We start from the raw sequence: 242611 nt of genomic DNA, 5'->3' as shown, positions 1-242611 counted from the left end.
AGGATCCAGGAGGAAGCCCTGATCCTATACACGTCTGCAGAGTCCAATCAACGTCAGCAAGAACAAAAGTAGGGCGGCACCGTCTGAGACGGACACATGTATTTCTAGCATGAGTTTTCGGGGATACAACCCATCCCTTCAGACGTGTAAAGCGCAAATGAGTCGGAATTATTTCCGTAGTTATTTTTTGGGGGGGGGGGGAGAGTTACACAGGCTTGCAGTCTAAAGCGGGCTTTGAGCATTTCCTTCAGCCGTCGGAAGGAAACCCCCACCTCACCCCCAACACGCGGAACATCTGGCTCCCGCAGAGGCGACCTTCACACGTTCTAGTGGCTTCCTGGCATCGCGTCTGAAGAATGTGTAGAGCCTGAACTTAGCACGGGTTTCCCGCAAGGAAAGGACGGGCCAGCGTGCTGAGAGAATCGGGACCTCTCTTCCCCCCCCCCGCCCAATATTTGCCCCAGACCCTTATAAGAAAAAGAAAAATACAAAGAAAAACGAGCGAGACTCCCACCGGGGCCTCTGGATCCGCGCCGACCGAGCTGAAGCCAGCCCCGGATTCGGGGCATCTTCTTTCCTTTCCCTGCCGCGGGGCTCCTAACGAGCCTAAGGTGGGAGCGCGGGGTTGGGCCGCCATGGGAGCTAATGATCTTAATTATGTTGGAAGGAAGAGGAGAAAGGAAGGGGGCACGCACTTGGCCGGTGCCTGTCCATGTTGTTCTTAATTTTTGTTTTATTAAAAAGAAAGAAAGGGAGAAAAAAAGAAGGGCTCACTGTATTCCCCTCTTGTTCCCGCTGCCCCCTCGCCTGACCTATATACACCCAGCCCCCACCCCATGGGGAGGTCGGAGAGCCTTGATCGTGTGTGTGTGTGTGTGTGTGTGTGTGTGCTTGCCCCCCCCCCCGGGGGGAGGGATGCCCGTTGGGTGGGGTGTGTCTCTGCGGCTCCGCCGCCACCCCAAACAGTGGCATGACCCCGGGGCACTTGCGCATTCCCATGCGTTGACCTGCAGGCGACCTGCAGCCCGGACCGTGACATCTGCGTGAACCCTGCCAGCTCCTTCGCCAAGTTCACTGTCCATCAAATAACGAGATACGGTGGCCTGAGCACTGTTAATTACCACAGGAAAAACCTTTATTATCTCCGCAGCCATCTATTATACAGTCGTCGTCAATTCCCCGGGGGTGAGCGCGGGAGGGCTGCTGGGGGGGGGGGAGAGAGAGATGGAGGAGGAGGAGGCCGCGCGGTGGATGGAGAGAAGCGGGGGAACTTCGCCAATGGTCAAAGAGTGAAAAGGATAATTAAAGACATCTTGGAAGGAGGTCAAGAAATTAACAGCCTAATACGAACGGACGGTGATTATTACACGTTAACGGTTATTACACTTCGCTTGCAAATGTTCGTGGCTTGTAAAGCGGGGGGGGGGGGTGAGGAGAGAGATCAAGGCGAGCGCGGGGGGGGCGTCTTTACATCGGGGAAGGGCTCCGGCCTCTAATTGTATGTACTCGGGATGAATCCAATGCTCCACGAGTCTTAGAACCCCGTATATACACATAACATACAATATAAGTTTAAGCCACGGGGTTCAAGGACTCGTGGCGTGTTCGCTTCATCCGGAGTACATACATTTTGAGATGTATATATAAATTGTCATGGGTGGGGTTCAGACCACATGTGTGAGATCAGGGAAAGTGCATGAGTCAAACCATCTTCAAGAACGCGATTGAACGTCCTTAAGTTTCAAAGCGGGTCCCCCGGGCGCCCAAAGGCCTCGGAGGCGCCGTTCACACGCGACGCTTCCGGGATTCGAAGGCCTCCCCTTTTGCAAGGACTTTCGAGGGCAGACGTGTGGTCGTCTTCGGTCGCGCCTGGGCTGGATCTGCGCCTGGTTATTTCCCCCTTCTCCTTTTAACTCTCCTTTAGACCTCGGGCAGAGTCGGCAGCGTCGCTGGCCGGGCGTTCGCAGGAGCTGGTGTGAAAAAAAAAAAAAAGCAAACTCTTCTCCTCCGATTTAATCAGTTCACCCGTTTCCACGGGGACCATCGGGCTGGATGAAGGGGTTCGCTCTCATTCGGCGCGTTCAGCTCCTGCCGGAAAGGCTCAATTCTCGTGACTCCTGGTGAAATCCCCTCCTCGTCCTGGAGTGGAAACCAAGTCCCATTGTGCCTTGCGTGACAGCCAGCCCTGGCTCCCCCCCACACACACACACACACACACACAGTTCGGTGGGATTCGCTTCCAAGTAAACCCTCTTGTAATCGGGGCAGTGAATCCAATAATTATTAATCCGGAATAAAAGGCCTGATTTGCGAGGGGGGGGCACCAATTAAGGCTGAAAGGGCGAGTCCCTTTCCTAGAATGTCAGGAGGAGAATAAAACCAGCGACAGGGGTGCCCTTCCAGATGCCTTCCACGGGCCCCCAGCCGGCTCGCGTGTCCTGGCCCGATCCGCACCCGCGTTCATAGTTACGGGGATGGAACAGATCGACGAGAAAGGACGCAGCTACTGGGAGGCGGGGGAATTAAAGCACAGGACAGGTCGGCGAAACCAAGAGGCCTGGGAGTTGGTGCCTTGTTGGTTTTGCTTTGCTTCTTCCATCAAAAACCCGCTGATTAAAGGGGAACCTCACGACCGTTAGCATTTTCGACGGATCATATAGGGAGCTCTGCTAATTAAAGTTAGTCATTGACATTTGACTGTTTTCTTTTTCTCAGTTTACCACAAAGATTCACCTTTAAAGGCAAGGTCAGGAGGGCAGGGGCTTCTGGTTCACTAGAGGGTCAGCCTGCCAGCAGTATTTAACTCAGCGTCATCCTGCAAACCTTCGCCAGCTTTGACGAAGAAAGAAAGAAAGAAAGAAAGAAAGAAAGAAAGAAAGAAAGAAAGAAAGAAAGAAAGAAAGAAAGAAAGAAAGAAAGACTACCTTGAGTAGGAGCAGCAACCCCTAAGTAGCTTAGCCTGCCCTTCTAGATGGACGCCCACTACATCCAGGTAAGCAGGCAGAGACAACGATTTCCAGCCAGGCTCAAGAACACGTCTTGAAGTCTCATGGAAAGACCGAACCAAGGGATTAGAAAAGAAACCGGTTAAAGACGCTTTACAGTATTCGGAAAAGTTTCTTCTCTCCTGACCTGCTCTTCGGGGATGAGGCCGTCACGTGTGCAAGAGAGAACAGGAACTTCCGGTAGTGTTGAACAGATGATCCTCCTCTGCTGGGTGGCTCCCCACCGAAAAGACGACAAGCCCCATTGACCCTATTTCCATCTTCTTGCTCTGTTCCTCGTTTATGGTGCAGGCGGGGCCTGGAGAAGAGTTTTGCTCTTGTTTATGTTTTGGTGGGCTGCAGTTCTCTTTTAATTGATCTTTTAAAAAGTTAATCAGCTTTTTTTTTAAAAAAAGATATGCAGCTAACCAGTCATGTTGGCCCCTTTGTTTCTAAAAAGAGTTTTGTTAAATCTGTACATGGCAGGTTCTGGTTTGGAAGAAATGTTCATCTTCATGTCGCACACGGGAGTGGATGTTTCATGTAACACATTGTCTCACAGGTGTATCTTTTAAAAATAAAATATACTTCTTACCCCAGTAATAGTTGTCGTTTTTATTTCTCCCCTGGGAATTGCAACCACTATTGGTCAATCAATTTAATAGTAGAGAAATTTTGTTTGAGAAGGATTTTTTTAAAGAAGGTAAACATTTCAGAAAAATTGTCATGGGTGGGGTTCAGCATTCTAATTCTTCCCTTGTCCTGAAGTGCCTGAGAGATGCAGAGTAGCTTATCTTTCATTGTACAGCTAGTGGAGTGACAGCCGACGGCCTCCTTTCAGCCACCCCCCCCTCCCCAGCTTCCCACACAAGCTTAGGGAAAGAGTTCATAAGATAATTCCTTCCACAGGGCTTTTTCTCTTCAGGAACTGAGGGCAGCCTAGGAAGCTGCAGAGCACAGAGAAAGAATATGTGTGATAGAAAGGGAGGGAGAAGGAGGAGCAGTTTCCTGAAATGTTATGGTACAAAATGTAACTCAGTGAAATCCCAAATGGCCCTGAAAGGGAAGAAAATGGAAGCTTTTTTCTTCAAGAAATCAAACTTGTGGAAAACTAATTCCCCCACCCCCGAGACACATTACGAGATTTCCTTTTTCTTACTCTCCTGAGCCATTTTGCACAATAGTTCCTGGATTTTTCTCCCATTATTTTGGTACCTGCCTCCCTGCTGCCGCCACCACCATGGCCAAGAATTATAATTGCAGCAGAAGGCAAATGCTCTTATTGCCATGTGCCATGGCAGTGCAAAAACCTAAAATTGTTTGGAGAAGAACTGTGCCACCCCCCCTGTCCAATAGTGAGCATCAACTCTTAAATTGTCATTGGAGAATGCCATCTTTTCTGGAGACATTTGGTGAAATTGTTCGCCCTATCCCGCTCTCAAAACGGGATGGAAAATTTCAAATGGACATCTGTACACAGCTGTGGCTTGCTGGACGGCTCAGTGAGATGGAACACTGGTAGGGAACTGTGTCTCCCAGGAGAAGAACCAACCCCTATAGAGGTTTGAGGAAGCTGGACAGAACCCTGGAAGGGATTTGCCATTAGCTGGAATCAACTTCAGCGCATGTAATTTTACTAAGGGTATAGCCTAGCAGAGCAGAGCACTTTCCTGAGCTCGAGATAGGGTACATGGCTCTTCTCCTCACTTTATCCTTAGATAACAATCCTGTTAGGTAGGTCCAGCTGAGAGATAAACTGGCCCAAGATCTCCAGCATTAGCTTCATGGCTGAATGGGGTACTTGACCCTGTATGTCCTCAGACCCAGTCCAATGCTCTCACCACTATGATAAATTTGTTAGTAGCCGAAAATGTATGTGACAGATCTGTTATTTATTTATTTATTTATTTATTTATTTATTTATTTATTTATTTATTTATTTATTCATTCATTCATTCATTCATTCATTCATTCATTCATTCATTCATTCATTCATTCATTCATTCATTCATTTATTTAACTTATATGCCACCCACACTACCCAAAGGTCTCTGGGCCTTGAGTATTCTTGACATTTGTTCATGGTGGGACAGTAGGGGGAATAGCATTGCTGTTAAAGAGCTGCCAAATGGACAATCAAGAAAGTCTATTTAAGTTGTCCCTGTCAGTAATGAGGATTGCAACAAAGCCACCTCATAACCTCCTTCACATTTGCAGCTATAACTGGCTGGTGTGAAAGGATTGTCACCAGATGGAAAAAGCTGATGCATTTAAACTTTGATAGCAATATAGGATGGCAGAGAGTGAGTGCAGATGAGTACCTACTAAGCAGTCAGTCTCTGCAGACAAAACTATGTATTGTCTAAAGATCTTTAAAAATGTATATGTAACCTCATGGTGTTGTTATTTTCCTGTAATTAAATACTGTTCCTTAGATCTTATCAGCTTGCTGAAAAATAAGCTTAAATGGCATGTGCAATCTCGTTATGAATGGGTGGTTTCAGTTAACAAAGGATGGACAACTGTGGCCCTCCAGATGTTACTGGACTGCAACACTCATTAGCTTTTTCCAGTAAAGTCTGTGGTGAGGGATAATGGGAGTTGTGGTCCAAAAACAGGGCTGAGCAGCTTTGTACCTTTTGCCCAGTCTTGAACCAACAATTTGAAGAAAGCTGCTGAATTTAGGTTAAGGATCACACAAGATCATGCTGAGATCCACAGCACACTTGCCCCTGCAGAACGTGGGAGATACACACATATATATTCATCTCCACAACATGGAGATCTTGTCAAAATCTTACCATTCATTTCTGATTTTTTAAAAACAGGAACAGAGCCCACCTTGTCCAGAAATATTCCAGTTGACAACAAAAGAAGTCCATTCTAGGATGTCGAAGCCCTTTTTTGGCTTCAAAATTCTCTGATGCATCTGATAATTTGTTGTGGCTGTAGTAATGAATAACAGTATAAATAGTGTTTTTCTACCTCCTTTGTGAAAACAAATCATCTTAATGAAGAAAATCTTGCACATTCTGAGGTTGCCTGAGGTGCAATCCTGTGTATGTTTTCTGAAAAGTAAAGTCCACATGTTCAGTAGGGGCTACCCACAAGGTCTGCATATGTTTTGTTGTTGTTGTTGTTGTTGTTGTTGTTGTTGTTGTTGTTGTTGTTGTTGTTGTTGTTGTTGTTGTTGTTGTTTTAAAACACAGTTCGTTTGTTGAAATGGGGGTGACTAGGTAAGAATATTAGTCTGACTCCTTGTCTGGTTTTAATCTGACTATAATTTTGGCCTGTGTCTAGGACTTTGCCAAATCCAAATGAAATGTGTCTGACAACAGTGCAATAGGCCATCCAAGAACAGTGGGCAACTGTGGCTTTCCAGATGTTTTTGCCCTATTATGTTTGCTAAGGCTGGTGGGAGTTGCAGCTCAAAAAGATCTGGTTTGTCAAGCCTCATTCTGAAATATTTTGAGGAAGACATTCATTAGAGCAAATTTATGTTTGCTATTGTGTTCTATGGTCAGGTGCTTTGATTTTCTCATTATCAATATCATTCTCATCACTAAAAATGCAATGTTTCTTTTATAAGCAAAGTCAGATGCTTAGTTTGTAACATCTAAGCTAAGTCTCCATCATTACTGGTAATTTTTAGTAGAGAATAAATTACAGAATAATTTTTATAAGAGTGAATGATTCCGTCAGCCTTCATCATTACTTCTAAAGATGGATAACAATTCACTTATAGTTGCAATGATAGATACATTTAGAAGCTGAACAGTTAATTAAATTGATATTTAAGGTCATACTCTTTTGGTAGTGCTCAGAACTGCATATGAACTGGTTATCTAAGGATTCTACCACAAGTCCAGTCTCTTAGTATAGAATGCAACTGTACTACCCTGTTTCCCTGAAAAGAAGACCTAACCTGAAAATAAGCCCTAGTATGATTTTTCAGGATGGTCGCAATATAAGCCCTACCCCCAAAATAAGCCCTAGTTAAGTGAAACCCCACCCCCACCATTGTGCAGCATTGTGCAGCAACCAGAAGATGACATAACTGTAAAATGGAACATCCCCGGAAAATAAACCCTAATGTGTTTTTGGAGCAAAAATTAATATAAGACCTGGTCTTATTTTTGGGAAAACACGGTATACAAATTTGATATAAATGTTATTTATCAAAAGCTGTATATACTATACAACTCTGCTGGTTTAAGTGCCATGATTCCATACTGTGGAATTCTATGATTTGTAGGGATTTGGGGGCAGCAGGGCATAGCTTGGTGATCTGACTACACATCAAGAGGTTTGGGAGTTTTATTCCCCATTCTGCCTCTGTTTGGGGCGGGGTGAAGATAGACAGCCTGTGTAGCCTTGGGCAAGCTGCATATCCCCATACCTGCCCCAGAAAAAGGGACTGATAATCCAGTTCTGAGTACTCTGTACCTAGGAAAGAGTTGCCATAACTCAGAATCAAATTGACAGCTTATTTTTGTTGTTGCTGCTGTTGTTAGGGAAACTTGGACTTCTCGTGGCTATTCAAAGTCAGAACAACCATGACGCTGTCCGATTTCCAATGGGGAGTTGTAATTCCGCGGCATGCACTGGAACGGTCAAGCAGACAGGTTTAGTGTCTTATTCAAATACAGATTCCAAGGCCCCAATAGGATGGAGCCATAGCACCTAGTGTGATCTCTAGCTACTAGTACAGTGGTGTGGGTAAGCAAGGACTGAAAACCTGTGGTCCTCAGCCTAACTAACACGCAAGTTTTGATGTGTGAGAGAGTGCTATGTAATTCTGCAATGTGACAAAGCCCACCCTCCATCAGCTGTGGCCTCATTTCCTCTGGGTCAGAGTTCATCATAGGAAGAAGGTTCCGACAACATATCTGACAAACATATCCAATAAATAAAAACAAGACCGAACTGCTATCTGGCAATATTTATTCCTGAAGGAGATTGTGTGCTTACTGAATCTAGTATAGAATGAATTTCATCACAGTAGGGTGACCTGGGATGTCCATAGCTTCAGTATGGTCACTACAGTATGGTTTTTAACATGCAACCTCACTATACAAATTCTGAAGGATCTTGACTAGAGACAAAGTGTCATATACATCCTAAGGAAGGGCAGAATTACAAGCACACCTTTGAAGTGCTGCATCTAAGGCAGCCTCCTCCAATTTAGCACTATCCAGATGGAATAGACTACAGATCCCATCAAGCCTCACTAGATACTCACTAGATACGTGGCTATTGTGTGCTGCCTGGGAATAATGGGGAACAAATACCACCCCACCTCGAGGGCACCAGGATGGGAAAGATTAGTTCTTTCATGGGGTGGTAAAGCTGTGGCTGGACAGCAGCACTCACATCTGCAGGCAGGGGGAGCTCATAGGATTAACATTTCCTTCAAAGTGCCTTTCACAAAAGAAACCATCGTGCCAAGAATAAGATGTCAGAATATGTCAACTTCCTATGTGTAAGGAATCGTTGTTGCTGCTTGGAGGAGCATTTAATTATGGAAGCCCGGGCACCTGAAGTGGTACCGTCCAGTTATGGCTTCACCACCTGCATAAGAACTAGGTTTGGATCAGAACTATTTCTCTTGCTGTGGCTGAGAGGCGGAAATGCCCACGACAGTTGATCATACAGCTCTATAACTCCCTCCTGCATTTTTCTTTTTGAAAACATGTTCCCTGAGTTTCTAAACCCACAGTCTGACATTCTTCTCATCAAATAATCCTGTATGGTATAGAAGCTGTCTACCTAGAGAAGGCAAACCTGTCAGCAGCTTTAAGCAGCTTTATAGCTATATTATCAGAAACACAAATGGCTATTGCAAAACGGTAGGTTCCAGCAGGTACTAAAAGGTGTTCGTTTGATCCTAGACACTAGAGCAGCATCTTAAATATCTGGGAAGCCCTAAGGGAGCGAGAGATTGTTCATTTGTACTGATCCACTCCTACAATAACCCTGTCTACTCCACTCAGAATTCCCAGTCTTAGCATTCAACAGCAATAGCCTCTAGTCCTGCCATTGCAAGTCCCATTAACCCCACACATCATGGGCAATGGTAAGGTTTTATAGGAGCTATAGCCCAAAACATAAGAAAAGCCCAAGTTCTATGGCCTTTATACAAGCAAATGAAGTGGATGCTTTAGCCCCAAAGATTTCCTGAGGATTCCAGAGACACTGCTACAATATAAGACAGAAAGTGAAACATGTGACCATCCAGATATTGAGGGGGCTGAAACTCCCACAGCCTTAACATGCTGAATAGCGAGGGATTCAGGCAACTGCGACCAGGCATATCTGGAGAGCCACATGTTCAACAGTCCTAAAATACGAGAATATCATGAAGCAGAATGGTGGCTCATTAGAAACATATTTTGCTTAGACTCAAAAGTATGTACTGATCAACTAAAGCTGGGATTCATTAGTCCACTCCATCTTCATTATTAGGAATCCTAGCACTGCTCTTTTACTCTTCAATAGACGGTTTCCCATTCCCTAATCGCCAACCCTTGCCAACATGGCCAATGCTCAGAAATGCTGTGGACAGTCAGTCAAAACATGTGGAGGGCACCTGGCTGAGGAAGGCTACCTTTTCTTCTTGTAACTTGATGTGAGCTACAAAAGGGGCCCTGGAGTAGGCCAGTGATAAAGCAGTTTGAGTAGAAGCTTGGCTGTCACTTGCATATGTTAAAACAACAACGTGTCTTGTGGCACCTTAAAGACATAAGCCACTACCCTTTTGGTACTCAACCACACCCAGAGCAACAATCTTGGAAAGAGAAGTGGCTTTTTGATGAAGTGCTGGGTGTGTGCCTGGTCATGTTCTCCAAAGAACTACTTGCAGGGTTATAGCTCCATGCTTGGTCACCACCGACAGGTTACCAGTCTAACTCATTTGATGATGGTGTAAACTATCACAGACTACAATTGACTTGTGATGCATTCCTATTGGTGTAAAGTAAAAAGGAGCCCTAAGCTTCTGCCATAATAAAGTGTATAAACATCCAAAGCACCACAAGACTCTTTGTTGCAATACCCCAACACGGCTTCCTGTCTGGAAATGAAATGTACCAAAGCACCATGGCAGATTGTTTCCTATAGATGGAAGTGGCATATCCCCTTGTATCCCTTGAAAAACAATGCTTTTCAATAGACTTTATTCCCACAGTCAGCTGCAAGGCATGAAGCAGTAAAAATAAAATAATGCCCATACATGTGTGAACCAGATTGGAAACATTCTGCCCTCATTCCTCTTGACCAGTCAGTGTCCAAAACCCATCAGCAAGTTGCATATTTAAACTGTGCAATGTTTGACATTCTAGCCATGGTTTTGTCTTGTCTGCAAAAGGTTCCTGATTCAAATCCCACCAACTCTGGACAACTCTGGAAAAGCCTGGAGAGCTGCCTATCAGAGAGTATAGGTACGACTGAGAAAGACATTTCTGCCTTGAGAGGAGTCCCTTTCTTACATGCCAGCAAAATCCAGCAGGTGAATGAATCGGTGACTGTGTGAATCACATCTTCTCTATTGTATGCTGTGCTGTTACTGGCAGTTTTGGATTGACATCGGGACATACACAACCACTGGCTAGCGTTTACACTTGAGGAGAAAGTAACTTATGCATTCCTTTCTGGATCATCGAATCAAGCTTTACAGAAAGCCCTGGATTCAATTGTCCAAATATGCATATGGTGAAGTAAACCCTGAGACAGCATCCATTTCTGACCTTCATGCCACACTCATGCTCATGCAGGGATGGGCACCCTTCCTCTCCATACCAGCTTCCACAATTTGTGCCCTACCTGTCACATATCCACTCTGCAGGGCCACTGGCTTCCTGATGTGCTTTCCAGGCAGGAATAGGACCTCTGGCCACAATCGTCTGCTTATACCTCCTGGAGTAAACCCATCCGCAGACATCTCACCTGTGAACTGCCACCAGTTGGGGAGTCATTGTAGTCACTTCCTGCTACACACCAGTCGCATGACTTGACAAACAATAATTTTTTTTTTCTTAACTTGGGACACTTCACAGCTGACAGATTGACAATGACATCGTTTTCATACTGGATTCTAGCCCATCTAACTATTGATGTGATGATAGAGGGGCCACCTTGAATATAAGCTGTGGGGATGCTCAAAAGAGCTTCACAGGTTGGGTCTCTGGTATTCACTCTCAGATATCCACGGAGCACCCTCTGTCAGTGCTTAATTTCTTCTTACCAGACACCATTGTTTTTTGGATCCCATCCAGGCCATTCCATTTTGCACAATGACTCCTTTTAACCAGGTTACATAGCAACATCCCACATATAAACATGCACACACATGCACGCAAATGCCAGCAAAAAGTGCAACTAAGGATTATTGTTTTTGGGGGGGGAGGGAGCTGTAATTAATACTGCAGATGCACATCTTTGCCCAAGAATGGATAGTGGAAGACTCATTAGGGACCACAGACAGGGACTTCCTCCTATTCCTCCAGCTGTACCTTCAAGCCAATGAACAGGAAGAAAGGGGCTTCTGCACATTGAAGTACTAGAGCTAGAAGGAACTCATATTTTGTCCCTGTTCTACAAAACTGGAAGATGCTGCAGAGATGCTGGAGATGCTTCTAACTGTTGGACATGCTTCTCAAGTGTCAGTCTTGCTTGTCCAGCCGCTCTCTCTCCCAGCTCTCAGGGGATAGAAATAGAGCTGGAGGCCATCAACAGGGTGCACAATAGGCACTGTTTGCATCTTAGGGAAATGAGCAGTGGCCAGCTCCCAGCGGGCTGTGCTGACCAGTTCAATGGCAAGCATCTTAAGGATGGTCTGCGCCAGTTCCTTACCAATGCAATTCCGGACTCCCCCACCAAAGGGGATGTAGTGAAACCGGAGAGGGTTTGCAGCTTTGGGTTCCTCTCGTTCGTCCTGGGATACCCAAAACCTTTCAGGATCAAAGGTGTCTGGGGGACTCTGGTAGATGTTGGCAGTCTCGTGTGTGTCCCGAATGCTATACATCACACTCCAGCCCTTGGGAATCTGATAGCCCTAGAGGAGAAAGAGAGAAGACAGAATCAGCACCAGAGACAGCAGCCTGCAGAGGGCAACCTGCTCAGTGAGAAAGCGAGGGGAAAGCAACTTTTAGAACACCCAGGACAGATCTAGCCATAAGGGGAGGAAAAGCCTCATAGCTCACACTGGCTAGCTTCAAAGACATTGGCAGATCCCTAGGGTGATCTGAAATTATTAAGTGCCTATGGGGCAGAAATGTACAGTTTCAGCAATTTGTGAATCACAAGCTATAGCAAAATTTGTACTGCACAAGAACCATCTCCATGTTAGTAATCCAACAGAAACTCACATGCAACAAATATTTTATATTGGGATTGTTAGAACAGTACATCTAACTCTAAAGGCTGGATGATTTCTGGTAAATCAGCAAGGACTTCTAGATTCCAAGGGTAGGTTTCTGTGGGGAAGGATGTGAACCCGGATCAGTCCTGATGAGACTCAGGACAAGTTCTTAGGCTGAGAAATCTTTAATTCTAACTGTATGGTTTTATGGCTGGTGAATCATGCAGTTCTAGTGAAGCAAACCAATTAACAAAGTGGGAGTCCCAAAGCCTGAATTCTCTCACCCCAAGCTTTACGGAATATCTGTAATACATTGACCCCAACTTACAGCTCTAACTTTGACTGAGGACATGGTTGTTGTGCTCATATGGAAGCTGACCACGGACATTGTGATCTGGGAGCTAAGCCTCAAATCCATTAGGCTATAAGCCTAGGCACATGGGAGAAAGAACCACTGACTTCCTCCTGAGCAAATATACATAAGATTACATTGCTATCACCTCCAATAGATATTTGGGAGCAGAATCATTCTTATACAGCTTGACAACTGCTGTTATTAGAAAAGCAGAACTCAAAAGAAATCGCACATGATATACAAGCCTGAAAAGATTTTTGTGTGAAGTGGGAACAGGTGGCACCAGACTAATGCCCTACCCAGTATAAGGTGCAGCTCAGTGTGTTGATATTCTAGGCTGAATAAGACTCCTGAATTGTTTCATTATATTATTATTATTCAAAAACACAAGACACAGTTTTTGACTAGCATTTTATAACAGATACGCATTTTAACTACAAATCCAAGTATCAGTAGTAGTAGTAGTAGTAGTAGTAGTAGTAGTAGTAGTAGTAGTAGCAGCAGCAGCAGCAGTAGCAGCAGCATAGCTTGCATTGCACAAGCCTGATGATACCATTAGCTGCATTTTTGTTTTAGATCTCAGATCCCTTGGGATCCCTTTCATCATGGTGGCAGCAGCAATATTCAGACTTAGCCACCCTATCCTATGGCCCCCAGTGACTTCCCTATGATGAAAGCGATCCCAAGGGGACCTCAGGACCTTCCAGGGAAAATTTTAATTTCCAAAAATCTCCAGCAGCTGATGACATCATCTGTTTTGCACAGTTTAATTATGCTGCTGGATTTCAGCCACCGAATCAGACTCTTAAGCCATCTAACCCAGTGGTCCCCAGCCTTGGGCCTCCAGATGTTCTTGGACTTCAACTTCCAGAAATCCTGACCAGCAGAGATGGTGGTGGAGGCTTCTGGGAGTTGTAGTCCAAGAACATTTAGAGGCCCAAGGTTGGGAACCACTGATCTAACCCACTGTAGTCAACACTGACTGGTAGCTTCAGCTCTCCAAGATTTAAGGCAGAATTCTTTCTTATCCTAAATGGAGATGCTAAGAACTGAAGTTGGGAGTCTCTGTATCCAGAATGTGTGTGTTACCACTGTGCAGCTACATCCCTCTCCCATATGCATAAAGGTCTCCTGCAATGGGTGTCCCACTGTTTGCATTGTTGCCTATTCCCAGGTAAATGTGTGTAGGAGCTCAGCATGAAGAGCCCATTCCGAGTCACACAACTAATTTTTGAATGAATCTAAAGAGCAATTTAGTGGTTCTGTGAGCCATTGTCCGAGAAGGAACTGCCTAGAAAAATGAGAGCATGTGTGGTCATCAGTGCCATGCAGAAGCAGTTCCTTCCACTGACCTGTTAAATTTCCTTCTGACATCTGCTATTACACAGCCACACAGCTGCCCTGGGGTCATTCTCCACTAATAAGAACATGGCCCCATACACACAACCCTCTACTGCAGATGCTGCAGTTAAGCTTCCTGGCATGGCAGAGATCTTGCCGTCAGATCCAACTAATGTCAGAGTCATTTCACATGCATATTGCAAGCTTTCCTCAAACTTCAACTGAAGCCATTCTCAGTTCTCCATCTTGGAAAAGATTTCCTCTATGATTTCCTCTACACACCCTACCTGGATGAATGGTCTTTTTTCATCACTGCTGCTATTCACACAAATCATCTCAACCAGCCAACCGCTACTGGGAATTCCTGTTTGCATACACACCTGCCCATACTTCTCCCCACCCTACACACCTTTCAGTGGTTGCCCATTCATGACCCATTTCTTTCTTGCACCTAAAACCCTAGAGCCATAGAGACCATAACCTGCCCCTGGGAGCCTCACTGAAATACTTTCTGGTGACACCACCAAATGTTTTTGAGGACTGCTCCATAGTTGTTTGAAGCAGGACGGTGTGGTGACATGCAGTTGTTTGGAGGAAGGTGTTTAGCGATGGCATTTCCCAATACGCAACACTCAGCAACCATTTTTTGTATTTAGATGCATGTTGAAAGCTGACCTACTTTTGCAAGTGTCACCTCTGTGTCATCCAAATTGTTCTCAATCATACTGTATTTCAATTTTACGTATTATGTTATAAGTTTATTCCTGGGACTGCATGTTTATTTGTGCTTAGAAAGCTTCAGATCTAAGCAGTTTATAAAAATTCATACATACAATAAACAAAAAGTACCTCACTTGCTTTCCTCTCTGCTTCTGTCATACATTGCCAGCCCTATGGAGGAGAGACTCTCAGTCTCACTGTGCATGCAGGTACGTTTGGACACAGTTCCCATGACCAAAAATGGCAAAAGTAACCTAGTGAAATCCTATTGAACCCAGTCAGATAGATTCCACCCACATCCCCTAAAGAAGAGCCACCCAGCAAATCCCACAACTCACATCCAGCTCAAACGTTTGCAAAGCTGTCCTGTAGCCTCCAGACACCGGGGGCAGCAAACGCAGGACTTCCTTGACAACACAATCCAAGTAGCGCAGGCGGACCACCTTCTCCAGGGTCAAGTAGGGCTGGCAGTAGCATTCAGGTCCCTCTAGGCTGCTGGGAAGCTGGTCTGATTCTTTCTGCCTGGGAACTGAGCAAGGGCTGTTTGTAGTCCCACGGAAGGTCTCCTGGGTTCCTTGACCCACAGAATACAAGTGAGGACCATTCTCTTCCCCTTTGGTTTCTTTCTCTTGTTCTGCTTCCACCCTTGATGGAATAGGCAGCTTGAGATCCTTAGTGTTGTCCTCTTTTCCCGGGACAATGAGCATCGCTTGGCAAGGCTGGTTTGTTGGAGAGCCCTCTGTGGCAAAGCAATGGCATTGCTTGGTAAGATCATGGGATGCCAACTCCTGCTGGAGCTTTGTTATCACCAAGGGGTGTTGCAGGAGCAGAAGGATCATGGAAGTACTAGCGCTGGCAGTGGTGAAGAAAGCTGCAAATATCAGTTCAATTGACGACTCCTGAAAGATAAGTCATCATGAGATGAACAGGTGGGAGCAACATTTCCAAAAATGTTGATAGCAGGTTGAAATGGTGGAGTAGCACAATCCAGCTTAATTATTAAGGGGTTCCAAGAAGTCCACACATTCCTTGTACATGAAATGAAGGTGTCTTCCCAATTTCACAGTTTCCCTTTTAAAAATACACTAAAATAGTACCAAATGGGGAGAAACGTATTGAGAGGCCAAGACCTTTGAACCACCCTCAGGCAGCTCAGGCAAGGGGATTCTGAGAGATGTAGTCCCAAAGTTTAATTGTTCCAAGCTTGGACAAGAGAAGAATACCATGCTCAGGGGTTTGTAGGGGTTTATAAAATAAAAGAGGAGAAGCCCCAAATAGCCCCCAAAGACTGAGCTGTGGCCCCAAGTGGTTGAGTTGAAGGAATCATGCTGGAAGAAGGCAGGGAAGACACATTACACCAGTGGTTCTTATCCTTTGTTACTCGGATGCTTTTGAACTGCAACTCCCAGAAACCCCAGTCAGGACAGCTGGTGGTGAAGGCTTCTGGGAGTTGCAGTCCAAAACTCCTGAGTAACCCACGGTTAAGAACTAGTGCATTACACAGAAGCCCTGGATACTGCAACCTTTCGTTGCAAAACTGCTGTACCTTCCTTACAGTGGAGCTGAAATGGTGTAGGAGCAGACCAACACAGAAAGAAGAAGAAAACACAATGAATGGTTAATCATTGGATTGAGAAAACTAGGAGAAATGGCTTGCTCTCAGTCAACAAGAATACCAAGTCAACAGAGAAACACTTTGGATCTTATATTTCCAAAGCCAGGCAGCATTCAGGAGCTTTAACTCCAGAACATCCAGAACAACCTCTTTGCCTCGGCCTGCTGGACAAGGGTCTCTTTAAAATGGGAGAGGCCGTGATGCACCGCCTGCCTTGAGGCTGAATGCTCAAATATCAGGGTTTCCCATTTATTGAGGTCCATTCCTAAGGCCTTCAGATCCCGCTTGCAGATGTCCTTGTATCGCAGCTGTGGTCTCCCTCTGGGGCTATTTCCCTACACTAATTCTCCATACAGGAGATCTTTTGGAATCCGACCATCAGCCATTCTCACGACATGCCCAAGTCAACATAGACGTTGCTGTTTCAGTTTCTGAGAACTGCCTTTCCAAAATAATTTTATTTTTTGACTGGTTTGGGCAGCTGTTCAATGACACATGAAAGCCCCGCCAAGCACCTCATGTGGTTCTGCTTATCATCTGAACCCTGAAAACGTTTCCTTCTGACTATCCAAATGGATTTCAAAATATGAGCGATGGCCTCATCGCTCCATCACCAACTCCATTCTTTGCTTTCAAGAGCAGTCTCCTTGATGCGGGCTTGGATGACTAGATTTGAGAAAAGCTCCTCAGACATTAACGATCCTGACTGTGAACAGAATAGGCTGCAGGCATGAGAGGATCTGGTTCTCATGTGCATAATAACTTGCCTCAGTGTTGACTGGGGCCTGTACCCTCCTCTCTACACCCCTCCCTCAGGAATCATTTATTCATTCCTGCGGCTTGTAAACTCAGAACAGCTTTCTTACCCATAGCTTTTTATTACCTATCTCTTTAGAAAGCCACCTTTAAAATGGCTTTTCCCAACCAGGTGCTTCAATCACTAAAATCCTAAACTCCACTATTTCTCTCAGTGGAATTCAGTCAGTCCCCCCCGCCCCCCCCACACATACTGTATAACATGATATTTTCAGCATCCAGATGTGACTAATTCATTCAGTCTTCAAATTCTTTCTGGAGACTGGCTTTTGAATGCAGGCATTAAAGCCACAACATCTAGTCTTGGTTTTTTGTTGTTTTGGGGAATCTTTTAAAATACACACCCACTGTTTCCTCCCCCCCCCTTTTTGTTTTTTTGTTTGTTTACATCACCTTGTTTGATGAAAAATTCTGGATAACTTTGAAGGTTGCACACTGTTTTGTAACATCTTGGTTGGCCCTAATAAAGGTATAGCCTAGACCTCTAAAGTTACTCACTTGAGTTCTTCCGAGGAATCCTCAGATTTGGTTGCAATTAAAATAAAATAGGGGGAAAAGGAACTCAGATGGGATTCTAATCTGATGGATTTGAGTTTTAAAAGGGAATTTGTGTTACTGCAAAGCAATTTCTAGCAGCACAAACTGGCTATTGCAAACTAAAATGCCAGCAGAAGAATTGGAAAAGCAGAATATTATAAATACTAGGAAGCAAATAGTCATGTGGAATGACTGAACATCACAGAGCACATGCTGTGAAATTAAAGACGATGTGAATCCCTGTGAAAATGATTCCACTATGAATTTAACTTCAAACTGGTGCTACAGTTGAAGAAAACAGAAAAATCTAGAAGCCTGGAATAATATATTAATATATATTCACATAAAAATGACCTCTACACATGATCAGAGGTACCTACTCTTCTTATTTGCTTATTTGTGTTTACAGCTATTGGGACTGAACCTGTTCAGCTAATAATAACAAGGTTATTATAACCATCCTTCTGGTAGGAGACAATGATGATCGAGCTTCTGATGAGGTGAGGGATGATTACCCGACCTCTTATAGGTGGCCCCACCACACATAAATCTGTCACCACCCCAGCAGCTTAAAAGAACATTACCTTCAATTCCTGCATGGTGAATTCTTTGCCGTATTCCTTGGCGCTGTTGATGATGAAATCCAAGGCATCATTTTGAGCCTCAGGATCCTTCCGTTGCAATTTTTCCATGATAGCTTTCTCCATGTAGTCGTGTAAAAGATTGCGGGCCTTGATTCCCTGTACATATAGAGATACCAGATTGCTCAGGAAAAGAATGCTTCCAGATGCGCATGCGCACAAGGGCTCGCAGGGATGCAGGGGACTAGCACCTTGAAAAGTGAGGATTGCCTCCAGGTTGCCCCCGAGGCAAGACGTTGATTGCTTTGAACCTGAGCAATATCAGTCACTGTGTTTCTCCTAGTAGGTGCGCCCACTACCTAGAGCAGGTTCCCCGTGGATTTTTCTGATCAGTAGAAGTGGGAGCAGGGTAAGGAGAGTCCATCTCTCGGGCCATCTTATCCCGGGAATGGGAACTCCACAGACTACAAAGTGCCCCGTCACTAAACCACCAGATGAGGGGAAAGGATGGGGATGGAGGGTATTTTCCAAACTCTGGCCTCCCCACCCCCCCCCACCCTGCAACCCGGCTGCTTTCTGGTGGCTCTCGGACTAGGTCCTAGGTGCCGGTGTTCATTTTTAGTGCCTGGCTCATCCTCCTTCCTTTCTGGTCTGGGGTTGCGGAGGTCTTTGAACTTCTCTCTTTCATTAGGTGGGAAGGGCCTAAATATTCCAACAAAATGGGACAAATCCTGGATTTCTGCCCTCTTAAGAAGGAAGTGCCAACCTAACTTTTCAGAGAGGATAGACAGAAGCCTTTCCTCCACCACCACCACCACCCCTTTTTTTTAAACAAGCTCTTTCACCGTTTGCCATGATCTCCTCTGAACGGTGTATCCCTCTGCTTGGGGAATCCAGATAACTGGGGAAAGCCAGTTTAGAAGACCGTGAAAAAAAACGGGGAGAGCACACGTCCAGAATGCCCTCCCTGCGGTACTGAAACAGCCTTCTTTGGTTTGAAGGACTTCCCGATGAATCCTGACACTAAAGGCAATCCGGGCTAACCAGATGGAATGATCCTCCCCACCAGCGGCATCCCTTTTTGGGGCCACCGTTGCATTTGGCGAGAGCTAGCGTGAGAAGAAACGATCTCCGCAGTTGCCAGAATTGCTGGTTTGCGCGCTATCCTAAGGCATCTGGAGGCGGAGGGCTTCATGACCGACAAGGACGGATGGAGGGGGGGCGCAGACACGGCACCCGGGCAAGGAAGGAGCCCCCCCCCGTACCTTGCGCAACCCGCTGAAGGGGATGTTGAGCGGCAGAGAGAAGAGGTTCTCCACCAGCTGCTCGAAGGTGCGCGAGAGCTCCTTGAACTCCGCCTCGTCCAGCCGGAGCCCCAGCAGGATGCGAGCCGCGATGCGGAAGGTCAGGGTCTTGGCCGAAGGGTAGACCGCGATGGGCCCGGGCTCCTGGCACCAAGCCCGCAGCTCCCGGGCCATGACTTTCTGGATCCCCGGCAGGTAGGTCTCCAAGGCGGCCCGGCTGAAGACGCGAGCCAAGATCTGCGGCAGCAGAGGGGGAGACAGGAGAGTCAGAGCCCGCGGGGTGGCCACCGTCCCTGAGCAAGGCTTTCAGAGGTGAGTGCCCCCACCCCAGCTATGGCCCAGCCCGATTGAGCAGCCTCCCAGTGCTCTCTGTTCTCCTTGCCAGGAACTAAGGAATGGCTCAAGTCCAGAATACTGTACTAAGAGAACTTTGGCCAGACTATCCTATTTGAGGGCGCAGGTGGGAAGCAGCATCCCTGGGTGCTGGCCCGTGAACCCAGGGTGGGAAAACGTCTCTGGACAAGCATCTCCCTCTGCCTCCCAAGAGAGGTCTTCATCTTCTTCTTTGAATCCACACCCCCTCAGCCCAAATGGTACAGTCCCGGAGCCTAGGAGCGTCCTGCCTTCCGTGCTCGATACAACCCCCGGCGCAAACTTTGCGCTTTATAGGTTGCTGCCAGCCTCGAAGCTTGCGCAAACCTGTGCCAACCTCTCCGTCTCTCACTCTCTCTCTCTTCCAGAGGCCGCTGGCGGATGAGACCCTGATCCTGGAAGGCTTCCCCACTTTCCCACTGCTGGGAGGAGAGAGGCCGCCCTCCGGCAGTACCCTTACCTTCCTACGCTGCCGGTGGGTCTCGGCGCTGGCGTTGAGCAGCGTGTGCGAGCCCAGCAGGATCTGGGTGCTGAGGGGCCACTGCGCACTCACGAGGCTGTGCTCGCCCAGCAGCAGCTTGCGCACGTTCTCTGCGCCGCTCACCCGGATCACCGGCTTTCCCAGCAGGTGGGTCTTGAACACCGTCCCGTATTTCTGGCGCCGGGAACTGTGAAAGCTGGAACCCTGTGGGTCGGGACAGGTGGGGGGCGGGGGAGACAAAATGAGAGAGGAAAGAGGGGTCAAGGGGGGGGGAAATAAGGCATTGGCCAACTACCCCTCACTCTCCTGCTTAGCCCAAGCAAATGGAAAGGGCCTCTGAGCAAGCGCAGAGTGCCGTGTCCCGTGGCCGCAGCGGCTTCTTTTGAACGCCAAGTCCTTTCATTGTCCTTGACCCACAAACCAAACGAGGCGGTTTCCCAAGAAGGTTCAGAATCCAGGTTTGCAATCTGGGTTACAAACCCCGAACTTTTTGTCAAAAACATGCCAAGGCGCCTCCGGACAAGGATTCGGGAGTGAGGGAAAGGACGTGTCTTGCAAACCGGCGCTTTCCCCCTGCCCTTGGGAGTCTCGCACGTCGGAATTAACTACAACCTCTTGCATACATTTCCCGCGAGAAGACCTTCCGTAGGATCGCGGGCTGTGAAGCAGAGCAATCCAGAGACAGGCTGCATTGTTGTTGCTTTACCCTGAAGAAGAAACTCGGCACACCTCCAGGAGGGGCTTCAGGGCAGCCGGTAATCCCCACAGTAGCAGGGGCTCCGATGCGAGTCCTGGACTAGAAGCAAGAGCTAGGGGGACCTCTGGGCATGGCCAAAGTGTCCCTTCCTCAAGCATCTCCGCGGGCTTCCTCCCTCCCTTCTTCCCGCCGGCCTGCGATCCCACCACGGGGCTCACCTGGACCAGCCAGTGCAGCGTCTCGCCGAAGAAGGGCCACCCCATGGAGCCTTTGGGCAGGGGCAGGGCGCTGCCGCGATCCCGGCTCAGGTTCCAGCGCAGCGCCCACAGGTGCCAGGCCGAGGCGAGCAGGAGCCCCAAGGTCAGGAGAGTGGCCAGCGCAGCCTCCAGCCAGGTCAGCGCATCGGCGACCTCGGCCCCCGGCGGCAGCAGCAACATCTCTACCTCCTGGCTGGGCAGCATCTCCTGTCTTTGGAGTCACCGAACGGCTTGGGCTATGACAAGGAAAGGGGAAGGAGGCGGGCATAGGGGGGGGGGGGGAGAGAGAGAGAGAGAGAGAGAGGAGGAAGATCTCAGTCAAGGCTGATAGCCACCAAAGCTCCGCTTGCGCGCAATGGCATCCTATCCCGGATAGAGATTCTGGGGCTGAAAGTGACAGATCGCAACCCATTTGCCCGCTTCAAAGGGTAGAGCTCCTCTCCCATAGGCTTCAGGAAGCCGGGGAAAGGTTGCGAACGAGGAGGTGCGCGCTTCATCTCTGGGTATCCCCAAACGCTCTCCGCTGCACCTCTTGCGCTTCCATAAAGGCGAGATCCTGCGGCTTCCGAAAGATCCTAGCTCTTTCCTGGAGGGGAGAAAGGCGACGATCTCAGGCACGCGCCAGGGGAGGGAGGGCGCCTTCGGAATGTGTGTGTGGGGAGGGGAGAGTCAAGGTGCCTAGGATCGGATCTTTGACACGCGCGCAGCCCCATCCTTGGAGAGGGTGAGCTGGGAAGCAAAGCCATCGGAAATTCAAAGGGATCCCCAACGAGACTTGAGCTGCTTCTCCCTCTCAGCCTGCCTCCCTCCTTTCCCGGCCCAGCTGTCAAAAGAAGGCATCCAGAGCCAGTGGCCCGGGCCGGTCCCTACCCCGGGGTGCCATCGGGCGAGTGGGACCCGCGGGCTTCCTTGCTCTGAGCCCTCTTCTTTGCCCCCAATCCACCTCCCTTTGGAAACGACGCTCTCTCCCTAGAAGACCGATTTATATAGATATTGGCGATCCACCTTCGCAGGGTGACGTCTGTGCTGCATATTTAAGGGCAGGAGCCAAGCGGCTGCGATTGGCGCCCGGCAGGGTCCGCGTGCGAGGAATGTGGGGGAGTCGCAAGAGGAGGTGGTAGTGGGGGGGAAGAGTGCGGCCGGGACAGACCCTTTCTGGATGGCGGTGGGTGTGCTTATCACCCAGGTAACCGAGGACTGGGCGCCTCCCCTGCCACCTTCCCTGTTCATGAAACCGCGGGTGCTGGAGGCGCTTCAAAGGCACCCTTGTGTCCGGGATATACTCTTCTGGACCAGTAGATTTGCTGTCCCTTCCTTCCCCCCCCCCCGCCAGTGCCCAGGAACGCCCGGTTTTGGCCTTGGGGCGTCCAGGTGGGCTACAGCACTCGGTCCTGAAACTCGCTAGCTAAGCTGGTTTGGGGCGATCCTTCTCTGTTTCAGCCGAACCGACCTCACGGGGTCGTGGGGAGGAGTTTCTTTCAGAAGGCCGAGAAGCCAAAGAACCCCCACCTTGTCAGCCGCCTTCCAGGGTCGGAACTCACGTTGCAACACTCCTGCCACAAAGAGCAGCTGCCAGAGGAGACCGGCTTCAAAGCGTTTCCCCAAAGATGGGAAGTCACCCACCTTCCATGCGTAGATCTCTTCACCTGAAATAACCCATCTCTCCTTTACTTCCATGCCCACCACACGTGAGCTATTCTTCCAGTGGCGTTAGGGGCTGGGCCTCCAGGTAGCTGTCTGGAAACGGCCTTAAACCGAGATGGCAAAAAAAAAAAAAAGGGGGGGGAGATGAGACCTAGAGATTTCATAATCTTGCGCATTGTGTTGTTTGCTCTCGGGTTTGCAGGCTAGAAGATGGTCGCCCTGAGCTGGACTTTGGTAACCCGAGCGTCGCAGCCCTACCGCTCGCTCTGTTTCCGAAAATCTCTGCTCGCTATCTCCTCCTGCAAAGGGAAGGGGCACAGGCGCCTCGTGGAACAAGTGGGAACAGGCGATCGCTTCTGGTCTCCTTCTAGCTCTTCCAAACACACCTCGTGACCGGCAGGTACACCGATTTACGCAAAAGACACTAACACCTGCCGACGAAAGGAGGATCATGGACTCAGGATGAATTCCGGGGAAGTATTTGATCGGTTTTGTCATAGTGAACTGCTGGGTAGCTCCTCAGGCAAAACTATATCTATATATAGTTTTGCCTGAGGAGCACATAAAAAGAAAGAAAGATGACAATAGCATTGTGGCACCTTAAAGACTAACTGCTATATTTTAAGGTGAGACTTCGTGGACAAGTCCACTTCTTCAGACTGGATAACTCAGTGATCCATAGGGTCCCTTCCAGCTCTGTAGTTCTAAAATAGTAATTACATAGTAGATATATAGTTATTAACTATATATTATTATATAGAGATATATCTATATAATATATTATATATAATATTATAATTGTCCTTGTTCTTGTGATTAACTAGTCCACAACCCATGGATCGATTTAAACTAGCATGCTTGTGCTATATCGACTGTTTAAGGAAGTCCAAATGTTTGAAGAGAGAAAACAAAGGGTCCGCGAGGTTAGTGTCCATTTGGAGCGAAATCCTGGATTATTCCAAGTGACTTCCTTCCTTCCTTCCTTCCTTCCTTCCTTCCTTCCTTCCTTCCTTCCTTCCTTCCTTCCTTCCTTCCTTCCTTCCTTCCTTCCTTCCTTCCTTCCTTCCTTCCTTCCTTCCTTCCTTCCTTCCTTCCGCAAAGATTCGGTTCAAACCTAGTAGCTCGGGGAATTTATTTCTCCACCATCCTGAAAATTTCTCGAAGGAAGGAAAATGTTAAAAAGACAGATCTGCAGCCAACTGATTAGACCACTGCCAAGGAAGGTATCCATAGGATTATACAAATGACAGCGGAAAGCCGCCTTAGAAACAGGCAAGAATCCTACTCTGAAGGAGCTGAGCTCAGAACTACAATCCCTGTGGGTCGCCGAAAACATAACCTGTTTCTCCCTCCGTGATCGGTGCAAGGAAAGGCCCCTGACCAAATGCTGCAGCGGTGAGTTCAGGATGCCAGCCAGCCAGCCAACCAAGGGGGACTTCCTTCAGGATATTCCATTTGATTCCTCCTCTCTTATTGCACTTTAGAGTTTAGGTTCCCCAGCACTCACTTAACAGGGCATCCTGTCCTCATTAATCCATGGCCAGCCTCCATCGGGCTCTTGCTGAGGAAAGGACCCTTTGCCTCATCTTTGAATAAACGTTGGCAAATGATTATCTATCTATCTATCTATCTATCTATCTATCTATCTATCTATCTATCTATCTATCTATCTATCTATCTATCTATCTATCTATCTATCTATCTATCTATCTATCTATCTATCTATCTATCTATCTATCTATCTATCTATCTATCTATCTATCTATCTATCTATCTATGATAAATTCCTTCTTGGCTGATCGCCCTCTGAAAAAACTATACATATATAATACTTTTCATTCCCTTTCTATTAAGTTAAAACGCGCCTCCCTTTTCTTTCTTGGACACCCACCCACCCATCCCCGTTTGCACTGGAGGACGGATTTTTCCAACAAGCCAGAACAACTTTAAATGTCGGCTCGCTTAGCCCAGTTGAGAAAGCCCTTCATTTGATGACAGATTGATTCTCCCGTTAAAGGATTGAGGAGGAGCAACAACAACATCGCCGGAAGGAAGCCGACTTTTCTGTTCCCCGAATCTGCCTCTGTTGCTCTCTGACACCCGATCCCAAAGGCCGCCGAGCTCTGGACCGAGCGGGGCAGCCCCTTCGCTTTCTACCTGGGAGGCAGGGCCAGCATCTCCTTGGGTGCTGCTGCGATGGCCCAAGAGAGGTTTCCTGCACGTCAGGATGGGGGCGCCTCGGCCTGGCTTGAGAAAGGCCTCTCTGCCTTCCCTTTTAGGCCAGGGCTTCCTAGGTCAGAGGGAAAGAGCAACCCGGCCACTGCCTCCTCCGCCCGGTCTCGCTCTCTCTCCCCTCCCCCATCCCTGGGCAGTTCGCCTGCCTTTTCCTAAAGCCAAAGCGAGAGGGTCCCCCATGCCCGCCTTGGCGCACTGCGAAGGCACCGGGGCCCCCCAAATGCGTCTCCAAGTGCGCAAAGGCGCAGTCCACTGAGGTCAATGGCAAACGGCCCGGGCAGGAGAGAGAAGCCAATTGGCAAAGGCCGGCAAGGCTTCTGCTGGCGGAGGGCAGCTGGGCCAGGGCGAAGGCATGCCAGGGGGAGAGAAGCTCACAGCTGGCATCGGGTTCCGCGGGGCTGCTGGGGGGGGGAGGAGGAAGGACATCCAAGGGGCTGGATCTGGGGCCGGAGGTTTTCAAGCTCCTTTGTCCTCGTTTGACCCCTCAGGTCCGTGTCCTTAGAAGACGAGCCCACGGGTGCTTTTCGGTAGCCATTGTTGCAGGAACCTCCATCGATGCTAAACTTGGTGTTCAATCCCAGCCTATTGGGCTCGGTCACCACTGAACCTTTTTTTTTTTTTTTTTTTTTTTTGCCTAGGCCCCTTCCTTCGTTCTTCCACACCGGCAACTTGTACCTACTTTTCCCCCCGGTGTGGAAGGACATACCGGGCTGTGGACGGGGTGGGGGTGGGGGTGGAGGAAGGTGGTCAGGAGAGGCCTCCGAGATCCATCGGCGGAGATCAAACCCTCCGCGGGAAAGGAGGACGTCGTCCGCTTGGCCCTGGCCCTGCCCTTTGGGGGCCATCGGTCTCCGGCCTGCAAACCCGAAGCGACAGCTCTCTGTCTTCGGCTCCAATTGATCCGGCCGACAGCTGCCCTCATCCCCTTCCTTAAAATCCCTCCGTTCCTCCCCAGACAATGAACGACCTGAATGCAGCTTTTAATCTTGTCCCTCTAATGAGAACGTGTTGGGGGCTGGGGGCAGACACGAGATGGCCGGGGGGTGCGCCGACTTTCCGGTCCCAATCTCCGGGCCGCCTGGCTGGGAAACCGCCTCGCCTGTTGGGACCTTTTCAGAAAGCGGCGGGAGCCTTGGGAGGCCGGCTGGGAAAGGACCCAGACCCGCCCCACTGAACCGGGAGCAGCACCTTTCCCGTCGCAAGCAGTCGCCGAGGCCAGCGAACCGAGCGGGTCCCTGGCCCACGGAGGAGGATCCGGGCAAAGGGGGCTGGATGGCGGGGGGCGACCAGAAAGCAAGCCCCGAACGATTAAACCGTGCCCGGCCGCTCACGAACACATAAAAGTCACACTGAAGGGTAAGGTTTATATTACTGTATTCTCGACCGTCAAATAACTTAATACATGGAACCAAAGGAAACAGGAAAGGGAAGGGGGAAAGGTACATTCTTTACGCGAGTCCCGTCCTGAAATTTGGTTTGTTTTTATAATACATTCGTTCGTGTTTCGATCACGGAAGCTTCAGTGCAGAAGTTGAAATATAAAGAAGGGGCAGAGAATTTAATCCTATTAACACCCATATCGACACACAGCCGTACACACAAAGGGGGCATCGCCTTTCCCTTAAGTTGCGGGAGGGTAGCGTGGGGGCGGAGAAGGGGGAGGTAATAATCTCCTTTTAAAAAAAAAAGTCAAGTTGTCCAAACATCCCCAAGGCCGGAGTTTGATCCAGGTAGTGTTCAAGGATACTACAAAAAGCTTCTCCCCCCCTTCCTACCCATTTCCCAACTACAAAAAAGAACATCTGGTATAAAAACCGCGTTGGATTTGTTAAGGCTACTAATATACAGATAATACAGGAGAATACAGAGAGAGGGACACTGGAAACTGGGAAAGTCGGGAGTGATTGGGGAGAAAGCGTTCACAGAAAGGGGGGGTGGCGGCAGTCTTTCGCAAGTCATTTGGAAATGGAAGAGGATAGGGGAAATCATGATACATCATCGCCTGATGATCGCAAAGAATGTATTTACAAACCAACGGTTACATGTACAAATTGGCAATTTGCCTTTGTAAATACACAGTCCCGCTTCTCTACTAATTGTTTACAAGGCATCCCTGTTTCACTGTTCGTTTCCTTTCGTTTCGTTCTCAGCGCATCATCAGAAAAGCAGAGGATTTTTCCGTGTTTCTCTAGGCCAGTCCGTCCTAGAAGATGCGTTCCGTTTCCCGTTCAACCGAGTATCCTAACCGGGGCCCTGGCGGCTCGCAGAGTCGGGCGGTGGCCGCCGCCAGAAACGTCCGGCGTTTAAGAGTGCTGGGACATCTCGCTCACCAGGCTTCGGAGCTGCCTCACCACCGTTTCGATCAGTTTCTGCTTATCGCGGTCGTTCTTCCTGAACTGTGCAAATATGTTGTTCTTTTTATTAACGTCTTTCATTCTGAAACAAAAAAAGGGGGGGGAGGCAAAAGAGTTAAAGAACATAATGAGAATAATACGGTTTACTGTTGTTATTATAGGGGCAAGCAATTCAGCGTGAAAAAATTTTTAAGGCCTGGGTACAGGGAGATGCAAAGCAGCTGCCCATTAAGGTTCTGGAAGGGCGCTGGTTCTTAGCTACCAGGTAAGAGGCAAAAGCTTTGCATTTATTAGCAAAAGGGTCTAGAAAATAAACTGTAGGCTATAAATAACAGGCTAGGAACTATTAATAACGGATCATTAAAGTTCAGGTTACTGTGGCTCGAGTTTTCCTACGAGCCACTTGAAAAAAATAGAAACGGTGATCATACTTGTCACTCTTGTTTTTCCACTGACAGTGAACGTTTCAGTAAAGAAGCCTGCTATTTCTAAATCACATAGGCTTGAAAGCAGGACCCAAAGAAATCAAAGTAATTTATTTTCAAACCGTATGCATTTCTGGTCAATTAAAATGTGAGTCGTTGGTCAGAAATAAAAGAGAAATATAAATAGTCAGCTGTGTTTCTTCTACGGAGAAGAGCCCCACGCTAGACTCCAAACAACGCTGAAATTCCAAGAGCGAAGAAAAAAGCAATATTCAGAATATTGGCAAGAAAAGATACAAACATACGTACCCCCGGTGGACTCTGCAGAACATTCGTGGGTGGCAAAAAGAAAAAGAAAACGGACAGATTGTTAGAGGCTACACCTGCAGGCATCGCCAGAAGTCATACAATGGTTACATCAATGGGCCTCTAAGGGAATGATGCCTATTTTATTCCTCTTTGCATCTATCTCCTCTTTACACCGGAACAAATGTGTTTACTTTGCTGATGTGAACGTCCTTATAGCCAGAGCCTCCTAAATCAATCCTACATTATGTTTTTCGGGGAAATAAATCTAAGCCAGTTCAATGGGATTTAGCAATAGGATCGTAGAGGGGCACGCAGAGAAGTAAACCCCATTGATTTCAGCGGGGCCTATTCCCAGAGATTAAAAAAAAAGAGTACTGTACACCTCTATCGTTTAAGGCTGGCTGTATAGGATTGGATTATTAATTCCTTTCTATTTTTTTAAAAGGTATCTGGTCTCGGACTTTAGAGGGCCATCGCTTTTCAAAGGAGAGTCTCCAAAACGCAGGCCTTCGTGACCCTATTTGATCAGATGGAAGTTTGAAAACCACGAGTAAGGAGTCTAGCCGAAGCGCTCCAACTCGGTGGGGAAAGAAAAAGAAAACGAGGAGGAGAGAATTCCGCACTAACCTTCGACATGAAAGAACTATAAAGAAAATAGCAGAAAAATTTGTCGCCTTGGCGTGCTTAGTCTTAAGAATATGAAATCTAAAGATACGGAAAAACAACGCCATAATAAATTGGTCAAAGAAATTTAAATCTGCTTCCGTTTCTAAAAAAAATCGCGCAGATTCCTTCGGGGTTCCCATGAAAGCCTCTTTCCATGCGTGACGCCCGAATAGAAGGAATGAATCCTCAACCCCCAATTTTAAGGAGGTGGCGATGGAGCCCGCCGAGGCTTTTCGCTCTGGGCAAGGAAGGGGCGAGTAGGGTGTCCAATCTCTCCGAAACCCACGTCCCCTTCGGTCAGGCCGCCCTTCCCTTTCTTTCCTCGGCTAAAAGCAGGGCTGGCGGCGGGGGGGGGGAGAACCCTCCCTGCGAACAGCCGAGGCAGCCAAGACAGGGGAATTCTTACTTCTCTGGAGGGTTTGTGCGTGGATGTCAGATGGTGAGACTCACTTCTCCAAGAGGGCCAGGGCCGTACTCGGATTGACGCGCAGGTACTTGGAGCTCGGTTGCCCGTAGTCGGCCAGGTAAGTCGACCAATCCCACACCATGAAGAGGTCCAGGAGCTGCAGGAAAGGCGAGAGAACCAGGGCAAGGTGTGAGGCGGCCAATCGGCCCAACCCCCCCCTCCCATCCCCAAATTGGCGATCTCGACGCAGCCAGGCTTCGCCCTGTGTTTTTAAACTTCCCTTTCCCCTTAGGAAGTCAGTTCTTGATCCGGGGAATTTGAGAGGAAACACGGGAGCAGGAATGTGTCGGCATTTATGGATTGGGAGGAGAAGGAGGGCCGGCAAAAGAGCAGCGCCGGACGCTGGATTTCAGCGCGCAAAAGCAGCGTCCAAGATGTAAGCCTTGCGGGGACCTCCTTCCCGATAGCATTGTTCCGTTTTGTGCGAAGGGCGCGTGTTAACCACCGAACCAGGAACACATCCTGACCCAAACCTCCTCCTCATTTCACGATCCTGAAGATTCGAGCGAACACCCAAGAAAACGGAAGCAATTGACATATCGTGCGCCACTGCCCATCCACCCGCACCATTTCAAGAAGATTCAAACTTTCCGGTAAATTTTATTTTGCTAATACTGTAATAATTTTTTAAAAATCGGATAGATATTTAAAGTCCACATTACTCGGGACACATTCTTTCATGTGGTTCGCTATGAAGAAGGATAGTTATGGGTTCATTCCAAAAACTCAACCCCGACCCCCACCCCACAAAAATATTTGCAGAAAGAAACGGAAGGGCCGGAGGGATAGAAGACAATAAGACGAGGAACTGCCTTGCACCCCAGCCGCCGACTGCGATTCTGCTCCCCCAGCTCAGCTCAAACTGCATTCAAACCCCAGCCTTTCCGCGGCTTTCCTCTCTTCCCCAGCCGGAGCTGCTGTCAAATCTGCGCGTAATCTTTTAAAAGCCCGTGTGACTCTTGCAGGAAAGCGGCGGGCCCCGTCTCCAATTTGAAGCCCTAATCCTCGCTAAGCCAGTTAAAACCCGACTTCCGATCCGCGCTCGCATTGTTTCAAAACTGCCAAGCCTTTAACTCGCTACTTGGGCGCGGATCGGATTCCCTCTCTCCTGGCGGCTGCTTAAGAGCCCGTTGTTTTGACTTCTTTGAAAGCCAAGAAAAGATGGGGAACCGGCGGGGGGTGCGAGGGGGGAGGGAGCAGGCTCAACAGAGTGCTTCTCTCTCACACACATTTATTCATCTATTAATTAACAGGGCTCAATTTGTGATTTCCTGTCTGCCTTAAGTCGACACGGTGACGATGCTTGGATTTTTATTGTTTCTAAAGGCGCTGGGAGAGAGTGCGAGAGAGAGAAAGGGATTCCCCCTTCGCCGCCTCCGGGACTTCTTGACACGTTCAGTGAGATTTAAAGAGCTCCGGTCTCGTTACCTCACGCCGAGCGGGCAAGTCGATTTCCCACGGCCCTCCCAAGTGGCCACCCTTTAAACCGAAGAAGCCGGAGAACGCTGGAACGCAGCGCGACGTGACCGCCGAAGCCTCGGCTGGGCGCACGGAAGGGAGAGAGGCGGTCTTACCCGGTTCTCGGTCCCGAGATGTGGGCTGAAAATCCCGCTCCCGCTTCCGCCACAACAGCAGCTTCCCCTCGGCCCAAGGGGGCTGGGGATCCCCTTCTGAAAGCCACCCTACACGCCACAGCTCCACCCGGCCCCGGGGCTTCGTGCATGTCCTCCAAAGTAGGGAAGTCAACGAGGAAAGCCGCTAGTGAAAGCCTGGACAGCTAAAGGCGACCCATCGCAGGGGCTGAAGAGAGCTTCCCTACACTCAGAGTTTGCAAAAGTAGCCTCATGGACTACAGCTCCCAGGGACTAACAGCCGCTGGGGGATTCTGGGAGTCAAATCCAAGAAGGAACTTTGCCCAGCTCCAGTATGGGGTTTCAGGGCAGGCGAAGGCTGAATACCGCTTTTTCTAAGGCCTGTATCCCAAGAAGCTTGTAGACTTCCTTCAGGTCCTCTCACACAGAAGCCCAGGGTCTGTCACTTATTAAAACAGGCAAAGATGGCCTTTTCACAGACTATTTACAGAAGTAACTCCATTTGTTTCTTAGACCATTTGGAGTAGCTATTAGAGAGCACAGGAGGGAAAAATCCCAACATAAAGTCTCCTTCTATCACTGCCATGCATGCATGATTGTTAACAGTGGAAGAGAAGCCAAATGTAGGTTCTCATCCCCTCTGTTTTTTGTACATCACAGACAGGTTGAAAGAAGAATTTGTTTTAAGTGTCACAGGAGAAGACACTTTCCACTCCTACATTTCTTCCATATTTAATTCAAATGAAAAATGTACACTTTTCGAAGCTGCATGCCACTGAAAGAGGGGGCCCATAAGTGAAATAATCCTAAAAATTAAAAAAACAATTCCCTTTTTATATAAATATTGAAACACACCATCACCAGGGCCAAGGAAAGCAAGAAAACAATCTGTTCAAACATCACTGTTGGGGGGGGGGGGAATGCCAAACAGGCTGGACAGAGAGAAGTCTTAATCAAATGGATTTAACAGCACCCCAGTCTTGCTTCCCAACCTGCCCTGCATCCCAACCATTAAGAGGGCTGCCAGAAGTGGCAGAGAAAAGAAGGATTCCCCACTCCTTTTTTAACAGAAGGGGATACACACACATGCAAATACATTTAATTAAGGACTAATCTGGACACCTTGCAGTTTGGTGGTAGATAAAGACAATGAAGGAGAATGGATAAACCTGGAAGCTACAACTGGACAGTAACATTACATGCTCTGAAATTCTACTGCAGCATCAAATTTTAGTTTGAGCGCTACATACATGAGATCATTCTGAACTCTCTGATTCTGGTTCCATCCTCATAATTATTAGCATGCACAAATAATCAACTCCAGTTCCACAGATTTCAGGGACCAAACTGGGAGTCTCAATGTTCCCCCTAATTTTCATCCCCATTTTGCGCACTGGGGGCAGGGGTTCTTCCCAAACTGGGAAGTAAACAAGCGTTGACACTGGCTGCTGCTGCATGGCACCAATGGAGCTCTGCGTGTGTGCACCTTAGAGGAAACGGACCCAACCCCAAGTGTTTCCTGCAGAAATCCTTGCACTGGGCAACCCCACTGCAGTTCCTCAGACACAGAGCTTAAGTCCTCTCCCCAAGGGTGGGAACTCTGAGGTTCAAAGGAGCCTCTTTTTAACTAATTATTATTGTATCTATAAGGTGGCTACTCTTCCACTGATTATAGATTGATTTCTACCACACCCTTAAATACAACATACTTCATATGAACAAGAAGTAATAGTTATTTTAATCTACAGGAGGAGGTAGATTAAATTATATTGTAACTAATGCAATCTTACTTTAAGTGGATTGTACCCATTCCTATAAAAAACTGATATATTTCTGTGCACGACCCTAGAGAAGAGCATGTACATGTACAGAATATTCTTTCTATTCAGCAGGGCCATAAAAGTAGCACAAGAACAGTTATTTCTTCAGGAATATGCATTCCTGGGCCTATCTAGATGGGTCTGAAGAGTCAGTCCATCATCCTATATTCACATTAACAGAAATAACTTATTTTGGAATTATTTGTTTAAAATATTTTTTACTCCTTAAAACCCAAGGTGGCTTACATAATTAAAAGACAATCTTTAAAAGCTAGAAACAGTAAGTATACAAATATTAAAAATTAATGGATCAAGGTTTTCTGCTGGTTTGTTTCGAGAAAGCCACAGAAACTGTCCTATAAAGTAAAAGGAAAACACAAGAAAAAATGGACAAAATGACCTGAAGGCACCATAGGACAAGTGGTAATGAAATGCTCTTGACGAAACTGCTGGTGCTGATCAGCAAAATTTCACCTTAACTAAGAAAGTAAGATCAGCTGCAAACATTTTGTTTATGATATATCATCTGATTCAAAAATAAAATCCAGTTATAATTAGTGGCACTTCTCTGAATATATCTGAGAAGTTACTTAAGACAATAACTTCCATCTCTTTCACTAGTACCAATATTTGGCTAATAGAAACAATATGATAAACTTTCAGTCATAAGGTTGGTGCTTCATACTTTTCCAGCACTTTTTTTGTGTTGCACTATGTAACTAAGCTACCTGGCAAGTTTCACACACATTTTGATATAAATATAAAATAGATTAAAGCTCTTTGTAAGACTTCATAAAGTAATGGGGGTGCGGACAAGATGTGAATAGCTCTTACCTCAATCAGTCAGGTTTCTTGCAGCCCACCACTAAAAGCTGTAATATAGGTCATTTAGCACCACATCTATTTCATTAGTGTTAACTTTTAGTAGTCACAGACAATATCTATAATCTGCTGTTTTTCGACAGGCCTTTTTCTACACATGTATGAAATTCAAACAGGGTATGCTGCTTAAACTACACACATTGCTTACAGACAACTCATTTAGCCTCTAGTATAAACAGCAGATATAAATCTCTCTATAAGCCTAAAGCAGATGCTAAGCTGCAAAATTATACAGATACGAGTCCAGTAGCTCTATAACCTTTATTTAGACGCATACTCATTTGAAAATCAGTAAAATCAATGTAAAAGTTAACCCAGTATCAACCCTTGCACATTACACAAAGTCAACTTTTCTGTTCTTGACACAGAATAGCTCTTTCTCTTAGGTCTGAAAAAGTGGACTTATTCACATTTTTAAAAAAAGTCTTTAAGGTGTCTTTTTTCACTTTTTATTTTTATTTTGTTTTTACTTGCACAGACTAACATGGCTACCCTTTCTACAACTATTCTTGACATGTCTTTCAAACATTGTGGACCACTCAGAAATATAAAATGTATATATTTTGTAACACAAATTAGTTAATATTGTGGATTCCTACATTCTTCAACTTTCAACAAAAATAAATTCTACTACAGATCTTTCCCCACCTATCTCATATCAATGTTGCAGTAGCAAGGCTCAGAATTATTTGTCAGACTTTTAACTAAGCCCTGAAATGTCCTGAGTTCCTTTCATGAGAACTTCAGCATTAGAACAACACCCAGAAAGTGTCAAAGGTATACCATTTGGCAATGAATGCAACTGGCTGCTTATTCTGGGCGCTCACTTTCCCACGTCCACCTTATGAAGTGTTTCCTGGTATTTTTCGTCAGTAGCCAAATTAATGAGAACATCTCACTCAAGTCAGGTACTCTTGAAAAATCATGTTCACACTGATTCTCAGATTTATAGTGAGCTTTACATATAGTGAGCTTTGCATATAAAACTGCACTACTTAAGCTATTTCTAATAGTTTCATGTTGACTATTTGAAGATTATGTTATGCATGCTTATTCAGAAGTAAATATACTCGATGGGGAAAATGTAAAACATAAGAACTACACAGAACAGCTATGAGGGTGGAAGGAGAGATTCTGCACCCAGAGAAGCAGTATACAGCAGCCTGTATACATTATGCAAACTGCCATTTATTTGCTTATTCCACCTAATGTATTATGTTTGTGTTAGTCATGCGAAAGAGCAAGGAGCCATCCATCCACTGCATTGAAGCTTTGCCCCTGGCCACTGAGGCTGCTTCTGACACACTTTCAAGACCATTTCTGCAGCTGCACAAGATTAGAAACTTGCTCTATAATGGGAGGGAAGATGAAATCCACAAGATCTCTAATTCTGCAACCAGTGTTAAAATCCCTCATTTGTACAAAACAATAGAGTACACCACAGAGCACATGCCTTCAGAGCAGATTTTGAAAGTAGCTCATGAAATGCAACTCCTAGTTGCTGCATTCTAAATTGTTATATACATTATATAGGAATGGGAAGGGCCTTCACTGCGATCAGATGCATGCCATACCAACTCCAGTTTGCCTGAGAAGTGCAAAGCACACACAAGGTGGCAAAGAACAAAGCATTATCTCCAGCCTTTCCCCTAGTTCTGGAGGCAGCTGCGGAATGGCTATCCAAGAGTCTCATTAATTCAAAAAGTTTCTTTTGCTGAAAGCCACAGAAGGCAGCTTTACATACTGCAAAGCAACCAACGCATAGAAGCAAATTACATAAGCTGTCCAATTAGAAACTCCCTCTCCCCTCCTGAGGGCAGGTTCAGGGGTTACATTGGGACAATTCTCTGATGAAGATGGAGCAGATAGAACAGTGAGTGGTGAAGCAGTCCGACTGCTGCGCTGTGCTATTATACTTATGCTTTGTCTCACTCACAGCTGCAGTTATGAGCTTGGCACACTGCAACACATAATGGAGTCTGACAGCCTTATACTGTATGCTGTGGGTGGGCAAGAGATGCCTGGGGTGCAAGGTTTTTAGAGTTGTGTCCTGATCATTCATATCACCTGCATATGATTTGGCACTTTGCAGATGTGTCTTTTAATGCAAGCAGTCTGCTGGTGAGGGAGGGCTAGCAAGCAAGTAGGGGCTGAGTGCCCTTTCAAGGAACAGCACATCATAGGAATCATGTGAGTTCTCCATGGGGTGATACGAAGCCCCTTTCCAATAGTTCAGTTTATACAAACAGGTTGCAGCACAATGCAAGAAGCAGTGGATCTATTGTCCTTTAGAGCTACTCCTCAAAGACAGAGATTTGATTTACTTAATTAACATAACTATTCTCAAGCTTTCTCCTGGTGTTTTTATAAGGCATCTGGTCCTTTCAATGACTTCTCCCTGTGAGAAACTGTTGTAGAAGAAGATACTCTGAATTGCTTTTCCAGTATGCATATTTTTAAATCACACTCTCTGAAATGTGGGTCAACACCTGGCAATGCTACTAGCCTTCTAGACTTTATATTCCTGACATCTGATTAATTAATAGCAAATACATTTAATAATAAATATAACAGTAGTTTTAATTAAAATGAGACACTGAAAGATCTATGCATCCAAAGTAGATATGAGAGTTTGGCTGGGAAGCCATTTAGGATTTTAAAGACTTATAATAATTTTATAATTATCTTAGAACTGCAGAGCTGGACAGGACTATATGGATCATCCAGTCCTACCCTTGTTAAGGAGGTACAATTTGGAATCAAATTCTCAACCCCTAGCTCTGCAGACAGGTGCCTAAACCACTGAACTGTCCGGTAGTTCTAATTTACAATCAGGCTAATGTAACACTCTTTAGAAAATAAATTATTTCAATTTCTTTATTATTTAGATCGAGCAGGATCTAGTCAACAAGTGGATCTTTCTGTTGTTATAGCCATGTAAACACCAACACTATGTGATACAGAGATTTAGCAGGATCTAAATGTTCTTCTAAATGTCCTTCTCATCTCATTGCTTACCTTTGCTGAAATTTGAAACACCAAGAAAGTATTTTTGTTTCATTTAATTTATTAATCAGCAAGGCAAGGGACATTTGATGCACTTAATACCAACTACGTGAATGAATATCCTGAATAAACAGGATATATATATAAGCAAGTTATGATTTAAATTTATTTAAATTCAAGATTGCAAAATAAGACATACATATACTGTATCTGAATGGTGTCTGTTTTTACATATGCAGATTAAAGAACTTCTGCATGTTATTTATTTTCTAGACTTCTTCTAAGAAGTCTAGAAAATAAATGCCATCTACTTTTGATAGAGTTCTTTTCCTGGCAATTCTATTAAAACTAGTAACAACTGATGCTCTCAAAACCAATAATTCCCCTTTATAATCAGTCTCTTACTTAAGGGATAAGATAAACATCTCAAGAAACAGGTGTGGGTTTTTTAAATGAAAAAATGGCAAGAATGTATATGCTCTTAGATTTTCTCCCATTTGACAAAATGCAGGTAAGACAATACATTGCAATATAATAAACAACAGAAGGAAAAGGTGGACTGGAAACCAATCAAATATGTTATGTATGAGAATGCAGGACACACATACACACTCTTACACACACAGTATCCCATATTGGGTGCAGGTACTATATATATGCTATTTAGAGATTCATAATGTACATAATCATGCAGTTATTACAACATATATGATGTAATGGCTACAATCTTTTCTGATTTGACTCATACCATTATGACTCAAAAGGCAGGAAAAATAACATAGTACATATTTTTACTTTCAGTGAGACAGAAGAGGGACATAATCCTAGGAGTCTAAAATCCTGTAATTAAACATGAAGGCAGAACAGGAAATGAATTTGAGGGCAAGTCCAATCATAAAGCAGTTACACCTGCCAAAGAAACATACATCAGCTTACATCAGTTTATGTGGCTGAGAAAGTTTTGACACTTTGTTTAACTGATTTCAAAAATGTACCACACAGGTCTAGTTGGCTCTAAGTGTGAAGCAAGTAAGGTTTTATTTCTTTAGTCTGGCTTTTTTTAATAATAAAAAATATACTATAGGTTCAGAAGCAGCATGGCAATGGAAAATATTTGATGTTACAATTAAGCAAACAGCAGGGAGAAAAATGCCCCTCCCACCTCAGCCTCCACTTTACATACATTAAACTCAAGGATTAGATCCACAGAAAGTCAGTGGTGCTTTAAGCTTTCTCCCAACAATTTCCTCTTGATTGAGCCTATAGTGGGCAGCTGGATAAGCATTAACAATTTTTCAAATGGTGAAATAATGCCGTTTTTATATCATTTCAGCCAAATTCAAGATCTTCACAATATCACTGATGACATTTCAAGCAAGGCAAGTGCAGTTTTAAGACAATTCATATTCTTCATTGTTAGAGATTAAATAACTACATGCTGGAATGCTGTAGTTCAGTCCTGCATTTAGAATGTGATTGGATTAAATGACCTCTAAAATAAACTTCTGACTGACAAAGCAAATGACTAGGAAAAAATAGAGAAAATGTGATATGGGGACAAGTCATATTCCAGAATAGGAAATATACAGAATTCATTTATTTGTTACATTGCTAGCCTAAGAGTATTGAAGATGGCTAAAAATCCTAATTTTAAAAAACATGACCATATATGCATATATTTATATTTCTAAATAACAATTGTGTGCTGTCAAGTCAATTCTGATTTATGGAGGGCCTTTTCAGTGTTTTCTAGGTAGAGACTACTCAGAAGTGGTTTACCTTTCTCTGCAACTTGCCCAAGGCTACACAGGCTGATTTTTCTGGGACACACAAAGGGGAACTGAATTTCCAACTTCTAGCTTTGCAGTCAGAGATCTAACTCACTGAGATATCCAGCTAGCCATCTATATTTTTAAGGGATGCTAAAAGGAAAATACATTTTCATTCAGGCATATTAATTAGAGCATTCATCTCTCTCTCTCTCTCTCTCACACACACACACACACACACACACACACACAAATATTCTTTCAAGCCCCTGGGAACAAAGCTGATCATGATGTGGCATCATTTCACTGCATTCAGTCCCAACACTGCCGTTGGGCTGCTGAAGAGCACCAGCCTGTCATTTCAAGCTTAGATTCACAGACCTTCTTTTTTTTAATTATTGTTAAGCATAAGATTATTTTTGCCTTGAACTTCTTAGAATTTATCTGCAGCAAGACTGTGAGGTGTTTTATGCTTTACACCACCCTTCCAAAATACATTGGACAAAATCCAATTGGAGAAAAACTGTACACAGAAGAGTGATCACACAGCCATTTCCCCCCTTTCTGCAAGTTCTTCTTTGTGTAACTGATTTCATAAGGTACGTGAGCTCAGATGTAGGAAGAAGATGTGGGGGGATGCATATCTAATTGCTCTTATGCCATCACTTAAATGAACAAGATTCTGACCATGAACATTGCTGGTGTGTGTCAGAGTGGAAATTTTGAGGTAAGAGGGTGAAATCCTGTAACTGGCTCTACTGTTGCAAGGGACACGACACACTGGTGGATCTAAGACAGAGGTGGACAAATCTGGAAAATCCAGGAACAATTTTGTCCCCTCCAGATTCGCTGGGGGCTCTACAGTAAATGTGTTTGGGGGGACCACACTAAATTGGTTGTGGCCCAAAGTCTACTTCTTTTTGAAAACTGGGTCTTTTTTGGAATTTAAAGCTATGGGGGCAAATAACCTTTTTTTCTTTTTTCCCCGTTTTTGCGCACTAGGGAAACCACTTTTTGCCAGGAGAAGGGGGAGGGGAGAGAGAAAGTAAATAGAATTCCACTACAAGTGTAATGTGTATTTATGTATTATGTGCCATCACTTCCAATTTATGACAATCCTAACAGGAGTTTTCACAGTTTGTGAGATTCTTTTTATCACTGTTATCCTGCAGTGAGTTTCCATGGCTGACTGGGGATTTGAACCCAGCATTTTCCTTAGTCCTAGTCCAAGACTCTATCCATTACATCAGTGCTTCTCATTTTTGGGTCCACAGATGTTCTTGGATTACAGCTCCCAGAAATCCTGGCTATTGCAGCATGAAGGCTTCTGAGAGTTTTAGTCAAAGAACAGCTGAGTACCAAGGTTGAGAACCACTGAATTACACCACAAATGATTTATATAACTTGCTTTATTGCTGTTTTATAGTTTATAATTTTTAATATAAGCTGCCCTGAGTTCCATAGTAAAAGCAAATAATAGTGCCATGTGCAATTACATTTAAATATTTTTGTTTTCCTATGATAAATCTTCAAGAAAAAAAAGCAGATAACCTTTCACTGAATGTGAGTCTTATTATTTTCCTGGATATATTAATAGACTGCAAAAACCGTATCTCTTTTCCAAAGAGTTCTGATCATAATCCTGTCCAATAATCTCAATTTTTTCTCTCTTTGACAGCATTTTAATTTAATTTCCTATTACTGTAACTTTCTAATTCTGATACTAAATCCTGTTCAGCTGGGAACAAAAGAAACAATGTTGAGTGTAATGTGGAATGCACAATATTGACTTCAATTCTTCTTTAAAAAATTCTCTGACAATTTTGTAGGTTAATTGTCTTTTTATTTAAAAAAATAAAATCTTAACAAATTGCTCCCAGTACATTAGTTGAAATTAACCGTACTTACTGCCCAGGAATGAGTTAATTCCCTGCCATTCAAAGCCTCAAAGAACTGATGCTGAACCCTGCAGCCAAAGCAGTATCAAAAGAACAAAATAATATGTGGGAAGACATTTGTGTGAGGAATTCCTGTAGGTGATCCCAAGTTACATGCCCTACTCTCAGAACCGGACTCACATCTCAAAATATATTACTCAGCAATTTGACTGCCAAATAAAAAGGACACTTGCTGCTCACTTTGACAAGCTTTGTCCTTCAAGACTTTTCCTTCTTGACGGTAGATTCATTTCAATTCAGTTTGAGAGGTTTATATAGCTTACGAGTGTTGAAATATAAATGAGGCTGAAAACCCAAAATCCATATTAAGGTGATGACTTTATTATGTGTAAGCAATACCAAGTAAGCGTTCTAATAGTTCTGCTCTTTAAGGTCCACTCACACTCTATGCATAGAAACCATGCAAAATCCCACATTGATTCTCTCTTAGGCAGGAAAACTTCCTCAAGACAAATCAAAGAAAATCCAAGCCAGAAAGGGCTTTTAAAACTCTAAAACAATCAAAATAGCCAGAGAACTGCATCTGCAGATTAACAGACACAGCAGAAATATATGAGCAAATTAGAAGCATGTGAGATATTTGTATTTCACTTTTTTATGAACTGAAGTTCAAATCTTGAAAAAAACATTATGGTTCCTACAAAGCTGAATATTGTTTACTTCCTGCAACTAAAGATTGTAGCCCCACGCTACATGGTTTTATTATTAACCTATAATCAATTAGATATTCCTAGAGTTGATTGCCTTTTGTCAAATACAATTTGGATGATAAACATGTCAGAACACTTGCTACTTAGTCTGTTTCAACAGGTAAAGGCTGCCTTTCTACAGCCTCTGGGCATAATTAACAGGAGGGGGGGGAAGGCTGTTATAAAAACACACAGAAGCTGATTCACTGAGGCAGGAGTTCACAGCATGCAACCTGCCAAGGCCTATTTCGTGGCCTGCCATGCTTGCCTGAGCACTTATTGAGTTCCAGCCTACTGTGACAGGGCAACGGTGGTAAGCTCTGAAGAACGCTGAACGGCGGACGTTTGAATGTGGGTTTCCACATGAACTTCAGAAAGGGACAGGGCTAGGCCTATAATCATCACGATTACTTGAAACAGTGGATAATATTGGCAAGTCAGAAGCAAGGCATGCATGTAGTTAAGCAAACCGTTGTCAAGCAACAGGGAATTTGAGTATCTGGCACTTCTGCCACAAACATAGATACTTTTACACCCACTGATTCCATGTTGATTAATTTGAAATAACTCCCAGTGACTTCAAAATTGAAAAGAGTAGATAAAAAGAGCTGAAGTTGTGCAGGAAATTCATTATCATCTTAGTTGCCTTGTTTATAGTTTAACCTTATATATGCCTACTCATAAGTAAACCTCATTCTGGATGTATTCCCAAGTATGTACAGATAACACTGGAATCAAATTGTACTGAGGGATAACTAATTACCTAATTACCGAACAAGTAATCTTGAGTTCAACTGCTTACTACTGATCATCACTGCAATCCAAAATGTACTTATTTGGAAAGAAGTTCTATGAAATAACTGAGGTTTACTTTCATTTGTAACTTAAGAAAAACATGCTGTTCTCTTTGGAAGATAACTGGGATTCACCAGAATTGAGGAGATTTTGGCCCCTGACTAACAAAGCCTGTAAAGTTTAGCCCTGCACTATAGGGAGTGAGAAAAGAAATCCCCACCTGACCTCTGGATAACCCAAACAGGAGATTAGCCCATTTCCAAGCAAAGTAAGTTGTCACACTGTTAGGCCAATTGCTTCTATTGACATTTTGCATAAACATCTTACACAGGGTGATCAGAAAGGACTGTTATGCCATTAACGTTTTCCTTCTTCTTTCCTTCTTTTCTTTCTTTCTTTCTTCCCTTTTTTTTAATACCTAAGCTTTCCAGAATAAAAGCCTTTCTGAATTAGCGATAACAAAAGGGTCAAAAGGTCACAAACATTCTTTTAAGTAGGTACAAATCCAGAAAGTTTAAATTCATTGGAAAGTGCAAATTAGAACTTTTTTTAGCGCAAAACTCTGCACATAGCCTAGACTGCTGAAAGAACCCATCAATTCAGCTTACTCTAATTTCAATGACATGAATACTTGTGTCAAAAACTTTAGGTTACCGTAGACTGCATTTTTATTATTTACTTTAAAATATTCAAAGCCATTCACATCCTTAGTTCTTCAAAAAAGCTGAAGTTGCTTAACTTGATGAACAGATAAATTGTCACCATTCCAAAGTTCATGAAACATTAACATATACATACAATTGGGTAATGTGGAACATAAAATTTCTTCTTGAAAATAAGTATAGCTAAGAGATCATATAAAAAGAACAACCACCTATTATTTACACAGTATGCATAGCATGCTGTGTACTACACACAAAATATTTTATAATCTTGTTAGATTTATTTTGGCTTTGATCAGAGATGGAAACAATCTCTTTTTAATAGTATGAAAGCCTCCTGCTGCGAACTGCAGATTGCAGCTAATTGCTAATTTCTTTGAAATTCAGATATAATGGATTGTGACCTTTTTAATTAAAAAAACCAGAAAGGCTGGCCTACGCTTCCAACCAAAGTAACCCATGCTAAATATACCGCATTAGAAGTACAGTATGTTTTCCATGGGACTCCATTTCTTTATATGTAGGAAGTAACATTTTTGAGAACAATTATGGAGCACATGCCTATTTTGAATAAGATATTCTCTTCTTTTCAAATTAAAAAAAAATATGAGCAGGAAACCAAAGATAAATCTGTCTCAAAGACTGCACAACTTAACAATATAACCTGGTTTTACTCATAGCCTATCTACTTAATGGACCATGGAAGTTTATTATGGTTTATAATGTCATGCTTATAAGGCTTAATGGTTGTATAGTGGATAACATTAAATTGCTTAAAATGTTTTTACTAATTATATTATTAATTGTATCCTCTGAGATTGTCTGATATTAAGAAATATTTAATTAATTAACCAAATATCACGCATGGTGCTCCTGATCCTAATCAAGATTATCAATAACATACTTTGGCACTTAAGCAGAAAGAACTGTTAGCATAGGATTTGGAACTGAAGAAAATGATTTGGTGCATATTTAGAAGAAAAATTCTTCTCTTAGGTCTAAAAAAGGACATCTCAAGGTTTTAACATCTTATGATAACACTGTATCTATATTACGAAAACCCACTTATATATTCAAATACGAAACTGCACTATAATAGGGAAGTTGTTCTATTTGGGTGACAAATGCTATACAGGGTAACACTTTCTTGCTTTTCTATACATAGCACCTACTTTTTATTCTGTATGTATTTCTTTGTTTCTTTTGAATAATTTACACACAGGAAAATCCCTCATCACATTGTACCTAACCTCCAGAGCTGACCAAGTTAATACAATCTTGGTTTCTTCTATCACTGCCACTCTCTCCTTTTTTTTTTTTTTTTTGGTTGAGCAGGGGTTTGCTGAGACTTAGTCCACCATTTTTACCCAAGACTCAATACTAGCTAAAAGTTCTTTAACAGTAAACAAAACAAAACAAAACAAAAAAGAAGTGACAGGGTAGTGCAGGCATGGGAGCTGGCTTATCTCACAGGCATTGGCAGGTCCCCTGCTGCTTGCCTATATTCCCACCAAAATTTAGACATTCTCACTGCCAAGAGACACACCAATCAGGAAAAGGGTATCACATGTTACTGCACAGCGAGTATTAGAAAACTGAATTTTCTTAGAAAAGAATCCTTCCTTGCAAAATGACATCTTAATAACCACATAAGAAATGGCCATTACTATGCTAAAAATAATTTGAAATTAGCTCATTATAAATAACTAACCATCCCGAGTGGAGTGAACAGAGATTTTGACTTTCAATAAAGTTGCAATGTTTTTCATTTTCTGGGAATAAACATAGTGACACTTATTTTTGAGAAATAGGACCGTGTTTCTCAGTTTCAAAGCTTCTCCTGATTTAAGGTAATATATAAATCCAACAAACTGTAGGCATGCATAAAACAGATTGCAATATAAGTTATTGAATATGGAATACAATACAGTAGAGAAAATTCTATTCTTTTTGGAGAGGACAGGCAATAAAGACCTAAACTGAACTGTTAAATACTGCTTTTTTAACAAGCTGTATTCCAAGCTGGGAATAACAAGGGGTAGATTGCATAGATAGTGTAGCCACAGATAAAGTACAAACAACAAGATATTAATTGTATTAAGATATCTGTTTCAAACTGACATCCACACATGGAAATATCAGCTGCCTTTATAATGTGGTATAATCTTTCACAAATTTTTAGCACTGAAAAGGCCAAACACTATTTGAGTTCCTACTAATCCTTTGCAACCTAAATTGCTCCAAAGGACAGAATGCTTTAGTTGAATTTCGATCATGAGGTAAATTCTGAGAAATGTAAATTTTTGCTATGTTCATGGAGTAAACCAAGATGTTTTGATAATGACTTAAGACTTCAAAATAAATTCACATCTATATGCAAAGGGAAAACTGCATATTGTTAGGGTTCATAAACACAAGATTCTTCACGAGAATTACTAAGAAGTATTTGGATGTTATGATTTTTGCTAAGCCTGTTTTGCAAACTGCCCATTTTATTTTATTTTTTTAACTAAAGAAACATAACTAAGTAGTAGGAACTTAAAATTTCTTTCTGAAGAAAGGTCGTAGAATAGAGACAGGGTGCCAATATTAAATAAGGCAGGCAACACTACTTATGCTATAGTAATTGTGAATACAGACACAAAGAAATGCCATTTAATTGTCCCCTTGCTTGCCATTGTTAAAGAATAAGCTGAAGCAGTTGCAAAAGAACTGTCTTTCTGAGTTTACAGCTTGAAAAGGAGCTGTCTGGCAGACACACAGTTTGCAAAGGGCAAGGGTTCTGGCCAAGTTGTTCCTGTGTAGCCCGTTAGCTGGCCCTGTACACAAAGTCCTTTGAGACAAAGTAACAAACAACGTTAGAGGTAGGCACTGGGTGGATTAGACGTAATACATCATGCGTTTTTTAGGTCATCCCTCTTTTCTAAAACTTGCAAGGCACTGTTCAACCAGCCTTTCAGCTATGGCTTCAGCCAAAATGTTCCAACAATCTCAAAAACTGTTTAGTGTGTAAAGAAAAATATGGCAAGTGTTTTGTAAGTGCTGCAAGTATTCACAAAGGCATGCCAGTTTTGTTTCTGTTCAATACAATCTATATCTCTGTGGTCAAACTGAGAAACATCGAATTTCCAGAAAGGGGCTTTAAATGGTTCAATTAAATAGCTTTTAAAAATGATAATGGCATGATCCTATACACTTCTGTCCAGAAATAAACTCACTGAGTTCAGTGGGATTTATGGCCAAATAATACTGTCGTTTTAAATATCTGTGGTTTACACTCCAGTCTTAGTCTGAAATATAGAGTTTGCACTCCTATACATTCTTATCTACTACTACGCCCCATTATACTGAATGAGGTTTAAAAAAATATTGTCTTTCCCCTTATATTCTTTAATTGTTTTGTAAGCTAACTTGAGCATAAGAATGGCACTCATTATACAAAGGTGAGACTGGAAGTATGTGCTTGACTGGAGAAAGATAATTGTTGTCAAAATGAGAAATGTATTTATTTTTAAAAATCTTGTTCACATTCAATCAGCCTATTAATATAAAGAAGGTAGCAAATAGTAATTAATAGAAATAAGAAGGTACCAAACAGTAATTTCACTATTTCTACTGAACAAAATGAGTATCCATGGCTCTCACCACTGTGTTGCACTACATGATGGGCCAAGCTACTGAAACCAGATTCTATGACAAGCTGTAGTAGTCCCAACAAATGCATTGCACATAAAAGGGTGGAACAACACTGCTACATTTGGCTTTCATATTTGAGGATTTCAAAGGTATCCATGGTTATGAACCTTACTAACAAGGAAAAGAGGGCTCCTATGAGGAAAATCTCAGTCCTCCTCATGGATTTCTGTTTGCCAACTAGTATCAGTTTTTTCCCCATCAAAATTATGCTCAATGGTTTCTCTCACATACATTATACAGTATACATATCTGGCAACAGATATTAGTAAATAGTATGACCATAATAATTCTCCCAAGTTGCAATCTCCTAAAATATGTAACAAGCATTTTAGTTTTGTACTGGTACTGCTCAGTTTAGTTTTACCCATATTTTAAAGACATAAATTAATCTGTGAGTTCTCAATGACATTTTCCCAACTAAGCCACAGGTTCGTTAAAAATTTTTTTTGCCTGTTTTTGACTTGTCACTGTGCCAAAAATAGAAATATTTGGCCCTCTTGACAGAGAGAATTTAATCATTCATGCATGCTGTGATTTACGGGAGAAAAATCCACCCATCCCTTATGACCTATATTTATTTTAACAGCTACTTTGAAATATCATCCATTCCTGGCAAGTAATCCTTAGGTAGATTCTTGTGTTCCTTAACACCATATTATTCTAACCCTCTACTGATGGACTATATCCATTATCACTTGGAAGCAGTGTTAATCCCTTAGTAATTAACACCTTCATTAAAGTAATTTGAGCTCAAAAGAAGTTTAAGGTATTTTATTGGCTTAGTTAATTAGGCTTACTGGGAATACACTTTTACATCATTTGAATTTCCAGCTTTTTTTCTACTGAGTGTTTCTGGTTAGGCACAATGTTTTTCCCTGCTATACCTAAAAGTGGGCCTAACTAAATAAAACAGATTCCATGATCTGTAAATGCAGAACACCTCCAAAGTAAATACTTAAGATTTGGATTGCTCTCTTTCTAGAAAAAGGACCAATAAAATGAAAGTTGTCTTGAACTGTAAAATCCATTGAACCAAACTTTATGTCATGGATATAAAAAAACTTTTCATTTCGCACTTTAAAGAAGAAATATCTTATACACTATCATACAGAAAATTACTACTCAGATTGCACAAAAGGCCTACCAAATACAAGGATTATATAATGGAGAGAAAGTGAAGAAGATATACAAATAAAATAAACCAGAAGCTTCTTCAAGAGGCTCAGAACAAAAAAAAAAATGATTACACAACACATTGATGTAAGTTCTACTGTAACTGACAACTGATGGAGAAATACTTAGTATGTTTCCATGCTTGTTAATATTTCTGTTCAAGATCAGAATGAAGCAATAGAATGCACTATAAAAATAAAGTAGCATTCCCACCTCTGATAAACAGTAGGAGTCAGTACTGTATTTTACAAAGAGAGTACAACTACTACTCACTTCAGCTATCCTATACAAAAGAGTATACATAACTCAGCTGGTAAACAAATGAGTAACTTATGGATAACAGATTCTTGATGAAATTAATGCAGCTTTTTAAAAGTTGCAAGAACAGGTATTGCTGTTCTTGCATTTGTGTAATTTTAAGGACCACACAACCTTTTCCTAATTTTTTTCTAAACTATGTAAAATACCATTAATGGCTGGCTGCTCATAGCACCACTTACAGGTCAACGTGGACTCTTGACATCAGCCAGGTGAGACTGCAAACTGAAGAAAACATATGCTTACATTCACCAGATAAAACTATTAATTTGACTTCTAAAAGGGTCAGCATAAGGAGTCAGAAATGACTTGATAGCACATGATTACCTGGTAAGTTTTTTTTTTTTTTTTTATTATTATTTTTACATATCCATACATAACCATTTCTCTTATCTTTACATAGTCATCATTTCTCCTATTTATTTCTACCCCCTTATCCCACCCCCCCAAAGGAAAAAAAAAAAAAAAAAAACAGAAAAAGACCATTTAATTTAAAATTAAATGATTACCTGGTAAGTAAACCAAATGTTGATCCCAACCCTGTAAGGGAGGCTGCTATGTTTCTATGTTATGTGGTTGTTGTGGGTTTTTTGGGCTCTTTGGCCGTGTTCTGAAGGTTGTTCTTCCTAACGTTTCACCAGTCTCTGTGGCCGGCATCTTCAGAGGACAGCACCTTCAGAGGGCAGAGTGCTGTCCTCTGAAGATGCCGGCCACAGAGACTGGTGAAATGTTAGGAAGAACAACCTTCAGAACACGGCCAAAGAGCTCGAAAAACCCATAACAACCATTAGATCCCGGCCGTGAAAGTGTTCGCGAATACATTTCTATGTTACCTTTCCCCAGCCTCACAATCAAGAAGGAGCTTTGTTTCAAAAGCAGGCTGTGTGTGTGTGTGTGTGTGTGTGTGTGTGCGCGCGCGTGCGTGTGTGCGTGCGTGCGTGTGCGCGTGCATGGGGGTTAGATGCAGAGTAACTGGCTGGGTAGAAAATTCCAACCATGCTACCAGGGCTTGAGACTATATCCCCGAGGGGCTGTTTGCCACAAGCATTTGAACTCACTTCTCAGAAGCAGATCTAACATAGGTATCTGTCATGAATTTTTGCACTATCCATAAAATACTGGTGCATAGTCTGAAGAAGTGGATTTTACCCATGAAAGCTTGCTGTTTGTTTGATATTTTTAAAAGTGGTCCAATAAATAAACGTATTGTCTACTCTTGTGGATGCTTGGTGACAATAACCAGATGTCTCAGGAAAAGCAGTAGTGAGAAGTGTAGGTTGGTGAAAGCATAAGGTTAGCTCTCACAGCATGTTACCATAGTAAGACTAAAGGATGCCTGGATGCAAGGTTAGCTCTGATGAGTCAGACCAAAGGCCTGCTTCAGCACTTTATTTTTCATAGTGGCCAAACACATAGTGGTCTATGGGAAGCCCACATACAGCACATGACAGAAATAACCCTCTGTCATAGCAATGATAACTCTGATCATATGCCCATGATAAAATAGCCATGGATAACTTTATGTCTTCAATCCCTCTTTGAAGCCACCAAAAACAATACCTATTATCATACTTTAAAAAACCATTCTGTTGTAGAGTGCTGGAACTCAGGAGACCTAGTTTCCAACCCGCAGTTGGCCATGAAAACTCATTGGTGTGTGTGTGCCATTGATAAAATTACTCCTTAAATATTTCACATAACTTGAAACTCCATTAGAGTTTACAATAAATTGGATGGAACTTGATGTAACATAACAGAGTGTATCTTGTGGTGCCAGAATCTACAACCTAACTTTACATTACATGAAACATTTCTTTTTATATGTCCTGAATCTTGTACTGTTCAGCTTCATACATGATATTGGGCTTTTCCCCCCTGTAAAACCAAAAATTATTCATTTTCTCTGCATTAAACATCATTTTAAAAATATGTCACATCATTTCTCCCTTTCTCACTGTTTTTCTAAACTCCCAAATATTGTAAAATTGCTCTGCAGGGGAATTGCTCCAGCTCCCTAGTAATTTTGTTTTCTCTTTCCATCCTTTTTTTCCAACTCTAAACACATTTTTGCAATATCCAGAACTGTACAAAATATTCCATGTATAGTTCCCATAAGTTCTGCGTCAAGGTATTGGCAGTTTTAATTTCAACCCCTTTCTAGTAATCCTTGACACTCAATCTGCTTTATTGCATAATTGCTGTTTCCTATGCTGAAAATCTCACTGAGCAATCCACTATAACCCTGAGACTCCTTCAACACGCATTACTTTTCACTTAATTTCATTCAAGCATAATTGCCAATGTATTGTTCAGCACCTAGTGTACAGCATTTTACATTTTCCTTTTGTTGTTACCACCTCAAATATTTTGCATTGTTCACAACCTTGGCCACTATAAGTACTGTAACTAAGTAGCAAAAAGTAACATGGAACCTGCCTACATAAACAGCATGCAGACTGCCAAGTGTATTATGCTGTGTATTTACATACATTTACAGCTTTTACAAGCAACTTCCTGTGCATTGGTGCCTTCCCCACTAAGCCTGAAACAGCACTTCAAAAAGTCATAATATTCCCAAAGCCATGAAGTTTGATGGCTAGCTACTCTATGTGCCACATTTATTATTTGTGGCAGCAATGTACGTGGCCCTGTTCCTACTAATCTTGAACATTATCATGAAATCACACAGTGGGAGTAAGCTGTTGTTGAGATAACTGGGTTCCATTAGTAAGCACGTGATTGGCAGGATGATAAAGTCTTTTCCCTCACAGGTCAGCTACTTTTTAAAAAGAGGGCAATCCTGCTGATCCATCTTTTAGCTACCGTCTCTCACTGAGTCCCAATTCTCTTGCCTTTTAGCTTTGATACGGTTCAAGCTTTCCCCCTTGTATCAGCCCCTACCTGTCATCAGCTCTTCTGCACTGAACAGCAAATATCAGGAGTTTGACCTCGGGGCACAGTCCGGGTGGGCAGGTAAAACCTGACCACTGGACTCACTTCCTTATCTTTCATATCCTGCAATTCATGAAACAGTATCAGATTCAAACTAAAAAACAGAAGCATGACCTCTTATGAGAACTTTCTGAAAAAAGGCTCTGTTGCCTTTCTAAGTATTCTTGAAAAGAACTGTCATCTGCCCTATTGAGAAAGAAATGGATCATAAGTAAAGAAGGAGGGAAGGTGTTAAATCCCTAATAAAAGCTAAATATTACTTTCTGTAAGGATTTGAGTCACTGCAATTAATTCCTAACTAGACAATGAAGAAAAGGGGCCTAATTGCTATAATAAATTATGCATCCATACATTAAATTAAATGTATGCAAATATTTACTGACCGAATATCCAGATAGCAATGTATTTTTTAATACATGCAACGGATACTGAAAACTCTGAACAGATATGTAAAACACTGAAGAGTATTATGTCATGCTTAAGACAGAAACAGTGCCTTCAGTTTCCCCATATGGGAAATGATTGTGATCTTCCATGTAAGTAGTTTTGAAAATGTAAAATAACTGAGAACTTAGCTATGTATTTTCTACAGCAGGCAACAGAGCTTCAAGTGTATCTCAAGGGAAGAAAACTATGAATTTTCTCCTTGTTCCTTGCCACCCTAGGATTGCAGGATAAATATGATCAAGCATAACTTTTATTTTTTTAAAAAAGGTTTAGGAGAGATTTTAATACTTTACTTTTATTGCTGTTGCATTTTAGCTCTAGTTTAAAGAGATATTGAAAGTTACAGCATACATCACTCAGCAAGAATTAAAGAATTCAATGTCATAGAGTCAGTATCAGAGATATTAGTATATTCAAACTGTAACAGCATTTGACTAATACCATTGATTGTAAAAACACAAAAGCATAAAATTCATTTGACTGTCTTGCTGGACCAAGTTATGTTTACACTGGCATAACCTGGATCAGGCATCAGAAATATTTAATTTAAAATAAAGGAAAGCTTCGGTTCCGAAACTCTCCAGGGCTCCCTTTTGCTCTGGGGAAGCCTTTGGGAGCCTTGGGATGAGACAGGTGAACCTTTAATATATTAAAAAAATACTTCTGTATCATGACCAGCAGTCCCTATCCTGATGGCAGTGATTCAATTATGATTTTGACTATTAAAGGCTCCTCTCCTGTGTCCCAAGGTTTCTAAAGGCAAAATTTACTAACTAAAGATGTCTCTGCATACCTGCGCAATTTAAGGATACAGAAACTCCTGTGGCATTTATTGGCAATCTTGTTTCATTGCCATGGTGATAGGTATAGGATTACTGAACTGACTACTAACATATACAGTACAAGTTTCAAGGAATTGCAGTGAGTGAAGTAAGCATATCTACAACTGGGGAACCCCAAATCACCACTGCAACAGCATGATACTGCTGAGTTCTACACTTAGAAAAGCAACATCGTGCTCCCAGCCTCAATCCTTGACATCTTGTGGTGGGGCTAAGAAAGAATCCTGCCTAAAACCGTGAAGATATGTTGTTAATTAGTGGCAATTTCTGACATAGGTGGATCAATGGTCTGAATTGGCAGAAGGCTGTTTGTTTAGCTTTGGAAATCTTGGATTACAGCAGATTGAGATTTAATGAGGGAGACATACATCTGTTTGCTTTATGAAAGTAATAATCAGTTATTAAAAAATGAACCTGTGAAACTGAATGAGCAAAAGAATGTCAAGACTATGTTTATATTAAGTGCCTTGAAAAATTGCTTTCCATTCTAAACAAATTAAATAAAAGTGTGCAACATGGAGAATAAGACAGTATTTTCCTTCCAATCCTAATTAATTTCTCCAGCAGCAACTGACTTAACACTTTATTAGGATCTAGAACACAAACTCAAAATGTGTCTTTAAAGAAGGTATAACTGAATGTGTAAAAAAAGCAGATAAATAAGCAATATATCCAAAATAAAAAATAGCATAAATGTGGATCAATTTATTTCTGAGATGTATGTTATCTATTTGCAAAGGAAGACCTTGGGATATCACAAAGCAGGTCCTGAAATACACAATATTTCTAGCTTTATTGCCACAAAGTTTAATTCAAACCTGTTTCTTGGCAGCAGAATATGTTCTAAAATCCAAATGCTAGCTCATCTACAGTAGACCCACTGAATCAACTCTTGAAGAGCAAATCAGCACTTACATAAATCCCATTGATTCAATGTGTCAGCTCTAGCTGGGATTACCAAATGGATTCAGGCCTGCTATTTAACTGAACAGCAAAGTCAGCCAGCCATTGTAGAAGAAACAAAAACAGCAGCTACAAACTTTAGACAATACAGTGGTCCCCTGCTTTACGATTACCTCGTTAAATGACGAAATCGATTCACGACAATGTTTTTGTGATCGCAATAGCGATGTTTCAAAGGGCGATTTTCGTTTGACGATGATCGGTTCCCTGCTTCGGGAACCTATTCTTCGCATTACGACGATCTAAAAACAGTTGATTGTCGGGTTTCAAAATGGCCACCCGCTGTGCAAAATGACTCCCCACTGTTTTTAGGACGGATTTTTCACTAAACAGGGATCGGAAAATGGCCACCCTATGGAGGATCTTTGCTGGACGCTGAGGTATTTTACCCATTGGAACGCATTGAACTGGTTTTCAATGCGTTTCAATGGTTTTTTTTCCTCACTTGACGACGATTTTGCTCTACAGCGATTTCGCTGGAACGGATTATCCTCGTCAAGCGAGGCACCACTGTATGTAGAGAAAATCTACAGATAATACTATCTCTAATGAGACTAAAGCACAAATATAGAAATAATAATTTCAGATGGAAACCATACGAGAGTACAGTGTAGCCAACATACTTCTCTACAGTCATAATATTGTGGATAATGATAACAGCTGTCTTATACTTTGCCAAAGAAACATCAATATAACAGAGAATAGGATGAATATCGCATGCTGAAAATCTAGCTGTACAGTAGTTCTATTCCAAGGACACTGTAGATAATTTGGGGCTCTGCTCTGCGACCAGAGCTTTTCCTAGCCTTCTGTTCTGTTGCAGCACCTTGCTTCCCTCCCACTGCAGCCCCATGGAGGACTGTAGACCTTCTCGAGAAGCATGTGATGCAATTGTAGGAGGAGTCAACAAGTCTGCACATGCACACATCAGTGCCTTCTGTTAGCACAGAGGACTGTTTAGACATTAGGCTATGAATAAAAAAATTGTAATAATAAAACCATGATAATTAATAATTAAATAACATCTTACTTGTCTGAGGTCAATGAATGCTAACTGTAAGGTTTCTCCATGGAATCCAGGCACAGGCTCAGAACTGGCAAATACTGCAAAGTAAGAAAACAATTAAAAGGTGGAGTTAATTTTAATCCAAAGTCCCACATCAATTTATTTTCATTATAATATCGAATAACATTAATAAAAAAAACTAGAAAGGAGCATGAGACTTACAGTCAGAAGTAGAAAGGTCAAAGCAATAGTGTTAGAGTGGGGTTTAAAATGTTATCCATGCCTTTGATAAGTTTTTGGCAATGGCATTTGAAACTTTCAAACAGATTCTAACAGAAAAAGGCTGAAATGTGCTAAAACGCCCACTATATATTTATTAAAACACAGCTCTCTAAAATACTAGAACCTTAGTCATCAATACTTTCAACCATACTATTAACGTAAATTGCACAATAACATTTTATTCTTGGGACAGTTACATCCAGTTGATTTTTCTTCTCTACATAAATAATACAGATTCCAAAAGTAAATCATACAGTAGCTAAATTATTAACATTCAGGTTATATTATAGACCATCAGAACAATGAATGTCTTAGGGAAACAAGATACAACATGACAATGTTTGTGTATATGTCATAGCTCTAAATAATGCCATCTGCAGATTTCCAACACTTTACAGTACATCCACAAGATACATACCAAGTATTAGGATTTCGATATTACACTATCAACGATAATACATTTGACAGAAAGTATTGAGACCTGGCAACAAGCATTGGCTTTATTTAATCAATACAGATTTTTTATTGATAGGTCTCTTTTCCCAATCACACTTCTTCACCTAAATATTCTGACTGGGTATGATCTATTCCAGAATGCAAGACCTCATTATGGCACAACCAAACAATATTTAACCTTCTCCTCTAATCTGCATATTTGTTCAGTGTACTGGGCCATTTCTTGGACAAATTAGATACTCATCAAACACTGAAGCTGAAAAAAGTAACAAAATCATGACAGTTACTTTACATGAGCCTATGGGTTTGTAAGCAGCTAATAAGAGACTGGTTCTTTTCCTCTGAACATAAAAAATGCATGGAGCATATTTTTAGATGAGTGAGTTTCAAACATAGTTTTCCACACAACATAAATAAATGGGTTTCACAAAAGACAGCTCCAAAGTCCGATGGTGCACAGTTTGATTCCAAAGGAAAACACTACATTATGATTTTTAGGATTTGCATAAGCAAATAGATGAAAAACTGTATTATGCCACTAGAACTAGTCTTTTCAGTAATGGAATGTGCTTTGTGGATGGTCTTTCCAAAGAAGCTTTATACTTTCAGTGAATACTTTCCAGGTTGCCTTGCTTACTAAGAAACCCCAACACACCTGCCATTCAAATCAGATAAATTGTAAAGGACATTATGTTCTGCATCCAGTTTCATAATCAGGTCACATGGCATACCAGTAATTGGCCAAGTCTGCTGGCCTTATTATCAACTTTAGAGATTTGATAGTACATTGCAAAATACATGGATAACCCGCCTTGGGATGTATATCACTGTAAGAGGTTAGTAACAAAGAGACCTTCAGATAAACTTCCAAACTATTTCATGTCTTTATAATAAGGAACTCCCAAGATCTTCTGGAAGAATTTTAAAATCTGTCCTACACATAGTACAATATATTAGACTGCCAAATATATCCATACTAAAACCCAAAATCTGGTATCCTGTTTCCTGAGTGTCTATTAATTAGGTCTCTTTCTTCCAGTCACTTTGATGGGCATTTGACTAGAATATAATGATGGAATTAAAAGGAAGCCAGAATATTGAAGATGAATTCAAGGTTAAGAAAAGTTTCAACCATATATGATAATGCTCAAGTAGAGTCCTACACCATCTTAAAATCTAGCAATTTATTATTGTTATTTTGCCATCAAATCGCTCCTGACCTATGGCGACCTTATGGATGTGTATTCTCCAAAATGTCCTGCAATTTATCATAACATGAGCTTTTGCTACATCCTAGTACATTGGGTACAATTTTTTTTGCAATTGATCCTATCATGTATAGTACAAAGATTTCACAGTACCAACAGTATATGGTACTGTTATAGCCAATAATTCAAAACTGTCAATGAACATAAAAGCCATAGCACAGTGACAGGGACATAAATTATATCCTACACACTGTTTTCTAGAAGGTGACCTTGATAGAATTTATGAAACAAATGTCAAAATCATACCAGATTCAGAAGGCCTCAAGACAGGTTGTGGATCAGACATGATCAAAATCCACAAGTTAGTTCTAATATTAAGCGACAAAACTTCCCATCTTCCTTCCTCCTTATCACTTTATTTATAAAACCATCCTAAATATATATTCATAAAAACAGCTGCTAAAGATCTACACACACCACTTTTAAGGTTGAACCTCAGTTTGGGTTTACCTTTTTATTAAATGTGAGCCAATGTTATGGTCACAGTGTACCCTTCTATTTTACTTTTTCTGTTTTTTTGAATAGCATAAATGATAGGCCCAAAATTATATTCTTGTATAATAAAATTATAATTAAATGATTGGAAGAAGCTCAGAACCATTATTTAATCCAGAGCTTAGGTCAAGATAACCTACAGATAAAAGTCTCCAACTGTGGCCCATCCTATTAGTTACTTTACAAGTTTACTTTATGACTTTCCTGTTGCCTCAGCAGGCAATTCTGTCAAAGCCCTGGTTGATGGGGAAATGGCCAAGGCTGTTGACACAATCACACCTAAGCATCCCCTCCCATGAAATAGAGTGAAACTGCCCCCCCCCGGTTTACTGGGGGGCTAGTAGTGATGAAATTAGTGGGACAGACACTGGAGCAACAATGGCAAAAGACTCAGAATAAATCTGACTGAACATGGGCTAGAGACCACTGGAAGGCCTATTCGGTGGCAGTGGTAGCACAAGAGTTGCCCAACACAGCTTGTACGAGGGGTCAAGGGCCGATTATATGACAGTCCCCAGAAAGAGAACGCAGACCACACTGTAGCTTGCTGTGAAGAATCTGAACAGCACTTTGTAGTCAAAATCATTTGGATCTACTCTGACTTAGATGCTGTTGTTAATACAGGTCCTGTGGAAGTAACAATAGCCCCTGCTTGTCTTGAGCTAAGGATAAGTTTCAGTTTTTACAGCCTGATGATACAGACAGGACCCTTAGAGATGTGAAGGCTACCATTTGTCTGCTGCACCCTTGTCCTTCCTGGCTTTTAATAGCTGCCAGGGAAGGACTGGCCAAGGGGATCTGAGAAGTAGTGAATGCCTCCTTGTAGCAGTGTAGGATCCCAGCATGCTTAAAGGAGGCACTAGTAAGACCATTGTTTTTTTTAAAAGTCCTTGGACCCCACAGTATTGGATAATTATACCAGCCAGTCTCTAATATGCATTCTTTGGCAAGGTGTGGAATGGGTTGTGGCTTTTCAGCTCCAGGGGTTAATGAATAAGATAAATTACCTACCTTATTTCCCCAGACCTAACCAGCAGCAGCTTTTGATACTATCAACCATGGCATCCTTCTGGGTTGTGTCTCTGGAATGGGACTTGGAGGCACTGTTTTACAGTGACTCCAGTCTTTCTTGGAAAGAAGAACCTAGAGGGTGGTGCTAAGGGGCTCCTGTTTGACACTCTGGCCTGTGGTATCCCTCTGTGGTGCCACTCTGGGGCTACTGTTTGACACAATTGGCCTGTGGTGTGCTTCAGGTTTCTGTTTTGTCCCCTGTGCCAGGGATGGTGAACCTATGGCACACGTGCCACAGCTGGCATACAGAACCCTCTCTGTGGGCACACGAGCCATAAGTCACCATAGAGAAATACTTACCCGTCCTTCGATCCCAGATTTTGGCACTCCCCTCTGTTGGTGCAGTGGTCCAGCAGAGGGGTGCAATGGCGACCATTACCAGTCTAGCCCAATGGGGGATTGGAGGACCAGTAAGTATTTCTTTGTTAATACCGCCCATAGGAAAAAACACAAGCATTTAACTCTTGCAGTGCAGGATCAGTTGCTTTCTCTAAACTAAAACCACACCATTCAGGTTTTAATTGCAGTATTGGCACTTCAAAATAAATAAGTTGATTTTGTTTTGCAGTTTGGGCACTCAAGCTCAAAAAAGTTCATCACTGCCCTATGCTATTTAACATGTACATGAAACCACTGGGGAAGGCTGTCCAGAGTTTTGGAGTTTGGTGGCAACAATATGTAAGTGACACCCAGCTCTATTTCTTCTTTCCATCTAAATCCAAGGAAGCTGTTTCAGTTCCAAATCAGTGTCTGGTCACAGTAATGGACTGGATTAAGGTGAATAAACTGAAGCTTAATCCAGACATGACAAAGCTGTTCCTGGTCAATTGAAAAGCAATTCAAGGAACAGGGTTTCAGCCTGTGTTGGATGGTTACACTCCCTCTGAAAACACAGGTGCTCAGCTTGGGGTGCTCCTGGATTCATTTCTGAACCTGGAAGTCCAGGTTTCAGCGGTGGCCAGGAACATCTTTGCACAGTTAAAACTAGCATCAGCTGCACCTGTTTCTTGGGAAGTCTGATCTGGCCACTCTGACACATGACCTAGTTATATCTCGGCTGGATTATTGTAACACGCTCTGTGTGGGACTGCTTTTGGAAATAGTTTGGAAACTCCACTGGCTCCAAAATGCTGTAGCCCATTTGCTAATTGAATCTGGTTACAGGGAACATACCAGTCCCCTGTCATAGCAGTTCCACTGGCTGCTAATCCATTTCCAGGCACAATCCAAAGTGCTATCTTTAACCTATAAAACCCTAAATGGCTTCGGTTCAAGCTATCTAGAAGACCACATCTCCCTCTATGAGCCTGCTCAGGAATTAAGACCATCAGGGAGGCCTTTCTCTCAGTCCCATCACCCTCACAAGCATGCTATGGGGTGTTCTGTGTTGCTGCTCCCAGACTCTGGAAGTCCTTCCCACAGGAAGCTAGGCTGGTCCTATCTTTGCTGTCCTTCTGTAGGTGGGCAAATGCCTTTCTCTTCAGGAAGGCCTCTTTTTAGTGACTGGAAGTCCGAGAAGTATTTTTTTAATGGATTGTTGTGCTCTGTTGCTTTTAAATGTGTTTTAATAGTGATTTTATTTATCATATTTAATATAATATTTGTTAGCTCTTTTTAACTATTTGCATACTTACCGTTTTTTAGCTTTTAAGTATTGTCTTTTTAATTATGTATGCCACCTTGGGTTCTTTCAAGGGGAAAGGTAGGGTGAAATAAATAAAAATGGACTAGTTTAATAATTCATAATGAAAATGTCTATGAGAGATTATAAGAAAAAGTAAGTAAGATATACCATGTTTCCCCAAAAAGAAGAGAGGGTCTTATATTAATTTTTGCTTCAAAAAACGCATTAGGCATTTTCAGGGGATTTTTTTTTTCATGTACAACAATCTACATTTATTCAAATACAGTCATGTCATCTTCTTCTGGTTGCTGCACAATGGTGGAGGGCGGGGTTTCACTTAACTGTGAAACTTTTTGGAGTAGGGTTTATATTACGAGCATCCTGAAAAATCATACGGGCTTAGGTCTTATTTTCAGGGAAACAGGGTAATTGTCCATAGGGTGAGGGGTGCATTAGTATTTTCTTTTAATTTATTAGGCACGTTTATGTGCTAATAATATATGTGTTTTGTTTTCTATTGTGAAAATTTAAAAATATATACATCCCAATATGATACATATTTTATTCTCTACTACCTTTCCTTTCAGGACATTCCAAAGCAGTTTATAATATCACATATTATAAATATCACATATGCCACCTATTCTGCCATCTCTGCTAATGAAGATTAAATCCCTCAACTTTAATATATAATTTAGAATCTCATACTTACATTCACACTGTATGACGTCTAAATTAAACTGCTGAATGGCTCCCATGCTTATTTGTTTTAAGTCATTATCCAACAGCATCTGCATTAAGGAGTTTGACAAGTGTTGGCACGCTGACATACAAGCAGTTTGGGCTACTTTTCCCTATTTAAAAAGAAAAGAAAAGAAAAGAAACTGTAAGAAACAAGTAACATCACTGTAAGAATGAGCACTCTTTCCCAATATTTAATAATCTCAAGACAGACAGTTAATGAACACTTAATGCTCCCACTATCCAGTTAAAATTAGAAGTCTCTTTTAGAGCAACACTGTCCTCTAGAAACTTGATCCAATAACCATGTTCATTTATGCTATTTGGCAAGATTTAGGTATCATAGATACATATTCCTTTTAAAATACTCATGAATACAGCAAAGATAGAGTTAAAACTAACATGTTATATCTCTACCTCTATCTCTGTCTTCAGCACCACAAATCAGAAAAGAGGTATACAGGGGAAAAAACCTCACTTGTTCTTTATTGGCTATTTATTCTTAACACATACATCCTAGAATGCCATACACTTTTTGTTATTAATATTCAAATATCTTCCTCCTTGTCTATGCACTCTCTCTTTATATATGGGGAAATATATATGCAGAAAAATCAGATATTCACTTAATTACATGCAGCCTTTTACTATTCACAACATACATAAAGGTCCAAAGACACACACTTCAATGCCAGTGCAAACAGCACAAATGCCACTACCAACAACTGCTAAAAGCAGGTTAGACCTAGCTGCCACATGCTAACATGTCATCTTTTACAAGTTTCTAAAGAACCAAGTCCCATTAATTTAAAATGGAATTTATTTCCCCAAACCAGATCATAACCTAAATGCAGTAACTCAAACATAATCTGAAAAAATATTTCTAAGAGTGTTATAACTCTCAGAAATCCTGTGCATGTTTACTTAGAAGTAAATCCCATTATTCAATGGTGTTTACTCATAATAATGGCAAACTGAACTACAGCTTAGAGTGATATCCTATACCCCCTTACGTGGGAGTGAACAACACTGAACACAGAGAGACCTACTTCAGAGTAAACAAGATTGTTTGACTGTAGAATGATGACATCAGTCAATTGTATTATATACTCATCAAACAGAAAATACAAGGTTTCAGAAAAAGAGATTTGGCAACAGCTAACAGAAGATTATTTTCTTGGTCTGTATGAACATAGTAAGCTAGTAATTATGAAGACAAAGTAGTGAAGTTGGTGATGACTTCAGAAACATAAGTTGCTTAACATTTACATACATTCAGCTACTGTCAGAGCCCAAAATGAAAAAAACATGGCAGATACCTTTGTGAAATCCCACCTAGCTATTTTTGGTATGCACCTGTACCTGAGCACTACAGTATATATTCTTTTTACATTTCTGGAATTCTAAACAGTTTCTACAGACCTGTTCTATTGGATGCCCTCTCCTGGTTGCAACTAAGAAACTAGTTTTGACATGAACAAACAAGCTATTAAAAATGCAGATAAGAAATGAACACACACCCAGCATGCTTTAAATGTCTGCCAAACTCAGTAGTAATTATATTGGGAGACATGCAATTTTATTCTCCAGATGGAATAATATCAACATGAATGAGAAAAAGGAAGGAAGCAGGGGAGGGAAGAGCATAATCAGCTAGCTTAATTTAATTTTAATGTAACTTTGATTTAATGAAACAACTACATGTTGGCTTCAAGATGTACTCCATCGAATTAGCTACACATCCTATTTTACATATATTTTGGTGTCACTGTTATGAAATATAATAACAGTGAGCATATTAATAAGTAATAAAGTTAAACAAAAATTAAAATCCAATTCAATGATATATGCAAATATATAATGCACCACATTGCTGTACACATTTCAGTTTCTCTTTTCTCACCAAATCTATGTACAGTATTCCGTTGTTTAAAATGTCATTTCAATAGCACTGGAGCACAAGGTAATGGTCATAATATGGATATGAGAGTCAATTTTTGTGGCTTTTTAAAACTGAAGGTTTCACACTGAATGTTTATTGTAATGGAAGACAAACGCTGAAAACCTTAAAATATCAACAGAAATGTTTTCAACTATGCACTTGGACTACAGGCTTATTGCTCGCATGGCACAGTAAAAGAAATGAAACAAAGGGAAAATTAACATAAAACTCTTTGGGATCACTAAGGGTTTTTTTCGGCCAAGAAAAAGAAGTCTTGAAATCTGTGCATTAAGTATATGAAATGGGCATCTGAGGTTGCCTTGACTGATAAATTTACTAGAAATACTTTATATATGGTACATGCTTTGCATGATACAGGATGTCCAAGTTGAAAATGTACAAGACTGGGAACAGATTTTTCCCCCTTTCAATTAAGTATTTTTGGAAATTCATCAATTTCACAGCTCAGTTTGCAAGGCCTTTTATTATAATTGCTTTCAATTTCTATCAAGTAATACTTGTTTTATATAAACTTTAAAAAAAACTTCTCATTTTCAAATTGAATTGTTCAAGTGCTTCCATAATTATCCTTAATCATTAGAGCTGGATCGTTGTTTGCTGTTAGTACATCAGTTAAACATTTTAGAACATTTTATTTAATTTTCCTACATTTAAATTTGGTACTCCACAGCGAACAACACCATCCATCTATACTTTAATTCCATCACTGCAAAGCCCAAGAAACAAGGACTCTCTTACATAAAAAGTAGCACCTGCTTAGAGATAAGGCACCTACATTTTGCTCACTCTTCACATCTGCTGAAATACAAGTTAGCAAAAAGAGAAAACCCTTACACAAACTTCTTATATTTCAAAGGAGGTAGTGAAAGAGAATCTGCTGACATGTTAAATCCTTTCTGTAGTATCCAAAAGCCTTTCTCTTAAGAACAATTGTTGTAAAGAGACATTTGGCCCCTTGGAAATTCCCAAAGGGTCAACCATATGCATCGTTCCATGGCACCTTCATGGTGCTTGCTTCCTAGGCCCATGCTAGCTGTCTCAAAAGCAGCTTTCATCATTCAGTAGGGTGTCAGTCAATATGATTTATGGACTGCATTCAACGAAGTCAAAGCATATAGAATGAGAAATATGACTACAATCTCCTAATTTGTTTTGTATTGAGCCACTTAAGAGTCAAAGACCTGATGTCAGACTGAGACCAGCAACACAATTAACCAGCGGTGACAGATTCATCCATCCTTCTTACCAGGCTGTGCCAATCAAGGACAGCATGAGACGACATTTGGAAGAATTGGTAAGAAACTTCTTTCTCTAAGTAGCCTATGTGAGCTTCTGATTGACAGTTTTTGAATATAGCTTGTGGAGTGCCACCACCCGTTATCCAATAGTCCTTCACGGCAAGCTGTGAAATAAGGCTTTTACTGCCAATCACAGGAACAATAAAACACAATCTACAATCCCCAAGCAAACAGAGAGCAACAAGACATGTCTGCTAGCTCTGAAAGAGTAGGCTCATAATTAATTTAGCATTATTAAACCACACACTGAAAGAACCTTTGTTTCAATATATTAAATCCAAAAAGTAATTCAAATATATATATTTAAGTATGTGATGTTATAGCACGTATTGTGAAGGAAAGACTTAAACATTAGTTTGATTCATATTGTCATCTTCTCATTAAAAATGCTAATAATCCACTAAATAGATGTTTACAACTGTAGTTAGTGATGACTGATCAAAACAGACTAACTCTCTTCTATAAAAAGGAATAATCAGAACAACATCCCAGTTCTAAGAAATAATAAAATGATTAAAATGCATAATACAATTGCATTGTAAAACAAACATATAAGCAGGTTTTCAAGATCATGGTGCAGAATGGTTTATGAAAATTTTAAATCTTGAAAAAGCTTAATTATCAGACATTCTAACTTTCTTGGGAATAAAATGAGTTCATAATTTTTACAGATAAATTTCTGTTGTGAGGGAGGAATAATATCTTCCAACCATCAGTATAAATAGTGTGAAATATTTGCTTTCTTATGGATCCGCCACCATTACAAAATGTTAAAGAGAAGAATCTATTGATGTTTATTTCTCAATAACTCCAACCTGAGAGCAAACACATATAACAAAAACCTTAGCAGAGTCAGAACTGGACTGTCAATGAAAGCTGGAAACAGCTTAGAAAGATAAGACCAACTTATTTGTCACAAAGCTAATTTTAACATTTAATAGAGGAAATAGATAAAATCACGAATACGTCTCTTTATGCTGGGATATATATTTCATCTGTAATACTGAACAAATTTTAAACAATCAGTGATAAAAAACAGACAGTAATTTAACTGTACCTCACAGAGTTTAAACCCTGGAAGAAACTAGGTACAAAAAATGAGTTGCTTGTATTTAATTAACATTTCTTTTATCAATAAATAAAGCACAACTAAATTATGATTGTACTACAATGAGATACAGCATCGCTTTATTTCTGGTGTAAATGTATTTGTTTTAGTTACTTCTATGGCTCTGATGTCAAGGGACGTGGTGGCGCTGTGGGCTAAACCATAGAAGCCTCTGTGCTGTAAGTTCTATAGATCTTCAGCTGTAAGATCGAATCCACGTGACGGAGTGAGCACCCGTCGCTTGTCCCAGCTCCTGCCAACCTAGCGGTTCGAAAGCATGTAAATGCAAGTAGATAAATAGGGACCACTTCAGTGGAAAGGTAACAGCGTTCCGTGTCTAAGTCGCACTGGCCATGTGACCATGGAAGACTGTCTTCGGACAAAACGCTGGCTCTATGGCTTGGAAACGGGGATGAGCACCGCCCCCTAGAGTCGAACATGACTGGATAAAAATTGTCAAGGGGAACCTTTACCTTTACCTATGGTTCTGATGGCTTGGCATCACTGGTTAGGTACATTTTGTACCACAGGCCAGAAGCTTGCAGTATTTTAATGTTTTTTTTAAATAAAGAGTATATTTTAAGGTAATTGTTTTAGTAATTTTGAAGATTAATTTACCTATCTATTTATTTTCCTGGTTTCCTCCCTTAGAGGACAGAAGGTAGCTTTTAAAAAATTGCAACTGATAGCAACTACAGAGAAAGTGAGAGAGTTGAACTGCAAATGCAACTAACTGGCCAGAATGCTACTGGTGATCACATATGGTTTGCATAACTTACTGCAGCTAATGCGGCTAATTGATTAGATACCAGGAGTTGCAGGCCAGGTTCCACACACAATTGTGCAACTGACATGAGCTCTAGCATTTCATCAACTAGTTGTAATTAGCTGTAGCAAGATATGCAAACAACAATGGAATTATTAGCATCATTTTTTAAAAAAAAACTTTCTAAACTCTGGTAGAGTGCATATGCACATGCAGTGTTTTGAGGCTATCTGAGCTGTATACTTTGAGAAAATGTTCAGATACTTTGGGAAGATAAAGCTCAGCTGCAATATCTGCTTAGTAATGCATATTCAGTAAGTAAACAGTGGGAAAAATAGCTGCAGTTAGTTCTTAGGGCTCTAGCTGTGCAATAAATGTCTGCAAAAGTAATCCACTGTGCAATAGATCATGAATACTTCAAGTCAAAGGGCTCTGTATGCCACCAATCAAATGATAGTGTGTTCCTTAACAGATATTGTATCTTAAGTGGGGAAAAATAGAACATAGTAAAATACACAAATAAAGACAACCCTAAGAAAAGTAAGGATCCTTATGCAGTTGATGCCACACAGAAACTCCATCATCTGATTTAACTGATCACTATGACCAATGAGGTTAGATGTTGGGATGACCAAGCATGGATTTTTCCATTCTTCAGTGTTACTGCCTCATTATCAACTATATCTTCAGTTATGCAAATGGATCTACATACTCAAGCAGATGATTTTGTGTAAGAACATCTTTTGTTTTCTGCAAGAAGTGTACAACATACATTGCTCTTCTTTCAGCAAACTGACAAAATTCAGAAACTACAAAGTAAGATAGGTTCATGTTTGCACAAACTACTATGCAGAAGTAGAACTAACAGTAGAACGAACTACAAGGTGCATCCATTTCTAAATAAATTAAGAGACTGTGCCATTTGATTTCTTGAATACCAGTTATATGTGATTACAAAACAATTTGTTTGGCTTAAGTTATATAAGGCTGCAAAGAAAAGCCATGTTATCAGTGTGTTCATTTTGAGAATTTAAAGGGGAACAACAAACTGTGGCACTCTTGAATGTTGGCTGCCACACAATAGGCATTTTTGGACTGTTTTGCTCTTTGTTGTTTTTAATTGTACACTAGCTATTAGTCAAAATTCTGTCTGTGTTGTCCATTCTTTTATATAGTTTGTATCCCAGTGTATCCACAACAATGTAGATTTTTTTTGCTGTTTTATGAGCTGGGGAACAATGGATGACAAAAAAGAAGAATGAGACGTAATTAATATTTTTGGTTGGTGTAATGCTTTAAAAACTAATCTGATTCAGATTTGATCTGTCATGGCACTTCCTTTTCTTTTTCTGTTGAAATATCAATACTGAGGAATACAGAAATATTGACATTAGAAGTGTCTGATTATTTTAAGGGAATGTTTTCCAATAGCAAGCTAATCTGTTTAAAAGTATAATGAAAATATTTGTTTTGAGATAAAATAAACTACTTTAAATATGCTGAAGACCTAAAAATAACTTTGAAACAAATCCTTTAAAGCAATCCATCATCTTTACAAAATACATCTGGATGCACACATTCTCTTCCATTCAAAAAGTATGTGTTTGAAAGAGACTAAAACTTTCACCAGCTCTTTATTCTCAGCCATTATCTGGCCATTTTAACCTTATTTTGTATGCACATCCCATAGCTGCATTTTGACACCTGACCTCAAATCCAAGAGGTCTTATGGTTCCCCATTGAATGATCTCATTTGAGATGCAATGCATGCCCTATCATGTTTCTGCAAGCCTTTAAAAGTTTACTTCTTCCCTGACATCCCAAAGACCGAGGTTAGACTTCAACTTGGATCCTGCATGCAACTACACAACTTTGTAGCAAATAAGATCAAACAAAATACAGGGCTTTGTAATAAGTCACTCGGTAATGAAGCAATAAGCCTGCAGGTAGTTCATAGTTTCAGTTTTCCATTTGCATGCTTTTTCTTAAGCTTACGTCTACTTACCGACATGGCTGCATGGTCATTGTTGTTATTCTGAGAAGGAAACCAGTAAGGCAATCAAAACAAGCAAACAAAAAATTAAATACACTGTCAATATCAAATTACATTTTGGTAAACGTAAGCGGGGGTGGGGTCTTAAGAAAATAAGCAACGGCTGCTAGTAAGCTTAGTTCAGTGGTCAGAAATAGCATCTGAGATTTAAAAGAATTTGATCTGCCTTGGTTACAGGTTTGGTAAAGTCAACATATCCTCCTGTTTGAGGCTGTAAAAGGAAACAGATACATAGGCACTAACTGATATTCTGACACACTGAGGAACTAATACAAAGCACAGTGCTAAGTGAAGAACTGAAGGGCAGGAACATATTCTGCATAAACAATATCTTCCAGCACCTCATCTGGAAAGATTTACTTAATGTTATTTGAAAAGATTTTGGATCATATTCAATTAGCATGATAATTTCAGAATTCTTTAGATGGATCCAAATCTCTGCAGATGGTATTCTGCTCATGCATGGGGGCTTTTAAGCTTCCAGCAGTAGACCTCTGTGCCCTCTGGAGTAGCACCCCATGGGGCATAAGAAGCAACCGCCAGAAGGATCCATCACCCTGTGGCTATGTGCATACAGAAGTGCTTTCTGCTCACACTTGGGGGAAGGGTTGCATCAGAACCATTTATCATCAATCTGTTACTTGGCTCTATTACTAAAAAAATACACTTAAAGGGTGATTTGTGGCTATTCAAGGACATAAAAATATGTACATCCATTTTCTATATTGAACTGCCAAATAAAAATGTTTATTTTCAGTGTAAATGCAAAATACTATCTTTTACTTCAAAAAACACAAATATTATTGCCATCAACTAGCAACATAGCTCAAAACAAACAAACAATTTTTCAGGGGAACAAAGCACATCCAGGAATCAGATGCAGCACTGCAGCGATGAGCAAAAGCTTTAAGCCATAGGAATAGTTGCCTTTCCAAGGAAATGTCAGGCAAAACCCCCCACCCAAAATAAGAAATAACAAAGACAAAATAAAATATAAAGAAGACAGAAACATTGTAGCACCTTAAAGACTAACTGCCATATTTTAGTGTGAGCTTCGTGGACAAGCCCGCTCTTCAGACCACTGAAAGTATCACGAAACAGCTTTAATGTTGGCTACAGATGTATTTTACAGAAGCTAAAAATAAAAAAAGAAACCTTGGTTCTTAAATTACAGAATACAATTATTCAGAGTTAAGTTTAGAAACCTTGCACCCTACTTTTCTTTATATTTGTCACTGTTCATATTATTTTCATACCTGAAGTGACACTTCCCTCCACATTTTTAAAACTATAGCAAGAGATGGAGAAGGAAGGTAAGACAATACATCCAAGGAAAGCTGTTTCAGGGTATATAGCAAAGCACAAACAAGGTCTAAAAACTATGTATTATTCTAAAAGAAATTGGTGTTTCTCAACATTTGATTGTTCTGATATGTACAGAAAAAAGAATGGTTTTTCATAGCAGATGTGTCATATAAGGGTGTATTTTATCTCCCTATCTATTTAGACTGTATACAGAAGGTATCATATGAATGCTGCATTAGATTCAGATGGAGAAGTGAAATTTATTGGACAAAATATCAACAATTTAAGTATGCAGTCAACACCATATAATTAGCAGAAAGCAGCAATGGCTTGAAATAACTCCTGAGGAAAGTAAAAGACAAAAGTGCAAAAGCAGAAGTAAGATTAAATATTGAGACAACAAAAATCAGGTCTTAAAAGAATTATATAATTTCAATGTTGACAATGAAGAAATCGCAATTGTCAAAGATGTTCTATACCTTGGTTCAATCATCAAATCAAACAGAGACAGTCAAAATAGAAGACTGAGATGTGGAAGAACAACAATGAAGGAACCAGAAAAGCCCCTTAAGTGTAAGAATTTGTTACTAAAGAACAAGATGTAAATCATCTACACTATGGTATTTCCAATTACTATGTACAGTTATGAAAGCTGGATATTGAAGAAAGCTGAGAGGGGGAAAAATTCAGCTGAAATGTGATGTTCCAGGAGAGTTTTGTAGATATCATGGACCACAATAAAGACATATAAATGAGTGCTGGAGCAAATCAAGCCTGAAACCTCCCCGAATCAAAAATCAATAAACTGAGAATATCATACTTTGGGGACATTATAAGAAGACAAGATTTAATGAAAAAAAGTTAATAATGCTGAAAAAAGTTGAAGACAACAGGTAAAGAGAAGATCAATAAAAGATGGACTGAAATAATAAAGAAGGCAAAAGCTGCACACGGCTGTTGAAGACAGGACCCTTTAGAAGTCATTAATTCACAGAGTCTCCATCAAATGGAAGCAACAGAAAAGCAAGTTATCTTTAAAACTAACATGTTTAATTTTAGTACGGGTTTTTGTGGATTCCTAAATCACTAAAAATTTAGAATGCATTGTCTAAAAATAAAAATCCCTGGTTTTGCTGATGACCTTGTATACTAAAGATGTAACCAGACACAAGTATTTTTTTAAAGTCTTTCTCTCTCTCTCTCTCTCTCTCTCTCTCACACACACACACACACACACACACTCAAAGTATAGCATGACTCGTTGACTGATGAACACAGCTGAGGAAACCAGTTCTAGTTTATCTCCAAAGAACAATACATATTTTTCAAGATGCTTTCCCCCCTTTCTCCAACATTACCCAGCTTAAATAAACCAAGATAGTGTAGATGTATGAATAGCTGTATTTCTGTTTCAATTGCAGTTCTGATATGTAAAAGAAATTCTAGAGGTGACTATATATTCAGAAGACTTCTCAACTTTGCACCTGTTTCTAGCTGATGGCCCCTGGGGTGAAAAACCTACAGGGGACTGTACAAGCTTGACGTCTACTGTTCCTGACCTAAAATGGTGCTGTTCATTTTATCACTTGATTATGCTTCATATGAAGATTTATTCCAACGAATCCCCAGATGGAGTTGTTCCCCTACTCAGAGACAGAATTTTAATTCAAAAAAAGAAGATATGAAAAGTTGATAGGAACTCATTACAATTGATTTCTTCTAATCCAGTTCAGCACAGTGTGCTATAAGCACTAAACAAGAACTAGGAATTGTGCACAGCCAGTGCACAAACTACATCAAGCACAAATTACATCATGAGCCAAAAGCTCCAAAAATTACCCATTTTATTTATGGAGTACACTAGTGAAATTTAGTTTTTTTTAAAGGATCTCTATTCCTGATTATAAATAGAGATGAAATACTGAGATTTCAAGGAAATAATCATTAGATCAGTTTAAACTAACTAGGGAGAGAGAGTTTTAGTTCCAATTTTAGCACTATTTGAATCCTGTTCACTCAACAGTTTCTATAAAACATTCAACTACCACTTGCCATTGCCTATACTGCTGTCTTTACTACTAGAGACCTTGCACAAAAGATGCAAACGGGCCATGGGTAAATATTTATCAGCATACACCTGGAAAAAGGAATAAACATACAACAACCTTTACTATGCATAGGACTTTAACAAACTAAATTGGTTTGCCATGTCTAGTAGATGCCATCTACAATTGTGGCAAGATAACAGACAAAAAGATTTGCATGGTGTTATATATTTAGAGTGAACCTGAAATGTTTTCATAGCTTGTATTTTTCATCACAGTATTCTAAACTCTTTCATAACATATGTAAACAAGTTGTGCAAAGGGGAACAGACCATAGACACCAGACATATTTATTCTTGAAAAACTCCCATAAACAAGGTTTATTTTCAGCTAATGAAATGTAAACAAAGTCTAGCAGATGAAATGGTAATACTGTATTAAGAAATAACTAAAGACAAACAGGACGAACAACAACCAGAACATAACATTAACAATAGCAATATACTTGAAGCAAGGAAGTACTTAATCTGACAAAAACCAAATCCTATTCTGGATGTACATTTTTAATACAAAGTTTTAAATGACCCATCAAACCCCAGCACTGATGCAATTATTAGCATTTACACCATGTTTTCCCAAAACTGCACTAACATATAGTCGTGTTGTAAGAAGAGTAGCATATCATTTTTAAAATTAGAAATTTCAAATTGCTTTGGTAATCAATTTCAATTTTTAAAAGCAGTTTTAAAGTTTGTTATCATGTGCACTAGTTATTTTGAAACAAAATAGTTCACAATTGGGAGGACAATAGTACAATAAGGTTACTTTCCATGGACTAGCTGTAACTGTGAATAGTGCCTGAGACTGACTTGAAAGCAAGTGGCATAAACCTGGACCTCTCACATTTCATCAGGATTGGTTAAGGAGTACTCTTATCTATGGTCCAATGGAGATACAATATACTGTACTGGCTGAAATCCCATTGCTGTAAATTTACAATGCATAACCCAGATGACATCATCATCTGAAAATGGAAATTGTTGATTACATTAAAATTTTACCCTTCAGGCTCTGATGTTCTCTAGGAATCGCTTTCGCCCAGGGAAATTTATTGGGAGCCTCAGGATGTGGTGGGGAGAGTATTTTATATCATAAAATTGCTATTGGAGGTCTTGATATAACCCTGGGACCACTGCTGGTGATTTTCCAATATTAAAGCCCACTCTCCATCCTGAGGGATCCCAAAGTTTCCTGGAGAGCCTCAAGACCTAAAGGGTTTGTTTGTCTTTTTGGGCGGGGATTTTAATTTAATTAAATCAAATATTCCCATTACCAAACAGTGATGTCATCCAGTTTACATGATGCAAATGGATGCCAACAGGAAGTCAGCCCCTAATTCTTTTGCCACTACAGTATTAAGAAATTGGGAAAGGACAAGAAAGGTCCAAAATCCTTCATCTTTTAACTGTGGCATTGCATAGTATCAGTACTGATAGTATGATTAAGCAGAATGAGAATTCATTTAGAAAAAAAATTCAAGATCTAAATCTGATATGCAAATCCAGGATAAACTCTGAGTAATAACAATATAGAAATTGAGCATGAAAAGGACAGAGAAGTGTTTGTACAAATCTATGACTCATTCCTCACTTGTCAACCAAGTAAATATCACAGCATCCTTGTTCAGATGCAATGCTAAATCATGGTATAACATCAGAAAAACCAATCACAGACAGCATAAAGATCATACTTTCCTTTCCCATCTACAAAACTCTAAAAAATTAGAAGATGGGGTAAGAGCTCACTGAATCTCACTTTCATAATGCCAAAGGTATGGTTTAGCGTTATCCTTGAATAAAGTTAATGTCCACATAAAGTCTACACATCTGCTCCAACATGTCATGATCTAGGTAGATCAGATACACAACAGGACTGGATCTTTTCCTCACTGCATCTGTCAACATATCTTTAGTGTTCATGAAAAAAGAGAATCTGCAGTTGCTTGCATTTTCTATACTTACAGGCAAGTGAGTAAAAACCTGAAAGGTGCTTCTTAAGAAGTTAATAAGATCCATTAAATAGCCACTGGCTCTCCCATCTGGCTCTCCCATTGTCCAGTCATAATCAGCAAGCTGAATAAATTCATCAATCTTTTGGTTAAGTTTGGTATAAATCTCCCCTTCAGCAGCATGTCTTGCATCCTGAAAAAATATATAGTATAAGTTTCCTTGAAAAGTGATAAATCAAGAGAGCGGACATGGTACAAAAAAAGGGGGAAATACATATCTATTTTAGTCTAAATTGTAGTATATCAACAAAAAGCTAACCACCAACAATAAAATAAACAAATTTGAATCACAAAGGGATGTTGATACTTTGCCTTGTTTTTGCAGTGCAAGATTTGAATATATAACATGCATCTTAAAACTTCATGAAATACTAGTTGGTCTTAAATTGCACAGTTTCAGACTATCTGAAGTGTATAAAACTAGACTTATAAGAATACAATTCCCATTCATTATTAATTATATGTTTGCCAAGCTTTCTAAATTATTATTATTATTATGAGTAAAGGACCACTGGCAGGGCTTCCATCATCAGAATGCTTCCTTATTAATATGTATCTAGCAAGAGAAAACAACAATGATTTGATATCTGAAGAAAATATCTGCCCTATAACTTTATCCAAGACCTTTAAAAATATATTTTATAAATTGCTAATTCTGGTTGTATCCACGTCTAGCTTAATTGTCCTGGATGCATTAAGGAGCTGGTGTGTATTAGAGATGTGGATGCTTCACAGCTAATCTCTTCCATGAATTTTGGAATACCCCAGAAACTGAAGAACTTTAGAAATTAATTCTAGATTTAAAGGGATGACTTATCACAGTAGTCTGCCATTTAGTCCTAAAGTTTACATGAGAATATGGAAATGTTAAACTGGGGAAATTAAATAAAAGAAAGACAAATTACATGAAGATATTGGATAGGCTCCTAAAACTGTAATCTTATACATACTTATGCTTACCTACTTGCAAAGTAAGTCTTACTGACTCTGATTGCACTTATTCCTTGGTAAGTGTATATAGGATTGTAGCTTGATATAATATGCCTCTACATAACATAATGAACTGCAGGATAACTCAGTTGATGAAATGTACTAAGCTTTCCATAACAAGGTGCGTATGGATTAATAAAAAAAGGATTTTCCATGACAAGTAAAGGATATGTGTTGGTGCAATTCTCAGGGGTAAAAATAATAAGTTTAAGTAATATAGAGAGCAGGAGGAAGGAAGACTCTACAAAGGATATGGTATGCCCTTATAACCTGGCTGGCTTTGTCTGCAATTAATTTTGGATTTTTCCCCCCAGGAGCTTAGACACCACAAATGACAGTCACAGCATGACCCTACAGATAGATAATGTGTATATAGTTCGATATGGAGGATCTCATTAAACCTAAGAAGTACAAGGAACATACTATCCAATTTCTTTTGTGTTGGCTTAACTTTTTTTCAACCTAGGTTCTATTTAACTCCAAATGGGGAAAAAAGATTAAGCCAATGTCAAAAAATCCCAGCCATCACATTCCTTACAACTCTGTTTTCAAGATATTGTATTCTGTACATACATAAAGCATAACAAAACAGAGGAAATGAAGATATCTTTTACTTGATGAAGGAGATGAGAAAATTGCTACAGTTTATTTAATGTACACAACTGTTTCAGCCTTACAACATTCATTTAAAAAACAATTTGGTCTTTTGCCCTCAAAAATTCCACCTATATATAGCAGGAATACACAGCAGTTAGCAAACAGCTGTAGAATGTGTAGCTTCCCAGTCCTTGATGGATTTTGGTTCCCAGCATTCCCTCAGCATTGGCTATGTTGGCTAAGGTTGATGAGAGTTAAAATCCAACAATTTCTGGAAAAGTCACATTTTTCAAAGCAAAACTGTTGACATAAAAATATTGAACAGGTAGGGCAAGGATAAGTAGAAGAATTCACATGTACTAGCCGAAATCCAGTAACACAGTTATGCCATGCAAGTCTGATAATGTCATTAGCTGCAGTTGTATTTTGGTAATTAATAGTTTCCTATTAATTTCCTTGCTCCCACCACGAAGGTTCCAAGAATCTCTTAGGATCCCTTTGATCCTGGGGAAATTATTTATTTATTTTATTAGATTTATACCCCGCCCATCTAGACAGATAGTCTACTCTGGGTGTCATTTTGCCATAATCTGGGCGGAAGCATCTTAAATGTCTCAAAATTGCATTGCCAATCTTCATCATTATTCACCAATCTTGTGCTTTTAAAAAAAAACAATTCTGCTCAACAAAATAAATTCTATATTCTTTTAGCTCACTTACCAGCTCCTGAATTTCTGGCCAATGCATGTTACATACTGCAATTTTTTTCAGAGTGGAAGAGGAGCAAATGCATTTAGAAATACTAGATTGGATCAAGCTTTCCATGGACAGAAGGCCTCTGGTGAGCTTAACTTTCAAGGACCCTGCACTACAGTTCACATTATCTAGCCAGGTCCCGGGCCCTTGGTAAAGCATCTTGCCAGCTGCCACAAACATATCAGTTACTGGAAGCATGCATGACCATTACTTTCCTAAATTTGGACTCAACCCAATCATCTTTTTTCATCTGGAGCTTTTCAAGAAAATGTTTCCACAACACAGTGCTCTCCCCTCTGAAGCCTATTCAATCTTGACAGTAGTTTATACTTTTCCTTTTACACAAATGTTGGGCACCTACTGACCATGGCTTGGTTCTTACCTATTGGATTATGGATTTCTAGACATAATTTCATCTTGTTGAATTATTTAAAGTTTCAAATTTTTTATATTTATTTTACTGTGTGTACAATGTCCTGAGATTCTAGATAAAGAGCGGGATATACATATTTTAATAAACAAATCTAATTGAACCATTTTCCCTACTATGGGCATGAAATGCACATTTGTCTAGTTATAAAGTAACAGTGGCAAAAATACTCAGATAGTAATATTAACTTTTCCCAAGGTTGTAAATACAGAAGAATATCAAAGTGCTCTTTGAGCATTCCTTTATTCTTTCTATGCCATCGCTTAACCTTGATGAGAGTGATTAATGGTAGAATTTTATACCATACTTAGTTTTTAGACTTGGTTATAAAATAAAAATACTGAAGACAAAACTATCCTAAGAAGGTACTGTATAATCCTCTTTAGTTTGTCAGCCTGTGAAATCGTCTCCAGCTCATGTATATACACAATACAGTAATTATTTGAAACTCAAGATTTTTCAATTATGCAAGTGAGTCACACCTGTTTTGTATGTTTTTACTTATATTACGAAACATTCCAGATTTTTAGGACAGGCTAAAACCTAGGCTATGGTTTGTATGATCATTCCACTTTTTAAAAAAATTAAATTGCTAAATACAAATTCTTTGTCGTATTGGAATTATTAACACTAAAATCTAATACGAAATGGTGTAAGAGTCAAGATGTGATATGGACTATGGGGAGAAGGATATCAACTGTTTCAAACAGAAATAAATAAAGTATTCCTTTATATAAAAAGCTTCACACAGAATCTTAATTGCAATCTTATGCACACTTCATTGTTGACTAAACCCTACAGGACACGAGATTCTTGAAAATAAATAAAAATACCTAGAAGAAGAGAACTTGGAGCTATGTAATGTCTAGTTTGCAATCTCGAGAATTTACATGTGATATTTCTGTCATTTGAATTTGGAGCAATTCGTAATCGTTTTGTTTTGTGCAAAATGCCAACACACATACGTAAGACACATTTTCATACCAATTTAAATATTTATCTGTTCAAGCCCACCTTACTCTGCGGCTTCTTTCTGGAATTGCTTTGAAGGCCAGGAAGGAAAAGATTTTTGGTCACACAGATCATTTCTTTTCAAACAATGCCTAATGGACATGTTTCCATCCAAAATCCTCCAGACTGCTGCACATAATTTTAACTCCTTTCAGCACTGCTGACACTAATGCTTTGAGGAAGTTTTTTCTGCACACAATGAATCAGAGACTTCAAGTCCAACTGTATAACTACATATGCAGGCTTCAAACAGCCAGTGGAGAGGAGATGAGTGGTCATTAATGCAAGGCATATACTGCAGTACAACAATTCCAGCCAGGGTTTATATTATGACTGGTAGCAAACCAGCCAATAGTGGGTGAGTCCACAACTCTCCCACTTCTCCCCACCAATTATTTACAAATTTCTTTCCCCTTGCTAACTTTTTTTAACATACAGGTATGAGTGCTCACACAGACATTTGCATGCATACACATCCTAAAACCCCCTTTTTTGTACACACATCCTCTGCTGTCAGATGAGAGGTGGTTGCTCTAACCCACCTTGCTTTATGGAGTCTCTCTCTCCACAAGATTCTTAGACATAATTACACCATCTCCAATCACTCTAAACAGCTGTATTGATATGCACTCTTTTATAAATACTATTTCATAAATACTATTTTTATGAGAAAGCATGAAAAACAGCTGCAAAAGATGTATTATGGTTTCATTTTCAGTAACAGTCTTGAGAGAGCTACCTGGCTATCTAGCAGGCCAGAGGAACAAAAGTTTGTTTTAAATTCATAATGAAGAAAGGTACAGGAAGGGAAGAGTGGAGAAGGGATTGAGATGCGGGCTAGGGTGTCTGTCGGCTGTAGCAAACCCCATGATGACTCCAATACAGCCTCAGAGACACAGGCTAAAGGCTACAGCCAGACATACTGTAAAATAATAATAGTTTCTTCTTGTGTTTTTCATCTGTAACCTTCACAATGCCATGACTTTGCTAATAAAAAAAGCCACCAACATGTATAATCAAGTTCAAGAAATGTGTAGGTGTGACTTTGAAGATGTTGGCAGAAAAATATTCCAGTTTTGCCTCCTCCAAATATGATCTAATCAGTATGCATAATACATAGCTCATCATGGATTAACTTTAATAAGATAATGCCATTTTAAATTACATCAACATTCTGAAAGTGATGACATCTAAACTCATCATACCATTTATCCAAAAATAAGACCTAATGTGAAAATAAGGCCTAGTATGATTTTTCAGGATGCATGTAATATAAGCCCTATACCAAAAACAAGCCCCAGTTAAGTGAAACCCCACCCTCCACCATTGTGCAGCAACCAGAAGACATGACTATATTTGAATAAATGTAGACTGTTGTACATGAAAAAAATAAAACATTCCTTGAAAATAAACCCTAATGTGGGTTTTTAGTTTGTTTGTTTGTTTGTTTTTTGAGCAAAAATTAATGTAAGACCCTGTCTTATTTTGGGGAAACACAGTATATCTGGGTTCATTTCACCTACTTCAGAATTCATCTAAGTATTAAACATTCATTTTACACATTTGAAACTGTCCCCATGAAGTCTGCATAGTGTTTCATAATGTTTTAGTGCAATTTCCTTATGTTTTTGTAACTTATATCGCAAAAAAGATGTCATCTCACATACCTTAAATGTTGAAAGACCATAGAGTCTTGCAGTATGAAGAGTCTCTTGAGAAATATTTGTAATATTAGTTATAAAATCCTCAAGATATTTGCATGCTTGTTCCAAATGTGTTGTATTTATGATAATTTGCACCAGCTTTAACAGACAAAAATAAAAAACTTTGATAAATTACATTTACAGTACAATCAAAATTTACTTGTATTAATAGAACAGCTATGACTATTTTATGTACAATGAACACAATAACACGCTTAATAGCAAGTGCTAACATATACAAAAGCTTTTTCCGAAAGCTACCAAGTTTAACACACTGAAAATGTTCTGTTCCTGGGGAATCTTTTCCACATCAATTTAATTAATGAAGAACACCTATGAGAGCACTACAAAACATGTGCCTATTGTAGAGAATGTTGCATTCTGTAATGCTTTGCACATTCCTATGAGGGTGACAGCAAATGACTGGGCTCCCATTAGGCACAGTGAGGTAGATGTCTTAAGCAACAGGCTTTGGATGTCACAAAAAGCCACCAAGTTACTCATTTGTTAGTGCTGCATTTTTATTCTCAGAGGTGGAGAGCACTGAGTGTGAGATTTTCTACCTCATCTGCCAAAATATACTTGTTTGGATTTGTGCACTTAGCACCTTGACATTGGGCAAGGTGGGGTGGGGAAAGAGAGACAATTTGCTGCTCTGTCTTAACTGAAAGAATATCATGGGCTGGCCTTGGGGACAGTTACCCTCCTGCGTGAACTGACTGTACACTGTAGAATCTATCCAGCACTCTTCCAATAACTATATATAGGAGACATTGTCTTTCAAAAAAGTTTGCCAATCATTACTAATCTTCTCATAGAGACACATCTGGAAAACCTTCATGGCTCCCAGGAACACAATCTGAAAATAACTAAACCACACACAACAATACACAAAGCTAGAATATACAGCTCTATACTTACCTCTGTCAAACCTATGTGAGGCTTTTTGATGAGGTTTTGTAAACAACTGCTTAATGTTCTAGTCAGCAGCAAATTTGTCGATTTTCTAAGCATGTCATCTATCTCTGTTGAACTGAAAAACACAATTTACAACAAATGATTTAAAGTGAGACTAAACCTACAATTTAATATGCAGTCCTCGACACTTCTCCACCCTTATACTCATAAACATGAAAGTTAAATTTGGCTGTTTCACTAGCACAACATGCTCCAATCTGGGCACCCTCAAACAGCTGGAAAGACCATTTTAGGAACCCGGTTATAGTTTGTTACAGTGATTCTTAACACAAATAACAGAAGTTGTAGCACAGGCAGTTAGGGAATATAATGCAGTTGACTGCCAAAATTCAGCAGCAAACCACTTAGTCTATAAAGGAACCTCAGTAAAACTATAAACAAACTTCCTTACTACCCTCTTCCCAGGTGTATCTTCAGTACTTTTCTTCCTTAAACAATTGTTGATTACATAGGATTAAGCCTTTTATTATTTAAGAGCTTAAGCTTTAAATGTTAATTAAGAAGCTTAAGAGAGGAAGACTATTAACCAGCAATTCATTGGTTCCAAGGGAGCTATCTTAGTGAAGTACTTAAACACAGACAGAAAAGAGTGAATTAATTCTATTTAATGCAATATTACTCATCAGCTTGAAAGAGTAAATCTGATTTTTACAGGATAAACAACTATATTATGGGGAAGATTTTAAATGTCAATATATTGGGTGCTGAAACATTATAATATATATTTAAAAAGTAAGCTGACAAGCAACAAAAAAGAAAATTAGCTAATTAGTTATTTTGGTCACATGTGTATCTTTTTAGCCATGTTCTCTTTGGAGTGCAGGCCACGAGTAGCTTGCCAATCTGAAAAATAGCACTTCACCTCAAAACTGCCCGCCCCTGATGTAACCCAAGGATGACGAAAACATGGTTGATTTAAATGAGGGCTTGTCGGGTGCAATCAGAATTGGAGGTGATATAATGGGATGCAGCTTGTGATAGTTCCAGAAGAAAAAACTGGCTCTAGATGGTCAAAGTTGTGCACTCCTGACACTACCCACTTTGACTGGCATGCTTCTTAAGAGTCTCAAGTCAGATATCATTCACTTTACTTGCTGTATGATCCTTTACATAAAATGAGTTGCCAAATGCCAATGATCAAATATGGGACCTTCTGCATACATGTATGCACTCAGCTACTTAGCTATTATCCTGCCTTCTGTAACTGATATTATTATTTTTTCTTCCCATTCAACTTGCAGATTGTTTCTTCGCTGTTTTGGAATTACAGAGTGTCACAATGGCAATTCTGAAGTGACTTTTCTAGGTTCTTCCTATCAGACCATCTGCTTTTCATTGTCACCAGTATGACATAAATTAATGAAATTTATAATACACTGCTGCATGTGAAGTGTTTTTAAAAAAGGCAACAGGCAAAACTGTGAACTCTAGCAGAAATTCAAAAAAACATGATTTGTTCAATAAATGGAAGAGAGAAATTCAAAATGATACCCACAAAATAAGGGTAATGTTAACAAATTGGAGGGTGTGCAAGGCCAGTAAAAAAGTACTTTCCAAACTAAGCTTATTCTCTCAGTGGACAACTGTTGCTCTAAATAAAGATGGCCTAGGCCAGTGACAATGAACCTTTTTGGACCCGAGTGTCCAAACTGGGGGGGAAAAAATATACAGTGGTGCCTTGCATTACGACGTTAATTTGTTCCAGTGAAATCACTGTAGAACGAAAACGCTGTAATGCGAAATAAAAAAGCCCATAGAAACGCATTAAAACCCGATTAATGCGTTCCTATGGGCTTGAAACTCACTGTCCAGCGAAGATCCTCCACAGCGCGGCCATTTTCGCTGCCATGCAGCGAGAAATCTGTCCCAGAAAAGAGCGGGGAGCCATTTTTTTTAACCAGGTGGCCACTTTGAAACCGCCAATCAGCTGGCCAAAAATCGTCGTTTTGCGAGAATCGGTTCCCGAAGCAGGGAACCAATCATTGCAAAGCGAAATTCCCCAATAGGAAACATCGTTTTGCAATAGCAAAAAGTTTGCCGTAATGCGATTTCGTTGTTAAACAGCGCGCTCATCTTGCAAGGCACCACTGTACTCACTGAAACGTGAGGCGGTGTACTCGCTTCAGTGATACACTGTAAGTGCAATGATACAAAGGAGAACAACAAATGAGGAAAAATAAGGTATCTCATCCAAAAGATCCAAAAAATCAAAGGGAAATTTAATCCTAAATTAGGAATGCTTAAACACCAACAAGGGAACATTCTATCTAACCAGGATAAAATATAGAAAAGATGGAAACAATGTACTGAAGAACTATACAAAAGAGATAAAAGGATGGTAGATTTCTTTGAATAGTGAAGTATGTGATAAAGAAGTGCAATTTAGGAAGAGAAGTGAAAGCTGTTCTCAAACCATGTGGAAGAGTACATGAGATACCGATAGAGATTGCATCTGCCAAAATATGCCTCCAAATATGGAAAACAAAACAACAGCCCAAAAATTGGAAATATTCAATATACATTCCAATCCCTAAGATAGTAGATGCCAAAGAGTGCAATTAGTATAGGATCACTGTTTAATTTCCTACACAAGCAACGTGATTCTCAAGGTGCTGCAACAAAGACTTGCATCATATATAGTGGGAGAAATGCCTAATGTTCAGTTTGTGGTCTGAAAAATAAGAGACACTAGAGATGATTTCACAAATATATGTTGGCTACTGAAGCTTATCGAAGAATTTCAGAAGAAGATAAGTCTATGCTTTATAGCAGTGGGTCCTAACCTTTGTGAGACCAGGGACCAGTTTAGTTGAAGACCATTCTCCCAAGGACTGGGGGGCAGGCATGGCGGGCATCTGTGCATGTATGTGTGCAGGGGCGGGCATGCGTCTGGAGGTGTGTGTATGTGGGGGGTGCATACGTGCATGCAGGAGGCATGAGTGCATCCATGCGTGCGTGTGGGGCTGTATGTGTGCAAGGGTGCAGGAGTGCACGTGCGAGCACACACGAGTTACTTCTGCCCTCAAAAATATGTTTCGGCAGCCCGGTCCTTCCAAGGCCACAGACCGGGACAGGTAGACAGCCCGGGAGTTGGGGCCCCCCGCTTTATACATAGCAAGGCCTTTCACTGTACAGAAAATGAGAAGATATAGATTGTTCTAAAAGAAATGGGTGTGTTTCGACATTGGATTGCCCTGATACATGACTTAAGCTTTGAACCAAATGCTACTGTTAGGATGGAGTAGGGAGAAACAGAGTGGTTTCCAATGAGCAAAGGTGTCCAACAAGGGTGCACTTTATTTCCCTATCTGTTCAATTTGTATACAAAATATATAGAAACTCCTTCATGGATTGCTGCCTTGTCGTGGCGAAGGGGCTTGAGTAACTCAGAGAAGCTATGGGCTATGCCGTGCAGGGACACCCAAGACGGACAGGACATAGTGGAGAGTTCCGACTAAACACAATCCACCTGGAGTAGGAAATGGCAAGCCACTCCAGTATCTTTGCCAAGAACGCCCCATGATCAGAAACAAAAGGCTAAAAGATATGACGCTGGAAGATGGGCCCCTCAGGTCGGAAGGCGTCCAACATGCTACTGAGGAAGAGTGGAGGACAAGTACAAGTAGCTCCAGAGCTAATGAAGTGGTTGGGCCAAAGCCGAAAGGACGCTCAGCTGTGGACGTGCCTGGAAGTGAAAGGAAAGTCCAATGCTGCAAAGAAAAATACTGCATAGGAACCTGGAATGTAAGATCTATGAACGTTGGGAAGCTGGAGGTGGTCAAACAGGAGATGGCAAGAATAAACATCGACATCCTGGGCATCAGTGAACTAAAATGGACAGGAATGGGCGAATTCAGCTCAGATGATTATCATATCTACTATTGTGGGCAAGAATCCCGTAGAAGGAATGGAGTAGCCCTCATAGTCAACAAAAGAGTGGGAAAAGCTGTAATGGGATACAATCTCAAAAATGATAGAATGATGTCAATACGAATCCAAGGCAGACCATTCAACATCACAATAATCCAAGTTTATGCACCAACCAGCATTGCTGAGGAGACTGAAATTGAACAATTCTATGAAGATTTACAACACCTTCTAGAACTGACACCAAAGAAAGATGTTCTTCTCATTCTAGGGGACTGGAATGCTAAAGTCGGGAGCCAAGAGATAAAAGGAACAACAGGGAAGTTTGGCCTTGGAGTTCAGAACGAAGCAGGACAAAGGCTAATAGAGTTTTGTCAAGAGAATAAGCTGGTCATCACAAACACTCTTTTCCAACAACACAAGAGGCGACGCTATACATGGAAATCACCAGATGGGCAATATCGAAATCAGATTGATTATATTCTCTGCAGCCAAAGATGGAGAAGCTCTATACAGTCAGCAAAAACAAGACCTGGAGCTGACTGCGGTTCTGATCATCAGCTTCTCATAGCAAAATTCAAGCTTAGACTGAAGAGATTAGGAAAAACCACTGGGCCACTCAGGTATAATCTAAACCAAATCCCTTATGAATACACAGTGGAAGTAAAGAACAGATTTAAGGAACTAGATTTGGTGGACAGAGTGCCTGAAGAACTTTGGATAGAGGCTCGTAACATTGTCCAGGAGGCAGCAACGAAAACCATCCCAAAGAAAAGGAAATGCAAGAAAGCAAAGTGGCTGTCCAACGAGGCCTTAGAAATAGCAGAGAGGAGAAGGGAAGCAAAATGCAAGGGAGATAGGGAAAGTTACAGAAACTTGAATGCAGACTTCCAAAGAATAGCAAGGAGAGACAAGAGGGCCTTCTTAAATGAACAATGCAAAGAAATAGAGGAAGATAACAGAAAAGGAAAGACCAGAGATCTGTTCAGGAAAATTGGACATATTAGAGGAACATTTTGCACAAAGATGAACATGATAAAAGACAAAAATGGGAAGGACCTAACAGAAGCAGAAGACGTCAAGAAGAGGTGGCAAGAATACACAGAGGAATTATATCATAAAGATTTGGATATCCCGGACAACCCAGACAATGTAGTTGCTGACCTTGAGCCAGACATCCTGGAGAGCGAAGTCAAGTGGGCCTTAGAAAGCCTGGCTAACAACAAGGCCAGTGGAGGTGATGGCATTCCAGTTGAACTATTTAAAATCTTGAAAGATGATGCTGTTAAGGTGCTATATTCAATATGCCAGCAAGTTTGGAAAACTCAACAGTGGCCAGAGGATTGGAAAAGATCAGTCTACATCCCAATCCCAAAGAAAGGCAGTGCCAAAGAATGCTCCAACTACCGTACAATTGCACTCATTTCACACGCTAGCAAGGTTATGCTCAAAATCCTACAAGGTAGGCTTCAGCAGTATGTGGACCGAGAACTCCCAGAAGTACAAGCTGGATTCCAAAGAGGCAGAGGAACTCGAGACCAAATTGCTAACTTGCGCTGGATTATGGAGAAAGCCAGAGAGTTCCAGAAAAATATCTACTTCTGCTTCATTGACTATGCGAAAGCCTTTGACTGTGTGGACCACAGCAAACTATGGCAAGTTCTTAAAGAAATGGGAGTGCCTGACCACCTTATCCATCTCCTGAGAAACCTATATGTGGGACAGGAAGCAACAGTTAGAACTGGTCATGGAACAACTGAGTGGTTCAAAATTGGGAAAGGAGTACGGCAAGGCTGTATATTGTCCCCCAGCTTATTTAACTTATATGCAGAATACATCATGCGGAAGGCTGGACTGGAAGAAACCCAAGCCGGAATTAAGATTGCTGGAAGAAATATCAACAACCTCCGATATGCAGATGATACCACTCTGATGGCAGAAAGTGAGGAGTAATTAAAGAACCTTGTAATGAGAGTAAAAGAGGAGAGTGCAAAAAACGGTCTGAAACTCAACATCAAAAAAACTAAGATCATGGCCACTGGTCCCATCACCTCCTGGGAAATAGAAGGGGAAGATATGGAGGCAGTGTCAAATTTTATCTTCCTGGGCTCCATGATCACTGCAGATGGAGACAGCAGCCCTGAAATTAAAAGGCGCCTTCTTCTTGGGAGGAAAGCGATGACAAATCTTGACAGCATCTTGAAAAGCAGAGACATCACCTTGCCAACAAAAGTCCGAATAGTCAAAGCTATGGTTTTTCCTGTCATGATGTATGGAAGTGAGAGCTGGACCATAAAGAAAGCAGACCGCCGAAGAATTGATGCCTTTGAATTGTGGTGCTGGAGGAGGCTCTTGAGAATCCCCTGGACTGCAAGGAGAACAAACCTATCAGTTCTAAAGGAAATCAACCCTGAATGCTCACTTGAAGGACAGATCCTGAAGCTGAGGCTCCAGTACTTTGGCCATCTCATGAGAAGAAAAGAGTCCTTGGAAAAAACCTTGATGTTAGGAAGGTGTGATGGCAAGAGGAGAAGGGGACGACCGAGGATGAGATGGCTGGACAGTGTCTGCGAAGCAACCAACATGAACCTGACACAACTCCGGGAGGCAGTAGAAGACAGGAGGGCCTGGCGTGCTCTGGTCCATGGGGTCACGAAGAGTCGGACACGACTAAACGACTAAACACATATATAGAAAGCTGGATTAGATTCAGGAAAAAGCAACACTGAAAACTGGTGGAAGAAACATCAATAATGTAAGATATGCATATAATACCATCTTACTGGCAGAAAGCAGCAATATGTGAAATGAAAGTGAAATGAATTGCAGAAGTGGAACTGTAGTTAAGCATTACGAAGACAAACATCATGACTATAGAAGAACTGTGTTTAGTCGTTTAGTCGTGTCCGACTCTTCGTGACCCCATGGACCAGAGCACGCCAGGCCCTCCTGTCTTCTACTGCCTCCCAGAGTTGTGTCAAATTCATGTTGGTTGCTTCGCAGACACTGTCCAGCCATCTCATCCTCGGTCGTCCCCTTCTCCTCTTGCCATCACACCTTCCTAACATCAAGGTTTTTTCCAAGGACTCTTTTCTTCTCATGAGATGGCCAAAGTACTGGAGCCTCAGCTTCAGGATCTGTCCTTCAAGTGAGCATTCAGGGTTGATTTCCTTTAGAACTGATAGGTTTGTTCTCCTTGCAGTCCAGGGGATTCTCAAGAGCCTCCTCCAGCACCACAATTCAAAGGCATCAATTCTTCGGCGGTCTGCTTTCTTTATGGTCCAGCTCTCACTTCCATACATCATGACAGGAAAAACCATAGCTTTGACTATTCGGACTTTTGTTGGCAAGGTGATGTCTCTGCTTTTCAAGATGCTGTCAAGATTTGTCATCGCTTTCCTCCCAAGAAGAAGGCGCCTTTTAATTTCAGGGCTGCTGTCTCCATCTGCAGTGATCATGGAGCCCAGGAAGATAAAATTTGACACTGCCTCCATATCTTCCCCTTCTATTTCCCAGGAGGTGATGGGACCAGTGGCCATGATCTTAGTTTTTTTGATGTTGAGTTTCAGACCGTTTTTTGCACTCTCCTCTTTCACTCTCATTACAAGGTTCTTTAATTCCTCCTCACTTTCTGCCATCAGAGTGGTATCATCTGCATATCGGAGGTTGTTGATATTTCTTCCGGCAATCTTAATTCCGGCTTGGGTTTCTTCCAGTCCAGCCTTCCGCATGATGTATTCTGCATATAAGTTAAATAAGCTGGGGGACAATATACAGCCTTGCCGTACTCCTTTCCCAATTTTGAACCACTCAGTTGTTCCATGACCAGTTCTAACTGTTGCTTCCTGTCCCACATATAGGTTTCTCAGGAGATGGATAAGGTGGTCAGGCACTCCCATTTCTTTAAGAACTTGCCATAGTTTGCTGTGGTCCACACAGTCAAAGGCTTTCGCATAGTCAATGAAGCAGAAGTAGATATTTTTCTGGAACTCTCTGGCTTTCTCCATAATCGTAGAAGAAGAACTACGTAACTTTAATGCTAATGACAAAGAATTTGAAATTTTGAAAGAGTTTATATACCTTGGTTTAATTATGAAGACTGTAGTAAGAAATCAGATTTGCAAGAGCACTTATGAAGTAACTGGAAAAGACCATTATGTGTAAGGACATGTCCCCGAGACCAAGGCCAAGACAATCCAAACTATTGTACACTTGATTACTACGTATGTACAGTAACTGACAAAACTGAGGGTGTCTTACTGTGGGTACATCAAGAAAAGACGAAACTTGCTGGAAAAGACACTAGGAAAAACTGAAGACCATAGGAAAAGAAGACGACCAAATATGAAATGGACTGACTCCATAAAAGAACCCAAAGTCTTGAATTTGCGGGAGTTGAGAAGGGCTGTTAATAATAGTACATTTTGGAGATCACATATGCATAGGGTTGCCATATGTTAGAGGCAGCTTGACAGCATACAACTACAAATGCATATATACACATGATTATGTAGCACATTTCCTGATGCTCACTATAAGAAGAAGCAAGCTGTAGGCAATATAATTGGCCTTGGTAGCTATATTGTTAACATCCCTTTATATCAGGAAAGGACACCAAGTTGAACCTTAGGGAAGACTATGATTCAGATTAGACAGGCTTCTCATCCAAGCCTTCTTCATTACACCATCTCTATCAGTGTCTTCACCCAAGCTAACATTTTGCAAATAATATGACAGCATTTAATATATGCATTGGCTTGATTTCAACTAAATCAGTTAAATAGTGAAATGTGGGGACAGTTATTTACATGATAAACTAGTTCTTGTTTACAGATGGAGACCAAGAAGCCTTATTAGTTCAGTATGTGTGAAAAGAGCAATTTACAATTGTCAACAGTGCACACAGCTTGATGACAAACTGGAAATAGCTTCCAGATTCAGCCAGCAAAATAAAAGGATGCATTTCAACCAAACAAAGCAATGTTTTCTAAACTGGCTGAAATGGAGGACTTTAAACACAACTGTATAAAGTTTCCTTTCTCATCATTTAGTAGAAATTGGATTTATTGTTATTTTGAATGGCTTTAAAAACAGAACTATAATGTTGAGAAAAGAGAAAAAGCAAACGTGGTGAACAAGTTTATAACCTATGAATACATTCAAGACAAATCCATAGTTTCACAAGTAGTAGTTAAGCAAGAAGAGAGCTCAGATTCTGTCCTAGTTTTTAAAAAAACATCATGGAAACAGAAAAGAAATGCATGCAACTTCTAACAGAAGTTAGATAACAACAGAATGGGCCACTGCAATAATAAATGGGTCTTTCCTTGAGGGCAGGTTTCCCTCTGCCCTCAAGGAGACACTCATTAGGCCATAAGAAAGAAACCTAATTTGGCGGCGGACGAAATTGACAATTATAGGCCCGTCGCCAATATTTCTTTCATGAGCAAAGTAGTCGAGAGGGTGGTGGCTGACCAGCTTCAAGCACATCTGGATGAAACAGATGCCCTGGATCCTTTTCAGTCAGGCTTCAGGCCATGCCACGGTACAGAGACGGCATTGGTCGCCCTGTACGATGACTTGTTGAGGGAGGCCGACAACGGTAAAATTTCTTTGTTGGTCCTCCTCGACATCTCAGCGGCCTTCGATACCGTCGACCACAGTATCCTCCTGGGGAGGCTCTCTGAGTTGGGTATCGGTGGCTTGGCTCTAGCCTGGCTCCATTCCTTCTTGGAGGTCCGACCCAGAGAGTGCAGCTTGGGGAGAGTATTTCGGCCCCATGGAGTCTCAATTGTGGGGTTCCACAGGGGTCGATCATCTCCCCAATGCTGTTTAACATCTATATGAGGCCGCTGGGTGGGGTCATCAGGGATGTGGAGCATCGTGCCATCAATATGCTGATGACACCCAGCTCTATATTTCCTTTTCACCAACTGCAGGTGATGCCGTCCTGTCCCTCCAGCACTGCCTGGGGGCCGCTACAGCAGTGGATGGAGGAGAACGGGCTGAGGCTGAACCCGGACAAGACGGAAGTTCTGAGGGTGGGTGGCCCTGTAGATGGTGGCTTGGGAAACTCCCTCATGTTTGGGAGGGTGGCCCTGGCCGCAAAGAGTGGGGTCCGCAGCCTGGGGGTACACCTGGACCCAATGCTCACCATGGAAACGCAGGTGGCATCGGTAGTCCACACCGCCTTTTTCCACCTTTGGTGGATTGCCCGGCTGCGACCTTACCTAGACACGGGGGGGCTCAATACCTTAGTACTTACGCTCGTAATTTCTAGATTAAACTACTGTAATGCGCTCTACGTGGGGCTTCCTTTGAAGCTGATGCGGAAACTTCAAGTGGTGCAGAATGCGGCGGCCAGACTCCTTACTGGAGTGAGAAAATACCAACATATCTCTTCTACTCTGGCCATGCTGCACTGGCTGCCCATCCGTTTCCGCATTGACTTCAAAGTGTTAATGCTTACATATAAAGCCCTAAACGTTTTAGGACCTCGATACTTGGTGGAACGCTTACTCCCAACTAGTTCTACCCATGTCACCCGCGCGAGTCAGGAGGTGAGGCTGAGGAGCCTGACGCTGAGGGAGGCCCGGAAAGAAAGAACTAGAAACCGGGCTTTCTCGGCAGTGGCTCCTTGTCTCTGGAATAACCTACCTCCGGAGATTCGCGCTGCACCCTCGCTGGGTACTTTTAAGAACCAACTAAAAACATGGATGTATAGGCAGGCCTTCCCTTCTAGTTAATTCCTGTCCTCTTTCCTTTTTTTCCTCTTTATTTGATTTATTTTTATTTTTCCCATCTTATGGAATCATTTAATTAATTAATTGTTATAATTTTTTTTTAGAACTTGTTATCCTTATGTTGTAAGCCGCCTAGAGTGGTCGAAATGACTAGATAGGCGGGGTATAAATACAATAAATAAATAAAAAATAAAAAAATAAAAAAACTGTATCGGACCAAGTATAAGGCCAGGGGGTCCTTGTACAGAACTTCATGGAAAGGTGCTGATTCATACAATGAGCCCATATATGCTTTACATCACTACAGTTCTTTTGAATTGGCTCTATGTTGTACATTTTTCACTAGCAATAGAGCTGTGTCTGTACAATAGAATGCATCTTGTCCAAGCAACAAAGGAAGCTGCTTATTCAAACCAAATTACAAATGCATCTAGCTAAATATTTCTGTGCTGCACTTTATGACTGAGCTACGGCCACTTCCCTAAGCTGCAGTTTCTTAGGAATACAGTAAGTTGCCTCACTCTGAGTCACATCCAGAGGATGGAATTAATTCATTAACAATTAATTCACTAGCCACAATCAGCGTAACACATACCAAAAAATCTTATAAGTATTTAACATGTTATTTTCAGAGAGTAATATCTTGGTTTTTAGGTCCATTTTTCTGTATCAGTAATTGAACTTGTTTTTTAAAATTTGGAAGTAACACGTTAACACATTGCTACAAGTAACATTATAATTAGTAACTAACATTAACATATCAAATTCATTATATGACATTCAGTAAAATGGTTACCATTAATGAATTTATTTTCAAATTAACATTAACATGTTAACATTAACAATAAATATTTCCAACCTCTCGTGAGACTGTCTATGTCCGTCTAGTCTGCACAGAGTAGAAGCAGCTCTCCACAGATTCATGAAGAAACAAACCAAATTCCAGCAATACCTGAACAGGCCTTCTCTACTGAGTTACAGCACTTCATTTTCTGTATGTTTTGAAACACAGCCACATGGGATGCAATATTTACACATACGGACGCACAACTTTTTTAAATGCCTACCTGCGATGAAGTGACTCTGAAAATTTAAGGCTTGCATAAATGAATTCTTTAACCTGGATATAGATCTGAGGCACTGATTGAGACATCGGGAGTTTCTTTGGAAAAGGCTGCTGCAGAAACAAAATGTGTGTGCATGTTATGCTCCAAGTGGAATCAGTCTAAGCAGGTTGAGAAAAAGGAGCTGGATATCGCAATTTAAGTTACAAGTCGTGCCCCGCATAGCAACGATAATCCGTTCTGGAAAAATCGTGGCTATCCAGATTTGTTGCTATGCGAAAAGAAAAAGCCCACAGGAATGCATTAAACTCCGTTTAACGCGTTCCTATGGGCTTAAAACTCACCTTTAAGCGAAAATCCTCCATATGGCCGCCATTTTCGCTGCCCGGTATGCGAGGAATTGGCGCAAAAACACAGCGGGCGGCTGTTTTTTTTCTGGTGCCTATTTTGGAACTGCCGATCAGCTGTTTTTAAAACATCGCTATGCAAAAATCGTTAAGCGAAACAGCTTACCGATCATCTCAAAGCGATTTTTTACCATTAGAAACATTGTTATGCGTTCGCAAAAACGATCGCAAAAAATCCGTCGCTATGCGGATTTGCCGTTAAATGAGGCGCTCGTTAAGCGAGGCACCACTGTATATATCCAAAATATATTTGAAGCCACAAACTGTATTGTCCTCTCTTCATACACATTAGCCAATCCATATCTAAAATCTACAGCATTTCAGTTTTCCCCACAACTGGTACTATGGAGAGGGGTCTCCATCAAATGCTAAGTAAACAGATGTATAGTGTGAGCTCAAGAAATTTTGCTCAGGGAGATAAATGTGGTTTTAAGTTGTTATTTCAGTTTTCTTCCAATTACATCAAGGTGGAGAACCTTTTGCCTTTCAAATGTTTATGTCTGTGAATCCTACCAGCCCTACCCAGCATGGTAAAGGACTCAGGGAGTTGGAGGAGCAACTGGAGAAACAGAGGTACCTCCCACTTGACGCTTTGAATGCCTACTATTTTGTCAATTGATTAATACTCACAATTAGGTTCCAAAACGTAGATGTTTTAAGCATCATACTTAATATCATAATGGTAACAGTATACTAAAGGAGAATGAGAATTCACGCTCAGAAGCACATGGGCTGAAAAGAACAGAGCACAGGCACATACCAAAGTGCTTAATAATATTCTTTAACTCTTATTACGTACATGTTGTGCCTACAATGGAATAAAATGAGATATACTTGAACTAGATATTTGCTTGCAGGCAAACATTTGTTTGATGAAATTCTATGATTGTTCCATTCAGCTACAGTAGCAATCCAAGGTTTACCATTAGCTAAAATCGAAAAAGAATGTAGGCAGTTCAATGGCTATCCTAATTTTTTTTCATTTTTCCACCTTTCTATACATACTCTTGGTTTGCCTGTTTCTTCAAAGAAAATGATAATAAAGTAATAATCGCCTCACTTTGCACTTGTAGGAAATGAAAGAAAAAATGCACAGCTAATGGTTTGGAGGATCATCCGCATGTTATTTAACCCACATTAGCTAGCTTTAAAACCAGTGTATGTAATATATGTTCTCTTACCTTATCAAGTTCTGGATCCTGATAGGGAAATTTACTAATTACAATTTTGTATTCCTCTTCATTTGATACAGGAATTGGACTGTAATTGTCTGCTTCAAAGATATCCCTGTGTTTTCAGTTAGGAACATAAATATATAAAAATAGATGATAAACCTAGTATCATATATGATCATAATTCAATTGTACATAAGCACTTTTATGTTCTACAGCTTCCAGTGAGAGAGGTAACCATCTGCTGAGGTGTTGCGTAAAGGAATACTCACAAACATTCTAGCTTAGCTTTCGCCAACCTGAAGCCTTCCAGCCTTTTAGACATGAATGCCTATCAGTTCATCAACTATAAGCAATAGTCAGGATTGCTGAAAGTGGTAGTCTAAGACATGTGGAACATTCCAGGCTAGCTTATGTCTGGGAAAATTGTGAATTCCTGATGAGAAAGGATGCAGAAAACTGGAAGTGGCAACATCATAGCAACAGTCACCTAATAAGACTGGATGTTTGAGAGTGACATAGGCAAGAATGGGGAGTATATAATTTGAACAAAAACCATGTGCAGAGATTAATGCACCTTTACATATGTACTTGTTTTGTATAACTGTCAGTCATGAATATAAGCAAGAAGTCACACAGGGCATTGTAGCCTTGCCCTGCTCCATCCTGAAAGTATTTCACACAAATATCTGGGTTTATCTATAATATTATAAAATTTAAAAACAATTAAAGTTGAAATCCCAAGGCTATGAACTCAATGCAAAAATAGATACAGTCGTGGCCCGCTTAACAATTACTCCATATAACGACGAATCTACTTCACGACAATGTTTTTGCGATCGCAATTGCGATTGCAAAACGATGTTTTAAATGGGCTTTTTTCACTTTGTGAAGATCGGTTCCCTGCTTCGGGAACCAATTCTTCGCATTACGACGATCAAAACAGCTGATCGTCGGGTTTTCAAAATGGCCACCAGGTGCTCAAAATGGCTCCCCGCTGTGCTTAGGGATGGATTCCTCGCTCTACAGGCACCGAAAATGGCCGCCCCTATGGAGGATCTTCACTGGATGATGAGTTTTCAGCCCATTGGAACGCATTAACCGGGTTTTAATGCGTTTCAATTGGCTTTTTTATTTCGCTTTACGTTTTCACTCTACAGCAATTTCGCTGGAATGAATTAATGTCGTTAAGCGAGGCACCACTGTAGTTACAGAATGCCCACCAGTACAGAGTATTTAGTCCATACAAGGAGCTGGGCAACACATAATTAATTGCAACAATGATTTTTTTTTTGCTATGACAACTACCAAAGGTTTTTTTTTGAAACTTTCCATTTCAAAATACAAATATTGCTTCAAAATTTGGAAAGTGAAATATTCAAATACATAATCAAAGGAGTAACCAAAATGAGTTAGACATTACTTGGAAATGGATTCTCTTCTTATTGTGCAATACCAACCTGAACAACATTGCCCATTTTTTAAGGAGGGTTTCATTGTACTGGTCCCTTATTTCAAATAAAAGGTCAAATAGTCTGTTCACAGGGAAACCATAGCCCTAGGAAGACATATAATGAAAGGATTTGTAAAAGGTGTGATCATTATGAATGAGAATACAGTACAGCATATTTTTAAGTTTGGAAGGATACAGCCAAAGTTTCAGAGAAAAATCCCAACATTCCCAAATATTCTCCCACTCCCCAAAAGACCACAAGATTCTCCTCCCTCCCTCCCCTTGATGCATGCTTCATTCACTTAATTTCTCTCTCTTTCTCTGCTTGCTCTGGTTTAGTTCATAGATTGGTGGTGATGTAGCACTTTTTCTTCCATAATCGTCGTTTAGTCGTGTCCGACTCTTCGTGACCCCATGGACCAGAGCACGCCAGGCCCTCCTATCTTCTACTGCCTCCCGGAGTTGTGTCAAATTCATGTTGGTTGCTTCGCAGACACTGTCCAGCCATCTCATCCTCGGTCGTCCCCTTCTCCTCTTGCCATCACACTTTCCCAACATCAGGGTCTTTTCCAGGGAGTCTTTTCTTGTCATGAGATGGCCAAAGTACTGGAGCCTCAGCTTCAGGATCTGTCCTTCCAGTGAGCACTCAGGGTTGATTTCCTTTAGAACTGATAGGTTTGTTCTCCTTGCAGTCCAGGGGACTCTCAAGAGCCTCCTCCAGCACCACAATTCAAAGGCATCAATTCTTTGGCGGTCTGCTTTCTTTATGGTCCAGCTCTCACTTCCATACATCACGACAGGAAAAAACATAGCTTTGACTATTCGGACTTTTGTTGGCAAGGTGATGTCTCTGCTTTTTAAGATGCTGTCAAGGTTTGTCATCGCTTTCCTCCCAAGAAGCAGGCGTCTTTTAATTTCATGGCTGCTGTCTCCATCTTCTTCCATAATAGACATCATAAAACATGTGACCCAAATGCCCCAACCAAAGGTTTTAACTGCATGAAGAGAGAAGCCCCAGGACTGCAGGAGTGCCTCCGTTATGGATGTGAAGAAATCTCACTAGATGACTTGTTCTGAATGAGACAGACTGCCAAGGCACTCAAGCAAGCATTTATCAACTACCATGAGATTTCTTGCCTCAAATGGAAGAGCACCTGGCTCACAAACTCATGGAAAGAGGCTGGAAGGGAGAGAACAATGCCATAGGCTGGTGTCAGCTTATCCACCATACTACACTGCTCCTCTTCCCTCCTTCTCCACAGGTTCCCCCTACATCACACCAATTGCAGCATAATGAACATTCCTCTCCTTTTCTAGAAAACAGATGCTGACCCTGGATGTATAAGCAAATTTCTCAGTATCTCCTCTGAGCAATTCCTTGTGCAAGGAAGTCTACTTACCGTTCATTGTCAGATATTCTGCATCTCTTTTAACGAAAACTGTTTTTGTTTGGTTGTTAACTTTTCCCAGTAGGAACGCAATATAAGCAATGCAATTATTAATTAAAAAATTAAGACTGGTATCTAACCCATAATGTTGTCATTCCCCCAGGTGAGAAATGTGTGCTTGAAGACAGCAACCTGTACCAACTTATCTTGGTTTGAGACCCAATAAGTTCAATGGGAATTATCTCTAAGGAGACATGTAAAGGATTGCAGTATAGTAAACATCACACACAAAATACTCTTAATGCCTTCACAAAACTTTAATTTCTAGATTTCTTTAGAAAAAAACTATTGCAGGTGACAGTATAAAGCTTGTTTTACTTTGGTACAACTGTGCCTTGAGACAGAGTTACCCTCTAAAAAATTCCCAAAATTAAATTGCTCTAAGACTGTTAAACTGTTCACCTCTCCTGTAAATTTTCTTATTAATGCACCAAAAAGGCATATATTTTAATCTATGTATGCAAATCTTTCCTATATTATAAAACAATCCTGTTCTTTCAAATTGAATTGATTTTTATCTTTATTCTTCCAACACAGCAGTAAAAATAATACACCGAAGAAAAATAATACTTTCATTAAACTACATACTAGAACTTTATTTCAATTATTCTCTTTTGGTCTACTGTCTATTTATATTAAATTTTAAAAAATAAAAGTAGTATTTCGGGTGAACAGAAGTAAACCAAGCCAAAATATAAATTAGATGACACAGGATCATTTCACACACAGAATAACCCACTAAGAATGCATTTTAAAGGACAGCACGGTTAAGGGACGTGGTGGCGCTGTGGGTTAAACCGCAGAAGCCTCTGTGCTGCAAGGTCAGAAGACCAGCAGTCGTAAGATCGAATCCACACGACGGACTGAGCTCCTGTCGCTTGTCCCAGTTCCTGCCAACCTAACAGTTCAAAAGCTTGCAAATGCAAGTAGATAAATAGGTACCACCACGATGGGAAGGTAATGGTGTTCCGTGTCTAGTGCTGGCTACGTGACCACAGAAACTATCTTCGGACAAACGCTTTCTCTACAGCTTGGAAACGGGAATGAGCACTGCGCCCCAGAGTCGGACATGACAACTAAATGTTAAGGGGAACCTTTACCTTATGGTTACACACAACCCCCCCCCCACTGTATTTTAATCAGGTTTAGTATTTTGAAATTGAGTTTTAAAAAGGTGACTATACAATGCACATGGAAGTGCAAATTCTTTTTTGGCCAGGAACATTGTTTTTGGTTGGAAAGTGAGGTATTTTACTCGGCTGTGAGAAGGTCATTTATTTACATCACTACTGAAATTTACCATATTTTTTGCTCCATAAGACGCACTCCCCCCCCAAAAAAAGTGTGGGGGGAGTCTGTGCGTCTTATGGAGCGAAGGCAGCGATTTCGCCCCCACTGGCCCCGGGGGGGGGAGCCTCCCAATGGTCCGGTCAGGGCCAGTGCGGGCGAAATAGCCAGCTTCCAGGTGGCGGGAGCGTCGCAAGGGTCCGAGTGAGCCTTCCAGGGCCCTTGTGATGCTCCCCCCACCCCAGCCCCATGGGGCCAGCACGGGCAAAATCGCCACCTTCTGGGAGTCTTTTGAGGCTTGGGAAGCTTCAGAAGACTCCCAGAAGGTGGCGATTTTGCCCCCTCTGACCCCCGGGTGGGGCAGAGTGAGTCTCTAAAGGATCCTGGAACACACCCTAGGACCCTTTGGAGGCTCACCTTGCCCCCTGACCGGGCCAGAGGGAGCGAAATTGCCACCTTCTGGGACTCTTTTGAGGCTTGGGAAGCTTCAGAAGAGTCCCAGAAGGTGGCGATTTTGCCCTCTCTGACCCCCGGGTGGGGCAGGGTGAGTCTCTAATGGGCCTTGGAACACACCCTAGGACCCTTTGGAGACTCACCCTGCCCCCCCCCGCCAGTCCAGAGGGGGTGAAATCGCCACCTGCTGGGAATCTTTTGAGGTTTTGGAAGCTTCAGAAGACTCCCAGAAGGTGGTGATTTCGCCCCCTCTGGCCTCCGGGGGGGGGGCTGGGTGAGCCTCCAAAGGTTCCTAGGGTGTGTTCCATAAGACGGACCTCTCCATAAGGCTCACCAATTTTTAGGAGAAGAAAACAGATTATTTTTTTTCCTGTTTTCTTCTCCTAAAAATTTGGTGACTTCAAACCAAATTCAAAAACCCTTATCCATCACCCAATTTATTTTAGCGGTGTAATCACACCTTGAATTCGCAATCAAAAAAACCCTCAATACAGGGACCTTTATGTTACTTCAACCACACATATGCTACATTCAAAACTTAGTTATATAGATGATCTTCTGTGTATGCCAGATTTTAAAGTGTATGTTTCCTAGTTTTGTTCTTGAGACGGGAATTTGAACTCACTGAAATAAACTGAGCAAAAGAAGAACTGCAAAGGGACATTAAGGTCACGTTTGAAACTGAATACTGAAATTAAGCTGACAGTGCCACCAACCTGCAAAGTATCAGCGAACACAACAATCAGATTCTTCAACTCCAGAACAAGATCAGGGTCGGTGCAATAGGACTGAAAATTAAAATTATAGATTATGCTTTAAACATTATTTTTTCAAACAAACAGTAAATGTCTTTTCAAGTCTGAAGATTATATCAAGTTGACTTTTATCTCTGGTTGGCAGTTGATTCTTCCAGTTGGCTAGTGCTGAGTGAAGATAAATATGCAGCTAAACCTCATTACTATGAGCTCTTTAATAAGAATAGCCCCTGTCTCCTTCTTCCACAATAAACAACATTTCTATATTTAGCATGAAGTACTAAAGTTAAATTCCACCAGCTATGAGCAGTTTTAGCCACTTTATTCTTTTTTTGTGGAGATACTCAGTTAGGCAAACTAAGCAATGGAAAGTTTATATTATGAAAAGCTACATCATACAGTGACAATACTCTCTCAACCAAATACAGCCAATATTAAATTAATAACTCTGTGCCAGTTTCAAGAAGCTGGAACAGATCTGTTGCAACAAAGACATAATGCCTTGGAAGAACCAAAGGGCAACTCTAAGGGTTGTGCTGGTTAAGTTTATTTTGGAAACAGGGCTTTTGGAATGATAATTAAGAACTATTTCCTGGTGCTGCTTTCAGTGCTAAACTAATTCAATCTGATCTAATGAAGAGGTCAGCTGAAACTAATTAGGACAGGTTGCAATAATAACAGAAGATTAACTCTGCATATTCTAAACTGCTGGACTAAGGGCACAGTTTGGAAGACCCAGGGAGTTGTAAATCAGTGGAGGATTATGCAGATAGCCCACAGCTGTGGCTCACAGCCTGATACTGCTGGGACAAACAAAAGCTTGGCAGGCTCTCCCCAAAATCTGAGCAATTTTTAATTACAAAAAAATCCCTCCCCACCACTCCCTTTTTTCCTACTTTGACTTTATCCTTCCTCTAAACACACTAGAAGTCCCTATAGTAAATACACTTAAAGGAGATGACAGTCACAATGTCTATATACAATACTTACTGAGTGAGTTCTAAGGACAGCAATGATCTTTGAAATTGCCATGTTCCAAAGTTCATCAGTGTAAGCTCTGGTTATAAGTCCTTGAGTTACATGCAAAATGTGATCTTCCACTACAAAAAAACTGAACATACATAGCAGTAAACTTAACAGTGAATGAATTGTCGTTCCCTTGAAATAGTTTATAGTAACAATAAAGCTTGGGTTTTTCCATCTCTCTGCGTCCTCTAAACACAGTTGCACATACAGGTAATAACAGGTGTTGTTTGTAAAAAGCTCTGAAATGTAGTCAACATCTACAGAAGCAATTAGGAACATTCTCACTAATTTTATAGGGTTTGCTGCTGGAGGGGCTTATACAAACCACTTCATAGGGGAAGTCCTTTGCTATTTGGCTGCAGAGTAGTGTGCGACATGTTATAACAGCCATATAGGTATTTTCTAAAGACCAGAAGATGGAGAGAAGAGAACCAATTTCTCCTATTCAAAGAAATGGCTCGCCCATAGTAACTTTTCCTGGTCAAGTGAGATTTAAACCCAGGCTTCCTGAATCCTAGTTTCAACACTCTATCCACTACACCATACAGGATTTATTTATATATATGCTGTACACTGAAGATTTAAACGCACTGAAGATTAAAAAATATAATGTGCAAAGAATATTTTTTATGTATTACAACAACTCTAATAGGGCATTCAGGGTATATGAGATATTTAAAAGGTGGTTTTACACTGCCACTCCCTAGTGAGTTTCTATGTCTGAACGGGGATTTGAGTGCAAGCCTTTTAAATCCTACTTTTCACCTTATCCACTGTACCACTCTGGCTGTTACAGGAAATACACAGTTTCATACAGTCATGGCCAAAAATATTGGCACCCTTTTAATTCTGTCATAAATTTTTTCTCTCAGAAAATTGTTTCAGTTGCAAATGTTTTGGTACTCACATGTTCATTTCTTTGGTTTGTGTTGGAACAACACAAAAAAAACAGAAAAAAAAATCTGATACAATCCCACTCAAAAACCCAAAAATTCGCTGGCCAAAATTATTGGTATCCTGTACAAATTGTAAGAAATAATTGCTTTCCAAGCATGTGATGCCCCTTTAATTTGTATTTAGACACATCTGTCACAAGTAAGAGGTGTAGGTAATATAGTAATCATACTTGCAACCGCTTAAGATGGAGAAAAATTGACATAACCTTGTGTTGTGTTTGACACTGAACATGGAGAAAAGAATGAAGGGCAAAGAGTTGTCTGTGGATTTGAGAGAAAAATTGTGGAAAACCATTGACAATCTCAAGGCTAAAAGTCCATCTCCAGAGATCTTAATGTTCCTGTGTCCATTGTGCACAATGTCATCAAGAGGTTTACAGCCCATGGCATTATAACTAACCTCCATGGACGTGGACGGATGAGCAAAATTACTGAAAAGTTACAACAAAAGGTTATTTAAATGGTGGATACAGAACCCATATTAACTTCCCAACAAATTCAAGCTGATCTGCAGACACAGGGTACAACAGTGTCAGCTCACACTATCCGTCGCCATCTGAATTAAAAGGGATGCTATGGTAGGAGACCCAGGAGGACACCACTGCTGACACAAAGGCCTAAAAAAAAAACAAAATTGGAGTATGGCAAAACTTATGTGACAAAACCACAATCCCTCTGGGAGAACGTACTGTGGACAGATGGGACAAAATAGAGCTTTCTGGTAAAGGATATCATGGCACTGTTTACAGAAAAAGAAATGAGGTATTCAAAGAAAAGAACGCAGTCCCTACAGTCAAACATGGTAGAGGTTCAAAGATATTTCAGGGTTCCTTTGCTGCCTTCTGCACTGGATGCCTCGACTGTGTGAACAATATCACGAAATCTGATGATTACCAAAGAATTTTGGGGCACAACATAGTGGCCAGTATCAGAAAGCTGTCTGTCTCCACCAGAGGTCATGATCTTCCAGCAGGACAATGACCCAAAACAGACTTCAAAAAACACTCAGAAATGGTTACAAATAAAGCACCGAAGAGTTCTGAAATAGCCAGCAATGAGTCCAGATCTGAATCCCACATAGATCACCTGTGGAGAGATCTCAAAACAGCAATTGGGAGAAGACATCCTTCAAATCTGAGGCCCTGGAGCAGTTTGCTAAAGATGAGTAGTCCAAAATTCCAATAGAGAGGTGTAAGAAACTCATTCATGGTTACAGGAAGCAATTGATTTCAGTTATTTTTTCCAAAGGGGATGCTACCAAATATTAAGTTAAGGGTGTCAATAATTTTGGCCAGTGCATTTTTGGTTTTCTGTGTGGAATTGTATCAGATTTTGACTTTTCTTCTCTGTTTTGTGTGTGTGTGTTGTTCCAACGCAAACCAAAGAAATGAACATGTGAGTACCAAAACATTTGCAACTGCACCAATTTTCTGAGAGAAGGGTTGCATTTTCTAACAGAATTGCAAGGGTGCCAATATTTTTGGCCATGACTGTATATATCACCATTTATTACATGACAGCAGAACATTTGTAGACTTCTAACAGAGAAGCTATTTGGAAATCTGAGATAATTGCACCCTGAATAATATGTTCAATGTACTGTACATCCATTATTCAACGGGCCACTATCTAAGAAAGTGGGGAAGTATACATTAGAGGAGGAGGCCAATGGAAAATCTCGCCTGGCCCCAGAACCTACTTAATTCTGAATGGTGACCTCGACAGACGTTGGAGAGACTAGTATGGCACCTGAGAAACCTGGATTTCAAGAACCTAGCGATCTCAAGAAGGGAAGTCAGATGGAATTCCAGGAGGGAGGCAAATGGCCAGGAAGTCCAAGTCTAGAGGAATGGCACCTAGAGGAGCTAAGTGGTGCCTGGATCTTGGGTGTTGTGGGAAGAAGAGATAGAAATATGGGAATTGGTGGAGCAGGGTATTCAAACTAAAAGTCTGCTCCCTGACATCATTATTGAGGAAGAAGTGGAGGAAAATTCCCGGAGAGATGCCCTGAAGGAGCCCATGGACAAATACCAAGTAGAAGCAGAATTCCACAAGGAACCCTTCCCACCAGGCAACTGAAAATATATTTACAAAGAAGACCCTATGATCCTGGACAGAGGTGCTCGTACAATTGAGGGTCCCCTGGGATGAGGTCAATAAGCCCTCTTACTGGGGAGAGTATGAGTGATGGGAGAGAAGGAACCATAACGAACAACCAGCAACTCTGCCACAATCCTCGTGAAGGCAAAGTCAGTGAGCCTGACAAAGCAAAGAATCAGCAATAGGACTAAGGTGTTACTGCTACTCTTCTCAGTGTGGGCATATCCACATCTCTCATGAGCCTCACACTTCAAGCCTGAAGAGGCACTACAATCTCTTCCCTTGGTGAAATTACCAGACGGGAAGAGAACCTGAGAACAAAAAAGAGAACCTTTTGGACTCTGAACCCTGAACAGAGAAGGAAACTAGTCCAGAATTCATTACTGGAAGTTCTGGTGTCCCCAAACTCCTTTTAATAAACTCTGTTTTGTTGAAACCACAGTGTTGTCATTTATGGAACAAGCGATGGAGAAAAGAGCAGCTGCTGATTCTGCTCAGGCTGGTATTAAACATATGTTTAATTTTAGACCTGGACATGATTATTATAGCTGTTTCATGGAAACTATATTTGTCTGACTCTTGTTTTTTGACTGTATGCTATCAATCATGCTTTCCATCAAATCAGATTTGCTACTGTTCCTCCACCTCCGATTTAAGGAGGTCCTTGTATCCTTGTCCTTGCAGGGACATGGTGGCGCTGTGGGTTAAACCACAGAAGCCTCTGTGCTGCAAAGTCAGAAGACCAGCAGTCAAAAGATCGAATCCACACAACGGAGTGAGCTCCCATTGCTTATCCCAGCTCCTGCCAACCTACCAGTTCGAAAGCTTTACCTTTACCTTGTACATAGATGCACATGTATAAACACACAACAGTGACAACTCTCCATAGTGTCATGGAACAACTAAAGCAATAAGGAAAGTTTTGTTGAGGGTTCTGAGAGGCACAGTCCAAAAAAGTATTTTTTCTAGCTTCTACCACGAACTTCTACCAAGAAATTTCTACCAGTTTCTCATTGTGTGTGTGTGTGTGTATTTGCACTAGGAACCCACCTTCTTTGGCAAACACAGAACTGTCAAATAAGACAAGATGGCAATTAAGCAGGGAGACTCAGGGCACAGTAATCACTATTTTCCCACTCAATTTTCTCAGGTATCATCAACATGCATCTAAACGTGTCCTTAATATAGCAACAATCAACAGCCAGGCACCAATGCAACAAACACAGCTGCAAGTCAACAGTGATCAAGTTAGACAATCAAGATAGTTGGACAGGGGGAAAACTATACAACTTAGGAGGATAATAATGCCATATTTTGCAACTCACCCTACAATTTGACTGAAGTATCTTCTGTAGCCTTCTACAGTTTCATGCTTTAGGAAAATAACACAACGGTGACTTTAGTCAAAATTCTGCACAAATATATAAACCAGACAAATCTCCCACCACTCTTAGTTTGGTTTGTTTTTGTGCTTACATACCATGTTCGATTGTGGTTGTAACACTAGTCTTGCTTGTTTCCTCCTTTGTTTCCTATAATAGTTTTCAAATGTCTCTGCATCACCCTAAATGAAAAAAGAGGATGTTTTAGAAAAAAATCATATATAACAGGGTATAGTTTCCACGAAAATAAGACTGGGTCTTATATTAATTTTGGCTCCAATATATATACTGTATATTGGAGCAGAAATTTTTATATATCCATTTATTTTTCCCAAAGGCTATTGAGCAATTCCTAGAATCCATGCGACAAATGATTTATGCTGAGCACATACTGACAGTACAAAGTATTTCTACTTTGTGTAATTGAAGTCATTTTATTTTTTTGCAACTAACACTTGAGTTTTCATGCTGCTTTTTCTGTTATTCAGTCCGTACTGCTATAATCATGTTTATGACTTTAAACAAATAAGTAAAATCTACTTACACGAAGAAAGTGTTAAGGCCTTATCTGCAGAACATATGCTCAGGGATCCCCATTCATTTCAAAAGGGGAAAAATTTCTAAATTTTGGCTGATTGCATTCTTGACTAGTGGACAGGATGTGTGTGTTCCTTTTGGTTCTGCTGAATCTCTTAGCAGCTTTTGATATCATTGACCATGGGATCCTTCTGGCCCATCTCTATGGGATGGAACTTGGAGACACTGCTTTAAAGTAGCTCCTATCCTTCCTAGAGGGGAGAACTCAAGACATGGTGCTGGGAGACTCCTGTACAACATCCTGGCTATTGGCCTGTGGAGTCCCTCAGGGTTCCGTTTTGTCCCCTAAAGATTTAACATCTACATAAAACCACTGGGAAAGGTTGTCTGGAGTTTTGGGGTTCTATGTGACCAGGATGCAGATTACATCCAACTCTCTCTCTCCTTTCCATATAAATTCAAGGAAGTTGCTTCAGCTCTAGATCAGTCTGGTATCAGTAATGGACTGAATAAAAGTGAATAAACTGAAACTTAAACCAAACAAGACAGAGGTGCTCCTGGTCAGTCAAAAGGCAAATCAAGGAAAAAGCCTTCAGCCTGGTTGGATGGGGTTATAATTCCCTCTGAAAACATAGGTGTGCAGCTTTTTGGGTGCTCTGGGATTTATGTCTAAACCTGAATGCCCAGATTTTGGCAGTGGCCAGGAATGCCTTTGCACAGTTAAAATTACTGCACCAGCTGCATCCATTCTGATCTGGCCACAGTGACTCATGCATTATTTATATCCCAGCTAGATTACTGTAACACGCTTTATGTGGGGCTGCCTTTGGAAAGTGTTCAGAAACTTCAGCAGCTCCAAAACGCTGTAGCCAGATTGTTAACTGGGACTGATTACGGGGTTTACATAACCCCCCTTAAGCAGCTCCTTTGGCTGCTAATCCATTTCTGGGCACAAGTGAAAGTGCTGGTTTCAACCTTTACATTCCTAAATAGCTTGGGTCCAAGCCAATGTTCCCTCTAATTTGCAGCCTTGTTGGGTGAGGTACTGCCCCCTACATGGGATTTGTGACCAGAATCAATGAGGCTGAAAACGATCTCTGTGGGTGCACAAAGGAGGAGCCCTGAGCTGAGGAGGGCAGGGAGGTGCGCACCTTAGTCCAAGCTATTTCAAGAACTGCATTTCCCTTTATGAGCCTGCCTGGGAGTTAAGATAACCAGGATAGGCCTTTCTTTCAGTCCCACCACTCTCATAGGTGCATTTGGTAGGGACACAGGAGAGGACTTTATCTGTTGCTGCTCCCAGACTTTGGAACATCTTCCCACTGAAGACAGGCTGGTTCCAAGCCGACAAAAACCATTCTCTTCAGGCAGGCTTTCCCTTAGTGAATGGCTGTATGAGAGGGGTTTTTTAAAATAAGAATGTTGTGCCTTGTTGCTTTTAAATGTATTTTTAGTATTGATTTGTATTTAATATTTTTAATATATTTGTTTAATTCTTTTAAAACATATGTACTTTATCTTTTTCGTTTTTAAATACAATCTTTTTAATGATATTGGCTCCCTTGGGTCCTTTTTAGAGAGAAAGGCAGGGTACAAATATTTTAAGTAAATAAAACAAAACAGAAGTAAATACTTAGTGAGCAACAAACAACATCTGTTCATTTAATCTTTCATGTAATTATCAGGAAAACATATTTCGATTAGGAATACCAGTCAGCTTTTTATAGCAAGAAAGTAGCACATGGTATAATGAAGTACCATGATTGCAGCCTTCCTCCAATTGGTCTTCTAGATATGTTGGGAGCACAACTGCTGTCATCCACAGCCACAATGGCTGGATCCAATAAACCTACAAATGGACTTTTACTGACAAACCAGAGAATGGAAGCAATTTTCACTGATTTCCTCCTGCCTCCTGAAGCCTCCTGTGTCTCCCCAAATCTGTTCTGGAGTGTTGGCACACTCTGTAAAAGCATGGAGGTAGTGGGCAAGGACTGAAGGGCAAAGGAGGGTCAAAACGGTTTCCCCACTTCTTTTGAAACAGCAAGCCACCAATGGATCAGAGAGCATCTTAACTAAGGTAAGAGAGACCAGACAGATACTGACAAATATGGACTAAAGAATCTCAATGGCAACTACCAGAGAAAGTGAACATTCACTTTTAATTTAAAAATGTAGAAAAGATTTGTATTAAAGTACCTGCTTTAATACAAATGGTAATTTACACCTGGTTCATGCACAAAGAAAAACAAAGCAAAGCATTACAAAAGAACCAAAGAAAAGAGTATACATACCAGAACAGAATAAATATGCAAACATCTATAAACAGGAGAGAAATCTACCAGATCATGTGCTGTCAGAACCTGCAAGAACAAGCCAAAACAAAATACACAGAATTTAGTAATGACACTATAAACCAAATCAGTGTTTTAAAGCAGTGGCCCCCAACCTTGGGCCTCCAGATGTTATTGGACTTCAACTCCCAGAAATCCTGACCAGCAGAGGTGGTGGCAAAGGCTTCTGGGAGTTGTAGTTCAAGAACATCTGGAGGCCCAAGGTTGGGGAGCTCTGTTTTAAAGGACAAACAATAAGTCAGACAGAAGACGAGTATTCTCAGTCTGAGGTAGACTCAACATTTATCAAGTTATTGAACCATTGTAATAATTATACAGATGCCATAATCAGATTTTTAAAAACTTTCTGATTATGCACTTTTACATAGAAGAGAAAGGCACGGTAATGAATGTGAGCTCACTGAAAACCATATCTATCATATTCTGTCACTGATAAAAAGTACAGACCAGAACGTAGTAAATCAAGGAAGATGAAAAGGTAAAATAATGACAGCGGCAAAGCAATAGGATTTGAAAGTTAAAAAATTACATACATTCTCTTACGTTTCCTTCCCAACATGTTCGTAAGTAAGCTAATTTGCAGTACGATTGTACAACTTTCTTAATATGTCTGGCCAAGAACTATGTTTCAATTTATTTTTGATAATGACTTACCAAAATTCACAAATTCCTTCATATTCAAGATGAAAAGAACTTGAGATTTAAAGTGGAAGAAACCAAAACTAACTCATTCAGCTGCCCAGGACTATGGGCTGACTGTTCAAAAGAGTGAGTTTAAATCCTTGTACAGTGGTGCCTCGCACAACGATGTTAATTGGTTCAAAAAAAACGTTCTGTGAAAACGTCGTTCTGTGAAACACCATTTCCCATAGGAATGCATTGAAAACCAGTTAATCCATTCCAATTGGAATGGATTGCCGTCCTTAAGTGAAAATCGGCATAGGAAACATCGTTGAGGGAAACGCGGTTCCCCAATTGAAATGCATTGAAGCCGACTCAATGCATTTGAATGGGTTTGCGAAGTCCCTTTTCGCTCCTGTAAAAATGTCTTAAACTGTTTGAAACCTGTTTTAAATGCTTGCAATTGTTAGCCCACCTCCTGAAACCTACGCAAACTTAATTTGGTGTTGTTCTGAGTCTTCCTTAATTTTTGGTGAATTTTTTTATTCTCCATTGAATAATTTTTTTATTCTCCGTCCAATGGCTTTCAATGGAGAATAAAGAAATTCACCAAAAATTAACGAAGACTCAGAACAACACCAAATTAAGTTTGCATAGGTTTCAGGAGGTGGGCTAACGATTGCAAGCATTTAAAACAGGTTTCAAACAGTTTAAGACACTTTTACAGGAGCGAAAAGGGACATCGGAAAGAGCTTCAAAAGCAGGGAAACGGAGATCAAAGAGCCCTTTCCGATGTCCCTTTTCGCTCCTGTAAAAGTACCTTAAACTGTTTGAAACCTGGTTACATGCTTGGCATCGATAGTCCAGCTTGTGAAACGTATGCAAACTTAATTTGGTGTTGTTCTGAGGCGTCGTTAATTTTTGGTGAATGGCTTTCAATGGAGAATAAAAAAATTCACCAAAAATTAACGACACCTCAGAACAACACTAAATTAAGTTTGCTTACGTTTCACAAGCTGGAATATTGATGCCAAGCATTTAAAACAGGTTTCAAAGAGTTTAAGGCACTTTTAAATGAGTGAAAAGAGACATCGTTGTGTGAAAATTCCCCATAGGAAACATCGTTGTGTGAGGCGGCAAATTTTTCAGAAAAAGCCATCGTTGTGTGAATTTATCATTGTGTGAGGCACTCATTGTGCGAGGCACCACTGTATATTCAAACCATGTTACTGCTGAATTAGTGTTAATGCCTCTTCATTTTCTTCCTTTAACACCTAGGGAGCAGGTAGGTATTATCTCTTTGTTATGAATACCCACAAGGTGTAGATATTCCTACTGCATTGAACCAGTGCAAAGAATAATTTACCAAGTGTCTTTATATTGGGATGGAAAGAAATGAAGGTTTAAAACATTTGAATAAGTGGAAAAGTAACATTTTCTCATCTGTAGCTTAGACTTTTTCCCCATGAGAAAATCCATCTACAGGACAGCATTACTAACAATAGAATCAGATCAAATTATTAATCTGTTTACTGTGAACAAAACATAACTTCAACTCGCATCGGCCATAGCCTACACAGTTAACGATGATGGGAGGTCCAGTCCAATAATACCAGAAGGGCCACATACCACCACCACCCCATCCCAAATACTATGCTACAAGGGCAACCAATGCCCTAAGTAAAATATGGTTTGAGACTAAAATACCTCATCATCATGTCCTTCCTCCTCCTCTTCCTCAAGTTTTTGCTTTGAAATAATCTCATTCCTTGGGCCTGGAATTCCATCATTATTTATATATACATTCTTGCCATAATGGAGATTGTTTTGCTTATGGAGAACAGTATTAAAGGTTTTCTGCTGCTGTGCCTGCATCAGCAAACAAACAAACAAACACTGAATACACAAGACCCATACAAATCCCCTCAAGAGTCCTAAGAAAAGCCAAGCATAAGGAATGGCAAAGGAAGCAGAAGACGGTATGGAACAGAGCATTCCAGTATGATCGGAGATCAGTAGCAGTGAGTTCTAAGCACCACAATTTCTTTGAAATAACTTAGCTTTTATGTTATATTTGAAATGTATTTCCATTATGCCCTCTTTACAGTCTCCAGTAAAGAGGGCATAATGAAAATACATTTCAAAAATAACATAAAAGCTAAGTTATTTCATTAGTGTACCAATGTGTGTTTTCTCACCACTTTTCACAGCTATTTAAGGCATTTTAAAGGCACTTCAATAGGATTTTTTTTCACTTATTTTGCTGTTACATTACAACCCCATGGCTTCAATTAATTTGATTGTGTGTGTGAAAAGAGAGATATGTTTGCTCCATGCCTTTACCACCAAGGTCCAAAAGCAAATAAACAGAGACTACTTTTTTAAATTAAAATCTTTGAAAACTTTGGCAAGAAACAACACCTAAAAAGAATGTGCTGAAATCTCAGTAAAAATTACCTGTTTCATTGCAGTTTCGCCAATTTTATCTGAATGCTTCCGAATACTTTCCAGAAAGTCCTTAAGATCCGACATAGAAATTTCTTTAATTTCCTCACGAAGTTTCGGAAGGTTGTCAATCATTATCTGACAAAAACGATACTGACTCACTCTTGGGAAGTATATCTTTTCCAGCTGTTCCATAGTTTTTAAAGCTGAATAATATCTAAGAGAAAGGGAGAAACATCTTCTAGTTTAAAAAATGAACAAATAATACATGCATTTGTTTTTATATGACTGTAATCCAAGTAAAATTTATAATAGCAGAAGGTCTAGATTTCAAACAGTGACAGTCTCATACAGTCAAAAGAGGGTTTTCAAAAGACACAAAGAAGGCTGGGTGAGAGGGGAAGACCAAAGTATGAGAGAAAAGATTAAAAGGTAGAGACCGAGCCTTTGTAGCCAGTGGGAAGCGCCATGCCCAGATGATCACTGTTGATTTGCTAAAACAATCAGGAATGTTACATCCAAAAAAGGGCCTATATGATCATGTTCTTTGCAAGCTGATACCCCCAAATTAAGGAAGAAAGGTAGACTTCTGCTTAAATTGGCATTCAAGTAACTAAGTAAATGCTTTGTCCTTTATGCCTCAAGAGAATCTTTTTTTTAAAAAAGTTATACTTTCTTTAATATATTATACCAAAAATATTGCTTGTAGTCCCATTTACACTTTAAAGTCCAAACTAACTTTCGGATAGCATCTGCCCCCATCATGGGAAACAGCAGTGTGGAACGTATCTCTCCAGGGTCTGTTGGAAGCATCCCTTTCTCAGAGCTCTAAAGTATGTCTATTCCACAGATCTCCATCATCCGGTTTCTGCACCAACAAAAGCAAATGACACAACCAACTTGAAGTAGCAGTGGGCTCAGACATCCCACAGGAAGTAGACAGGAGCAAGAGCAGCCAGTTGTCCACCCAGTAAGGAAATGTGGCGGCAGACAACAATGCATGTTAAGCAGCAAGCAGGCCAAGGCTGCCATGTGAGGGAGCCAGCCCTGTCCCAGCCTAACTTTCACCACTCTTACAAAGCTATTAAATACACAACACACACACACACACACAAAACAGATAACTGAAGTCAAGCCTGCATTATTTTCTCCCTACATATTGAATAGCACATTGTGTGATATATGTTTAGAATTTGGATGAATCAAGGAATTTGGATGTAAAGAATTAACACAAACGTACACTGCCAGTCCTTCAGTGAAGGAAAAGCACTTTGGACATATTCCAACACCCTCTTTACTGTTACTTATCTATGATTTCTCCTTAATCATTCTGGCCCTGGGCTCGCTTTGCTTAACTACAAAATAGAGCCAGCATCATCTAGAAAGTTAGAAGTAAAACACATTGCACATATACATACAGAATTTGAGCAACCCCCCTATATTTTAATAGACCAACAGCTCCATCTACAGTCCTGCTGGAACTGGATGCATGGACCTCTGCTGGAAATAAGTGGTTTCCTCCTCACTGCACTTGCCCAGTTTAATCCCTTCTTAACAATAACCCATTTGATTTGAACTTCTTTACTCTTTTGTAATACAAGTTCATAGCCATTAGGGAAGTGACTTATACTGACCAATGACATCAGAGATCAATTGGATCAAACTTGCTCTCCATCTCAGAAAGGCAGTTCATCACCACTGACCTCAAATTCCCATAAATACATGGAGAACAGTCCTAGTGTTAGGTCTCCTCTGGGACCCACATGACCTGAAGCCATGTACTCTTCCTCAATCAAGAAGGAAGGCACTGTCTTAGCAGCTGAGTTCATATTTTGCAATTCATATCGATTGGATCACATGAAAAGTAACAAACTCAATTGGTTGTTGTGGGGTTTGGGGGCTCTTTGGTCATGTTCTGAAGGTTGTTCTTCCTGACTTTTCGCCAGTCTCTGTGGCTGGCATCAAGATGCTGGCCACAGAGACTGGCGAAACGTCAGGAAAAACAACTTTCAGAACACAGCCAAAGAGCCCAAAAAACCCACAACAACCATCAGATCCCGGCTGTGAAAGCCTTCGAGAATGCAACAAACTCAATTCTTTAAGCAATGGCTAAAGCCAGCTTTGCAACTGGTATACTACAACACTTAACTTTTTTTTGTATTGCAACATACTCAATTCTTATTGTATTTTGTCACAGCAAGTGAGACAGCCAATTCATCAACTTCATCCTTGCATTAAATGTGGGTACAGCAGACAGACATGGACTTACAGTTGCACAACAAGACCTCGGAATGAATTTCTGAACTCTGAAATATCTTTATGGTATATCAATGCTACTGTCTTCTTTTCATTATTGATGGTTAGTAATAATTTTAATAATGTTGCAATTTGGCCACATCTCTTATGTTCATGTATGTAGGGTATGGAAAATGGGGTGAGCAGAGACAGCTAGTCAGAAACTAGGTCTCCAGGTTTTCAGGGTACAGGCTTGGACAAAAAACAAATAGAAAACCTAACAAAAGCCAGGTTCAATATCTGAAGTTCTTACACAAAGGTTAGATACAGTATGTACCGTCGTGCATTTATTTTGCTATATAGTATATGCAGATTAATCCACTCCTTTTGACATCAAGACCTATCTGTTTGCATTCATTTTTCATTCCCACTTTTAATCTAGACAACATTGGCCTCACCACTGTCCAGTAGACATCCCCTAGTTATAACCAAACACATAAGACTGTTCCGTTTCTTCCATATTGGAGCCTATGTAATCAATTCATTTCTCAAGTATAGTCCAGCAGCTAAAGTAGAGAGTTATGACTACACAAAATGGATGCAAAATAACAATCATCGACTAGTTTCCTATTTTTAAAATTAATGGTACAAACAAAAACGCAACCAACCAGTTTCCTTTTTAAAACAAACATATTTGCAAAGACTAAAAAGAAGCAAATTACTGTAAGACACCAACATTATTATTTGGACAAGTTATAGTAGTTGTTTATTGAAGATGTCACTTACTAAAATTCATTCAGAGTAAGTTCCAAAGGTACAAAACTCACTTAGAGATACAGTATGTGTGTAAGTCAAATTGATGGGCACAAGAACAACCTGCTGCATGTATCTAAAGAAGAGGTATAATCACAGTGATGGTATTAAATAACCTACAACAGGCATTGCTAGTACCTTAATACTCAGAGGTCATTTTTAAAAATCCCTTTCTTTGAAAAAATTGTGTAGAATGCATTTATTTATTTAAAATACTTATAACCTGCCTTTCTCCTAAAAAAGACCCATGGATGCTTATGGTGTTAAAAAAATATTTTCAGAGTTTAACAGTGCAAACTTATGCAAGCCACTTCTGCTGTATCAAAGGCAAATAATAACAAAAATATTTCCTTTGCTGTTTTTACGGTGCACTAGTTATCCTCAGCTTGCTTTAGAACACAAAATTCTAAATGCCATTATAAACCTAGTTTATATTTTTATTCCACTTTATGCAGCTTAATATAGATCTTATCTCCTCAGGACAATCATTAAGATAAAAAACCCTTCATTTTTCTCACAACATCTGTTCATTTACAATGACAGACATGAAACAAAGACATGAAAAGAATACAATGACCAGACCAACATTCATTATATGTCTTGACCAGAGTAGTCTTTGCTATTCCAGCAGTAATTGTAGAAGACAAGTGGATGAACCCATTCATTAAAAAAGTTATAGTTCAGTTGAAAAGAATTCTACTCACCTTTTTACATTCATCTGCTCTTTTAATTTGCTGTACATCTCCAATACTGTATAAAGAAAGATGTTAAAACACATAAATGCTACTACAAAATGCACAAAGATTACAAAGCATACATATATTCTCTCCCCTATTTAATTTTATTTTGAAATACTTTCTTTGTCGCAGGAAGGATTTCACAATGGAAAGATGAAAGAAATCAAAGCGTATAATACATGCTGGGTGAGTAAAGGGCAGCAAAGGGCAGTAAACTAACAAACAAACAAAAATCAAACCATCAAGTTCATTTTCTCACTAAGAGCCATTATGAACATCCTGAAGAATCTTCTTAATGTATTGTTTAGTTAGTGGGATAGTGCATCTTACAGCAAGTACACATCAAAAGAAGGTCACTGAAGCCGGTAGGAACAATTCTTGTAAGCAGCACACCATAAGGGTATTCTCAAAAGTACAAGTTCCAGAAATTATGAATCAGGAAAACAACTTATGTGATGAACATTTAGCTCCTAATTTTAGCAATGAGCAAATAATAGTTAAAAGACATTCAACTGTATTATGCCATCGCATAGCCATTAAGCTTAGGTGGACCCCAGTTAGCAAGAAATCTAGTAGGTAAATCTCACAATAGATGAGCAAGGATTTCTGACTACCAGTTTGTTCAACAATAAAAACAACAAATTTGGATTTTTTTAAAATGGAAACATTATGAGTTCCATTCAGCTCTGCTATTCAAAACCAATCCCTGGGCTCAGAATTCTTGAATTCTAAGTTTATTTCTTTTGCACTAGGTTGTGTTTGTTTTATCTTGGCATACCCTAATACATACAGAATAAATCCCATAAACCCACATCCCATAAACCCACATCCCATAAACCCACATCTTCAGCATAACATATCGCTTCTTACAAATACTCTGAATACAGAAAGAGGAAGATCCATGCTGTATGTCAGCTGAAAACCCCCATTAGTAGTCTGCAACATTGGTTTAAAAAGTACAACATAAATATATAAGAGCAATTTTATATTAGTTCTGTGGAAATTTACATGTTTCTAGCTTCAGTAGTATTGTTTACTCAACATACTTCCAACTCACCTGGAAGACACAACTGAAGCTTCTCAACTACTGTTGTAATATTCCTCTGCTGAAGTCTACACTGGATGATTTCTTCTGTTTCAAATATTACCTTGAATATTAAAAAAAGTCAATAAATTATGTGGAGATGTTGTCTTCCGTAAATATTCACTAAACACATAGGAAGCACCATTTTTCTCACCTCTTTTCCAGCATCTTGAAGTCTTCGGTTGGTATCAGTAACTTGGACCTTAAAAATAATTTCACCTTTGTTAGACAAATATGCACATATTGCCCTGATGCAACTGTTCACCCTTGTAATCAGATCATGCTTCATGAGAAACTTAGAACAATGAACTGCAAATCCAAATTAACTCTACAGCTTCAACTTGAACTTCTGATCACCAAGGTTTTTTTCCCCTTAACTTCAATTAGTTATGACAGTTCTTTCTAACAGATTCTGTGGCAAACTTCTCAAATTTACTTGGGATTTTTGAACTTTATTTGTTTCTGTAGGTCTGTCAAACAATTCAAATCATTGACCCAATTGACCACTGGTCCCTTTTTGATAACCTCAATGAGCTCTATGCGCCATTCATTGTCTGCAAGAAATGGTGATTGCATTTTATGGTAATTAAACATTCATACTTTGCTGAATGCAAACACTGGGTGGTTGATTAACATCAAACGTGGAAATCTCCAAGCCACAGCAACATTTTAATGCCGCAGGTGCAGGCAGAGCTCGACCTCAGACTTTCCCACATATTAAGTGACTCATTAGGTCATCATAATAAGGGAGCACATTCTAGTTTATTAAAAAACTCATTAATTTCTGAACAAAGATGCTCAATGACCTCATTGATGCTGTATTTGGTCTCTTGTTATCTGAATATCCTTTATATAATGCTGTTCTAATCATAACCTCTGGTGAACTACGCTCTTTCTGTCTGGTGTGCATATTTTTCTTGGAAATGTGTAAAGAGAGCTAAGGGGACTAAGTTCCATAATTTACTTCTGAGGAAATCTCACAGCAAGTTTATAAAGAATCCCAACAATTCCAGTCGCTCTTTGAGGAACCAGGGAAATGTCTGTTTGAGGAAGAAAACTCTATGCAAGCTCTGGGACTTTTTTTTAATCAACCTTGGTTTTGAAAAATAATTTGTCATGCATTATGGAGCTTGTCATACAATTACTGCACTGTTAATTACAAGTAAAGGTACTGTTCAATTTAAAAAGTTTTCCCCCTCAGAATTCCAAAGCTCTGAACCAGAGTTTGCAGACATGCAAATGTGTGAACACTTTAATTTGAAAAGGAATATGCAATTATAAAACTCTCAAAGGCAATACAAAACCACCTTTCACTATTTTGACAGTTGCAAGTGCAATAGTAATGCCTTACCTTCAGTTTTTCTGCATCAGCCCTTACTTTAAGTAGTTCTGTAATAGCATCCACAAAGCCTTGATGGTGAAAATTGCACATCTTTTCAATCTCCCTGTCATGGTTACGTATACATGCATCTAATTTTTCCATAAACTTTTGGTGTGCATTAGGTTGATCATCATATACAGACCTGTCAATTATACAGAAATAATAAAATGTGGGTACAATTAGCATTAACATTTGTACTAAAAGCAAATAAAAATAAATAAAATAAAATTACATTCGGAAGTAATAAATCAACCACAGTTCAGTAACCAATTGCACCATGATTCCCTTTGGTTTTAATGAACATTTTATTGATCAAACAACTGAATTAGCCAGACCTCTATTATACCATTGTCTTGAGACTTACTAAAAATATAGTACAAACCAGTTGTCTTAGTATGAATATTTCTTAAACTATCATTTATAAAATGGACAAGAATCTCTTCAAATGATGTATACTCTTCCAGAGTGCTACCACATTGCATTTAGCATATCTCTAGTAAAAAAGGCTAAAAAATGCATTGCACAAACTGCCCCCTAGTGGTGAATGACTGTCAATTCTTTAAATGAATGCCCTCAAGTCACTTCCAACTGGAGGCAACCCTACGAACTGGAGGTTTCCAAAACATCCTGCAAACTCAAGCTTGTGGCTTCTTTTAGGGAGTTAAGCTATTTTATATTTGGTCTTCCTCTTTTCCTGTTGCTTTCTACCTGCCCCAGAATTATTGTCTTTTCCAGCAAATCTTGCCTTCTCATGATGTGCCCAAAGTAGGACAGCCTCTGCTTGTTTGTTTGTTTGTTTGTTTGCTTCTCTCTCTCTCTCTCTCTTTATTTTTTCCTTCAGAGATACTTTAAGCTTGATTTGCTTTAGGAACCACTTGTTCATCTTTCTGGCAGTCCAGGATATCTGCAAAGCTCTCCTCCAGCACCACATTTTGAATGAATCATTTTTATCCCCTGTCACCTTTCTTTACTGCCCAGCTTTCACATCTGTACACAATGACTGGAAATTCAAGAGTGTGGATGATCTTGGTGTTGGTCTCCAGTGACACATCCTTGCACTTGATCTTTTCTAGTTATTTCATTACTGTGCTTCTATGTCTCAGTCTTCTGATTTCTTGCTGTAGTCTCTATTTGGACTGAAGATCAAACCAAGATATTCAAAATCTTTCCCTATTTCAATTTCTTCATTATCAACATTAGAATAATTTAATTCTTTTGCAGTCAAGACTTTAATCTTCCTAATGTTCAACTGCAGTCCTGCTTTGGCACTTTCTTCTTTCACTAAAAGTCATTTCAAGTCATTGTTGATTTCTGCCAGTAAGATGATGACTTCTCCATATCTTAAAATATTAATGTTTCTTCCACCATTTTTCACTCCTCCTTCATCTAAATCTAATCTGGCTTTCTGCATAATATGTTGAACAGATAAGTGGATAAAATGCATCCTGGTCTGACACCTTTGTCTACAAGAAACCATTATGTCTCTCTATATTCTATCCTAACGTTATCTTCTTCTCCACAATACAGGTTATTTATCAGGAGAATCACGTGCTGAGTAACACAGATTTCTTTCAGAACAACCCATAGCTCCTCATGATCCACACAGTCAAATACTTTGCTATAGTCTATAAAGCACAGACTAATCTTCTGAAATTTTTTCATAAACTCCAAAGACAGCAATTATTTGCAATATGATCTCAAGTGCCTCTTCCTTTTCAGAATCCAGATTGAACATCAGGCATTTCTCACTCCATACAAGGTAAAAACCTTTGTTGCACTACCTTGAGCAACACTTTGCTTGGATGGGAAATTAAAGCAATAGTCCTATCGTTATTGCACTTTTTGAAATCTCCTTTCTTGGGGACTAGAATATATATCGAATGTTGCCAGTCTGTGGGCCACTGTTTTATTTTCCATATTTGTTGACATATTCTTGTTAGGATCTTGACAGAGTCTCATTCTATCACTATTATATTTACCTCTGATGATTTATTCTTCCTAGTGCTTTTAGAGCAGCTTTCATTTCACTTTCTAGAACTACAGGTTCTTCATCTCAGGATTCCTCTTGAAAGAAGTTTGTCAGTATACTGTTTCCATCTTCTCTTTATATTATGCTTCCCTATTAGTCATTCAGCATATATAATAGATATTCAGCATATATGATATTATAATATATAATATATTTATATTCAGAATATAAATATTCCCTTTGACTATTAATATTTTAAAAACTAAAGGAATTTACAGTGAACCCATCAAGTTCAATGACACTCATTCCTATGTATGGCTTTTATATTTATGTATTAATTATATTTTTATCTACTGTTGCATTCATGCCTTTTAAAAAGCTTAGGAACATAAAAAGATACAGCATGGCTCTTTTCATATTCTTATCCTCCTCCCCCTTATTTTATCCTCTCAACAATCCTGCACAGTAGGTTAGACTGAAAAGCTAACTGGTTCAAGTCACCATTTCATGGCTTAGAGGGGTCATGAAGCTAGATCTCCAAAATCCCAGTCCAACATTCTAACTAGTGCATCTCACCTTAACTCAAGTAAGTGTGTATATGATTGCAGCCTTACACATTTAACTCAAAGCACCAAAATCTTAGCCTCCTCATTCTGCTACAACCATCTTCAGAACTGCCTTCTAAGCCACTTTTAATTAATTTTAGCCTATTCCAACCCTATCTGGACATTAATGTCCTGTTCCCCATCTACTCTACCTTTATAATGTCATTCAGGAAAATGAGAAGCATTGTTCTCAAGTCCTACAAGAATGCATTAATAAACATTCATTCTTCAGCTTTCTCCATATTAGGATACTCAGACTCTGCTATCAACTATTCATATTCTTCTGCCTCGGCTCCTGGGTTTCATTTTTACTTAGTAACTGACTTTTTCATGAATACATCACCTACAATAATTTGCAGACAGGATCTTTTGTCTTAAACCATGCCATCTTTCCTAAATATTACCTAAGCAAAACTCAGTATACATTGTACAATGGGAAATGATGTGCAGTTTCACAGGCAGTTTGCTATTCTACTGAGATGAAACCAAGGTAACTACCATGGCACATTTTTCCTTGCTAAATATGGAAATAGCACCACCTTGTGGGAGTTACAGCAAATTTCTTCCCAGTACAAGTTATGAAACAGTACCAGAAGTTTCTGTTAAGGTCAACTTTATGGGTCAGTACATGCTATGAAATAATTTTGCATTCTCTCAGTGATGATATTCTTGGAGATACTTGAAATGTTTTTCTTTGCTATCAGAGAAAAGAAATTATTGACTAGGCACTTGAAGACTGGACAGCTTCACAGCTATCCTGACCTTACAAGTGTCTGTGATACACCAACATGTTTGACTGATCCAAAACAATATCTAAAGGTTTTCAGCCAAGAAATTCCCATTTACTTTGCCCTTTTTTATAGTAGCCTGTATTCCATGCTGTACAATAGAGCCAAGAATATGTATGTTGAAATGCAGTTTCAACGATGATTTTGATATCTTTTACGTATCACATTCTTCATCTTCAGGAAGATGTTCTGAGCTAACTCCAGAAATCCAAAGAAGCTGCACAAGTAGGATGGGATGGCAATAGTTTGTAATGTGTGCATGTTTTAACTGACTCTGTATATTGTTTTGGATAGGGTTGGCAAGAATGTAATTTATTGGTAAATAATATATAAAAAGGAATTATTGTGCATCAGCTTATACAACACTTATTAGAATGAAACAAGAGATTAGTATTCAGTTTAACATTTTTCATTCTCTCATACACCTCATTATTCCCATGTTTGGCAGCTGACTGGTATACAAGTCTTTATGCTTCCTTCTGACACATTTCACTCTAACATACAGTACAAATTTTGGAAGCAAATGTTGTAGGCAAGGGCAAGGAAGCTTTGGTCCAGAGCAATTGAACCTCAAGCTGCAGAAGCCCCATCTCAGCCGACAGCAAGGTACCATGGAAGCTGTAGTCTGAAAAACGGGAGGGAGTTTCCGTTCGCTGCACAGATTTCTATTCTCATCTGTTTTGCTTTCCATTCCATAAATTAAGCACTGTAAGCAGAGAAAAAATAAGCACCAACACAGAACTCATGGATTCCTGTTTCCTATTTCCTCTGAGACTGCAGCCCCAGGGCAGAAAAAGTGAAATCAACATGTCCTTTTCCAGAGTGGCCAGAAACAGAATCCAACTGTGCAGCTGTACAATTGACAAGTCAAAGTGAGCCAAAGACGGAACAGAAACTGTAAGCAGGAACACAATTCTCCATTCTCAGAACTGGAAAGCTCATAGTTCCCAGTAAGGCTGGTGATCCTGCTGAAATAAATACTGTCTAAATCAAGTAGATACTTCAGAAGCAGAAAGCATTAGAATGGGTGGGTACACGGTATGACCTTTCTCAAGGCAACAAGGTGCTCTGTTTATCAGCAAGGCTAGAAAATAAAATCCAAGCCCAGAAGGATACATTCAACAAAATCAGCTCAGGACAATTTTCTGTCTGAGACAAAGAACAAAAAGAAGACAACTCCTACTATTTCATATATGGAAGCCTAGTGGACTGGCAGATGAACCTTTCATCAATAGTCCTGTCATACCTGACAGTAGAAGACTTGTGAAGTAGCACGACATTCACGATAGGAACAGAACTGCCACTGTTGGCCCACCCAGCAGTTGCCTCATTCAAGGGATGGCCCTAGGCTCAGTTTCAGAGAAGAGCTAGGAAGAAGGATCATAACACATGTCCAGAAAGCCTAAAGAACCCTGAGCAGACCTGGGAATCAAGTTAAGCACTGGATTATGATGGTTGTGATTATGATCATGATCCATAGACCTCAAGAGACCTAGATTTAAATCCTTGCTCACGGGGGCTGTGTGGCAACAGTAAACCACTTCTTGAACTTCTCACACACCACAAAAACCCTGTAAGTCAGAACCAGCCTGATGATACCAAACAACAACAATCACAAAATATACACTTACACATGATCCACCATACACTATGCCATTTGAGAAGACAATTCAAAGAAACAGAGCCTTCATTTTTATTTTAAAGAGTGGATCAGAGCAAATCGGTTATCATAGACCAAGAGTGGGCAAGTGAAGCCCTCCAGATGCTTCTACCTATGGGCCTCCATCAGCGTATAGGGGAATTCCCATCCAAACACTTTAGAAGAACTATTGTTGAATACCAATGTCACTGTCTACCTTTGCATGAAAAGGATTTATGTACAATAGATATTAAGGAGAAAAACCTGGAAGGGGAAGAAATTGTCTAGCATTTGATGAGAAATTCTGAAAGTTTCATCTCCAGTTTCATCTATTAATGTTACCCATTACTATGACAAGATTATGGCTGAATATAAACAGCTTTTTTCCACGGGGGTGGGGCAAAATCCTTTTATTACAGAATTAAAGCTTTCTAGAGATCACAAGAGTTTTCAAAATTACAGTATTAGCCTCATTATATATGCAACCAGCTTCTTCTCCAAGCGCAAAAGGCAAACCATAACTAAGTGTAGAAGTGATTCTACACCAGCTACTCCAGCTCAATACAACTACTACTAGACACTGATTGTGAACTACACATGCAAAAGCGAATTTTCAGGCCTCAGGAGCAAAGTTATTGAAATTTCAAATAGAACTTCGGCATCTCGAATGGCAACTGGTATGTGAAAATGGAACGTTATCCAGCCCAGAGTTAACATATCTCTAAAGTAAGAGGGTAACGAAAATTAAATTTCCTAGGAAGACTTGCCATAATTTCCTCTCTATCTACTACTCTATAATTGGTAGTAGCACTAATCATTGCTCCTCAATGCCAATTTTTTCCTGTATTCTCAGTTGTTTTCGAATGCACTCCCTTGAAAACCTTTTACAAAATGATGGCCAGGTGTTTCCTGTAATTCAGTACAGAATTTATAGGACACATTCTTAATCCCTAAACAGACTTTTTACATACAGACACTATCTGTCATTGCAACTGTTCCATCCCTGTTTAAAAATACGTCCCTGTCCAATTTTGGAGATTACAGCACACCAAAAGAATGACATCTGCTTAAATTCTGCAAATGGTGGAGAGGATATATTACCCTTCGTTCTGTCTTTATAGTTGACCTGTCATGTCTTCCTGTATGTGCAGTTTCTGTGAATTGTTCTCACTAATAGTATCCTGTTTCTACAAGCAGGAAAGGGCTGAGTACAGTTTGTTAGTTAACATTACTTCCTATAACCAGGGTCAATATTTTGTAGTACTGACATTAGAGTAATTATTGTTTGGTCTGGCTAAGCAATGTATCACACTGATGGCTGTTAATGGATATCCTTTGTAGTGAAACCTCAACTGATAATCAGCAAACCCAGATTTGCAAGGCACTTCCTCCTTCCTGTTTTTATAAAGCTAAGCAAGGAGATGCCTCTTCCTGCTAAGCTTTTGTGCTTCTTACCAATTTATACACTTTTTAAAGCAATACTTTTTAGTTATTGTGTAACAGCAAGATATACATTATGCTGTCCAACAGACTCAGTGATCCAAAGAATCCCTTCCAGCAGTGAAATTCTAAGATTGTTTAATAAGATGCATTTCAAAGAATATTTTTCATTTTAAAAACTTATCTTCAACATCTATTCACAACACCAAAGGATACAGTAACAAAAATAAAAAGATGCCCCAACAAGTCAGTCAGGGTAGACACATTCCAAGCGGCCAAGGTGTACTGAAGTCACACCAACCCTGTGATCAGAATGGATATCCACTTCTGGATTTGTTCTTCTTGTTTTGGGGTCTGGGCTTACCGGGGGGGGAGGGTGTCATTGCAAACTCACATTTTCTGGAAATGTCCCGTAGCAGAAATTTAACTTTTGGGTGAAAAAAACATAAACAAAATTTAAACGGTGGCAACGAGCATTCAGGAATCTGAAGAAACAAAGTCTCTTGGGACCACACTGCTCACCTTGAAGCAGACAACACTGCCAACAAGCTGAAAGCAACCTTTGTCAGCTGAAGCACTGGAGACCTTGGTAAGAAAATAATGTCAGAATAGCAGAACCATTCCTAGCTCTGTCCCATGCAACAAAAGTGCTGCCAAAGACTTTGAACAGCACTATGATTAAAGTTGCTGGGCACCTATAATCCAGAGATACAGAAATTCTGGCCTGCTGCTCACTGACCATTAATCATGTGAACTGGGACTAAATTAGAGTCCATCAGCAACTTGAAATTCCCACCCTGGCTATAATCAATACATAATCAAAGGCTGAAGTGTGAGTTGCTCCTAGGATAGACAGACTTCTCTGAATATCAACAAACTCTTCTTTGCATTTTAAGGTAATCATGAAAATGGTTTTACCTAACAGTAGATGCATTTTGACTGCACAGATAAAATACAATACCAGTCAGTATGGTCTCCTAAAATGAATTTGATCTGTTAAAAACTGAATATGGTAAGGCATGAGTCCTGGAAATGTGATGCAGGAACCTAAAATCAATATTTTCTTAGCTCTTTCTGATGATGGTTTTCCATTACAGAGCTAATAGAAGGCTTAAGGCATAGGTCAGGGAGCAGGGGTAAATTACCCCAAATGGGGTAAAAGTGAAAATCCTGGGGGTAATGAGCAGAGTGCTACCCCCTCCCACCCCCACCCTCTGCAGCCAAACCTCAAATTGTAAGCCACCTCTCCCAGTTATTTCCTTGGTTGCAGCAGGGCACTTGTAAATCCTCCGTTTTTTCAGAGATCGGAGATAAGCCTGCTTGATTGGTTACAGCTGTGGATTAGCCCCAGGCAATCAATCAATCAGGGGCTTCTGAATGACTGCTTCCTCCGGAAATGACTGCAAAGAAGCAGGAAGAGGGAAAGGATCATGGAGCAAACAAGGGACGGAGGGAAGAAAGGTGCAAGAGACCGAGGACTTCATCAAGCTTATTTAAATGTATGTAGAAAATGGAGGGAGAAAATGGAGGGAGGGGGTGGATGGATGGACGGATGGATGTGTGTGTGTGTGTGTGTGTGTGTGTGTGTGTGTGTGTGTGTGTGTGTGTGAGAGAGAGAGAGAGAGAGAGAGAGAGAGAGAGAGAGAGAGACTCAAAACTATGAAAAAGAACAGGCAAGAAAAAGAGAAACCTTGAATTAAGGCGGGGGGAAGGGTGGCTTTTTAAGGTGCTGTCTGGGTTTATCATTGCTTTCCTTCCAAGAGGTTCTTTAATTCCTCCTCACTTTCTGCCATGCTTTTGCATAGTCAATGAAGCAGAAGTAGATGTTTTTATGGAACTCTCTGGCTTTCTCCATAATCCAGTGCATGTTAGTAATTTGGTCTCTAGTTCCTCTGTCCCTTCAAAATTCAGCTTGTACTTCTTGGAGTTCTCGGTCCACATACTGCTGAAGCCCAACTTGTAGGATTTTGAGCATAACCTTGCTAGCGTGTGAAATGAGTGCAATTGTTCAGTAGTTGGAGCATTCTTTGACACTGCCCTTCTTTGGGATTGGGATGTAGACTGATCTTTTCCAGTCCTCTGGCCACTGGTCCTCTGATATTGAGCTGTGGCACCAGGTTGGGTGACATAGCCTTTAGCCTGGTTTGTTCCTTTTTGCACACCACACATAGAATGATTAAAGTGTTAGGGAAAGCCCCCTCCCCAATTCTGCGTTGGCTGTCTCTAGCAAACATGTCATCGCTAGCACCACTCTGGTAGCCACTGATGATGATCAAATCCTCTGTGAGCTAGCAAAAATTTAATGCAACTTGCTAGGCACGTTGGACACCTTACTACTCCCTATACCACACCATGGCTGGAGTGCAATGTGTTCCAGCAAAAATAGTGCTATGCTGTAGGGCAGTGATTCCCAACCTTGGGTAACCCAGATATTCTTGGACTGCAATTCCCAGAAGCCTTTACCACCAGCTGTGCTGCCTGGGGTTTCTAGACATTGCAGTCCCAGAACACCTGGGTTTGGGGAACCAGTACTGTAGGGGCAACATGGAAACAGCAAGAGAATTTCTGACTACTTTTCACTGTGTCCATACTTAGCACTATATAAGAGCCTGACCCCCCCCACACACACACCTTACCTTCCCCGAACCAAACCTTCTGCACGTATTAGATGAAGGGAGATCATGAAAGGTGAAATGTCAGGGCAACACCTGGCAAGAGCAAACATAAGGATGTTCACAGGGATGGAAGCTTTTTCCACATTTATAAGGAGATAAGCTGTTCTCCTGCATGACCAGTACCAATCAGGAAGCAAGGGCAAAAACAAAAAAATACTGAAAATGGTTAGTTTGCCAGAACAGCCTCTACCAAGTTACATCACTCAGTAGCAAAGACTGGCAGAGGAAGGGTGGACATAATATGAAATGAGGACAATCAAGCCTGAATCTGGTCCATTTGATCTATTTGAGATAGCAAACATTTCTTTCACTTGCTAGCTCAACATCACTCTAGCAGAAGGCTTTAGAACAGTGGTTCCCAAACTCTGGTAACCAAGGTGTTATTGAACTGCAATTCGCAGAAGCCTTCACCACCAGCTGTGCTGCCTTGGGTTTCTGGGAGTTACCATCCGGGAACAATGGGTTTACAGCAAAGTTTGTTTTTCCAAAACATATTATGAATGCACACAAAATACTGTAACAGACAATTTCAGATATAAGCGTGTGGTAACCCAAACTCAGTTGAAGTGTACAGTTGATAACAAAGGGACAGCCAAATTTGGCTTACTCCTCAGCTAATGTACCTATATACAATGCCCAGATCTGCAAATATAGATTGCCACATGAACTATATATTTTTAAACATTGACTTAAACCTGTACAGGGGAGCATTTAGCACAAATTCCATACTGACTGACTACAATTACCATCAGCTCCAGACAAAATGGTCAATGGCTATCTATTATAGGAAATGCACTAAAAAAAAAACTATATGTACGCCCATTTGTTTCCCACCCCTAATTTATACCATTTTAGATGTTAAACCTAAAAAACAAAATTGTTCATCTCTGTAATCACTTACTGATTAAACAGTAGATGACTAAACAGGAAGAATAGGACTATATTTCCACTGCCAAAGAAGAATGTAATTATACTGACTTCTGTTTTGTCAACAATTCTAAAGTCAACATTATTAACTGTGGGAATCTCTTTGGCCATAACTGATGGAACTACAGCAGAACAAGAAAATGTGCTGTATGTTGAGGCAGACATTCCTAACCTGTTTGTGTGGAGCTCATCAACTGCTCATCTGAGATTGCTACACTTGATCTCCAAAATGATAAGGCCTGGTTTTAAAACAGATCAATAGATTTATAGTCTAGATCAGGGGTCTCCAAACTATGGCCTGTGGGCCCTCAAAAACTTTGAAAATATCCAGTGTGTCCCTCATTGTGAAACGTTTGGAGGCCCCTGTCATAATGGACCATGTTGCCTTCAAGGATGCATCCGTGGGCATCTGTGCGGGGGGCATGCGGGGGTGCATGCGTGTGGGTAAGCATGCGTCCGGGCGGGTATGTGCATGTGCACGTGCGCGCGCGCGCACACACACACACACACACACACACACACACACACACACACACATCCCTGTTCCTTTGCCCCTCAAAAACTTTGGAAATATCCAGAGTGCCCTCACTGTGAAAAGTTTGGAAACCCCTGGGCTTGATAAAGCAACTTTTAAGTTTTAAGGTTATAATAGTAGGTTAATCAGATCAATATACCGAAGATCAAGCATATAATCCACAAAATGTTTGAGTATCACAGATTGGAAGTAAAGAGTTACAAGTAATGTGTTACTTTTTTGTGATGAAGTGATACTAATGTTACATTGCAGAAGTAGGGACATACAGTATAACTTTCTGAATCAGAACAAACACAGAAAGAATATTGTAGGCTAACAAGTTTTGTTGGGATACATTTTCATGACTACTGTCCCTTTCATCAAATGTATGAGAGCTCATGTCAAATAAAACTTGATATTTTAAACTGCAACAAAACTCTCTGAAGGTTATGCTTCAATAGACTACCAGCTACTCTCCAGGAAATCACTGAAAGAGGCACTTTTTTAAAAAAAGATTAAACTGATCTAACGATGACAATTAAATGTTTTCTACTCTTGTGGCTACTGCAACCCTCCAGAATTTCATCGTCAAACTTCAGGCTGCAATTCTGTGCACAGTTATGCCCATTTCTTGTTTCTTTGCTTGTTTGTTTACTCACTGTATTTATTCCCTGCCTTTCTCTCAGTAGTAGGACTCAAGGGAGCATAGAACAGCCAAAAATACATCTGTTTAAAATCACAATCAATAAAGAATATTAAAACACAATGAAACTTAAACAATGTTAAAACACTGAAACAAATTAAAACAAATCTAAAGCACACGCTAATTTTAAAAATGCCACACATCCTACTAAAACTTCAGTCCTGCCAGGGACTTCATATGTCAAACGGCAATTTAAAAAGAAAAGTTGTTAAAATAAATTTTTAGGAAGCGCCCTCTGTAAGCTTACACTAATGTTAATAATCAAAGTAAGAGGATTCTAGAGGAGCAGACCATTACTCAAGTCTAGCTTCAGAAAACCTCTGAAATAGATTACTATAATATGGTATGGAATTCAGTATTTTAAAGCAATTAAGAGTCTGGAATTACCAAAATCACAGAAATTAGGCACTCACCTAACAAGGGTGTGATGTCCTCAAATACGCTACCCAACAAAGGAGACAAAGAGCTCCTATTAGCCCAGGAGGTCAGCTTTTCCATTACTCTAGCAATGAGTGTTTGCCCCATCTCTAAAACATAATGAAAGCTCCCACCCAAGACAGAAGGATAACAGTATAAGAGTATGAAAGTGCCATATCTTACACCTGTAGGAAAAGTACTGCACCATCAACCAAAGACCAATGCAAACTAAACACGCATAGGGAAGAATTTGTGGTAAAGGCTTGCAAGGACATTTGTGGTTCTGTTACATATAACCACACAACAATATCTCAGTGCCAAGGGCAGGGTGTAGCTTCTGCTTTTCAGCCCAGAAACTGACATTAAAACCTCTTTTTTAAGAACACATGGTCCTTCTTTTTGTTTTCCTCTAGTTTGTGGTAGAATGTATTCTTCTTTTTTTGTTAGGAAGGCTACATTCCACCTCAAGCTAGAGCCTTCAAAAATATAGACAGGCCATGCTTTTGAACTTTAAAGCAGTGAAAAGCAGTCTTAGCTTTTATGATACAAGACATTGAAGACAGAGGTGGAGAAACTGGAAGTCTCTGTAACAGTATTGGCCCGTCCAATCACCTTTGACAGAGAAAGCATAATTAATCCTTTTTCAAGTCCATCACCCACACTGTACACTTGACCTTCTTATGAACTAGTTGATTTCTATTTGAACGTCTTAGGTCATTACAGAAGTCTGGTCAAATGAAGAAGTGTTTCATTACTGTTGCTGTTACATGCCCTCAAGTCTGAACTGACTTATAGTGACCCTAATAGGGCTTCCAAGGTAAGTGAAATACAGTATTTAAGGAGTGGCTTTACCAGTTCCACACCCCCAGTGAGTTTCCATGGCTAAGCACAGATTCAGACCCAGGCCTCCTGAGTCCTAGTCTGCCACTCTATCTACCACAACACACTCTACCATTACTAGGCCACTTGTAGTCTAAAAGTATATATTGCTAGCCAAGGTTTCCATTCTGCCAATGACTTGAGGAACAGAAATAGAAAGTGATTTCTGTTGAGTTTTATACCTCTCCCAGACATCATGATCTTATAGATGTTTATCTGAAACTAGCCCCACTCATATCTGAAACTAGCCCCACTCAGCTGAGTTATGCATAATTATGTACAGGCCTGTAGCCCCCTCTTTAAACAAACTTAAAAATAGAATCAAGAAAATCTTCTCTGATTACTGACTACCAAGTACAAGGATTCTCTTCTAGTTCCATGAATAACTATACCACCTTATCTTCTCTCTAACCAGTGTGGATAAAAATCAATGATTTTTTAAATTATCAAATTGGTTTAAAAATCATGATTCAAATGAAAACAAATTATTGTTTTTTATTTAAAGTATCAAAATCCCATTTTTAAAATTTAAATCCTGGTCAATTTGATTTAAACTAAATCCACACTGTCTCCAAGAGTAAGCAGAAGAATATACATTATACCCTTTCCTGCTTCATAGCTCTGGTTAGATGTTTTTCTATCCATATACCCCGAAGCCATTAGTATTTCTGACAGTGTTCTGAGTTTCACTGAGAAAGAAATGCTACACTGCTGAGATCTGAGGAGAGCCCAGAGCTTAACACAGCTTTAAGTCCATCAAAATAAGCTTCAAAGGAAAGTATGAGCACACCGTTTATTCTCTTTAAACAATACAGAAATGAAGTAGGAAGAGAAAACTTACAACATTTATTGCATTTGTAGATTGAGTCTCAAGTGACACATGCAACAAAGTGCTACTAAATATAGTCATGACTGATGTGTTGAATGAGCAATCAAATACTGGGTAAAAAGAATACCGTGTTTCCACGAAAATAAAACAGGTCTTATATTAATTTTTGCTCCCCAAAATGCATTAGGGCTAATTTTCAGGGGATGTCTTTTTTTTCATGTACAACAATCTACATGTATTCAAATACAGTGGTGCCTCGCATAGCAATCGCTCCGTATAGCGATGAAATCGCTTTGCAATGGACTTTTTGCCATCGCAAGAGCGATCGCTTTGCGATGGTCCCTATGGGGAAAATTCGACTTTGCAATGATCACAGGTAAGTGATCATCGCAAAGCCCCCATTTTCGGCCAGCTGATCGGCAGTTTCAAAATGGCCACTGGGTAAACAAAATGGCCACCCACTGTTTTGCCTAGAGGCACTGAAAATGGCCGCCCCTATGGAGGATCTTCGCTTTAAGGTTAGTTTTTAGCCCATAGGAACACATTAATCAGGTTTTAATGCGTTTCTATGGGCTTTTTAATATCGCTTAGCGATGAAATCACTTAGCAGAGATTTTTGCTTCACGGATTAACATTGCTAAGCGAGGCACCACTGTACAGTTATGTCATCTTCTCTGGTTGCTGCACAATGGTGGAGCGTAGGGTTTCACTTAACTGGGACTTACTTTGGGGGTAGAGTTTACATTACTGTACAAGTACTGTATCCTGAAAAATCATATTAGGGCTTATTTTCAGGTTAGGTCTTATTTTGGGGGAAACACGGTAGTAGCAATATCCCCAACACTTGTTCTAATCACTCAACATCTCATATTTATCAGCCTGATACAGATACTCTTCAGATAGTCTTAGCATCACTTTTCTTTATACAGTATGTACATTTCTGGTGTACACCCTGTGCATTATGCACTGTGAAGCTGAGACTCACTTACTGAACTTTCAAAGTAAATGAAATATTTAAGGAATGGTTTTACCAGTTCTGCTATCTCCCAGTGAGTTTCCACAGACAAAAGGGAATTCAAACCTCGGTCTCTTGAGTCCTAGTCCATCACTTCACCCCAGGTACCCCTTTACACCATTCTACGCCAGTATACCACACTCTCCAATGTCACTAGCAGCAAAGTACATATTAATCACTCAGTGTATACAGAGATGACCTTTTAAAGTTGTAGTGCAAAACTGAATGTTACAGCACACTAAGTGGGACATCTCTACATAATTAGTGATGGGACTACTGGAAGAATGCATGTATATCTGTGACAAGGAACAACACTCACCCACACCAATACCTGTGCAAACATTTTTAACAATGCATTATCTTGATTATTCCTCCTTCACCAACAGCCTAAATTCAATTTAATTCAAATTTCAAAGACAATTTCTTACTGTGCAATGAGCTTTAAAGAACAGTAAAAGTTTTAATTGATATGGCAACAGCAAACAGGCAATCTTAAACAATTTTCCAATTGTTGAGTGCAGGATTCGGAAAGATTTAGGTTGTGGTATAAGGGCAATCTTGTATTTATTCATCAGACTGGTAGCATAAGAAGAATCCATGTAGGTAAGTGTGCTGAGGACAAGAGATGGAACTCTTAGTCCCTGGTCTGTGCCAAACTTACAACCCAACAATCTGTTCAGAGAAGTCCACAAAGCACAGAAATACAGATTTGTAGTCCTCATGTGCCAACTACCAACAGAAAAATATTTTTGGGGGGAGAGCAAGGTTTGTGCTAAGTTGGGCATGTGTGTGCATGACTCCACTTCGCTCCACGCAGCTGTCTTCTTCCTCCACGAAACGATTGCATTAGGTTCCACTTGTGACAGAACTCAGCATGCAAGGGGACAGAGTCACACACGCAAGCAGGGGCGGAGCTGCTAGAAAGTGGGGCAGAGCCCCACCCAGCAGGGCTGAAAATTAGAGCATACATGAGGGGGGCTTATTATAAAGGGAAAAGGTAATTTTCATTAACTGTTCTAGCTGAGAATTACAAAAGACCACAACTTAATAGGAATACATTGAAGGAGGAAAGGGAGATAAAAAAATCACCAAAACTAACTCTCAGTGCCCCCCAACCAAATATTAAACTAACTCCTGAAAGTAAACACAAGCCCCATACTTCTCATGCCTGACTTAATGCCTGACTTTTTGGTTTTTACAAAGTTGGCAAGTAGTATGTTTAAGAAACTATATTCATGAGAGCTTTAAAGCATGATAAACATAAAATGGAAGACCAAGTGTGGGTGGAAAGCAATCATTTCTTGTTCAACACCTTCTATCTCTACAATTAAAAATGAATCAGCTATTTTTGAAAGTCACTACACATTACGCATGCCATTACTAATATAATTTCAATGCATTTTAATGAAGACAGCAGCCAGAATCCTACTGGGATTTGATAAGATTTACAGTGGACCCTCTACTTACGGAATTAATCCGTATTGGAATGGTGGCTGCAGGTCGAAAAGTCTGTAGGTCAAGTCCCCATTGATCTACAATGCATTGAAAACAGATTAATCCATAACCAGCCGTTTTTGTCCCATTTTTGTTCCATTTTGGTTTTTTTCTGGTCTGTAGGTCAATTCTCTAGCTGCAAGTCGAATCTAAATTTTGCAGCCAGAGAAGTCTGTAACTGAAAAAGTCTGTAAATTGAGCCGTCTGTAAATCGAGGGTCCACTGTATGTAACATACTGTAACTTTGGCTTCAGCTTGTTCTTCAAGAATGAACACATTTCAACTTGTTTTGCCTGAGTATGTGGACAGAATCTTTGGAAAGGTGAAAGCCACCACATGTGTGCTGGGCCCTTGCCCTTCCTGGCTTATAAAGCAGACAGAGGGTGACTGGCTGAGTAGATAATGAGACTGGTGAATGCCTACTAACAATATGGCAATGTACTAGAATGCCTGCCACAGACAGTAGTAAGATCCTTCTTAAAAAGCCTTCTTTGAATCTCACTGTATTGGATAATTATTGGCCAGTCTCCACTACTCCATTTAGAATGTGTGGTGGCATCTCAGCTCTGAATGAACCAGATTATTTAAATCCATTTTACTCTGGCTTCAGGCTACAGAATAGAGATGGCTTTGGTTGCTTTGGTGGATGGAACTAAACAAGAGAAATCTGTCCCTGTTGGTTCTACTGGACCTTTCAGCAGCTTTTGATATAATTGACCATGGTATCCTTCTTGGGCACATTTCTGGAATGGCTCTTGGAGGTATCGTTCTACAGTGGCTCTAGTCCTTTCTGGATGGCCAAACTCAGAAAGTGGTGTTGGGGGGATCTGTTTTGACACTCTGGCCATTGAACTGTGGGTCCCCCAGAGTTCAGTCCTGTTCTCCATGTGATTCAACATTTACATGAAACCACTGGGAGAGGTTTCTGGAGTTTGGGGGGGTGTCAGTGCCATCAATATGCTAATGACACCCAACTCTACCTCTCCATCCCATCTAATTTCAAGGAAGCTGTTCTGTGCTTAGACCAATGTTTGCTCTCAGTAATGGACTAGACAAGGGCTAACAAATTGGAACTTAATCAAGACAAGACAAAGGTGATCTTGGTCAGTCAAAAGGCAAATCAGGGGATAGAGATTCAGCCTAAATAGGGTTACACTACCCCTGAAAAGTCAGGTTCACACCTTGGATGTGCTCCTGAATTCAACCCTGAACTTCGATGCACAGGTTTCAGACTTGGCCAGGAGTGCAACTGCATAGTTAAAGCTGGCATGCCAATTCCACCCATTCCTTGAAATGTTCGATGTGCTCATGGTGACACATGCCTTAGTTGCATCCCCTTTGGATTACTGAAACATACTCTACGTGGGGCTGTCTTTGAAGAGTGTTTGGAAACCTCAGCTGGTTCAAAATGCTGCAGCCAGACTGTTGACTGGCACTGGTTACAGGGAGCATATAATTCCTTTATTACAACAGCTTCACTGGTGGCCAGTCTGTTTCAGGGCCCAATTCAAAGTGCTTGTTATTCCCTATGAAGTCCTATAGAGTTCTAGCTCAGACTATTTGAAGAACTGCATCATCCCATATGAACCTGTTCAGTTTTTAAGATCTTCTTACGAAGCCCTTTCCTTGGTTCCATCACATTCTGCCATTCTGAAGCTTGTTTGGTGAAGATATAAGAGAGGGCTTTCTCAGCTGCTGTTTTCAGGCCACAAGAAGCCAGGTTGGTCCCCTCCCTCTTGGCATTCTGTCATCAAGAAAAGACCTTCCTTTCCAGACAGGCTTTTAAGCAATAAGGAATGGGGGAAATGGTTCCCTCAGGAATGCTTTATTTATTAGATTTAGAGACTTTTTAATGTTTTCAAAAAGTTTTTAATCATTGTTTTTAACACTGATAAATGTTTTATTGCTTTTAATTGTGTTTATTATTTTTAAAATGTTTATTATTGTATAGTTCTAATTGGGGTATATAAATAAATAAATCTGTAGCTAATTGACAACGTGTTACACCACATCTCAGCTGCAGGCCTGGGCACATGCCTGACCGTACAAATGCATCCTGGAATCTTGTGGATTAGCTGTAATTAACTGGCAAGTTATACAAACCATGCATGAACACCAGTTAGGTTCTTATCTGTATTTCTGGTTTTGAAATCAACTACATATTTCCAGTATAATCCTATATATGCCTTTTCATTAGTTAAGTCCCACTGTGTTCAGTTGGACGTATGTCTAGATAAGTGGGCACTGTAATGTATACTTACTATATTAGGAAACTGGGTGTTGTGAATAAGTGATATTGTTTGATCTACTAAGCACTATTTAAAGAAAAAATATCTACTTAGCTTGCTTTGAAATATACTATTTACCCAATACAGAAAATATTGCATAGTGCCTTAAATACTTTTTATTAAAACTGAAGAAGTAAATTTACAACTTTTTAAAATATTGCTGGGAAACAATAGATGCATAGAGTACTATATGTTTACACACATTACATATGTTTACACATAGATTATTTTATAATCTAGTTTTGTTCTATTTTGTATGTGTCAAAAGCAATGCAGTAGCATATTGATATTAAGTATGTGCTTTAAGTATGTCAGCCATTCAACACTATTATCCTACTAGATTTTAGCATGCACTCAATCATTACTGCTTCAAAATCCCATATTACAATGGCAAACGACTGTTGAAATATTTGTGAGTAATATATTATTATATCTAATACTGGCAACACAAATCTATATGGGACAGATATGACAAAGGTGGATTTCTCACCAGCCATAAGTAAGGACCTCTTACACAGAGGTCAACACAAAGGCTGTGGTATGGCTCATACTGATATTTCAACTACCTACTGAGTTTTTCGCATAGCCTTGTATAAGAATAAACTGTGTGCACAACATGAAACAAAGTGGACATGCAGAATATTTCCTTCTTGTGGAATACAATATAAACCCATATGTATATGTAGCAATACACTCAACACATATGGGCATCACATCCTAATCCAACAAAAACTTTGCTCAAACAAAACTTAAATGAAATCATTAATTTCACAGTATCAATTTTCCAAATCTAACTCATCTGTGTTTATTCTGCCTAGAACTGAAGAATATCAGCTGGTACTAGTATTGAATTTGTGCCTTTAAAAATATTACAGGAAAGTTGTGTTGCTGTTCTTCTGTCACATTCCTTCGTGACACCTACCAAGAAAAATACATATGGAGGGGGGGTATGAGTCTTCTAAGATGTATCTGATGTCCATCAAGTTATGGACAGTTATCTGTAATTGTTTATTGGCATGCATGTGCTTGCTGCATAAAGCAAATGCCATGTCCCACACAGCAATACTGTATGCATATCACCCTAAACCCACGCAGGGAGTTATTTTTACCCATGAAGGAGAAAATCTCACAAACACCAATCCTCCTTTCTGATAGAAAAAGAATGAAATACAAATCCAAAAATATAGCAAACACAGTTGTGTTTGCTATATTATTGGATATTAGGTAATATACCTAATAGTTTGTACACCTCACAAGGAGGCTGTTCCACTTTGTGTAGTGATAGCAATAACTCTGTCAATATGCAAGCACTAATGGTGGCGCATAATCATATGCATATTAGAATCAATGTATTTTCTAGACAGGTGACATAAATCAAATCAAAATCACTAGAGAACATCCACAAAAGAGGTCATTATATCAGCACACAAGGAATTCAAGGGATAAGGTGTGCCATGGGAAGGATGACTATCTGAAAATCTTTACAGCCACCAACAGCAACCTTTGTTTGTGCAGAGACATGTGTAGCTGGCAGTGTCACAATAATTCAACCATCATGAGAATGAAAGACTTGTTCTACTTGCTTTGCATAGGATACCACGATAAAGCTTGACTTTATGATCAGAATAAAACTGCAAAGAAAAAAAGAGCTACCTGTTTTTCCTAAGAACACCCACTTTCAGAAGAAGCTGATTTACAAGCCCAGTGACTGGGTAACTAGTCAGACACACCTACCAGATACAACAGATCTTCAAATACAAATCTCCACATCTTGCATGTTATATAAAAACAACTCTTGCACCACACTCCTTCACATTATATTGTACAATTATTTTACTCCAAGGGAAATAGTCCCTAGAGCCTATTAAACCTTATATGTGTCAGGGAAAACTGAAATAGAAGAAGGGAACTTTAACCTCCTTTTAAGTTTTGTCCTGAAAACATATGTACCACAAGAAAGGTCTGGCCAATATTTACTGAAGAACTTTAGTGCTTGTGGAGATAAATACATATTTCATTGCCACACCTTGCCTGTCTGCAGTGGGATTTATAGGTTATATTAACAAATAAGGTGTCCAGCTTTCCATTTCAGGGCTGCCTAGACTCAGAAGCCATTTGTATAAATAAAGAGGATGAAAGCCCCAATTTCATGCTCTCTCTAGAAGTCTCGTTTCTCCCCAATTATAAGGAAGGCGGAAACCGGGTTCTCAGACTACCTGACCTGCCTCATTTCTGAGTCCAGGTGAGCTGTCACATGAGAGAGGACGACAGCCTTTCTCTTGAAAAGTACCTGCGAAGGGCACAGGTGAAGTGTCAGGAGAAAGGGACCGATATAGGGGGTTAGCCTCAGCAGAGAGAGGAGGACCACAGAGTAACTAAAGGGAGCGAGAGATGAAAAGGAGAGACCCCCCCATTCAAAAAAAAAAAACTCAAAACAGGAAGGGCAGGGACCTTCCCAAGGGGCTTAGGGGAACAATCCCACTCCCCTGGTTTAAGCCGGGAAGAGGCGCTTCTCCTCAGAGGTTGCTCCCTGCAGCAAATGTCCGGGCGCGCCTCGGGAAGAGCTGTCATTGCTCTCACTCCTACCACTGCGAAGAGCAAAGGGAGAAAAACACAGCCGGGGGGGGGGCCTTCACCCCACGTATACGTCGGCTCCTTCTCAGGAAGAGCCCCCTCGTTACCTCAAGGTGGGTCCCACACAGGCCGTCTCCGTGCTCTCAATCTCCTGCAGGATCCGCTCATGCTCTGGCAGGCTTTCCGCCATCTTGCCAGGGAGGAAGCGAGCGGCCAGGGCGGAGGGGGGGGAGAGAAAACCAGCAAAGGCGGGGAGGAGGAGGAGAGCGGGGCGGGCCCAGGGGGGAGGAGCGAAGCCAATCCTAGCGCCGCAGAGCGGAGGCGAGCCAATGAGCGAGCAGAGCCGGCACCGGCGACCTTCAGAAGTGCCTACCCCCCTGAGGCGTTCTCGTGCAGTGGGGGTGTGTGTGTGTGATTTTGAGTGGTGGAGATCCAGCGGGTGTCAGCAGCATCAGCGCGGTTTTCGGCATCCCTTCTTGGGGTGGGGCAGGAAAGGATGTGGAATTATCGGAACGTATTGTCGAATCCTGGGGGTGTTTTGGACCATCTCCCATTAACTTCAGGAGGACTTCCTGTTTAATAAGCTTGCAAGCAAAGTGTGCTTCGGGCCAATGTTGTTCCTACCCCGATGGAGTTAGGGGTGCTAGCTCGGAATCAGATTAGGCTTCGTGCACCTCAGTGGTCGCCAGCACTGACACCCCATTCTGTCCTTGCACCCCGATCCTAGGTATGCTTACTTTGGAAAGCCTTAGTAAGTTCACTGGGACTTAACTTCTGCCACCTACTCAAGGTTGTCTAGGTTGCTTCAGCCTTACAATCCCAGTCCTGTGTAGAGTTCGGCCCATTTAAGACAATGGGTGGAGAGCAATGCACTTAACTTTGCACAGGATAGATCTACATGTGTCTGCAATAACAGGCATTCAAATGTTTAGAATGTGTGGCAGGGGATGTAAATACTTTGCAGCTCACTGCTGATAATCATGGATCATTGTATGCTGTCAAGTCAATTCCGATTTTTGGAGACCCTTTCCAGGGTTTTCTAGGTAGAGAATATTCAGAAGTTGTTAACATTCTCTTGGGGGGGGGGCAGGGGATTGTACAGGAGAAGTGAGACCTGAAACAAGAGAGCTTTCCCTTTTCAGCCTTCTAGCCAACCATCTGCCACATGCTTTCTCAAATTATTAGATTTCATTTGTCCCTCTCCCCTAACCTGATAGTCTGCAATTCATATCCAAAGAGCATGCTCAGTCCTCACTAAAGTATTTTGGGTATTCCGCTGGCCTTTCTTCCCACAGCAGTTTTCCACCTCTGCAAAGCTTGAGGATTCTTCATGGTACTGATACATCCACCATGAGTGTGGATGAAACTTCTTTATCTGTGAATTGGAACCCCTGGCTGTGAGGCCAGGGGTTGGGAGTTTGATTTCCCACTTTGCCTCCTGGGAGAAGAGCCAGCTTTTATAGTCTTGGGCAATTTACATTATCCCAGACTTTTCCCAGAAGAAGGGAATGGCAAACCACTTCTGAATAATTAACATCTAGGAAACCATCCAAAGGGTCACAGTGTCAGAACTGGCTTATAGAATCATGAAACTGGAAGAGGCTTATAAGGCCATCAAGTTCAACCCCCTGGCTAGATGGATTATTATTGTTATTAGGAAATAACATTCACATAACATGTTATTTGTTACCCTGTTTCCCTGAAATGATTTTTCAGGATGATTTTTCAGGATGCTCGTAATATAAGCCCTACCCCAAAAATAAGCCCCAGTTAAGTGAAACCCTGCCCTCCACCATTGTGCAGCAGCCAGAAGAAGATGACATGACTATAAAATAAAACATTCCCTGAAAATAAGCCGTAATGCGTTTTTGGAGCAAAAATTAATATAAGACCCTGTCTTATTTTCAGGGAAACAAGGTAGTTTATATATGATTTATCATTTATGTGTGAACTGTAATTCAAGAATTTAGGCCTTTCTGGCCCATCCTGCCCTAATTAGTAGTTCTGCTTCACTCTCCATCTAAATCAACAAAGGGGGATGGGAGGAAGCAGATAAATTGGCTAGACCAGCAATGCTGAAAATGTCCCAGCTTTGCAGAAAAGAAACCACAAGTATGGATGAAGCCTGTACTAACATTACAACAGTTTTACTCTTAATCAGAAATGAAAAGGTGCATGTAGACACCTTATTTACATTACAGGATGGTATGCATATGTCACAAGAAAAATTAGATGCATTTAAACTGTGATGTGAATACAAAGGTGCTTAGTTTCATGTATTTTCGAAGGCTTTCATGGCCAGGATCCGATAGTTGTTGTAGCTTTTTCAGGTTGTCTGGCTGTGTTCTTGAGGTTTTTGTTCCTAACGTTTCACCAGTCTCTGTGTGCAGCATCTTCAGAGGACAGGATTCAGAACTCTGTCTGTGCTCTCGTGCAGTTTGTGGAAAGTCTAAAACTCAACAAAGCCTGGCTCCCAGCACTGAAAGACACAGCCTGCAAAAAGTCAACAGACTCTACCCAGCCACATGGACCAGTGATCACTGCACAGAAAAGACCAGCTAATGACACCCATCAATCACATTGACAGATCATCTCTCCCCCTTATCACAACAATACATCCACAACAAAAAACACGCTGATAACCATAATCACCCAATCTCCTGAAAAGAACAAAAAGCTGGTCCCACAGTTATAAATACTCATGTATTCCACAAACTGCACCAGAGCATAGACAGAGTTCTGAAGATGCTGGCCACAGAGGCTGGTGAAACATTAGGAAGAAAAACCTCAGGAACACGGCCAGATAGCCCGAAAAACCTACAAAAACCATGTTTAGTTTCTTTAGTATGATGAGCTTTGTAAATTGACACTCACTGTAGTGTCATGCTATTTTAAACTATTGTGTCACATAACCAAAAATAAAGCTGGAAATGTCTTGTGATCTAATATATAATATGACCATGAAGATGTGTTTCTTTCTTTCTGTTTGCCAATTGCTGTGTTTTAACATAGGATAATGGGGTTTTTTAAATTACAAATATCAGACATCTCTATACTTTATCATGCAGCCTTTATCTAGAAGTAGACAGGTGTATATTAATTAAAAACTGTGCCTGGAATTATAATGCAGTGTCACTTGCCTTTCAAAAATGGGGGGAGGGGCAAAGATCCCCTACTACTTGTTTCTGAGGCATAACAAAAGTTAACAAAATATAAGGGGCTGACATTCACATAAACCAGCAGTTCTTCTATCAGCAAACTCTTTGATCCACATAAAGTTGGTCTTTGAACAGGTAAATCTGCCAGATTTTTTTTTCTTTTAAAGGGATTGGATCAGTATTTTTAAGAACAGCTTCTTCACATCCTCAATCTAAATACTTGGCTTGGAACACCTCAAATTGAAATCAAGTACTGTAGTAATGCTTTCAGCTGCAGAATGTTAATCTACAGACTTCTTACACAAAAAGTGTACTTCTCCTGGAATCAGAAGGAACAACATAAGAGCTCTGTATCTTTACAACAAAAACGAATCTAAGAGAACAGAATAAAATGCATTCTTTGCCAAAAAGATACTTACCCTAAAGTGATTCCTAGTGGTAGCTCCAGATACTTAATCTCACCAAGGACAGTTTCATATATGTTATCTTTGTTTTCTTCCACACAAAATCCTACTGTGTTTGAACTGGAATTTTTGTCCATGGTCAAAAATTAAGCTGCTTTAGCTGCTAAGGGAAAACTTCTTCTTTAATTATTATTTCAATGAAACATTCTCTCACAGGCTAAATTAGCAGTGAGAAGACCCTGGTCTGACTTTGACGCTCCTGAAGACTTTGTGTCCACAAGTATGCAACAGCTGTTATTTTCCTGTCTGTTCTGGTAACCTTTTGCTTATGACCCCGGAGTTAATTGCCTCCGAGATCTATTTCATGCCTATTTATTTTAATGTAACAGGGAATATTTTGATTAGACTGCTTGTTATTTCTAATAATTTATTCCATAAAACTGAATTATATACCTGTGGGCTAAAGAGAAGCAGAGGCTGATTTAAAAACACCAAGATTTAGGTTTTGCACATTCTCATTCCCCACTGCCAAGTGGGATAAAAGTCATATTTCCTAAACTCAGCTTTTTCCTGCTGCCTTAAGAAAATGCTACACATGAATGAAGGCTTACTTGGGGAGTGATACTGCAAAATATGCAAAGGTCAACATGTGTCAATTTGATACTTTCTGTAATGCTATCAAGTACAAGGATGCATCTTGGTAAGAATTAAATTCAAAATGTGGTCAGGCCTAGAGATATACAATTTCTGAATATTGCCCATTTTTTTCTGGAAAAAATGGGGGAAAGGGTTTTTTTTCCACAACAAAATTGTATATATGTAAAGCTGTCTAGACTGGAGAAATGGAAATCTCCATTACTGAGAAATGAAAATTTCCATTCCTCCACCCCAAAAGCCCCATTTCTCCCATTTTTTTCTGAGAAAAAAAATGGAAATTTTATATCTCTAGTCAAGCCATCAAGATTAAAAGCAGCAGGAGTATTTTATCACATTTTGAAGAGCATCTATTACCATCTAAAGAAGGGCTCTCTCATGAAACCATTCAAGCTAACACAACTCCCAAGTATTGTTTCAAAATGGTACACAGTTTGTGAGGGGTGTATTTAAACAATTACTGTTCAATAAACCTGGAATGCTTTTTAAAAAAATCTTTGGTGAAACAACATGGAAACAACAACATCAACATCAACATCATCATCATCATCATCATCATCATCAACAACAACAACAACAACAACAACAACAACAACAACAACAACAACAGTACAGGTCTTTCACTAGAAATGTATAATCTGAAATAGTACCTTCACACTGGTTTTATCTGCATCAGATTAGAATGCTGCCCCATTGACATGGGAAGCTGGAAAATAAATCTTGTCATTTATATGAACATAAATAAAAGGAAATCATGTGTTGAAAAAGTCATCTTGGGAATGTGATTGTTTAAGTAATTTGAACTGGTGTGTTAATTTTTCCACTAGGGCAATATGCCATACATGTAAAGATAAATTGGAGGCTCCCTTCAAGTTTGTGGAAATTTCCAAACGTGTTGCCATACAGAAAAAGATACAGTGGTTTGTTTGTTTGTTTATTCATTCATTCATTCATTCATTCATTTGATTTATACCCCGCCTATCTGACTACCAGCCCACTCTAGGCAGCTTCCAATACAAAATCAGCCAATAAAACACAGACAAGTACATGATGATTCAGTAATAGCTACAGTGAGATAAAGAATAGGGAAAAGTAAGAAAAAATCAAGAGTTGGCTGGAGGGAAGGCCTGAATGAACAACCATGTTTTTAATTGGGTTTTAAAGAATTTTTAAGAATTAGCTCTTTTCTGGATTACCATATTCGCCAAAAAAGCAAATCCAGAAACTATTAGAAATTTTAGTAGAAGGGAAATACTATGATTGTAATCCAGCTATTGGCTGAAATCCAGTAGTAAATTATAAAATGGACATTCACAAGGTTGTGTTAATTTATTATATTGAATCAGTGGGACTTTACTGAAAGTTAACTTGCCAAATCCCCACAGATTCAATGGATTTACCCTAGTTGTGATTTACTATCGGATTACACAGCCATTGAATTTCAGTCCACAGTACAAATGTTTTAGGTATGTTTAGGTTAAATTTTCTTCTTTAAATCACAACAACTGTCAAGAACTAGCATATTTATAGTGATGCTGAAGTATGCATGAATAACTTGCAGTTTTGTGAACAAAACTTTTTACTTATTGTTAGAAGGAAAATCTGTAGGGTTTTCTCTTTCACTCTTTCAAGATGGTCTCAAGAAATTAATAAGGAGGTCTTTAGCTCACAGCAGTTACAAAAAGCTCCCATTAATTAAGGCTGTAATACTGTGGAAGTAAGCCACACTGAATTTATTAAGATTTACCTTCAAGGAAATCTGTATAAAATCTGGCAATTAAGATTTAAAGTCTTAAATCATGTGCAATTTGCAGGTGACCTGCTGCTTTTCAGATTTTTTTTGGAACTAGAACTCCAGCAATTACCAGCTATCATAGACAATGATGTGGGATGATGGGAACTGTAGCCCAAAATATGTAGGAGGTTGCCTATATATTTGGGGGATACTAAGTGGACAAGTTTTGTAAGTATGGGAGCTTCAAACCAACAGGCCTTCCTGTGAAGCCTTTGTAGTGACTGTGGAAAACCAAAAATTAGTTTGATTAATATGAGTGGTGTATCAATCATCTCCATACTACTAAGTAGCCATGAACATTTGTTTCTAAAACCCAGGAAGCATTTGAACAAAGCTGCCTGCCCTGTAAAACACAGTAAAAATACAGCTTTTTAAAATACATATATATATATTTGCTGCAATTCCTTGGTTCAGCTGTATGCTTGATGCAAAAGCCATGAGCCTCATTCTCAAATGTGAGGTAAAATAATTGTTGTTACTTCTCTGGATCTTGGAAGCTCTTAAGTAACTAGCATATAGCAACATGCTTGTGGCAGATCCCTCCAGCCACTGGATGTCACACAAACACAGATGAAAGGATACCCCTGCACAGCAACCAATACAGTTGTGGAACTATATAAATAAGCAGAAGATTAGGTATTAACTTTAGACTTACTGGAAATGCCTAACCAACTTCAGTGATTACAAAATCATTAACTATGACTGAATAATAAGTAAAGAATGTCATTTATGTAGAAGTTTGAGAAAACAGGAGAGTAGATTTGAGTTAGGTCTAGACATGTCCCTGCTGCCAGGGAAACTGACATGCAGGGTGTCGGTCACGCTGGGTGTTGGATAGAAGGGCATTGCATGAGCCCATCCATCTGAATTTTTCCTCAAGCTGCTGATATGATCTTATCTGCTGGTGAGGTTATTCATTATTAATTATTCTTAATTATATCTTATATTTAAGTTTTGCCTTTTGTTAAGGCAGTGTCCACAGCTCTCTTCCCTCCATTTTGTCTTCACAACGAGCCTATGAGTTACCTCAGGCTGAGGGAGAGTAATGGGCCGAAATACATTCCAAGGATAAGTGAAGATTTGTGACCGGGGTCTCCCAGGTCACTGTCCACACTTGGAATCATTACAGCATGCTGGTTCTCACTAGTATAGCACACTGGTTCTCTTTATTGTCCTGAGCCTATCGGGCTTGTAATTCAGCACATTGGGGAGACCAGGTTGGGGAAAGGTAGTTTTTGTACATGGGATGGCTCTTCCAATATTTCCAAACTCCATGTATGTATTGTTCTAGTTTGCATCATCAGGCTAACCCTGGAGTACTCAAGAATCCATGCTGGTCACCTCATGCTCTGGTCAAATCATAATAAAGCAGCTTGTAGGAGAGGGATTTGATGTCATTGCTGGATATTTTCCCTGTAGAGGACTCTGTAGATTGCATAAAGCTGACCCAAGATTCTCTGTATACCAAGAGCCCAAGGAAACAAAGATACAGTATCAGATTTCAGAGACAATAGATTCATATACCGTGGTACCTCGTTTAACGGGCACTCCGTTTGAGGACGAAATAGCTAGACGTTGATGTTTTTGCAATCGCAAAAGCGATCACAAAATGATGCTCCCTATGGAGGAATTTCGCTTTGCGATGATCGGTTCCCTGCTTTGGGAACCAATCATCGCAAAGCGATGATTTTTGGCCAGCTGATCGGCGGTTTCAAAATGGCTGCCGGGTAAACAAAATGGCCGCCCACTCTTTTCTGGCATGGATTCCTCGCTGCACAGGCAGCGAAAATGCCCGCGCTATGGAGGATCTTCGCTGGACGGTGAGTTTCAAGCCCTTAGGAATGCATTAATCGGGTTTTAATGCATTTCTATGGGCTTTTTAAAATCGCATTACAATGTTTTCGTTTTACAGCGATTTCGCTGGAGCGAATTAATGTCGTAATATGAGGCACCACTGTACTGTATTCTGTATTGACTTTGTATGGGAGCCAACTTCTTGGAATCAATATCCAATCCTATCTTAAATTAAGAGGAAATACTTAGCAAGAAACTATGTCTCTGATAAGACAGTATTGTATCTGGTGCCTACAATTACATGACTTAAAATAAAGGGTCAAAATAGATGTTAAGGAGAAGGCAATGCATAACGCCAAGGGAGGCCCAGAAGGAAAAAACAAGAAACCAGGCCTTCTCAGCGGTGGCTCCTCATCTTTGGAATAGCTCCCTCCTGAGATTTGCATGCCCCCTTCCCTGGGCATCTTCAAATGCGAATTGAAAACCTGGCTGTTTAAGCAAGCCTTTCCTCCATCCACTGTCTGATTTTGTTTCTTGTGTTTTCTCCCATCCTGGATCATTGTGTTTTTTAGTAATATATTGTTATGATTTTAAATTGTAATTTGTTATATGATATGTTGTTACCCGCCCAGAGTGGTATGATATACCAGATGGGCGGGATATAAATCAAATCAAATAAATAAATAAATAAATAAAATGGGCTGGCTATAAATGTAATAAATAAAAATAAATAAATATTCCCAATTATTAACCTGGTTTCCGTCCCACAACAGGATTTCCTTAGAGGTACATGCCTCAGTGATCAGACTTGTAAATAAAGTGCAGACAGAACAAAGCACACTAAATACAAGATATGTAGATGAGGAACATCACATGTAATATATTGTACATCTTTTACCACTAGATGGAGTACAGTGGCTTAGTGATGTTAATTCGTACAGAAAAAATTGCTGCTAAGTGATAACATCGCTAAGCGAAAATAAAAAGCCCATAGAAACACATTAAAATGCAATTAATGCGTTCCTATGGGCTTAAAACTCACCTTTAAGCGAAGATCCTCCATAGCGCCGCCATTTTCGGTGCCTCTAAAGTGAGGAATCCGTGCCTGAAAACAGCGGGCGGCCATTTTGTTTACCTGGCGGCCATTTTTAAACCGCCGATCAGCTGGCCGAAAATGGGGGCTATGCGATGATCGCTTCCCTGCGATCATCGCAAAGTGAAATTTCCCCATAGGGAACATCGCAAAGCGATCGCTTTTGCGATCACAAAAACAGCATTACTAAGCGATTTCATCGCTATACGGAGCAATCGCTATGCGAGGCACCACTGTACCTTTAAAAAAAAGAGCTAGGCCTTTGATCCAAGGGACCTAAAGAGAGCGAAAGGAAGTGACCTCAGACCCAAGAATATGTGTTTATACAAAAGGAAGTAACAAACCGGCCAAGACAGAGAAAATATACCAGAAAATCCTAACAAGCCATCGTCTCTTATAGGCACATAGCTCTTGGAAACAATAGACCAGGTGTTTATATTCACTAAAATAAACCACAGAAGGACTCAACCTGCCATTTTTAAATTTATTTATTTATTTATTTATTTATTTATTTATTTATTTATTTATTTATACATACATACATACATACATACATACATACATACATACATACATACATACATACATACATACATACATACATACATACATACATACATACATACATACATACATACATACATACATACATACATACATACATACATACCCTGCCCATCTAGACTGAAGTCTAGTCTGGGTGGCTAACAATGTCATTACATTTGTATAGTCTGAGCTCAGAATCTTTAACCTTTATTCTTACAAATGTGTGCCCTGGCGGTGGATTACTCAATGTTGAGGGAAAGTCATGCTCTTCTTCATAACATATTCCATAGCACAGCTGGTTTTGAAAGCAACTTCTGAGCTCTGCCCTAGTGAACTCTGTCACAAATGAAAGCCCGTCTATAGTCTTCTGGGTGGTTTCTTCTAACTTTCTGAGAAAGTTGCATCTGGGTTTGTGATTAAGTTGGATCCATATGCAATGACAACATATTCAACTAGTCAAATGCCTTTCACTTTGGAAACAAAATGGAAGTAGCCCAAAATGTCATCATGTGTTTTTTTAACATAGTAGATGCATGTGGGGGGTGAGGATTTTTAACTACTCAGAAACATAGGGCGAAAACAAAAATAAAGAGAAGAAATGTGTTGTGGCACATTAAAGACTAATTGCTATGTTTTAATGTGAGCTTTAGTGCACAAATCCACTTCATCAGACATCAGAGTGGGATATAGGGTGAAATCTAGTGAAATCTAGGGGTTTGTAAATTTAAGGAGTTCATAAAAATGGCCTTGGGTACTGATGGAACTTGTAAAATTTTGAGTATTGGTTGAGGAGAAAAAGTTATATTGGTGTTAGAGGAAAAAGGGGAGTCTGATAAAGTCCTGGTAGCTTCTAATAAGCTACTGGTAGCGTATGTACAATACAGGGTTGAAAAAACAAATTCAAAGGCAGGACTATATTCTTAGCAGATCTGGCAACACATTGTCGTGTTTTCTTGCAGGTCCCATTTGTTCATCTCCATTACTAGCTGCACGACAGTGTCATTGAAGCAACCAACATGAATTTGACACAACTCCGGGAGGCAGTGGAAGATAGGAGAGCCTGGCGTGCTCTGGTCCATGGGGTCACAAAGAGTCGGAAACGACTAAATGACTAAACACACACAGCTGCACTACATATAGACTAGCTATATTATCAACCCTCATTATATTTGTGCAAAGCACTTTTGTCATACTATTTCTAATATATTAAGAATTGTTTTAACCTAAGCATAAAACTGAATTGCTGGTTTTTTTAAAAGTCAAATTGTAAGTACAATTCCAAGTTTTGGTGCTTGCTTTTAAAACCTACTTGTTGTTTGATCTGGATCCCTAAACTCTATTACCTCTATAGTCTCAGGAAAATAATTTTTTATTCTTCAGTGTTTTCTAACTTTTTAAAAAGATGCATTGGCGCTTGCTTTGATAGCTGCTTTATTTTGTTGACAATCTTATTCTGCAAGAAAATCCTAAACAAAACACAAACATCTAAAATTGTATTCAAAAGGATTGATAAACACAAGCTGAACATTCATCTGTTATTCTTAAATGCATATCTAACATCACGATTATATTATCTTGAACGAGTGTTCTTGTTTTTATATGTTGCTTATAAAGTACCTTAAGAATCATTGAAAGATGGTACAGATAATCCCAGAAGAACAATTAATAGCAGAGCCATCACTGCTATTAAGCAAAGCAAGACAGGTGACCTGTCAGATAAGATTTAGGTGTTACAGATTTGGCAGCAGACTCCGGAGACTGGGGTTCAAACTTGGTTCCCACTTGGCCATTGAAACTCAGTGAGGGAGTGGAACTGGTAAAACCATTCCTTAAATATCCCGCTTCCCTTGAAAGCTCTGTTCAGGTTGCTACAGTATAAATCAGTTTCAACTTGACAGCACATAACTAACAGTTCTAGAAGGTGTCGTCCTGCCCTGGCAGCTTGGGTTCATAGTCTGGGAGGGCTCCAGACTCTGCCCAGTCACTGGACTCCCAGCTGGCACCAGTGATGAGAACTGCCTTTGCACAACTCTGCTTAGTGCACCAGCTACAAACTTTCCTGAGTTTACTTGACTTAACAACAATCATCCATGCCTTAGTTAATTTACATCTTGACTACTGCAATATGCTCCATGTGGGGCTAAATGTGAAGAAGGTTCAGTTGAGTCCACTTCAATTGGTGCAATGTGTGGTGGCTACGGAGGCTGTTAACTGGAGCACAGTATCATGGTTATATGACCCCAATACTGAAAGACCTGCACAGATTACTGATTGCTTACCAGGCCAAATTCAAGGCATTTTAACATTTAATGCCCTAAATGGCATGGGGCCTGGCTATCTAAGAGTCTGCTTGTTTCATTATGAGCCTGTCTAGACGTACAGATCTTCAGGAGAGGCCCTCTTAAAACCAACAGTTTTAGAAGCTTGCTTAACAAGCACACAGGAGAGAGTCCTGTCCCTTGTGACTTCTGGACTATGGAATGTACTCTCTTCTGAGTTGTGATCTGTTTCCATTCTGATTGATTTTAAGAAGGGAGTGAAGACATGTCTTTTTAGACTGGCATATGATGTCTTACTGGCCATGCTGTTTTTTAAATCTGTTTCCTTTGCTGACTCTAATGGTAGTGGACTACAGAAGGTTTTGTACACCAAACTAATTAGTTTCTTCCTTAGATCAGTGGCCACCCAGGTGTTTTTCACTCCAGCTCCCCAAAACCTGTGCCTATTGGTAATGCCAATTGTAATTTCTGGAAGTTGAATTCCAAAACATCTGGAAGGTTAAAGCTTGACAGCTGCTGTGTTTGAGAAAAAGGTTGTACTAGAGGTGGCAACAAGCCAGCATCACAGCTTCAACTCCAAATTAATTGACTCCCCATCAACCTTTCCAGAAGAATACCATTAACAGCATTAATAACATTCATATGTGGAATCAACATTGTTGAATGAGTTGCATTCTCTGCAGCAGCTTACCATGTGGTGCCAGCCATATGGAGCAATTTAAAGGGATCTCTGCATTTAATCTACTCACCATAATCCACCACTGATGATGATGATCACAAAAGAACCATATAAGGGGAAGATGGTGTCAAAGCAATTGTATTACTCATTGCTATTAACATCCTTTATTATCAGCTCTTGATTGTTCAATTGGCAGGGTCTTAAAGAAGATTCTTCTAAGAAGAAGTGTCAACACTGCTTTTGAATAAAATTATCTATTCCTTCCTCTGCATCATTTGATTTAGAAAAGCTTTCTTATTGGGGGAAAAAAATCAAATGCTTTCCAAATGCCAAGGTAACTAGGAGCCATTCAATATGGCAAATCCAGGAATTCTAAATAAATATATACAAGTCAGCAAGTTACAATTAGTGTTCTCTGATTAGGTAGGCATCCTTTAGTCTCGAGAGGCTATGGTAACGTGCTCTGTATGGAAGACTTGGAACAGTGTCTAGTGTGGCTGAGAAGGCCGATTCGAGAGTGACAATCCCTTCCACACTGAAGACAAATACAGTCTGTCTCCTGTCCAGCTCCCTGATTTTGCTGGTTTCGGGACTGCCTTTTTGCCTCGGCCTGCTGGACAAGGGTCTCTTCACATTGGGAGAGGCCGTGATGCAACACCTGCCTCCAGGCTGAACGCTCAGATGTCAGGGTTTCCCATCTGTTGAGGTCCATTCTGAAGGCCTTCAGATCCCATTTGTAGATATCCTTGTATTCCAACTGTGGTCTCCCTCCGGGATGCTTTCCCTGCACTAATTCTCCATACAGGAGATCTTTTGGAATTTGATTATTCTCTGATTATACATGTCTGACACCCATGTTTGCACACCTGTGTTTATCAAGTTCATGTACACCTAAAGAAGTCATGAATGAAGCCTTGACAGACCTGGGGAATGACTGAAATCAGGCCCATTTGTATTTAGGTATTCAGTATTAACCCGAGTCCAGCAAATTGTCCTACTAATCATTTTTAGCAATTCCTCTGAAGTGAGAGAATTAGGCAAAACTATAGAACCAAAGAGCCAGATGATACCTCAGAGTTCAACTCTCTGTCTGTTCAGGAAAGCTTCTTGCCATCACACCTTTAAAAACCTCGAACAACACAGGCTTCACCAGCTTCTGAGCCAGGCTGCTCCACAGTCAAGGTCATCCCATCAAAAGATTCTTCCTGATATTCAGTTCCAATTACAAGAATCAAGGTCCAGACAAAACATTAGGATGAGCTCCCTTATAGTAGAGGTTTGCATCAATCCGTGAAAAAAAATATGTGAAGTTTGCATAGAATTTTTCAAAAGCACTCAATCTGCAGAACAGTTTTCAGTTCCTCTTTATTCTAAACTACATCGTTTCCTTCCTTCTTCATCAATTCACAAGTGTTATGCAACCATGCAGTGATGTTCTTGCCAAGTAAATATTGTGGTAGAAAATAAATAGTCAATGTTGCTCTTCAAACATGTACCAAGACATTAAGCAATGCTAATAAGTGAATGTTAAAAAAAAAAAACTTAATGAGCGTATAACAGGGTTATATGTTCCCATTCGTGGCTTTGAAAAAGATTTTGTGTGGCTAGTCCTTGCAACTCAAGGTTTTGGTGTTCTCTGAAAAAGTGAAAATGTTTTCTGTTAATGATTGCAAGAGAAAATCTCTTCTCCAATAGTTTCAAAAGGACACTCCTTTTTTAGATAATATGTGCAAAAGGAAGGAATCTCCTCCTGTAAATACAGTAACTCAAAAGGAAAATAAAAGGAGGTTAATGGAGGTCTACAGCTGTTAACTGGATCAGCTTTTTATTGTTGTCATTTTATTTCATATCTGAAGAATCAGTTGAATGATACTTTGCTAAAATTATTACTGGTCCAGGAAAACTCTTTCGTCTTATGTCAGAAAACAAAGGGTGCAATCTAAGGGTATATGGACAAGCTCTTGTGTAAGACATCCATATTGCCATGCGCTTAAAGTTTTGTATAACTTGAAAGCATACACTTTTCATCAACAGAAATTGGGTTATACAAAAAGACAGAGAGAGAGAGAGACTATTCTACAATTCATACTGGAGGCAATCAGAATTGTACAGGAACCACACAGAAGCACACAAAAATACTAAAGCTTTCAGGAGTATTTTCCCTGTCAAAAACAAGCAGCAGTGGTGGTAGTCGGAAGGAGAAGCAAGAAAGACTGAAAGTAAGAGGGAAAAGGCTGATCTCAACTGCTTCTTTTCTGCATGTCGTTCCAAAGTGTGATAAAGAAGCAATGCAGCAGACAAAGGAATGAGTCTCATCAGGCAATTCAATGTTGTTAAGTTTTACTTAGGGTAACCCACAGATTCCCTGAGAAATGGAAGCTTGAAACTGTGGTCATGTAATCTTAAACACAGCAAACAAAAAAAGTATCCATCCAGTTTGGGTACATGGTTTCCATGATTGATTGGAAACAGAGTTACCAGACTATCTTTTGATTTGTCCATAATAGGTGATTTTAAGTAACAGACTGGGTAAAGAAAGCTATTGTTAAATTATGTAATTTTACCTGTTTTAATTGCCTATTTCTGCAAAAATTCCTCCTATAGATTGTACTAAATTGGGTGTCCAGAAAAATCACAAACAAAAGCAGTGAACGTCCCGTGGGCACAAAATAAATCCCAGGTTCCATATTGAAAGACCACCTTTGTAGCCTGTTCTGAGTTCCTGGGTGCACAGATACTAAATAACTTTTTCAATATAGGCACCGAGCTAAATAGCACTTTAGACACTCGGCTGTGTCCTTAGTGTTTGAAGGAGATTAAGTTCAGAGTTCATTGTGTTGTCTGTCATTTTGAAGATTAGATAGTTTAGCTAGGCTCCTACGAGCAATGTAAAAGTCTCTGTATTTATTGACTGTCTGGAATTATTATCAAAGCTTCTAAACCCCATCGACACCTTGTAAACAAAAACCCCATTATTTTAGTGGGCCTGATAAGATTTACATGGGGGTTCAAATTTGTGTAATGATTCCTGCAGCTGTTAAAGATGTTCAAATAGCAGAAGTCAGTATGATGAATAACTACAGATTTAATTAACAACTTCAGGTGTTTTCACACATGAGACTGAAATCTCACTCACACACTCTTTTAAACGGGTTTAAGATAAGAATGCACAGCCTACATTGGTTAAAACAGCAATTACCTGACAATCAGCATAGGGAAACGAATGTGCTTTGAGAAATACATCAATTAAATAATTAGAGAATTCTCGGAGCCCAAATCCTTCTTGAATGCACACCTTAATGTGGTGAAGAGATTTCAGTGCGCTGCGGAAGCTGAGAGCTGCGTCATCAGGAGGCCAGACTCCATTATGAGCCTAGACTCCTCAAGACAGAACAGTCACAGCTGAGACACTAGACTAAGATGCATCCACTGTCTTCAAATGTAACTACTGCATCAGCAGAAGAGAATGCATAGTTCCAACAGTGATGAGGGCAGCAGCTACAAGGCGGCAACAGGAACTGATGATGGTGACACAGGCAGAGGAGGCAATGGCAATGACCCTCAAGCTAACTTCTGTTAGTACTGCTCAGAAGGTGGGAAGGGTAAACAGCTGCTGAATTTTTCTTACCTTGAAAACCCTATGATGAAATAGTCCAAAATGAAATGAGAAAGTGCTGAAGATGAGACTCCCAGATTGGAAAGCACTCAATCAGCTACTAGGGAAGAGCGAAGGACAAGTATGAAAACCACTATTGCTAATGTCACCACTAGATTAAAACCGAAAGGACATCTAAGTGGCTGATGTGCACAGAAGTGAAAGGAAAGTCCAATGCTGCACAAGACATAGAACTGGAGCATGAGAAGTATGAAGCAAGGTAAACTGAAAACAGTAAATCAAGAAATGGGAAATATTAACATTGCAGTGCTGGGTGTTAGTGACCTAAAGTGGACTGGAGCAGGATATTTGAAGTCAGAAAACTATAATGTGTTCTACTCTGGAAATAAATTCAAAATTAGGGAACAAAGCAGAACTAAATGCTGTTATAAAATTTGGTTTAGCAGAATAGAATCATAAAATGAAAATATAATTTGAACAACATTCCTGATTAATATAAAGTCAACATAAAGAAAATATTTGCATTACTAAACTCAATTGACTGTGGACATAAAAACTGGATTAAAACAAGAGACAAGATTTCAGTAATTTCAGCTATGGAAAATTTGGCAACTTTTGGCAAAAAGTTGAGTTTAAAATGTGTATTCATTTGCTCATTCACATTCTGTCCAACATCAGTGGCTTTTACACAAGCACAATTAATACCCTGTGAAAATGACCAAACTGTATCTCTTTAACAGACCTTTGAAAGCAGAGCTCATAGAAATCAAGGGATGTATTTCAAGTGGATTAAAGAATCACTTTATTGTGTTGATTTGAATCAAAATCAGCATCCAAGTACACATGCAGAAATATGTTGATAAGAAAAACTCAGATTATTTTAAAATAGTAATGATTCCAGGAGACATACTTATTACAGATCAAATGTTGCTTTTCTTGACCAGGCCTGTTAGATGTGTTGTTTGATTATATATAGAAATGACTCTGAAAAAGCAGTAATGTCATTCAAGGGGGGGAAAATACAACCTTTTCTTAGAACTGCAGAGCTGGAAAGGACCTTGTGGATTATTGAGTCCAGCCCCTGCTGAGGAGACATAGGGAACTCCCAACCTCTGGCTCCACAGTCAAATATTTAAACCACCAACCTACAAACTGGATGCATAATTTACTTACAAAACTCTGATGCTTGGCTCTCCAAAATCATTTCAGCTGAAATTCTGTTTTTAGGCAAGAGGTTAGACTAAGTACACAGCGAAAAAGTAATGAAAAAAGAGAGTATTGGAGCCCTTTTATATGTGATTCATATCAGAGACCACAGAAGTTTCTGTGGCTCTTAAGCTGCTGACATGTACATGAAGCACTATATGTACTGAAGCTCTTGTTTGTACTTTTCAAATCTGAGTTGGTTTGTATCAGGGTGCAATGCGATGCCTCAAACATAATTTATAACAGGTAGAAGGAAGCTTTTCCTTTTCCACATGTTTTGGCCCCAAATCCCAGTGGAACAGAACTGTGAGAGCTGGAATTCGAAATAACTTGATTCTTGATCATGATCTGGGCAATCTGGGACCCAACTGGCATGCAGCTTACTAATGTGCCTGTATCTGCAGAAGAAAATGCCACTGAGGTTTATCTATCTATACTAAGCGGTGCTTATTATGTATTGTAGCTGTTCTGATATTGTATTATACTATTTCAACTATGTTTCAATTTGTCTTAATTAAACTGCAGTCCATCACCAAGAGCAAGTTAAAAGGCCACTAATAAATGTAAATAACAATAAAATAAATAAGTGACACATCCTCATTACAAACTATATTGTACGCCTTCTAGCTGGTATGAAATGATACTTCAGAGGATTTTAATGTGGATATGCTATGAAATGGGAGGGGAGGGAGACCAACTTAGTTTAGGGAATGTTGTGCTAGATTGGAGCTTCTAACATCCTCGTTCAAATCCCCATCAGCCATGAAACACAGACCAGTCCCCCTCCCGCAGATGACATATCACATAGGATTCATGAGGGGATAAAGTGGGAAGAAGAAGGAGAGCCATGTCCACCCACATGAACTGATTAAACAGAAGATGTAAATGCAGCTGATGATAGTAACATACATAATAATAAGGACTTCAGTATAAGACACGGTAATAGGTTTTCTCAATGATTTGTATGAAGAATGTTCAGGATTCTGTCCCCAGTATTACCAAGGTAAAAAAAAGCTTTGGTAATATGGCTGGAAGCAACCTTCTCCGGAGACTGAACACCAACTGGAGTGGAAAGTACTAAGCTAAAGAGACAACCAATCTGAACCAATGTAAAGCATCTACGTACACTGTAACACATTTTGCCAACACCCTTAACAATGTTTTCCTCAAAATGGATATAAGTGAAATGTATGCCAGATCCATAATGGTTTGTCAGAACTATAAAAGAATTGGTTAGTTTCAGCTTCCTTCATCTTTCTGCCCATGGAGTCTTAAATTTAGTTCATCTGTAATTATGAGATTTAAAAAAAAACATATGAAAATACATAGACTTTTTTTGTGCACATTTCTAATACATAAGAATTCCTCAGTAAGGGATTTAAAACTTTTTTCACTAATATTTTCCTTTTGTGTGTGTGTGTCCTTCCCATAATATATGCATTAAAAAATAGAGATCTCCACTATTCTAAATTTGAAAGGTGATTGAGGGTTTTTTAAATATATTGGCTAGCTAGTGTGAAATTATGAACGTTTATATTGAATAAATTTATCCTGCAAATGGAAGAATTTATCCTAATTAGGGAAATAAGATCTTATATGTCCATTCCTTCCTCCTCCTACAGCCAGTTCTGATGAATTTGAAAGACAGCCAATCTACATCACAGCTTTTGGATACTTTTAAAAAAATATTTTGCTCCCCATTTTAATTATAGTCCTCTTTGTCAAAACCTTTGAATGCCATTACAGTACATGCAATCACTTTCCTTCAGTAGTTCTATGGCCTCCCATAATATCTTCTTAAACAATTTGCAGCTTACAACATTAAATCCTCTTTAATGGGATTCTAACCATATAGCATCATTAAGAGCACTTCAGCTACATTTACTTTTTTTAAAAGCCTGGATTTATTGCAACATAGTAAAAGTCCTGGTATGGATGTGGGCGGGGGCTTTACTTCAATTTATAGTCTTTTCTTGAGAGAGATTAGAACTGAAGTGATCTGAGATAGAATCAAAGAATACCATCTTTTTAATTAGTCTGTTAAAGGCAGGAGCCCCTAATACAAATATTTAACTGTGCAGTTGTACACCAACGCTGAGGCCATCAAGGAGAAATTTATAGGCAGCTCTAAAGCCACTTGACAATGATTTTCTTGGGTTATGGCTTCTCAAATTGCTCTTTATTGCCAATTGCCCGACATTCAGACATAAATAAGGTTCAGAGGATTAAGGCACTGTCTATGTTAAAATGTTTAATCTTCACTTTACATGAGTTATGGTAATGGAAGGCTTTACTTTGTGTTCAGGTAGTGGTTTCAGGTAAATTTAGCTATTTTTGCACCCATTAATGAATCACTAGCTAAACAAACCTTTTGATCAAAAGTCAGGTTTGTCCTGTTACCTGGTGGTTCATTTGGGGGGGGGGGGGGGTTGATATGGGAGAAAACACTATTTTGTCAAAAGATACAGGGAGAAATCTAATACTTGCTATTTAATTTTAAAATGGCAAAGGCAAGTGGGATCAGTCGTTTAACCTTGTCTGTTTCTTAGTTGAAACAGAAAAAATTGACAACAATTTTTATTTGTAGTCTAAACATACCAGATAGAGGGAGACTGATATATTTCTATGTTCAATACCTCACCCGTTTAATAGGACTGACCACATCACAGCTATAAGGGCAGTACACCATTGATATTTGATATCATTGTCCTTATATGACACCTACATCTCAGAAGCATATTTAGCAGAAAAGACATTTTAAAAAGTGGAGTTGTTAACACAATAGTAAATAAGATGGTTAAGTGCACAGCATGTGAAAGCTATTTCAGAACATTTTATTTTAAATAGCTAATCTGTTGACCCATCTCCAGAAGTTAATGCAAAGCCTCTGGAAAGTTCACAAGAGTGGTGAGACAGTAACAACAATCCTGTATTGTTTACTTACGGTGTCTAGTACTGTAATGAAGATTTCATTATTTAGATTATCACTCTGCTTCTTCAAGACAAACCACATTCAAGGGAGTTGATAATGGTAAAATGTAAGATAAAATACAAACTAAAATACAAACGGAGTGTAAATTGGCCAGAAATGTCCATACAATGAAGAAATTAATGTCATTTATCAGTTAAAACCTCTATACTGGAAACAGATCAGTCAACATAAAGCATTAAACCCTGTCTGAATGAATTCCTTTATCAGTTGTGGGCCACATTTCCAAGATGGAGCTGTCCTGGTTTCCATTGACAGGCAGTTCCAGAGAAGTGAGAACAGCCACTGAAGAGATCCTCTCTCAGTTCTCTCAGGTGACGATGGGGGCCAAAGCTTGCAACAGTTTGACTATAACTCCCAGAATCGCCCAGCAAAAACAATCACAGTAAAAAAGATCTGGGAATCGTAGTCCAGGAAGGGGATTTTTCCAAGCTCCAGGTGGGACCAAAAAAAAAGGCATTATGAATATAATTAATGAATAATATAATATAATGAATATAATAGGACACAAACCTGTTTGACAATTATCCTATTTCCTCCATTTCATTAATCATTTTTTTCTCTCAAGGAAAATACATGGGAATTTATCCTGTTCTGTAGACCCCTGCTGGAACAGTTTGGATGACTTTTAAAAAATGTTGATTACATGACAGTCTTGTTAAAGCATTCCAACCCCTTCCTAATTAGGGACCAATCCATCTCAAATTGGTCTGGGGTTGGAGCCTATTTGGAATGATCAGGATCAGTCCAAATAAACACAGTTTTCTTGCTATGCAATCACCTAGATCACTCAAATGTAGGGTTGGGGGGTATTCTTCCTACACTCCTTCCTTCCATCCATCCATCCATTTATATCCCACTCAGCAAGTGGCTAGGCTACTACTCTGGCTGGCTAACAAAAGGACACACAGTCATAAACACAAGCAGATGAGGTATTTTTTCCATGCCAAACAGTGCTATCAGGGAACCAAATACCATAGATATAGGCCAGTGTGGACAGGCTTATGCATAAGCACACATTATTAGTCTCAAACCTTTGCAGAAGAGGTGAATTTTGAGCAGGGCACTGAAGAAAGAGAGAAAGGAGTGGCACCGTTGTTGTGCAGTGCCTGGTTGTGTTGGAAAGACGTCTGAAATGTAAACACCGTTAAGTGAGAACAGCTCATTGGAAGAACTAGCATGAAAGTGGGGCAAAAATGAAGCAATAGTGGTGAGACCTATACCCCGGTGGTCCCCAACCTTGGGCCTCCAGATGTTCTTGGACTACAACTCCCAGAAGCCTTTACCACCACCTCTGCTAGCCAGGATTTCTGGGAGTTGAAGTCCAAGAACATCTGGAGGCCAAAGGTTGGGGACCACTGCTATACCCAGATGAGCAGAGAGATGAGAGGTTAAGAAAACTGAAGAACTTGCAAGGAAAAGGTGAAAATTATATAGGAGGACTACAATGAATGAAAAGCTAATGCTCATAATCTATAGGGAACGACTTCTTTTTGTCATTCTACTGATTCTACATGAGGATTTAGAATATTAGATTAGGAGGACAATCTTGTTAGCAATAGTATGAAAACATGAAATCAGAATGCTCCACAAATTACCAGTTATGAAAGCATAACAACAATAATCCTGACAAGTCTCCCTCCCTCCCTCCCTCCCTCTCTTTCTTTCTCTTTGTCAAATCTGTTGTGTAAAAAAATCAGATGTGGAGGGGTAGGTAAAAGAATGATCAACACAATAGTTATTGGAATGCAGTTCTGAAAGCCATATTATAAAAGTGATTCTCTAGCTTGTTGTCAGGCGTTGCGTCATGGCCTCTCCCATTTTGAAGAGACCCTTGTCCAGCAGGCCGAGGCAAAGAGGAAGTCACAAAAGCAGCAAAATCAGGGAGCTGGACAGGGGACAGATTGGATTTGCCTTCAGTGTGGAAGGGATTGTCACTCTCGAATTGGCCTTCTCAGCCACACTAGACGCTGTTCCAAGTCCTCCTTGCAGAGCATGATATCATAGTCTTTTGAGACTGAAGCCGCCCTGAGTAGACGTCTAGAGGGGTGGGGTAAAATTGAATAAATAAATAAATAAAGGGTGCCTAATTATAACTATAACTTGTTGTCAGTAGTTGTGGCACAACAAGAAGGAAAGGGTTCAATGGCCTTGGGGGACAGCAATATATGAGGGGGTATCACAGCTTTTGTAGATAGAAAGGCCACATTTACCAAACTGTGAAAGGAAGCACTTTGTGGATAGACCTTAGAGCCGTGTGGTTTCTATCACACTTGGTGTACAACAACAAACCATAATCACTCTAAAACTTCTCTCTGAGGTCTTTGGCAGGAAGTTACTGCAACTTGCCATTTCGGTTTCTCTACCTATCACACTCAGTCTGACTTCTTCCCTACCACTCCACATGTAGGAGAGGGCTCCTTTGAAAGCTTGCCCAATGTCAACCTTTATTTGCACATGGAATCTTCCAAACCATGGGAAGGATAGATGGATGCCATATCCTTTTCCTCTTCTGTCTGGTGTTTCAGGTTACATGTGATAATTTCTTATTAATGCCTAATTCACTAGTTCTATGCACTGGGTAATTATGCCCATCCTTTTCAGATTCTGAGAGCTGCTTCAAGTGAAAGGTGGATACACACAAAGGACAGTTTTAAACTTACCTTCATCCAAGCAATCCTGGGAAGCTGCTTCAGAAGTTGTAGAGGGGGGGGTCACCTTTCCAGCCAGAAAGTCAGGGCAGTGTAGGGATTAGACTTGGAAGGTCTGGGTTTGAATCCTCAGTTGGCCATGGAAACCCAGTGGGAGACCATGGGCCAGTCACACACTCTCAGCTTTGACAGAGTTGTCATGTGAATAAAATAGGGAGGAGGACTAATGCAGAGTGCTCTGAGCTCATTGGAACTGAGATGGGGTTTCAGTGTAACAATCAGACAGAGACACAAACAAATCAATGGCTGTGACTGGAACTGTTGCTTCCCCACTGGACTCAGTGGCATGAAGGCAGCAATCCTGGCTCGTTTAGGATTGCTGGTGCAGGAAGGATGTCAAACCTGCCACAACAAGCCCTGATCAAGATTGATGCTTCCCTGTGATCATCCACAGGTCACACATCCCAACCGGGGAGGACAGAGGTGAGGAGCAAGCATCCGCAGCAAGACGCTTGCAGTCATCTACCCAAGTTATGAAGAAAGAAGTGGGTCTGTATAGCATGCCATTCACTCATTCCCAGCCACTCCTTCTCTTACATTCTCCTGACAACCAATTATTCATGTCTGAAATTCTCATCAATTACTTGCCCCCATTCTCCCCAGTTCAGCAAGCCAGATATGCATGGTTTCAGTACTGGCATTGCCTTCAAGCCAAAGACCCTCTTTCTCTTCTAAGAGTGCTTCAGGAGTTATAGCTCCTGAAGTTGACAGTATCCCCACTTTCCTATAGTCATGCCTTTCTCTGAAAAAAAAAGCCCTCTTCAGCTTTCTCCCCCAGTAGGGCAGAGATCAATGATGCCTACAGCCAATCAGGTTGGCTGTCATTTGCTGATGAGCCATCCAGCTTTGTGCAGGCTTAACACAAGTAGGCATTGCAATTCTTCAGCTCAGTCATGTTGGACTTCCAGACAAGAGGAAATAGTAGCAACCATGTCCAATGAGGAAGTAGCCTGAAAGGGAAGAAGGAACCAACAAGTATCTATCTTTAAATGAACATTTCATATCATCCTTCTTCACTGGTTTCTGATTTCTGTGCTGTAGTTTTTGTTTCTTTCCATTTATTTTTCTCCACTTACACTAACTTCTGAAAGTGTGATCAGACAGGCATTTAGCACACTGGGAATGGTTTGGTTCACTTTTCTCCCCAGCAATCACACAATGTAATAACTTGAGTGAATCAAATGAACTCCAGAGCAGTCCTACCAGCACCTTTCTTAGCCGCTGTTAGGGGCTCTTACTGTTTTGGTGTAGGTAGGATTGCTCTGGTTTGCTCCATTTCCAGTGCATGTGATTGTTGGGAACAGACCAAAAGAGATCCTTCTGGTTTTCAAGGCTCCTATTGGTTTAAACATTTAATAATGTGAAGTGGCTTAATAAGCAAGCCACCTCAGGATATAGGCAAATTGAGCAATTTCTCCGCTCCTCAGCAGAGATGCAGGTGAAGTGGGGAAAAATAGACTGTAGTATATTATTGCTAATACACTATTTCACTTACTGTATATAAAAATTAAAATATATTTTCTTTGTCATAAAGGATTGGTTGAGAAACTGCCTGAAACCAAATCCGTGGATTTGATTGAGGGTAGGTTCTCGACTGGCCTTTCAAAAAAGGAAAAAAATTAATTAATTTTATATAACTCATGTTTACTGCTGTCTAAAAAGGGCACTTCCCTTGCCCCTCTGCTAAGGAGCAGAGGAAATGTTTAATATGCTGATACAGTTGACCCTTGACTTACAGACGGCTCCACTAACAGACTTTTCGAGTTACAGACTTCTCTGGCCACAAAATTTAAGTTTGACTTGCAGCTAAAGAATTGACATACGGACCGGAAAAAAAACCCAAAACGGAACAAAAATGGCCGGTTACGGATTAATTGGTTTCCAATGCATTGTAGGTCAATGGAGCCTTGACCTACAGACTTTTCGACTTGCAGCCACCATTCCAATACGGATTAAATCCGTAAGTCGAGGGTCCACTGTATCTTGAAGTGGCTTGCTTATTAAGCCACTTCACAATATTGGAAATTCAGACTGGGAGGAGCCAGAACACATAGGATCACTTGAGCTCTAATATGCTATTAGGATCACACTAAATGGCACATCACACCTCTAACCAACTCTAAGCAATCCTTTTTAGCTGATACAGCCAACTCCCAAAGGACCCATATAGCCAAGCCCTGAGTTTTTCTCTCCCTTCCCTTTTAATTCTTCTATTACTTCTGGTCTTTCTTCCCTACTGTTGATCCTTTTGCTACCTCCACCACGTCCTCCTCCTGGCTACTTTTTTGCCTCCTCCTTTTACTATTTTTTTCTTTTTCTTCCCTGTCTTTCAATTCTGATTTTTCCTATTCCTTTTACTAACCTGCTGGTAAAGTTAGACGATTAGAGGAGAAATGTGGATCATGGGCTAGCCTATGAACAAGAATCTTAGGTAGATCTACTACCGGGTGGGCAAAGTACTGTGTCCTATGTGAGGACCACAAGGCAGTCTCTGGCCCCTTCAGACTTTTCCCCTACTTCCCACAAAAATGGTTTTCTTCATTAAAAAAAAAACAGTGAATTCTGGAAGCCATCAAGAACAGCAGTTCCTTTAAAAAATAGGTCTAAAGGCTCCTTATTCTGAAATATTTAACATTCAAAACCACAATTTTTTTTCAAAATGGGAAATGGGAAAAGTGAGTACAACTTGCAGGAACCACATAGTAGGGTGGTTTTGATTTCCTTTAGAAAACAGATTAAAGCTAGGTTCCTGTTGGGGGGGGGAGTGTGCTATGATAACAATGCAATCAGTTTCCACTCTCTGGCAAATTGGTCCAGGCATGAATCTTGGGGGGTGTCGGGGGTGTCAGTGTGTCTTTTTAAAATAGTGATCTTTTCCGGTCAGATTCTTAGGTATGTCTCGAGGAGTCAGCATACCATTAAAATGGGAAACCCTCTCATGACTATATTTGACCTGAGATTCTTTTGTCTTCCCCTTAAGTTCACAAACCTTTTCAATTCATCCCTTTAGCACAGATATCTTGAGTGTCTTCAGTCATGTGATTTCCAAACACCTTATCCCAATTAAAAACCTTGTTGCCTCTATAAGAGTTTGAAAGGGAGGGAGTAGGAAAACACACAGAAGTGGCAGTAGCTGCTGGAATGGAGGAATGGGCTGTTTGAAGAAGGGGACTTGTCCACAAAAGCTCACATTGAAATATAGTCTTTAAAGTGCCACAATGTTTTCGTCTTCTTTATTTTTTATTTTCTTTTGGTTTGGCCTGATATACTAGTACAGAACAGCACGACTACTTCTTCTAAAACTACGTCTAAAACTGCAGACTCCACTTCCTCCCAGACATACTAGTTTTCCATATACAAGAAAATGTTGATGTCAGGACATTTTCAAACCGACAAGAACCCTTTTCCCCCACCACCATTTCTGTCTCAGATAATAGGAGAAGCTGGGGTTATCCACTGAAGCTGAATGTTGGGAGATACGAGGGCCCACAAAAAGAAGCCCTTCATCATGCAGTGCATAGTTCATTTATGGAATTCCCTATCACAAAAGATAGTGTTGGCCACCAATGAGATCAATAGGAAGGAAATGGGTAGATGAATGGATGGTGAGACCATCCATGCTTTTTATTTTGATACAATAGCCATATGCACATTAAATATGAGAGCAATTGTGCTCGTGTCCTTCTAATGAGCTTCCCACCAGGCATGGGGACTTGATTCACAGGACTTGCTTGTCAGGTTTTCGAGTTGACTCAGACTCAACTTGAGGGTTTTTTTTTCAATGGTTCAAACTTGACTCACAACTCGGAACCCACCCACATCCTCCTTTTTTCAGGGGGAAATAAAGCTTGTTTTTAATAGGGATTCAGACTTGGGGCTTGGGACTCTGGTAAAGGTAAAGGTTCCCCTTGACATTTAGTCCAGTCGTGTCCGACTCTAGGGGGCGGTGCTCATCCCTGTTTCCAAGCCATAGAGCCAGCGTTTGTCTGAAGACAGTTTCCGTGGTCACGTGGCCAGTGCAACTAGACACAGAATGCCATTACCTTCCCACCAAGGTGGTACCTATTTATCTTCTTGCATTTACATGCTTTCGAACTGCTAGGTTGGCAGGAGCTGGGACAAGTGACGGGAGCTCACTCTGTGGCGTGGATTCAATCTTACGACTGCTGGTCTTCTGACCCTGCAGCACAGAGGCTTCTGTGGTTTAACACACAGTGCCACCACATCCCTCCTTTGGTACTCTGGACCTGGTCGGAAATATGCAGACTCAGACTCCAAGACTTGCCAACATCCCTGCTTCCCACAGACATTTGATTGACCCCTATGGGAACTGAATAATAGACTAGAGAGGTGTTTTTGTGGTAGGCCGTTGGTCTGTTCCAGCACAGTTCTTCATCTGTTGTTAAGCCCTATGTGCGCATTTCTGAAGAACCAGAGTTCCATGGAAGAAGCTGTTCTGCTTCCATGTGCACCCTTGTTCAAAGCTGTATTGTTGGCATCACACATGTAAAAAAAAAAAAGGAGCACTTGGGGCAGAAGAAGGTGTGCTGTTAGAATTTGTCATTTTACAAAAGTCAATCATGTGTAGACCGTGAGGTCTTGAGATTACTCTTGTCATCGTCAGCCAACTGTCTTGAGTACCTGAGACATTATTTTTCAAGAAAGAGCTAAGAGCAAGACTCCTGAGGCTGTAACCACTCCACCAAAAAGACAGAATCAGTAGAGGGGGAAGCCCCACCCTTCTCACTTGAAGCAGAAGTATTGCTCCAGTACACAATTGAATGGGTTTCCTGTGGCTGGCAATATAAGCTAACATCTGGCAATGCAAGCCTGCAATAGGAAGAGAGAAGTTCTCTGATAGAAGGGTCAGAAAATAGAAACAACCACAAACATAGTTTTCTAAACCTCCCTGTGCATTGCTTACCACATCTTGCTCTGCTGTTGAACATGCAGGTCACGCTTAGTTGATAGTTGAGTTAAAGATAAACAGACACTTCTGGGTTTTCTCAAATCAGCTAATATTCAGAATCAAACGAGAGTGTTTCTATTTTCAGTAAAAGAAGAGGTGGCAGCAGTAAGCCTATTCAAAGCAAAACCCTATTTCATTTTAAGCCATATAGTTTAAGCACTCAGGTTTGTGTAGTAAAATCATGAAAACCATATTGCTTTCCTTTTAAAAACAAGAGAGAGAAAATAGGGGAGACAAATGTTGAAAACAAGAAGTGAAACAGCACAGATACTTGCAGCTCTACTCATTGACAGCCCGCCCCATTCTCCTGGGCTCGCTGTGCTGACCAAACAACAGAAATAGGCCTGTCCTGTTTAGATATATTTTGTTTTGCTACATGGGCTGCATATGTAGTGAAGTGATACCAAGCACAGGGGAGTTCACTCCTTTGATGAGCTGAGCACACAAAGGCCCACATTTTGATGCAATCTGATCTCGTAGTTAAGTCCTGGGCAAACTGCAACTGAGAGGAAGTGATAAAGAGAACTTCCTGCACATAAGTGCTGAGATAACACTTTCCATGGGCTGGGGGAGAAAAAAGAAAGAAAGAAAGAAAAAGGCATGGAGGACATCAATTGCCACAGAACTAAAAGGGAACTCTTTTTGCTCAAAATAAATGACCTTTTCTCTTTCACGTGGCGATTGCAAAAGACAGACAGGGAGCGCATATTACCAGCATTTAAGAAAAGTGGAAGTTATTCTGCTCTGAAGCATGGTAAGCAACTCCCTGTGGAATTGTATGCTCGTGGTAAACGTATGCCTTCAAAGCCTTTTTGCCTGGTTCCTTCAGCCTAAAACATTCCCAGAGTCCCCTGCATAACATCATCAAAACTAATGAGAAATTAGACTGCTCCTGCCAGTTATTTTCCAGGTGAAAAGATACGACATAGAGTGAAAAGGGGATGGGGAGAGAGGAAGAAAACAAGAAAACGCAGGCCCTGTTTCTTTAAGTTATCAAGTTCTTGTCATCATGACCAGCTTAAATAGAAATGGCTTACAAGGGAAAGAAACGCCAAAGGGCTTTGGTCTCTCAGAGGATTGAATGGTGGGCGTTGATGTTGCTATCCCATCTCTGTCACTGCCTGGTGGAGTGGCAGCTGATAGATGTCTGAGGAAGGAGAAAAGTTGGCCAACAAAGCTAGTTTCCAGCAGAAGGGGTGGAGTAGGCCCCACTGCCCCATCACCCTCTCTGCTGCCCCCAGTTTGAATTGGAATTTATGCCTGTGCTAGTGCTGGTTCTTGCATGTCGTCGTCGTTTAGTCGTTCAGTCGTGTCCGACTCTTCGTGACCCCATGGACCAGAGCACGCCAGGCCCTCCTATCTTCCACTGCCTCCTGGAGTTGGGTCAAATTCATATTGGTTGCTTCGATGACACTGTCCAACCATCTCATCCTCTGTTGTCCCCTTCTCCTCTTGCCTTCACACTTTCCCAACATCAAGGTCTTTTCCAAGGATTCTTCCCTTCTCATGAGATGGCCAACGTACTGGAGCCTCAGCTTCAGGATCTGTCCTTCCAGTGAGCACTCAGGGTTGATTTCCTTTAGAATGAATAGGTTTGTTCTCCTTGCAGTCCAGGGGACTCTCAAGATCCTCCTCCAGCACCACAGTTCAAAAGCATCAATTCTTCGGCGGTCCAGCTCTGACTTCCATACGTCACTACAGGAAAAACGATAGCTTTGACTATGCGGACTTTTGTTGGCATGGTGATGTCTCTGCTTTTTAAGGTGCTGTCAAGGTTTGTCATCGCTTTCCTCCCAAGAAGCAAGTGTCTTTTAATTTCGGGGCTGCTGTCTCCATCTGCAGTTATCATGGAGCCCAAGAAAGTAAAATCTGTCACTGCCTCCATATCTTCCCCTTCTATTTGCCAGGAGGTGATGGGACCAGTGGCCATTATCTTAGTTTTTTTGATGTTGAGCTTCAGACCCTTTTTTGCACTCTCCTCTTTCACCCTCATTACAAGATTCCTTAATTCCTCCTCACTTTCTGCCATCAGAGTTGTATCATCTGCATATCGGAGGTTGTTGATATTTCTTCCAGCAATCTTAATTCCGGTTTGGGATTCCTCCAGTCCAGCCTTCTGCATGATGTATTCTGCATATAAGTTAAATAAACCGGGGACAATATACAGCCTTGTCGTACTCCTTTCCCAATTTTGAACCAATCAGTTGTTCCATATCCAGTTCTAACTGTTGCTTCCTGTCCCACATATAGGTTTCTCAGGAGATAGATAAGGTGGTCAGACACTCCCATTTCTTTAAGGACTTGCCATAGTTTGCCGTGGTCCACACAGTCAAAGGCTTTTGCATAGTCAATGAAGCAGAAGTAGATGTTTTTCTGGAACTGTCTGGCTTTCTCCATAATCCAGCACATGTTAGCAATTTGGTCGCTAGTTCTTCTGCCCCTTCGAAATCCAGTTCTCGGTCCACATACTGCTGAAGCCTACTTTGGAGGATTTTGAGCATAATCTTGCTAGCGTGTGAAATGAGTGCGACTGTACAGTAGTTGGAGCATTCTTTGGCACTGCCCTTCTTTGGGATTGGGATGTAGACTGATCTTCTCCAGTCCTCTGGCCACTGTTGAGTTTTCCAAACTTGCTGGCATATTGAATCTAGCACCTTAACAGCATCATCGTTTAAGATTTTAAATAGTTCAACTGGAATTCCATCACCTCCTTGTTGGCCTTGTTGTTAGCCATGCTTTCTAAGGCCCACTTGACTTCACTCTCCAGGATGTCTGGCTCAAGGTCAGCAACCACATTATCTGGGTTGTCCGGGATATCCAAATCTTTCTGCTACCCCCAGTTTGAATTGAAATTTATGCCTGTGCTACTGATGGTTCTTGCATGTAAAGAGTGGCGTATCTCTTAATTTCAGAAAGTGTGTTGGTTCCCTTTCTATTTAAAAAGACTGCAGAGCGGCTAGAAATTTACTACAGTTTTGAAAAATCTGTTTAAAAATGGGAGATTGCACAAGTACACCAACAGGCACACCCCATACAATGCTCAAAATGCCACTTTTTTGGATGACTGCTCTCACGGTCATAGCTTCTGGCAGGAAGTAGGCAAAACGGGTCCATACTTTGTTGAAGGTAAAATGTGCCACATTTTGAGGGGGGGTCACCCCACCCTGGGGGCCCCCAAAACTCAATTTTTGTTTGGCCACTAGAGGATGCAAGAGATTTTTGTTCTATTGTTAAAAAGTCTTTATTTTTGTCAGCGAAAAATGGATGGGGGTCATTGATGTGGGTCCAGCCCCTAATGCCCAGGGATACATGTGGGCAGCCCAAAAACTTTTGGATATTGTGTGTCCTTACCTCAGACAATGAGCGAGATAAGGCTACACACTTATCTGTCCCTGCTTTCATATAATTATATAATATCATGAAAAGATGCACTTCTTAGCTCATATATGGTGTGTGATGATATTCAAGAGTTGTATTAATGTATTTCTTCATTGTACAAACACATTGCTGTGGATGAGTAAATGAGGATGAATAAACTGAAGCTTAATCCAAGCACTATGGAATCTATATTGAAATGATGGAATCTATATTGAAATGGCCGTTCCCAAAGAGGGCAGAGCCAGTGATTCAATGGGACTTGTGTAATGTCTTGATTTAACAATGGTCATTCACTTGCTTTTAGGCAAAACTCCAGTTGGGACTAATCATTGGATTTAGCACACAGTTGATTAGGAGATTTAATGGTCCACACAGAGATAAGGCGATAATGGTCTGCTATCTGAAGGGTATATGTGTCCAGAACCTGTTATGTATGTTCCAAGGAGTGCCTTTTATCAGCTTCATTTGGATATCAAACTGCAACCTTTTCTGAATGTCATATCTTGATTTCAGTCATTCTTGCTCTTTCAGAATACTATAAAACATTTCATATTGGTCTGCAATTACAGAGTCCAGAAACTTCAGTTAGGTACAGAATGAAGTCATCAGGATTCTGTCTAGATACCATGGCTCACCAGAAAGGCAAATACTGTAAGAGGGTTCTGAAACAAATCAAGCTTGAACTGTCATTAGCAACCAAAATAAGTAAACTGAAGCCATAGTACTTTAGACATACTGACCAAAAACCTGTTGTTTAGTACTGTATAGTAAATTCCAATCCAGTAGGCCTATTAAATCAATGATGATTTGGTGAGTCAACTCCTTCATATGCTTAGTTGATTCAAATACTGTAGGCCTATTCTAATTGCAACTTGCTTTAGCATACTAAGCCACAGTCAGAGTAGGTCTGTTTGAATAAGTAGAACTTATAGAGGAGTTGCCTTAGGAAAATCCCAATTGATACAATGGACCTAACTGTACTGCAATTTATTACACTAAACGACAGGATTTGGGTTATTATGTGAAGACAAGACTCTTTGGAAAAGACCTTAATGCTAGAAAAAAATGGAAGGCAGTAGGAAAACTTAACATGAGGTTGATTGACTCAGTGAAAAGAACCATGATTTTTAGTTTGTGAGATCTGTGCAGGACCATTAATGATAAGATCTTTAAGAGGTTATTAACTCATGTAGTTGCATAAGTGAAAAACAGCTTGACAGCATGTAACAACAGCAAAGAAAAACATCCGCTTACTCTTTCCTTATTATAGAGCAATTTTCCTTGGAGAGAATTCATCACAATCAAGTTATTACTAAAAGATTCCAAGCTTGTTTTTATTGGCATAGGAAATGTTGATGAGCTAATTCACGGGCTTTCCCCATCCATAATACAACAGCACTTACTCACTTGCAGTAAGATTCAGTTCATTACAAAGAATGGGCAGAGGAGGGGTGAGAGAAGGCTAATTTCAAATAAACATGTTTACCATCTATTGAATAGATTCTAACTTAGTATGAAAATGTACCTCTCAAATGACACCATTTTAGGGCATGGAAAATCCCAGATTGATATTGGAGATCATTCAATTCACTCAGTATCCTTAATATGAGTACCACTGAAAGACTGGGCAGAAAGATTACTCTCCTAAAATGCTTTTAAGCATTTTATCTTGACCGTGAATTACTTCTTGCTTTTTTCAGCTGCAAAGGCAACACTGCTTAGCAGACGCCATACGGGCAAAGAGAAGAGTACTCATCCCATGCAGGTCTGTGAAGGGTGAAGTGCCCTCTGCGTCAGGACATGCCTAAGGAAACAACTCCAGTGCTGGAGCGCTGCAAAGAAAACACCACCTGGGTGAGTTGCAGAAAGGGCCTTCCTATCGTTGACGATAAAAGCCCTGCGGTTTTCGGTGAAGGAAGTGCACAGAGGGCCTCTCAGCCTCCCATTGTGTTCCTGATGGTTGAGGTTGCTGTCTCTGTCACCTAGCTATAGGTTGGTGGTAAACCACATGCTTTGCATGCAGATAAGGCTCCAGGTCCTATCTGTTTCATCTCCAGTTAAAGGATGTCAGGTGGAAAACAACAAAGAATCTTGTGGCTCCTTCAAAATGAGCCAATGGTCAATGGTTTCTTCAGATGCATGAAGCATGTGTGTTCCCCACTAGGCAGAGACACGTGTTCACTAAAAGGCACATTGTGACCTGGACACGCCTGTGTGAAGCCGTGTCAGATTGTATTGGAAGTGCTTTGCTGGGTGGCACTAAGGGAGTGGAAGTCATCTGCACGGGGGTGATTGTTCCTGTGACTAGAATGAGTTGGGGAAGACCACATAACTGGCTTCTACTCCTTTGATCAGGACCAGAAACTTCACTCCATGCCCCACAGGATCAGCCTGCTTTCTAATAAATCCCCTGGGTTGGATGGGGATGATGGCCCAACTCATCAGGGAAGGAAGCAAGTTGGGGAAGTTTGCTGTAAGTGATCATACAAGAGGAACAGTCATATGAAAAGAAAGCCCGTGTGATATAAGGACTAGAATCTCAAACCAAGATTTGGGAGAAATGAGTTCATATCCTCCATCAGCCGTGAAACTCACTGGGTAACACTGGACCCGGTCACAGTCTCTCATTGTGACCTACCTCATAGGATTCATGTGTGCTGCCTCAAGCTTATGAAAAGAAGGATGGTATCAATAATAATAATAATAATAATAATAATAATAATAATAATAATAATAATAATAATAATAATAATAATAATAATAATAATAATAATAATAATAATAATAATAATAATAATAATAATAAATGAAATCTGTAATAAATGAAATATATGTACTATATAGAAAAGACTGTTAGAATAGTATGAAACAGTAAGAACTCTCTTCTAACTCTTTTCAAACATTTCCTCTTTTTTCTCCCTTTTATTTCAAAAGTCAACAGCCTGTGCAGCTAAATGAAACTAATAACAGAGCCCACAATTGACTTGCATATCCTTTAAAAAGCAGAACTACCACCCGAGAAGTCAAACACACAAAAGTCATGAGTGTCGTTCCAGCATATAATATATTGTGTCACTTAGTTCCTCTCCTTTTTTTGAACAGTCTCAGAGCTTTCTGCACAGTAAGCATTCAAAGTACACCACTTAGGTGGAGAGCGTACCGGAGCAGACTTACTAGGTGCTTGGCAAAGGAATGTCTACTATTCATCTTCTATATTAGCCTTGACTTCCCCCACTTAAAGAAATCAGTCTCTCTTCTTGAACACTGCATTAGCTTGGTCAACAACACACTGATTCCTCTGAACAGGGCAATTGACTGTCATTAATGCCTGTTCACAGACATGATAATGGGCCCCTTTTAAGCCTCGTTATTATTATTTTTAAAATTATCTCTGTCCAGCAGTTATGTTGCAAATCCAAGTCAGAAGTCATTTCTGACCAGGCTTCATGGCTGGAGATGCGTATACGCAGAATGGCATGAAAAACTTAAGGGGGAGATATTGCAGGGAAAGGAATTGTTTTAAATATCCATGGCATAGGATTTGCAGGGCCAGGTAGACTTTTAAGTTTGAGAAATCAGACTTGCAAAGAAAGAACATGCTCATCTCCTGAAGACCAATCAGAAAACAAAGCAAAGAAGTTTGCAAACAGGGAGTGGGAAAAGCTTATGTTGCAACAAAATCACACTCAATCAGCACTTAAGGAATCCTGTCTCCTTATGAGAGGTTATCTACAGTGTCTCCTTTAGCTCTTAGCTGTAAACTTTAAAGTAGCTAGTAAAGTTTATTATTATTATTATTATTATTATTATTATTATTATTATTATTAGTAGTAGTAGTAGTAGTAGTAGTAGTAGTAGTAATAATAATAATAATAATAATAATAATAATAATAATAATAATAATAATAATAATAATAATAATAATAATAATAATAATAATAATAATAATAATAATAATAATATACACTGCCTCTCTCTCCAAATAGAACAACAGATTTAAAAACACAATATACAATATCTAAAAAACAAACATATAGTAAGATTAAAAATTAAGTTTAAAAACAATTAAAAAACTGTCAAAAAATCACCATTCCTAATAAAACTTACCGGCTGAAGAGGAAGGTCTTTGCCTGACAGCCAACCTGGCTTCTTGGGGCAGCACATTCCAAAGCCTGGGAGCAGCCCCTGAGGAGGCCCTCTCTCATGTCCTCACCAAATGAACTTTGGAAGATAGTGGAACTGAGAGAAAGATCTCTCTGGAAGATATTAGAAGCCAAGACAGTTCACAAGGGGTGCTACAATCCTTCAAACAGCCCAAATCCAAGCCATATTGGGCTTTATAGGTAATAACCAGCATGCTGAATTCGGCCTAGAAACAGGCTGGCTGCCAGTGAACCTGTTGTAATGAGGGATTTGTATGCTCCCTGGAACCAGCGCCAGTCAGCAGTCGGGTAGCAGCATTTTGAACCAGCTGAGGTTTCCAAACACTCTTCAAAGGCAGCCCCACATAAAGTAATCCAAATGGGGTGTAACTAAATCATGTGTCACAGGGATTGGACATCTCAAGGAACAGGAGCAACTGGTACACCAGTTTCAACTCTGCAAATGCACTCATGGGAACTGCTGAGACCTGAGCATCCAAGCTCAGGGCTGAATCTAGGAGCACATCCGAGCTGCGGATCTGACTTTTCAGAGGGATTGTAAACAGGCTCTAGTCTCCATCCCACTCGCTTCGTCATCCCCAGCTCCTTAGTAAATCAAGGACCTAGTTTAGCTGCACTGCATGGGAGGGGACGCTTAGGCACAATCATGCCACTAGCCTTGGCCACCTCCACATTCCAGAGACCCACCAAGGCCTTGACAGGATCACCTGCCAAGACAGCATAAAATCCCCAAGAGGCATCAGAGAACCATTCGGATCCATCAGCCACCATTTTAACTGGCTCCACCCCACCCCTGCAGCCATGAGTTCAGAGTTCCAATAAGCCTAAACCTTACCAGGTAGTGGTTTGTCTAAGAGAACAGAACTAGCCAGAGCTCCTCCACACCCAGATCACCACCATCCTGCCCAATACAGAAAACCAGGTCAAGAGTGTGCCCTGCCACCTGAATGAGGCCAGGTACTAGTTGGGACAGCCCCATGGTTGTCATGGTAGACATGAAGTCCCGAGCCACTCCTACTAAACTGGTCTTCACATGAATGTTGAAGTCCATCCCACCCACCCCACCCCCCGCACAACAAGCCGAGGAGACTGTAGCACCACACCCAAGAGGAGATCAGCCGGCCAGCTCAGGCAAGGAGACGGCCATGCAGCAGGGTGCGCAGTACACCGACAGAATCCCTGTTCAGTCCCAGGTATCCAACTCTCAGGGACATCCCTGAAAGAGTTGAGGGGGATGGCATGTCGAAATAGGGCCTTCTCGGCTGTTGCCCCCCAACTTTGGAACACCCTCCCTATAGAGAGCCGCCTGGCTCTGACTCTTTTTGCCTTTTCAGTGTCAGGCAAAGACCTTTCTGTTTAGCCAGCATTTTAATTAAATAGTATTCTTTAGCTGGCCGTATGAGCAGTAGGCTTTATTAATATTAATGTTTTAATGATTGTTTTTAATGTAAGCTATTGTTATAATGTCTGTCTTTAACGGTTTTAATGTTTTTAAAGTTTTGATATTGTTGTACGCCGCGCAGAGACTACTGGTAATGGCACGGCTAAAAAAATCTTATAAATAAATGTTCTCAAACCCAGCAATCTGTGGAACAGAGCAGCTGGCCAAGGTGAGGGAACCTCAGTAGACCATGGCCATTCCTCCTCCCTACTTTCCAGCTCTGGCCTGCTGCTGCGCAGAGAACCCAGGTGGATAAAGCTGAGAAAGACTAAGTCCCCCAGGTTCATCCAACCAGGTACCTGTAATGCAAGCCAGGTCAGCATGTCCATTCCAAGATCAAATCCTGGACGTTAGCTGTCTTACCTTTTACTGACCTGGCATTTAGCAACAGCATCTTTAACTCAGGGGGTTTGCCATTAAAGCTATCCAGGCTATTTGAGTTGAGAGACAGGGGTTTTTTGGGGGGGCAACTAGGACTCTATTTTCTGCCCTCCTCCCACAATGTTGTTGATGTCTCCCAACTCTGTATCTCCCCCTGCCTTCCATAATTGTAATGACCGCTCCCTGCTCGCCCGAAACATCCCCCTCCTCCTCTGAAAACACATCCCCCACAATATTTGGATAATCCCAGCCAGCATATATGGTTACAGACTATCTGTCACAACACAAAGTTGTTTGGGGCAACCTGGTATTGAATAATAAGTTTTGCTTGATAAAAGCTTTTATAGACTGCAACCCACTTAACGGTCTGCAAAGAGGACTTCTATAAAGCAGACTGCAGTCCACAAAAGCTTATGTCTCAAAAGGAGACTTGTGGCACAATAGTTAAACTGCAGTACTGCAGTCAACACCTCCACTCACGGCTGGCATTTGATCCCAATGGATTCAGGTTCAAGGTTGACTCAGCCTTCCATCCTTCTGAGGTCAGTAAACGGAATAGTCAGTTCACGGGCGGGGGGGTAGGGGGACAGCGTGTAGCCTGACAAATTAAATTGTAACCTGCCCAGAGAGTGCTTGAAGCACTGTCGGTCAGTATACTGTATAAGCAGCACACTTTGCTTTATGTCAGATAAATTGTGTTAGATTTTTAAGATATTCCAAGGTTCTTTGTGATGTTGGCTGCAGTAGATTAACACAGCTGCATGCATCCCTTCAGCTGTTTGGCTATGCATGTATAGTTCCAGCACATTAGCTTCTCAAAAGGCCTGCTCCTAAAGGAGATGTAAACTGATGGAATTAGTTTGTTGACATTGATCAACACAGCTGGCAGCATTTCTGACCTACCTTTTGGGACATCATTTCAAGGACTATAATGACAAGCATCTGCACTTCACAATTTACCACTACACTACTGGCAAGAACAATTATTTCCTGGATGTTGGCATATGAGGGCAATTTTGAGCAAACCAGAAAGTATTGGTAATGTCAAACTAAAAGCAGGACAACATGGGCATGCATATGATGTATGTTTGTAGAAGCTATATGACTATCTAAGCCTGAACCCACCCACTTCCCACCCATTCTTATTTGAGGAATGTGACTTTGTAAAGGGACAGTCCTCCAGACTGGAGACAAATTCTTTTATCTCTTGCAGTGCCTTCTTATTAGATTTGGTCCCATTATACGGTTTTTACTCCTTCAGAGTGGATTGGCCTAGTACACAGTTTGTGCCTATTGAGAAATTGTCTCTGGATTCTCATAATAAGGGGAAGGAAGGGAGGGAGTGTAAGGAATGCTGCCTTCCATGCATGCAGATGCAGATCTATAGTCAGCTATTTCTATAAGTGAAACATAGGAGCAATAGGAAACCGGAAATTATTCAGAAAGAGGATAAAGTAAACCTAGCAGTACCAATCAGCATGTAGACTGAGAAAAGAGCAGAGCACACTTGGGATATCTACCTGTTCTCCTCTCTTACAGTGTTTCACATTTTGTGCTACATGTGTTGGAACTCTGTTCTAACACTGTCCGCCATTAGTCAGGAGTTGTCGAGCACAACATTTTGGATGGAATGTTGTGAGGGAGTATCTGTGAAGAGCCTGGTTCAAGATGTGCAGATTCCAAGCTGCCAGCCTTAGATTTGGGACCAGAAATCCAATGTTGTTGTTCTCCTAGTAGTATAGAGGCCACCCACTCATGGAATATGAAGATTCATATGGAATCTTAGTGGACACGTAGCAGACACTCTTAGAGGACACTCATTGTTCTCTGTCTCCAATCCTTGCACCTCATTCAAAGCCAGAGCTATGACATTACGACATGCCACATGGGGAGAGTGATCTGAAAGTTCTCAAGAACAATGACAATTCCTGTCACTATGTTCTATTTAGCATAATCTTTTTACGTTGCTGAATAACACATGGAGTGGAGGAACACTTTAATCTCACTCATCTTTGACCTCAAGGTGGCTGGAAAAGAACTTCCTAGACAGATGCCAACTGAAGGGAACTCAACAAGAATTCATCAAGACATTTGAAGTTATCTCCTGTGGCCTGATTATAGACAAAAGATATCTCACTCTTATGTGTTAATCAGTTCTTCTGTTCAGAGATGTCTGCGGCACCACCCAACATTTGTTTATTAAATGACCACTATTTAGGAAATTTTGATTGTCTCTTTTCTTTCTTGTTTTGCATTTTGCCTTCTGGATGTTTTGATTACAATCAAAACTCTTGGAATTCAAATTAAATCTTCTCTCTCTGATCTAGATTTGGGGTATAAAAAGGCTTTGCATATCATGTGAGTCTGCTTATCTGTACTCCTTGTCATTTCTCAGTGGCTGCCTGTTAAATGAACACTGTTAAAATAATCATCTATTTTATTTTTATTTCATGCTTTTCTGCCAATACAGAGACACAGGGAGGCTCACAAAATGGTTTTAAAGCTATGTGTGACTAAGAACATAATAAATCATATTATACAGACTGAAAGCCTTTCAGCCACCCAAGGAGACACATCATCTGCCCTTCTCACTCCCCACAACCATGGACTGTCTTGTACATTCAGTTCTTCAAAAAAAACTCTAGTTTATGAACATAGGTTATTGTCCTTCTGAATCCACGATTCAAAATGCCAGGCAATGGCCCAATATTGCTGCACAATATCCTGCCTATGTTACCAGCAGGAAAAGGTTTGCCAAGCTTGACATAGCAAATGGCAGCCTGAATGTGGGCAACACCAATGCAGCAATGGCAAGATGGTCTACACAGGATATCCTCTTGTGCTCACACTACCATTCATAAAGTGACACCACACAAGGGAAAATCCCAAAAGCTGACTTCTTTTATTCACCAGTTAACCACTTCTCACCCAAACACAAAGCAATTGTGAAGGCTGTTTTTCAACAATTACAAATAGTAGTGAGCAGAAGAGGGTATTCTGTAGGCCAGTGGTTCCCATGCTTGGGTCCTCAGGTGTTCTTGGATTAAAACTCCCAGAAGCCTTCACCACTAGCTATGCTGGCCAGGATTTCTGGAAGTTGTAGTTCAAAAACACCTGGGGACCCAGAGTTGGAAACCACTTTTATAGACCATCTTGACTGCTGCCATTGGTGTTGTCAACATTCATGGTGCTGTGCAAAGCCTGTCAGTCTTTTTCCTGATGAAGTGGGCTGGAGTTCACAAAAGCCTGCACCAGATTATTCTTGTTTTAGGTGAGGCAAGACTGTTTGTTGTCTTTGCTGCAACAAAACACTGGCTATTCTTTCTACCCCCACCCCACCCATAAAAGTGTTGGAGTTTTATATACAACCTTGCGTACTGCCTGTAGTTTGAGTGACTGAGAGGGAATTTGGGCTGGAATGATTGTCTATCCAGCACTAACCAATTGTTCCTTCCAGTTTTTGAAATCCAAAGAGAGCTCTATCTCTCAGTTGAGTGTTCTATCTCTCTCTTTCATCAGTTGGTGGCAGTTGCTTGTTTCCTGTTGATCTGTTCAATTGGTTGCTAAGCATGTGTGCAGTTAAGAAAGCAGTATGCACAAGTCTGTAATTTCAAGCAATTGTATGTAAAGAAACATGTTTTATTCTTTGTCTCAGAGTGAGTTATTGAGACTTTAAGTGCCAGTTAATGAGAAACCGATGGATTCTGGAAAACCTGTCTCTGTTGTGGGTCTCTGTACTTCTATTGCATTGGAAAAGAGGACTTTTAGCAGAAATTCAAATCTCTGCACTAATCTTATGTCCTTCAACATGCACTATGGAAGATGTGCCACAAGCTCCTCCTGATGTTGCCTATTACTGACAAAAAAATTATCTAATATATTTATTAATTATACTATGATAATTCTGACATGAACAACCACAACAAAAAAGACCTTCTGAAATTCTAGCCATAATGAGCCAGACCCAACCACCTTCCAAATTTTGCCTTAGCCTGTAATGGGTCAGTTCCAACTTCCTCTGTCTGCCCTCCTCCTGTTTCTTTCCCATCATGTTCAGTAAAGTCTCAGTAACTCACGCAGAGTTTTTACTGAGACTTTAAATGCCAGTTAATGAGAAGAGGATAGACTGCAGGGAACTTGAAGCTATTCTCCTTTGTGGATCTCTATAGTTCTACTCTGTAGCAAAAGAGAAGTTTACCAGAAATTCAAAACTCTGCAGCAAAAGGCTCCCAGGGATTCAAAACTCTCTTAGGAGTTAGGAACAGGGAGGAATGGCTTGTCCTGGAGACTAAGGGGTCCTCCTGAAGTCTAGAACATCTGGAGGGCATTTCTCTAAAGGCAGAACCTCCAAGGCTGATCTTCAAGGCTCAAAATGTTCATACAGATCAAGGTGGCCCTTCCAGTAACTGTGTCCTGGATTGCATATGGGTTTTAAAGGTAATGACCAGCATTTTAAATTGAATAGAACCCATGTTGTTGTAAAAAAGAAATTATATCCCAATGTCCAAAAAAGACCAAATGTGTTGCTATCATCTTCTAACATTGCTATGCATAATTGCTATTTTAAAATGCAATGGCAAGCAACTGGTGTCAGACTGAAGCAAAAGAATCATTTCCAAATTTTTTAAAATTAAAATTTCAACAGGCAGTTTTATGCACAGACCAACTCTGCACAGACCAACTCCTACTGGTCACATCTTATACAGCACTGCACATTAAACAGTACTTGAAACTGTACAAAAAGTTCCATTTACACTTTTGAGAGGAATGCAATTGATCGAACTATGTCAAAGAGAGGAGGCGGTCTAACTGTCCTTGCATTTCCAAGAGGCTAAAGTTCAGGTTTGGCTTGAATGATTGCAATTCATTCTGATTAGATAACTGTAAAAATGCCCTGAACTGTCTCAGTGTACACATATTTGCTATTTTCTGGCCAACTTTCTACACAAGACTGTTTTTTTTAATATCATACAACGGACTCATTGATTGTCCAGGACACTGGAACCTGCCAGGTTAAGAAAAATTCTATGGTAAATCATTCATTCTTCTAGTTACTTGTTTTTACTGATCTGGTAGAGTCCACAAGGTACGTGAAGGAGGGTAAGGGAGCTGTTGCAGGGGAATGGCATGTCTTGGCATGGAGAGGGGAAGAGGACAAAAAGGAGAGAGAAAGTGAGACAGAAAGAGAAAGAGATCTCCTGAGGTTTCCTAGTCTGTCCTTTACATGATCTGACCCATGTTGACATACTTTCTGCTGGAGTTTTTAACAACCTCGCATGCTGCCTGTGGTTTTAATGAGTAGGAGGGACTTTTCTGGGCTGGAGTGACTGTCACTCTATCCAGCAGTAATCAATCATCCCTTTGTGCCTTTGACTTCAAAGAGAGCCCTGCTTCCCAGCTGAGTGTTCCCTTCCCTTTTTTCTTTACCTGCCAAAAGCAGTCTGTTGTTTACTGTTGATCTGTTCAAAACTGTAAGTATGTAAATGTTTTTAATTCTTTCTCCTACAAATGTCTCAGAGTGAGTTATTGAGATCTTAAGTGCCAATTAATTAGAAACGAGTGAATTATCAGGGGAACTTGTAGTTTTTCTACTCTCTGAATCTCTATACAGTACTTCTATTATATACCAAAAAGGAATTTAGCCAAACATTCAAAACTCTGTAACACTTCCTACCTAAAAGTTCCTGCTGTCACTTCCAGGAAAGGACAGAGGAGGCACCTTGCCTTTGTTCAGGGTGGGTGGGGGAGGAGCCATGGCTCCTTGCAGCTCCACCTTAATTAGCTACAACTAGGATTCTTCTTACCTTTCCTGTCTCAGTGCAATTCTTTTTTTAAAAAAACCTCTAGTTTTCTCATTTTCTAAGAAGCATGGATATAATTTCTTTCCAGAGGGGAAAATATGCGCTGTTAACCATTCTGATTTCAGAAGCTGAATCCACAGCTTAACTTACTTGCTCCTTGATCTGCCAATAGGAACAAAGACAGAGTTCATGGCCAGTTCTCCCATATGCTCCTAAAAGCACTAGTTAAAAGTGATTCCCCATCCCTTCTAAACAAGCAACAATTATCCAGGGAAGAGAAGTCCGTTTCTCAGTCAATGCACTACATCAGTGGTCCCCAACCTTGGGCTTCCAGATGTTCTTGGACTTCAACTCCCAGAAATCCTGGCCAGCAGAGGTGTTGCTGAAGGCTTCTGGGAGTTGTAGGCCAAGAACATCCGGAGGCCCACGGTTGGGGACCACTGCACTACATCATAGGTTCTTCACCTGTGGTCCCCAGACCCCCAGGGGGCTGCAATGCCCTCACAGGGGGTCCACAAAGGCTTGAAGAAATGTTATGATCTTTTACAGTTAAAACAGAATGAATGAATGAATGAAAGCAAAACAAAACGTAAAACAAAATCTTAATTTCCCTTGCTTATTTGTGTAAAACTTGGCTTTTCTAACCTACCACCTTCATTAAAAACAAACAAAAGTAAAAATCAGTTATGAAAATAAGTGTTTAATATTTCTGCACACAAAGAGAGCATGCAAGTGAATGACACTGGGTGGCTGAGAGGCAGCACAAGACATTTCTTGCTACTGTGCATTCAAGTCAGAAGCCACAGAAAGAGAGAGAGTTGGAGTCAATCAGTGTCAGTGTGAGTGAGTGTTCAGACGGACTTCATGATCATGTTTCTTCTATAGTTTCTGTTAAGAAAACCATTCGGTTATTGTCTAGTAAAGTGACTTTTCAATATTGTTGCAGTGAATTTCGTAACAATGCATTTTGGCTGAGCCTCAGAATGGATTGCTGGATGAATTTGAAACATAAAAGAACTGATGCAGTTGATGAGGGTGCATCCTGTTCAAAGCAAAATTAAGTATTTCCAGTCATTTTTAAAAATGTAGCTGTTATAGCAAGGAATATCTGTTGAGGAGACCCCTCATGAGAAATTTTAAACAAATATTTGATGCACTTTAGGATTTTAAATCTCGAGTTAAGTCTTGGTGGTCCACGGCAACAAAATATGTTGGCAGATGTTGGGGGTCCGTGGTAAAGAAAAGGTTAAGAACCACTGCACTCCACGGTAATCCTCTACCCAACAGTTCACTCAGTCACTGGTCATGACCTTGTGTCTCTTTTGTTGTTCAGCTTATAGGTAGGCTGTAGGGAAGAGAACTGAGTCCTTCAATGGATAGTGTGACTGTTGTAATCAATTGTACTGACGTTTCCCCTTCAAACAATAAGTGTAACAAATTAGCTTGAAAAGTAACTTTCTAAAATTTTGGCAGTAAAAACATCATCTGGAAATATCTGGAATCAACTGCAACTGCTTATTATTCCATTTTTAATTAATTTTAAGTTCTATTTCATATTATTGGTCGGGGGGTTGATTGCATTGCCTTTTATTATAATGCTCAGTTTTAATTGTTGAGTTATTTCATGGTTGCTATGAACCATCTTGACAACATTTGACCATCTGCCTCTCCATACAATCCAGCTTATGCACAAATTGGATTCATCTGTATGCAGACCAAAAAGAATTTCCCCTTCAAGCTGATTCAGGGAACAATTTTGATTTGAAGACAACCTTCCCTGACTTCAACAACCCAGACTGAAAAAAATCTGTGACATTTAAGACAGGAATTATAAAGCCAGTTGTTCTGTATTAGTTCGACTGATATAGATGTGCCTACTGCTATAACAGCTGACGTAACTGGCTGAATTGCTCGGTGGTTTAGGTATCTGACTGTGGTGCCAGAGTTTGTGACTTTGATTCCCAGTTGTGCCCCCTGGAGAGTGAGCCAGCCTATGTAGTCTTGGGCGAGCTGCACAGTTCAGGGTGCACCCAGAAGAAAGGAGTGGTAGACCACTCCAGAGTACTGTGTACATAGATAAACCTTGGAAAGTATTGCTAGAAATCAGAATCAACTTAACAGCATGTAGTAGCAGTAGTAGTAGTAGTAGTAGTAGTAGTAGTAGTAGTAGTAGTAGTAGTAGTAGCTGTTGTTGTTGTTGTTATAACAGCTGATACTTCAAATGGAGAACTGCAAATGGTTATGAACTCAGAAACCATTCTTGTAAGTAAAAAAGACATAGCGTTTTCAAAGAGATAACCAATTTAGTCTGCTGCAGCATATTTTACTTCAGCTTGCCCAGGACAAAGTGTCTTTTCTAAGGGGAAAAGGAAAGTTAAACAGAAATTTGAAAGGACAGCAGCTGAATTTATTTATTTTATTTATTCAAAATATTTTTACCCCACCTTTCTCCTAGAAAAGGACCCAAGGCGGCTTATAACATTGAAAGACAATATTTAAAGTTGAAAATGATGAGTATAAAATGGTGGTTAACATCATTAAAAGACGATATTTAAAGCTAAGAACAATAAATATACAAACATTTCATTAAAATGCTACTCTGAGAAATGGAATTGGGGCACCTTCATAAATTCCACTTTGCAAGCAGGAACTCCGATAGAGACAAAGGCTTCTTAGCATACTATGCCTAGAAACCCGTTCTTTCCTGTGGTTACCTAAGGGCAAGCACATAAGCATCTCTCCATGCCCAGGCTCTCCTTCACATGAACAGGCAAGCACTCCATGTGAAACAGGTTGCACTTCAGTAGTGAGACTGATTGTATAACAGGGGAAAAACCTGTGCGAAAAGTTATAAAAGTGCCCCTGTACGAGAATCTGACTAAGATTTTGGCCAATTTGTATTAAGAAACTGGCTTTCCCTACAGATTTACATATATACAGTATAGGCAGCATATATAGGCAAGAAATGTTTCTTCTTCACAAAAACTCTGACTTCAGAACAGCTAACTAGTTCTTGAGTGCAGAATTGCTTCCACACATTGTGGTTGTATATTAGCTCACAGACATTTTCTGTTTCCTAGTCCACTCTGATTCCACTCAATAACCATGTATATAATATGTGCATAAATTAGTAGCTTGACTATTGTGCTCCAGATGTCTGAAGAAGTGGAATGTAATTCAGGAAAGTTCACACTGAAATAAATGTGTTAAGTCTTTAAAATATGGCAAGACTTTGTGTTTCCATTTGGTTTGGTTATGTCTTTATTAGGCTAAACTGAAATATCATAAAGTGGTAGGCAAAGTGAGCTCCCTGGAATGGTTCTCTGGATAAATCATTAAACAAAAAATTGTGGGAAGAGGGCTAAAGGCATTACTAGCCTAGTTTTCTGCACTTTTCTCCTTCTTGCTCTGTTTCCCCTAAAATAAGACCTAACCTGAAAATAAGCCCTAGTAGGATTTTTCAGGATGTTCGTAATATAAGCCCTACCCCTAAAATAAGCCCCACCATTGTGCAGCAACCAGAAGAAGATGACATGACTGTATTTGAATAAATGTAGATTGTTTTACATGAAAAAAAATCCCTTAAAAATAAGCCCTAATGTTTTTTTGGAGCAAAAATTAATATAATACCCTGTCTTATTTTTGGGAAAACAGGGTAGTTTATCAGTCTTATAAAATGGGCATAGTGTGTCTCAAAAGGACTACAGATAATGTATATGATGAACTGATTTGTGATCATCCACTCTTAACAATACACAGTCACAAAAGTTACTCCAACAGCAAGATCAAACCATTAATCAATTCTCTGTCCAGGAGTGGCAAAGCCATATCAAATGAAGCATTAAACTTCTAATCTTGAAAACTATGGTAAACACTGGCTAATTGACTAGCATAAGCCATGTTGAGTCAAATATTTAGTTTTGCATTAAATCTGTATCTAACATTAGAACATTTCCTCTTGATTCAAACAGCTAAAATGTGGGTTTTCTGCTCCATTTCCCATATCTAATTAATGTCCAGCATTGACTCATTTTATAATAACATTACAAATGTATCAGCAAACATGCATAAAGGGGAACCCAAATAGGTCTGTAGGATGATTAATTCTTATTTCTCCATTTGCGAAGGGTGCTAATATGACATAAGTAAGGCTATTTGCAGACACTTGCCTGAGCTGTAAACAGTTAAGTCCTCTGATTGCTTAGATCAACAGTCATCTAGATCTGGAGATAAGCACTACCAAAGAACACATAGTAGCTAATTTAATTTTGATCTCATTAAGAGTTAAAAGGTGATATGCTGCTACATTTACAGGCACTATTGGCAAAGCAATTAGATTGGCTTCATCTAATATGATTTTGAACAACCTTTACTAGTAGATATTTTAAATATCGAAGACAGTATAATGTAACACAAGATGCAGTATACATCTAAAAAGGAAAGTTGATGTCCTGTTTTGGCCTCTATATGTACAAGTAAGAAGCAACTGTTCTTGTTATTTGCCAGTCTCCATAGTCAAATCAGAGTATGGCTTGATTCACCGGGGGATTCTGGAGACTTTTCCATATTCTGGTTCAGAGATCAGGCAGGTATAACTTTCCAGATGTTATTGGACTGAAATCCCATAATCCCTCCTTGCTTCCTGTGTTGAGTGGCCTCTTCAGGTTTGTAGTCCCAACAGCATGTGAGAAAGGCTACACATGCCCATGTTCTCCACTCTGGTAGGGAAAACTGCCTGGAGCATGATGGGAAATAAGTAGGAGGAGGGCAGGCAGAGGAAATTGGCAGTGGCCCATTAGAGGTCAAGACAAAATCCGGAAGGTGGTTGGGTCTTGCTCGTAATGGCTAGAATTTCAGAAGGTCTTTTTTGTTGTGGTGTTTCATGTCACAAGCATCATAGTATAATTAATAAATACATTAGATAATTTTCTGTCAGTAACAGGCAACATCAGTAGCATTTGGCGAAACTATTGTCACATCTTCCATAGTGCATGTTGAAGAATAAACCATGTTTCCCCAAAAATAAGGCAGGGTCTTATATTAATTTCTGCTTTAAAAAAAACATTAGGGCTTATTTTCAGGGGATGTTTTATCTTACAGTCACGTCATCTTCTTCTGGTTGCTGCACAATGGTGGAGGGCGGGGTTTCACTTAACTAGGGCTTATTTTGGGGGTAGGGCTTATATGATTTTGGGGGCCAGGCCTTGAACTGTGTAGAGTAGTGTAGAATTGTGTAGAGTTGTGTCAGATGGACAACAGACTATAGGATCCCTGGAAAGTACAGCCTAAGCATTCTTGCCTGAAGTATAACTTTACACAGATCTAGTCACTAACCTTGCCACTAATCATGAGCTACGGCAGGGGGAAGAGGAAGTAATGTGAGGCCATCCTATAGATCAACAGAAGTTTTCTTTGGCTGCCTCCTGTGGTTCTCTCAGCCAATGGAATGGGTGGATGTTTAAATGAGAGAAAGGCAGATGTCATGGGGGCACTCTGACTGCATCAGATGCACTAGGAGGGGCTTAGCCTTCTATGGTGCAAACTGGTGTTGCAATGGGTTTCATGGCAGCCGCAGAAAGGACTTGCATTTGGGGGAAATAGCACACTGTACCTTTAACATGAATCTCCCTCTTAATTGTCAGAGTCTGGTTCAGCCAGCCTAAGGCCACCCTGGCTAGTTAGGATTGTGCCCTAAGTCAGGAAGAGAAAAAGAAAGAAAGGTCCACATAGTCAAAACTATGGTTATTCCAGTTGCAATGTATGGAAGTGAGAGCTGGACCATAAAGAAGGCTGACTGCCGAAGAATTGATGTTTTTGAATTGTAGTGCTGGAGGAGACTCTTGAGAGTCCCCTGGACTGCAAGGGGAACAAACCTATCCATTCTGAAGGAAATCAACCCCGAGTGCTCACTGGAAGGACAGATCCTGAAGCTGAGGCTCCACTACTTTGGCAATCTCATGAGAAGAGAAGACTCCCTGGAAAAGAACCTGATGTTAGGAAAGTGTGAAGGCAAGAGGAGAAGGGACAGCAGAAGATGAGATGGTTGGACAGTGTGATTGAAGCTACCAACATGAATTTGACCAAACTCCAGGAGGCAATGGAAGACAGGAGGGCCTGGCATGCTCTCGTCCATGGGGTCACGAGGATTCGAACATGACTTAACGACTAAACAACAAAATAAGTTGTTGGCAGGAGAGGTATGTAAATGTTTGGGAGGCACACAAGGTCCAATCCAGACTTGCTCTCTCCCATATATACTTCACACATTTTGTCTTCATCTCAATCCTTAGCCAAATCTTCCCACACCCCCACTCAGTCCCTACATCTGAATTCATCCACTATTACTTTGACCTGCCTCCCCACACCTCCCTTCCTTCAGCAACCAACAGAACATGTCTCTTCTCCTCCTACCCACAATCCCCCATCATTGCTCTTCATATGCACATACCCAGACATACTATTACTTTTTCAAAAAACCCATCATGTCTAGACCCACCAACTCCTCTCTCATACATACACACTACACCTTCTTCCCAGCCGTATGGTTCCCCTACAGGAGATCCTGCCCTCCAAATCCCACACCATGCCACATGATGACTCCTTTGTCAACATGGACAAAAACATCCCACTATGCACTCCCCTCATCCCTTCCATGCCCCACATGCCCAGCAGCCCTAACCAATCCCTCACACCATTTATAAGATGCCCCCCACAACCCACCCTTCAACAGAGGGGTTAAAATCAGTTAAGTGTGTTTCCAGTTAACTCCAACACTTGACTCCATCTTTGTATTTCTGGAGCTGGTGGGCAATGTATACCTCTGCCAGCGTGGATTCATACGTTGGCTTGGAACTATTTTCCCCATGACTCCTGATCTGACATAGACAGGTAGAGGCACCAATTGGTGCTTCCCACAAGGCTGTACTGGGGCTGGATGTTTGTGCAATTATAAGATTCTTCTGCCCCCAGCCAGCCCTTTATTCTTCCCTGGGTCCAGTGTGGCTGAGGTGGTTGCTTCAGGGTCGGATAGGTTTTTTGGGCCCATCTCACCTGATTGGCATATAAAAGGTGGGCAGACGTATTTTTGCCTATCCCACACTGTTTACCCATGGGATTCTGAGGGCTATTCTAGGTTTGAGTCGTATTTAAATAGGCCAAATTGTCAGGTAGTGCAAAAGAGAAGGTGAGTTTCAGTGAGTTTCCAAAAAGCACATGGGGTCCTACTGCACCCAGCATCATGGTAACCAGGATCTAGTGTTTCACTTGCTGGGATGAGGGGTGAATAAGGCACAGTCCCATCCATTGCATGTCTTAGTTCTAGACAATTGGATGGATGGCAGATAGGGAGGTTTTTCTTCCCAGTCTGTGGCCAGCTGGGTATGAGCTGTTCAGGGGACAGCTCTGACCAGGGGCTTGGGACTCATCTGCTAAGGATTGGAGGGAGGGTAAGAGATACCCCTAGAGCCTGCCCCAGGGATCCACATGACGTCCAAGCCCCTCTGCAGGATGGGAGTGATTGGAGGTTAAAAGCAATAAAGTGTGGCCCTAGTTAACTCCAATACCTGTGTCCGTCTCTTTATTTCAGGAATGGGTGAGCAGAGATTAAATAACAGTGGTGGAGGGAAACATTGAATATTAATTTCATGAACTTCAAAATAATCGTGTGAATAAATCAATAGTGTTTCAGAAATTCATAGTATTACTGTATATTCCAAAGTGTCAATAGTCAACAAGGGACCACAGCGGAATATTTTAACTACAAAAATTCTCAAACGCTTTCCAGACAGTTTATATGTCTCCTCTACATTTTCTCTTTTGCATTCTTTTTCATCATCCCAAAAGCAGTCTTGACTACCACTAGCAAAGTTCCATCTCCCACCCCTCCAAATGTAGGATATCCACAAGAATAATCACAGGCCTGACACTATACTGATTTCCTACTGATTCTGCCTCTTATCACACAAGAGGTGAATTACCAAGACAGGGCTCATATGATCAGCATTGCTGATTTATCAAGAAAATATCAAACTAGTGGCATTCCCATTTGGACATAAGAAAAAAAGCTCTCCTCTTTCTCTTGATCCTGAAGAATAGAGATCCAAGGGTTGGACCCTTATAAATTTTAAACAGAAGTTTCCAAGAGCTGCAGATGGAGATGGTATTTGTAGCAATCTGTGACAGATTCTTACTGCTGATCATACAGATAAAAGGTAAAATGGATGGAAGAAGCAGTGCAGGACGAATATTCAATTATTGGTCTGGATACAACACAATATCATTGTTTAGAGTTGTTGCATGCATGGTCAGAACGGCCACAATGACATCCAGCCTCTAATAGGAAAGGGATGAGAAGACCACTGTTTCTTCAATTGGACATGTTGGAGTAAGATGTTCCTTGCTTAAAAACTGAATTTCCTTTTTTTCCTCTTTCAGTCTGCATTTGGTCCTGCCATTAGGTAGAAGGGGATGGATGATTCAGAAGTCATATACTGGGGAATGGAAAGGAATACAGTGGGGTCTTGACTTGAGAACTTAATCCGTATTGGAAGGCAGTTCTCAAGTCAAAAAGTGTGTAAGTCAAGTCTCCATTGACCTACAGTGCATTGAAAACCGATTAATCCCGTAACAGGCCGTTTTTGTTCCATTTTGGTTTTTTTCTGATCTGTAAGTCAATTCTCAGGCTGCAAGTCAAACCTAAATTTTGCAGCCAGAGAAGTCTGTAACTCAAAAAGTCTGTAAGTCAAGCCGTCTGTAAGTCAAGGGTCCACTGTAGTGGAGTAATGGATGATAGAGCTCTTTGTGGTACATGGCAGGTCCTACATACAACTAAACTACATCAGGGCCTGAAGACAGAATTCTACTCACACTGAAGCAGAACTACTCCATTTTAGTCTTTGGTGCTACACATGTTCTTTTCAACTACTAAAAAACTACCTTTTTGTTTGTTCCTTGTTCCTTGTTGGCCGCGGCTCTTTGGCCCCAGTGGTGGCGGAAACAAGCAGCAGCAGGAAAGGAAAAGGAAAGAGAGAGGGAGGGAATGAGTGACAGACCATCAAGACGGATGGATGGATGCGGATGGATGGATGCGGCAGGCTGTGAAAGGAGACGGGGAGGGGAGCACACGCAAGAAGGCTGTTCTTTCGGCATCACCCCCTTCCCAAAGGCTATCATTGAATAAAGCTTCAGAGGTCCACAGACAGTAATATTCTCAATGGGAATTGACACAAATCAGTTTAACAGTTATGAAAAGATTTTAATCTCAGGCCAACACCCTATTTTACATTTATTTATTTATTTATTTATTTATTTATTTATTTATTTATTTATTTATTTATTTATTTATTTATTTATTCATTCATTCATTCATTCATTCATTCATTCATTCATTTATTTATTTATTTATTTATTTATTTATTTCATATGCCGCCCACACTACCCAAAGGTCTCTGGGCGGCTTACAGCATTTCCCCCCCCCCACTTCTTTTTGAGTTAAATCTCACTGACTACAGCTCTATACTTTAAAAAACTAAATAACCTTTATTTAAATCTTCAACATTCTGCTCAGACCTTAAATTTGGAGGGGTGTCAAGGAAAATTGCAGGCCTGAGCAGAATGGAGTGTATTACTGAGAAGCCATAATGATCAGGTGTGCTGAAACTGAGTCCGCATGACTCAGCAGAGATGATGTAATCCAGGGATGAGGTAATGTGTAACCTCATTGGTTCTGTATATGTATATATGTATGATTGTACAGTTAGTTGTATCTTCACCTGCTTGAAGATCACATCTACTCGTTATGCTGCCAGACTGCTGTATATTTGCTGTAAATACACTTTGCTGAAGGAAATGCTGCTGGACTATGTGTGAGTTATTCCTGGACTGCCTGAACTGCCAAATACTTTGCTAAAACCGTGATTTCCGCTGAGAAAACTGACACAAAGTGTAATTAGCATGGGCAGAAATGGAAACTGGACAGCAAACCGTTGCACAAGGATCATGGTGAGGTTGATGGTAAGACAGAACGACATACAAAATCCACCTGTGATTTTATACTTTTGGACTTTATTTTGTTCTCATGGACCACAGTGGGCATATTCATTTTTGTGAAGATGACATAGTGTTCTAACTGGACTAGGCATTAATTTGGATCTTCATTCATCAGATCTTTTCAAGGTAGATAATAGACTACTTTGAGTGTTCTAAAGTGTGAGGGTTTAAAGTGGAGACAGGGAGAGGGCCTGACATAGGTTAGCCACAGGAAGCCTCTGACATCCCTATGGCTTCTCCCTTTCTTCTCCTAATCTCCCCTGTGGAGCATAAAGGTCTGAACTGAAGTTCTCCTCATATTCAACCAAATACTCGACATGATTAATCATTGTCCCCATTTATGTAGAGCATTCTATTTACATTCATTTGAGTACAAGTAGAAACGCTATCCAGACCTGACTTCTCCATGCTGTGATGGAGTATAATGAATAGTCAAGACTCAACATACACAAAGACATTGGGGCAGAATAAGTATAAAGCTTTTTCCCCTCAATATCTGGATCAATGTGCACAGCCACAACTCTGTCCCCACATTTAGCCAGCATGCTTTCTTTGTAATGTATGAAGGACACTGGATTCTCTGGGCTTTATGAGGGTTTGTCTTTGGGGGCAAGCCAAACTAGAACATCCAACCTAACATACAGTCCTTTACGGAAGTTTGTGGGTCTCTTTGAATCTTGTATTTTGTTTTCTTAGGGTACAAGTTGGTTATTTGGTCTTGAATTGGCATGGATGACCTTTACGGCCGATCCCATCTTGTTTTTGAACTCATTTAATCAGGAGATTCAACTTGAAAATGGTTATCATTTAGCAGGAAAACAAACAGTGAAGCACATTTTTGCAAGCAAAACGTTAATGATTGGAAGAATTGCACCAATTTCAACATGACAGTGTGTGATTAATCTTCTGGGTCAGGTACTTATATTTTTAGCCATTAGGTTCATTGGTCTTTGATAGTCAGAACTCTTTCTAGCCTAATAGGATATTGATTTTGCTGGATAGTGTACTTTGACTCTTTAAACAACACCCGCTTTGGAAGACTGTAAACAGTGTCTAACAGTTCAGTGAGACCCAACTGCCAGACACAGATTTTGGAGAGAAGGCCATCAGGAGGAAACAAAGAGATTTTCATTGAGGCAAGCCACTGCCTTGTGGAAAGTTGCAGATTTCTCAACAGGCATATCTGTATATAAATTCCTTCAAAATGGAGTGTTGGACCAAGACAACTCTTAACATGATTGCATAGTTAAGGATGGGAAATTGGAACCTCTTTCACCTTGACAGCCAAATTCAATCAGCAACTGGATGGGTGAAGCTGAAGGAAAAAGACTGAGACCAAAAATGCCAGGACATTTTGACTAAAAACCCTTACTGCTAGTAGCCCAAATCATGGCAGAGGAATTAGAAAAACCTGGGAACTACCAAAAGATGGCTTTATGCAGAATTTATTTATTGCTTTGTTTTGCTTTACTTTGCTTTCCTTTGCTTTATATACCATTCATGAACACACACTACTCACAACAGTTTACAAAATAAAATGTGACACCCACAAAAGAAACCCATCTCCACCAGAAGGGGGTGGGACCATTTCGGAAACTAAAGAAGACTAGATTAGGACTACATTCAGCCCTGGGATGTGATGTCCCCTGCCTCTAGTGTTTAGTATTTTCCTTATAACTCTGGTTCAGATTCCATACACATTCAGTTGTCCTTTAAGTTCCGAGATCAACCAACCACTGTCCATCATAAGTAGTACTCAAAACTCAGTCATGCAGATAAATGCAGAGCTGTTTCATTTTTCATGGGCCTCAGGGTTAAGAACCAATGGTGAATTGTTCTCTCAAGTTTTGTCTGGCCTAAAGCTTGTAAAACTTGCTATGACCTCAGAATGGCTGAACCAATGACATCCTCTTTGCCTATTTCATGGAGACAAAAAAGCTGCTTCTTGTGTAACACTATAACATGTAGTACATGAGATAGGCCTTGGAGACAAAACACAGAACTGTTTTTGACCTTTAAAACCCTGTAGTTCTGATCTATCATCAAGGATCTGAATCTTGTTCTACAACTTGTGTTAATTGGCTTACCAATTGACAGGATATTTGCAGCATTGTCAATGATGATGTAATTATCACTGTCAGTACTCTGCATTTTATCTCTCTCTGACCTTGCTGTCTGTGACCCAGACCCCAGCTATGTGTATTGAAAATGCCTTTGATTTAGTGGGCCTTCTTTAGTTATAACTTGCCACTGTCTTTGAAACCTGGATATACAGTATTTCACCTACTGTATCTGGTTATGTAGGCAACATTCCATAGAAGTTCATGTAATAATGAAATAATTTCTCCCTAAGGTACCACTGAACTCTGCTGATTTTTGCTGTTACAGATCACCAAGCCTACTTTTTTTTAAAAAAAGTACAGTATATAAAGGACTTGTATGGAGGTCCTTCTCAGTCTGATGTCACCATCAGAGAGTAAAAAGGTAGCTAGACAGCCTGGTGCTTTTTCATCAGGGATGACCCACTTATGAAATGCCACAAACTTGGGAACATTCGCTTTTGCATTCCCCAGCCAGCATGGCTGTGTGGGCATTCTTGCATTGCTCTGAGGTTCCTACTTCCTTTTATAGATGGAAGTGTCTTTTTTTTCCCTCTGAGACTGCAGAGATCTCTGTTTTTAAAAAATATTAAAATATTTGAAGCAGAAAACAATAAGGCTCAGAAGATACTTAAAAAAGAAGACAAGAGTTCTGGAAAAGAAATTTTCACCTGCCCTTCTAGTTAGTAATAACTGTGCCCTTTTCTTCACTGACAGGAATAGTTTTATTGTATAACCAAAGAAACACACATAGAATATATATATTTAAAAATGGGGAGGGGGAATCCCGAGGGTGGTGGGTAACACTGTAAACTTGAGTTATGACTGTTCCATGTTTTATGTTTTTCTTATGTATTGTTTAAAGTCTAGTTTTTTGTTATGTTATTTTAAAAAATAATTTTAAAAAAGGGCTGTCTTACTGTAGCAAATAGTAATGACAGACTGTATGTCAATAGTTATGAGGCTGAAGAGCTTGTGTGCTCGCACTGACTCCAACCTTATGAGTGATTCCATCTCTCTTATCAGGGCAAGTGATTTGATCTCCTTTGTCATGGGAAGGAGGAACAAGGAAGAGCACAGATGATAGGAAGGTACTTTGAGTGTTCAGCAATATACTCCAGGAATCTTTGGTTCGAATGTCCTTTCTGCCATGACTTCAGCAGGTCACCCTAGGCAAGCTCTTATTTTTCAGCCCTAATCCCCAGTTTTCAATAGAGGGAAACTATTGATTCACCATTCTCTTATCAGAGTTACTCTGATATTAGATGTAATTAGGAGCAGACCAGGGCATGATCTGAAATTGAATACAGCAACCATTCTAAAGATGAGTTTGTTCACCTGGAGCCACCACAAAATGGAGTTCTCACTGTGGATGTTCAGTCAACCAGTGAACTGCTATCAGCTGGAGATATTTTAGCTCAGTAGTTGTTTCTTAGCATTTGGACCCCAGATGTTTTTGACTGCAAATCCTAAAATCCCTTACCATTGATATGCTAAGCAAGGGTATCCTGGGCATAAAAATTCTAAACTTTTGGAAGGCAAAAGAAAGAGGAACACTGTTCTCTCTCTTGGGTTTGTTTTGGTTTTTTTTTAATTAAACAGATGGTGAAACAACATTAAAAGAGATTTCCCCAACTTAGTCACCTTTATCCAGGTTGACATTGCAACACCCATCATTCCTAGCCAACACAGCTAGGAAGGCTAGTCTGAAAAATCTCTGGTAGTTCTCTGAGTCAATAAATAAGTTTGGACTTCTCTGTATGCCATTTTGAGACCTATAATGGAAGAAAGATAGCATATGTTGTTTTGTGCCATCAAGCCATTTCCAACATGCAGCAACACTAAGATTTAATAACTTCCAAAAGGTCCATTAAGAGCCGTGCTCAGTTTTTATACACTAAAGACCTGTGCCTCTTTTATTGGTTCAATGCATCACATGCCTTCTTTTCCTACTGCCTTCCCTTGCATTTTTGTCTTTTCTGGTAATTTTTATCTTTTCATAATATTTTATACGTACAATAGCCTCTGTTTATCCATTTTGGCTTCTTATGAGAGTTCAAGTGTGATATGATCTAGAGCCTTTTTAGGGAATAAACGTACATGCTATAAATGATATATTAAGGTAATACGAATAAGTGTATTCATGTATGTAGGTGACATATAAGGGTAGTAAAACAATAACATTACTATTATTAACAATTATTCCATTGTCTTCTGTGAAGCACTTCTCTGTAATCAATGATTTGCAGTTTGAGGAAACATAGACACCAGTTTCCTTAATTAATTTTTATTCTACAACATAAGACTTCTCATCTCAAACACAATACTGAAGACACTACAAGCAGGAGCTGATGCTTTTCAGGTCCTAATCAACCTTTTCAGTGAGAAATATGAACAAAATAGTACAATCCTCTTTGAACTGGTCTAATGATTAAATTTTTAATGATTTGAGCAATTTACAGTTATTGTCCCAGCTATCCTACCGTTGATGATGACTAACTGGATTATGACATTGGTACAACCTTGCCTTCTTTTGCCATGCTTTTGCAACACCACACACTTTGTCTAAAGCATTAAAATGATTTGTCAATTGCACAATGAAGTGTGTAATTAACAGTTAAACAGATCTGTCAACCACCCTGCGAATTGAGGTCTTAATTCTCCTTAGTTGCTTGTGGAATCTGCATTCCATTATTTGCAAATTACACCAGATTAATTGAACAAATGCTTTCAAAAAGCACTCTGAGTGCTAGTTTAGAAGCATGGAGGAAGTGGTTTCTTAGACAACGGTTTCCCACAAATAGATCTGATATCAGGTAGATGGCATGGGTGAGATGGTGATATTGAAGTACAGAGCTGTTGGTTATTTAACTGGAGGTACAGTCCTTTTTAAAGCTTTGCTAATCAATTACGTGCTCTAATTTAAGTCCTTAGAATTCACTAAATTACAATTCCACCTGAAGCAGCTGTGGCTTTTTACTTTATTTTTCTAGCACATTAAGATAATTACCTGGCTAATGAGGAATAGCAAGTTAAAACATAGAAGAACAGCTTTCCCCATCAAGAGTGTGAGATATTTTTAGTTATAACAATTTGGCAGTGGAAAAAGAGGTACAGAGTAATTGGGTTATTATACTCTGTTCTTTTTTTAGTTTATAATATTAATAACTATGTTCCCTCAAGTCAGTTCTGAGTTATGGTGACTCTTTTTCAGGATTTTCCAAGCAGAGAATACTCAGAAGTGGTTTGTCATTCCCTTCTTCTATGGGTGCCCTGGGACTGTGCAGCTCGCCCAAGGCCACCCAGGCTGGCTCTACTCACAAGAGACACCATGGCAAATCAATCTCCCAACCTCTGGCTCCGCAGCCAGATACCTAAGCCACTAAGATTTCCAGCCAGCTACCTTCAAGATTAAGATTTATTATATTGCTCATTCATTGACACATAGAGTGCATGCAAAGGATTTACAGTATAAACTGCTTGTACCACAAATGGGAGGCTGGGCATTTCTGGCAGGAAAAAAATGGATAGAGAAGTCTAGCTCTGCAGATGTTAATTTATTTATTTATTTAATTTATTTATTTATTCGATTTTTACCCCGCCCCTCTAGACAACGTCTACTCGGACTGCCACTCCCACGGTTTTTCATTATTGGCTATGCTCGCTAGAATTATGCTGATGGAGCTGCAGTCCAAGGACTACTGGAAGGTCATAAGCAAACTAACCTCATTCCTGAAGCTCATGATGACTTTCCAAAACAGCACAATTGATTTAAACTGAATAAATCTGCATATGGTTAAGAAAACAATTCTTAAGAAGAAATGGTGGATACTCCATTTTAGTGCATACATATGGGGCAGGAGGTTTAATCTTAGAAGAAGAACCACTCATCTGCCTGATTTTTAAACTACCTGTACTACTTCTGGTACAATTAATTGAACACATAAATGGAAATATCTCATTACATCAATCCTGCTGTGCATTTAACAGGCTAATATGGTTTTAATTGACTCAGTGGGTTAGTGGATAGAGCAAGCACTCATGTTCCGAAGTAAGTAAATGTTCACAGTAGAATTGAAGTCCATGATTACTGATTGGCTGACGTCTTTGAGATACCTTTCTAGAAGAAAATGCACCTAGAAGGTATTCTCTCACATGTGAGATGTAACTTTCTTTGCTGGTCTCACCAGGATCTCAACTGCAAACTTCCCATTCCTCTCTCTCTCTCTCTCTCTCTCTCTCTCTCTCTCTCTCTCTCTCTCTCTCTCTCTCTCTCCCCTGTGTATCTGAGCTGCCAACTAAAATACTTGGAGAATCCCCCCAAGATACTGGACTGGTGTTCCCTCCCACATTTTTCAACAACCAAATAATGAAAAGAAGGGCTAAATATTTAATTGAAGCAATAGGCTGTAGGGATTCGTTTTACCCTTAGACCAACTTGTCCTTCTGGCCAGAAAGAAGATCATGCTATCCAGTCAATTCTGACTTACAGTGACCCTTTACAGGGATTTCCAGGTAAAGAATACTCAGAAGTGGTTTACTGTTCCCTTCTTCTGGGGACAACATGAGACTGTGCTGCTTGCCCAAGGCCACACCGGCTGGCTGTACTCACAGGAGCCAGATACCGTAACTGCTGAGCTATCAAGGCACTGTACTTCCTTGATAAGAAGAATGTGGTGGCTTACTTACTCAGAGTAACCCAAGAAGTTTGCTTTAAAGAAGACAACTCCAGAAAGGGACATTGGTTCATTCATTCAATTCTCTGTTACCTCAGAAGAAGAGGGTCAAACAGTAACTGACAGGAAGGTCAAAAGGAATGAATGCTATGCACCCACTCTTCTCTTTCCTGGGAATTTTTTCCCCTTTCTCAGACATTGAAAAAAATCAGCTGCTGCTGGATTCTTGAGCCAGCCTATGCCAATTGCTTCATTCAGGTTTGAGCAATGTGCAAGTCTTCAGATTTTGGAATCCAGTTCTCATCAGTCCCAGCCAGTATGCTCATTAGTCAGGACAGCATGGCAGTTCTAGTCTAGCAACATTTAGAGGGCCATCTCTTTCTCTCCTTCAGAAGATCTGCCCTTCCTCACATTCCCCACACTGCTATTGAACCGTCCCTTACAGAGTAAGCATTTAGAATGGGAAAGATTGGCAACTTATTCCAGAGTTTCCAGGAAAGAGACAAATGATTCCACCCTAATTGGCAGTTAAGGAGACAGCCCCTAGAATTGTGATAAAAATGACGCAAGTAATGTCCACCCAGCATCTAGAGGTACTGATCCATTTTTATTTCACAAACAAGTTTGTCCCAAAATATGTGCACAATAGGAACAATGAGAGAAAGAGGTGTATAACCACAGGAATGTTTTCCATTCTACATCCCCCTTACGGCTTTATTACCAAACAGATCTACAAACAGCAAGTAAAATATTTAGTTACTAGATTACTTAAAGAGTTAGTGCCATTTTTGTTGTTATGTGGTATGAAGTCAGAACTGACTTATAGCGACTCCAATACAGTTTTCAAGGTAAGTGAGGTATTTAAGGAGTAGTTTTACCATTTCCACCACCACCCCAGTAAGTTTTCCATGGCAGAATCAAATCCAGGTCTCCTGAGTCCTACTCCATTACTCTATCCACTACACCGCACTGGGTACCCACAATGCCATTCTTGCAGAAGGGCAATTTTAAGAATCTCATAACAGACATAAGAAACTAAGCAATTATAGCCTATCCCCTTTCAGGGAGTGGATGTGGGAGCCCACAAGTGGGGAACTTGATGTGGCCATCCAGATGCAGTTGGGACTGCAACTTTAAGCTTCCCTAGCCAGCAGAGCATATGGTATTATGACAGCTGCAGGCCAAAAAAATCTGCAGGTTCCATCTGCCCTCCATCCTTGTGATAGTCAAAGCACTGCCTTGTTAAGCTTTGGTTGATGGAGCTAATCTGTTTCAAATCATGAATGTGGTGGCGGCTTCATTTCATAAGCAGGTACGATATAAGGAATAAAGGTTAAACTGGCCATAAATGTTTGCCTGTTTGTTTACTATAAGGTAAGCAGTACTGTTAACTTTGTATTGTAAAAACAGAACTGTGGGGGGATTGGTTTTCCTCTAGGCTAGGGCCCCGGAACTGCGGCCCTTCAGTCATGGCTGGATTCCAACTTCTACCATGCCATCCAATATTGATCAGGGTTCAGAAATAATGGGATCTGTAGCCTGTGAACATCCGGCAAGGGAAAAACATGCTTTTTAGTCATGAAAGCTCTATTCCCATCTTCCATGAATCCACATCCAAACAGGGTTTTTAAAAATACAGTGGTGCCTCGCTTAGTGATCGCTCCGTTGAGCGATGAAATAGCCTAGAAATGGCCCCTATGGGGAAAAATCGTGTTGTGATGATTGTGAGGAAGTGATCATGGCAAAGCGACCCTTTTTGCACAGCTGAATGGTGGTTCCAAAATGGCTGCCGGAAAAACAAAATGGCCGCCCGCTGTTTTGCCTCGCTTTAGAGGCACGGAAAATGTCTGCCCCTATAGAGGATCTTTGCATAAGGTCAGTTTTTAAGCCCATAGGAATGCATTAAACATGTTTTAATGCGTTTCTATGGGCTTTTAAAAATCGCTTAGCGATTAAGTTGCTTAGCAACGTTTTTCCTGGAACGGATTCACGTCGCTAAGCAAGGCACCACTGTACAAGTTTTTGCAATGTCATCATTAACACTAGGAGAAACACAGTAGATGGGAGGGTGGACTTCTGTCACAATTACATGTTTAAAAATGTACCCTACAAAGCAGTAAGCAGGGATCCAAAGTCTTTCAAACAGCATATGCTTTGCATGCTGGAGTTTCAGGTTTCATCGTCGTTCATTCTTGTCCGACTCTTCGTGACCCCATGGACCAGAGCACGCCAGGCCCTCCTGTCTTCCACTGCCTCCCGGAGTTTGGTCAGATTCATGTTGGTTGCTTCAATGACACTGTCCAACCATCTCATCCTCTGTCGTCCCTTCTCCTCTTGCCTTCACACTTTCCTAACATTGCACGATTATTCAAAAAGAAACATGATTATTTGTGAAGATTTTCCGTCAACCAGGTGAGGTTATCTGGAAGTTGATTCATGGCATGATTATTCTTTGGTAAGTGTCCACAGAAATGCAGTCTTTGGCACTGATTTCTATGCAGGTCTACTCAGAAGAAAGTCCCATTGTCTACTTTCCTGTATATATACCTGAACCTAGATTATACTCCATGAATCTAAGAAACTAGTCCATGAAAGCTCATATTAAAATAAAACTGACAGTCTTTAAGGCATCATAGAAGTCCTTGGTTTTTTTTTTTTTCATCTCAAAGCAATTAGTCAAAAATAAGGTTCAAATTAAGATAGGCCTCTATTCCCTCATTGTTAGAAGCCTAGCCACACCTCACATTCATCACCTAAAAGCAGTCAGGCACTGAGATGAAGAAAAGGCTAAAGGATATAAAGGATGCAAGAAATCAGTAGCAATTAGCTGTCTTTCTCCCTCTGAACCTTGTGTGTCTTTGTTTACCTCATCTCTCCTTTGTCCTTAAGGGTCACAGAAGGAGGAACAGGAACTATTAATGATTAAAGAGACCTAAGATAAGAAAAGACAAGACATACAATAAGAAAGGGAAAGGTGGCCAGAAACTCTTGGGTTATCTCCTGGGAGGAGGGATCAGCATTATGAGACAGAAATTACATTTTGCATTTGAAAGGTCCAAGTCTGATCTCTGTCATCTCTAGATAAATAATAAAGTAGCAGGTGAAGCAAAAGGGCTGAAGAGCTGCTGACAATCAAAGCAGGTATTGCCATCATTATCAATTTCATTTGTTTTTGTTAGGTTTTTTTTTAAGATCTAGCTCAGCAAAAACAACACACACACAGTATAAACAACAGGTCCTCACAAGAACAAAATACAGGGATAATTCAATGGCCAAAGGTAAATATTAAAAAAATATAAACCCATTCCATCCCATCAGAATTCCTGGAGGAATCAAGTAAGGTACTAGCCAAATTGGCTGAGAATAGCTCAGCTAATACTCGGCCAGATTTATGCTGAATCCTAACCCCTCCCCAGAGATGTAGGAAATCACTTGGAACTGTAACTTCACCTACTTTTATGCAGGCACAGCGGCTTTCTCCATAAGCTACAGGAGCTTTGGATCTGGTGTGCGCTCCTCCCTCACCTTTTTCCCTTTTCCACTTCTTAGCCCTTGTGCAGCAGTTTTGCCAGGCTATTTCAGAAATTCACCAGCTCACAGGCAGCTGTGGTGAGACAAGAGAGTTGTGTCTACAGTAGGACACCCCCCCCCATCTGCAGGACCCGTATCAGCAGTTTCACTAATCCATAGTCTGAAAATATTAAAAAGAAAAACCAACCTAAAAAGATATATTTCCACTATGTAATTATCAGAACTGGCCATTAGAGGGAGCCAGAGACCATGCTATGTATAGAGTTCGCTATTATCCATGGTTTTCTGTATCCACAGGAAGGCTTAGAACCAATTCCTTGAGGATATAGGGGTCCTACGGTATTTCAAACCCACTAATGCCAACATATGTTTAAGCTAGGGTTGCATTGTTAACAAGGTACAGAAAATATGACAGGGTTAGGACCAATAGACAAAAAAAACCTTCTGCCTTGCTACCGTTTTCCAACCCTCTTACAGAACAAACTCAGAAAATGGCTTCAAATATTAACATATGGGTCCCAAGCCATATAAGACTTGACAGGTTAAAACCAGCACTTTGAATTGGGGATAGAAATGTATTGGCCGCCAGTGCAGTTCGCCAGAATAGATGACATATGATCAGACTTTCTGGTCAGTGGTCAAGCTGGCTAGTGCATTTTGCAGCATTTTCTGAACAGCCTTCAAAGTCAGGCCTATCTATAATGCACTGCAGTAATCTAACCAGTAGGTTTCCAGCTCACAGGCTACTGAAGGACTAGCTAGACCGATTTATCCTGGTATAAAGCAGCCTTCATTTCATTGTGTTACTTACACAATCTATAACTATTTTCTGCTTGTCACCCAGCAGTTTCAGAATTCTTAACTTAGCACAATGAATGCTTGAACAGGGTTACAACCAGCAGGGGGAAAAAACAGTTTCACAAAACAAATCTTGTTAAAGTTTTCATGCCGATGAAGTTTCGACAGCCTGGCTTACACGTGGCTTCTTTACACCCAATGGAAATATCAAATAGCCAAACTCTGATTCAGGCGAGTAGATTTCTATGTATACAGAATTGCCAGGCAAGATTTTCACGATGAACAGTTTGACTTCACATATATATACAACTGTGGCCCCTGGTTGATGAAGTACAATACAGAAATCATTTAAGAAATTAAATAGATGCACTAAAATTAGCAAGCTACATAGTTAGAAAACATTTCACTAGGCCTAACCCTATACAGCTCCCTTCCCTTGTATGGCAATCTCCTGCTATGTTGGACTGTAACTCCCATCACCCCTACTTAGGCAGGGGGATTTAAGTAGCTGGAGATTACATTTATATCCCATTTTTCCACTAAAAAAAATGTGTTCAAGCGGGCTTACAAACATTTTAAAAGAATAAACAAATAAATTTATTTACCACATTTAACCAAAAAAAATCACATTTAGCCAAAAAACAAAAATCACAAATCATATGAACCAGCCTCACTGTAAAACCATTAAAATACATTAAAATCAGCTGAGGATACAAATTAAAAACAGCACAGCATGGCAAGCTGTGGGAATAGCTCACCAAGTCTTTTGGTTTCTATGTTAGAGAAGGCTGTTATATACATTTACTTGGAAATAAGTTTCACTGAGCTCAGTGGGGCTTGATTTTCAGAAGATGTGTAGGACTGCACTGTTTGCCTTCATTCAAAGCCACAACAGAACAGTATCGGGCAGAATTCCTCACCATAGACCAGTTTCCATTGGGTTATCTAATAGTTCCTGTTGTTTGCTGGGATTCTTGCAGATGAAATTGATCTGAGTCTGATCCTGTGACTTCTTGAGCAAGCACATAAACGAGATAATTTAACACAAATTTAGCTGTGCCTTATCTGGAATTAACAGAGTTCAGAAAATGTATGGATATTTATTTTATTTATGTTTTCCCATCTCCTGATCATGCTAGCTAGGGGATCCTGGGAGTTATGGTCCAAAAAAATGTAATATTTCCATGCTCTGGGAAAGACACACACTGTATACCTTTTTTAAAAATTAAAGATATACCTCATCTTTCTTCTGTGATGGAACTCAAGGTACTGTTACATGAGATTCTGTCATGACTGGAGGAATCTTCAGTGAGGATGAGCTGAGGAAAGAGACATTCCAAAGCCTGATGAGATGGAGGATCTCTTTGATCCTGCAGATCCTGGACCCTCAGGAAACCAGGAGGCTGAATCAAGAGATGCCAGACTCTTAGGGACACAGGAACAGGCTGAGCCTATGGATAATGGGAGCGCAGCAGCTTAGTCTGAGGAGGAGATGGGACAACCTCCCAGACTCCAGGAGCGAAGAGAAGACTGAAAACATAAGAAGTCCCAAGGTGGAGTGCTCAGCTGTAGGAAAAGTTTGCTCATGAGTAAGTTGTTTCTTCACAAGTACTCTTTCTTTCTGAGAGAATCAAGGGACAAACCCCGTGGCTGGGTTGTCCCCTTGCCCCCTGGACTTCTATGGCTGTTCAGGCGGCAAGGTGGCTCTGGAAAGTGCTGGATGTAACTTCCATGCCAATTCCTGCCTTGTTTCTGATTCCCTTGCTCTAGACTGCCTTGACCCTGTTTGACTGGATTGCTTCTTGCATTATGATTTGGGATTGCCCTGCCTGAGTGATCCCTATGGTGAACTTTACAGTTCCTACTCTACCCTTTTTCTTGATCAGCGACTTTAATAGCCAGCAGTTTCACTTGCCCCATCCCATATGGAACTGGACAGATTGCTTAATGGTTTCCCCACCTGGCACTAGCCAGTTCTAGACCCATATAGCTTCAGCAACTTGACTGCATCATGTACCCCTAGATTATGCCTCCTTATAACTTCGTACATTTAAAATGTATCAATAAACCACAGAGATACCAGTAAACATAAACATGCACACTGACCACCCTTACCCAGCCTAGTGCCTTCCAGATGTGTTGTATCATAATCCTCAACATATCTGCTCAAAAACATCTGGAGGCCACCAGGCTAGAGAAGGATGGAAGACCCATCAGATTAAAAGGAGAGGAAGTTTTCTCCCTCCCAACATCATGATTCCTATTATTCAACTTTTTTTAAAAAATGTTAAAAATCAAGAGCATTTTTAAAGATCCCAGTATGCCTCCAGTCTCCATGTATCACCCATGTGGGTTACACATTGTTTCTAGTGGATGAGTAAAAGCACTCTTGGTAGGATCTACTACATGGTACTTCCCACTTTCACCAAGGCAACCTCTGTGACGCCATGCAAAATGTTACTTCAGTCCTGTATTCAACTGCATCCCTGGTGTCTTTCCAAAACGTTGTATCCCGGCAGTGAAAATTCACCTTTCTAAATGAGAGAGATCATTTTCATTCCGCTCTTCTTCTTGTTGTTGTTGTTAGCGATCTTCATGCCACCAAATTCATGGAGGAATATGTAGTATTATATCCCCAGCAGGATATGAAACAGAATAATCTGTGAGTGTGTGGGAAAAAAAGGTTTCGTTCATTTCATAAAAGGAGATATGCCATTTTCAATGGATTGTCTAAACAAGAAGACCAACAGTTAGAATTACAAAGCTCAGCTTTAGGCTTTCCCCCCCCTCTTCAAATTGAAAGATGAATCTTTTCTTTCATAGCAAGAATGGATTCTGTCAAACCAACTCTTCTTAAAGTGCAAGCAGCAAGAAAGTCCATCAGCAAGACATCTGAGTGCCCTATTGATGGGAACTGTTCAAATAGCCCTTGTCACCTTCAATATCCACCTCTTCATCTGAGTCATCATCAGAAATTTCAGAGTCCAAATCTTCCTGGGAAACTGGTGAGGAGGTGTACTGTGACTGTCCTGGAGAAGGTTCCTTTTCCTGCTCCGGACTCAGGCAACCTTCTTGCTTGGGTTCCTGGTGACCATCCACACTCCCAGAATCATCTTTTTTACTGGCTTGAGGGTTCTCCTAAAAGCAAACAGAAGTGATTTGGAACAAATGCAAAATAAGAGAGAAAGAGCTGCAGGGCTCAGAAAACCTACTTTTTTGGAATATAGCTCCCAGAATCCTTCCGCCAACATGACTGGTTGGTTGAGACATTCTGGGAGTTGTAGTCAAAAGAAAAAAAGCAGTGTCTCCTGATGCTGGACCGGAATGGTCAGGTGGGAAGAGTGGTATTCCTCTTTACTGTTTTTGTTGCAACAAATTGGTGTGACCATCCCATTGGAAACTGCAAGATTCTTGTTTCACTAGCTTCACACACCACTAATTATGCCATCGAAACTAATATTAATTCAATTATTTAAAAAACAAAACAAAAAACTCCCGTTTATAAATGTAGCATATTGTGCTTTTGTGACCACAATTCAAAAATCCAGGAAATAGCCCAATACTGCAGCATAATATTGTGCCTGCACTGGAAGCAGGAAAAAGGATGTTTCCTTTACATAGCAAAGGGCAGCTTGAATGTTGACAACACCAATGGCAGCAGTCAAGGTGGTCTATAGGATACCCTCTTGTGCTTACTACCATTCACAAAGTGACACCTGGAAAGCTAAAATCCCAGAAGCTGACTCCTTTTTTTCATTCATTAACCACTACTCAGCTAAATACAAAGCAATTGTCAGGGCTGTTTTTCAACAAGTGTGAATGATGCCAGATTTGGCACTGACCCAAGTTTAATTTCCAAAGTCATACTACTGTAATGCGCTCTACGTGGGGCTACCTTTGAGGCTGCTGCGGAAACTACAGGTGGTGCAGAATGCGGCAACCAGATTACTCAGTGGAGTGAGGAAATACCAACATATTTCACCCACTCTGGCCGCATTGCATTGGCTGCCCATCCGATTCCGCATCAACTTCAAAGTGTTGATGCTCACGTATAAAGCCCTAAACGGTTTAGGACCTCGATACCTGGTGGAACGCCTTCTCCCACCAAGTTCTACCCGTGTCACTCGCGCGAGCCAGGAGGTGAGGCTGAGGAGCCTAACGCCAAGGGAGGCCCGGAAGGAGAAGACAAGAAATCGGGCCTTCTCGGCGGTGGCTCCTCGTCTCTGGAACAACTTACCTCCTGAGATTTGCATGGCTCCCTCGCTGGATATTTTCAAGAATCAATTTAAAACATGGATGTTTAGGCAGGCCTTCCCATCAGACAATTCCTAACGCCCTTTTTCCCTCTCCTATAGCTTTCCCATTTTGTTTAGTATTTTTGATATGTAAAATTGTTTCTATATGTACATTTATTGTATTATTTTTATGTTGTTAGCCGCCTAGAGTGGTCCTGACACGACCAGATAGGCGGGATATAAATAAAATAAATAAATAATAAATAAATAAATTGGGGTGCCCACATTTTTTTGAGTTGCCTTATAGAATGCTGATTTGCTCTGTTGCACAGTATCTATTGTTGCACATGCAGCAATAATAACATATGTAGCAGTGTGCAACCCACAGACTAGTCAACTTTGATTTTAAACTATGTTGGTTGTATCTCAATGAATACTTAGAAAAGGTATTAAAGTAGTGTTTCTCAGCCTGGGGTTGTGACCAAGAAGGGGATTGCAAAGTGTTTTCTGGGGGATCGCTATAAGTTGGAGGCAACTTGACAATGCATAACAGCAGCAACAACCTGGTCTAGTTTTACAATATTTGTCTCACCCTTTAGTGAAAAGAAGCACAACCCTCAAATAATAATTGGACTGATATACAGTAATTCCTTTCCAAAATTTCAGGAATAGGATTCAGAGCTCATGAGTATGCCCTGCCACCATCCAAGGCTAAAACTAGACATTTCACTTTTATAATGAGACTTTACAGACTGATCTAAAAGTTGAAACCCATGTATGCTTACTCGAATTCCATCGAGTCTGGTGGATCAGAGTCTCCTGGTTAGTGGACATACAGTACAGAAATGTGTGTTTAAGATCTACAGTATCAAAATCATACAGACCAAAAGAAAAAATAATAATTCATTACCCCAATTTAACGATAGAGCATTGATCTATCACAACGTCCAGTCTTAATACATAATATTGGGTGAAGCATTACCTGGGAGTCCAAAACCAGGTGATACAAGGATAACTCTAGGGTTTTTTTTGTTGTTGTTGTTTAGTCCTTAAGTTGCCTCCGACTCTTCGTGACCCCATGGACCAGAGCACGCCAGGCCGTCCTGTCTTCCACTGCCTCCCGGAGTTGGGTCAAATTTACGTTGGTAGCTTCGGTGATACTGTCCAAGCATCTTAACTCTAGGTTAAGATGGATTAATTCTGGGTTAAGAGGGTGTACAATATACAAAATTTGTAAGTGACATTTCTTGATTTCTGCATTTGCTTCCTCCCAAGTAACTAAAAATTAGTTGGGGAGGAAGTAGGGAATATCAAATGAGCAGATAGATGAACAACTGCAACAATGGGAAAAGAAAAACAGGAAAAGGAACACATGAAAGTTCTCACCAATTAAAAATTACTTTTTGGAACTCAGAGTAGCTAAACATATTTCTTTGAACCTTCTGTAGACCACACACTTCACCAATTAATGTAAGAGGATAAAATAAATGTGAATACAATAAATAGAAAGTTTTAAAAATGAGGGGGGAATAGCAAGACTTCAAACAGCTGAACACTAGTGAAACATAAACAAATTAAAACACTCCAGGGAAATAAAAACATTTTCATCTGGCACTGAAAAGAAAGGGAGGGGGAACAGCATTGCTGTTGCTGGAATTTCTCCCAGACAGCATTCCAACACTTCACAACAACCTCAGGGAAAATTTAAAATAACTATTTTTCACCTTCATAATGTTTGTTTGTTTGTTTGTTTGTTTGTTTGTTTGTTTGTTTGTTTGTTTGTTTGTTTGTTTGTTTGTTTGTTTGTTTGACTTGCATCCCACCTTTCTTCCAAAACTAGGTCTGAATGCAAATTTCAACAAGATTAAGAATAGGTATACATAAGAACAGGTTGAAATAGTTATTTAAAAATACACAGGTTAAAATATACAGCAAGATCTAATGATAAAATATAGTAGAGTAAAATGAAGTACTGTATAGTACTAGAACACTGACTAATTTAATGCTATTTTAAAACCCAACAATAACTGAAATTCTTTATAAAGAAAGCAACCATGTTAAGCCACAGGGATAAAAATGGATGACACTTAAATGATAAATTATAGATTCACAAAATACACAAACTTTCAAGTTCTAGGGAACTCTTTGTCCGGCTGGATGGTATAAAAAAAACAGGGAGCGGGAAGGATGTAAGTCTAAAAATCTGGCTTGGCATTTTTAACCATGGAAATCTGCAATGAAACTAAGACTCCAGAGGGAGACCAGGGGAATCCACAAGTGGGTATCTCACCAGTGTCCCACAAGTTCTGGCAAAGCCATGACAGAAGAAGGAAGTATGCAGATTCCCTTTCTCTGCAAATTACAAAACAGCTAATTGCTGCTTTCTTTCCCCATGCAGAGAAGGAGAATTTGTATTCTGCACTAACTGAAGCTTTGTAGGTCTTTTCAAAGGCATATGTACACCATGTTGTTCTTGGGCATGAAGACAAACATTGCACACACTTTGCAAATCACCACTGCAGAAGTGACTCTTCCCTCCATAATCCGTGTTACCTTTTTACTTTCTTCTGCTTGTCTGAGTGTCCTTTGCTTTGTGGTCTCTGCCTTGACAGATGCTGGGAAAGTGCACTAGTACACAATACAGTGGACCCTTGACTTACAGACGGCTTGACTTACAGACTTTTTGAGTTACAGACTTCTCTGGCCGCAAAATGTAGGTTTGACTTGCAGACTGAGATTTGACTTACAGATCAGAAAAAAACCAAAATGGAACAAAAACGGCCTGTTCCGGGATTAATCGGTTTTCAATGCACTGTAGGTCAATGGAGACTTGACTTACAGATTTTTGACTTGAGAACCGCCTTCCAATACGGATTAAGTTCTCAAGTCAAGACCCCACTGTATAACTCTCTGCCTTTGTCTTCTTGATCTCCATCTTCTTTTATTTCTTCCTCCACTAGACCTTTTCCTATCTTTCCTACTCTCCCATTAAACTCCTGGTCACTCCCTCAGGGTTTGCCTCAGTTTCTTAGATCCTGTTTGAGTTCTTAAACAAAAAAATAGTTCATTGCAAGAGAGCCCGAGCAGTTTTCCCTACCTGCTTTAGGCGCCTCCATTTAGCCCTGCGGTTTTGGAACCACGTTTTCACCTAGAAAAAGAAAAAGAAAAAAGGAGGAGGACATTAAAGGGAGAAAGATTTACAGAGATCAAAGCTAGAAAAGAAAAAAAATACTTAACAGAGAAAAATCCTTTTAAATACAACTGGAGTAATTATTATATTTGCTTCCAACATAATTCTTTAAAAGTATTTCTAAGTAAACAGGCTGTGATGCTATATAAACTTATTAGTAAACAGATAACCAGGATGGGACTTACTTCTGAGTGAACACACATAGGTTCCAGCTGATACCTCTGAATTATCTTCTGCAGTGATGTTACTGTACTGGCAGAGCAAGTTAACATTCTTCAAGGTAATTTGAAAACTGGAGCAGCCCAAATAAATGGTACATTTGAAACTGGACTGCAGATCAACACCAAATGTGGCACAGATATAGCAGACAGTCTGTTCTTGCTCTGTGTCAGATTTGGAAATGTTTTGGCAAAAGGTTTTTGAGTTATTTTTTAAAATATAAAAGTGTTTCCCTTGTGCAGTAACCAGTGACCTGAAAAGTCCTTATATTTGAAGCATATCAAATAAATTGAAAAGACCAATCTTGTTTATCTTGAAAGAGAATGCTTGGTTCTACCTGTTTTTTTATTTGGAAGGAATCCAGCCTGCAGGGGCTGAAGCACTGATCCTCAAAAAGGACCTTTCAAAAAGCTAAAGCAAGGACTTTCTTATAAACTGAGCATACATGGAATAGGCTTACCAGAAAGAATTTTCCAAAGCTGTTAGCAGCTTTGTAGTCCAGATGTTTGGAGGGCAATGAAAGGACACAGAAACAGTCAAGAGTACAAAAAAAGTTTTGTGTAAATAAAATAAAGGATTGACAGTGCTCCAGACAGGGACATTTTGCCATTATCTCCAGGAATTAGCATACAATTTTGTAAGGCACATTCAAAGCATTTTTGCATTGTATTTGGAAGGAATCAAGGCTGCAGGAGTTGAAATATTGATTCTCCAAAAAGGCCTTTAAAGGGGGTAAAGAAACTACTTTGTTATAAACTGAGCATGTGTAGAACAGGCTTACCAATAACAGCACTGCAAAATAGACACATGGTTGCATCTAACTGGCTGAGAATAGTTGGAGGGCAATGAAAAGTCACAGAAACAGTCAAAAGACATGTTTTCTAGGAAAGTGACAGAGTGACAGTCCTCCAGAAAGGGATATTTTGCCATGAATCTCCAGGGAATTTTGTAGGCTATGTTCAAAATATTTCTGCATTACAAAAGTACAGAGCAGTTGCATTTGTTCAACCCCTAGTGCTTCCAGTAAACATTTCTGAAAACAGGCTCCTGGCATCAGTCTTCAAAGGGGAAATCAATGCATGATATATTACATTAATATCAGGTCATTTTCTGGAGGTTTGAATCATGGATAAAAAAGCACAACATCCCACATTCATAAACCAGAGGGTTTTTAAAGAGAACTGAATTTTCTTTCAAAATGGCATCTGGTGTAAAGGTGAAACAAAGAGAGGTAACATTGAACTTAACCTGTCATCCAGCTAAGGTAAGGGGAAAAAAATAAAATAAAAACATAAATAGAAGCCTAAACTACGACGATCAAAACAAGTGCACCTGCACTCTTGAAACAAGGATTCCCAGAGGGAGAGGAAAGGGTTTTGCGGATTCACTTTCCAGTGAAGCCACTCCAACATTTGGGAACCCTTAGGTACCCAAAAAGCCCACAAGCGCCTTTTCCCTTCTCTGGTGGTAAACATCAAACAACAGCAAATTACTGAACGATCAGCTGTCTTTTCTCGGTGCCCCGAGGAATATGGGAAGGTGAATCCTTTCATGGAAAGGAGAAAAGCCCGGCACGTTGGTCCTCAGGCCCACCAGACAAAAATATCTGGCGCGGCAGCGACCAAGGCGGGGGGGGGGGGGATCTTTCCCAGTGGGAGGCACGAGGACGCGGGCTCCTCGCTATTTACTGGAGAGGGTGTCCCGCGCACCCCAGCCGGGTTTGCTCGCGGTAAAAGGCAGGTCGGCTCGGGGCTGTTCGGGCACCTAAAAACCACCATCCCGGGTTCTGCCGCTGTCGGCGAGCGAATGGGCAGCGTCGAGCAGGCAGACTCTGGAGAAGGCGAGGAAGCGCTCGCTCCGCCCCTCGCCCCCCGTGGCTGCCTCGGGTTTTGGCGGGAGAAAGAAAAAAGGGGGGCGCGCGGCGGCAAGGGGCAAAGACAGCGGCCGTGGGGGGGGGGGTCGCTCACTCTCACCTGCCTCTCGCTGAGCTGCAGCATTTTGGCGAGGCGCTTCCTCTCGGGCGGGGAGAGGTACTTCTGCGTCTCGAACTTCTTCTCCAGCTCGAGGGTCTGGTCGTTGGAGAAGCGCACCTGGCCGCCTTTCCGCTTGTGCAGCGGCCTCTGCATGAAGGGGCTCCAGAGCAGCGGCTTCCCTGAGGGGAGGGAGACACGAGGTGAGCGCGGGCGTCCCAGCCATCGCCAGAGCTGCCCCTTCCCACCTTCAGCCAGTTTCGTACTTGGAAAAGTTTCTTTTTCGTTTGTTTGTTTTTTTACGAGCCCCCAAATCTCTCTGGCAACATTGGCTGAAGGATTCTGGGAGCAAGCCAAAAAAAAAATAAATGAAAATTTTGCTCATCTCTTGCCCCTCCTCCGTCCGGCGTGAATCCATGTCCCAGATTGCTGCCAGGGGGCTTCCGCAACTCGCAGTCCAAAAAGTAACGTTTCTGACCTCTGGTTCAACCCCCGCACATTCACCTTCATGAATATGCCAGGTAACAAGTCATCCAGAACCTCTCCCCTTCCCCCCACTTGTGGCGTCCACCCTAACTTACGCATTATTCATAAGGTGTATGTTAATGTGGTTGTGAGGCGGGGCCAAGGGGGTGACTGAGAAACAGAGCCTGGGGGAGAAGGGGTTCAGTCAGAGACAGAGAGAGGGGAGAAGGAGTTGGGGGGGGGGATTGGGGCAGAGAGAAAGTGTTTAAGGAGTGATTAGTCAGTGTGTGACCTGTATTAATTAAGATAGAAGAAATTAAAGTACAATATTGAAGCTTTGTGTAACTTTAAGAAGGCGCTTAAGAATTATTCCTGAAACCAGGTGAAATCAATAAACCTGTTTCTGTTAAAAGTCAGCACTGGATGGACCTTAATCTTTCATAGGAAATATAAATTGATAAAGAGATCAACTGGTGGCAGCATGTCAAAGGGCGTGTCCTCACCAAAGGAGTAGGTTTTGATTGTCCCGCACCTCACACCACTGATCACTGTTACCTCTCTTTAAAAGAGTAGATCTCTACAGGATGAGACCATGTGATTCTTTGCAAAAAGATTAATAACATGTTGACCTATCTTGCTTCCAATTTTTTTTTTTACTTGAAATGGTCTTGGAAGGTCTAAGAAATGGAATGTCGATATTTATATTATTTATTTAACACACACACACACACACCTTGCGGGGCATCACTATGTGTGTGTGTGTGTATCAGTCTATGGACTCTAGTTCATGGAATTCTACTTCATCCATATATAACTATATATACAGTATATATATTATGCTGTGTGTGTGTGTGTACACACACACAGAGAGAGAGAGAGCAGAATATATATATATAGTTTTATATGGATGAACTAGAATTCTGTGAACTAGAGTCCATAGACTGAGGGGATCCCTGCTTTGGAAATTATTCATTCCCCTTGCCCTAAGGGCCATTTCACATACATTTCTTCAGACCCCAAACTTCAGTTGGCTTCCAATACTTGGTGGAACTTAACCTTCCCCACTTTCTGTAGAAGTTTGGGTCAGGTGCCATTGTGATTCCATCATCTGAGATGGAAACTCCATCACTATGAGTCACTGCCAAGCTTCCAGGGGCCTGGCAAACATGATTTAAGATATGTGTAGGGTGGTCCGCCCAAAACTTTACTGCCTGAGGCAGAGTGTTCCCCCCCCCCCACTCATCCAAACCAAACCAATGTATTTGGCAAACACAGCAGAAAAACCCACAAATGTATCTCAGCATGCTTGGCAGTGTAAAAAACAAATATTTTAAACAAATAAATAAATATTGCATATAACAATTTCTTCCCTACATGTTAATTAAGGCATTTGCATCATAGTGGTGCCCCTGTTGGTAAAAGTAAGTCTCACTGAGCTGAAGAGACTTCCTCAGGGGTAAACATGCTTTGAATTGCAGTTCTTTAAGTAATCCCGGGTCTAGTAAATTTAAATGCAGTACCACAGTGGAACCAGTTACCTTGGGAGTTGGTGAGTGCACCAACACGGGAGGCATTCAAGAAAAACTCGGATAATCACCTGGCAGATATGCTTTGATTGTATTCCTGCACTGAGCAGGGGGTTGGACTTGATGGGCTTGTAGGCCCTTTCCAACTTCACTTTTCTATGAAATATAATTTTGATTTTCTGTTGGCATATGGGTAACACCAAATAATACCCACACAAAAGGGCAAAAATTAGTAGATATACTGGGACTATCTATCTTTCTGCTGATTTCCAACTGAGACATAGTGCAGGTGGCCAGTGAATTAAATCTGGGCAATGTTTTTTGCACCTGTTCAAGAACACTGCTGCAAATTTTCTACAGAACATGTGATTTTGTGTGGACTTTGCAAGGAAAGGACAGGTGTGGGGGGGAGGGCTGTAATAGATCCCTCCTTCCTAGTGCATGAGGGTTAATTATGTCCTTTATTTTTACCCCCAAAAATCCTATTTACACCATTATACAAAGAAAAAACTATTACCTAAGAATCTGTCCTATTCTTATAGGGACATATAAAGGTATGTGAAGATGTCCATGTCCAACACACAGTGTGCAATGCCTTTAAACTCTAGGTGTACAAAAATGACCCAACCATAGGCTGCCCTACTTTGGCCCTGAGTTTGCAAGACCTGAGCCATGCTTTTAAGGATAGCATCGCTTGGAGGCCACTAAGCCATGGGATGGTCATAAATCGGAAGTGACTTGATTATGATTATTATTATTAGTTTTATTTTTATTCATATATGGATTAATCACACCCTCTACCCGCATAATCCCCTTTACTTACCCCTTTGCCGAAGGGAGTAAGTAAACGGGGGGGGAGTAATCCCTATTTTTAAGGCTGCGCCACAGGGGCAGGGGTTAGCTTTGGTTCCTGGCAGGACCGTCTTTTTACACACACATACACACACACACAACCTTTCACCTCAGGCGTCCTCCGGCTTGCACCTCAGTCCAGACCGGGACAGTTAAAAGCCGCTCAGCGGTGGCCGATGGCAACATTTCCGTCAATGTGTTTCCTGTTGGTCTTGCGCTCAAAAGAAGAAGAAACACCCCAGGCTTCCTCCCTGCTCTTTCATTGCACGAACCCGAGGAAGCAAGCCGCCGCCTCTGAAGGGAAAGCACATGTCACACATACAACCCACGCGCGAAGAAAGCAGCGAAGCGCGAGAGGCGGCTGGAGCCCCAGATCCGGAGGAGGACAAAGGCTCTCCGGACCCAAAAGCGCGACGCTCCCGTAAGCACAGCCTCCGCGCGACAGCAGCTGACCCTAAATCTCTCATTTAACCAACATTGGGATCATCCTGCATAAGACACATCTAATACATTTCTAAAGCCATCTGAATCAATGGCCGATTCCGTACTCTTTGGGGAGCCATAAACTCCAGGTGTTAGCTTTAATGACTGTTTGTTAGTTACATTCCTATCTCTTTTCCTCTAAAGGGCTCAGCCTTATAGGCGGCTCTCCTCCTCAGTTTATTTATCTTAATCTTAGAACTGCAGAGCTTGAAGGGGCCCTATGGATCATCGCGCCCAGCCCCTGTCAAGGAGGCCCAGTGAGGAATCGAACTCCCAACCTCTGGCTCGACAGCCAGATGCCTAAATCACTGAGCTATCCTAAAGCTCCTCCCAACAATCCTGTTGAACAAGTCAAGACGAAAGAGTAACTGCCCCAGTGGGGTCCTTCCGTAAATTTTCCGTGGGGTGGGGGTGGGGGGGAGGATGTTTCTGAGCCCTAGCTCCATTTCAACGTCTTTTCATTAAATGACACCATGTTTCCAGAGTGAGGACTTGTACTGATCACAAGGAAAAAGCATCGCCCAGCTCCTGTGTCTTTTTTTTTTCTCTTTAAAGCGTTTCTCTAGTAAGGAAACAAATGGAAGAAACAAGAAGAAAACACGGAAGTGCTGCAAACTGAAGACCACGACCTCCGGAAGTCGGACTAACTTCCAGGAATGCAGCGGTACGATTGCACAGTAAAAGCAGAGTCTGGAAATTCCCCGACCCTGGAAAATCCAATTAATAAGAAAAGGTGGAATAGCTACAAACTACACTCTTAAGTTTCCAGAAACAGACCCAGACTATTAGGAGAGATTGGAATCCAGACTCCTAATTTTAAATTTAAAAAAGAAAAAAAAACTAAGTAGTTTATCCCAAAAGAATTCTTTTAAAAATCAAAGCCGGGTGATATCTTTCATTTGGACCATATCATGTTCGGAAAGTCGTGCAAAGGTAGCTTAAGATGGACCACTTTTGCACCACTTTTGTGCCGTTTTAAGGTACCTAATGGAAGGTACCTAATGGAAGGCATTATTATCCCACTCTGATGTCCAAACCATAAACCGTATATCCGGAGCGCCTATGGGCTATACTGTGTCTCACAGTGAAGCTTAAATCTCTCTCTCTCTCTCTCCTTCTCTCTTATTGTTTTGCCACGAGAAGAATTGGATTGAGTTTTTTTAGGCAAGAAGAATTTTGTTTGATTTGTAGTTTATTCTTTTTTAGTTTTAAATTTTTTATTTACTTTAATTTTACTTTGGAAGTTGCGTTTTGCTGCATTCATTCCATTTCTGTATTTATAGTGATATTTGGAAGTCTCCAAAGGTAGTTTCTGGCCCCCCCAAAAAGGGAACAAAAATAATTTAACCTAACTTAAGTACCTTAACAGGGGTTTGGGGTGGTGAGAAAAATATTTATGTTTAAAGCAGAAACTTTGTTCGTGGAAATGAGTGTTCACGTTAAACCTGACCAAAGTTCAGATCTTCGGAAATACCCTCCTGCTAAATGAACTGCAACTTGCATCCTGATCCTAATCACGTTTACTTGGAAGGAGGCCCAAGCTGATCGGTGGGTTTAATTTTCAAATTGAGTCAAAACAAATTCCGTAGAATCCATTGATTCCAATTTTTTTATTTAAAAAACTGAGTGTATTTCAGTGAAACAGCAATGATAATCATCATCCTTTCATACCTTTCCCTCGTGTATACTGTACTAAGACTGCCCAAAACCTTCAATATATGTTATACAGGCAATATATACAAAGAGCATAAAAGGTAGGTTGCTTTCAGTGCAATCCTGGCCCTCTGGAAACAAGGCCAAATTAAGCCAGTTTAAGGGCTTGTTTCTGAGCGAAGACAGGATTCCGCTGCGCCTCTTATTTCATTGGGACCGATTGGTTTTGGAGGGACTGCGAGATATGTCCAAGAGGAAGGGGAATAGAGAGTTTTAGGCCCTGCTGCCCAACCTGCTTACAGTAAAAAGTAGCCGTGAAGCCGCTTTGTCTTCCTGGCCCTCCCTACCAAATAGGTTTTCCTGTTTTCTTATTATTGGAACAAATTAAAGAAGAGCCAGCCGCTGCTGGGGAAGGGGGGTGGGAAGAGAGAAGAGAATCAGCATTACAGCCTTGAAAGACTGGTCAAATCACTACTTTTCAGAGTCATTTCACTCTTCGTCCAAGGTGAATCGTTCTTCTCCTGCCTCTATAGTTGCCTTTGTTGTCAGATTTTTTTTTTCAATTTTTGCAAATTATTTTAAAAAGGAATGCCTGCTCCACAACATTAGGAACGCACAGTTCGTTTGGTGGGATCAGACCAAACGTCTCTTTTCAGCAATGGCCAGTCAGACGCTTCTGGAAATTTTACAATTTTACACCTAATTATACTGGTGTCTGATTAACCGAATTAAAATATTTTATGCACGAAATGTTTTGCCCATCTTGTCTGTCCTCACAATTTTGCAAGATAGGGTGCCGTCTCTCTTTGTAGACCGATTCAGGAGCCACGTTTACTTTGAAGGGAGTCTCACTGAGATTTTTTGGATGCATCTAACAATGGCTATATAGGATCGTATCCCGAAGGCAGCTAATTAGCTGTCAGTGGCAACACTTTTAAAACAGAAATAAGCCCCTTCAGCTAATTAGTTGCGCCCTAGCTTTACATGTGTTTAAGACTGCAGTCTGACAGCGCAGCCCTTATACACTTCTCATTGATTTACTGACTTCGTGAGTCATTTCTCCCCAATTGAGTGGGTAAGCGTGTATCCTAAAAGCCGACACTACACGTGTCTACTTAAAATCAAACCTGACTTCCGTGGATTTTACTCCCGGCTCAGCCCGTGAAAAACTACAACTTAATTGCCGATAGCCCATCATGGCCATCTGCACAGTTCCAGGGGCGGCCTCCGAAGACGCGAATGGCAAACCACTTCTACGTATTCTCTATCTAGAAAACCCTGGAAAGGGTCGCCATAAATCGAAATTGACTTGACGGCACGCAGTTATGATTGTTAACCCACTCTGTAATCCTCAACACTTTATCTTGGAATATCCCAGTGGGATTTTGTTTGCAAGTAACAGATCCGTCCGCCACAATCCTGACCACGTTCAAGGAGGACTTGAAGAGCCGCGACCCCTAGAAAACTAGGCAGAGTAAGCGGAGGGTGTTCAGGTCTGCATAGCTTCCTGCTAACTGAATCACACGCCCATAGGCTCAGAGAAAGGGGCAGCGCAATCCTATGAGCCCCTTGACTAGCGACTGTCTCCCCCACCCCCGTGGAAGGAACACAGCGGGACTCCCCCCCCCCCAAGCTCCGTAAACGGGCACAGGAGCGGGTGGCTGTGACACGTCACCAGAAGGAAGCACAACGGCCCAGTTTCAAAGGGTCTCTCCAGTGCGCAACCCCCTCCGCCCGCCCCACCACCGCTTGGGTGTTTGTATTACTGTCTGCCACTGAAATGCAAACACGATTATCCAAGATTTCGTTTGCGTCAGGCTTCAGCGATTCTGGTGCAAAACAGCCTCTTTTTTTTTTTTTTTTTTTTTTTTTTTTTTTTTTTTTTTTGAGGAAGCAACGAGTTATTTTAGCTGTCATAAAGCCCCATCCCACACAGAGGAAATGAACAATATCAGAAAAACGGATCCGGGCTATCAGAAGCCGAGTGTTTCCTGAATGTGTCTGTATTGAGGATGTCGATAAAATAATCAGCACCGTGCAAGGCTCCTGAGGAAGAGCCGGCTCGGGCGGCCAGGAAAACATTTAACAGCTTCTGAAACCAGATTTACTCCTATCAAGAACCCAAGATATCCTGTATGAACGGAAAAGGGTCAGCCAAGCTCTCTGGGACGGCACGGTCAATCCTGCAATCTTAAAGGCAGCCAGATCTACAAGGCGGCCGACGGGGGAGGGCCGGGGGGCACCCACTGGGGCTCGTTTTCGGTGTTATTTTGGACATCAGCGGGGCTGTGACCTCCCACCCCATTTCAAAAGGCAGTAGAGAAAAACAAGGGAGAGTTCTTTTGACTCAAGTCCAGAGGGACTCCCCCCCCCTTTTTTTTTTCCTGTTAGGGTTGTAAACTAGAATCTTGGGGGCCGAGCCCCTTTACTCGCAGTTTTCTCTTAGAACCTAAACGCGTCCCTAAAAAAAAAAACAGATCTCACGTTTCTGAATGAGTTTTGCCCAGTTTTGAAGATTTTAGCCTTACACCCACTTGCTCCCGCACCACCTCCTCAGCAGAGCCTACTTTAAAAGGGGTATTAATTTAAGGAAATAGATGGAAGGGCGGGGAAATCTACGCAGAGGGGTGGTCGGCTTTATGAGTATGACTCCAGTGAATAAATCCTGAAGGTGTGAATGAGTACCACTAGGATTCCCTCCCCCCCGATTTTAAATGCATCCACTGCAAAGCAGGATCAGGGGAGCTTATTTGCTTATTTCTAATGAATGCAGAATTTTCCCGGGGGTCCGTGTTACTCGGTTGCAGCAAAGACAAAGGCGGGTTGATGTGGCACAGTTAAGCCGAACAAGTTTCATCGGGCATAAGAGGTACGTGGACTGCACACCTCGCTTCATCCATTGCTAGTGTGGTCTCAACTAGCAAGTTATTACAGTTTGCGCATCTAGCTTGTGACCAAAATGAAAAAAATCAAAAACCACTTTTACATTTTAAAGTGAGGCTAAACTGCGTTGTTCTTACTTACCGTCTAGACCCTAAGACAGAGCAAAACACAAACCAACCAACCAACCAACAAACCCTAATTGAGGGAGCCTCCGGGGTTTGGCGGCGGACGGGACCTTCAGGAGGCTTATTTCAGTTCTAGGCACGCAAGTGGCAAATATAAAATCCTTCACATTTTCACGTGAAGAGGCACTCAAATAATTTTTTTTTAAAATGTTATGCCTCCGAAAGATCCGAGTTTGCCTTTCTCAGCTCCTTTCACTGACAAATCTCCGTCGGCGTTGTTTGTTGGGCAGGAAACATGCCGGTGGCTGGAGAGATTGATTCCTTGACTGACGGGCTGCGATTTAAGATTGACGGACTGAGAGAGAGAGAGAGACTGTTTGGGGCATAAGCTTTGAGAGACCGGACAGACCAGCGCGCCAGACAGCAGGGGCTCTTTGGCCAGTCCAAGCCTATCCCACCATGGGTCAAAAAGAGCCCCAGCATTTTCTGTGGCAAAGCCAGCAGCCATTCAGGGAGGGGCTGGGGTGCGTGTTGGCTCAAGAAGTCGCCTTTAAGGCGGGAAGAATTGCTCCCAGAGATCTACACCAGGCGAAAATATCCAATCCACTCCCGCATGAAAAGAAAAACTGAGCTATTTAAAAAAAAAAAAAAAAAAAACCTATTAGAAACCGAGCAGCTCAAGTAAGGAAAGAAACAATCCCCAACCACCAAATAACCCCTGGTTATAACGGAGCGTTTAAACTGCCTCGTGGATCCTGGGTAACTAATGCGGAATAGGCGATTGCAAGGTCGCCTTCCAAACCCTCCTTGAGAAGCTGGGAGGCGGGGTAACTTCTTAACGGGGTGACGGGACTCACCTCAGATGCCCTCCCAGGCAGGCAGGGGCTTCCGCATCTTGGTGAGGTGCGGGGAGAGCCTGCGGAGAGCCTGGTGCGAGAGCCTCAATGACAGGCATCGCGTGCGCCACGACAGCCCAGTGCGTCCGTATCCATTAAAACAAAAGACATCTTTCGGACTGAAGAAATATGACCCGCACTTGCCGCTACCTCCACGGCACCCTTGCCACACACACACACACCCCAGGCCCCGTCCTTCTGCCCCCCACCCTTACCCTCCTCGCGTTGCTCCGCTTACCCAGGGGGTCATGCCGGATGAGGGCATGCGCGTAATCTCCGACGGCGCGAGGAAACGAGTAGAAAGGGCCGGCGCCTGCAGTCCCATAGGGCCCGGCCGCATAGCCGGTGGTGGCGGCGGCGAAGTGGTGCGAGAAGGCCGGGTGGATCGGGGTCGGCTCGTAGATGGGGGTCCGGTAAGAGGCCACCAGGCTGGTGAAAGAGGAATTGGGAGAAGGCAGGGTGGGAGGAAGCGGCGCCGGCGCCGGCGGAGGCGGAGGAGGCGGAGGTGGCGGCACGGGCCCCCCCCGGGCCAGGATGTCTTCGATGTAGAAGGGCGTGGGGTGCACCGGCTGCAGCACCGGGCTGGGGGCGTACATGGGGGGCAGAGAGGCTGACCCGGAGGCTTGGTACTGCATGGCTTACGGCCCTGGCCCTGGCCGGGGGGCTTCCTCTGGTCCCGCTCGGCGCTCCGATCCTGCGTGTGGACGCCGGTCTCCTTCCGTGGCACCGGCAGCCCCAGAACCCTGCGCTCGCCCGCCAGGCGCGACAGGTTCCCCCCCACCGGGTAGCGCGGCTGGGCGGAGCCGCTTCCTGTCGGGTCTGAGGCGAGCCAATGAGGCGGCGGGGCAAGGAAGGAGAAGCTCCGCCCACCCGGTGGCGCCCCCCCCCCTTCGCCCGCCCGCCCCCCTGCAGCGGCAATCGACAGCCGAGGAGCGAAGGATTCCCGGGCGGAGCGACGGAGAGAGGCAGGACGGCTCGCGGTCCTCCAGATTGGGTTTATTATTACTATTTAAATAGCGAACAGAACTGCAACAATTCGTTTCCTCCCAGTAGGAAGCGCTCATGCGGGGATCCCCCTCCTTCCCGGGTTAAAGGCCCAGGAGGCTGCTTTTTAATTTTATGAGCTCATTTGGGCTAGTTAATAACGCAGCCCGCGCCAGACGTCGCTCATCCTGGACTCGGCATCACCTGCAACCTTCAAAAAAAGGGGCAGGAGCCCGGCGGCAGCCCAAACCCTCCCAGGACGCTTCCAGGGAGCGGAAATCCATCAGTCTCAGGAAGAAATTCTCTTGAGAGATCGGTGCGCCTTTCCTCTCGGTGCCTTCAATGGAACACGGAATTTGTCTTCACACGGACAAATTCCGTGTTTCATTATTCCTCGCGCGCTTGTTTCATTTGTTATTTGCGAGTCAGGGCTCCGAAAGGTCAACTAAGGTGATTTCCAGGTAGTTGTGAGCCTTGATGGTTTTCTTCCCACCTCCCGTTCTCTCCCTTTTAAAAAAAACTTAGCACGGCTCTCTTTATATTCTTCTTTTAATCCCCGAACTCTAATTGGAATTTCTACTTAGTCTTGATGGCCCAGTGACGCAACCTGGAAGGCCTCTCTCTGTATTCGTCTTTGTATTGTCTCTCACAGCTCATACGGAATTTTGCAAAACAAAGCGGCTTGCGGGGCTCAGATACTATCTTTCTCTTACTTCACCTCAGCCCCTGTGTAGCTGAGTGCGAGATCCCCTTGATTCATTCATTCATTCATTCATTCATTCATTCATTCATTCATTCATTCATTCATTCATTCATTCAGTGCGTCAGTCACACTTTTTCTTCGCAAAAGATTGCAACGTCACTAGCTTGGCAGGTAATGACTGGTTTGGGGATCACCATGTTTCTCCCTCAGGGCTCCTCTCGGGACAGAGGCCCATGTTTTGAGCTGCACGCGTTACTATTGAGCCACGCTCACCCTCTCCCATTCTGGAGAAACCCTGATCTTCCTTGGCTTCCCCCCAAACAGACGAGATCGGAAAAGACGTGGTAACCTCTTCAGACGTTCACTGATCTTCTCGATGCCAGGATCACAAAGATTGAAACAAAATGCGTGGCTTCTCCCAGGAAAAACAGAGCTAGACCAAGTTACCAGACGAGTCAAGCTGAATCCCAAGAGAATTTTGGGGAGTCTCCTTTCCAGACACTGGCGCTTACACTAAAGAAGGAAGCGCACATTCCTGCTAATCGTTCACGGTCTCACAGCCCATGGCAAACACGTTCACCATCAACTTGCGTTGACACACACTTCAGAGACATGCTTGAGGAGAAATATCATTGACCTTTGAAAATGCTACCCAACCCCACGGCCAGAATCAGACGGTGGAAGGGTGAAAAGACATGCATTCCGATACTACGCCATTTCTCTCCTTTTTTGGGGGGGAGGGGGGAAGCAAGGCAACCACGGTCTCATAATTTCTTTCCACAAGAAGGCGAAGAACTTTCTTTTCAGGCAAGCTTTCCCTGAGTATCTGACTGGCTATTTGTGTTGGTTTTTAAATGGATTCTTGTCCCTTGCTGATTTGACTGTGTTTTGGTGCTGCTTATGTTTTTTAGTATGTTGTTTGTTTGATCTTTTTTAGTATTTGTATACTCACTGTAGTCGTCCTTGTTTAGTCGTTAAGTCGTGTCCGACTCTTCGTGACTCCATGGACCAGAGCACGCCAGGCCCTTCTGTCTTCCACTGCCTCCCAGAGTTGGGTTAAATTCATGTTGGTTGCTTCGATGACACTGTCCAACCATCTGGTCCACTGTCGTCCCCTTCTCCTCTTGCCTTCACACTTTCCCAACATCAGGAAATCACTGAGTGTTCACTGGAAGGACAGATCCTGAAGCTGAAGCTCCAATACTTCGGCCATCTCATGAGAAGAGAAGACTCCTTGGGAAAGTGAGGTATCACTACTCACTGTAGTACTGTAGTTAGCTTTAAATACTGCCTTTTAATAGTGTGAGCCGCCTTGGGTCCTCTTAAAAGAGAAAGGGTTAAAATAAAATAAAATATCGCAAGCCATTTTATGTCCGGTTAATTTCCAGTCTGTTAATTTCCAGTTAGCAAGGGAGAAGAAAACACGACGCAAACAAGTGTTTCCAGATCAGATAGCGGAAAACCCACGTGTTTTGGAGCACACCTTCCTGCGGAAGTGCTTACTCCCTTCAATGAAAGGAGCAACTCTACTCCTAAGGATCAGGGCCTCCCTTTCCCCCTCCTGCAGTCCTGCCTCCCCCATGAACCCTCTTGTCTTCAGCTGAAAACGCTTTCCCGACAAGGAATGCTGGAACTCGATCCTTCCAAAGCTTAGAACCCTTCCCACTGCAGCCCACGTCCCTTCCTTTTAAAAAGGAACCAGGATTAAACGTGTGGGTGGAGGCTGGCCAATCGCCCTCTTGCGTGCCTATGTTCCCCTCTCCTTTTTATATATGTAGTCCCAAGAATACTGGGCGGGGGTGATGGAGAGCGTCACCCCAAAGCCAGCGAGCCGTTTGGGGAACGACCGCCGCCCCGTTCCTCTCCGTTTCTTGTGCGGCTAAATGTTCTTCTCCAGCATCAATCCGGACGGGCCTTCAGAAGAAAAGGATGCTCGGAGGTATATTAATGCAATAATACACAGCCGCCCAGAAGGCGTGTCTCCTGAAAGAAGCCTCATTGACTTCGCGAGGGTCTCAGGAAGATGAGCTCCACCACAGACGTCTGCCAAGGCCGCGCTTTTGATTAGTTTCCCGGCCTCCACTTTCGTCCCCTTAAGGCAGGCCTTGGACTCCTCTCTTTTTCCCCCCCTTTCCCCCTCCCGCCCCCCTCGCCCCCGCCCCGCGCGCGTTCCCTCTCCCAGGGAATTAAGCTAATACTCTCGTCTGGAAGCGCTGGATGGGCGGCTTCACTTCCTTCAGACGCTGTCCATAAAACGCTGATCTCGCCGCCTTGCGGGATCACGACGCGGATCCTAGGAGCGGGTCGAGCCTCGGCCTCACTCTTTCCACCAGTCACCCCCCCCCCCATCCAAGGGGATCCAAGGCAGCCCACGGTCGCGGCCCTGCCAGGGGTGGGAACCAAATAAACCGGGGAAGAGGTTATTCTCTGCCGAGTTTTATACAGGCAATAGGCCTTGTTAAAAGGAAGTTTCAATAGCCGACTTATTACATTCCTGGGCTGATGCATAACCCCAGCGAAAAGGGGGGGGGGGATCAGCAATTCTGCATTTAATTTTTCGTTCCACCGCCACGGCCGCCCCGGATTCCCCCCCCCCCGATCCAATGGAACTGGTTCTAGAGAACGAACGAACTCTGAACTCCAACCCTCCACGAAATGTCGCCTTTATGGAGCTCCATAATTTTTAATATCACTCTCGTCGGTTTTATAGGCGATTGTATTATTTTTTTTATAGCCATTCGGGGCCCCAACGTCCAACGCTTTTTTCCCTTCTCCCACTAAAGCTGTCCCCGTCCGTTTTTTCACACAGTCAGAACTCATAAAATTGAACAGTTGTGACTTTTTAATACAAGGGGTCTTGAAGTTTCAATATTTCCACTCTGCTGGATACTCAAACCAATAAAAATGCATGAGATTTTAATTATTTTCTGGATAAAATAAAACTTCCTCACCCCCACCTTCACTCTCTCCCTCTCTCTCTCCCTCTCCTTCTCGCGTATGGGAGGGAATCCGTGGGCTTTGGTGCGCTCGTTGCACAAAAAGGACTCCTAACTTCGAATACGAGTGACCATAACGCAGGAGAGGCAGTAGAGAACCCTCCCGGACAAAACGTGAGAACAGCCCTCTGAAGGTCGAAGGGCGCCCCCTTTTGTGGACCCGAGGATGCGCGTGAGATAGTTCTGTGTTGCGCCCTAAGTTAGGAACCCTGTGGGATCGCTCTCCCCCGCCCCGCTTTAAAAAAAAAGGATCGACATTCATCACAGAAGCGTCCGAAGCACAACAGAAGTAGTACACTCAGCCTGGCTGCAGTTGCCTCTCTCACACGCACACCGAGGCAGCCTCACCTCGGGAGTAAGTCTTCGGGAAGTAAAGAGGCATGGGATCGCTCTTTTAGTAGATCGAAGGAATCGGGTGGACTATCTACCCGCCGCCGCCACCCCTCCGGAGACAGAGTCTGCCGTGTTTCTTACTCCCCCCAACCCAACCTCCTGCCTGGGGTCAGATGGCCAAGGCGCCGCGTTTCCCCTCCAGCCGAAAGACACCGTCGTGAAGCTCTGGAACCCTCTCCTTCGTTCCTTGATAGGGTTTCCCCCTCCCAACCCGGGGCCCTTTCGTATCCTGGGATCTTTGACAGGTCTAAACGCCGGGACGTACCCCTTATACACACCTCCCCTTGCAAGACTTGCGGAGAGAAAGCCTGGAGAGGAATACCGCGGCCGTTTTATCTTCAAAGCCATCCCTCTCGACCTTAATCACTTGAGCAGAATTTAATGAGTAAAACTACTCCTCGGATCACGTCCTCGGTCTTAAGGATTCCGTTCAGCAGAAGGGAACACAGCAGTTCGGGAGCTTCCTAAGGGCTCGAGACTTGCAAGATGCCTCCCGGAATTCTGAGTGTCGTGTTGTTGTTGTTGTGTCTGTGCCCTCAAGTCGGAACCGACCCTGTAGGATTTTCAAGGTGCATGCGATATTTAAGGAGAGGCTTTACTAGTTCCCCCCCCCGTGAGTCTCTATGACTGAGCAGAGATTCGAACCCAGGCCTTCTGAGTCCTAGTCCACCTCGCTACCCACTACTACACCACACTGGGTATCCTCTGAGTATTTTACAAAACTGCCATTCCCAGGAGGCTCTGTGTTGGCCTGGTATCTTCCATGTGATCGGGTCTTAGTACCGTCTTTTCCCTAAATTACCAGGAGGAGATTTGAGAGCAGATGGGAGGCAAGGTTACTCGATCCCTTTTATATCTCTGACCTCTACGTCCGGCCTCGCCTCGCCTAGACTCCTATTTCCCGGGAAACGTGTTGGTCTGAAACGTGGTTTTTGCAGGGAGGAGGTCTCTGCATCTCCCTCCCTGCCACTCCCCCACCCAGCAGGTCTGTACAGGGCTCGCTCTCCTTAGGAGTTAGGTTTTCCTGTCTTAAACGCAACCATCCTCCATGGAAGTTACTGGAGTCTACATTGCTACTATCAGTCCTATATCTACACGGACTTACCTCTCCTAAGCACGTATACAACCACTTCCCACTTCCCAAAAGTGCCTCCAAACCCGGAGTCTTGTGACTTGAACGGACTACTTAACACTCAAGAAAGAGACGGTGGCTTTACTTCTTCAAACCGCCTCCGGACACTTCCTTTGTGAAGGCAATATAGTCGTTATTAGAACAACAATTAATTGACACAGTAGGAATTATGAAGAAGGTATGGTTCTTATCACCACCACCGTTACCATCACCCATACGATTACCACAGGCGGGGGGGGGGGGAAGAGGGGGAGAAGAGTCCTTTTAGTTTGTTGCAGTGGAATCTGCCAATGGAACTGTTTTTAAGATAGTGGAAGAGTGTGTGTGTGTGTGTGTGTGTGTGTGTGTGTGTGTGTGTGTGTGTGTGTGTGTGTGTGTGTGTGTGTGTGTGTGTGTGTGTGTGTGTGTGTGTGTAAAAGGGAGGGGGAGGAGCGACATCTCCCTTGCATCCTCTATGGTCCATGAAAACCTCTTCCAAAGGGCTAGAAAATCCTCCAAATTCGGGTTTTGGGCAGTGCCAAGGGCTGCGGGAGAAGGAAATGAGCACAAAGTGTCCATGTTTTCTCTTTTGCAGAAAGCAGTCCGCTCTTCAAGAATGCCCATAAGAACTTTCCTGTAGGGTAGCCTAATTCCTATAATTTATGCAACACAGGGCGTCTCTCTGTGTGCATTAAAATAATTGCTTTAAGATGGGGTGAACCTGTGTCCTTCGACCCACCCCTGCAGACACTCTGGTCTCTGGCCTGAAGGGCTCCCAGAGCACTCTCCTACTCTTGACGGTATCTTCTAATGGAAGGGCCGTCTAGTCCACATCTGATTTAAAGATAAAGAAGCAGAGAGAGAAAGATCAGAGATCTTTAATGCACTCATTCACACACAATTGACCCGGTCTCAGCCCTCTCCCCATGAATGAATGTAATTTTCTTTAGCATATAACAACCAGTTTTAACTGTGCATCTGTATCCGTAGTTCAGCACAGACTATTTTATCAAGACTTGTGTCCTTTAAAGTTTTATTTTCTCTCTTCCCCCCTTTCTCTGTGAGATATGTAGGTCGTTACACTAGAATAATATATAATAAAAACCTAACCCTAAATCTAAACCATAAAATTGTAGTTCAGATTAACAGCTTTATCTCATTGTGAATTTTAATGGATTACAATCCATTTCCTCAGGCGCATGGAGAATGATATTGAGGCTACAATTTTATATGGACCAGAAACATGTGTGGGCAGGTAGAGAAGAATAGGACGTCAACCTGGATGATTCTCTAAAAGCTCTAGAAGAAAATGCCATTGCCTTGGTGCTGCAGCACTGGGGTGGCATATGGCTTTAAATCTAAAATCATACCAAGGCAGGGCTAATAGCCCTCTGTGAACTTTCAGAAGTACCTGGCTTAAATGACCAAAATAAAATCAATTAAAGCCATTACCAATTGTTGTAAAGTGGTATCTTTTCACAGATTTGTTGAACAAGATGCACATTTATCTTCTCAGATCATTTTGGCTGGAGCCCAGGGTCTGAAGTCAAAGGGAAGCCTCTTATCTCTGCCCGTTGGGTGCTATCTTGTCCAGCAGAGACTGTCTCTCCTCCTCTCCAAAGCAAACAGTCCACCTGGCTGGGTGGTGCCATCTCACCTTGTTGACTTTCCCCTGTGATGGCTGGTTTATCAGCTTTACTTTTTAAATACCGCCTCCATCTTCTTTGAATTAAAAGAAAAATAAGCTAATATGGAGGTATATTCTCATGTGCACAAATAAACACTGGAATATGATGGAATAATTGAAGCTGTTTGTAGGAACTGGGCCATCTTCTCCATCCAAACTTTATTCAGGTCATATATTTTGCCTATTGCAGCAAGGGATTTATTTGTAAAGGTATCATCCCTGCTATCAGGTCCAACTTTGGAAATTTTGGTACAGTTTTGGCCCAAATCCTGTTGGGCACAGTTCATGTGTGCAACAGGAATGATGTCACCATCAATGATAGATTATTGCTGATTTGGCTTCCTGTTTCAATTTAAGGGTGTAGTGACTTCATCTCATAATATGTAAACATGAAACCTTTATTTTTTTTTCAAAAAGGTAGTCTTTAATTAGTGGCTGTCACTGATGAGGTAATTCCTCTTGCACAGGTGGTACTGTGCCACAGGATTTGGGCCATTATTATTTTTTCTGCCTCCTGCTTTGTAACAAAAAGCTCATCTTCTCTGCCCAATAAAAAGACTGATGCATTTTCTTTGCATTTTGATCCTTTTCTGTGTTTCTGAGATTCATAGATGGGACTTATTTAGTCAAAACAACAACACCTACGCACAACACTCAAGAGAACCCTGAAGTTTACAAAAATTAAAAAAATTGGGTGGGACATTTTAAGTCAGAGGAAAGTTGCTGAAAGAGCAAAATGATTACGAAGCATCATGGCTGTCTGGGAAGAGTGAGGAATATGCCCTGGAATATTGCTGGGGAGCAAGGGGTCCTTTCTTCAGCATACCATTGAGTCCTGTCCTGATGCTGCCATATTGCTCACCAGAATTTCCCACATGCACAGATGCACCTAAGGCACAGGTGAAAACAGTATGGCCTAAGGGGCTCCGAAGGCTCTCCTCCTGCATCTTTGTCCCCCCCCCCCAGAACAGTCCTTTAAAAACGATTGGACATTTCCAGTTTTTTAAGAGAAAAGAAGGGAGGAGATCCACAGAGGTCCATGCTGAAAATGGGATGGGACATTACTCTGCAGCGGGCAGACCCCCCCCCCATACATGAGTAGCAGGGCTTGCAAACATTGCATCTTATCCAGGACCCCCATAAAACCTTTGGGCAGCCCTGTTGCTCAGAAGCCACAGAATGTGTTGGAAAGGGAGAAACGGAAAATAGAGAAGGGGGAATGGGGTGGAGTACCCTGAAGAGGAGCCCCTTGCCTGGCAACAGTTTGTGCTGGACCTTTCTGTCTGTTCTTGATTGGAAGGTGTATGAATATAAATTCATTCTCGCATTCCCACATATTCCTCTAGTGGGATCAAGCACACACTGCCTACATTTGTGAAATGCATTCAGAAAGGAAGGAAGGATGCAGCATATTTTTTCTTCTTCTTGCTAATCAATAATTGTGAACAGCACCAGTGTGAACCAAGAGTAGATTCTGGGATGTGAGGAGGCTAATGTTTAAATCCAAAGGCAGGGACTAACTTATGTGATTCTGCAGGGAAATCAAAGTGGTATTCCACTGTGGTTTTATTGTGATGATGAGCAGATCACAAAAGGTTATGCCCTGAATAATAGATCTCAAACAAAGAGAAACTTGTGAAACTGCACACAGGCTATCTGCAATGATGAGGATGCTGACCACCCTCTGCCCTAAGCAATGCTCTTCAGCTATTCACACACCCTCTGATGAGGCTGATGGGGATGTGAGTGACCTCTTGTGGTGAACCAGAAGAAGATGAGGCCGGGTTAATTCCTAGAAGTAAAACAAAAGCCAAACACTAAAACCGACAGTTGTGCATTACCTTCATTGGGATGGATGGTAAATGCACAAAATATGCAAGTTTTTAAGCTCTACAATACTTGGTATCAGGCTAGATGTAAAAAAAAAAACCAACAACAACAAGGGGACGAGAGAAGGCATGGAAGTCAAGATACACGGTGATGTTCTTCATGCCATGGGGAACTGCAGTCAAAGTCCCAAGATGGCAAGTGGTTCTTGATAGGATAGACAGTCATGTCAGTATCACATGGCCCCTGACAAAGCCCACTGGGGATGGAGCATGACAGAGATTTCCCTTCTCTATAATGACAATGGCAATGTGCCTCTGCAGCAACCATGCCAGTGGATGCTGGATTTCTTTCCCCCCTCTTGTGGAGGGTTTGTCTTAACAAGGCAAGCCAATCAATGTTCAGTTTGTGGAAAGGCTGAAACAAAACCAATGTCTGTAGCTGGACAATACTTTGATCAGGTCCAAAAATATTCAAGACAGAGTTTCCCATAACTCTTCATAAGGCTTGGTGGTGTTTAAAAATCAGATGTGAGTGGAGCAGAAAGAAGCAGAAAGGTCCCAACATTTCAGGACATAGAGCCATGGCAGTTAAAGTGGTGTCAAACGGTTACAGTTGTCTAGTGTAGATATACTCTGGGTCGCTTCACTCCATGTCAGACAACTCTGGGGCATGTATGGGATGTTTGCCCTTCCTACTAGAGATGGTATGGAGGTGTTCTGTAATTAATCCCCGTAGTTATGACTACTGCTAATAAACCTCTGGTGTTTGCATATATTGTTCTGGACAGACGTTGTACCACCACATCCAGACTGTGTGCAGATGTGGAAGAAGTTAAGTAGATGTAACTCTTAGAGGATCAGGTCCGTGAATTTTATTCACCCCCAACTGCAGAATAATAGATCAAAATGATAGAGGTTAAAGGAACATGATCTGAAACCTGTGGAAGAGAACATGCGAATGACATGGGCAATTAGCAGGTCACACAAATAAACTGATTTGGTTTTGTCTGGCACCTTTGCCTCCTGCTAACCATTCTGTTGAACCCTGCAGAATGGAACCTATTACCTGTTTCCAGTGTCCTGTTAACTGGGTTCTGTGACAGAAGGGGGAGGAAGAGATGAAGAGAGGGATTCTTAGGGGAGGATCCTGACTCGTAAATTGAAGTGAGCACAGAATAGCACCAGATGAATTAGAGGCCAAATCCAGGCGATTAAAAAATCGATTATTTGGTTAATACTGAACTGAGTCGTAAGAAGCCATTTTGGTACTTAGGGAGAATTCTGTGGGTCATTGTTCAAAAACACAGATCTGGGCACCTGTAATACCCTGTTTCCCCGAAAATAAGACCTATCCTGAAAATAAACCCTAGTATGATTTTTCAGGATGCTCGTAATATAAGCCCTACCCCAAAAAATAAGCCCCCATTAAGTGAAATCCCACCTTCTACCATTGTACAGCAACCAGAATATGACATGACTGTAAAATAAAGCATCCCCTCAAAATACGCCCTGATGTGTTTTTGGAACAAAAATTAATATAAGACCCTGTCTTGTTTTCGGGAAAACACGGTATATCCCTATGCAGCTTCCCACAATCCTTGGAAAAATTGCTGTGGTCCCTCATAACACCCCCCCCCATCCCACATCAGGCTTCCCCGTCCTCACTTTGGGTCACCCCTGATCTCCCATCACATTCTGTGTCTATGGACAGCTTGCCTCAAGCTTTCTACTGACCGTGAAATATACATTATGTAGCATTTACTTCAGTTGTTTCTCTGAATTCCCTCCATTTCTACAATGAAGATTGTTGCTGAGCTCAGACAGAACAGGGACATCAGGGAAATTGGGGATGAGGTGGGGCAGACTATGTTGTCAACTCTAGTAATCTCTCTCTGCCTTGTAGCCCTTTTTTTGAAGGCAAACTATATGTGGTTTTTATATTAAAGCCCCCCCACAAGGCACAGTCATATTTATAGGCTCTGTTAAGTCCCAACTTATCAGATTTTAACATCAACAATTTTGTTTTGTTTGGGGAAGGCTCCACCAAAACAAAATTACACAAAAAAACCATTTGCGGTTTTCTAGTCTGTACAAAGGTGTCTATAAGGGGTTGTCCCGTGACAGTCTGCAAGAGGGGTTTAATGAGCAAGAGAAGCAAAACAGAGCCAAGAGCATTTTCTAAAAGGTGGGACAGTCCAGTCTACTGGGCTAGTCATTTGATCAAAGAACAGATTCATTTTATAAGAGGCACTAGCCAGGAGAAGCTCAATGTATTCAATGGAGATCCTATCCCCCCAAAAAGTATCATTGGTGGAAAACTGATCCAGGAAGCAAATACACAACACTCAAACATTTCCTCTGAGTAAATGCATCATTTCTTTCTTTCCTGGGTACATTTGGCACAGTAAAGTGGAGAGGGACCTCTGGCAGACTGGTTTAATTTGTATTAAATTACTGTCCCTCAAGAAGAACAAGTGCCTCAGCAATATCTCAAAGACAAGTTTTAATAGGTACTATAAAAACCTTGCAAAATCAGGGTCAGGGCAAAAAAAAAGCCCAGAGGCTGTTAAATGTAATGAAAACAGCTATCACTTTCTGCATTTCCAGTCTTACTGCAGTTTTACACAAGTTTTTCACAGGCACAATCCACATTTATGATAGCAACCCTGCCTAAAGTCAATTTAATTATATTGATAAAATGACAGACAATAAATTTCATTGTCCTGCAAGGAAAATCAATTGTCAATATAAGCTAGGGATAATGTCTAATAAAACGGTCCCTTGTATATCTATGATGAACAAGAGTGTCTTCAGCATTAACTAAGAGGTGTAATAAAATTCTCTTTTCTGCAATTGAGTGATAGATTCATTGCTTGTCTAAGTCAATTTATTGACAAAATCTTACATATTAAGGTTAATTTTGAAGGGCAATTTTAAGGCACTTTAGAGGAATTTTGACAGACATTTATGAAGGGAGCTTGGAAAGTTACTTTTTTAAAGTAATGCACTGCTTTTCCTGATGAGAGGGTTTTGAAAGATAATTTTCTGCTGTCATTTGTTGACAATTTGTTAACAATCATCATCACCAATGCTCCTAGCTTTGTTACTTTTCAGTTACTATTTCCTATGCTATTTTCTTCTTAGTCTGAAGTCATTTTATAAAAACAGTAACAGAAAAGTAACAAGCAAGCCTTTGAGCATGGCAAAACACCAACGTCCTGCTCTTTTAAGCATTAACAAACAACAGCAAAAGAATTGCCTTTCACAACATTCTCAACAACGAAAAGAGAACATTATTTTTTAAAAAGTAACTTTCCAAGCCCTGATTATACATGGGTGGAGAATGGGAGGGAAGTTTCTACTGCTAGTTTCTGTGCTGTGACTGAAAGAATAAATAGAGTTTCTCGATGCAGTGCATGGCAATGGGATATCCTCATCCAATCAAAGATGGCAGGAGCCCCTGATTTCTACCTAGTTGTAAAGCAACATGCAGGTAAGAGAGGAACCCCCTTCACCAAGTGACAAGGGGGATACCCCCCTTGCCTGTTTCTGGAGCTCCAGCCACCATCCGCCAGCCAAATCTGCAGCCACATTGCAAAATTTGAACAGCAATAGCAAAACAGCAAATGGTCTTTAAAGGGGGGGGCACAAGGGAAGATGCATCTTGTTTTCATACCTGTTGGTGCTCTGGGAAGCCTCTTGGTATGCTTTGTTTCAAAGGACAGGTTTGATTGGATTTGCTCCCCATGAGTTCAGGAAGCCTGTGGAAGCACAGTTTGACTAAAAAAACCTGCCTTCTTTTGTCTGTCTTGTTTCAAAGCAAGGGCAGATACGGTGTGTTTCTCTATATCTGAGCTACACTTCCCAGCATTCTTCACCATTCTTCACTGTGAGCCAGCCTTCATGGAAATTGCAATCCAACCACATGGAGAGGCTTCCACTTTCCTCATCTCAGATTTCAAGGAGGGCAGTTGTGAGGGTGCTTGGTGGTACAGCAGTGAGATTGGCAAATATTGCCCATCCCTGCTATGCACCAACAAAGGGAAGTCAAAACTTTGCACCAAGTCCTGCTGTTGTTTTGTGTTGCTAAGTTGCTTCTGACTTTAACAGCTACCCAGTGAACAACTGACCTCCAGAAGGTCCTATCATTAATAGCCCTGCTTAGGTCTTGCAACCTTAAAGCTGTGGGTTCCTTTATTGAGTCAATTCCATTCAGGTTAGGTCTTCCTCTTTTCCTATTGCCTTCCACTTTCCCTAACATTATTGTCTTTTCCAGTGAGTCTTATAATCTCACTATATGTCCAAAATACAATAGCCCCTATTTAGTCATTTTTGTTTCTATAGAAAGTTCTGGTTAGATTTGAGCTATCATCTGCTTATTTGCCTTTCTGGCAGTTCATGACACCCATAAAGCTCTCCTTTAACACTGCATTTTGAATAAGTGAGGCTCTCCCCCCACCATTAGTTTTTTTCCCCACTGTTGGTATCTGTAAAAATCCTTGGTGCCCGTACATAGAAATCAGGAATACCATACCATAGAACACCTTGCCCTGATCTCTAGCAATGTGTTTTTCTGCTTGAGGTTCTTTTCAAGTTCCTTCATAACTGCCCTTCCAAGTTTCACTCTTCTTCTGCTTTCTTCTTGAAGTCAAGGAGACTTCAAAAGACAATGCTTCTTTTCTAAAGACAAAGCTGATATGCCTGAGAAGAAGAATCCAAACAATACAAGAAGATGCTGGTGGACAGATTTTTGAGCAAACGTTTTGCTAAGGGGCACAATGTTAGAATGGGAAAAGATGTTTCACAGATGTGTTTCTGAATGTAGTTGCTGAAAAAGAGGCCAATGATTGCAGTCAATGCTGTTATGACAGCACTGTTGAAAAAGTTGAAGACTCAACCCCGAAACCTCCATCTCACCTGGTTCCAAACTGTGCTGTGAACATGGACCAATGACTTTCTCCCTTATTATTGTTTCATTAGGGTGGCATGCAAAAATAAAGCAAGACAGCAAGTTAGTCTTAAGGAAAATGTTGAAAACCTGCATGCTATGTGCAGGTCAGCTAGCTGCCTGACAGCATATAGAATATGGTGGCTGGGGATCTTCCCTTACATCATGTAGTCTGGCCTCCGTCCTTGACATACGGAGATATTTACACACTATGGCAATCAGGCAATAATAATATTTAATAGAGACGTAAACAAAGCAACAACAAAAAGACATGGAGATAGATCAAACAACCAAGTCAACACCAAGCAGCATATTGTTTTATGGTATTACCCTTAATAAGAATAATAAAAGTTTATAAAAGTTTTGATCTCGCACATGAATATGGCTGACATTAATATTAAACAGGCAGATGGCAATGATGACACAGCAGTATTAGAGCTGTTGACTGGGTTCATCATATGGCCACTGCTGACAATGATGGAGACTTATTAGTATGATTCATAATGCATGCAGATTAAGAAAGGCCAATTTAAGCTTACAGAAAAAGATGCCATACTGTCCTTGTATACTATAAACATTACAATAGAAGCAAGTGAAGTGCATCTTATTGTTTGTAGACATCATAGCTGGAGCTCCCAGAACAATGCACAAGAAAATAACTATTCAAACATTTGTAGACTTATAATGTTGTGTGATACATTCAGTTTCCTACATGCCGGATAACATGCCATAGCATCTGTCATTGGGTTTTGTGTGAGTTTATGCATTTTCTATAAATGAGGCATCCAACAGTGAAACTTTAGCTCAAGGATGGAAAATGTATTCTTCTTCAGATGATATTGCACTGTATCCCTCATCAGAACCCACCACTAGCTATGCCGGTTAGGGGCTGAAGGCAACATTCTGAAGAAGTTACTTTTTGGCTGGGGGATTCTGGAAGTTGTAGTCTCAAAAGAAACTTTCCCAAGCGCCGAGAAACATCTGGAGGATTACATATTTTCCACCCTGACTTTAGAAGAAGCCATCCACCATGTGTATTCAAAAACAGATGCTCACTACCAGTAATACCTGGGTGGGACACGTCCTACCATCAAGAAATTATCCTGTCTCGCAGCGTATATTTACAATATCAGACCAGTTGTAGCATGAACTTCACCAACAACCAATGAAACAAGAAATGAAGACTCAGAAATAGACCCTTCGGTCCACAACCAATATTGGAAACAATCTGTTCCTGAGGAGCTTCCCAATCTAATATTAATGTGCTATGATGCTGGATGAGGACTAAGAGCCATATGTTGGTTTAAATAACCTATTAACTAACAGTTCTGTGTCTGTCCAGTCAGGAGTAAGTAATGAGACTTAAATTCCATTCAGGTGTTGTTTAAGCATGAAATGTTCACACATGTTGAGGAGAACATGCAAGTCTTGCCCTCCCCATTGTTACTTCCAACATGTCAAAGTGAAAATCTGAAGGGAGGGAGGCTGCTCTGTCCATGTAGCTTCTACACCTGACCCAGGACCCCATTTTTTTTCAAGTTCCAAGTCAAGTAGAGGTGTTACATAGAGAGAAAAGTTGCTTCCTCTTCAGGCTGTTGCTGCTTTTGTTGGCCAGATGTCTTCCAAGTATTGCCACAGCACCTATCCAGGCCAAATAACCAAAAGGGGGATTTGGCAGCAAATGTCAGGAAATGCTTGTTTCACTTTCAACTCTCTGATTTTCATTTCCTTTCTGTGCCTGTTATTAGACTGATATTCTTAGGGTCTGCCTCACAGCCTTTTTTTCCTCTGTTTCTTTTTTCTTTTCTATTCTATTAATTAATAACACAAACAAACATACAAAACAAACACAGAACACATAATCAGGGAGAATATTTTCCATATATCCATCTAACATATAATACTGACTACATAAACCATATTGCCCTACTAAACATCTTTAGGCCATATCCGTTTGATATATAATTCTGACTACATATACCCCAAAGATTAACACACATAAACTGTCAATATATAAACTTAAACCTGTATTGATCTTATATTCAAGCCACTCTTAATTGCATAGGGTCTGCCTCACAGTCTTCACCTGACTGTCTAGGACTGGCAAAAGCCAAACCAGTGAGCTCTCCAATGGCAAGTCATGTCTATAACCAGGGCAAGGATGGACCACTTCCTAACAACTAACAGCACAATAATGATATTGGAAAGCACACAAATATATAGCAACTGTAACCAGATGGGACACAGCAGCTTTTGTTGGAATGCTATCTAGTAGGCAGTGCTCTCCCATCCAAGAAGACCGGGCAGTGGTCAAGAAAGCGGGGAGGCATCTGAAGGGCACAGCAGACTTGAAATTCAAACTGCCAGCGAATGGCCAGTCGAAACTCATTGGCTACACAGATGCCAACTGGAGACAAGGCCCAGAAGGTCACAAATCTAGAAGTGGGTTCAAGTTCTTCTGTGGAAGTGGAACCATCAGTTTGCACAGTAACAAACAGGACATTGCAGCCGTGTCCACCACTGAAACAAAGAACGTGGCAGCATTACAAGTGTGCCAAGAGATAACCTGGATTTTCAAAAATGCTCCAAAACTTTGGAATGGAAGAGCCAACACATATGTAAAGCTGTTTGAAGGCAACCAAGGATGTACAAAGTTCTCTCCACTCAGACTTGAACGTGCAGGATGTCCATGACCTGCAGCAAACCAAAGCAATCAAGCTCAAGTACTGCTCAGCAAAAGAAAGGCTAGCTCGTGTGCTGACCTAGCTGTTACCTAGAGATCAGCACCAGATCCTATGCTGGAGGATGGCTTTTGGTTGAACTGGTGCACAACCTTGGACTGGCGCGTGAACTGATGAGAAGAGGAACTGTTGGCTTGGTTTTCCTCCCGTCCTCACCTCTTAACACCTTTCAAGCCTAATTAAGTTAAAGAGAGTTTGGGGAGGAAATGTCAGGAAAAGCTTGCCTGTAACTTTTAACGCTCTGTCTTCTGCTTCCTTTCTACATTTTTTGTTCAACTGATGTTCTTAGGGTCTGCCTGGCCATCCAATTCTGACCTTTGTCTTGTTTTCAGTTTTCTAAGGAGCAGAGATGCCATCTCTCATCTCCTCTGTGTTCCCTTCAACACGTGCCTCTCTTAAGAGGTTTAGGATTTAGGTTTCACAATCTTGAAGGAAAGCTTCTCAATAAAAGTAACATTATTTGATTTTAACGGCTTCTCATACTTTCCTGTGGGTCCAACATGGGACAGACTGGACACTTCTCAACTGCTGTGCCTACCCTGCTACACAGAGAGAAAACTTTAACATTTTCTTCTCATTTATTTTCTGAAAACTCACTGTGGCTTTCATGGGGTAGAAGCAAGGATGGGACGAGGACAGGGCTAGTGTGCCCCATTCGCCGTGTGTGGTCTCCCCAAGATTAGGTGGCAACTGAACAAGTTTTGCTCACAAATGCATGTGGACTACAAACCTTGGTGTCCTTGTTTGATCAGATCAACACTGATTTTACCCTTGCTAGAAATTCAGCAGCCATTTTTTTCCACATGAAAATTTAGCCCAAGTCCTCAAAGCCGGTGGAACAGAACATTATAAAGAGATGGGGTGGAACTCTGCAGTCAGGATGCCAGAAACGCAGAAACTGAGGCATCAAAGATGTCATCGAATTCACACATTGAGGAGAGGCTGGCCAACAAAGGCAAATATATATTTCAAAATGTTCTTTGAAGATGGACTGTAAACCACCTTTTACTGCAAGGAAGTCAGCCAGGGCAGCATGCCTGGCCCTTGATATGCAGATAAGACCCAGCTCTACCTGTGGAAGAAGCTCTGTTAATTGCCTGGTTTCTAGTCTTCTGGGAACTCTCTCAGGGACGATACTCTCAATCGGCCTGGGAAAATCGTATAGGATGGGCAGATCTTGTTGGGAGGAGGCATTCTGCCAAGTATCGTAGTCCCAACCTTGCAGTCTAAAAACCATGACTTCTTTTTACCTAGTCAATCTATTTCATATGAGTTCTTCCTCTTTTTTTATTTTCTCCTTCCCACCCCCACCCCCAGCATTACTGTCTCTTCTCATGACCTATCCAAAACACCATGGCCTCAGTTTAGTCATTTTAGCTTCTACTGAGAGTTCAGGCTTGATTCTTAAATCCCACTTCTTTCAGGCAGCTCTCCTCCAGCAGTACATTTTTCATGAAATTGATATGTGACCCTGTCACTTTTATCTCTCACATCTCTACATAGTCATAATGAATGTTATAGCATGAGTTGTCTTGGTCTCCAGTGACAAGTCCTTACTCTGAAGGAGCCTTCATATCTACCCTCCAAATCTGTCTTCTGATTTCTTGTCTGCTTTCTTTTTTATTAACATTGAACCAAGGTATTGAAAATCTCTTAACAATTTCATTTCTTCATTGTTCTCAATAAAGTTGCATAATCCCTCTGTAATTGTTATTTTTAGGATCTTGATGCTTAACTGTGGACCTGCTTTTACATTTTCTTCTTTAACCTTCCTTAGCAATTGTTTTTATTTACTGCTGTTTTCTGCCAATAATTTAAAAGTGTACATCAGGCAATAGGAATTTGTGAATAACTGGTTATCACAGATATGGGGTTTGATACTTCACATGAGAGCACTGTTTACCCTATTTTATCTGAAATAGTAATAAGGAAATTGGAAATATATAACACCACTGCAGAAAGTGCATGATTCCAGAAGAAAATGAAAGCCTAGATAGTTGAAACACCAATAAATTCTTGAGAGTTTTGGGATGATAAGGAAGACACTCTATGTGACATATATGCACATTTTCAGCTAACATCCCAATGATTTTCTGCCCCCCAACATTTTAATTCTAGTTGACTAAATCTTATTGGTCACTTCACTGTATTAAATAAATGAGTGATGTGAGTCCAATAATGTGAAAACTATTGGAGTCTGATGCTAAACACAGTCATTTTAAATGAAGTTAGTGTTATTCAACAACATGGCGTTTTTAATAGAGATTTCCAAAGTTCCTGCCAACCTTTTTAACCTTTAATAAATTTTTTATAACAATTGAAGCCTTACTGTAGTTCGTTATATTATTAGAGATCTAATAATACTTGGAAGGCTTAAATGCATTGCTAGCAGAGCCCGTACAACTGGCAACAGTCTCAGTCCAGAACTGTTTGCATTTTCCTGAGTTGCAAATAAACTGAGTTGCTGCACAAAGTAAATTAAGGGTCTGTGGGCTGCTGGGGAACAATAGAACTGTTACATAAAGCAGGCATGCATAATGTGTGGCCTTCCAGATGCTGACTTATTCTTCCCACCATCCTTATCACCACTGACCATGCTCGCAGGGCTGGTGGGACTGGAAGTCCAATAATACCTGGAGGGCCATACATTCTCCAGCTCTGACATAAAGCCCAGTCTTCTCAGAGGAGGAAAGTACCCGGTGATGGGTAGTTCCCTTCATCCTTTTGAAAGCAGTGGGCCTTCATGAAAGGATGCTGTACTGCAGGGAGGAAACTGACAGTGCAAACCTTTGCAGATGATGAAAAACTTCTTGCTGCTTGTAGGAAAAAAATTATCCCAAATCACAAGGGTAGCTGTTACACCAGTCTGAATAACAAAACACCATGGCAGCCCAAAAGATCTGCTCAGACTGTTTTCTTACACAAGTTTTAATTATTTTATTTTTGTTCATAGTCAGACCTGAGCAGCATTATACTGTTTCACATGGAGAAAAATGTTACATTTTTAAATTAAAGTGTTTTTTTTAAAAAAAAAAAATAGAGAAGTTACTCACCAATTCACAATATTTTAATTTTATGGACAAATCTCTTTTTTTAACACAAAATAAGATGAAAAAAAATAAATCAAGAATTAATCAAGAATTAATAAGAAAATCAACCAATCAATCAGTAATAAATAATACTAATAATACTAATACTAATAATAATGAAAATACTACTAATAATAATGATAATGATGATAAAGGTAAAGGTTCCCCTTGACAATTTTTGCCAGTCGTGTTCGACTCTAGGGGACAGTGCTCATCCCCGTTTCCAAGCCATAGAGCCAGCGTTTGTCCGAAGACAATCTTCCGTGGTCACATGGCCAGTGCGACGTAGACATGGAATGCTGTTACCTTCCCACCGAGGTGGTCCCTATTTATCTACTTGCATTTTTACATGCTTTCAAACCGCTAGGTTGGCGGGAGCTGGGACAAGTGATGGGCGCTCACTCCGTCGCGTGGATTCGATCTTACAACTGCTTGGTCTTCTGACCCTGCAGCACAGGCTTCTGCGGTTTAGCCCGCAGCGCCACCATGTCCTTTATATATAATGATGATAATAATACTAATAATAGTAATACTAATACTAATATTTCTCTAGTGAGCGACTACAGTGGAGTCTTGACTTACGGTCGGCTCCACTTACGTACTTTTCGACCTATGTACTTCTCTGGCCGCAAAGTTTAACTTCGACTTGTAGCCGGAGAATCGACCTACGGACCGTTTGAATTTGGCACTTTCCCCGCCTCTCCCTTCCAGTCCGTAGGCCGTAGGTCGTGCCTCCGGATGCCTTCCAGGGCTTCTCCGCTGCCATAGGAGGCATCTTGGAAGTCCCCCCACCGCCAATAGTGCTTCGGATCCACTATCGGCAGCAGTGGGGGACCTCTGAGATGTCTCCCATGGCGGTGGAGAAGCCCGGAAGGCATCCGGAGGTCCCCTGCCGCCACTACTGGGAGCCGAGCCGGGTGATCCCGGCCATGCTCGGACTCCTGGACTGTCCAGGAGTCCGAGCATGGCTGGGATCCCCCGGTGCAGTGCGGCTCCCAGCAGCGGCGGTGGTGGCAGGGGGGACCTCTGGATGCCTTCCAGAGAAGCCCTGGAAGGCATCTGGAGGTCCCCCCAGCCCCAGCTGCTGGGAGCCTTCGGAGCTCTCAAAGGGCTTTCCGCCCAACATCGGAGGAAGCCCTTTGAGACCTCTGAAGGCAAAAAGGCAGGGAGAAAGGGCTGGAAATTTGAAGTCCAGGAGTCCACACTATCAGTGGCGGCGGGGGACCTCCAAGAGGCCTCCCATGGCAGCAGGGAAGGCATCCGGAGGTTACCCCCCACTGACGCAGGCTTTCCTAGGGAGGAGACCAGGCCTACCGGGGGAAGCCTGCATCGGTGGGTGAGGGGAAACCTCTGAGAGGCCTCCAGCAACGGCAATTGCGGCAGTGAGGGACCTCCAAGAGGCCTCCGGCAGTGGCAGAGAAGCCCTCGGAGGCCTTGGGCAGCAGCAACGGCGGCGACAGGACACCCCTGGAAGGCTTCAGAAAGGTAAGTTTAATTTTTATTAATTTTACATTAATTTTTATTAATTTTTGTTTGTGGGGGGGTGGGGCAGGTATGAATTAAATGGTTTTCAATGCGTGTGTATATATATATGTGTGTGTGTATGTATACATACACACACATACACACACATATATAATGTCCCACTGGGCAGCAACTTAAAATTTTTTTTTGAAGTGTTGTGAATGCAGCACGCTGGGACGAATGTCCGTGTGTGCCCAATAGAAACAAGGCAGCCAGCCAGGCACAGAAGAAAACATTCCATGGCAACGCTGCTGTAACTTTCACTCATTGAGAAATGTATCTCTGCTTGCATCAAGGCCGGCTGATGTCCCGCTTCCGAGAGCCATATACCCCACTGTGATTGGTAGGTTCGTTCAGCTCCGCACACAACACTGTAAAGTGCCATACATATCAAACTCGCGGGCCGCACTAACATTAAACTTTCATATTAAGGCGGGGGCCACAAACTATCATCCCGAGGGCCGCAAGTTTGGGACCCCTGATTTAGAATAACTAACAGTCTTGTGGCAGTAACAAATTCTATTCGGTGTGAGCTTTTTGTGGACTGGTGTCTACTTCAGATATGGTCAAAAAGTTCTTGTGTAGCTACACAAATGGCACAATTTTTGGATGTAAATTGCCCTAAGTTAAGGCATCCCTGTAGACATGAGTTGCATGCTGAATCTTGCAACTCCATATGCAACTGATAATTCTGCAATGATTTCTTAAATTTGGGCAATTCGCTTCCAAAATTTATACCAGTGGTGCTACATCAGCGCAATGAGGTGGGATTTGGGCCATTGAGTAGTGTAGCCTCTTGCAGAGAGCCGTTTTCACCCACCCACACATGGGAGATGATGTGAAATAGCAGAGAATCAACATGGTGATTTTTGTTTTGTTTTGTACCTTCAAGCTAGAACCAACTTATAGAGACCCTAGCAGGGCTTTCAAGGTAAGTGGGATATTTAAGGAGTAGTTTTACCAGTTCCATATCCTCAGTGAGTTTCCATGACTGAGTGGGGATACAGACCCCAGCCTCCTGAGTCCTAGTTCATTAATCTGTCGGCTACACCACACTGGGTGTCAAGAGTGATCTTAACTTTGGTCATTTAGGATGACTTGTCACTTCCTAGGGGCTGTCAAATGATCCTTTAATTGTCAGTTAAGACCATCACCATGCCGGGCCTTAGCGTTTGCATTTTTATTATACTCCACATCATCCCCACCACCACCCTGTATGTAAACATTTGTCTATAGAAGGGGTACTCTATGCCTTTGGAAACCTCCCCTCTGAAAACATCCAGAATAAGTGTAGGTTCAAGCATTCCAAGCAGACGTGGAACAGCAACATCCTCCTCTGAGGGTGTGGCATGTTCAGAGTACGTTCAAGGTAAGTGGCTACTGGGACTGAGATGACTTTTGGCTGCTGACAAGAACTTGACTCCTCATTGTCAGCTAAACATCTCGTCATTTTCTGGATCAGGTAGAGACAGATAACAGATGTATACTCTGAAGGTGAAGATCTGTAACACAGGTTTGTACCTCTGAATTTGGGAAACACACATAGAGTGGAGACCACCCCAAAGGGAAGGACTTGATACTGCTACTGCTTCTGTTATGCACAAAGCAGAGAAAGCTGTTAGCCCATACAGATGAGATTCCTACACTGCAAGACAGATGAAATTGTCCTAATTAACAGTCCCAGACCTTTAAACATCTCTACTTGAAATACTTTTGGCAATAAATACTCA

General features: G+C 41.2%; 3 protein-coding genes and 5 long non-coding RNA genes across 20 annotated transcripts; 5 read left to right on the top strand and 3 right to left on the bottom strand.

Annotated features, from left to right (window-relative positions):
• The first annotated feature begins 1217 nt into the window (after positions 1-1217).
• LOC140705922 (uncharacterized) lies at positions 1218-3581 on the top strand. The gene is made up of 2 exons (XR_012085549.2): positions 1218-1356; positions 2716-3581. It is a non-coding gene; the product is annotated as an uncharacterized LOC140705922 (long non-coding RNA).
• Positions 3582-7911: 4330 nt separating this feature from the next.
• On the bottom strand, positions 7912-21642 carry CYP26C1 (cytochrome P450 family 26 subfamily C member 1). Its single transcript, XM_020782885.3, has 6 exons — positions 21380-21642; positions 20444-20668; positions 19573-19848; positions 18311-18466; positions 15097-15657; positions 7912-12036 (listed from the first exon to the last, which is right to left on the bottom strand). The coding sequence occupies exons 1-6, from the start codon at positions 21620-21622 to the stop codon at positions 11638-11640; spliced, it is 1860 nt and encodes a 619-aa protein (XP_020638544.3). The 5' UTR covers positions 21623-21642; the 3' UTR covers positions 7912-11637.
• Positions 21643-27297: 5655 nt separating this feature from the next.
• Positions 27298-139850, bottom strand: EXOC6 (exocyst complex component 6). Of its 11 annotated transcripts, none has more exons than XM_020782900.3 (24): positions 139749-139850; positions 115386-115557; positions 114189-114236; positions 114008-114098; positions 112918-112963; positions 109178-109382; positions 108428-108589; positions 106040-106108; positions 103307-103390; positions 103152-103198; positions 98735-98855; positions 97706-97777; positions 93809-93906; positions 92358-92463; positions 90773-90882; positions 79039-79150; positions 78082-78216; positions 72584-72763; positions 67165-67194; positions 59996-60137; positions 54112-54185; positions 29502-29614; positions 28386-28397; positions 27298-27733 (listed from the first exon to the last, which is right to left on the bottom strand). In XM_020782900.3, the coding sequence occupies exons 2-24, from the start codon at positions 115515-115517 to the stop codon at positions 27601-27603; spliced, it is 2322 nt and encodes a 773-aa protein (XP_020638559.3). In that variant the 5' UTR covers positions 115518-115557; positions 139749-139850; the 3' UTR covers positions 27298-27600. The 11 variants fall into 11 exon arrangements, 10 of the variants coding, with proteins under 10 accessions (XP_020638559.3, XP_020638562.3, XP_072851428.2 ...); XM_020782903.3 differs by lacking the exon at positions 139749-139850 and adding an exon at positions 136279-136422; XM_072995327.2 differs by lacking the exon at positions 139749-139850 and adding an exon at positions 136279-136409 and having other exon boundaries at positions 90773-90879.
• On the top strand, positions 27732-29141 carry LOC140705923 (uncharacterized). Its single transcript, XR_012085550.2, has 2 exons — positions 27732-27916; positions 28831-29141. It is a non-coding gene; the product is annotated as an uncharacterized LOC140705923 (long non-coding RNA).
• Positions 139851-142925: 3075 nt separating the features above from the next.
• Positions 142926-147195, top strand: LOC140705924 (uncharacterized). The gene is made up of 2 exons (XR_012085551.2): positions 142926-143086; positions 146575-147195. It is a non-coding gene; the product is annotated as an uncharacterized LOC140705924 (long non-coding RNA).
• Positions 147196-168484: 21289 nt separating this feature from the next.
• LOC144588409 (uncharacterized) lies at positions 168485-189075 on the top strand. The gene is made up of 2 exons (XR_013543952.1): positions 168485-169296; positions 175451-189075. It is a non-coding gene; the product is annotated as an uncharacterized LOC144588409 (long non-coding RNA).
• A 7563-nt stretch (positions 189076-196638) lies between these two features.
• HHEX (hematopoietically expressed homeobox) lies at positions 196639-219681 on the bottom strand. 3 transcript variants are annotated; one of them, XM_020782906.3, is made up of 5 exons: positions 219115-219681; positions 209997-210175; positions 207712-207762; positions 203316-203517; positions 196639-203039 (listed from the first exon to the last, which is right to left on the bottom strand). In XM_020782906.3, exons 1-5 carry the CDS (start codon positions 219509-219511, stop codon positions 202987-202989), a joined length of 882 nt encoding a protein of 293 aa, XP_020638565.3. In that variant the 5' UTR covers positions 219512-219681; the 3' UTR covers positions 196639-202986. The 3 variants fall into 3 exon arrangements, with proteins under 3 accessions (XP_020638565.3, XP_020638567.3, XP_020638566.3); XM_020782908.3 differs by having other exon boundaries at positions 203329-203517; XM_020782907.3 differs by having other exon boundaries at positions 196639-203517.
• LOC144588408 (uncharacterized) lies at positions 213033-214822 on the top strand. The gene is made up of 2 exons (XR_013543951.1): positions 213033-213257; positions 213875-214822. It is a non-coding gene; the product is annotated as an uncharacterized LOC144588408 (long non-coding RNA).
• Positions 219682-242611: the final 22930 nt, after the last annotated feature.

The sequence above is a fragment of the Pogona vitticeps genome, chromosome 3 (genome assembly GCF_051106095.1).
Source record: "Pogona vitticeps strain Pit_001003342236 chromosome 3, PviZW2.1, whole genome shotgun sequence".
Lineage (NCBI taxonomy): Eukaryota > Metazoa > Chordata > Lepidosauria > Squamata > Agamidae > Pogona > Pogona vitticeps.
This window is presented reverse-complemented; position numbering and strand designations above follow the sequence as displayed.

Coding starts and splice junctions, on each gene's coding strand:
- EXOC6 (XM_020782903.3), bottom strand. CDS start 136,361: ATGGCGGAAAGCCTGCCAGAGCATGAGCGGATCCTGCAGGAGATTGAG. Junction 92,464..93,808: donor AAATGGGCAATGTTGTTCAG/GTTGGTATTGCA, acceptor CTGAAAACACAG/GGATATCTTTGAAGCAGACA. Junction 72,764..78,081: donor ATGGTCTTTCAACATTTAAG/GTATGTGAGATG, acceptor ATATTTTTTCAG/GATGCAAGACATGCTGCTGA.
- HHEX (XM_020782906.3), bottom strand. CDS start 219,511: ATGCAGTACCAAGCCTCCGGGTCAGCCTCTCTGCCCCCCATGTACGCC. Junction 210,176..219,114: donor CATCCGGCATGACCCCCTGG/GTAAGCGGAGCA, acceptor CCCTCCCCTCAG/GGAAGCCGCTGCTCTGGAGC. Junction 203,040..203,315: donor TGAAGAGGTGGATATTGAAG/GTGACAAGGGCT, acceptor ACACACTCACAG/ATTATTCTGTTTCATATCCT.
- CYP26C1 (XM_020782885.3), bottom strand. CDS start 21,622: ATGCTGCCCAGCCAGGAGGTAGAGATGTTGCTGCTGCCGCCGGGGGCC. Junction 19,849..20,443: donor CCCACCGGCAGCGTAGGAAG/GTAAGGGTACTG, acceptor CTGCTGCCGCAG/ATCTTGGCTCGCGTCTTCAG. Junction 18,467..19,572: donor CCTTCAGCGGGTTGCGCAAG/GTACGGGGGGGG, acceptor CTATATGTACAG/GGAATCAAGGCCCGCAATCT.